The sequence below is a fragment of the Mustelus asterias genome, chromosome 11, assembly GCF_964213995.1.
Source record: "Mustelus asterias chromosome 11, sMusAst1.hap1.1, whole genome shotgun sequence".
Lineage (NCBI taxonomy): Eukaryota > Metazoa > Chordata > Chondrichthyes > Carcharhiniformes > Triakidae > Mustelus > Mustelus asterias.
The window spans coordinates 8,448,178-8,674,928 of NC_135811.1; the positions used below are offsets into that span (position 1 = coordinate 8,448,178).

A 226,751-nucleotide genomic window follows, 5' to 3' on the forward strand; every position below is an offset into this window, starting at 1 on the left:
GACACTATAGTTAAGAAAGCTCACCAACACCTCTACTTTCTCAGAAGACTAAGGAAATTTGGCATGTCAGCTACGACTCTCACCAACTTTTACAGATGCACCACAGAAAGCATTCTTTCTGGTTGTACCACAGCTTGGTACGGCTCCTGCTCTGCCCAAGACCGCAAGGAACTACAAAAGGGTCGTGAATGTAGCCCAATCCATCATGCAAACCAGCCTCCCATCCATTGACTCTGTCTACACTTCCCGCTGCCTCGGCAAAGCAGCCAGCATAATTAAGGACCCCACGCACCCCGGACATTCTCTCTTCCACCTCCTTCCGTCGGGAAAAAGATACAAAAGTCTGAGGTCACGTACCAACCGACTCAAGAACAGTTTCTTCCTGGCTGAGGAAGGAGGAAGGTTGCTTGACAAGTCAAAGTCAGGTGGTTCCTCCCCAGAATAATTCAAGCACTTACTTTCAGTTTTAGTTTAGAAGGGGTTTGGACATCAGACTGAAAAGCTGTGTCTTTCTCTCTCTCTCCCTAGTATTGGCAATTCTGCTGGCTTGCATTAAGTTGATCTTTCTCTACACCCTGGTTATGACTGTAACACTACATTCTGCACTCTCTCATTTCCTTCTCTATGAACGGTACGCTTTGTCTGTACAGCGCGCAAGAAACAATACTTTTCACTGTATACCAATACATGTGACAATAATAAATCAAATCAAATCAAAGACCTGCTGAGATTTTGCAGGATTTTCTGTACTTGTTTAAAACTGATAGCCTCTTTGACTTCATAGCGATGAAGATTATTCATTTGCATTCACATCAGTTTCCAAGGTGCCAGCTGTATCTTCTTAAGTTTCTTCAGGTGGAAACTATTGTGATTAAAATAAAAACAGAGAATGCTGGATAATCTCAGCAGGTCTGGCATCAATCTACGGAGAGAGGAGCACAGTTAATGTTTCAAGGCTGTGTGAATCTTCATCAAAGCTCTGGAGAAGAGTCATATTGAAGGCAAAACATTGATTCTGTTTCTCTCCCCACAGAGGCTGAGATTATCCAGCATTTTCTGTTTGTATTTCGCATTGCCAGCATCTGCAGTATTTTGCTTTTAATTTAGTGGTTACTCAATAATTTGCATCTCATGAACGTGCATTGAATTCAAGAACAGCAATGCTCAGGTACATTTTGTAAGTCTCTCCTACTTCCCTCCGAGAGGTTTCTGCCGAGCACTTTCCGTTGTTTAAATAAAGTTACAAGTCAAAGTGGACGTGGAACATCAGAGCAGTCAGTACATGCAGTACAAGTGCTCTGCCCAAAGACAGTCCTTGCCTCATTGTCAGCCTGGGCTGCTTTCTTGACAGTTCTTTGTCAGTTGTTGTATGGCATTGCCTTCCATTCTCAGGGACAGGGGGAGAGGAGGCAGGTCCCTCCCCAGCCAGAATGGGAATCAGACGCACGCTGCTGGTGTTGCTCTGCACCACTGTGACGTTAGTGTACCTTTAAGAAGTGTTTTTTTAAAGTCATGTTCTCTGCAGCTGTGATGTGGAGATGCCGGCGTTGGACTGGGGTAAACACAGTAAGAAGTCTCACAACACCAGGTTAAAGTCCAACAGGTTTATTTGGTAGCACAAGCTTTCAGGGTGTCGTTCCTTCCTCAGGTGAGTGACCTGATGAAGGAGCGACACTCTGAAAGCTTGTGCTACCAAATAAGCCTGTTGGACTTTAACCTGGTGTTGTGAGGCTTTTTACTCTGCAGCTATAACGGTTTCGGTTTTTTTTCATTGTTGCCGGCTTGTCTGCTCAGAAGTCCTTTTATTTCTGCTTCAATGGTTTAACTGGGGTTTTGTTTATTTTTACTCCGGGCCTCAGATACTTTCTGGGATCTTTTATGACCCTGCATTGTTAGGAGGAAGATTGATTAACAAGTCAAAGTCAGGTGGTTTCTCCCCAGAAGAATTCAAGCACTCACTTTCAGTTTTAGTTTAGAAGGGGTTTGGACATCAGACTGGAAAGCTGTGTTTCTCTCTCTCCTCAGTGTTGGCAGTTCTGCTGACGAGCTGAAAGCAAGGCTTCTTGCCTTCCTGGAGTGAAAATGTTTCTGTTGGTGGGTTGCTAGTTAGTACCAAGAGCCTTTCTCTCTCTCTCTCTCCCTGGTGTTTTGGGAAGATGTTCTGACTCTAAACTTGTCTGTCTGTGCATCAAGAGAACTGCAACATTCAACCAAAAGACTAAGTTCGAGCAACACGTGAGCATTTGTATTCTGTGCTGAACCTGTGGCAAGGGTTTTGTTCATGGGAAGCTTGTTGTTTGGATCATTTCCGATATTCATTAAGAGTTCTGCAATATCATGGCATTTTTGTGTGTAGTTGGTGTACGTCGTTGCCAATTTTCTTTCTATACATGTTAACTGTATTCTTAAATAAACTTAGTATGATAAAAGCTCCCCAGTGGGTCATTTGAATTATACCTGAAGTGAAGCATCTCATGCTCACCGTAGCCAAATTCAAAGTGCAAAACTTAGGATCCAGGCTTCATAAAACACCTTGGAATTTCTGACCTGAATTATAACAACCACCGAGCGAGCAGAGTCAGAAAAACAAAACACTGTGGATGCTGGAAATCGCACCTGTCCGGCAGAGTTAACCATCTCCCTCAGGACATCCAGGGAACAATACAATTAATACTGTATAGTGCTGGCATATCATATTGACCATCACTAGGGCAGGAAAGGGCGGTGGGGCCAGTGGGCCTGGGTGGGATGTTCTATTGCAGAGTCAGTGCAGTCTCAATATGCCAGATGCCTCCTTCTGCACTGTCGGGTCAAGAGCCTCAAGTTTTTAGGCGTCCAGATCACCAACAACCTGTCCTGGTCCCCCCATGCCAACACTACAGATGAGAAAGCATGTCTGCTACGACTCTCACCAATTTTTACAGATGCACCAGAGAAAGCATTCTTTCTGGTTGTATCACAGCTTGGTATGGCTCCTGCTCTGTCCAAGACTGCAAGAAACTACAAAGGGTTGTGAACCAAGCCCAGTCCATCACTCAAACCAGCCTCCCATCTATTGACTCTGTCTACACTTCCCGCTGCCTCGGCAAAGCAGCCAGCATAATTAAGGACCCCACACAACCGGGACATTCTCTCATCCACCTTCTTCTGTCAGGAAAAAGATATAAAAGTCTGAGGTCACGTAGGGTGTAGAGAGGCCTTCTCAAAAGTCAACCCACAGAAAGTGACTGGCCCGGATGGGGTACCCGGACGAGCACTCAGATCCTGCATGGACCAGCTGGCGGGGGTATTCACAGACATCTTCAACCTCTCTTTACACCAATCTGAGGTCCCTATCGGCTTCAAGAAGACGACCATCATCCCAGTACCAAAGAAAAGCTAGGCAACGTGCCTTAATGACTATCGTCTGGTGGCTCTGATATCCATCATTATGAAGTGCTTCGAAAGGTTAGTCATGGCACAAATCAATTCCTGCCTCCCAGACTGCCTGGATCCACTACAGTTCACCTATTGCCATCACCCTGGTCCTGCACTCAACCCTGGAACACCTAGATAACGAGGACACCTGTGTCAGACTCCTATTTATTGACTACAGCCCAGCCTTCAACACCATTATTCCTACAAAACTCATCTCCAAACTCTGCTGCCTGGTACTTGGTTCCTCCCACTGCAACCAGATCCTAGACTTCCTAACCCACAGACCGCTGTCAGTAAAGATAGGCAACAACATCTCCTCCATGATCATTCTCAACACCAGTGCCCCACAAGGCTGTGTTCTCAGCCCCCGACTATACCCCTTATACACCTCTGACTGTGTGGCCAAATTCCCTCCAACTCGACTTTTAAAGTTTGCTTTGTTTCTCAGAAAACCAAGGAAATTTAGAAATTTAGACTAAGGAAATTTGGCCTGTACACTACAACCCTCACCAACTTGTACAGATGCGCTATAGAAAGTATTCTTTCTGGGTGTATCACAGCTTAGTATGGCTCCTGCTCTGCCCAAGACCGCAAGGAACTACTAAGGGTCGTGAATGAAGCCCAGTCCATCACTCAAACCAGCCTCCCATCCATTGACTCTGTCTATACTTCCCGCTGCCTCGGAAAAGCAGCCAGCATAATTAAGGACCGCACACACCCCAGACATTCTCTCTTCCACCTTCTTCCGTCGGGATAAAGATACAAAAGTCTGAGATTACACACCTACCGACTCAAGAACAGCTTCTTTCCTGCTGCCATCAGACTTTTGAATGGACCTACCTCGCACTAAGTTGATCATTCACTACACCCTAGCTTTGGCTGTAACACTACATTCTGCACTCTCTCCTTTCCTTCCCTATGTACGGTATGCTTTGTCTGTACAGCGCGCAAGAAAAAATACTTTTCACTGTCTACTAATACCTGTGACAATAATAAATCAAATCAAATCAAAGAAAGATCAACTTAATATGAGGGAGTTTCTTGCGGTCTTGGGCAGAGCAGGAGCCATACCAAGCTGTCTTACAATCAGAAAGAATGCTTTCTATGGTGCATCTGTAAAAGTTGATGAGAGACGTAATGAACATGCCAAATTTCCTTAGTATTCTGAGAAAGTAGAGGCGTTGGTGGGCTTTCTTAACTATAGTGTCAGCATGGTGGGACCAGGACAGGCTGTTGGTGATCTGGACACCTAAAAACGTGAAGCTCTTGGCCATTTTTACTTTGTCCCCACTGATGTAGACAGGGGCATGTCCTTCACTCTACTCCCTGATGTTGACGACTATCTCCTTCATTTTGTTGACATTGAGGGAGAGATTATTGTCACCGCACCAGTTCACCAGATTCTCTATCTCATTCCTGTACTCTGTCTCGTCATTGTTTGAGATCCGACCCACTACGGTGGTGTCGTCAGCAAACTTGAAAATCGAGTTGGAGGGGAATTTGGCCGCACAGTCATAGGTGTATAAGGAGTATAGCAGGGGGCTGAGAACACAGCCTTGTGGGGCACCGGTGTTGAGGATGATCATGGAGGAGGTGTTGTTGCCTATCCTTACTGATTGTGATCTGTGAGTTAGGAAGTTCACAGGATCCAGTCACAGAGGGAGGAGCCGAGGTCCAGGCCATGGAGTTTGGAGATGAATTTCGAAGGAATAATAGCGTTGAAGGCTGAGCTGCAGTTGATGAATAGGAGTTTGTCATTGGTGTCCTTGTTATCCAGGTATTCCAGGGTTGAATGCAGGGCCAGGGAGATGGTGTCTGCTGTGGACTTCTTGCGGTGGTAGGCAAACTGTAGTGGATCCAGGCAGTCTGGGAGGCCGGAATTGATTCGTGCCATGACTAACCTTTCGAAGCACTTCATAATGATGGATATCAGAGCCATTGGACAATTGTCGTTAAGGCTTTTTTATGGTACCGGGATGCTGGCCATCTTCTTGAAGCAGATAGGGACCTCAGATTGTTGTAAAGAGATTTCTGTTGTAGTTAACCAGGTAATATTTAAGAGTTACCTCTCCGATAGACTGTAACATAGCACCAGATACAGCAAAGAGAGATAAAAGCTGAATAGAATTCAGATTATAATTGAACACGATGTACATTCCCTTTTGTTTAATATTATATATTTATATAGATCTTTCCAAAAATATCCTCAAGTATTTCAATGTGCAAGTATTGAGGTTATGAGATCTGATTTGAATAAAATTTTAAAACTGAAAGAAAATTAGACCACGCACAGAGAATGGGGAGGGGGGGAGGGGGGGGGGTGGTGGTTGCTATTAACATTTATTGTCAGGCAAAAACACTTGCCCCTATTGGGGGAAGAGGGAAAACAGGTGTTTGATTTGCCTGGCGCTAAAAGTCAAAATCTCCCCCAAAGACTTGCACCATTTGTATTGGGACATGACCACAAGTTTCTAGTGCATGATCGGACTGTATGCCCCTCCCTCCCCACCAGAGTCCCATTCAGTTGTTGACTCGCAAACATGTTCCTCAACTGAGTCACGGGATAGTCCAAACGGCAGCCGAAATGTGATCGGGGTGAGGGTACACATCCAGAGGAGGAGGTCCGAGGTATTGCCTGGTATTGTCAGTGATATCTCTCCTGTTAAGACAAGTCATTGGACAAGAAAGGCTGATGTTCAAATTGATCTTCAATTGCAGAGCTGAAGGCATCACCTGAAAGGTAAACAGACAGGGGGGATCAGTCAGGAAGGAGTGCTTTACACAAAGGATAGCAGAAATCAGAGAACTCTCTCCTCCATCAATGGGCTCAAAGGTTCTGGGGAGAAAGCAGGATTGGGCTATTGAGTTGGACGATCAGCCATCATCGTAATGAATGGCGGAGCAGGCTCGAAGGGCCAAATGCTCCTATCTTCGATGTTTCTATGTCTATGTTTCTATGGCCACGATTCTCCTATTGCGGCCCACAACTTTTCTGGCGGGTGGCGGTGGGAGACGTGCATCTCCGGCCTCGAACGGGGATTTGCACGCGCATCTCCCAGAGTTGGCGAACAGTTGCCGGCCAGACTATGTTGGAAACCGGCAGGAAGGCAGGTAAGTAATTTAAATCTGTTTTTGATATGTTTTAAATATGCATTTTAGGTCATTATCACCAAATTTCATCGGATATTCACGACTGGGACCTCTTCAGTGCACAGAGTGTGGAGATTCAGGGGAGAAGCTGAACTGACAGAACGGTTGGGATTTAGGACAGTTTTCCCGCCAATTCAGCACTTTTGGGAGAATCGCCCCCTATGTTTCCAAACAGCTGTTGAGATTGGGGTTAATTGACAATAGTAAAACTGGGATGGGGACATTTTTATATAAAAGCAAAATACTGCGGATGCTGGAATCTGAAACAAAAACAGAAAATGCTGAAAACTCTGTTCTGACAAAGCCAGACTCGAAACGTTGGCCCTATCTATTCTCTCTCTCCACAGATGCTGTCAGACCTGCTGAGATTTTCTGTTTTTTGAAAAGATTTTTGTTTTGCATTTGTTCACTCAAAGTTGCCATGGCAACTCTTGCTTTTACAGGCATGTTGAGCTCTGGAGCTATAATGGTCGAGGCTCCAAATTTCTTCCCTTCTCATGGCTGACCAGGAGTCTTTCCCTCTCTTACAGCCAACCAACCGTTGGTGCGTGTTGGAATGATTTACAGGTTCATAGAATCATAGAATCCCTACAGTGCAGAAGGAGGCCATTCAGCCCATCGAGTCTGCACCGACCACAATCCCACCCAGGCCCTATTCCCGCAGCCCCTCATATTTACCCCATTAATCCCTTAACCTATGCATCCCGGGACACTAAGGGGCAATTTAGCATGGCCAATGCACCTGACCCACACATCTTCGGAGCGTGGGAGGAAACCGGAGCACCTCTCCCTCCATGCAGAAACGGGGAGGATGTGCAAACTCCACACAGACAACTGACCCAAGCTAGGAATCGAACCCAGGTCCCTGGAGCTGTGAGGCAGCAGTGCTAACCACTGTGCCGCCCCTCAATCTGTTTGATCGCCTTATGATTTTGGCCTTCAAGTACTTGGATGGTATCTTCTGCCTTAGAGGCAGAGATGCTACCCACTGCGCCACAAGACCACCACGTGAGGTTAGCGGTGTGTTGGCAATGTCACTGGATTAGTAACCCAGAGATCCGGACCGGCTCTGTGGGATACTCCGAACCACAAATTTTTCACGTCAAATTCATGAAACAAAGTAACATTTAAACAATCTCCAGACTAATATTCCTGTTCTCCAGCTTGCCGCTGTGTTGCTTTTGGCAAAGAAGGTAATTGTGCCTTTGTGTTTAGCTGAGGTGTAATAAAACAATATTTAATAGATCTAATTTTAACTTCATGACTTGCACTGGCAACTCTGGGAATATGGGTTCAAATCCCACCAGGGCAATTTAAATTCAATTAATAAATCTGGAATATAATTCCAGTTTCTTCCCATACTCCAAAGACGTGCGGGTTAGGTTGATTGGCCATCCTAAATTGCCCCTTGGTGTCAGGGGGATTAGCGGGGTAAATGTATGGGGTTGTGGGGATAGGGCTTGGGTGGGATTGTTGTCGGTGCAGGCTCGAAGGGCCGAATGGTTTCCTTCTGCACAGTAGGGATTGTATGCTTCTCTAAAATTAGGCTTTATCCTTAATGGTGACCATGACAACTATCATTGGTTGTTGTGGAAACCCATCTGGTTCACTAATGTCCTTCAGGGAAGAAAATCCAAAGATGTGCGGGTTAGGTTGATTGGCCATGCTCAGTTGACCTTAGTGTCAGGGGGATTAGCAGGGTAAATGTGTGGGGTTATGGGAATAGGGCCTGGGTGGGATTGTGGTCAGTACAGGCTCCAAGGGCCAAATGGCCTTCTGTACTGTACAGATTCTATGGTTCTCTCAAATCTGCCACCCTTACCTACCATTCTGGCCTACATGTGACTCCAGACCCACAGTGATGGGGTTGACCCTTAACTGCCCTTCTGAAATGGCTGCGTGAGTGACTCAGTTCAAGAGTAATTAGGAATGGGCAGTAAATGCTGCTCACATGACCTGGAAGAGTCCATCACGCAAACCAGCCTCCCATCCACTGACTCCGTCTACACCTCCCGCTGCCTCGGAAAAACAGCCAGCATAATTAAGGACCCCATGCATCCCGGACATTCTCTCTTCCACCTTCTTCCGTCAGGAAAAAGATACAAAAGTCTGAGGTTGCATGCCAACCGACTCAAGAACAGCTTCTTCCCGCTGCCATCAGATTTTTGAATGGACCTACCTTGTACTAAGTTGATCTTTCTCTACACCCTAGCTATGACTGTAACACTACATTCTGGACCGTCTCCTTTCCTTCTCTATGAACGGTATGCTTTGTCTGTATAGCGCTCAAGAAACTTTTCATTGTATACTAATACATGTGACAATAATAAATCAAATCAAATCAAATTTTGTAAAACTCAGGTTTCTGTTAGGAAGGGTGATAAGTGATGTGGAACCAAGGTGGGTAATTGGAGTTAAGATGCAGATCAAGCATCATCTCATTGATTGGTAGAACAGGAGCTGAACTCCTCCTGCTCAGAAGGTCCTTTGTAATAACTTGCTGCAAAAATATTATCCCAAAATAATGGCACCTGTCACAAAATCTTTTTTTCCCCCTTCTGGCTGAATGTTGGACCTCTCAGGTGGATGGCATCTACTTGAAGTTGTCTCTGTTGAGGCCAATGTTTCTCCCTCTATCACTAACTAAAACAGATTATCTGCTCATTGACCCGTTGCTGTTTGTGGGATCTTGCTGTGTGCTAATTGGCTGCCCGCATTTCCCACATGACTAAAGTGACTACATTTCACAAATACTTCATTGGCTGGAAAGTTCTGTGTGACATGCTAATGTCATGAAAGGCACTGTGTAAGTTCATGTTCTTTGACGTCCTACCAGTAAGGTTGACCATATATCACAGCTCATTTGTACAGAGGCGGTTGCTGGCATTCTGGTGTTGTGGAATCCATTACACTTAAGCTACCAGGCAGATTTTTTTTTATTCGTTCATGGGATGCTGGTGTCGCTGGTTGGGCCAGAATTTCTTTTTAGCCTGTCTTGATGCTCTCTCCACTCCCATTGTTTTGTTTCTTAAAGACTGGATTAGTTGTAAGTATTCGCATTCCAACCATTATTCATGTAAATTGAGTCTGTGTCTTATAAGTTCTGTTTGTGAACAGAATTCCCACTCACCTGAAGAAGGGGCTCAGAGCCTCGAAAGCTTGTGTGGCTTTTGCTACCAAATAAACCTGTTGGACTTTAACCTGGTGTTGTTAAACTTCTTACTCCAGAATTTATTGCCAACCCTGAGGGCATTTTTAAGAGTCAATCACTTTGCTGTGTCTCTGGAGTCACATGTAGGCCAGACCAAGTAAGGACGGCAGATTTCCTTCCCTAAAGGTCATCAGCGAACCAGATGGGTTTTTCCGACTATCGTCAATGGTTTCATGGTCATCAGTAGATTCTTAATTCCAGATATTTATTGAATTCAAATTTCACCATCTGCTGTGATGGGATTCGAACCCGGGCCCCCAGAGCATTATCCTGGGCCTCTGGATTATTAGTCCAGCGACAATACCACAACGCCACTGCCTCCCCTACAATTTCCGTGACACTGGAAATTGTTCAAAAATTGCAGAAGCCTTTTGGCTAAGATCAAGTGTCAGACACTATAGTTAAGAAAGTCCACCAATGCCTCTACTTTCTCAGAAGACTAAGGAAATTTGGTATGTCAGCTACAACTCTCACCAACTTTTACAGATGCACCATAGAAAGCATTCTTTCTGGTTGTATCACAGCTTGGTATGGCTCCTGTCCTGCCCAAGACCGCAAGAATCTACAAACCGTCACACAAACCAGCCTCCCATCCATTGACTCTGTCTACACTTTCCGCTGCCTCGGAAAAGCAGCCAGCATAATTAAGGATCCCACACACCCCGGACATTCTCTCTTCCACCTTCTTCTGTCAGGAAAAAGATACAAAAGTCTGAGGTCACGTACCAACCGACTCAGGAACAGCTTCTTCCCTGCTGCCGTCAGACTTTTGAATGAACTTACCTTGCATTAAGTTGATCTTTCTCCACACCCCAGCTATGACTGGAATACCACATTCTGCACTCTCTCCTTTCCTTCTCTATGTACGGTATGCTTTGTCTAGTGCGCAAGAAACAGTACTTTTCATTGTATACTGATACATGTAACAATAATAAATCAAATCAAACCAAAAAAGTGTCAGATCAAGCCCAAGTGGAGTGCAATGCCTTAACTTGTCAGCTTGGATCTTGTTTGTCTTTCTTGTGGGGAGGGGACCATGAATTGGATTCAATGTGAATTTGAATTGGTTTTTGGAGCAAGCAAGGAGATAGATTTGGGCCTGCGCAGTCTACTCTGCGCATTGGCTTTGTAAATTTAAGAAGGGAACAAAATAATAAAAAAATAAAAACAATTGCAGTTCAATGTTGAGTGCTCTGAATTGCTCACATCTCTGGGCAGGATTCGAACCCGCAACCTCCTGCGACGTACAGTATCATAGCCAGTGTCTAAAGACCCTGTTGCATTTCTCTGCAGTGTGTATGGAGTCAGTGCTGGGAGGCTGCGATTCCAGGGACTCAGCATTCAGCCTGCCCATAGACAGGAAGAAAGGCAGCATTGCAATACTTGCCAATCCGGGGATGCTCACACAAAAAAGGCCCTTCAGGCTATTAGATGTCATCCTTCCAGATTATCAAGCCTACCATCTTTCAATTACAGCATCACAGCTTGACACTGTGACCTGAGCTCTCACAGAGAAACTGAAGATAATCATTTCCAATAAGCCAGCCTAGTATTAGATATCTGGAACTGACCTGAGTAAATCTCACTCTGACTGAAGTCACAGTAAATCGCTGAATGCTGCCTGATTAATATTAAATAGGTTTGCTCTGATCCATGAGATAAGATGGCTGTGTTTAACAGCCAGCTACCAATGCCCTGCCTCTAAACCCCAGCATAAAAACAACGGCTTCCCTTCACAACCTTAGGAGTGTTTTCTAGCCAATGATTTAATTTGATTTGATTTATTATTGTCACATGTATTAGCATACAGCGAAAAGTATTGTCTCTTGCGCGCTATACAGACAAAGCACATCGTTCACAGAAGGAAAGGAGCGAGTGCAGAATGTAGTGTTACAGTCATAGCTAGGGTGTAGAGAAAGATCAACTTAATGCGAGTTAGGTCCATTCAAAAGTCTGACAGCAGCAGGGAAGAAGCTGTTCTTGAGTCGGCTGGTACGTGACCTCAGACTTTTGTATCTTTTTCCCGAAGGAAGAAGGTGGAAGAGAGAATGTCTGGGGTGCGTGGGGTCCTTAATTATGCTGGCTGCTTTTCCGAGGCAGTGGGAAGTGTAGACAGAGTCAATGGATGGGAGGCTGGTTTGAGTGATGGACTGGGCTACATTCACGACCTTTTATAGTTGGGGTATTTTTGGGGTATACCCAATGGTTTTTTTTTTGATGTTTTAATGTAGGAAATGTGACCGCTAATGTGTACACAGGAAGATCCCACAAGATACGACGAGATCATCTATTTTGTAGTGGTGTTTGTCAAGGTATAAACATTGACCTAGAAACTGGGAGGGGGGCGGTGGGGGATGTTGGGGGGAGATCTGCCCTGCTTCTGAAGGGCAAGGGCAACTGCAAGTTCCCCTTCAAGTCACTCACTGTCCTGACTTGGAAATATATCGGCTGTTCCTTCACTGTCACTGAGTCAAAATCCTGGAACTCCCTCCCTAACAGCATGATGGGTGTATCTACATCACATGGACTGCTAGGTGACAGCTCACTACCACCTTCTCAAAGGGAATTCGGGATGGGGAATGAGCGCTGGCCCAGCCAGTGAAGCTCACATCCTGGAGATTTGCTAAATGGATGAGGTAAAGCAGAAGGAATGGAGACTCGTGTGGAGAATAAACACCAGCACGAGGGTGATGGGCTGAATGGCCTTGTTTCTGTGTTTGATATTCTACAGTAAGAAGTCTCACAACACCAGGTTAAAGTCCAACAGGTTTATATGGCAGCACTAGCTTTCAGAGTTTCACCCCTTTAAGGAGCAGTGCTCCGAAAGCTTGTGCTGCCAAATAAACCTGTTGGACTTTAACCTGGTGTTGTGAGACTTCTTATTGTGTTTACCCCAGTCCACATCATTTGATATTCTATGCCAGTCTATTCTCAGAGGGACACTGATTCAGTGAAATGATTCTGCATGTTTTACTTTTATGAAGAAGGCTTTCAGGTGCGACTGGATTTCGAGACAGTCTTTAGCTATTCCAGTCTGGATTGAGAAATTCGGAGTGTATTAAACTGAATTCAGGTAGCCGTGTGGGGACACTCTCAGTAACGGCAGCAATGGTTTGAGACTCAGGCCCTGATTCTACCGGCACGCCCGCCCCGAGAAGAGCATTCTCTGCTGGCCTCGGGCGCAACGTTACGAGCCTCGGATGGGCGTGCCAATACAATCCCGGCCTCAGTCTCCAATGTGGGTGACCTACCTGTGTGGCAACCGTGCATCCAGATCCGGTAGCCATCATATTTACAGCGACACTTCACAATATTGTTGGAGAAATCTGACTCAGCAACTTCCGCGTTGGGATTGATGTGAACCTGAACAAAGGAGAGAGGCAAAAATTCAGGACTTTTCCAGGGAGAAGGAAAACATCAGCTAGTGCACATAGCTTAACGGGGAGAGAGAGGAAGCACATCCACTTCAGAAACATTCACAGCAGAGTATCAACAGCACCCTCTCCATCTGAAAAAGGCCAACAGGTCAGGATAGCTACGGCAGTGCAGGATACGAGATATTCCACTGTGTTACACAGCAAGAGTCAATATCCTACCATCAGTCAGTAAGGATAGGTAACAACACCTCCTCCGTGATCATCCTCAACACTGGTGCTCCGCAAGGCTGTGTCCTCAGCCCCTTTCTATACTCCTTATACACCTTTGACTGTACGGCTAAATTCCCCTCCAATTCGATTTTCAAGTTTGCTGATGACACCATCATTGTGGGTCGGATCTCAAACAATGACGAGACAGAGTACAGGAATGAGATAGAGAATCTGGTGAACTGGTGCGGCAACAATAATCTCTCCCTCAATGTCAACAAAACGAAGGAGATTGTCATCGACTTCAGGAAGCGTAGTGGAGGACATGCCCCTGTCTACATCAATGGGGATGAAGTAGAAATGGTCGAGAGTTTCAGGTTTTTAGGTGTCCAGATCACCGACAACCTGTCCTAGTACCTCCATGTGGACACTATAGTTAAGAAAGCCCACCAACACCTTTACTTTCTCAGGAGATTAAGGAAATTTGGCATGTCAGCTACAACTCTTCCCTGCTGCCATCAGACCTTTGAATGGACCCACCTCGTATTAAGTTGATGTTTCTCTACACCCTAGCTATGACTGTAACACTACGTTCTGCACTCTCTCTTTTCCTTCTCTATGAACGGTATGCTTTGTCTGTATAGCACGCCAGAAACAATACTTTTCACTGAATACTAATACATGGGACAATAATAAATCAAATCAAATCAAATCTGCACCGCCCCAGATTATTCTCTGCATTTCCCCCTTCATAGAAACATGGGAACGAGGAATAAAAGTGGGCAAATTCAGCCCTTCGAGCCTGCTCCGCCATTCAATCAGATCATGGCTGATCTCTCCCTGGTCTCAAATCCACCTCCCCACCTGTTCCCCATATCCCCTTATCCCTTTTTTTAAAATCGGAAATATATCTGTCTCCTTCTTGAAACCATTCAATGATTCAGACTCCCCCGCGCTCTGGGGCAGCGAGTTTCACAAATTCACCACCCTCTGTGAGAAGTCGTTCCTCCTCATCTCAGTTTTAAATCTACCGCCTCGCAACCTATACCTGCGACCTCTTGTTCCAGATTGCCCCACAAGGGGAAACATTTGGTCCTCATTTACTTTATCGATCCCTTTTAAAATTTTATATACCTCGATCAGGTCCCCTCTCATCCTTCTAAACTCCAGCGAGTACAAGCCCAAACTGTTCAATCTCTCCTCGTACGTCAACCCTTTCGTCCCCGGAATCAATCTGGTGAACAATCTTCCTCCCCCCTCATCTCTATTTTCACTCAATGTTAGCTCCAGTCTCTGGACGAGATTCTCTGGCCTTCCCGTGGTGTGCTTCTTGGTGGTGGGAGGTGGTGTGTCATTGGCCGGTGGTGGGATCTTCTGGTCCTGCCGCTGCCAATGGGATTTCCCATTGAATCCACCCCCACACTGCTGGGAGCTCGGGTTAGTGGGACCAGAGGATCCCACTGGCATGAACAGCTGGAATGTTCCGGCCTCTATTTCCAATGCTCTCCGCTGCATCCTATGTGAACTCTAGACATTTCCTGGCACCTATGTCCCATTCTGCATGAAATCCTGCTTCTCTCTCACTCCAATCTTCATTGGCTATTTCCTGACACATGCCAAAACATTGAATGTATTCAAGAGGTGGCTGGATATAGCATTGGGGGGGAATGGGATCAAAGGTTATGGGGAGAAAGCAGGATTAGGCTATTGAGTTGGATGATCAGCCATGATCGCGATGAATGGCGGAGCAAGCTCGAAAGGCCAAATGGCCTCCTCCTGCTCCTATCTTCTGTTTCTATGTAACACATTGAACCCAAAATCTTTCATTACACAGAATGACACCACAGAAACAGGCCACTGGTCTGTACTGACACTTATACTCCACACGGGCATCCTCCAACCTTACTTCACCTCACCCTATCAGCTTATTTTTTTGTTTCTTTCTCCTTTATGCATTTACCCAATGTATCTAGTCTATTCACCTCAACTACTGCAAGTGGTAACGCTTTCCACGTTCTCGCCACTCTGAGTAAAGAGGGAAGACACAGTAAGAAGTCTCACAACACCAGGTTAAAGTCCAACAGGTTTATTTGGTAGCAAAAGCCACTAGCTTTCGGAGTGCTTGCTGCTCCTTCGTCAGGTGAGTGGGAATACCCACTCACCTGACGAAGGGGCAGCACGCTCCGAAAGCTAGTGGCTTTTGCTACCAAATAAACCTGTTGGACTTTAACCTGGTGTTGTGAGACTTCTTACTGTGTTTACCCCAGTCCAACGCCGGCATCTCCACATCATAAAGAGGGAAGGTCAGTCTTATATTCATAACTCCTAGCTTTGGCTCTTTCCCCCTGTAGAAACAATTTTCTCCTTTTCTACCCTGTCAAACATTTCATGGTTTGCGATGACTGCCTCTTTAAGGACAACACGGCAGGGTAAGCGTCACCTGGCCTGGGTGTCCATTCAGAACTCAAGAGTGGGGAATCCCCTCAGGAGGGGGAGTTCTCTTAGGCAGAGGTATTTCAGAGTGAGCTGCAAAGAGGCTGCTGATTTTGAAGATCCTTGAAAATAAATCCTTTGTTATTCACTCGTGATGTTTCTGGAAGTTCATTGTTACAAAAAGGCCTTGATTAAGACCCCCTTGGCCATCCCTTCTTTGAAGAAGAGAGCCTCCAATTTATCCATTCTTTCCTCATACTTCTAACCTCTCAGTTCAGATTAGAGTCCCTACAGTATAGAAGGAGGCCATTCGGCCCATTGAGTCTGCACAGACTCTCCAACAAAGAATCTTACCCAGGCCACACCTCGCAACCCCATGTATTTACCCCACTAATCCCCCTAACCTCAGGACACTGAGGGAGAATTTAGCATGGCCAATGCACCTAACTAAGCAGCACGTCTTTCGGACTGTGGGAGGAAACCGGAGCACCTGGAGGAAACCCACGCAGACACGGGGAGAATGTGCAAACTCCACACAGACAGTGACCCAAGCCGGGAATTGAACCCGGGTCCCTGGCGCTGTGAGGCAGCAGTGCTAACCACTGTACCAACGTGCCACCACCTTATGGTCTACCTCCAAGTTTTAATGTCTACATTTTCTTATTAACATAGAGAGACGTACAAATCTTTACCACATGGGTACAACAGTCTGGTAGGTACAAAGTAGGAGATTCACATTATTTCCATACCTGAAAGACATAGTTTCCTGGTTTAACATCAGTGATATCTATCCACTGACAGTCAATGTCATGACGGTACAGGTCAAAGCAACCCACTGTGACACCTTGGTCCCCGAAGTTTGCACATGAATATCGTTTTTGAACGCCTAGTAGAAAGAGAGAGGCAAAGGGGTAAATTGGACAATCGCACAGACTATAAAAGCAGGACAATTCGTTCCACTGGTGTCTCTCTCCATCTGGCAACCAACCTGCGCGGTCAAAACGGCACCACGGCCTGTTGGGGTTGACACAAATAATCAAATACACTACGCACTTCCCATCCTGCGCATGCCGGGACCTGGGGAATATTGGCCTGAATTCTCTGGTCTCACTCACTCAGGTAGACAAGGCTGTGAAGAAGGCATATGGAATGCTCTCCTTCATTGGTCGAGGTATAGAATATAAAAGTAAGGATATAATATTGGATTTGTATCAAACAACTGGAGCATTGCGTGCAGGTCTGGTAACCATATTACAGGAAGGGCGTAATTGCTCTGGAGGGAGTGCAGTGGAGGTTTACAAGAATATTGCCAGGGTTAGAAACGTGTATCTATGAGGAGAGATTGGATAGATGGGGTTATTGTCCTTGGAACAAAGAAGGCTGAGGCGTGATTTGATAGAGATGTACAAAATTATGAGGGGAAGAGATAGAATGGACAGGATATAGTTGCTCCCATTGGTGGAGAATTCTAGAACCAGGGGACATGGATTCAAATAAGTGGCAGAGGGTGTAGAGGGGACATGAGAAAGAACTTCTTTAACACAGAGGGTGGTGGGTGTCTGGAATTCACTGCCCGAGTTGGTAGTGGGGGCAGAGACCCTAAACTCTTTTAAAAGGTACCTGGATCTGCACCTTAAGTGCTGTAAGTTACAGGGTTAGGGACCGGATGCAGGAAGATGGGATTTGAAAGGGCATTTGGGTGTCCTTGGACTGGCTTGGACAAGATGGGCCAAATGGCCTTGTTCTGTACTGTAACCTTTTTATGGTTGTATGGTTCCACTACTGCTGCCAGTGGGAATGGAGAATTTGACGCTCAGCCAAAGCTCTGTTCACTGCAGTGGGAGCGGAGTTATGGAGTTCATAGAATCATAGGAACCCTACCGTGCAGAAAGGGGCCATTTGGCCCATCGAGTCTGCACCGACCACAATCCCACCCAGGCCCTACCCCCATATCCCTACATATTTACCCGCTAACCCCTCTAACCTACGCATCTCAGGACACTAAGGGGCAATTTCTCATGGCCAATCAACCTAACCTGCACTCTTTGGACTGTGGGAGGAAACCGGAGCACCCGGAGGAAACCCACGCAGACACGAGGAGAATGTGCAAACTCCACACAGACAGTGACCCAAGCCGGGAATCGAACCCAGGTCCCTGGAGCTATGAAGCAGCAGAGCTAACCACTGTGCTACCGTGCCGCCCATATAGAGTTATAGAGGTTTACAGCATGGAAACAGGCCCTTTGGCCCAACTTGTACATGCCGCCCAGCTTTCTACCACCAAGCTAGCCCCAATTGCCCGTGTTTGGCCCATATCCCTCCGTACCCATCTTACTGGAGAATCCTCGCCGTGGGCGTGGTCGGAGAATCCTGGCCATTATGTGTAAAGTGTGCTCAGTTGAGCCAACTTCATTCTTTCCCAGACTACCTATTTTCTCACCACAGCCCACATTCTTTCCAAATGGCGTCAAATTATATATCAAGCTCGCTCACATGGACTGCATCAGTTCCCTTTCAGAGTGATGTGTCTTACAGTGTCGGCTGAAGGAACCGCACACCTTACCCTCGTTATTCCCAAAATCTTAATTTGTCATGTTCCGAGGTCTGGGCACAGTGAGAAGACGGCTGGGCAATGAATCCTCCTTGCCTCGCCACTTCCAAAATCTCAGTCGCCTCCCTCAGAATCTCAGCCACAGAGTTTTACCCCATATAAAGGAGGCCATACAGCCCATCGTACCTGTGCCAGCTCTTTCCTTGCACCTTAATTAAAAGGTTCACAAGAATGATCCCTGGGATGAAGAGCTTGTCGTATGAGGAACGGTTGAGGACTCTGGGTCTGGACTTGTTGGAGTTTAGAAGGATGAGGGGGAGATCTTATTGAGACTTACAGGATACTGCGAGGCCTGGATAGAGTGGACGTGGAGAGGATGTTTCCATTTGTAGGAAAAACTAGAACCAGAGGGCACAACCTCTAAAACAGAGATGAGGAGGAATTTCTTCAGCCAGAGAGAGGTGAATCTGTGGAACTCTTTGCCGCAGAAGGCTGTGGAGGCCAGGTCATTGAGTGTCTTTAAGACAGAGATAGATAGGTTCTTGATTAATAAGGGGATCAGGGGTTATGGGGGAAAGGCAGGAGAATGGGGATGAGAAAAATATCAGTCATGATTGAATGGCGGAGCAGACTCGATGGGCTGAGTGGCCTAATTCTGCTCCTATGTCTTATGGTCCTATGATCTTAATTCTTATCTCTGCTGGGCTCAGATGGAAAGCACTCTCACCCCAACGACTGGAGGTTGGGGGTTCAAATCCTACACCGAAGCCTTGAGCAGGCTGTCACTCCTGTGCAGTAGTGAGGAAGTGCTGCACTGCAAATGGGCCATCCCCAATACGTGGTCAAGAACAGGTTAGCTGGCTGTGATCATTGCTATTGATCACAGCTTGGTGTGCGTAAACTGGCTTCTCCTATATTGTAACCACAACCGCAACTCAAAAAGTAGCTCATTGGCTGTAACAGGCTTTGGGATGTCCTGCGGCTTTTCTTCCTCAGAAACATTTCAGCATTTTAAAATTTATATATTAGTGTCACAAGTAGGCTTACATTAACACTGCAATGAAAATCCCCGAGTCGCCACACTCCAGCGCCTGTTCAGGTACATTGAGGGAAAATTTAGCATGGCCAATCCATCTAACCTACACATCTTTGGAGTGTGGGAGGAAACCGCAGCACCCGGAGGAAACCCACGCAGACACAGGGAGAACGTGCAGACTCCACACGGACAGTGACCCAAACGGGAACTGAACCCGGGTCCCTGGTGCTGTGAGGCAGCAGTGCTAACCACCGTGCCATCGTGCGCTTGTTTCTGATGTCTGAGAAGATATATTATCATGTGTCAGTGGGAGTTCTCTTCCAATATCGCCACGTGAGGTCGAAACAAAATGGTCTTGAGTGACTTTGACCGGGTGCAGTTAAAGAGGGTTAAAACTTTCCGGAGGCTTCAGGAAGCCCTGTGCTATTTTGGCAATGATTACATTTTGGAATAATTAGCGGGATTGACTGTGTATCTTAATGCCAGCAGGAAGCTGCCTCCACACACTGAATCACTTTCCCAGGACAGGCAGCACACTCTGATCCTCTGGATACTTCCAAATGCTGTCATCAAATTTAGACTGATAGCTCCCAGTTTCTCACGCAATCCCCCCTTTCCCTCACCTTTGGATCAAAGCACAGATGGACTTTCAATCTGTTTCAGGAACAGTGTAATGTATAATCCCCAAACACGCAGTAGACGGTTGCTATAGTTGCAAACAATTCAGGTTGTTCTAATGTTGGATTTTTCCAGGAACTAAATCATTTGAAGGAAGTGCTCTTTGTACTGGTTCAGCTTCTCTTTTTCTGCTTCTTTCGTGGGACGTGGGTGTCACAGGCTGGACCAGCCTTTAGAGGGCATTTAAGTCAACCACATTGTTGTAGCTCTGGAGTCAGGTGTAGGCCAGACCGGGTAAGGACGGCAGATTTCCTTCACTAAAGGACATTAGTGAACCAGATGGGCTTTTACAATAATCGACAATGGTTTCATGGTCATCGTTAGACTTTTAATCCCAGATTTTTATTGAATTCAGATTTCTGCCATGGTGGGATTCGAACCTAGGTCCCCAGGTCCAAAGTAATCTCTGGATTACTAGCCCAGTGACTCTGGTAACTCTGGTGTGATAGGTTTACATAGACATTCTCTATTATAACTGTCTGTGACAGGTTTCCATAGGGACTGTCTATTATAACTGGGGACGTGGGGCTGTCTATTTGAACTCTAACCAGGTTTTGGGCAGGACAAATATGTCAATGAGTCGTAGTATAACAACGGGAATGGTAACATAATGGTTATATTAATGGGCTGGTAACTCAGAGATGCTGGACTAATGATATGGAGCTAATAGTCCAAATTCCAACATAGCACTGGGTACATTTCACATTCAGTGGATTAAGCATATCTGAAATAGAAATGTAGTATGGTGGCCACATTTAGCATAAAAACCCATCTGGTTCACAAGTGTCCTTTGGGAAAGGAAATCTGCCATCCTTACCTGGTCTGGCCTACATCTGATTCCAGAGCCACAGCAATGTGGTTAACTCTTATTTGCCCTCAGGGATGGGCAGGTGGCAAGAGAGAATTCCTCATTATTTGCAGGCACATTTATGAAGGGTCAGACAGTCGATCGCAGACTTGTGGAGCTTAGAAACAGATCTGAGCCGTTAGAGGAAGACTAATATTAAAATAGCACCTTTCACAACCAGAGAATGTCCCAAAACACTTTACAGCCAATGAAGTATATCTTGAAGGGTAGTCACAATTATACTTTAGGAAAGGCTGCAGCCAATTGGCGCACAGCAAGCTCCCACGAGCTGTAATGTCATAACAACCCAATAATCTGCTTTTGAGATGTTGGATGAGGGATAAATATTGGCCAGGATACTGGTCAGAACTCAACTGCTCTTCGGCAATGTCGAATTCGAGGATCTTTTATGTCCATCTTACAGAGCAGGCAGTTTAACATCATATCTGGCACCCCTGACAGTGCAGTAACCCCTCAGTATTGCACCGGGAGTGTCAGCCTCCATTTTTATGCTCAAGTCCGACAGTGGGACTTGAACCCACAACTCGGCGATTCACCCAATCAAAGTGTATTGCACACTGAGCTACAGCTGATGCAGTAAACCATGCCGGCCGCAGAGTTGGCGTGCAGTGAGGTTACCCACCCATCTCGAGTCTGTCACCATTCCTTCGGAGTCACCCTGGCCAGGTGAAAATCGACCCATTGTGACCCAACAAGCACCTGACCATCGCACTTTACACCTATCTTCACAACTTGCTCTGAATCAGGTACCTCACCAATCTCTTTGTCAAAGTTAGTCAACACACTGGGGTGAATTTTCCCGTCACGCCTGCCACGGGAATCGGAGTGGGCGAGGAGTGAACCATGGAAAGGTTCGTTGACCTGAGGTGGGATTTTCCAGTTTCGGGACGAGTGCGGCTGGAAAATCCCGCCCACCAACTATGTTTACTCTGTCCGTGACCCCTTGAGTCCAGAGGAATTTCTTTCTCTAGGTGGGGATTCACTGATCTCGTTCGCCCCGCCCCACTGCCGATGAGAACGGAAAATCCGGCGCACGGCCAAAACTCCATCCATTGCAGCGGTACTGGAGAATCCCGGCTGTGGGTGAGGTCAGACGTTTCCAGTACTTGTCTCACTCACCACTCATCTAGACCAGAGATCAAACCGTAAGTTGAATAGACGACACCACGTCTCTTCATCACTCTGAAATGAGAAGTTATGTCTCCTTCCGATCTTATTTCCACTGAAAATGAATACAGCTCTGACAGGCTCCCTGCACAGCAAGACTTCACAGCCATTAGTTCGCTCCCCCACTCTGCCTCGCCCAACATCGCTACTCCCCCAGGAGACATACCTCTATCACAGTCCGTGTCTTCGAGACAGAAGCTTGCTTTATGACCTTCTGCGATCTTGCTGCCATTCATTGTCATGAGGTCATAGTGCGTGAAGATCTCCATGCTGTGATAGTGGCTGCAAAGGGAAGAAGCATCTGGTTTAAGTGAATGGAATACAATATGTGGCTTCAACTGCAGGTTTCAATTCAGAGCCTGGGCCATCTCTGCCTTTTGTGATGTTAGTGTCCCTTTAAGAGAGTTTTTTAAAAAAAAACATGGTCACCCTATTATAAAAAGGACATTATTAAACTAGAAAGAGTGCAGACGTGATTTACTGGGATGCTACCGGGACTTGATGGTTTGAGTTATAAAGATAGACTTGATAGACTGGGACTTTTTTCTCTGGAGCATAGAAGGCTGAGGGATGATCTTATAGAGGTCTATAAAATAATGAGGGACACAGATCAGCTAGATAGTCAATATCTTTTCCCAAAGGTAGGGGAGTCTAAAACTAGAGGGCACATGTTTAAGGTGAGAGGGGAGAGATACAAAAGTGTCCAGCGGGGCAATCTTTTCACACAAAGGGTGGTGAATGTTTGGAACAAGCTGCCAGAGGTAGTAGTAGAGGCGGGTAGAATTTTGTCTTTTAAAAAGCATTTAGACAGTCACATGGGTAAGATGGGTATAGAGGGATATGGGCCAAATGTGGGCAATTGGGATTAGCTTAGAGGTTTAAAAAAAAAGGGCGGCATGGACACGATGGGCCGAAGGGCCTGTTTCCATGCTGTAAACCTCTATGACTCTATGATTTCTGCAACTCTTACAGTTTGAGTGGTTTCACATCACATCAACTCCATTGTCGCCGACTTGACTATGATGAGTCCTTTTATTCTTTTATAATTCGCCCATGGGATGTGGGCATCGCCGGCTGGGCCAGCAATTATTGTCCACTCCTGAGGACATTTAAGAGTCAACCACATTGCAGTGGTTCTGGAGTCACATGTAGGCCAGACCGGGTAAGGACAGCAGATTTCCCTCCCTACAGGACATTAGTGAACCAGATGGGTTTTTACGACAATCGACAACAGTTGCATGGTCATCATTAGACTTTTAATTCCAGATTTTTATATTAAATTCAAATTTCACCATCTGCCAAGGTGGGATTCGAACCCAGATCCCCAGAACATTACTCTGGGTCTCTGGATTACTAGCCTGGTGACAATACCACTGCCTCTCCAATATTGCTTCTTAAATAATTTAAATGGAATTAGTTTTATGATCCTGCATTGTTAGGAGAAATCGTCATGTGTTTTTGGACACTTTTTTTCCAGTGAGTTTAAGGTTTCAGTTTTGAGAGTTCTGAGGCTACAGTTTAGTTTTTCGTTTTAGCAGGGGCATCAAGCAAGAAAGAAGCTGAAGTCTCTCTCTCTCTCTCTCTGTCTCCTTGTTCTATTTGGAAATTCTGCTGGTTATCCCAAGGTAACGTTTTGTCTTCCGGAAGGAAAATGTTGGCTTCGAAAAGACTCAATTCCAGCCAAGTGAGATTTTAATCGATGCTGGGTTAAGCCTGTGAAAAGTGTTTTGTCTATGGAAGGTTTTGGTTTGTTGGAACAGTTTTTTCTCTCGGTGGGGATTCTCTGATCTCGTTCGCCCCACCCCGCCCCACTGCCGGTGAGAACGGAAAACCTGGCGCACAGCCAAAACTCCATTCGCTGCAGCGGTACCGGGGAATCCCGGCAGTGGGCGAGGTCGGAGGTTTCCGGTACTCATCTCACTAACCACTTGTCCAGTCCAAAGATCAGACCATAAGGATTAATTAAGGGTTAATTTATGTGGTTGTTTATGTGTTTATTTATGTGGTTGTTTTCTTTCTGTTTTATTGTTTGTAATTGATAAAGATATGGCTAATTTTCTTTCTATACGTGTTAACTTATGAGGAGAGATTGAACAGATTGGGTCTGTACTCGTTGGAGTTTAGAAGGATGAGGGGTGATCTTATAGAGGCATATAAGATAATGAAGGGGCTGGATAGGGTAGAGGTGGAGAGATTCTTTCCACTTAGAAAGGAAACCAGAACTAGAGGGCACAGCCTCAAAATAAGTGGGGGCCGGTTCAGAACAGAGTTGAGGGGGAATTTCTTCTCTCAGAGGGTAGTGAATCTCTGGAATTCTCTGCCCATTGAAGTGGTGGAGGCTACCTCGTTGAATATGTTTAAATCACGGGTAGATAGATTTCTGATCGATAAGGGAATTAAGGGATATGGGGAGCAGGCGGGTAAGTGGAACTGATTCACTTCAGATCAGCCATGATCTTGTTGAATGGCAGGGCAGGCTCAAGGGGCTAGATGGCCTACTCCTGCTCCTATTTCTTATGTTCTTATGTTCTTAACTATATTCTTAAATAAACTTTGTTTGATAAAAGCTCCCTAGTGGGTCACTTGAACCATACCTGAAGTGGAACATCTCATGATGTAAAACTTATGGTTCAGCGGCAAGGGGGCTACATCTGAACCATAAGTACTTTGGAGTCTCTGACCTGATCCATGACACTTTGCTCAAGCTTCTTCACCTCCACATATTCGGTTTTGGTTTTCAAACAGTGGGACAGAACACATGAATCCCAGAAACATCCTTAAACCTCGCTGCAGATAACTGATCTGCTCATTGACATTCTTTTAATGATGTCCCTCACGTTTAGCATACGGCATGCTGGGAGTGCCACAGTGGCGAGGGGACTGCAATGTCACTGGAATTCAGAAGAATGAGGGAGATCTTATAGAAACATATATGATTATGAAGGGAATAAATAGGATAGAAGCAGGGAGGTTGTTTCCACTGGCAGGTGAAACTAGGACTAGGGGGCATGGCCTCAAAACAAGAGGGAGCAGATTTAGCACTGAGTTGAGGAGGAACTTCTTCACCCAAAGGGTTATGAATCTGTGGAATTCCCTGCCCAGTGAAGCTGTTGGGGCTACCTCATTGAATGTTTTTAAGGCAAAGATAGATAGATTTTTGAGCAGTAAAGGAATTAAGGGTCATGGTGAGCGGGCGGGTAAGTGGAGCTGAGTCCACGAAAAGATCAGCCATGATCTTATTGAATGGCGGAGCAGGCTCGAGGGGCCAGATGGCCTACTCCTGCTCCTAGTTCTTATGTTCTTAGTACACAACAGTGGGATATTGCCATTCCCTTCTGTTAAGTGTCCCAAAGAACCTTTTACAATCAGCTGACAGTCTGAGCCCTTTCAAAGCATTACAGTGACGAGAGCAAGAGATGAAAGGCTGTGGTTAGTGCAGTCATAGTTAGCTGTCTTCATATATAACATTTAAAGATCTGTTGCAATTCGGAGAAGTAAGCTTCCCCTTTAAGCACAAACAAGTGGTTATTTTGCCAGTCTTGCCGAGTGGGTGTTGGGCGGGCGAATCAGCGACTGACCTGGTGGCTAACTCCATTAGACGCTGGATAATTTGAGCAGCAAATTGCTGATGATATGGACTCTCTAAAATTAGTTACATCAAAAATACTTTTAAAGCATTAAATGTCAACAGATTATACATACATATATAATTTATATATATAAATATATATATACACATCACTAGACTCAAAACACATCACACTCCATAATCTTGCAGCCACCCCTTACAAAGAAACATCCACTGGAAAAGGGACTTTTCTAGAAGGCAAACTGGGTCGGGTTGAAGGAGACAGGGAGGCGTATGGAGGAGGGGAGTTCCACAGTTCTTTTCATTTATTCCTGCGACATGGGCATCACCAGCCAGGCCAGTTGTCCCTGGCGAAGGTGGTGATGAGCTGCCCTCTTGACGTGCTGCAGTCCCTGAGTTGTAGATACACCCACAGTGCTGTTAGGGAGGGAGTTCCAGCATTTTGACCCAGCGATTGTGAAGGGTATATTTCTAAGTCAGGATGGTGAGTGGTTTGGAGGGGAACTTGCAGGTGGTGGTGCTCCCAGGTATCTGCTGCCTTTATCCTTCCAGATGGTAGAAGTTGTGGGTTTGGAAGGTGCTGTTGAAGGAACCTTGGTGAGTCGCTGCAGTGCACCTTGTAGATGTACATACGGCCGCCACTGTGCGTCATTGGTGGAGGGAGAGAATGTTTAAGGTGTGGACGGGATGCTGATCAAAAAGATTATTTTGGTGTTTTGATGTCCGGGTAAGAGTTTGAGTGGAGGATGTTGATTCCAATACAATCCAGAGATAGAAGCAGGAAATCAGTTGGACAACAAAAAAGGCATTTGGTTTGACCCTGATTTAATAAATAGGAGGTGATGTTCCCAATGACCACACAAGCTCCGGAACATTCCCACGTTTATCAGAACATTATTCATTCACTGGAAGACATGCAAGTGTGCATCGTTAGGACATTTTTCTCATTTCTTCCCAGAAATTGGGTCTTATCTCTGATGATGTTTGGGGAGACATGTGATTAAGTTTACTTAATTGTTGACTGGAATGGGACCACCTGGGCATTCTGGGAAAATGCTGGGGTCAATATGAACCTGCCTCTGCAAAGAGATACAGGAGCTGCCCCCTTCCCCACCTCGGCCCCGCAGGGAAACTCCCGGCTTCCCATTTCAGATCACAATCTCACTCTTCCTGCTGTCCTTATAGAGACACCCCTCCCACCATGCCACCATCACCGGCCTCTCACTTACCCATTTCCTCCAATCCGCCCCCACCCCATAATCTCCCTCTATTGAGATGCTGTCACATTTGTCTCCCCTGCAGCCCCCACGAACATAACGGAGCCAAACTCGCTGCAGAGTAATTTTCACTCGCCCTGAATCTCCCGTTCCCACAATTAAATCCAGCAAGGCAGTCACCCCGTCTGGCCTACACCCCATGCCACAGTCACCCCGTGCTCCCTGCGCCGCAGTCTCCCCGCATTCCCCGCCCCTCAGTCTCCCCGTGCTCCCCACCCCGCAGTCTCCCCGCGCTCCCCACCCCGCAGTCTCCCGGCATTCCCCGCCTCTCAGTCTCCCCGCGCTCCCCACCCCGCAGTCTCCCCGCGCTCCCCACCCCGCAGTCTCCCGGCATTCCCCGCCTCTCAGTCTCCCCGCGCTCCCCACCCCGCAGTCTCCCCGCATTCCCCGCCCCGCAGTCTCCCGGCATTCCCCGCCTCTCAGTCTCCCCGCGCTCCCCACCCCGCAGTCTCCCCGCATTCCCCGCCCCGCAGTCTCCCCGCATTCCCCGCCCCGCAGTCTCCCCACATTCCCCGCCCCGCAGTCTCCCCGCATTCCCCGCCTCTCAGTCTCCCCGCGCTCCCCACCCCGCAGTCTCCCCGCATTCCCCGCCCCGCAGTCTCCCCGCGCTCCCCACCCTGCAGTCTCCCCGCGCTCCCCGCCCCACTGTCTCCCCGCCCCGCAGTCTCCCCGCGCTCCCCACCCCGCAGTCTCCCCGCGCTCCCCACCCCGCAGTCTCCCCGCCCCTCAGTCTCCCCGCGCTCCCCGCCCCGCAGTCTCCCTGCATTCCCCGCCCCGCAGTCTCCCCGCGCTCCCCGCCCCACTGTCTCCCCGCGCTCCCCACCCCGCAGTCTCCCCGCGCTCCCCACCCCACAGTCTCCCCGCGCTCCCCACCCCACAGTCTCCCCGCGCTCCCCACCCCGCAGTCTCCCCGCGCTCCCCGCCCCACAGTCTCCCCGCGCTCCCCACCCCACAGTCTCCCCGCGCTCCCCACCCCACAGTCTCCCCGCGCTCCCCACCCCGCAGTCTCCCCGCCCCGCAGTCTCCCCGCGCTCCCCACCCCGCAGTCTCCCCGCGCTCCCCACCCCGCAGTCTCCCCGCCCCGCAGTCTCCCTGCATTCCCCGCCCCGCAGTCTCCCCGCGCTCCCCGCCCCACTGTCTCCCCGCGCTCCCCACCCCACAGTCTCCCCGCGCTCCCCACCCCGCAGTCTCCCTGCATTCCCCGCCCCGCAGTCTCCCCGCGCTCCCCGCCCCACTGTCTCCCCGCGCTCCCCACCCCACAGTCTCCCCGCGCTCCCCACCCCGCAGTCTCCCCGCGCTCCCCACCCCACAGTCTCCCCGCGCCCCCCGCCCCGCAGTCTCCTTGCACTCCCCGCGTCCGCAGTCTCCCCGCGCTCCCCACCCCACAGTCTCCCTGTGCCGGAGTCTCCCTGCGCTCCTTGCGCCGCAGTCTCCCCGCGCTGCAGTCTCCCCGTGCTCCCTGCCCCGCAGTCTCCCTGCGCTCCCCATCCGCCAGTCTCCCTGTGCCGCAGTCTCCCCCCCCCCGCAGTCTTCCTGCACTCCCCACGCTGCAGTCTCCCCGTGCTCCCTGCCCCACAGTCTCCCCACGCTCCCTGCGCCGCAGTCTCCCCACGCTGCAGTCTCCCGTGCCACAGTCTCCCCACGCTCCCCGCGCCGCAGTCTCCCCATGCTCCCCGCACCGCAGTCTCCCCACGCTGCAGTCTCCCGTGCCACAGTCTCCCCATGCTCCCCGCACCGCAGTCTCCCCGCACCGCAGTCTCCCCACGCTGCAGTCTCCCCGTGCTCCCTGCCCCACAGTCTCCCCACGCTCCCTGCGCCGCAGTCTCCCCACGCTGCAGTCTCCCGTGCCACAGTCTCCCCACGCTCCCCGCGCCGCAGTCTCCCCATGCTCCCCGCACCGCAGTCTCCCCACGCTGCAGTCTCCCGTGCCACAGTCTCCCCATGCTCCCCGCACCGCAGTCTCCCCACGCTGCAGTCTCCTGTGCCGCAGTCTCCCCACGCTCCCCGTGCCGCAGTCTCCCCGCGCTGCAGTCTCCCCGCGCTGCAGTCTCCCCACGCTGCAGTCTCCTGCGCCGCAGTCTCCCCACGCTCCCCGTGCCGCAGTCTCCCCGTGCTGCAGTCTCCCCGCGCTGCAGTCTCCCGTGCCACAGTCTCCCCACGCTCCCCGTGCCGCAGTCTCCCCGCGCCGCAGTCTCCCCGCGCCGCAGTCTCCTTTGCAAAAGGGCTCTGTTGTCACCTTTCTAAAATCCTGTAAGAATTGTCCAGCTGAAGATCCACAAAGTGGCCAACAATCAGAAAATAAAACCTTGACTTTATCCCTGAGGCATCTCGCACCCAACTGGTGCCCTTTTAGACCACAAGACATAGCAGCAGAATGGGCCATTCAACCCATCGAGTCAACACCACCACTCAATGAGATCATGACTAGGTGGGTTAGGTGAGTTTACTTAATTAAAAATAAACCTAGAAACATTTTTATATTGCCACTTACATTGTCAATGCGAGAGATAGTCTAAGATTTATATATTTAAAAATACCTTGCTATGTTTCTATGAATCTAGGGAAAGCGCTGGGGATGCCATTTGACTGAGGCGGGGGGAGAGAGTGTACAGGGATAGGGATGTGTAATTCTTGTTTATCCAGGTGAAGCAATTAGGAAGGGGATATGGGATCAGTTAGGAATTCCACAGGGCGCAAGGTCTAGAGTTCCGGACGAGTTGCTATTTCCTCGAGATCTCCAGGCCAGTAGCTAATTTGCTGCCAGATGTTCACATCAATCCTGGGGTGGCTACAAAGCCACAGAGGACAAGAATGCATCCGTGAAGCTGGGCCCCACAAACTGATTTACAATCAGCTCAGTTCTCACTGCCCTGATGCTGGGAAGATGCTATTAGTTTTCACAGTCTGTTCATTACTCAACAACAGCTCATCCGCTTGCCCGGCTTAGCGTGACTGCACACTGATGTGTATATACACATATAAATAAATAGATGGAACTGTTGCTTTTCTCTTAGATTAGTCTATGCGACCAGCTATGTTTACCACAGGGGCCAAATTATAAAACGTATTCATTAAATATAATTGGAATTTTTTTTGTGAGGCGAGCTATCTTCAGTAATAGTCCATCTTCACTTTCTCCCCAGTCCCCAGGATGTGTAGGTTAGGGGGATTAGCAGGGTAAAATTAGCAAGGAGATGATGGTCTATGGTATTAACGCTAGACTATTGATCCACTTGGCCCCTCGAGTCTGTTCTTTTTTTTATTCTGGGGACATGGGCGTCACTGGCTGGGCCAGCATTTATTGCCCTTCCTTAGTTGCCTGAGGGCAATTGAGAGTCAACCACATTGCTGTGGCTCTGGAGTCACATGTAGGCCAGACCAGGTAAGGACGGCAGATTTCCTTCCCTAAAAGGGATTAGTGAACCAGATGGGTTTTGCTGACAATCGACAATGGTTTCATGGTCATCAGTAGATGCTTAATTCCAGATTTTTTTCGTTTTATTGAATTCAAATTCCACCATCTGCTATGGGGGGATTCGAACCCAGGTCTCCAGAACATTAGCTGCGTGTATTGGATTAATAGTCGAGCGTTAATACCACTAGGCCATCACCTCCACTGTTCTGCTGTTCAAAGGCCTAACTTGACCATTGGGCTGCACGGTGGCACAATGGTTAGCGCTGCTGCCTCACAGCGCCAGAGACCCGGGTTCGATTCTTGGCTTGGGTCACAGCCTGTGTGGAGTGTGCACCTTCTCCGCGTGTCTGCATGGGTTTCCTCCGGGTGCTCTGGTTTCCTCCCACAGTCCAAAGATGTGCGGGTTAGGTGGATTGGCCATGTTAAATTGCCCCTTAGTGTCAGGGGGTCTAGCTAGGGTAAGTGCATGGGGTTATGGGGATAGGGCCTGGGTGGGTTTGTGGTCGGTGCAGACTCGATGGGCTGAATGGCCTCCTTCTGCACTGTAGGGATTCTATGATTCTAATTCCATATTCTCACCTTCACCCCAAATTCTTAACACCTTTGATTAACAAAAAACTATCAATTTGAATTTTGAAATTCACCAATGCTCTAACAACAATTGTCATTTGCTGAAATGAACATGTGGAGAAATATTTCCCTTTGTGTGTGTAGATGTGTTTCCTAATTTCATTCCCGAGAAACCTGCCTCTAATTTTAAAACTAGCTTCCCAATCCAAATAGTTTCTCTCTGTCCAGTCGATCAGTTCCCCTCAACACCTTGAAAGCTTCATCACACTCTTACCTTCTAAATTCCGGGGAAATACACCCTAGTTTGTGAATCGCTCCTCGTTATTTAACCCTTAGCATCCCATCATTTTGGTAAAACTCCACTGCCCTCCTTCCAAGGCCAACATATCCTTCCTGAGGTGTGGTCACAGCAACTCACCAACTTCCACAGATGCACCTTGGAAAGCATTCTTTCTGTTTGTATCACAGCTTGGCATAGCTCCTGCTCTGCCCAAGACTGCAAGAAACTATAAAGAGTCGTGAACGTAGCCCAATCCATCACTCAAACCAGCCTCCCATCCATTGACTCTGTCTATACTTCCTGCTGCCTTGGAAAAGCAGCCAGCATAATTAAGGACCCCACACACATCGGACATTCTCTCTTCCACCTTCTTCCGTCAGGAAAAAGACATAAAAGCCTGAGGACATGTACCAAGCGAATCAAAAACAATTTCTTCCCTGCTGCCATCAGACCTTTGAATGGACCTACCTCATCTTTCTCTACATCCGAGCTTTGACTGTAACACTACATTCTGCACTCTCTGCTTTCCTTCTCGATGAACGGTATGCTTTGTCTGTACAGCGCACAAGAAACAATGCTTTTCGCTGTATGTTAATACATGTGGCAATAATAAATCAAATCAAATCAAATCAAAGGCTCTGTATAGTTAACGCATGATTTCTATCTGCCTTAGATTCTAATCCTCTTGATAATAAGGCCAGAATTGCATAAGCCTTTTTGATTATTTCCTGTACCCATTCATGACATTTTAATTATTTTATATATGGAACACCAGTGTCTCCAGCTTTTTTTTCACCTTTCCGAAAGGACTTTGTTCTACCCTGTGAAGATGCAGAATGGGTGACCACGTATTTATCTACACTGAAATCCATTGGCCACAGTTCTGCCCCTTCACTTCACCTATTAATCATATCTCGTTGCAATTTTATGCTTCCATCTACACTGCTTGCATTGCTCCCATCTTTGTGTCATTAGCAAAGTATTCCAGAGACCCAGGATAATGCTATGAGGACCCGGGTTCGAATCCCACCATGGCAGATGGTGGAATTTGAAATCAATTAAAATCTGGAATTAAAAGTCTAATGATGGCCATGAAACCATTGTGGTAAAATCCCATCCCAGAACATTTTGTAGCCAATGAGACACTTTGAATTGTTGATATATGAGAATTAATCAACTGAGTTTTGTCCAGGTGAAACTTAGTCCCATGGGATGGGGCCAGTGTGGGATTGCTGTTGGTGCAGACTTGATGGGCCAAATGGCCTCCTTCTGTACTGGAGGGATTCTATGGTTGCACAGTGGGGCTATTACAGATGGTGCACAGGATTAGCAACATTTGGAACATTTGACACTGCAACAAGAGAGGAAGAAGAAAGATTGAGGGTGGTGAGGCATTCCTCCATTTGAAATGAAAATAACAAGGGAGGGAAGAGGGAAGGTGATGGCGTAGCGCTGTTGTCATTGGACCATTAATCCAGAGACCCATGGTAATGCTCTGGGGACCCGGGTTCAAATCCCACCACGGCAGATGGTTAAATTCGAATTCAATAAAAATCTGGAATTAAAAGTCTAACCATGAAACGATTGGCGTAAATTCCCATCTGGGTCAATAATGTCCATCAGGGAAGGAAATCTGCTGCCCTTGCCTGGTCTGGCCTACATGTGACTCCAGATCCACTCAATAGACTCTTAACTGCCCTCAGGGATGGGCAATAAAAGCTCACTTCCCCTGAATGAATTTTAAAGAAACCTGGATATGTGGCTATCTATCCCATCATCTACGTTATTAGTACATACTGAATAGTTGAGATCCTGACACAGATCCTTGCGGAATACTACTGTGCACATCCTGAAAATACCATCCTATTATCCCTATTCTGTGTCTCTCGATCATCGGCCAATTCTCAAAGGTTTACCTTCAATTTCATGAGTTTCAACATCAGTTAACAGTCTCTTAAGAAGGACTTTATTAAATACCTTCCTGAGGTCCATATAAATAGCATCCATAGATGTTCCCTGTTCAAAGAAATTTAATCAGATTCATCTGGTAGGACCAGCCCTGTGATGCATAGGTTAGAGGGATTAGTGGGTAAATATATGGGGATAGGGCCTGGGTGGGATTGTGGTTGGTACAGACTCGATGGGCCGAATGGCCTCTTTCTGCACTGTAGGATTCTATGGTTCTAAAAACCTTCAAAGCGTTCAGTCACCCTACCCTTGATTAATGTGCTGAGTAACTTCCTGACAATGAAAGTTAGGTGAACCGGTCTACCATTCCCTGGTTTCTCTCTCTCTCTCACTGTTCTTATAATCACAGGGTCGTACGTGCAATTTTCCAAACTAAAGGAATGGTTCCTGAATTGAGGCTTTAGACAAGTGCCGGAATTATAATGCCTTGTCCGTCCCAGATTCTGGGGTGGGTCAGGCTCGCGGAACGGCATTCTCCGTGGGCCTCGGGCGGGATCTTACAGGCCTCGGGCGGACAGGGCGGTAAGATTCCAACAAACGTGTCTGCAATGTTCTCATCAACTTCCTATGGGAACGCTGGGATGGGAATCCCCTCCTGCTGGGGAATTTGTCATCATTTTCCTCGTGCCAGTGCCCCCGGGCTCCCTTTCCAGGTGGATGTGACAGGTCCCTGGCACTGGTTGAAGAAGAGTAGGAGAGCTCTCAGCACAAGTCGCCAAAATAAATTCACACCTCAATGGTCTCACTGTGCTTTCTTGGCTCTTGCTGTGCAGACATTGACCGTCATGTTTGTCTGCATAAGAGCAATGACCACACCTTGACAAGTAGCTCACTGGCCGCCAAAGCACTTTGGTTCATCCTATGAACATTAATGCACTGTCTAAAAGCAAGTTCCTTCCCTTTACCTCAGTTTAGCATTGAGGTCAATTTTAGCATCTTTGCTGCTGTCTTTGGCACGGATGGGGCTGTGGCTCCAAACTGGGTAATTCCTCATGTCCATACATAGACAACACAACTCAAAAATATCTTTCACTTTGAATTAACGTGACATAACCCCAAAGGAATCGCACTGCTGAGTTGCTGCTTGCTAAAGCAGCTCCCAAGGCCCCAAGGATTCCGACAAGTGACGTGATCCTTGCTGAAGGCAGGAATTTACTTGGCAAAGTGTAGTCACTGGCAAGACCCAAACTGTCAGATAAAGAAACTAACTCCACATATGGGACCCAGACAGCAGTAATACTCTCATCATTTGTACGAGGGAGGTCATGCCTCACAAATTTGGTTGAGTTTTATGAGGAGGTGACAAAAATGATTGACGAGGGAAGGGCCGTGGATGTCGTCTACATGGATTTTAGTAAAGCATTTGACAAGGTCCCTCATGGCAGGCTGGTGCAAAAGGTTAAATCTCACGGGCTCAAAGGTGAACTAACTAGATGGGTACAGAACTGGCTTGGTCAAAGAAAACAGAGGGTAGCAGTGGAGGGGTCTTTTTCTGATTGGAGGTCTGTGACTAGTGGTGTTCACAGTAAGAAGTTTAACAACACCAGGTTAAAGTCCAACAGGTTTATTTGGTAGCAAAAGCCACTTTTGCTACCAAATAAACCTGTTGGACTTTAACCTGGTGTTGTTAAACTTCTTACTGTGTTTACCCCAGTCCAACGCCGGCATCTCCACATCATGACTAGTGGTGTTCCTCAGGGCTCTGTACTGGGACCTCTGCTGTTTGTGATATATATAAATGATTTGGAAGAAGATGTAGCTGGTCTGATTAGTGAGTTTGCGGACGACACAAAGATTGCTGGAGTTGCGGATAGTGATGAACATTGTCAGAGAATACAGCAGGATATAGATAGGCTGGAAAATTGGGCGGAGAAATGGAAGATGGAATTTAATCCAGATAAATGCGAAGTGATGCATTTTGGTAGATCTAATGCAGGGGGGAGCTATACAATAAATGGCAGAACCATCAGGAGTATAGACACACAGAGGGATCTGGGTGTGCAGGTCCACAGATCTTTAAAGGTGGTGACACAGGTGGAAAAGGTGGTGAAGAAGGCATATGGCATGCTTGCCTTTATTGGATGGGGCATAGAGTATAGAAGTTGGCATATGATGTTGCAGTTATATAGAACGTTGGTTAGGCCACAATTGGGATACTGCATCCAGTTCTGGTCGCCACACTACCAGAAGGACGTAGAGGCTTTGGAGAGAGTGCAGAAAAGATTTACCAGGATGTTGCCTGGTATGGAGGGTATTAGCTATGAGGTGAGATTGAATAAACTAGGGTTGTTCTCCCTGGAAAGACGGAGGTTGAGGGGCGACCTAATAGAAGTTTATAAAATTATGAAGGGCATAGATAGGGTGAACAGTTGGAAGCTTTTTCCCAGGTCGGAAATGACAAACACAAGGGGTCACAAGTTCAAGGTAAGGGGGGCAAGGTTCAATACAGATATGCGGGGGACGTATTCTACACAGAGGGTGGTGGGGACCTGGAATGCACTACCAAGCAAGGTGGTTGAGGCAGACACGCTAGGATCATTTAAGACTTATCTAGATAGCCACATGAACAGACTGGGAATAGAGGGATACAAACAGATAGTCTAGTTAGGAACACATGATCGGTACAGGCTTGGAGGGCTGAAGGGCCTGTTTCTGTGCTGTATTGTTCTTTGTTCTTTGATCAGCGATCATCTGTTCTGTGGCTTTCCAGAAATTAACTTTGTGTGTGTTTTCTAAGGACTCCAAAGAAAGAATTATTAACCCTCACAGCACAGCTCTTTCCAGTGGATGCCACTGGAGAGTGAGATCCTCGATCCTCTCTACCCCGTTGACTCCAAGGTCAGAGTTGACAGTTTTACTGAAGGTTGCAGCCAGGACACAGGATTGACTGATGGATCATGGAGATGCTGGGACACAGCGATCGGCTGATTTGGGCTGTCTTCTTCCTCACTCATCAGATGATTTTGTTTATATCCTCAGTCTCAATTGAAGGCAGAATCTCAAATGTCTAAATCTGGGCTTCAGGCTGGTTTATATATACATAGCTCCTTGAACGTGGAGTCACAGGTGGACAGAGTGGTGAAGAAGGCATTCAGCATGCTTGGTTTCATTGGTCAGAACATTGAATACAGGAGTTGGGACTTCTTGTTGAAGTTGTACAAGACATTGGTAAGGCCACATTTGGAATACTGTGTACAGTTCTGGTCACCCTATTATAGACCGGATATTATTAAACTAGAAAGAGTGCAGAAAAGATTTACTCGGCTGCTACCGGGACTTGATGGATTGAGTTATAAGGAGAGGCTGAATAGAATGGGACTTTTTTCTCTGGAGCGTAGGCTATAGGTGATCCTATAGAGGTCTATAAAATAATGAGGGGTATAGACAAGGTAGATAGTCAACATTTTTTCCCAAAGGTAGGGGAGTCTAAAACTAGAGGGCATAGGTTTAAGATGAGAGGGGAGAGATACAAAACAGTCCAGAGGGGCAATTTTTTCACGCAGGGGTGGTGAGTGTCTGGAACAAGCTGCCAGGGGTAGTAGTAGAGGCGGGTACAATTTTATCTTTAGAAAGCATTTAGACAGTTCGATGGGTAAGATGGGTATAGAGGGATATGGGCCAAACGCGGGCAATTAGGACTAGCTTAATGGTAAAAACTGGGAGGCAAGGACAAGTTGTGCCAAAGGGCCTGTTTCCATGCTGTAAATCCCTATGACTATATACAGAATAACAGATACCCGGAAGAGAGTTACAGACTGGAATCTAATCGAGGGGTTCGGGGTAGTTTATATATAGAATAATAGATACCCGGGAGTGAGTTAGAGACTGGAATCTAATCGAGGGGTTCGGGGTAGTTTATATATAGAATAACAGATACCCGGGAGTGAGTTACAGACTGGAATCTAATCGAGGGGTTTAAGTGGTTTATATATGGAATAACAGATACCTGGGAGTGAGTTACAGACTAGAATCTAATTGAGGGGTTCGGGCTGGTTTATATGTGGAATAACAGATACCCAAGAGTGAGTTACAGACTGGAATCTAATCGAGGGTTTCGGGATGGTTTATATATAGAATAACAGATATCTGGGAGTGAGTTACAGACTGGAATCTAATTGAGGGGTTTGGGTGGTTTATATATAGAATAACAGATACCTGGGAGTGAGTTACAGACTGGAATCTAATCGAGGGGTTTGGGTGGTTTATATACAGAATAACAGATACCCGGGAGTGAATTATAGACTGGAATCTAATCGGGGAGTTTGGAATGGTTTATATATAGAATAACAGATACCCTGGAGTGAGTTACAGACTGAAATCTAATCGAGGGGTTCGGTGTTGTTTAATTATAGAGTAACAGATACCTGGGAGTGAGTTACAGACTGGAATCTAATTGAGGGGTTTGGGTGGTTTATATATAGAATAACAGATACTCGGGAGTTACAGACTGGAATCTAATTGAGGGGTTCAGAGTAGTTTATATATATATGTAATAGATTTATCAATTTTCCCTTTCACAAATTTCTATGATGACCTTTTGAAGGATAAAGCACAACCCAGCCACGAACCTACCCGTGACAGCTGTGCCAGACCCAGGACTGGGGTCCGGCCCTGGGTCTGAAGTCTGACCGGCCGATGTTGTGTATCTGTGAGGAGAAGCGGAGTAGCCGGCGATGTCCGTATGGCCAGTTCATGTTGTCGGCTGTCTTTGCCAGGCAACCCTCATCATGGGCACAGTAGAGCAGCTGGAGGGGCCGATCTTCCAGGTATGCCGACTCCTCAGCAAGCTGGGCATCCAGGACAAGGTCTGGAAGAGCTAACAGCAACAGGCAAAGAGAACGTTCAGAGAGTGATTATCTCCTTCATACGCTCGTCACATGTTTTGCTTTTAATCATTTTTATTTTTTTCCTCCTTCTTTCCATCCCTGGAGAGGTTTGTGGCCCTCACCTGAACTCTGTCTCCATTGCCTTCCAAATGCTCATTCATCACATGGGAGCCTAGTTAGTGAATTCAACTGTAGACTGCGCTGCATCAAACTCAGGGTGGAATTTACCACCTTGCCCCATGGTCAGTTTGGTGGTGGATGGGGGTATTTAATCAGGCCTATCCCCCCTCCTGTTTCCACCCTGATTGAGCCCATGGTAGGAAGGAATGTTCCGTGTGGACAGCCTTCCCATCCCACCGCCAACAGAGTCAGTGGTAGGTTGGTGTGAGGGGGGGGGGGGTGCTTACCACATGGGGACCAGAACAAGCAAACCTGTGCAGGGTTGTTTGGGGACTTCTACAGGGCGGGGTGGCGGTCATTCTTTCAAAGGCACTCAGTGCCTGATTGAGAGACCTGATATCGGGAAGGGAGGGTGGGCATCGAGACCATCCCCCTGCCCTTGCTGCCAATCCCCTCCCCCGTGACCCTCACCCATGAGCCTCCTTCCACCACCTTCCCTCACCTGTGGGCCTGTGTCCAGTGCTGATATTGGGCTTTGGGCAGCACCAGTAATACCGGCAGCTGCCACCTCCTCCAGGTGGCGCTGCTGTTCACTAGAGCTGCCAGATTCTGATTGGCACCGAACTGTTGGTTGTTTATTTATCCCCTTCCTGACCCAGGAGAATCGAGGTCAAATATCCTGGCTGGGATTCTCCCAAAAAAAAACCAAGTGCCCAACGGGCTGGAAAACGGGAGAATTTCCCACCATTTTTTGGACGTACTTAGCTGAACCAATCTCCGGCAGTCTGTGCCTCAGAGAAATTCATGCTGGTAGCTGGGGAGGTGGGGTGGGTGGGGGCTATTCCCAACTGAGAGGCGGGTGTCAGTGCTGCGCATGCACACTGCCCCCCCCCCATCGCCGGCCTCCCAATCACCAGCCTGCCCAGTACCTCCCCCAACGCCCCCCAATCGCTGTTCTTCTGATATCTTCCCAACCCCCCACTCCCCCCCCCGCCAACCATTGCTGTCTTATACGACCCCCCACCAGCCCCAATTGCCAGCTCCCCGTGTCCAGCCCCGACAACCCCCCCAGCCCATGGCCAACCCCAATCTCCACCCCCCCACCCTCCATGGCCAACCCCAACCTCCACCCCCGCCCATGGCCAGGCCCGATCTCCAACCTCGCCCATGGCTAACCTCGATCTCCACCCCCTCCCATGGCCAGTCCCAATCGCCCCCCCCATGGCCAACCTCGATCGCCACCCCCGTCCATGGCCAGTCCCGATCGCCCTCTCACTCCCTCCCCCACCGATTCCATTGCAGAGCGGCAGCAGGTCCCCCCCTCCAACCACCAATCACGAAATAGCGATTTCCACATGGTAATTAGTAATTTCTGGCACGGGGCTCATTATGCAGAAAGAAAGAGCCAGGGAGTCCCGCGATGGGCCGGACTCTGGTTGTGAGGCCCGCTAAAAGGCGCTGATGTCTCTTGGTCCGCTGCACTATTTGAACAGTGCAGCGGGCTGGGAGAATCCTGGTCTATGTCACCTCTGGTCGCCAGTGAGGCAAAGCAGACTCAGTACGAACCGTGGCTTCAGATGGAACATTAATGGCCTATTACTTTACAATGACTTTCCCCCACCTTTTCCTCACAGCCTTAAATTGCATTTGTTGCCCATTCTTTAGCCCTCTTTGTACATCATTTACCACTTGACGGGGAAGGGGGGGGAGGGGGGAGGGAGCGAGGTCTTACTCCAATTTTCTTTTGACCAAGCACAAATAGCACACCCAACACCCTTGCAACCTCACAGCTTGGACCCATCTCCAAAACTGGTCCGACCTGATATAAAACATTCCCATCGATACATCTTCAAAAGAGATCTGAAAGTCCCAACCGTCAGCTGACTGTGGGTGACATCGTGTACAGTTCACACGTTAGTTTAATTGGAAAAGGGACCGGATTCTCAGAGTCAGACTGTCAACCATTTAACAGCCTTGCAGTGGTTACTAATCAGCGTGTCGTAAATGGACATAATATTGTGTCATTCCAGTAATCTAATCCTTTACTGAATCCTGGAATACTGGGATCATCAACAACTTGCAGCTGCTCCAAGTTGAGCTAACAGCACCAAAGACAAGACTTTGGAGGGGATGTGGCGACGATTCGCCAGAATAACATACCAGGGTTAAAAGAGTTATAATTGAAGAAGAGGGTCACGTTGATTCGACTTGTCGAGAGGATTTTGTTTATTCATTCAAGGGAGATGGGCGTCGCTGGTCGGCCAGCATTTATTGCCCATCTCTAGTTGCCCGAGGGCAGTGGAGAGTCAACACATTGCTGTGGCTCTGGAGTCACATGTAGGCCAGACTAGGTAAGGACCGAAGATTTCCTTCCCTAAAGGACATTAGTGAACCAGATGGGTTTTTCCGACAATCGACAATGATTTCATGGTCATCAGTAGATTCTTAATTCCAGATACTTTTTATTGGATTCAAATTCCACCATCGGCAGTGGCGGGATTTGAACTGGGGCCCCCAGAACTTTCGCTGAGATTCTGGATTAATAGTCAAGTGATAATACTACAAGGCCAAGCTCTCCCCTGGATTATGGGGTGGTCTAATTGAGATGCTTAAAATGATTAATGAAATTGATTTGATAAGGTTGATAGAGATGGCCGGGGGCGGGGGGGTAATGGGTGGTTACAGGCTCAAGGGGGCAGAACCTTAAAATTAGAGCTATGCTGTTGAGGATCTGGGTTCAATTCCAGCCCCGGGTCACTGTCTGTGTGGAGTTTGCACTTTCTCCCCGTGTCTGCGTGGGTTTCCTCCAGGTGCTCCGATTTCCTCACACAGTCCAAAGATGTGTGAGTTAGGTTGATTGGCCATGCTAAAATTAACCCTAGTGTCAGCGGGATTAGCAGGGTAAATGAGGGTTAGGGAATGGGGCCTGGGTGGGATTGTGGTTGGTACGGACTTGATGGGCTGAATGGCCTCTTTTTGTACCGTAGGAATTCTATGATTCTATGAGTGATGTCGGAAACACTTCCTCACACAAGGGCGGGTGGAAACCTGGAACTCTCTCTTCCCCAACAAGCAGCCAAGGTTGGTGCTCAACTGAAAAATGTCAGAACTGTAATTGGTGGATTTTTGTTGAAAGGAGAGGCACGTCCACTGAAGCTTTTTGTCTTGCACTCAACAGGAAAACACGAAAACCAAATTTCAAAATCGGAGTCAACTCGCCAGCCAATCAGCTTGCAGTAAAAATTGTTTGAAATTTGGCATGCTTGTGTTTGACCTGATGAGTGCAAAATGAAAAACTTTGACAACATGTCTTTCTTTTTAGCAGTATTCAAGGTGTTCAAAGGTGGCACAGTGGTTAGCACTGCTGCCTCACACCGCCAGGGACCCGGGTTTGATTCCGGTCTCGGGTGACTGTGTGGAGTTTGCACATTCTCTCTGTATCTGCGTGGGTTTCCTCTGGGAGCTCCGGTTTCTTCCCACATTCCAAAGATGTGCAGGTTAGGTGGATTGGCCATGATCAATTCCCCCTTAGTGTCAGGGAGATTACCTAGGGTAAATGCATGGGATTATGAAGATAAGGTCTGGGTGGGATTGTGGTCGGTGCAGACTCGATGGGCCGAATGGCCTCCTTCTGCACTGTAGGGATTCTATGATTCTCCATGTTCTTCTGAGGGAAATAATATATCAAGGGATATGGAACCAAGGTGGGGAGATGATGTTAAGAGTCAGGACAGCCATGATCAAACTGATTGGGGAACAGGCCTGAGTGGTCGATGAATCAGTCCCGTCGCCTACTGTCCCACCCCCCCGTCCCAGCCTATTTCCGGACCCCCTTCCCCCCCCGCTTCCCCAACCAAGCTGTTTTGGAATAGGAGACGGGGGCCGGGTCTAATACTCACTCTCTGAACAGATGACGCCAGCAGCATACCGACCCCCACCTCGCTGACACTCAACACGGTCACGGTGTTGTAAACACTGCAAGATCGACAGCTCTGTCCCCGAACAAGAAGTCCCACTCAGGACCACGTTGTTTGTGGTTGTGGCTCCCTGCCAGTACCAGGTTTCCTTCGAGACAAAAGGTAGAAGGTTCAGTCGCAGCGCAGTCCAGGAGCAGATCCGCTCTGCTCTGGGAAACTCTTTCACCAAGTACACTGGGTGGGGAACACGTCCAATGGACAAGCAATTTCTTTTATTCATTCAGGAGATGTGGGCATCGCTGTGGTGGGATTCGAACCTGGATCCCCAGAGCATTACCCTGGATCACTGGATTTCATTGAGTATGATGCTGGAATCGATTTGTAATGGCCGCAATGCCTCATCACCTACTCCTTGTAACTAAAGGGCTGTTCTGTATAAACTTTTATTTACATTTACTTACTATTGGTCTCAATTCTTACTTCCAATCCGGATGAATGTAGATGTATGTGTTTCCCCATTTCTCCGTACCTTTTCAGTAGTTAATAAACTTACTCTATTATAACAGTAAGGATAGGCAACAACACCTCCTCCATGATCATCCTCAACACCGGTGCCCTACAAGGCTGTGTTCTCAGCCCCCTACTATACTCCTTATACTCCCTATGACTGTGCGGCCAAATTCCCCTCCAACTCGATTTTCAAGTTTGCTGATGACACCACTGTAGTGGGTCGGATCTCAAACAATGACGAGACAGAGTACAGGAATGAGATAGAGAATCTGGTAAACTGGTGCAGTGACAATAATCTCTCCCTCAATGGCAACAAAATGAAGGAGATTGTCATCGACTTCAGGAAGAGTAAAGGAGAACATGCCCCTGTCTACATCAATGGGGACGAAGTGGAAAGGGTCGAAAGCTTCACGTTTTTAGGTGTCCAGATCACCAACAACCTGTCCTGGTCCCCCCATGCTGACACTATCGTTAAGAAAGCCCACCAACACCTCTAATTTCTCAGAAGACTAAGCAAATTTGGCATGTCAGCTACAACTCCGACCAACTTTTACAGATGCACCAGAGAAAGCATTCTTTCTGGTTGTATCACAGCTTGGTATGGCTCCCATCCATTGACCCTGTCTACACTTCCCGCTGCCTCGACAAAGCAGCCAGCATAATTAAGGACCCCACGCACCCCGGACATTCACTTTTCCACCTTCTTCCGTCAGGAAAAAGTTACAAAAGTCTGAGGTCACGTACCAACCGACGCAAGAACAGCTTCTTCCCTGCTGCTGTCAGACTTTTGAATGGACCGACCTTGCATAAAGTTGATCTTTCTCTACACCCTAGCTATGACTGTAACACTACATTCTGCACTCTCTCGTTTCCTTCTCTATGTATGGTATGTTTTGTCTGTATAGCGCGCAAGAAACAATACTTTTCACTGTATGTTAATACGTGTGACAATAATAAATCAAATCAAATCAAATAAAAACTCAAGAAAGCCTGGTTAAATTGGCTCTCTTTTAAACATAACGATTGGGTCTGGCAAAGGTATCCAAGGGAAAGGGAATCTTGTTAGATTAAAGCATCATTACTACAGCAGAGGGTGGGGTGAATAAAGATAAGGGGGGGAATTTTCCTGTCCCACCTACCACAGGAAGCGGAGCGGGTGAGCGGGGCAGAGACCATGGAAAGGTCCGTTGACCTCGGGCGGGATTTTCCAGTTTCGGAGCAAGTCCCATCCGTGGAGTCAGTCATCCCTCCTAATCCGGGTCTGGGACAATACGGAGGTGGTATCCCAGCTGGACAGTAACAAATCGAGTGATCTCGTCTGGATCAACAACTTTTGGGGAATCTGGGATTGGTTGTAACAATCCCGGATGAGCCCTTCTGCAATTTCTTTGGGCGGCACGATAGCTCTGTGGTTAGCACTGCTGCCTCACAGCTCCAGGGACCTGGGTTCGATTCCCGGCTCCGGTCACTGTGGAGTTTGCACGTTTTCCCCGTGTCTGCGTGGGTTTTCTCCGGGTGCTCCGGTTTTTTTCCCACACTCCAAAGATGTGCGGGTTAGGTGGATTGGCCATGCTCAATTTCCCCTTAGTGTCAGGGGAACTAGCTAGGGTAAATGCATGGGGTTATGGGGATAGGACCTGGGTGGGATTGTGGTCGGTGCAGACGCAATGGGCTGAATGGCCTCGTTCTGCACAGCAGGATTCTACAATTATGTAAATTGGTTATCAGACAAGAAACAGAGAGTGGGTATAAATCAAACATTCTCAGGGTGGCATGGTTACTAGTGGGGTAGCACAAGGGTCAGTGCTGGCTCCACATCTGTTCACAATCTCTATAATGATTTGGATGTTGGGACCAATTGTATATTTCCTGATTTATTGATGGCATCAAACTATGCAAATGTGCCTCCCCTCTGCAACGAGAAAGGTTTGATGTGGAGATGCCGGCGTTGGACTGGGGTAAACACAGTAAGAAGTTTAACAACACCAGGTTAAAGTCCAACAGGTTTATTTGGTAGCAAAAGCCACACAAGCTTTCGGAGCTGCAAGCCCCTTCTTGGCTTGGCTTGCAGCTCCGAAAGCTTGTGTGGCTTTTGCTACCAAATAAACCTGTTGGACTTTAACCTGGTGTTGTTAAACTTCTTACTACGAGAAAGGTTTGACAAGCCTGGGCTAGAACACGGGAGATGGAATATAATATAAATAAATGTGAAGTTATTCACTCTGATAGAAAAAGGAAGGCAGAGTGTTTCTTTAACGGTGAGAGTTTGGGAAGTGAGGGTGTCCAAAGGGCCCTTGGGTGTCCTTGTTCATGAATCACCAAAAACTGGCACGTATGTGTAGCAAGCAATTCGGACAGTAAATGGTATGCTAACCTTCATCGCGAGAGGATTGTGTACAGGAGTAAAGACGTCTTGTGCAGTTAAACTGAGCCTTGGAGACACCACACCTGGAGTATTGTGCACAGTTTTGGATCAGTTGAAGGATCAGTTACAAGGGGACACAAGTTAAAAGTGAGGGGTGGGAGGTTTAGGGGGGATTTGAGGAAAATCTTTTTTACCCAGAGGGTGGTGAGGGTCTGGAATGTGCTGCCTGGGAGGGTGGTGGGGGCGGGATGCCTCACATCCTTTAAAAAGTACCTGGATGAGCACTTGGCATGTCATAACATTCAAGGCTATGGGCCAAGTGCTGGCAAGTGGGATCAGGTCAGGGCATTTCAGGCATTGGTGAAGTAAAGCTAAGTTTATTTATTAGTCACAAGTAAGGCTTACATTAACATTGCAATGAAGTTGCTGTGAAATTCCCCCAGTTGCCACAGTCCGACGCCTGTTCAGGTCAATGCACCTAACCAGCACGTCTTTCAGAATGTGGGAGGAAACCAGAGCATTCGGAGGAAACCCAGGCAGACACGGGGAGAACATGCAAACTCCACACACACAGTGACCCAAGCCAGGAATCGAATCCGGGTCCTTGGTGCTGTGAAGCAACAGTGCTAACCACTGTGCTACGGTGCCGCCTCTGCCGGCTCGATGGACCGAAAGGCCTCTTCTGCACTGTAGTATTCTGCGATTCTGTGATTCCCTTATCAAAGGAAGGCTATTTTTATCATAGAGACAATGCAATGGAAGTTAACCAAATTAATCCCTGGGAGGGCGAGATTGTCTTGTGAGGAGAGATTGAGGAGACTGGGTCCAAATTCCATGGAGTTTTGTGAATGAGGGGGTGACCTCATTGAAACGAACAAAATTCCTGCAGCGTGTGACAGGGTGGGTTTCCCCTGGCTGGTGAGTCGAAACCTCTGGTGTTGTTAACCTGGTGTTGTGAGACTTCTTACTGTGCTTACCCCAGTCCAATGCCGGCATCTCCACATAGTGAGTCGAAAACCAGGGGACATAATCTCAAGGTGAGGGATTGGCCAGTTAAGACTGAGATGAGGAGGAATTTCTTCACTCAGAGGGTGGTGAATCTTTTGGAATTCTCTACCCCAGAGAGAAGCTCAATCATTGAGTGTGTTCAAAACAGAAATCAATAGGTTAATAACATCGAGGGAAATAAGGGTAGCGTGGGAAAGTGGCACTGGGGTAAATGATCAGTCAGGATCCAATTGCATGGCGAAGCAGTCTCGATGGGCTGAATGGCCTTCTCCTATGTTCTAAATATACACAAGGCACACACTGTTCAGGAGGGCAACTGGCCAAGAATGAATGATGGAGCTGTAGAATATTCTGGAATTTGGTTAAATAATTTTGTGGGGGTGGTTGTGGTTGAGGTAGAATACACACAGAAAGTGTCGATGTAGAATTTTGCCTGGGGTGATGAAGTGGCTGAGAAAGACCCCAAAATAGCTTAGGGTGTACATAATGTACAGAAGGAGCAAAGTGATGGGCTGAATGGTCATTCCTTGACCCATGTTCTCCTGCATTATTCTGGATACATTTTTCCCTGAATGGAAAGTCCATGCTGTGGCCTCATTGTTAGACTTGGCGCTAATGGATAAAGTGTGATCGAATTTTATCTTCTCCATGAAGGCCTACCTTTAGGGCATGGTTGGCAAAGCCAAATCCCAGTTGTCGGCACACTACCATAGCCTCGTTCAGACCCCAATTATCACTACATACAACGCCCCACGCCGTGGTGCCATTGAATTCCACCTGAACCTCCACACGGCCTTCAAAGGAGTTCCGGCCACCATTCAAACGGATCTATATTGGAGAAAAGAAGAATAATTAACTCTTCAAAGAATTCCAAATCCTTCGATGACCTCATCCCTCCCCATCTCTATAAAACTCTATAACCTCCAGAGATCTCTCTATAACCCAGGAGATCTCTCTATAACCCCCGGAGATCCCTCTATAACCATGGAGATCTCTCTATAGCCCCCAGAGATCTTTCTATAACCCCCGGAGATCTCTCTATAACCCCCAGAGATCTCTCTATAACCTCCAGAGATCTCTCTATAACCACCAGAGATCTCTCTATAACCCCCAGAGATCTCTCTATAACTCACGGAGATCTCTCTATAATCCTTGGAGATCGCACTATAACCCCCGGAGATCTCTCTATAACCCCTGGAGATCTCTCTATAACCCCTGGAGATCTCTCTATAACCCCCAGAGATCTCTCTAAAACCCCCGGAGATCTCTCTATAACCTCCGGAGATCTCTCTATAACCCCTGGAGATCTCTCTATAACCCTCCGGAGATCTCTCTAAAACCCCCAGAGATCTCTCTATAACCCCCGGAGATCTCTCTATAACCCCCGGAGACCTCTCTATAACCCCCGGAGATCTTTCTATAACGCATGGAGATCTCTCTATAACCCATGGAGATCTCTCTATAACCCATGGAGATCTCTCTATAACCCATGGAGATCTCTCTGCTCCTCCAAATCCGCTCTCTGATGGGTTCTTGGTTTTCATCATTCCTCCAATTGGCAGCAATCCCTTCAGTTGCCTAGACTCTAAACTCTGGAGTTCCTTCCCCACCTTCCCCTCAAAACCTGCCCCTTTGACGCTCCGGTGCTCTCTCAATACTGCCTTCTGACAGTGTGGCACTCCCTCAGCACTGACTCTCTGACAGTGCGGCACTCCCTTTGCACTGACAGTGCAGCATTCCCTCTGCGCTGACAGTGCAGCACTCTCTCTGTACTGACAGTGCGACATTCCCTCTGTACTGACAGTGCGACATTCCCTCTGTACTGACAGTGCGACATTCCCTCTGTACTGACAGTACGGCATTCCCTCTGTACTGACAGTGCGGCACTCCCTCTGTACTGACATTGCGGCACTCCCTCTGTACTGACAGTGCGACATTCCCTCTGTACTGACAGTGCGACATTCCCTCTGTACTGACAGTACGGCATTCCCTCTGTACTGACAGTGCGGCACTCCCTCTGTACTGACATTGCGGCACTCCCTCTGTACTGACAGTGCGACATTCCCTCTGTACTGACAGTGCGACATTCCCTCTGTACTGACAGTACGGCATTCCCTCTGTACTGACAGTGCGGCACTCCCTCTGTACTGACAGTGCGGCACTCCCTCTGCACTGACAGTGCGGCACTCCCTCTGTACTGACAGTGCGGCACTCCCTCTGCACTGACAGTGCGGGACTCCCTCTGTACTGACAGTGCGGCACTCCCTCTGTACTGACAGTGCGGCACTCCCTCTGTACTGACAGTGCGACACTCCCTCTGTACTGACAGTGCGGCACTCCCTCTGTACTGACAGTGCGACACTCCCTCTGTACTGACAGTGCGACACTCCCTCTGTACTGACAGTGCGGCACTCCCTCTGTACTGACAGTGCGGCACTCCCTCTGTACTGACAGTGCGACACTCCCTCTGCACTGACAGTGCGGCACTCCCTCTGTACTGACAGTGCGACACTCCCTCTGTACTGACAGTGCGACACTCCCTCTGCACTGACAGTACGGCATTCCCTCTGTACTGACAGTGCGACATTCCCTCTGCACTGACAGTGCGACATTCCCTCTGTACTGACAGTGCGGCACTCCCTCTGTACTGACAGTGCGACACTCCCTCTGCACTGACAGTACGGCATTCCCTCTGTACTGACAGTGCGGCACTCCCTCTGTACTGACAGTGCGACACTCCCTCTGCACTGACAGTACGGCATTCCCTCTGTACTGACAGTGCGACATTCCCTCTGCACTGACAGTGCGACACTCCCTCTGCACTGACAGTGCGGCACTCCCTCTGCACTGACAGTGCGGGACTCCCTCTGTACTGACAGTGCGACACTCCCTCTGTACTGACAGTGCGACACTCCCTCTGTACTGACAGTGCGACATTCCCTCTGTACTGACAGTGCGACACTCCCTCTGTACTGACAGTGCGACACTCCCTCTGCACTGACAGTGCGACACTCCCTCTGTACTGACAGTGCGGCACTCCCTCTGTACTGACAGTACGGCATTCCCTCTGTACTGACAGTGCGGCACTCCCTCTGTACTGACAGTGCGACACTCCCTCTGCACTGACAGTACGGCATTCCCTCTGTACTGACAGTGCGACACTCCCTCTGTACTGACAGTGCGGCATTCCCTCTGTACTGACAGTGCGACACTCCCTCTGTACTGACAGTGCGACACTCCCTCTGCACTGACAGTGCGACACTCCCTCTGTACTGACAGTGCGACACTCCCTCTGTACTGACAGTGCGACACTCCCTCTGCACTGACAGTACGGCATTCCCTCTGCACTGACAGTGCGACACTCCCTCTGCACTGACAGTGCGGCACTCCCTCTGCACTGACAGTGCGGGACTCCCTCTGTACTGACAGTGCGACACTCCCTCTGCACTGACAGTGCGACACTCCCTCTGTACTGACAGTGCGACACTCCCTCTGTACTGACAGTGCGACATTCCCTCTGTACTGACAGTGCGACACTCCCTCTGTACTGACAGTGCGACATTCCCTCTGTACTGACAGTGCGACACTCCCTCTGTACTGACAGTGCGACACTCCCTCTGCACTGACAGTGCGACACTCCCTCTGTACTGACAGTGCGGCACTCCCTCTGTACTGACAGTACGGCATTCCCTCTGTACTGACAGTGCGGCACTCCCTCTGTACTGACAGTGCGACACTCCCTCTGCACTGACAGTACGGCATTCCCTCTGTACTGACAGTGCGACACTCCCTCTGTACTGACAGTGCGGCATTCCCTCTGTACTGACAGTGCGACACTCCCTCTGTACTGACAGTGCGACACTCCCTCTGCACTGACAGTGCGACACTCCCTCTGTACTGACAGTGCGGCACTCCCTCTGTACTGACAGTACGGCATTCCCTCTGTACTGACAGTGCGACACTCCCTCTGCACTGACAGTACGGCATTCCCTCTGCACTGACAGTGCGACACTCCCTCTGCACTGACAGTGCGGCACTCCCTCTGCACTGACAGTGCGACATTCCCTCTGCACTGACAGCACGACACTCCCTCTGTACTGACAGTGCGACATTCCCTCTGTACTGACAGTGCGGCACTCCCTCTGCACTGACAGTGCGACATTCCCTCTGCACTGACAGTGCGACACTCCCTCTGTATTGACAGTGCGGCACTCCCTCTGCACTGACAGTGCGACACTCCCTCTGTACTGACAGTGCGACACTCCCTCTGCACTGACAGTGCGGCACTCCCTCTGTACTGACAGTACGGCATTCCCTCTGTACTGACAGTGCGACACTCCCTCTGCACTGACAGTGCGACACTCCCTCTGCACTGACAGTGCGACATTCCCTCTGTACTGACAGTGCGGCACTCCCTCTGCACTGACAGTGCGACATTCCCTCTGTACTGACAGTGCGGCACTCCCTCTGCACTGACAGTGCGACACTCCCTCTGTACTGACAGTGCGGCACTCCCTCTGTACTGACAGTGCGACACTCCCTCTGTACTGACAGTGCGGCACTCCCTCTGTACTGACAGTGCGACACTCCCTCTGTACTGACAGTGCGACACTCCCTCTGTACTGACAGTGCGGCACTCCCTCTGCACTGACAGTGCGACACTCCCTCTGTACTGACAGTGCGGCACTCCCTCTGCACTGACAGTGCGGCACTCCCTCTGCACTGACAGTGCGACATTCCCTCTGTACTGACAGTGCGGCACTCCCTCTGTGCTGACAGTGCGGCACTCCCTCTGCACTGACAGTGCGGCACTCCCTCTGTACTGACAGTGCGACACTCCCTCTGTACTGACAGTGCGGCACTCCCTCTGCACTGCATTGAGAATGCCAGTTTGGATTTTGTGCTTAGGTCTCTGAAGTGGAGATTAAAGTAACAACCTTCTGCCTCAGTGAGGACACTGTGCCACAAGTGAGAGCAGATATTTGCTGCAGAATAGTAACTCTGAATGTGTTTACTATTGAGGACTCACAGACTCTACACAGCTGTAATGAGTAGGCGCATTTACTACCGCGATGCCCACTCAGCGATCTGTTCCATCATCATCATATAGAGCACTGATGCAGTAACTCCATGTGTTAAGCTCCAGCCATTACATCTAATGGGAAGTGTCAGCATATTTCTTTCTGTTCTCCTTGCATGGTTAGCTTCTGAAGTTGAAATGAGTTGTAAATCAAGTGTCCCCTTGGCCCAGTCATAGCATATGTCTCTAAATCAAACAGGCAGCATATCAGCATAGAATCCCAACAGTACTGAGGGAGTGCCGCACTGTCAGAGGGTCAGTACTGAGGGAGTGCCGCACTGTCAGAGGGTCAGTACTGAGTGGGGTGCCGCACTGTCAAAGAACAGTTCTGAGGGAGCGCCGCACTGTCAGAGGGTGTGGTGAACCATCGTTGGTTCACCACTGGGGTTTGTTACCATGTTACTGTTGGGCTAGGGTGTTATTACTGTGGGGGTTGTACTATGTTGTTGGGTTAGGGTGTTTACCTGTTATGAGAGTTATCGTGGCACATTCCAGTGGGGTCCCGCCTCCGGTGGCAGGGTATAAGACCCCCTGCTCCGGCAGGACCCCTTCAGTCTGAACTGGTGTATTCGTGTTAGTAGTTCCCTTGTTACTTTATTAAAGCCTTCAATACCGAAGCCTTGATTCCATGTGCTTATTGACGCGCATCAATTTAATAAAGTAAACAGAAAACTCACAACTGTGCAACAAGAAGAAAAAAACAGAGAGTATGGAACAGATTCTAAAACCGGATCGTCTGACACTGGACCCACGTGCGGTCGGTGCAGCTAACACATTCGACCATTGGTGGAAGTGCTTTGAGGACTACCTGGCAGCCTCGGTAGCTATCACTACGGACAGTGATAGACTCCAGGTCCTCCACGCGAGGGTAAGCGACACGATTTACCTAGCCATTCGTGCAGCTCCCACTTACCAGGGTGCCGTCGAGCTCCTAAAGAATAGGTACATTATGCCACCCAACGAGATACATGCTCGTTACCTCCTCGCTACACGACGTCGGCAGTCGGGCGAAACCATAGGGGATTATGCCAATGAGCTCCTGCAGCTTGCCAGGGGTTGCGACTGTAAGGACGTCTCCGCCGAGCAGTATATGTACGACCTCGCCCGAGACGCGTTCGTAGCAGGGGTAGGGTCCTCGTACATCAGGCTTAAATTGCTAGAAAAGGGGAAACTCAACTTGACCCAGGCAATGGGGATGGCCGTGAGGTTGGAGGCGGCGTCGAAGAGCTTGGCGCTGTACCCCGAGGACCACATGCAGTCAACGTGGTTGGAGCAAGCTCTGCTCCCTCCTCGCCCCGCGAACCCGCGCTCCCAGATCGATTCGACGACGGCGGCAGCTCCAGGTGGCCAGCGATGCTATTTTTGCGGTGGGGCCAAGCATCCATGGCAACAGTGTCCGGCAAGAACGGCAATCTGCAGCCAGTGCGGTAAAAAAGGCCACTACGGCAAAGTCTGCAGGTCCAAACCTAAAAACGGCAGTGCAGCTTGTAACCCTCCAGAACGGAGACCATCTCTTTCGGCGTCGCAGTACCCACGAGGTCCGACCACGTGCGATCTCAGGACGGCGCCATCGTGGCAGACAGAGGAGGAGGAAGACCACCAGGAGTCGCTGCGCTTGGCGCCCTCGCCCACGTGCGATTCATGGGGGCGGCCATCATGGTCCACGACGACTAGGAGCGACCAGCAGGGGTCCTCAGCATCCACATCGGCAGCATGCAGCAGCGACCAGCAGGGGTCCTCAGCATCCACATCGGCAGCATGCAGTGACGCCCAGGGGCCAACGGTGGCGTCGATCTCTCTGGATCAGACCAGGCATTACAGACTGGAACATTCTATGATGGAGGTAAAGGTTAGTGGCAGAACTGTGAATTGTCTGTTTGACAGTGGGAGCACCGAAAGTTTCATACACCCTGAAACTGCTAAAAGGTGTGGACTCCGGGTTCTCCCTGCCAAACAGACAATTTCCATGGCATCACAGTCCCGGTCTGTACCGATCCAAGGACGATGTATGGTAACTCTTGAGGTACAGGGCACAGTTTACGAGCAATACAGGCTCCTTGTGCTACCTCACCTTTGCGCGCCAATTCTCCTCGGACTAAACTTTATGGTCCACATGAAGAGTGTGATCCTACAGTACGGTGGGCCACTCCCTTCACTGGCAGTAGGGAATCAGCCGCAGCCTCCAAATTGCCCAAAGCGCCCCGCGTGCAATTTATCCACCCTGAAGATCACGACACCATCCCTTTTTAAAAATCTGGTACCTGGCTGCAAGCCCATCGCTACTAAAAGTAGGCGTTACAGCGCTGAGGACCGGATCTTTATTAGATCTGAGGTTCAGCGGCTCCTCAAGGAAGGGATCATACAGGCCAGTGCTAGTCCGTGGAGAGCGCAGGTCGTGGTAGTCAAAAGCGGGAACAAACCTCGGATGGTCATCGACTATAGTCAGACCATTAATAGATACACGCAGCTGGATGCGTATCCTCTCCCGCGCATTTCTGATATGGTCAATCAGATTGCGCAGTACCGAGTGTTTTCTACCATAGACCTTAAGTCCGCCTACCATCAACTCCCCATCCGCCCAGAGGACCGACAATATACGGCTTTTGAGGCGGATGGTCGTCTATACCAATTCCTCAGGGTTCCATTTGGTGTCACCAATGGGGTCTCGGTCTTCCAGCGTGCTATGGACCGAATGGTGGACCAGAACGGGTTGCGGGCTACCTTCCCGTACCTGGATAACGTCACCATCTGCGGCCATGACCAGCAGGACCACGACACGAATCTCCAACACTTTCTGCGCACTGCATCTCGCCTGAATCTGACCTATAACAGGGAGAAGTGCGTATTCCGTACGCGTAGGTTAGCCATCCTCGGATACGTGGTGGAAAACGGGGTCATTGGCCCTGATCCAGACCGTATGCGCCCACTCACTGAACTTCCCTTGCCCGCTAGCACGAAGGCACTGAGGAGATGCCTCGGGTTCTTTTCATATTATGCACAGTGGGTCCCCAACTACGCGGACAAAGCTCGTCCGCTCATTAAGTCCACGACCTTCCCACTTACGCCGGAGGCCCAATTGGCCTTCAAGGTTTTGAAGAGCGACATCTCGAAAGCCACGATGCACGCGGTGGATGAATCCATCCCTTTCCAGGTGGAGAGTGATGCATCTGACTTCGCCCTAGCCGCCACACTAAACCAGGCAGGCAGGCCCGTCGCGTTTTTTTCCCGCACCCTTCAAGGCCCAGAAATTCGGCACTCAGCGGTGGAAAAGGAGGCTCAGGCCATTGTGGAGGCAGTCAGACACTGGCGCCATTACCTGGCAGGTAAGCGGTTCACCCTGATCACGGATCAACGATCCGTGGCGTTTATGTTCAGTAACACGCAGAGGGGCAAGATCAAGAACGATAAGATCTTGCGGTGGAGAATTGAGCTCTCCACCTATAATTACGATATTATGTATCGTCCAGGGAAGCTCAATGAGCCCTCGGATGCCCTCTCGCGCGGAACATGCGCCATCATGCAGGAGGACCGCTTGAAGGCTCTCCACAATGATCTGTGTCATCCTGGAGTCACCAGACTCTACCACTTCATCAAAGCCCGCAACCTGCCCTACTCGGTGGAGGATGTCAGGTCAGTAACTAGAAGCTGTCGGATTTGCGCAGAGTGCAAACCACACTTTTATCGACCAGACCGGGCACAATTGGTCAAGGCCACTCGCCCTTTTGAGAGGCTGAGTGTGGATTTTAAGGGCCCCCTTCCCTCAACGGACCGGAATGTCGATTTTCTCAATATAATAGACGAGTATTCCCGGTTTCCGTTTGTTTTCCCCTGTGCGGACACGTCAACTGCCACCGTCATCAAGGTTTTCAGTGAACTTTTTACCCTGTTCGGGTACCCCTGCTATATTCATAGCGACAGGGGCTCGTCGTTCATGAGCAACGACTTGAGGCAATTCCTGCTCTCATTCGGGATTGCCTCTAGTAGAACCACGAGCTACAACCCTAGGGGTAACGGACAGGTGGAAAGGGAGAATGCTACAGTCTGGAAGGCTGTCCTACTGGCACTGAAATCCAGGGGCCTTCCAGTCTCCCGTTGGCAGGAGGTCCTTCCAAATGCGCTCCATGCTATCCGCTCCCTCCTGTGTATGGCAACCAATGCTACTCCCCACGAGAGGATGTTCTCATTCCCTCGGAAGTCGTCCTCGGGGACCTCATTGCCAGCCTGGTTGACGTACCCAGGACCCGTCCTTCTGCGGCGCCATGTGAGGGCTCGCAAGTCTGACCCCTTGGTCGAACCGGTCCAACTCCTCCACGCCAACCCTCAGTATGCCTATGTGGCATATCCTGACGGGCGAGAGGACACTGTCTCCATTAGAGACCTGGCGCCCGCAGGGGACGTAGCAACCCCTGTCGCTCCTATTCCCCCAGTCACAAATCCACTACTCCTCATTACTTCCCCAGACGTGGCGCGGTCAGCACCGGGACCAGTGCATAACACTTTTACTCCCATGTACAGCTTGCCTGAGACTCGGAGATCGGCGCCACCATCATCATCACCACCACCACTACCACCAAACGTTCCAGGATCCCCTGCACCATCGCCTCACCAGGGCCGGCCGGCCCGGGAGTCCTTGAGGGGACAGCCAGACGTTACTTTAAGAGCGCCACCACAAGCACCTGCTCCGTTTTCGCAACCGGTGTTGAAGAGATCGGCACCTGCTCCGGTTTCGCAACCGGTGTTGAGGAGATCGCAGCGTCGGTGCGGTCCTCCAGACCGTCTGGACTTGTGAATCCTGTGACTTTTCTGTTATTGTCTGTTTTTCGTCCACCCCGCCACCTCTTGTTCTTAAAGGAGGGGTGAATGTGGTGAACCACCGTTGGTTCACCACTGGGGTTTGTTACCATGTTACTGTTGGGCTAGGGTGTTATTACTGTGGGGGTTGTACTATGTTGTTGGGTTAGGGTGTTTACCTGTTATGAGAGTTATCGTGGCACATTCCAGTGGGGTCCCGCCTCCGGTGGCAGGGTATAAGACCCCCTGCTCCGGCAGGACCCCTTCAGTCTGAACTGGTGTATTCGTGTTAGTAGTTCCCTTGTTACTTTATTAAAGCCTTCAATACTGAAGCCTTGATTCCATGTGCTTATTGACGCGCATCAGAGGGTCAGTATAGAGGAAGTGCCGTACTGTCAGTTGGTCAGTACTGAGGGCGTGCTGCACTGTCAGAGGGTCAGTGCTGAGGGAGTGCTGCACTGTCAAAAGTTCAGTACTTAGGGAGTGCTGCACTGTCAGAGGATCAGTACTGAGGGTGCGTTGCACTGTCAGAGGGCAGTACTGAGGGATTGCTGCACTGTCAGAGGTTCAGTACTGAGGGAGTGCCGCACTGTCAGAGGTCAGTACTGAGGGAGTGCTGCACTGTCAGAGGGTCAGTATTGAGGGAGTGCTGCACTGTCAGAGGGTCAGTATTGAGGGAGTGCTGCACTGTCAGAGGGTCAGTACTGTGAGAGTGCTGCACTGTCAGAGGGTCAGTACTGAGGGAGTGCCGCACTGTCAGAGGGTCAGTACAGAGGGAATGCTGCACTGTCAGAGAGTCAGTACTGAGGGAGTGCTGCACTGTCAGAGAGTCAGTACTGAGGGAGTGCTGCACTGTCAGAGGTTCAGTATTGAGGGAGTGCTGCACTGTCAGAGGGTCAGTACTGTGGGAGTGCTGCACTGTCAGAGAGTCAGTACTGAGGGAGTGCTGAACTGTCAGAGGGTCATTATTGAGGGAGTGCTGCACTGTCAGAGGGTCAGTACTGTGGGAGTGCTGCACTGTCAGAGAGTCAGTACTGAGGGAGTGCTGCACTGTCAGAGGGTCAGAACTGAAGGAGTACTGCACTGTCAGAGGGTCAGTACTGAGGGAGTGCTGCACTGTCAGAGAGTCAGTACTGAGGGATTGCTGCACTGTCAGAGGGTCAGTACTGAAGGAGTACTGCACTGTCAGAGAGTCAGTACTGAGGGAATGTTGCACGATCAGCGGGTCAGTGCTGAGGGAGTGCTGTACTGTCAGAGGGTCAGTACTGAGGGAGCGCTGCATTGTTGGAGGATTAGTACTGATGGAGTGCTGCACTGTCGGAAGATCAGTACTGAGGGAGTGCTGCACTGTCAAAGGCCTAGCAATGAGGGAGCCAACAAGCACAGTCAAGAACGCTGCATAATTTTAGGGCAAACAGGTACATTAGCAATTCCACCCCCGACCCCTGAAAAAAAATGGTTAGATTAAAATCAGATTCTTTCAAAACAGAAAAATATTAAGAAGTTAATGATGAGTTCAAACTTACTTTAAAAATCTGCGTCTTGATCAGGGAATCTAATAAATATTAATGAGTCTTTCTCTGCAACAACACGGACTATATTTAATCATTGTTTCCAACCATGTGTGACATCCACTTCACTTGGTATTGTCGGGACTTCCAAATGCCCAAGCTCAGCAGACTTTCCCTTCTAACTCAAGGGTTTTATTGTGCTTAAAGGGCCACTGGAATTCAGTGTTAACAAAAGGATGGAATCCTATCCTATTGCAACGTGCTCCTGAGGCAGGAGTCCTCCAGCTTCATCGCAATGATCTGGGTGAGACCCTCACGTGCCACTAAATCACTTCAACCTGTCTAAGTACACTGGTTTCACCGGATTGCACCTTCACCTCTGCTCTGATGCAATGGCACAGCGGTAATGTTACTTTGACTAGTAATCTGTAAGACCCAGCTAATGCTCTGGGGATCATGGGTTCAAACCCCATGCAGGCAACTGGCGGAATTTAAATTCAGTTCATAAATCTGGAATACAAAGCTACTCTCGGTGGTGGTGACTGTGAAGCTATCATTATAATAAATGCAAAATACTGCGGATGCTGGAATCTGAAACAAAAGCTGGAAAATCTCAGCAGGTCTGACAGCGTCTGTGGAGAGAGAATAGATGTGGAGATGCCGGCATTGGACTGGGGTAACACAGTAAGAAGTTTAACAACACTAGGTTAAAGTCCAACAGGTTTATTTGGTAGCTAAAGCCTGGCTTTTGCTACCAAATAAACCTGTTGGACTTTAACCTGGTGTTGTTAAACTTCTCACAGAGAGAATAGAGCTAACGTTTCGAGTCTGGATGACCCTTCGTTTTATTTGTTTTATTCATTCGTGAGACATGGGTGTCACTTGCTGGCCAGCGTTTATTGCCCATCCCTAGTCGCCCTTGGAGGGCAGTTGAGAGTCAGCCACATTGCTGTGGCTCTGGAGCCATAGGTCAAACCAGGTAAGGACGACAGATTTCCTTCCCAAAGGACATTAGTGAACCAGATGGGTTTTTCCAACAATCGTTTTGTGCACCACACTCAAGGCGTGGTGTGGCAAGAAGGGCTTTCGAATCATGGGGCACTGGCATCAGCATTCCGTTCGGATGGGGCCCACTTGAACCAGTTGGAGATGTCCTGGCTAATTGTATAGCTTAGCCTGTTATTCTAATGGTGGGTGGAGGGTGGGATTGGGTGTAGTTTGAGTGAAGGGAGACTCAGAAATCAGAAGAGAAAGGTCAAAGTATCGGAATAGTATAGTGATGTGGGTTAAAAAAAGGAGAGTGGACTTAATTAATTTTTAATTTCAAATTTTTTTCATTGCATTCAAATTCCACCGTAGCGGGATTCGAACCCAGGTTCCCAGAACATTAGCTGAGTTTCTGGATTAATATTCTAGTGATAATACCACTAGGCCATCGCCTCCCCTACGAGGAAATAAAAGAAATTACCACTCATTGAAATGTATTACTGGAGAGATGAATGAGACTGAAAGTTGACAATCCCCCAGACCTGATGATCTTTGACCCAGAATGTTAAAAGGGGCGATTGTAGAGATGGTGCATTTGTTGATAATCATCTTCCAAAATTCGACTGTTTCTGGGACGCTCTGCTTTGGGTAATTTACAAAACATCAATGAACATATTGAACAAAATGTGTACTTTTAGACCTGATTCCATGATGGGCAGCACTGGCTGAACAATGCTGAGTGTACTGATAGCTACACCAACAACCAATTTCAGACAGTCAGTTGTGCTCTCTAACATGGCTCATTTAACTGTGCCATACATTCATACACAGGGACAAAAACACAATAGTCTCAGCAGGTCTGACAGTATCTGTGGAGAGAGAATAGAGCCAACGTTTTGAGTCTAGATGACTTGACCCGTTTTCTGCAAACAAAAGTGATATGTTCAAGCCTTCTGAATTATCCAGGAACTTGGGAAGCCGATAGTTCCTGTTACTTGCTCCATGGCAATGCCTTGGCCAATCAGAGTTGACTTTACCGGGATCTTGATCAATTGGGCCAGTGGGCTGACGAATGGCAGATGGAGTTTAATTTAGATAAATGTGAGGTGATGCATTTTGGTAGATTGAATCAGGGCAGGACTTACTCAGTTAATGATAGGGCGTTGGGGAGAGTTACAGAACAAAGAGATCGAGGGGTACATGTTCATAGCTCCTTGAAAGTGGAGTCACAGGTGGACAGAGTGGCGAAGAAGGCATTCGGCATGCTTAGTTTCATCGGTCAGAACATTGAATACAAGAGTTGGGACGTCTTGTTGAAGTTGTACAAGACATTGGTAAGGCCACACTTGGAATACTGTGTGCAGTTCTGGTCACCCTATTATAGAAAGGATATTATTAAACTAGAAAGAGTGCAGAAAAGATTTACTCGGATGCTACCGGGACTTGATGGATTGAGTTATAAGGAGAGGCTGGATAGACTGGGACTTTTTTCTCTGGAGCGTAGGAGGCTGAAGGGTGACCTTATAGAGGTCTATAAAATAATGAGGGGCATAGATCAGCGAGATAGTCAATATCTTTTCCCAAAGGTAGGGGAGTCTAAAACTAGAGGGCATAGGTTTAAGGTGAGAGGGGAGAGATACAAAAGTGTCCAGAGGGGCAATTTCTTCATACAGAGTGTGGTGAGTGTCTGGAACAAGCTGCCAGAGGTAGAAGTAGAGGCGGGTACAATTTTATCTTTTAAGAAGCATTTAGACAGTTACATGGGTACGATGGGTATAGAGGGATATGGGCCAAATGCGGGCAATTGGGATTTGCTTAGAAGTTTTTAAAAAAGGGTGGCATGGACAAGTTGGGCCGAAGGGCCTGTTTCCATGCTGTAAACCTCTATGACTCTGTGACTTGTGAACCAATCAGTACCTCTTTTCTCCTGTGGTAGAAATTGTTGTGATCATTTGAAATTTGGTATTCTTGTGTTTGCCTTGATGTGTGCAAGATGAAAAGCTTTGAGGTCTCTCTTTCCGGCAATGCACACAGATATACAGACGCACGAATGCATAGAGATACACACACACAGAGATACACACAAACATTTACAGATGTGCAAACCTCAATATCATTCCTCATTCTCAAATGGGCCATTCGATCTGGGCACCAGCTGAAGTCGAAAAGATCTTTTTGTTTACCTTATTCCTGAATCCCATGTGTGGAACGTTGCATCGGACAGCCGCGTCTTCTCCATGTCTGCAGTTCCTGCTGCTCGCCTCCTTGAAGCTACAGTCAGTCAGGGACTTCTCGAAGCCGGTGCAAGATACTTCGGCCATGTGGATGGGGCCCACACCTGCAACATGTGACCAAGAACTCAGCATTGGCTAACTTAGTTGTTAAATTATTAGACATCCCAGCAGTCTGAGAATTCAAATATGGTTCAAAAGTTCAGAGAGTTTAATTTTTCCCCTCGGTGTGCTGCCGGAGGAGGGTTGGCAGGTGGTGGGGGGGGGGGCGGGAGGCGGGGAGTGAAGCAATCATTGCCCGACAATTTTGACCGAGGCACCTCCTTATTTATCATGGAAACAGGTTTTTCTGTCCAATGAAGGGTGGGCTCTTGAAGCTGGAGGACCAATCGGAATAAGATCAGTGAGCGGCTTATCCATAGAATAGAGAGAATCCCTACAATACAGCATGAGGCCATTCAGCCCATCGAGTCTGCACCAACCACCATCCCACCCAGGCCCTATTCCCATAACCCCATGCATTTACCCCAGCTCGTCCCCCCTGACACTAAGGTGTCCACTGGGTGTCCATGTGCATAGATCCCTGAAAGTTGGCACCCTGGTTGATAGGGTTGTTAAGAAGGCGTACGGTGTGTTAGCTTTTATTGGTAGAGGGATTGAGTTTTGGAGCCAGGAGGTCATGCTGCAACTGTACAAAACTCTGGTGCGGCCGCATTTGGAGTATTGCGTACAGTTCTGGTCGCCGCATTATAGGAAAGATGTGGAAGTGTTGGAAAGGGTGCAGAGGAGATTTACCAGGATGTTGCCTGGTATGGTGGGAAAATCGTATGAGGAAAGGCTGAGGGGCTTGAGGTTGTTTTCATTAGAGAGAAGAAGGTTAAGCGGTGACTTAATAGAGACATACAAGATGATCAGAGGATTAGATAGGGTGAATAGTGAGAGCCTTTTCCCTCGGATGGTGATGGCTAGCACGAGGGGACATAGCTTTAAATTGAGGGGTGAGAGATATAGGACAGATGTTAGAGGTAGGTTCTTTACTCAGAGAGTAGTAAGGGCGTGGAATGCCCTGCCTGCAGCAGTAGTGGACTCGTCAACATTAAGAGCATTCAAATGGTTATTGCATAAACATATGGATGATATTGGAATAGTGTAGATTAGAGGGGCTTTAGATTGGTTCCACTGGTCGGCGCAACATCGAGGGCCGAAGGGCCTGTACTGCGCTGTAATGTTCTATGTTCTAAGGGGCAATTTAGCATGGTCAATCAACCTAACCTGCACTGACTGTGGGAGGAAACCGGAGCACCTGGAGAAAACCCACGCAGACACGGGGAGAATGTGCAAACCCACACAGACAGTGATCCGAGCCTGGAATTGAACCTGGGTCCCTGGCGCTGTGAGGCAGTAGTGCTAACCACTGTGCCACCCTGCTGCCCCTATATCTGCTCCTTCAGTTGCGATGATAACTAGGGTTGGGATTGGGAATAGATTGGAAATCTCCGCCCTTTTGCTCTGCATCAAACTGCAAAAAGCTGAAGGGGCAGACTCAGCAAAACTTCCCAGCTCCTAGTGAGTCAGTGTAGACTTCATAGGCCGAATGGCCTCCTTCTGCACTGTAGAGATTCTATGATTCCATGACACTGCAGCACTCAGTTAGCAATGCCAGCCTGGATCACGGGATCGTGTTCTGCAGTCGGACTTGAGCCCAGTTACAACTGATCCTGGGCATAGAATTTTTATAAAGTGAGTCACAGAATCCCTACAATGCACAAGTCTGCACCGACTCTCCGACAGAGAATTTCACCCAGACCCTTTCCTGTAACCCCATGTATTTACCCCACTAATCCCTCTTAACCTACACATCTTGGGACACTAAGGGCTAATTTAGCACGGCCAGTCCACCTAACCTGCACCTCTTTGGACTGTGGGAGGAAACCGGAGCACCCGGAGGAAACCCACACAGACACGGGGAGAACGTGCAGACTGCACACAGACAGTGACCCGAGGCCGGGAATCAAACCCGGGTCCCTGGTGCTGTGAGGCGGCAGTGCCAACCACCGTGCCACCCTATCATCGACCTTGATGCAGACTGAGCCAATCTGTGATTGAACACTCCGTCAAATGTACATCAGTTGAAGTTGGGATTGTGTGCAGGTGGAGGGAATCGCAGTAGGATCGAGGAGTGGTTCGGATACACCGACTGCATTTACATGGCGCCCGGAACACTGCACAGGAGCGGAGGCTTGTGTGGAGCAGAAACACTGACACAGTGCTGAGGGGGAGAAATGTATAAATGTCAATAATTCTTTCTTAGACTGAGCCGAGACGGCGGCTTGGGCCTGGGAACTGTGATATGACTCAGCAGCAGCATGTCAGTCAGAGCACTGATTACTCAGCCACTCACCCACCCAGCACCGTGTCACTAGGAAAGTATGAACAGTTCCATTTTCTCAAACAGAAAGTCTGACACTGACACGGCTAAACAGACATTAGGACAGGTGACTAAAACACAGTTAAAACAAGCAGCTTTTAGAGTCGAGAGAGGGAGAGAAAGAGGGAGAGAGAGAGAGGGAGAGAGAGGGAGAGAGAGAAAAGGAGAGGGAGAGAGAGAGAGGGAGAGAGTGGGGGGGGGGGAGAAAGGGAGAGAGAGAGAAAAGGAGAGGGAGAGAGAGAGAGGGAGAGAGAGGGGGAGAGAAAGGGAGAGAGAGAAAGGGAGAGAGAGAGAAAGGGAGATGGAGAGAGAGAGAGAAAGGGAGAGAGAGAAAGGGAGAGGGAGAGAGAGAGAAAGGGAGATGGAGAGAGAGAGAGAGAAAGGGAGAGAGAGGGGGAGAGAAAGGGAGAAAGGGAGAGAGAGAGAAAGGGGGGGGCGAGAAAGTGATTCAGGGAAAGGGAGAGGGAGAGAGAAAGAAAGAGAGAGAAAGAAAGAGAGAGAGAGAGGGAGAGAGGGAGAGAAGAAGAGTAAGGGAGAGAAAGGCAGAGAAAAAGAGAGGGGGACGAGGGAGAGGGAGGGAGAAGAAGAGGGAGGGAGAAGGAGAAGGAGGGAGATGGGGGGGGGAAAGAGAAAGGGAGAGAGAGAAAGTGAGAGAGAGAAAAAGAGAGGGAGGGAGAGGAAGAGGGAGGGAGAGAGAAAGATAGAGAGGGGATGGGAGGGGGAGGTTTATGGAAGGAACCCCAGTGCTTCAGGCTATTAATTTTTCAATCAAATAATATATCGTCCTATAATGTGTGTGATAAAAACCAACCAACAGCCTCTGTTTCTTTTGGCTCTTTTATGTGTAAGAAATAAACCAAGCTATCCAGACAGTAGCAGAGAAAAACAGAGTCAACAGTCTACAGGGGAAAGCATTCATTTTACACATTTATTCCACAAACGAATCCATGGAAATGTTGTATTCATCACTCTCCATGACCCTGTCAATAACAAGGCCTTCAGTCTTATGCATGTCTGAGATTCCTTCCAACCACCCAATCAAACCCTGGGCTATTCTGAGGGTGGGAATATTTTGGGATGGTCTCAGATACCGTCCATTACTGGGAGAGCGATAAACAATACAGACGATCCATCAGGAATGTCACTACCGCAAGCACCCAGGGAGATTGAACCCTTCCTGGGCCCACTTAATTTCCCCACACCAAAGCAATGAAAGGCTTCCCCAAGGAAACTGTGACTCATTCTGGAAAACTTTGTCCCAATCTTCCTCCCAAACTGGATCTCATGCTGAATATTAATCGTACATTCCAAGCATGGAGAGATGTAGAGAGAGCAAAGATAATCATAGAAATCATAGAAACCCTACAGTGCAGAAGGAGGCCATTCGGCCCATCAAGTCTGCACCGACCACAATCCCACCCAGGCCCTACCCCCACATATTTTACCCGCTAATCCACGCATCTCAGAACTCTAAGGGGCAATTTTTAACCTGGCCAATCAACCTAACCCGCACATCTTTGGACTGTGGGAGGAAACCGGAGCACCCGGAGGAAACCCACGCAGACACGAGGAGAATGTGCAAACTCCACACAGACAGTGACCCGAGCCGGGAATCGAACCCGGGACCCTGGAGCTGTGAAGCAGCAGTGCTAACCACTGTGCTACCGTGCTGGTAACATGATTGTACCGGCAACAATGAACTGTGGGGGGAGGAGGGGGCAAACTCAGAGTTGGAAAAGGAGATTAATGCATTCCGTCAAAGTGGATTCGAATCCCACTCCAGAGGCAACCATCACAAAACCCCAGGCTGACGTTTCCAGGGTGGAATTCTGTAGAGGGAACGGGGGTCTTGACCAGGAGGTGGGAAACCATCAAGAGCACCAACAAAGGGTCACCCAGACTCAAAACGTTGGCTCTATTCTCTCTCCACAGATGCTGTCAGACCTGCTGAGATTTTCCAGCATTTTCCGTTTTTGTTCCTGTCTGATTAGGTTCATTGGTCATGCCAAATTGCCTCTTAGTGTCTAGGGATGCGTAGTTTAGAGGGAATAGCAGGGTAAACATGCGGGGTTACGGGATAGGATTCTTGTCAGTGCAGACTCGATGGGCCGAATGGCCTCTTTCTGCACTGTAGGGATTCTGTGATTCCATGATTAAATGCCCCTCGCAACAGGGAAGGGCACAAGATTGTGCACCCAGTGCCAGCACTGAGGGAGAGCTGCACTGCCAGGGGTGCCCTCTTACAGATGAGGAGTTAAACCAAAGCCTTGCCACACTGTTCAGTGGCACCATTCTGAAAAGTCGGGGAGTAATCCCTCTGGTGTCCTGGCTAATATTTATCCTTCAAACAACATCCCGAAAGGATCTGGTCATTATCATATTGCTGTTTGTAGCAAATTAGCCGCGACTTCTCATACATTACAACAGCGACGGCATGTCACCAGTTGTGAGGCTCTTCACACCATCCTAATGCTATATAAATTCAAGTTCCTTTTGGTCTCTTTCAGGAGATTCGCCGGTAATCCCCATCCGCCATCCGTGTCGGGATTCTCCGGTGCCGCTGAAAGTGAATGGAGATTTCGCTGGAATGCTAAATTCTCTGTTCTCACTGGCCGCGGGACGGGAACGGGTGAGATCCGGAGAATCCCGGCCCGTTGCCTGCAGATCGTAGAATCCCCACAGTGCAGTAAGGAGGCCATTTGTCCCGTCGAGCCCGCACTGGGAGAAAACCGGAGCATCCAGAGGAAAACCCACACAGACACGGGGAGAGTGTGCAGACTCCATACAGGCAGTGACCCAAGCCGGGAATCGAACCTGGGTCCCCGGCGCTGTGAAGCAGCGACGCTAACCACTGTGCCACCATGCCGCCAGCTGGCTGAGCTGCACATAACAATTGTTGAGCATAGAACATAGAACATAGAAAATTACAGCGCAGTACAGGCCCTTCGGCCCTCGATGTTGCGCCGACCAGTGGAACCAATCTAAAGCCCCTCTAATCTACACTATTCCAATATCATCCATATGTTTATCCAATAACCACTTGAACGCTCTCAACGTTGACGAGTCCACCACTGCTGCAGGCAGGGCATTCCACGCCCTTACTACTCTCTGAGTAAAGAACCTACCTCTAACATCTGTCCTATATCTCTCACCCCTCAATTTAAAGCTATGTCCCCTCGTGCTAGCCAACACCATCCGAGGAAAAAGGCTCTCACTATCCACCCTATCTAATCCTCTGATCATCTTGTATGCCTCTATTAAGTCACCTCTTAACCTTCTTCTCTCTAACGAAAACAACCTCAAGCCCCTCAGCCTTTCCTCATACGATTTTCCCACCATACCAGGCAACATCCTGGTAAATCTCCTCTGCACCCTTTCCAACACTTCCACATCCTTCCTATAATGCGGCGACCAGAACTGTACGCAATACTCCAAATGCGGCCGCACCAGAGTTTTGTACCGTTGCAGCATGACCTCCTGGCTCCAAAACTCAATCCCTCTTCCAATAAAAGCTAACACACCGTACGCCTTCTTATCAACCCTATCAACCTGGGTGCCAACTTTCAGGGATCTATGCACACGGACACCCAGATCCCTCTGTTCATCCACACTACCAAGTATCTTACCATTAGCCCTGTACTCTGTATTCCTGTTACTCCTTCCAAAGTGAATCACCTCACACTTTTCCGCATTAAACTCCATTTGCCACCTCTCAGCCCAGCTCTGCAGCTTATCTATGTCAATAGATACATGCAATTGCATAGATGCAATTAAGAGGAAGCTAGAATTGTTCATCCGGCAGTAGGGATACTTCAGTTGCAAACAATAAAAGAACTAACTTCAGAAAGTAAATCAAAGAAAAAGGTTTAAAAAATAAACTTCATGGTCGGAATTTTGCCGCCATGCCCACCCCGATTCCGATGTGGGTGAGGCTCGCAGAATGGAATCTCCGTTGGCCTCGGGTGGGATTTTACAAGCCTCGCTCGAGCAAGTTTGTGAAATACCAGCACATTACTCCAACGCTTGGGGCCATACAAGCTCCCCACAATTCCCATCTGCTTCTTAATTATTCCGGGTCAGCTGACCCTCACAGCATGTCACCATTGGTTAGATTATACCAGATCCAATGTTATCATAGAATTATAGAATCCTACAGTGCAGAAGGAAGCCATTCGGCCCATCGAGTCTGCACCGACCACAATCCCACCCAGGCCCTATCCTCGTAACCCCATGCATTTACCCTAGCTAGTTCCCTTGACACCAAGGGGTAATTTGGCATGGCCAATCCACCTAACCCGCACATCTTTGGACTGTGGGAGGAAACCGGAGGAAACCCACACGGGGAAAATGTGCATACTTCACACAGACAGTGACCCAAGCCGGGAATTGAACCCAGGTCCCCGGCGCTGTGAGGCAGTAGTGCTAACCACTGTGCCACCCGTGCTATCATTGGTTACATTATAACATTAATGAGGGAGAAAGAAATTAGGAGAGGGGTCACTGAAATAAGATGGGTGGGGGTTTGAATGGGGTACAAACACTGACACACAGACCTGTTGGGCAGAATTCAGCAGAAATGGGGAATTGAGCCATGGACCTGTCAGACCTTTGACTCAGCAGACAGTCAGTCTGTCCAATTATCCCGTCGGCCATTGAGAAGCTCCCACTGAGCATGTTGACACTGGAAAACCCAAGGAGACATGATTCCAAGTCTATCTCGCAAGGAGAACTGTACATAAGTCAAGATGTGAGCAGGTTAATTGAGTGTACACAGACACATAATTAACCAACGTCAAGCCAGACTATGGAGGAGGAGGAAGGGAAAGGACAATTTCTCGCGCTACATCAAAGCTTTTCATATTTCTGCTTCATTGATCTGTGTCTTCATGATCAGGCAGCTGGAGATGTGTGATTGCTAAAGAGAGAGAGAGAGTGAGAGAGAGCGAGAGAAAGCGAGAGAGAGAGCGAGAGAGAGGGTGAGAGAGAAAGCCAGAGAGAGAGAGAGAGTGAGAGAGAGAGAAAGCGAGAGAGAGCACGAGAGAGAGCGAGAGAGAGAGAGAGAGTGAGAGAGAGAAAGCGAGAGAGAGAGAGAGAGCGTGAGAGAGAGAGAAAGCGAGAGAGAGCACGAGAGAGAGAGAGAGAGAGAAAGCACATGCTCAGGATTAAAGTTTACAGAGGGGAGCTATGGTTTGCTAGACCAAGTGAGTCATCATGAGGAATGTTGGCTTCCCAGATGCGTTCCGGTAATTTAATTCCCACAAAAAGATTACTACAAATTTCTACCCTTTCTTAGACATACAAGATGACTTCATTAGAAAATCCATTAGGATTGTGTTGGAGTTGGCTCATGTGGCACAACCTCCAGTCATTTGATCTCCAGGTTTAAACTGCAGCCTTTCCTCGACACCCATAACTGACCTAATTAGTTCCGATGTTGCCTTTTGAGAATTCTTTTTAAAAAAGAAAGAAAAGTTTTTCTTCCTCTTCCTCGCTCTTCCCCGTAAACTAACCTCCGACCTACAAGACAGGAAAGCGGCCTACACCACAGGCTTTTGCCACTGCTGCTAGGCAACCAGGGGATAACTCCACTTCGCCTTTCCCACATTGCAGGCAAACACTAGCCATACCGTTAGGTGGTGTAGGCGTCCATTCATTCCTTAGAATCGACGTAGGCGGCACTTAGTACGGATCTAAGATGATCTTCTTTATTGAATAAAACTTAAAATTAATACGACAGAAGCAAAGAGAGAGAGGGGGAAGTTGGGAACTGGCTTCACAGCCTGGTCCTGTACAGACTTGAACTCAAACCTCACACTGGGCCGAACTAACTAAACAGATACTGTTACTGCAATATATGAATTCTTATCTGTGTTAGTGAAATTGCTGGTATAAACTGTGTCCCTAACTTTCATAAACAACTGGCAGCTGTGACCATGAAAAACTTTGTTTAGTCGTTTCTACTAACTTTGTATTTTGAAAGAATGCAGTCAATTTCTAAGCTTGTCTAGAATTCCCAGCTGGGTTTTAAAATGCGGCCAGGTTAGCTTTAAAGCTAATTAGTTACACAGACAGAAATACATTAAAATGAAGTCTTTTAACTGGAGCAAACCATCCAAAGTATCCCACAGGTGGCATAACGTGGCGGTGAAAAGCCCTGGAGTCACTGTCCCTATCAGTGGTGGAGTATTCGCTGAACCCTTTTGAATGTACCATTCTAAGCTCTGTTTCTGGTCAACTTTCTGGCAAGGATACGGCAGCTATTCGATTGGGTGAACCTCTGAGGAAATTCCCATTGGTATACACCATTGTTTTGTTCCATTGGGAGCACAGACAGCTCATAAAGACTCGCAATGTATTATTAGAATGCTAATCTGAAAGAACATCCCCCATTTTGGGAACAGGAATGGGAACAGGAGAAGGCCATTCGGCCCTTTGCATTTGCTCTGTCATTCCATAAGAACGTGGCTGATCTGACCGTGAGCCCAGCTCCATTTTCCTACCTGTACCCTCCCCCCATCAGCCTCGACTCCTTCACCGATCAGAATATGACCTGCAGATTTCTTGTTTGCTTTAGGATTCATTCAACTTACGACTGACTGAGAAAATAATGACAATTATATTTAATTGAAGCTCAGAGCAACTTCATAAAAAAGAGCACTCAAAAAACTCCCACTGGCTGACATTTTGCCTGACTTGCCCAATGTGAATCTATCCAGGCGCTTATGTGAGACATTGACAAACGCTGATGGTTAAGGAACTGTCGTTAAATGTGGATACTTAACATAAACTTACTAAAGGGTTGTCTAGAAAGTACGCACACCGTCCCATATTGTAGCCAGGACTTAAAGGCTGCAACACAGCCACTGCGTACATGTATAAATTTAAACACAGATAAATGCTGGCACTGGGCCCTACATACCAACATGGGAAAGAATACCGACAAGAGCAGTTCCATTGCAATGCCGGCTATCATCATAGCACTTATGCACCTTGAAGGAATGCTGTCCAATAAGCAAAACATTATACTTAACGCACAGGCACAGCCATTTATCTAGGCAAGGTTCTAATTAACCGAATATAGATCACAGCTTTCACAAGACCTGTTTTCTTTCGAAGCGATGAGTCGTTGGATCACAATGCCAATTCTTGGAAAGGCAGAAGCTGGTCACATTATGCGGAAGGCAGCCAATGATCGTACGGAGCACCTCATGAGGAGATTTTTACACATCACATTCCTGAGATCTGGAACGTGCAGCTTGAAAGGGTGGTGGCCATCTGCAAGCCAGCGAGGTCCAAATACCAGACAGTTTATTTTTAAAGGCATAGAAACATAGAAACTAGAAGCAGGAGAAGGCCATTCGGCCCTTCGAGCCTGCTCCGCCATTCATTTAGATCATGGCTGATCATCGAATTCAATATCCTGATCCTCCCCTTCCTCCCATATCCCTCGATCCCTTTAGCCCCAAGAGCGATATCTAATTTCTTCTCGAAATCAGACAACGTTTTGGCCTCAACTACTTTCTGTGGTAGTGAATTCCACACATTCACCACCCTCTGGGTGAAGAAATTTTAGAATCCCTAATGTGCAGAAGGAGGCCCTTCGACCTGCTAAGCCCGCACCGACAACAATCTGGGAACGAAGTAGAAAGAGTTGAGAGCTTCAGGTTTTTAGGTGTCCAGATCACCAACAACCTGTCCTGGTCCCCCCATGCTGACACTATAGAACATAGAACATAGAACAGTACAGCACAGAACAGGCCCTTCGGCCCACGATGTTGTGCCGACCTTCATCTGAAACCAAGATCAAGCTATCCCACTCCCTACCGTCCTGGTGTGCTCCATGTGCCTATCCAATAACCGCTTAAATGATCCTAAAGTGTCTGACTCCACTATCACTGCAGGCAGTCCATTCCACACCCCAACCACTCTCTGCGTGAAGAACCTACCTCTGATATCCTTCCTATATCTCCCACCATGAACCCTATAGTTATGCCCCCTTGTAATAGCTCCATCCACCCGAGGAAATAGTCTTTGAACGTTCACTCGATCTATCCCCTTCATCATTTTATAAACCTCTATTAAGTCTCCCCTCAATCTCCTCCGCTCCAGAGAGAACAGCCCCAGCTCCCTCAACCTTTCCTCATAAGACTATAGTTAAGAAAGCCCACCAACGTCTCTACTTTCTCAGAAGACTAAGGAAATTTGACATGTCCGCTACGACTCTCACCAGATACACCATAGAAAGCATTCTTTCTGGTTGTATCACAGCTTGCTTTGGCTCCTGGTCTGCCCAAGACCACAAGGAACTACAAAAGGTCATGAATGTAGCCCAATCCATCACGCAAACCAGCCTCCCATCCATTGACTCTATCTACACTTCCCGCTGCCTTGGCAAAGCAGCCAGCATAATCAAGGACCCCACGCACCCTGGACATTCATAGAATCATAGAACTCTACAGTGCAGAAAGTGGCCATTCGGCCCATCGAGTCTGCACCGACCACAATCCCAACCAGGCCCTACCCCCATATCCCTACATATTTTACCCGCTAATCCCTCTAACCTACGCATCTCAGGACACTAAGGGGCAATTTTAGCATGGCCAATCAACCTAACCTGCACATCTCTCTTCCACCTTCTTCCTTCGGGAAAAAGGTACAAAAGTCTGAAGTCACGTACCAACCGACTCAATAACAGCTTCTTCCGTGCTGCTGTTAGACTTTTGAATGGACTTACGTTGCATTAAGTTGATCTTTCTCTACACCCTAGCTATGACTGTAACACTACATTCTGCATTCTTTCCTTTCCTTCTCTATGAATGGTATGCTTTGCACGCAAGAAACAATACTTTTCACTGTATGTTAATATATGTGACAATAATAAATCAAATCAAATCAATCCCACCCAGGCCCTATCCCCATAAACCCACATATTTACCCTGCTAATCCTCCTGACACTAAGGGGCAATTTAGCATGGCCAATCCACCTTACTTGCACATCTTTGGACTCTGGGAGGAAACTAGAGCACCCGGAGGAAACCCACACAGGCACAGGGAGAACGTGCAAACTGCACACAGACAGTGACTCAAACCGGGAATGGAACCTGGGTCCCTGGCGCTGTGAGGCAGCAGTGCTAACCACTGTGCCACCATGCCACTATTTCTCCTCACCCCAGTCCTAAAAGGTTTACCCCTTATCCTCAAACTGTAACCTCTAGTTCTGGACTCCCCCACCATTGGGAACATTCTTTCTGAATCTATCCTGTATAACCTTGTTAGAATTTTATAAGTTTCTATGAGATCCCCTCTCACTCTTCTAAACTCCAGTGAATATAATCCTGACCGACTTAGTCTCTCTTCATATGACAGACCTGCCACCCCAGGAATCAGCCTGGTAAACCCTTTGCTGCGTTCCGTCTCTAGCTGCCATGAGTGAATTTTGAATATTATTAGATGAATTAAGAAACAGCAGCTTGTTTGGCTGGGTACTGCATTATTAGTGTGGTGGTGAGCCAACTAATCACATGTGCCCATTAGTTTCCGCACTCCAAGTGCTCCAACCTGACCTGGCCCAAACCACCCAACCCGGAATCTGGCAAGTTCCGAAATCCGGAACAGACTCGGTGCCCAGGCTGCTGGTCTTGAGACACTGTGTCTGTATCTGAAGAAAAGAAAATTACTGGAAAAGGGCAGTGAAGTGGGACTAGTTACTGGACAGCATTAGCACAATGGGCCAAATGGCCCCCTGCAGTGTATCCCTTAATATTTATCCCTCAACCAAAATCACCAAAACAAACTATTCGGTCATTATCACATTGCTGTTTGTGGGATCTTGCTGTGTTCCCTACGTGACTGCACTTCAAAAATACCTCGATAAAGGAAAATGCTGCAGATGCTGGAATCTGAAACAAAAACAGAAAATGCTGGAAACATTTGTTCACTAATGTCCTTTAATGTGGAGATGCCAACGTTGGATTAGGGTAGGCACAGTAAGAAGTCTCAAACACCAAGTTAAAAAAACAAATAAACCTGTTGGACTTTAACCTGGTGTTGTAAGACTTCTTAAAATGTCCTTCAGGGAAGGAAACCCGTCGTCCTTACCCAGACTGGCCTACATGTGACTCCATGTGACAGCAATGTGGTTGACTTTCAACTGCCCTCGGGCAACTAGGGATGGGCAATAAATGCTGGCCAGCAATGAGCTGAAGCCCCCGTTCTTGTTCCTGTGCCCTTTTTGATGACATCACAATATTTGGCAACACATTGGCTCAGTGCATTGTGGGATGTGCTACTGGGTCCCACAAACCAAGGTGGCCCCAGCATGGACCCTGTTCTGAGGTTGTCAACTGGCGTCAGGCCAGTTTTGGAGATGGTGCAATCAGCCTTACTCCTCGGTAACGAGACCTTGGTATCAGACTCAATGCTCAGTGACCTCTCCTAGAAGGAGCAGGGGTGACAGTAAACTTGATTTGATTTATTATTATCACATGTATTAACATACAGTGAAAAGTATTGTTTCTTGCGCTCTATACAAACAAAGCACACCGTTCATAAAGAGGGAAACGAGAGAGTGCAGAATGTAGTGTTACAGTCATAGCTAGAGTGTAGAGAAAGATCAACTTAATGCAAGGTAAGTCCATTCAAAAGTCTGATGGCAGCAGGGAAGAAGCTGTTCTTGAGTCGGTTGGTACGTGACCTCAGACTTTTGTATCTTTTTCCCAAAGGAAGAAGGTGGAAGAGAGAATGTCCGGGGTGCGTGGAGTCCTTAATTATGCTGGCTGCTTTGCCAAGGCAGCAGGAAGTATAGACAGAGTCCATGGATGGGAGGCTGGTTTGCCAAAGCGCCAAAGATCCAGCACCAAGAATGACCTCCTGCCGTGGGTCAGATACGAAAGTACTTCCAGCACCAAAAGAACCATATCCCAATATAACCAGGAGATATGGGGAGGAAAAAACTCAAGAGAAAATAAATCGTCAGTGTTAAATATGAAGTAAGATTGATGTATAAACATTGTCCACGTAAATAATGTTTCATTCAAGCAGACTATCCCTGCTCCCATTGCTAAACCATGGTAGTTTGTGGACCCGACTATTATGTGAATACTTCCTGCCACAACACAGGCTATTTTCAGGGAACCCAACCTGTTATTTGCTTTGGCAACCAAAACTTGTCAAGATCCCCGGGAAAAGGTTTTCCACACTTTCAAGAAGCAGTTTGCAAAAAGACCGCAGAGGCATCCTCCCTAACCAGAAATAGCATAGCTCACAACAACACATTTCCAATTCAGCAACCTCACTATTTTTATGAAGTAAAGGTAAACACATCAGCTCCCTGTATTGTGTAAGATTGTGTTAAAAGGCGATGATCGAGTGTGTGGGATGAACATTCCAGAACAGCCTCTGCCACACTAGAGACCTTTCACTTGAAGGAGAGTCAGCAGTGACGACAGAGGTAGAGTTAACGATTTGGGACTTAGAACTGTTCCTTTTAGAAATGCAATTAAAGGAACAAGGTCTTGAAAGGTCTCAGCCTTTTGGCTAAGATCATGTGTAGTTATGCGGATGCTGCACTTGGTTGAGGTCATTGGGTTGCATTTAAGCTTCATATGTTTCATATGAAGCAATTTTTAAAAGCGGTATCTCGGCCTTTTGGCTAAGATGCAAATGAGATCAAGCCTGGGGCGGGCAGAGACGTCTGCCTACTCCAATCAGCTTGGCTCATGTAGATCAGGCCCAAGACAGGGTAGAGGGTTGCATGCCCTGTCTTGTCAGCCTGGATCGGAAATGTCTCAACTTGTTGAGACTCTGAATTGGACTTGATTTGATTGAATTGGAAAAGTATAAAAAAAAACAAGGTCTTGAAAGAGTCGAGCACAAAACCTAACACTGAGAGGGTGCTGCAGTGGTAATGGGTGAGATTTTCTGTTTCTCGCGGTGGCAGGTGGTACGCTGCCCACCAGCGGTGGCATCTTCTGGTCCCACCGCTGTCAATGGGATTTCCCAGTCAATCCATCCCATGCTGGTGGGAAACCCATCGCGGGGGGTCCGCCATCAGAGGGGGTGTGCCTTCGGCAAGACTGGAAGATTCCATTGGCGTCAACAGCTGGAAAGTTCCGGCTAATGCCTTTCAGAAGAGATGTAAAACCAAGCCCCTATCTACCCTCCCAGAGGGACAATGAAGAATCCTATGAAGCTATCTCGAGGAAGCACTGGGGAATTCTGTACTGAACAGTATTTATCCCACAACTAACATCACCAAACAATGGGTTATGTGGTGGTTATCTCATTGTTTATTCAGCATTTGGGAAGAATGAGACAGACATTAGAGAACCAGGGAGCGTAATCATTTCCATTCGCTTTGCTCACAAACTGGTTCAACCTGCGATGGGCAACCTGGGCAGTGAATGGGTCGCGTGAGTGGCCCCTCCTTCATCTCAGCAGCCACAAGATTGAAATCGGACTTGGTCACTAACCATGACCCCATGAATAAGATTCAATACATTTAATACACCCCGAATATTTCATAACGGCTTGTAGAAAATGCTTCATCTTGCAACTATTAATATATGAATATATTAACTTCAAACGGTAACATAAATATTTTCACCTGATTGGACGCAGAGGGAGCGCACGGCTCTCACTGTCAATGTTGTGAGCAATCAGCACCCACCTCACTTCACTTGCCCCCTGCTTTACGTGCGAATGACTTCAGCCATACCAGTAGGAAAAAAAACCGCACGGACGGGAATCAGCGGAACGTGGCAATGGTGCGTGTGGGGAATGGTTCGAAAAATGTCCCGTGAGGCTGCACTCAGAACCCAGATGGGCCGTGTGTGGCCCCCAGGCTCCAGGTCACCCGCCACATATTACTTTTTAGCTTCTTTCTTTCAGGGATACGGGCATCAGTGGCTAGACCAATATTTACTGCCCATCACTAATTGCCCTTGAAAGGGTGTGGGTGTGCCACCTTCTTGAACCACTGCAGTCCATGGGGTGTGGGTACAGTGCTGTTTAGGAAAGGAAATCTGCTGTCCTGGCACATTTTGGGTGTATATGTGACTCCAGTCCCTGACCTGCTCTCTGAAGTGGACTAGCAAACACCAATAGTTGTCTCAAACTTTCTCAGAGCAACTAGGGATGGGCGATAAATCTCCACCTCACCTGCAACACCCCACATCCCATGAATAAAAATAAAGAAAAATGTACAAAGTCAGTATGAAACATCATGCTGACAACCAACTGTTTTATGCCTCCATCCCTTTCACACCGCCCAGAATTTTCAAGTCCAACATAGTGGGCAGGATTCTCCAATCTTGTCTCTTGCCGTCCTCACTGCCAGCGAGAATGGAGAGCTTGGCGTTCAGCTGGAGAATCCCAGCCGTGGACAAGACCAGGGGTTTCCAGCGAGCAGGTATATTGACTGGGACAGCGCATCTGTGTTGGGCAAGACTTCTACAATCCTTGCCCAATGAGTGAATTGCTAGTTGTGGGTTTTCTGTTTTAATTCTGTGGGATACAGGCTGTCGTTAGCTTCTCTCAACCAACCTTTAATTTAGGCCGTCAGAATATCATCGTAACCTTTTGGAATTGCAGACAGTCGGGAAGCACACAGCTGTTTCACACTGAGACATCTGGACCAGGATTCGTAGGGTGGGAGTGGGGTGGGTAGGGTGGTTTCTCTTCCCACCTTCCGAAGGGTCTGCCAACGCTGGCTGCTGCACAACAAGTTCACATTCCAATGTTAACTGGCTGGAGGTGGACTTCTGCCCTTCGCTCGGGAGGAAGGACCTTCCACCTTAGAGAACCATTGGACAATCTGAACGGCCAGCAGCTCTCTCGTCCTTACAGTGCCAGAAGCCGCAGTGGACAGGACCGGTACTGCAAGTGAGCCCCAAGTTCCAGGATTCCAGCAACTGGAACGTTTTGAAGTTCTCAGGGTTGGGGAGGCCTAGGTGGGGGAAAGGCGGACAGAGGGGGATTGGTGTGCTGACAGGGAGGCTGGGAGAGGAGGGAAATCCGGCATTACCTGACATTAAGAGGGGGAGGGCACCAGATGGTAGAAAGTGACCCCCCTACCCCCCCGCCTCCCAACCCCCCCATTCCCCATGCTCCCACCCCCACTGCCCCCAACCCCCCTTCCCCCTACCCTCCCTTCCCCTTATCCCCCCTTTCCCCCTTATCCCCCCATCCTCCTCTCATCATTTCTACTCAAGCGTCTATCCGATTTATCGTTGAGTTTATTCCGCACCCTGGAATACCACCCACCCACCTGGAAATGGAAGCTGGGTGGGAAATGGCCCTTACGTGATCTACAGTTGGCACATAATTGGCCACTCGATTGGACCAAGGACCAGCCAAAGCCTCGTCCAGGCCTGTGTAAGATTACAGAGCATCAGAGAGGGGCAGAGCCAGTGGCAATCTCACCTCAGGAATTTTATTTCCATTCCCCAACTACAAACCTCCACCCCTGCCCCCGTTCCCAGCCCCCTTCCCCCCCCCTCGACCCCCCCCCCCCCCCCCCCCCCCACCCCTACCGGCAGCGGGGAACATAAAATCCTGCCCCTGGATTTGAATTCATCCCTGAATGTCAGATGGAGGGGCCGCAGTGCTGTGGCGGGAATTGGCTCCTTTCCTCAAGGGTCCTCTGCACAATGAACCTGGTGCAGTTACAACCAATTTCCTCGTAGGTAGAACAGTCCCACATCAAACTGGCCATAATTCAGCACAAATTGTGACTAAAACTCGGGTCACTGTCTGTGTGGAGTTCGCACGTTCTCCCCGTGTCTGCGTGGGTTTCCTCCGGTTGCTCCGGTTTCCTCCCACACTCCAAAGATGTGCAGGTTAGGTGGATTGGCCATGGTAAATTGCCCCTTCGTGTCAGGGGGTTAGCAGGGTGAATATGTGGGATTACGACAATAGGGCCTGGGTGGGATTGTTGCCAGTGCAGACTCGATGGGCCAAGTGGCCTCCTTCTGCACTGTAGGGATTCTATGATGCGAAGCCCTCCCTATCTCTGCAATCCTCTTTAGCTCCACACCGCGATGACTGCATTCCTCGAATCCTGGCCTCTTGAGCATTCCCAATTTTAGTCACTTCACCATTGGCGCCCACACCTTTGGTTGCCTGAGCCCTGAGCCCTGGAATCCCCTCCCTCAATCTCTCCGCCTCGCTTTCCTCTTTGAAGATGCTTCTCAATATCTCTCTCTCTTTCATCAAGCCATTGCTCATCTGCACAAACATCTCCTTACGTGATTCAGTGATATATTATGTGTTGTGGTGCTCCTGTGAAGCATCTAAGAACGTTTTATTATCTTAAAGATGGCATATAAATCTGAGTTGTTGATCCCCAGAGTTCCACAATGGCCCGCATCAGTCCAGTTGAAATGAAATCCAATAACAGCTTGCGTTTAAATCATGCCTTCAATGTAGAAAAGGCTCCCAAGGTGTTTCACCCGAGCGTTATCAAGCAAGAGTTCCAACTTCACCGGATAATATGTGTAGGTGACTAAACACTTGGTCACAGAGGTTCCAACACTGAGTTAAAGGAAGGGAGAGGTAGACGGTAAGAGCAGAACCAAGTCATTCGGCCCATCGAGACTGCTCCGCCATTCAATGAGGTCATAGAATCATAGAATCCTAGAATCCTACAGTGCAGAGGAGGCCATTCGGCCCATTCAGTCTGCTCTGACCACAATCCCACCCAGGCCCTATCCCCATAATCCCATGCATTTACCCGAGCTCGTACCCCCGACACGAAGGGGCAATTTAGCATGGCCAATCCACCTAACCCGCACATCTTTGGAGTGTGGGAGGAAACCGGAGCACCCGGGGGAAACCCACGCAGACACGTGGAGAATGTACAAACCCCGCACAGACATTGAGCCAAGTCGGGAATCGAACCCGGATCCCTGGTGTTGTAAGGCAGCGGCGCTAACCACTGTGCCACCGTGCCGCCCCATGACTGATTTGATGGGATAATCCTCAATCCCACTTTCTCGCCTTATCCCCATAACCCTTGACCCCCCTTACTGATTAATAATCTGTCTCTCTCAGCCGTGAACATCTACGACCATAAGACGTGAGAAAGGAGGGAAAGAGCGGGTGAGTAGACTGCTCTGCCAGAGAGCTGGCAGAGGAATGACGGGCAGAATAGCCTCCTTTGGAACCATTCTATGTTCTATCACGGAGGGATTCGAAAGGAGAGATGAGAATTGGAATTGCAATGCATTGTGAGAGACCAGTGAAACAGTCATCGATCCACTTTCCACACAAATAACCTTCCAGAAACATTAGGGGACAGAGGGTCTAGCATGAAGGAGGAACTAAAATAAATCCTTATTAGTCAGGAAATTATATTGGGTAAATTGCTGGGATTAAAACCCGATAAGTCCCCAGGGCCTGATGCTCTGCACCCCGCAGTACTCAAGCAAGTGGCCCTAGAAATAGTGGATGCATTGGTGATCATTTTCCAGCATTCTATAGACTGTGAAAGAGTTCCAGTGGATTGGAGGATAGCTAATGTGACCCTACTTTTTAAAAAAGGAAGGAGAGAGAAACCAAGGAATTATAGACCAGTTAACCTGACATCGGTGGTGGGTAAAATGCTGGAGTCAATTATTAAGGATGTAATAACTGAGCATTTGGAAAGCAGCGACAGGATTGGTCCAAGTCAGCAGGGATTCACTAAAGGGAAATCATGCTTGACAAATCTTCTGGAATTTTTTGAGGATGTGACCAGTGGAATGGACACGGGTGAACCAGTGGATGTCGTGTATCTGGACTTTCAAAAGGCTTTTGACAAGGTCCCACACAAGAGATTAATGAGCAAAGTAAAGCTCATGGTATTGGGGGTAATGTATTGACATGGATAGAGAACCGGTTGGCAGACAGGAAGCGGAGAGTGGGAATAAATGGGTCCTTTTCAGAGTGGTAGGCAGTGACTAGTGGGGTATCGCGGGGTTCAGTGCTGGGACCCCAGCTTTTCACAATATACATTAACGATTTGAGTGAAGGAATTGAATGCAACATCTTCAGATTTGCAGATGTCACTAAGCTGGGTGACAGTGTATGCTGTGAGGAGGGTGCTAAGAGGCTGCAGGGTGACTGGGACAGGCTGGCTGAGTGGGCAAATACTTGGCAAATGCAAAATACTGTGGATAAATGTGAGATTATCCACTTTGGTGGCAAAAACAGGAATGAAGATTATTATCTGAATGGTGGCAGTTTAGGAAAAGGGGAAGTGCAAGGTGACCTGGGTGTCATGGTGGAACAGGCGCTGAAGGTTGGCATGCAGGTACAGCAGGCGGTGAGGAAAGCTAATGGCATGCTGGTCTTCATAGCAAGAGGGTTTGAGTATAAGACTAGTGATGTCTTGCTGTAGTTATACAGGGCTTTGGTGAGGCCACACCTTGAGCATTGTGTGCAGTTTTGGTCTCCTAGTCTGAGGAAGGACATTCTTGCTATTGAGGGAGTCCAGCGAAGGTTCACCAGACTGATTCCTGGAATGGCAGGACTGACAGATGAAGAGAGACAGGATTGACTGGGCTTGTACTCACTGGAATTGAGAAGAATGAGAGGGGATCTCATAGAAACATATAAAATCCTGATGGGACTGGACAGGCTAGATGCGGGAAGAATGTTCCTGATGTTTGGGAAGTCCAGAGCTAGGGGTCACAGTCTAAGAATAAGGGGTAAGCCAATCAGGACTGAGATGAGGAAGAACTCCTTCACTCAGAGAGTTGTGAATCTGTGGAATTCTCTACCACAGAAAGCTGTTGGGGCCAGTTCATTAGATATATCCAAGAGGGAGCTGGACATGGTCCTTGTGGCTAAAGGGATCAGGGGGTATGGAGAGAAAGCGGGAGTGGGATACTGAAAGTGCATGATCAGCCATGATCATATTGAATGATGGAGCAAGCTCGAAGGGCTGAATGGCCTCCTCCTGCACCTGTTTTCCATGTTTCCTCCCTCGCACCACGTAACACTGACCTTGGCCAAGAAATGCTCCCATTAGCGCCTCCTTCGCAGTGCCATAACCCAGCTCACGGCACACCACGCTGGCCGCTACCAGATTCCAGCGATCATCACAGACAGTCCCCCATTTGCCGTTTTTCAGGACTTCCACTCTCCCTTCTCCAGTCTGCGCTCCTCCCTTCAGTCGCACCAGGGGTTGCTGAGAAAGGGAAGTGAAATAAACTGTGAAAGGCTCAGTGGCAGCTTAAGCATCCTCGATGCATCCTTTCATTTCAATGTAAAATACCTGCTGAATCAAAAGAAAGGTGCTGCATTTATATAGCACCTTTAATGGCTCTGGGGTATCTCAAAGTTTTTGTTCTATTTGTCCAGTGGAATGTGGGCATCGTTGGCTGGGCCAGCATTTATTGCCCATCCTTAATTACCCTTGAACAGAACGGCTTCCTAGGCCATTTCAGAGTCAACCATATTTCTGTAAGTCTAGAGTCACATATAGGCCAGACCGGGTAAGGACGGCAGATTTCCTTCCCTAAAGGACATTAGTGAACCAGATGGATTTTTCCGACAATCGACAATGGTTTCATGGTCATCAGTAGGCTACCCTCTGAAATGGCCGAGCAAGGCACTCAGTTCAAGGGCAATGAGGGATGGGCAACAAATGCTGCCCTTGCCAGTGACGCCCACATCCTATGGAAGAATAAGGGAATACACCATGCTTACCCATAAGTCATGATGTGGAGATGCCAGCGTTGGACTGGGGTGGGCACAGTAAGTAATCTCACAATGTCAGGTTAAAGTCCAATAGGTTTATTTGGTAGCACGAGCTTTTGGAGTGCTGCTCCTTCATCAGGTGAGAGGAGCAATACCCTGGAAGTTTGTGCTATCAAGTAAACCTGTTGGACTTTAACCTGGTGTTGTGAGACTTCTTACTGTGCCCGTAAGTGGCACAGTCTAAGTGAATGACCTCACATTCAGCACAGGGGCATCTTGTGCATGTGTTAGTATACAATGAACCCATAAGTCATGATGTGAGCGAGGCGACTTCTTGCAAGCTGCGCCAAGCAAACCTTCTAATTCTATCTTTTACTCTCGTTCCATGCTTCTGAAACTTCATTCTAACTCTTTTACATTCTGCGCTCTCTAGTTTCCTTCTCTATGAACGGTATGTTTTGTCTGTATAGCGTGCAAGAAGGAGATCTCCAGTGGTCAGCCAGCACTGACAATGCAGCTCCCTGCCAGAGAGTTCAGTCTGCGAGGAGAGTTTCCAAGAGGTGGCGGAGATTAATTGGCCAAAAATAAAAACAGACTTCTGGTGAAATGAACTTCTGGCTAATGTTGTTCGGAACGAGGAGGTGTCCTGACCAAGCCCAATGAGATCAGGAAACCGTTCATCTGCCAAGTTCAAAGTCACACAGACTAATATGCATCTGACTGGATGTTATTTCTAAAGGAGCAATTTTTGGTTTGGTTTAATTACATGTAGAGACTCGACAGCCTGCGTTACAGACGGGTGATTCTGCACATCCACTTTTTCCATATGAGCTCCCACATGCAAGCGGCAATCTCGGCCCACGTGGTGAAGTGGAATTTGCTCCAGGGTCCTCTTGCTGTTAACGGCATTTGGAAATAGAAATGTGCCAATTTTTACTCCCTCCTTTCTCAAGGGTGCTGTGAACTTTCACCCCCTGCCCACTCTGCCTTTTTCCAAGATGGCGCTGGAGCAAGGCGACTTCTTGGAAGCTGCGCCAAGCAAACCTTCTAATTCTATCTTTTACTCTCGTTCCATGCTTCTGAAACTTCATTCTAACTCTTTTACATTCTGCGCTCTCTAGTTTCCTTCTCTATGAATGGTATGTTTTGTCTGTATAGTGCGCAAGAAACAATACTTTTCATTGTATACTAATACATCTAGAAGAGTATTCATAGAAACCCTACAGTACAGAAAGAGGCCATTCAGCCCGTCGAGTCTGCACCGACCACAAACCCACCCAGGCCCAACCCCCATATCCCTACATATTTACCCACTAATCCCTCTAACCTACGCATCTCAGGACACTAAAGGCAATTTTTAGCATGGCCAATCAACCTAACCCGCACATCTTTGGACTGTGGGAGGAAACCGGAGCACCCGGAGGAAACCCACGCAGACATGAGGACAATGTGCAAACTCCACACAGACAGTGACCCAAGCCGGGAATCGAACCCAGGTCCCTGGAGCTGTGAAGCAGCAGTGCTAACCACTGTGCCACCGTGCCGCCCACTATTATCTGACAATAATAAATCAAATCAAATCAAATCAGAATCACTCTGTGTGACCAGATAGAAAGGGATGTGGGGAGAGCGGTCGTCATAGCTGAGAAATCCCCCAAAACCAGGGAACCAATGCGAAAAGCTCTTTAGATGGTGAATGGCTGCAAGTTTGAAGATGCAAAGCAGAAGAAGTCAAAGAGAAGAAAAGAAAGAGTGAATGAAAGCGGGCAGGATTTTCCACTGCGGGTCAGGACCCCGTCACCAGGGTTAAATGTGGGGGACTAGCTAGGGTAAATGCATGGGGCTATGGGGATAGGGCCTGGGTGGGATTGTGCTCATTGTAGACCTGATGGGCCAAATGGCCTCATTCTGCACTTAGGATTCTATGTGCCAACTCCCAGTGTGTTGTGAGCTGTCACCCACATTGATTTTTTAAATCTTATTAGTGTCATAAGTCAGCTTACATTAATTAACACTGCAATGATGTTACTCTGAAAATCCCCTAGTCGCCACACTCCGGCGCCTGTTCAGGTACACTGAGGGAGTATTTAGCACGGCCAATGCACCTAACCCGCACGTCTTTTGGACTGTGGGAGGAAACCGGAGCACCCGGAGGAAACCCACGCGGACACGGGGAAAACGTGCAGATCCCGCACAGACAGTGACCTAAGCCGGGAATCGAACCCCGGTCCCTGGCGCTGTGAGGCAGCAGTGCTACCCGCTATGCCACGGTGCTGCACTATGGCCTGGATTGGGTAGGTACTGGTCAGAGGGCGGTGGGTGGGCCCGTGAAGCTGATCATCTTGAGGCTCCCTCTCAGCAACCTTTGAAACGTCTGAGATAAAAGCCGGGCCCTCATTGTGGAGGAAGAACTCGTCGCAGAGTGATTGTGGCTACGGTGATGGTAAACCAGAGCATCCTCCCGACCCTCTGGGATTGCTGATCCCTAATCTACCTCTTCGAAAGCCAACTCCAGACATCAGTCATACTCCTGACACTGCATTTGAGGGGGTGGAGGAGGGGCACCACAGCCAACTGGAACATTCCTTTTAGCCAATTTAACAAGCTAACCGCCACCTGTGAGTGAGAATCCATTCCTTGCCGTAAATGGCCCGGGCAAGACAAGCTGGCACGCCAACTTGCAGCACAACATTACCCGTCCATCTATTTCCATCCCCTCACCATCTGCCTCCAGTAATCATCGGACTATCAGATATCGGAGCAGAATTAGGCCATTCAGCCCATCAAGTCTGTTCCGCCATTCAATCATGGCTGATATCATTCTCATCCCCATTCTCCTGCCTTCTCTCTGTAACCCTTAAATCCACTTATTGATCAAGAGCCTATCTATCTCTGTCTTAAAGACACTCAATGACCCGGCCTCCACAGCCTTCTGTGGCAGTGAGTTCCCAAAATTCACCACCCTCTGGCTGAAGAAATCCCTCCTCATCTCAGTTTTAATGGAGTGTCCCTTCACTCTGAGGCTGTGCCCTCGAGTTCTAGTCTCTCCCAGCAGTGGAAACATCCTCTCCACGTCCACTCTGTCCAGGCCTCTCAAAACAAGGCATCCTGCCTTGTATTTATATTGTGGCTTGGATGACCTTGGAACTGTTGCAAAGTAGAGGCTGACATATATTTCTCCCCCAAAGGATATTTTTGGAACAGATTCCAAGTGTGGTTGCAATTGAATTGATGAAGATTAAGGAACTGGGTGGATGGTTGATTTAGATAATAGTCTTCATGGTTTTCGGGTTGAGTGAAAATGATGTAAGCGCAGGGAAAACCCGCAGCGATTCTGAGAGGTTGGAATTAACTGCAGAATGTGCCTATTTACACCATGATGTGGAGATGCCGGCGTTGGACTGGGGTGGGCACAGTAAGAAGTCTCACAACACCAGGTTAAAGTCCAACAGGTTTATTTGGTAGCAAATACCATAAGCTTTCGGACCAAATAAACCTGTTGGACTTTAACCTGGTGTTGTGAGACTTCTTACTTACCCTATTTACACCCACAGGACAGAGACCAAGCTGGGTTATTGTAGCTATGCTGGTGTTGTGATACAGGGTGGCCGAGTCCCTTTAATGTGGGCAGGCAGTTTACATTAGAAACTTAGATCCCCAATACACTGAATGATTCTTCATGCAAACAATACCACAGGAGGTTTGCCAACAGATTGAATCATCTGGCTGCATGGGTTTTCCCTCCATCCCCTCTTGACTCCATGGCCCTGATATTATTGGTGCACCCACCACGGAATCGGGGCGGGCGAGACTCGCGGAACAGCTTTCTCCATTGGCCTTGGGCGCGATCTTACGAGCCTCGGGCGGGCGTGCCAGTAGAATTCCGGCCCATGAGTCCATCTACATTTCCCGCTGCCTCGGCAAAGCAGCCAGCATAATTAAGTACCCATAATTAAGGACAGTCTCTCTTCCATCGACTCAAGAACAGCTTCTCCCCTGCTGCCTTCAGACCTTTGAATGGACCTACCTCGCATTAAGTTGATCTTTCTCTACACCCTAGCTATGACTGTAACACTACATTCTGCACTCTCTCCTTTCCTTCTCTATGAACGGTATGCTTTGTCTGTATCGCGCGCAAGAAACAATACTTTTCACTGTATGTAAATACATGGGGCAACAATAAATCAAATCAAATAAAATCAATTTTTATTTTGTACCTCATCTAGGTAGGCCTTCCTGTAGCGACTTCCAGTTTCCTGTATGAACCTAGGCCCCGTCACACAGCTTATCACCGTGTGCATCCCATTCTCACAGGGGAGCTGATTCTTCCCGGCAGAAGCCTGGATCGTGCACTTGGAGAGATGTGACTCGTTGCCGTTGCATGACACTTTGTGGATCCAGAAACTCTTTTTCTTGATGACCGAGGACAACCTTTCAAACATAAAGCAGAGGCAGAGAATGACAAATACGGCCACCACTTCCTGTGCCTCCAATCACACTGTCCGCCTTATTGCAACCCAGTTATACCAACCATAGTTATCTCTGGATATGATGTGGAGATGCCGGCATTGGACTGGGGTAAGCACATTAAGAAGTCTCACAACACCAGGTTAAAGTCCAACGGGTTTATTTGGTAACACAAGCTTTCGGAGTGTTGCTCCTTCTTCAGGTGAGTGAGGAGTTGTGTTCACAAACAGAGCATATATATATACCTTTAAGACTTGATTACCTGTAAAGACTCGCATTCCAAGCATTATCTTGTAAATTGAGTTTGTACATGCCCTGTTTGTGAATACAACTCCTCACTCACCTGAAGAAGGAGTGACACTCCGAAAGCTTGTGCTACCAAATAAACCTGTTGGACTTTAACCTGTGTTGTGTTGTGAGACTTCTTACTATCTGGGGATAAGGCGGGAAAATGGAATTGAGGATCATATCCTGGGGCAGCACGGGTGGCACAGTGGTTAGCACACTCGGGTACGCTGAGGGAGATAGCTATCTGTACACTGGAGAAACTATGCTCGCTATTCACCGTTGCCACAGCAGTTACTAAGGTGCTGCTTATTCAGTACATCACCCCTTTCAGACACTTGTTCTCCCCTCGATTTCTTTGGAATCCATTCACAGTATCTGTAACGGGATGCAATCTCGCTCCGATTGAATAGTAACGCGTCACAAACAGTTTTATTATGGGTGACAAAGATGGATGAATAAAGTTTAAAAGTTTATTTACTAGTCACAAGTATGCTGACATTAACACTGCAATGAAAATCCCCCTACTCACTACACTCCAGCATCTGTTCGGGTACACTGAGGGAGAATTTTAGCACGGCCAATCAACCTAACCCGCATATCTTTCGGACTGTGGGAGGAAACCGGAGCACGCGGAGGAAACCCACGCAGATACAGGGAGAATCTGCAGACTCCGTACAGTGACCCAAGCCAGGAATTGAACCCAGGTCCCTGGCGCTGTGAGGCAGCAGTGCTAACCACTGTGCCACCCGTGCTGCCCCAGGATATGATCCTCAATTCCATTTTCCCGCCTTATCCCCAAAACCTTTGATTCCCTCACTGATTAAATGTCTAAGTAATGGTGAAGTCGCCATAGTCTCAGAGACCATCAGCTGCTCTCCACTTTGAGGGGGAGAGCTGACTGGTGGTGATTTAACCTGAGGACCATCACACCTCAGGCAAAGGGCCAGGTTGTGAAGACTCCTTTATTCCTCATGAATAACCTCAGCCAGTATGGGAATTGAACCCGCGCTGTTGGTGTTGTTCTGCATCACTAACCAGCCATCCAGCCAACCAAGCTAAATTTGTCTTTCTCAGCCTTGAACATGCTTAATGACCCAGCCTCTACAGCCCTCTGCGGTAAAGAATTCCACAGATTCACTCCCCTCTGAGAGAAGAAATTCCTCCTCGTCTCTGTCTTAAATAGGCAACCCTTTACGCTGAGATTCTGCCCTCTGGTCCCAGATTCTCCCATAAGATGAAACAACTTCTCAACCAGAAGGACGTGGAGGCTTTAGAGAGAGTGCAGAGGAGGTTTACCAGGATGTTGCCTGGTACGGAAGAGCTTAGTTATGAGGAGAGATTGGGTAAACTGGGGTTGTTCTCACTGGAAAGACGGAGGACGAGGTGTGACCTAATAGAGGTATATAAAATTATGAAAGGCATAGATAGGGTGAATGGTGGGAAGCTTTTCCTCAGGTCGGTGGCGACGTTCACGAGGGGTCATAGGTTCAAGGTGAGGGGGGGGGAGGTTTAACACAGATATCAGAAGGACATATTTTACACAGAGGGTGGTGGGGGCCTGGAATGCGCTGCTGGGCAAGGTGGTGGAGGCGGACACACTGGGAACATTTAAGGCTTATCTAGATAGCCACATGAACAGAGTGGGAATGGAGGGATATAAAAGAATGGTCGAGTTTGGACCAGGGAGCGGCGCGGGCTTGGAGGGTTGAAGGGACTGTTTCCTGTGCTGTATTGTTCTTTGTTCTTTGTTCTCAGAATCTCCCCTGTCAAGCCCCTATATGTTTCAATAAGCCACCTCTCATTCTTCTAAACTCCAATGAGTCCAGGCCCAACCTACACAACCTCTCCTCATAAGAAAATCCCTCCATACCCTAGTGAACCTTCTCTGGACTGCCTCCAATGCCAGTGCATCTTTCCTTAGATAAGGGAACCAAAACTGTATTCCAAGAGTGATCTAACGAGTGCCTTGTATAGTTTTAGCAAGACTTCCCTATTTTTATATTCCATCCCCTTTGAAATAAAAGCCAACATTCCATTTGCCTTCCCTATTACCTGCTAAACGTACATGCCACGTTGTTGTGGTTTATGCACGAGGACCCCAAATCCCGCTGTGCTGCAGCTTTCTGCAGACTTTCTCCATTTAAATAATATTCAGCTCCTTCATTCTTCCTACATTATATTCCATCTGTCAAGGTTTTGCTCACCTAACCTGTGTATATCTCTCCGTAGACTCTATGTCAGCCATTTGCCTTCCCATTTATTTTTCCACAAACTTTGGCAATGGTACATTCACTTCTCTCGTCCAAGTCATTCACATATTCATATATTGTAAATATTTGTGGACCCAGCACTGATCCCTGTGGCACTCCACTAGTTATAGGTTGCCATCCTGAAAAGACCCACTTAGCCCAACTCTCTGTCTTCTATCAGTTAGCCAATCCTCTATCCACACCCCCAACTCCATGGGCTATTTTCTTATTAAGTATCCTTTTATGTGATACCTTATCAAACGCTTTTTTAAAATCCAAGTATATTACGTCTACTGGTTCTCCTTTATCTATCCTGCTCATTACCACCTCAAAGAATTCTAATATGTTTGTGAGGCACCATGAAGCCAAGCTGACTCTGTTTGATTATGTTATGTGTTTCTAAATGTTCTGCTATCACATCTTTATAATAGACTCGAACATTTTCCCATGACAGCAGTTAAGCTAACTGGCCTATAGTTACTTGTTTTTTTCTCTCCTCCCTTTTTGAATTCAAGTTTTAAAGTTTTTAAAGTTTACTTATTATTGTCACAAGTAGGCTTACAACAAGGGAGAATTCAGCATGGCCAATCCACCTAACCTGCTCATCTTTGGAGTGTGGGAGTAAACCGGAGCACCCGGAGGAAACCCATACAGACACAGGGAGAACGTGCAAACTCCACACAGACAGTGACCCAAGCCAGGAATCAAACCCGAGTCCCTGGCGCTGTGAAGCTGCAGTGCTAACCACTGTGCCACCGTGCCGTTAGGGTGTTGCATTGGCAGTTTTCCAAAACCCATCTGGTTCACTAATGTCCTGATGTGGAGATGCCGGCGTTGGACTGGGGTAAGCACAGTAAGAAGTCTCACAACACCAGGTTAAAGTCCAACAGGTTTATTTGGTAGCAAATACCATAAGCTTTCGGAGCACTGCTCCTTCGTCAGATGGAGTGGTCTCTGTTCTCCAACAGTGCACAGACACAGAAATCAAGTTACAGAATACTAATTAGAATGCAAATCTCTACAGCCAGCCAGGTCTTAAAAGGTACAGATAATGTGGTTGGAGGGAACATTAAACACAGGTTAAAGAGATGTGTATTGTCCTTCAGGGAAGGAAATCTGCCATGTTTACCTGGTCTAGCCTACATGTGACTCCAGAGCCACAGCAATGTGGTTGACTCTGAAATGACCCAGCAAGCCGTTCTGTTCAAGGGCAATTAGGGATGGGCAATAAATGTTGGCCAGCCAGGGATGGCCATGTCACAACTTGAATGAATTTTTAAAAAATCTTCCACTTCCTTTAGTATCCTGGGTGGTAACCCATCTGGCCCAGGGGATGTATCGGCTTTTAACCCTATTAGTTTCCCGAGCACTTTTTTCTCCAGTGATGGTTATTGATAGTTATTGAATTGCGGCAGCCCTTGTGGTGTAGGTACACCCACAGTGCAGTTAGGTAGGGCATTCTAAGAATTTGACCCAGCAACAATGAAGGAGCAACAATATATTTCCAAGTCAGGATGGTGAGTGGCTTGGGGGGAAGCTGAGAGGTGCTGATGTTTCTCCCATGTGCCTGCTGGTTTTGTTCACCTAGGTAGTGGGTTCGGAAGGTGCTGTTGAAGAAACCTCTGCTACTGAATATTCTGTTCTCATCCCAGTTGGCTTTGCCTTTTCCCCATAACCCCTGATCCCCTTATTAATCAAGAACCTATCTATCTCTGTCTTAAAGACACTCAATGACCCGGCCTCCACAGCCTTCTGCGGCAAAGAGTTCCACAGATTCACTATTCTCTGGCTGAAGAAATTCCTCCTCATCTCTGTTTTAAAGGATCGTCCCTTTCGCCTGAGGTGGTTCTAGTTTTTCCTACTAGTGGAAACATTCTCTTCACGTCCACTCTATCCAGGCCTCGCAGTATCCTGTAAGTTTCAATAAGATCCCCCCTCATCCTTCTAAACTCCAACAAGTATAGACCCAGAGTCCTCAACCGTTCCTCATACAAGCTCTTCATTCCAGGGGTCATTCTTGTGAACCTCCTCTGGACCCTTTCCAAGGCCAGTACATCCATCCTTAGATACGGGGCCCAAAACTGCTCACAACACTCCAAATGGGCTTGAGAAGGCAGTGTGCCATGAGGAAGAATGCAGAAGTTTACAGATGGCAGGAGAATGGGGGCATCATGTCAACGAGACTGTGGAGATATATCCAGTAAGAAGTCTCACAACACCAGGTTAAAGTCCAACAGGTTTATTTGGTAGCAAATACCATAAGCTTTTGGAGCGCTGCTTCTGACGAAGGAGTGGTGTTGTGAAACTTCTTACTGTGTTCACCCCAGTCCAACGCCGGTATCTCCACATCATGAGATATATCCAACCAGGTTTGGCAACTCTGTACAGCACCGAGCTAGAATAGGTCACTACACACATTACCATGATTCGCAGATGAAGAACATCCTGAGGGAGAAGGTCACTCGTATTTACACAGCAGTAACTGAAACAAGTCCCCATAAATGCTTGCCTTCAATGGCCGAGGCATTGAGTTTAAAAATTGGCAAGTCATTTTGCAGCTTTATTGAACCATAGTTAGGCCGCACTTGGAATATAGTGTTCAATTCTGGTCGCCACACTACCAGAAAGATGTGGCGGCTTTGGAGAGGGTACAGAAAAGATTTACCAGGATGTTGCCTGGTATGGAGGGCATTAGCTATGAGGAGAGGTTGGAGAAACTTGGTTTGTTCTCACTGGAACAACGGAGGTTGAGGGGAGACCTGATAGAAGTCTACAAGATTATGAGAGGCATGGACAGAGTGGATAGTCAGAAGCTTTTTCCCAGGGTCGAAGAGTCAATTACTAGGGGGCACAGGTTCAAGGTAAGAGGGGCAAGGTTTAAAGGAGATGTACGAGGCAAGTTATTTACACAGAGGTTGGTGGGTGCCTGGAACTCGTTGCCGGGGGGAGGTCGTGGAAGCAGATACGATAGTGACTTTTAAGGGGCGTCTTGACAAATACATGAATAGGATGGGAATAGAGGGATACGGTCCCCGGAAGGGTAGGGGGTTTTAGTTAAGTCAAGCAGCATGGCTGGTGCAGGCTTGGAGGGCTGAAGGGCCTGTTCCTGTGCTGTAATTTTCTTTGTTCTTTGTTTTTAAATACTTTTCCAGTTAAGTAATTAGTTATTAAATAGGTCACACCATAATGTCATTAACACTTAATAAACTCTGCTCCTGTACTCCAAACGTTTCACATTTAGCTCGAGACTAATGCAAACCTTCTGTATCCTCACAAGCTTTATAAAAGATTTCAGTCTGGCTGTCAAAGTGCGAAATTAATTCAGCATTGCAAGGTCACAGAGAGGGTTTACTGACTGCCTGCTGTTCAAACAGAAATGTTTGATGTGCCTTTGAAAATCAGAGTAAGCATTACCTGGCTTTGGGGTTCTTCATCTTTAGATCCCAGTGCTTCCTGTAACAAAAGAATGCAAAAGATTAATATGTTAGCAGTGAGCATTGATATAAAGCATTCGGGCTAAACACAGGGTGAACAGGAGGTGCCAGATTCCCTATCCTTAGCTACATTCATTCACACGATTAGGATCTGCTTTCAACTCACGTCATTAAAGTTTCTGCTTTCATTTCACTTGTAAATGACTTGTGAACATGTCCTGAAACCTCAAATCACCAGGTTGCTCATTCCCAGAGTTCTTCTGAATGGCATTTTTTAGTTTAGTTTATTTATTAGTGTCACAAGCAGGCATACATTCACACTGCAATAAAGTTACCGTGAAAATCCCCCTAGTCGCCACACCCCGGCGCCTGTTCGGGTACACTGAGGGAGAATTTAGCATGGCCAATGCACCTAACCAGCACATCTTTCAGAATGTGGGAGGAAACCGGAGCACCCGGAGGAAACCCACGCAGACATGGGGAGAATGTGCAAACTGCGCACAGAGTGTGACCCAAGCCGGGAATCAAACCCGGGTCCCTGGCGCTGTGAGGCAGCAGTGCTAACCACTGTGCCACCGTGCCGCCCCCCATAAGAACATAAGAACATAAGAAATAGGAGCAGGAGTAGGCCATCTGGCCCTTCGAGCCTGCCCCGCCATTCAACAAGATCATGGCTGATCTGAAGCGAATCAGTTCCACTTACCCACCTGCTCCCCATATCCCCTAATTCCCTTACCGATCAGAAAACTATCTACCCGTGATTTAAACATATTTGTTCCTTGTGACTCATCATTGAGCCCTGCTGTAGTAAGGTATGCAAGGAAGTGATGTAATGCAATATAGAGCGGGAAACTGAGAAGCTGCAGGTATATGAGTCAGAACACACCACAATAAAGTTATACACACACAATAACAGAAAAATGCTGGAAAATCTCAGCAGGTCTAATAGCATCTGTGGAGAGAGAATAGAGCCAACGTTTCCAGTCCAGATGACCTTCATCAGAGCTGGCGAAGGGTCATCCAGACTCGAAACATTGGCTCTATTCTCTCTCCACAGATGCTGGCAGATGTGCTGAGATTTTCCAGCATTTTTCTGTTTTTGTTTATGATTCCAGCATCCGCAGTATTTTGCGTTTACAATAACGTTACTTTCGTTTACTGAGTGGTTCTGAATGTCATTCTCCAAATACAAAACAAAACTGGCAATGAGGATATTGGCTGGTGTTGTGGGGGAATTAAAGAAATGGTTACCTGGGAAGGGGACATTAACAGGCACTGGCTTTTAGCACAGACAGTTACTTAAAGTTAAAACATGCAGTAACTGAAATGCTGCAGGAAGCTAGTCAGAGCTTGAGGCACTTTAAGATAAGGGCAGACCCAGAACAATAAGTCTGATAATAAGATCAGCCACAGATGGGAACATAAATACATAAATGCAACAATATTAGCCACTGAATGTATAGATCGAAACCAGTCATTGATAGAGGTAATGTATCCATTCTATGAACAATGCTATGTTAACTGCCCATGTCTGTACCTGTCTGCTTGTAACGATGTGTTAACTACCGATGTCCGTAATCTGCCTACTCAACTTATAACGACATGTTAAACGGCTAATGTCCGCACTGCCTATTGTCTAAAAGGTATAAAAATGATCAACTGCCATTGTGTAATTGAGAAGGTAGCTGACAAGTGCTGCAGAGTACCAGTGTTTTCTCCCGAAGCTTCGTGTCCGAAATAAAACTGTGTTATTGAAACTCCAGTCTGACTCCGGTGGTAAACTTCCCACAACACTGGGGTCAGGGATGCCACTGAATGGCTCCAGGGCATCCTATAGGGGAAGGGTGATAAGTCAGAGGTCATGGTACATGATGGTACCAATGATATAGGTAGAATGAAGCATGAAGTCTTCCTTCAAGAATTCAGGGAGCTAGGCACCTCAGAGCCAGTAATCTCTGGAGCACTTCCACTGCCTCATGCTAGCGAGCACAGAAATAGGAGGATAGGGCAGATGAATGCATGGCTTAAGAGTTGATGTAGGAGGGAGGGTTTTACATTCCTGGATCATTGGGACTGTTCCTGGGGAAGGTGGGACATGTACAAAGTGGACGGTCTGCATCTGAACCTGGACGGGACCAACATTCTTGTGGATGGTTTTCCAGTGCTGTTGGGAGGAGTGTAAACTAGTTCAGCAGGAGGAAGGGACACAGAGCGTTAGTATAATATGGACACGGCATACTATAGTAATTATAATAAAGGAACCAGGACAGAGAGAGTTCAGCCATGTGGAGTTCCAAGGGAGTAAGGAGAGGCTGGATGGCCTCTACTTTAATGCTTTATAAGTAAGGCTAATGAGTTAAGGGCATCACAGAGATGTGGTTGAGGGAGGGGTAGGATTAGCAACTCAACATTCTGTGGTATAGGACCTTCAGGCGTGACAGGGGAGGGTGCAAAGGTGGAGGTGGTGCCGCATTATTAATTAAGGATTCCTTTATTGCAGCAAGGAGAGACGATGTCTCGGAGGGGTCTTCAAATGTGGCTTTGTGGGTAGACCATAGGAATAAAAAGGGGACAGTCACATTGCTGAGTTTGTATTATAAGTCCCCAAACAGTAAGCGGACAATAGAGAAGCAGGTATGTCGACAATTCACTGAGGTATATAAAAATAATAATAGGGTAATATTATCCCCAACATTAATTGAAATGGTCATAGTGTAAAAGGTTTAGAGGGGCAGATTTCTTGAATCATATTCAGGAGAGTTATTTATGTCGAACTGTAGAAGGTCCAACAAGGGATGGCGCACTGCTGGACCTAATTCTGGGGAATGAAACTGAACAGGTGTCAGATGTAGCAGTGGGGGAGCATTTTAGTGATAGCGATCACAATATAGTACGATTTAAGTTTGTTACGGAGAAGGAGAAAGATGGTCTACAAAAAACATGTTTTGGATTGAGGGAAGGCAGATTTTATTAAAATAAAGCAGGGTCAGGCCAAAGTAGACTAGGAACAGTTTTGCATGGAGAAATCTACAGCAGTTGGGGGTGGGGGGGGGGGGGGGGGGTGGGCGGGCGGGGAGTGGGAAGAGTACAGGCCCCACGTGTTCCCTTTCGAGTGAAATGTAGAAGCAAAATGCCCAGAGAACTCTGGATGTCTCGGAGTATTCAGGACGGATTAAGAGAGGCGTTTAACAGGTAGAAGGGGAGCAAGTCAGCGGAGGCCATAGTGGTGTACAGAAAGTGAAGTGTGGAGCTTAAGAAAGCAATTAGGAGAGCAAAAGAGGGGATATGAGAAAGTACAGGCTGGTAAAAGTAGGGAAATTGCCAAGATATTCTGTAAGTGTATCAATGGGAAGAGGCCTGTTGAGAATTCATGTTCAGCCGTACCAGGACTTTGCTGCAACCCCCATATCACCAGACACCATTGAGAAAGTCAATACCTCAGCCTCTGTTCAAGTGCAGAGACAACCTCCAGTTCACATGTCAACTTCAGTTAAACCAACCACCGCTGACATCAGTGTGAAGTTGAAAACATCAGAGATTCGCCATTAACCGTTCCAAGAGCGACAACCTCCAGACCATCTGAATTTACAGTAGTGACTAGCTCATTGGCTACTGTTCTTCTTGAACTTGTGTTATGACGCAGAGGTTGATTCCCTTTTGAGAAGCCACGCCGAATTCCCCAAAGAGGACTACCTCACTTCATAATCTGTTAAAAGTGTTAGGGAAGGTGTGAACTGTTCTTCACTAACGTTTAGAGGTTCATTAACAGAAATATCCGACACTCGCTTTAAGTGGACAATTAAATTTGTTTATGTAACCAATCAGGAACTTTAACTAAACAAGTAACATGTGGATTTAAGTAATATACTTCTGGAATGCTGTTCAAATAAATACAAGGTCCATTCATTGCCCAAATAATATAATAACAAAAATTTAGTTACTCTCAAAAAATATACAACCAGGTGTCCTGGCTTTGGAAAACCTTTGGAGTTCTTCTCTCGATTCCGCTGCCCATAAGCTCTTTCTGATTTTGGTACCCTTTGTTAGATAGTTCTCTTTAGAGATATTCTAAGCTGGCAGGGAGCCTCTCTTGCCCTCTCTAGGTGTTTAAAGGTGACAGCTCTTCAGTTGAACTGAACTGAACACCAGGCAGGCAGTTGAGTTCCTCTTTATACCTCTGATGACTGAATAATTTTCCTACACCAGGATTGGTCTGGTGTTGTCAACAACAGCAAATTCAAATTTGATAGGTTCCTGATAGCTGAGTGTTCTCTTTAAACTGATAGGCTGTCAAAATTCAAAAGCCTGCAAAGTCTGTTACCAAGGCAACCCTGATGCTTGGTCCTTGTAACAAATGTTGCAATCTGTGTACCCTGTAGGCGCCTGCATTTTAAACATCCAAGCAGGGAACACAAAACCAGCTTTTCAAGGGACCACACTTCACAAACTCAACTTCACAACACTTGTTTTGGGGAGGTTCAAATTAAGGGGGGGGAGGAAATGTTACATATTTGGTTTTTTTGGCTCACCATGGAGCCTTGCTGTAGTAATGGATGTAAGGAAGTGACGTAGAGTGGGAAACAGAGAAGCAACAGGCATGAGCGAGAACACACCACTATATATTTACGTTCATTTATTGAGTGTTCCTGAATGTCATTCTCCAAATACACAACAGCATTTGATAAAGCTTTGTCAGGAAGCAAATGTCCTTTGTTAGTAAGGAATGCTGAATAAGGGGCCAGTAGTATCCCAGATAAGGAGGTAGTCTGTATCACAAGCAAACACGGCAGCCATTAGCAGATTAACGAAGAAAGTGGACAATGAAGGGATGTTGTGTGTGACTGGAGTCCTACAAAAAGCTTACACTTTCCTTCACAATTCATGGCTCGGGAGATGCAAAATGACGGGATAAATGAAGGTTACGCTGTCCATCCGGAGGGAAAGTGGGAAGTATTGTTTAGCTCTCTAGGGGGGAGCTGGGTGAATGACTTGCTGTTGCTCTGTGTACTCGGTAGAACATTGTCTCAAAACTTGGTTCAGCTCAATAAAGATTCTTTTGCAACCAAGTTGAACCCAAGAAGCGTACAGGGAGGGGAGTGGGAGGGTTGATTTTGTTTGCCACTGTGCATTAATATGGTGGCACAGGGCTGATGTTATTGGCCAGTAATCTAAAGGCCAATCCATAAGACCATAAGAAATAGGAACAGGAGTAGGCCGTTCGGCCCCTCGAGCCTGGCCTGCCATTCAGTAGGATCATGGTTGATCCAACATTCCTCACGTCCCCTTTCTTGCCTTTCCCCCGTAACCCTCAATTCCCTTACTGATCCCTTACCGGGCGGCACGGTAGCACAGTGGTTAGCACTGCTGCTTCACAGCTCCAGGGACCTGGGTTCGATTCCCGGCTTGGGTCACTGTCTGTGTGGAGTTTGCACATTCTCCTCGTGTCTGCGTGGGTTTCCTCCGGGTGCTCCGGTTTCCTCCCACAGTCCAAAGATGTGTGGGTTAGGTTGATTGGCCGTGCTAAAATTGCCCCTTAGTGTTTTGAGATGGGTAGGTTAGAGGGATTAGCGGGTGGATATGGGGGTAGGGCCTGGGTGGGATTGTGGTCGGTGTAGACTCGATGGGCCGAATGGCCTCTTTCTACACTGTAGGGTTTCTATGATTTCTATGAAAATCTATCAATCTCAGCCTTAAATATACACAATGGGTGGGATTTTACGACCTTGCTCAGGCGAGGCTGGAAAATCCCACCCGAGGCCAATGGAGAATTCCCTTCTGCAAGCCTGCGAGGCGCTAAAAGTCTGACCAATGACTCTCCAGAGAATCTGAGTTCAAATCCCATTGGCAAGTGCATGTCTAGGAATGGTGTTTGAACAGAGTGCTGGATTCAAGCTCTTAATTGAGTTCACACTTGGCCACGTTTTCTTATCCTTTTGTGGGCGTTGGCTCTTAATTGCCCGTGAGAAGGTAGCGGTGAGCTGCCTCCTTGAACCGCTGCAGTCCATGCAGTGTAGGCACATCCACAGTGCTGTTAGGGCGGGAGTTCCAGGATTTTGACCCAGTGACAGTGAAGGGGCAGCGACATATGTTTCCAAGCCAGGAAGGTGACTTGGAGGGGAACTTCCAGATGGTGACGTACAGGCAATTTACTGAAAGGCAACTGGCTCCCAAGGGGTAAATGCCATGAGGAGACAGTACATTAGGGAAGGACCCTTAACACTTTCAGATAGACTCGCTCCTCTCCAAACATCCCAGCAATTACAGCAGAAATATTATTCTTTAAAAGCCTATTCATATTTATGGCCGTTCCACATAAATAACTGATTGCAGTTTGAATGGTGAAAAATGGAATGTGCTATCCTGTTACGTGCTAGAAAATGTACTGACCTTCAGCTATCACATCAAGGGTCTGCGTTACTTTAATAATGCAGTTTCCAACTCGAAAACACTTAGAGCTTGCTGCCTAAAAGATGTCGTTATTTATGATATACTTGCAGCTCCATTAAACTTTGGTCTTTGCCGTGAGAATAATTTATTTTTTTTCACAGGAAACTGAAAGGGAAAAGGGTGGTTTGTGGATCAGGGTTTTTTTTTTTTGCCGTTGGACCATGAGTTTGTCTTCAGGCCAGGCCAGCTAGACATCAAATAGATCAGCAATACAACAACAACCTGTATTTGTACAGCACCATTTAAACATCCATAAGCGGACACAAGGGCTGGGATTTTCCAGCACCTATACCAACGGTCATTGTTGCAGGTGCAACAGGAAAATTTAAAGACTGTCCCACCTGCACCCTTGGCCCACCCGTGACAGGGCCAGGGCATGCTGGACAAAGTTGGCACAGTGGTTAGCACTGCTACCTCGCAGCGCCAGGGACCTGGGTTCAATTCCGGCCTGGGGTAACTCTCTTTGTGGAGTTTGCACGGTCTCCCCAATGTCTGCGTGGGTTTCCTCTGGGTGCTCTGGTTTCCTCTCACAGTCCAAAGATGTGCAAGATAGGTGGATTGGCCATGCTAAATTGCCCCTTAGTGTCCCGGGATGTGTAGGCTAGGTGGATTGACCGTGGTAAATGTGCAGGGTTATGGGGATAGGGCAGGGGGTGGGCCTGGCTAAGATGCTCTTTCAGAGACAAAAAGAGAAAATGCTGGAAAATCTCAGCCGGTCTGGTAGCATCTGTGAGGAGAGAAAAGAGCTGACGTTTCGAGTCCAGATGACCCTTCGTCAAAACTTTGAATGAACCATGACAAATCAGCAAGGTGTAATGGGATTTGACACAAGTTCCTTTACTTCATCACTTGTCCTTATTTCTTATCAAGTAACGAAGAGACAACCCTTTAACAGGCATCTGACAATTGGTTAGCTCTAGGCAGGTCAGTGAGACATGGGTATCGGATCACAGTTTGTTGGTCCTTTTCCATTCAAGCAAGTTAAAGGCAAAATACCGCAGACACTGCAATCTGAAACCAAAACTGAAAATGTCGGAAAATCTCAGCGGGTCTGACAGCGTCTGTGGAGAGAGAATAGAGCCAACGTTTCGAGTCTGGATGACACTTCGTCAGAGCTGAAGACAAAGAAAATAGGACACGGTTTATACTATGGGGGTGCGGGAGGGGGTTGGAATTGGGCAAAGGGAATGGAAATGGTGATGATAAAGGCTGAGAAAGGTGCCAGAGGAGGTGGGGGAAGCAGGCACATTAGCAACATTTAAGAGGCATCTGGATGGGTACATGAATAGGGAGGGTCTGAGGGATACGGACTGAGTAAGGGCAAAAGTTTTCTTTTTAGTTGGGGCATCATGATCGGCACGGGTTTGGAGGGTCGAAAGGCCTGTTCCTGAGCTGTACTTTTCTTTGTTTTTTGTTCTATATATGACTGTAACATAATATTCCACTCTCTGTACTCCAGACCCACTGTCCATAACCTGGGTACACGTAGCAAAGTGGCAGCAGAGTGAACTAGAAAGACATTGAGAATTTCCTGGGTGGCCTCCCTAACTGCTCAATGAAGATTCTGTAACTGGGATGTGCACCCACCATAGGACAGCCACTGAGAGAAGCCTAGAAGTTCTTGGTGTGAGTACTAACTGATTACGTGCTCATTCCCCCAACCTTCTCCTCCTCTGGGCTATGTCCACTAGACCATGCAGATGCTCCCTGTGAATTCAAATTCATTCAGGTCTCTATCCGCTGCCCAGTAGCAGCTCCTGGAAACACAGGGAAAGCAGGAGTCCCTTGAACCTGTTCCACCATTCAGTTGGATCATGGCTAAACTCTGCAAACTATAAATGCCTTGGGTTAAATGCGATGCTCCCCTGGGTCAAATTGCCCACCAATACCCGTTCGGTTCACACATGGAGAATAACCACTTAGAGACTGAAGGCGTGCTGGACCCCATGAAAGTCAAAACTTCCAAGCAAGGGGAGGGTCTCAAGGGATGTGGAGCCAAGACAGTCGCGTTAACTGAAGAGCGAAGCAGCCTCAAAGGGCTGAATGGTCTCCTCCTGTTCCTAAGTGCAGGAAACTCAGTGAGGAAAATAGAACACCCCATTGAATTATAACACATGACCTCTCAGCAACCACAATAACTTTATATGTATGTCTACACAGGGCTGTTTGTATTCACTCAACTGAGAAATTGAAGCTCCAATCTGCCGTTATTAATCCAGATTTCAATACTGTGACCAGTTATTCCCAAAGGAACCAATTGCAATACTTACTGAGCAAGTTGAGTGTTTCAAACAGGATCTGCTAGACATCACTCGTGTCTGCACTGCACTGAGTTCCCCTACAGTCCCGTATTGCTCACAGTTCCCCAAACCAAGGAACACTCAATCCAAAATGCCAGCCACTCAGAACTTAGTGGCTCAGCAGAACAAAAACCTCTGTTCACAAACTAATGACCCCGAGGTCCTGAAATCTAAGCAGCGATACTCTTCGCTGACTTCTGAGAGTAACTCTGTAATGCAAGCCAGGCCCCAGAGCTAGGAGGGATCACCCAATTGCTGTCTCAGGTTAAATTAGTACCAGATGCCCATGAGCGTCATAATGTATTGCACTTCCCCAGGTGAAAATACTTTCCTTCAACGCAGTTTAAGAACTTGATGCTGCCAGTCTCCAGTCTTGGTTGCCCATCACAAGCCCCAGTAACGATGAGGGACATCCTGCCCCGTGCCAAGTGCAAGCAGGAAATAAAGAGTCTTAGTGCCCATTTGAATATGTCTGTAATCCTGCTTGAGATTCCTTTCCACTTCCGCTTTTACCCAACCTACTGAACGTCGTGTTAAGGTGCTGACTCTGGCTTGGTCATTCCACGAGAATTACCACCCTTTTATGTGGTAGAAATTTGTGTGGATGAAGTAGAAATGGTCGAGAGCTTCAAGCTTTTAGGTGTCCAAATCACCAACAACCTGTCCTGATCCCCCCCATGCCAACACTATAGTTATGAAAGCCCACCAATGCCTCTAATTTCTCAGAAGACGAAGGAAATTTGGCATGTCAGCCACGACTCTCACCAACTTTTATCGATGCACCATAGAAAGCATTCTTTCTCGTTGTATCACAGCTTGGTTTGGCTCCTGCTCTGCCCAAGACCGCAAGGAACTACAAAAGGTCATGAATGTAGCCCAATCCATCACGCAAACCAGCCTCCCATCCATTGACTCTGTCTATACTGCTGCCTCGGCAAAGCAGCCAGCATAATTAAGGACCCCACGCACCCCGGACATTCTCTCTTCCACCTTCTTCCGTTAGGAAAAAGATACAAAAGTCTGAGGTCACGTACCAACCGACTCAAGAACAGCTTCTTCCCTGCTGCTATCAGACTTTTGAATGGACCTACCTCACATTAAGTTGGTCTTTCTCTACACCCTAGCTATGACTGTAACACTACATTCTGCACTCTCTCCTTTCCTTCTCTATGAACGGTGTGCTTTGTCTGTATAGCGTGCAAGAAACAATACTTTTCACTGTATGCTAATACATGTGACAATAATAAATCAAATCAAACCCTTTGGGAATCTCGTCCAAGAGGCTATTCTTCATTCGCGGGTCCAGCGGACTGGTGAGCTATTTGACTGTGGAAGGCACTATGGCTGATCAGCATCCGCTGGTCCTCCAACGCAATCGGTTATGTCGAGTACACTTAACGGGTGCACAGGGACAGGAGAGGGGATGCACACAGAGGGAGCCCAGATCTGTTCCTCTAAAAATCCTGCCTGCCACAAAGTGGTATCCTCGATCCCGTCTGGTGTCACGGCCCTGGGAATCTAGATTGGAATCTGGTAACTGCTGTGTTGCCTCCTGTTGTCAGCTTATGCCTTTCTGAAGGTAACTCACATTAACATGTGACTAATTAACATGACGAGGTCAGTTCTGGATCATTTGGTCGATGGAGTTATGCAGGGTTTGCAAATCATGTGTATGCAATCCACAGCATCCCACTGCAGGGAAAGTGCTTTAAATTAAAACATATCACCAGATATATTAGTGAGGATATTTGTAGTGTTTTTCTCATTAGTGGCAAATTCCAGTCATTTTCTTAACGCTTATTATTTTCAAATCATTGCAATCTCAGTGACTCGTGGTAAGAATTAATAAAAAACGCAGAAAGTAAACAATCCTGATAACTAGTAATGAAACCTCACTTATCATAATAACACCTAATAATTCCAATATATTTGTCGTGTTTTGCCAGTTTGTTGCACAGCACAGAGCTATGTAGGAATGACTCTCATTTGTAAGATGCAAGAGGTTTATGTACTAGAGTATCTCTACAATCACAAAATGTCCGCACCCATGCCCACTGCTCAACTTCGAGTAGCTTCTGTGGTGTCTGATTACTTTGCTCTACACCCACACCCAGGCTTAACCAATCAAGCACAGTGAGTGTAGATCAATTACTAGACCCACATAATCAAACACGGAACAATTGAACACTACAATGTTCTCACTACAATGTTACCAAACCATAGAAAGCACCATGTCAGCTTTGGGTCAAGTCTGAGTCGGATAGGTGGTGGGTACAACTCCCACCCCACAGACTTTAGCACAAAATTCTCACCCGATGCCCCAAAGCAGTACTGAAGGAGTGCTACACTGTCGGAGGTGCCAACTTTCAGATTAGGCCGAATACACGGCTAACATTTTATCACTCAGGAAAGTGGATGAAGGGAAGGCAGTGGATGTTGTCTACATGGACTTCAGTAAGGCCTTTGACAAGGTCCCGCATGGGAGGTTAGTTAGGAAGGTTCAGTCACTAGGTATACATGGGGAGGTAGTAAATTGGATTCGACATTGCAAGCCAGAGAGTGGTAGTAGAGGATTGCTTCTCTGAGTGGAGGCCTGTGACTAGTGGTGTGCCACAGGGATCAGTGCTGGGTCCATTGTTGTTTGTCATCTATATCAATGATCTGGATGATAATGTGGTAAATTGGATCAGCAAATTTGCTGATGATACAAAGATTGGAGGTGTAGTGGACAGTGAGGAAGGTTTTCAAAGCTTGCAGAGGGATTTGGACCAGCTAGAAAAATGGGCTGAAAAATGGCAGATGGAGTTTAATGCAGACAAGTGTGAGGTATTGCACTTTGGAAGGACAAACCAAGGTAGAACATACCTTGGACATTCTCTCTTCCACCTTTTTCCGTTGGGAAAAAGATACAAAAGTCTGAGGTCACGTATCAACCGACTCAAGAACAGCTTCTTCCCTGCTGCTGTGTAGACTTTTGAATGGACTTACCTCACATTAAGTTGATCTCTCTCTACATCCTAACTATGACTGTAACACTACATTCTGCACTCTCTCCTTTCCTTCTCAATGAACGGTATGCTTTGTCTGTATAGCGCGCAAGAGACAATACTTTTCACTGTATGTTAATACATGTGACAATAATAAATCAAATCAATACAAATAAAATCAATAGGGGTGGCACGGTGGCACAGTCGTTAGCACTGCTGCCTCACAGCACCAGGAAGTCGGGTTCGATTCCCAGCTTGGGTCACTGTCTGTGTGGAGCTTGCACATTCTCCCCGTGTCTGTGTGGGTTTCCTCCGGGTGCTCCGGTTTCCACAGTCCAAAGATGTGTGGGTTAGATTGATTGGTCATGCTAAATTGCCCCTAAGTGTCAGGGGGACTAGCTGGAGTAAATGTATAGGGATTATGGGGATAGGGCCTGGGTGGGATTGTGTTCGGTGCAGACTCGATGGGCCGAATGGCCTCCTTCTGCACTGTAGGAATTCTATGAGTAAAACAATGGGTGAGATTCTCCGGCCTCCCAGCCGGATGTTTCCTGCCGGCGGGAGGTGGTGCGTTGTTCACTGGCGGGATTCTCTGGTCCCGCTGCTGTCAATGGGAATTCCCATTAATGTCACCTCACGCTGGCGGGAAACCCATGGGCAGGGGTACGCTGCCAGCAGGACCGGAGAATCCCGCCGGTGTGAACGGCCGGAGAATTCCGGCTCATGTCTTTTCCCAGGGTATGCGCCCTGTCTACACCTTTACAGGGGTCCGTCAGAGATTCAGTGACCCCCAAACTACAGGAACAAACTACACCACATCAATAGTTTGAAGGGGGTTTTCCTCACCAGCTGTGAGGACTCATTGGGCCACAGCATTTACACCCACCCACCTCCCTGCCACGACTCATATTAACCGTGACAAGCGGACACCACGCAGTGTATATCTCCATTATAAATGAAAGGATTATAGGAAGAAAAGAGGTAATTGTCGCACAGTCCTAGTGCCAGACAACCTTGCCCGTGCACTCCTCAACACACTCTTTCAGGATATTAAAAGTAAAGTAAAGTAAAGTTTATTTATTAGTCACAAGTAGGCTTACATTAACACTGCAGTGAAGTTACTGTGAAATTCCCCTAATCGCCACACTCCGGTCTCTGTTCGGGTTCACTGAGGGAGAATTTAGCACGGCCAATTCACTTAACCCGCACATCTTTAAGAACATAAGAAATAGGAGCAGGAGTAGGCCATCTAGCCCCTCGAGCCTGCCCCGCCATTCAATAAGATCATGGCTGATCTGAAGTGAATCAGTTCCACTTACCCGCCTGCTCCCCATAACCCTTAATTCCCTTACCGATCAGAAATCCATCTATCCGTGACTTAAACATATTCAACGAGGAAGCCTCCACCACTTCAGTGGGCAGAGAATTCCAGAGATTCACCACCCTCTGAGAGAAGAAGTTCCTCCTCAACTCTGTCCTAAACTGACACCCCTTTATTTTGAGGCTGTGCCCTCTAGTTCTGGTTTCCTTTCTAAGTGGAAAGAATCTCTTCACTTCTACCCTATCCAGCCCCTTCATTATCTTATATGCCTCTATAAGATCACCCCTCAGCCTTCTAAACTCCAACGAGTACAAACCTAATCTGCTCAATCTCTCCTCATAATCTACACCCCTCATCTCCGGTATCAACCTGGTGAACCTTCTCTGCACTCCCTCCAAGGCCAATATATCCTTTCGCAAGTAAGGGGACCAAAACTGCACACAGTATTCCAGCTGCGGCCTCACCAATGCCTTGTACAGATGCAGCAAGACTTCTCTGCTTTTATATTCTATCCCCCTTGCGATATAGGCCAACATCCCATTTGCCTTCTTGATCACCTGTTGTACTTGCAGACTGAGTTTTTGCGACTCATGCGCAAGGACCCCCAGGTCCCTCTGCACAGTAGCATGTTGTAATTTTTTTCCATTTAAATAATAATCCAATTTGCTATTATTTCTTCCAAAGTGAATAACCTCGCATTTGCCAACGTTATACTCCATCTGCCAGATCCTCGCCCACTCACTCAGCCTGTCCAAATCTCTCTGCAGACCTTCCGCTTCCTCCACGCAATTCACTTTCCCACTTATCTTCGTGTCGTCAGCAAACTTTGTTACCCTACACTCAGTCCCCTCCTCCAGATCATCTATGTAAATAGTAAACAGTTGAGGTCCCAGTACCGATCCCTGTGACACGCCACTAGTCACCATCTGCCAACCAGAAAAGCACCCATTTATTCCAACACTCTGCTTCCTGTTGGATAGCCAATCCCAATCCACGCTAACACCCTACCCCCAACTCTGTGTGCCCCAATCTTCTGCAGCAACCTTTTGTGAGGCACCTTATCGAATGCCTTTTGGAAATCCAAAAACACCACATCCACCGGTTCCCCTCCGTCAACCGCACTAGTCACATCTTCATAAAAATCCAGCAAGTTCGTCAAACACGACTTTCCTCTCATGAATCCATGCTGTGTCTGCTTGATCGAACCATTTTTATCCAGATGGCCCGCTATTTCTTCTTTAATGATGGATTCCAGCATTTTCCCAACTACAGACGTTAAGCTAACCGGCCTGTAGTTACCCGCCTTTTGTCTACTTCCTTTTTTAAACAGCGGCGTAACAGTAGCCATTTTCCAATCAGCTGGCACTACCCCAGAGTCCAGTGAATTTTGATAAATAACCACTAACGCTTCCGCTATTACCTCTGACATTTCTTTCAGCACCCTGGGATGCATTCCATCCAGGCCCGGGGACTTGTCCACCTTCAGTCCCATTTAAACCATAAGGATTAAATTTTGACACAGGACCAGAGCAATGGGGCGGCACGGCGGCACAGTGGTTAGCACTGCTGCCTCACAGCACCAGGGACCTGGGTTCAATTCCCGGCTTGGGTCACTCTCTGTGTGGAGTCTGCACGTTCTCCCCGTATCTGCGTGGGTTTCCTCCGGGTACTCCGGTTTCCTCCCACAGTCCAAAGATGTACGGGTTAGTTGGACTGGCCATGCTAAGTTGCCCCTTAGTGTCAGGGGGACTAGCTAGGGTAAATGCACGGGGTTTTGGGGATAGGGCATGGGTGGGATTGTGGTCGGTGCAGACTCGATGGGCTGAATGGCCTCCTTCTGCACTGTAGGGATTCCATGGTTCGATGAATGCAGGCAGTTCCCCCAGGTCACCTTGCAGCCCTAGCATAACGAGGGTATAGTAGGATCAAATCTGCATCTTAAATTTGGAGTAGTTAAGGGAACATGCTGAGGGATGCATTCCATGATAAACAAATGGACATCTCTGGTTCTTAAAGGATTTTTAAAGGTGAAATTTGCCTCAAGGCTCATGTACTATGTTAACGTGAAGAATTACATCACACAATCAAACACAGAGTGTAACCACAAGGGATAAAGTCCAGGATTAGCGATGAACTGCAGATTGGGATTCCAAATTATCGCCATCCTCGGAGTTTGGAGACGCCAAAGCCCCGGTAAGATTATCAAACAGAAAAGATTTACTAGGATGCTACTGGCACTTGATGGTTTGAGTTATAAGGAGAGGCTGGATAGACTGGGACTTTTTTCTCTGGAGTTAGGAGGCTTAGGGGTGATCTTATAGAGGTCTATAAAATAATGAGGGGCATAGACAAGGTAGATAAGATCAACATCTAGAGGGCATAGGTTTAAGGTGAGAGGGGAGAGATACAAAAGGGTCCAGAGGGGAATTCTTTTTCACACAGAGGGTGGTGAGTGTCTGGAAAAAGCTGCCAGAGGTAGTAGTAGAGGCGGGTACAATTTTGTCCTTTAAAAAGCATTTAGATAGTTGCATGGTTAAGATGGGTATAGAGGGATATGGGCCAAATGCGGGCAATTGGGACTAGCTTAGTGGTTAAAAAAAGGGCAGCATGGACAAGTTGGGCTAAAGGGCCTGTTTCCGTGCTGTAAACCTCTATGACTCTAACAGCCTTGAGGATCTATCAGGTATCACCCTCAGGGTAGCAGGATAAAGCAGAGCAAACTGCATTCAAATAGCGTTCAGACACTCTCCAGTTTCATCGAAAACTCCGCGATCGAAGGAAGAAAATGCCTGATTACCGGCCGAGGGTCAGGCCTCAAAAAACAGGACACACCATTCCCCTCCAAGATTAATCCGCCCGGCTTTCATGTTGCGATTAAGAAAATGTGGTAGCTGGTTCTCAAAATATTTTAGCTCGGAGCTTGCCCTCAGATCTGCAGAGCCGGTCACACGGACACTCCTCCTCCAGCCCTGGCTCTCCACATCAATCAGGATACCTGACATTCCATGGAGCTGGTTTTCCCAGGATTGAAAGCGATGCCTCAGCTGAGGAAGCTGCATTCTCAACAATAAGGATTCTTGGGCGGCACGATGGCACGGTGGTTAGCACGGCTGCCTCACAGTGCCAGGGACTCAGGTTCAATTGCAGCCTCGGGGGTCACTGCCCGTGTGGAGTTTGCACGTTCTCCCCGTGTCTGCGTGGGTTTCCTCCGGATGCTCCGGTTTCCTCCCACAGCCCAAAGATGTGCGGGTTAGGTTGATTGGCCATGCCAAATTGACCCCAGTGTCAGGGGGATTAGCAGGGTAAATGCGTGGAGTTACTGGAATAGGGTCTGGGTGGGATTGTTGTCGGTGCAGACTCAATGGGCTGAATGGCCTCCTTCTGCACTGTAGGGATTCTATGATTCCCCCACTTCATTGAGCTTCTTATCTGTACTCTGCAGTTCAGCAATGTGAGCGCTGAAATTCTGTGCCAAAAAGCTGAGTTTGACATCTATAACTTTAATTATATTTGCAGTCATCATCTACAATGTCTTTGATGTTGCCAGGTTGAGATCCCGCTCACTGGCCTAATCGCCACACTGAGGGCTCAGATCCATCCCGGCTTCCTCTGACTGCTTCTTTCACTCAAGAATTTTCGTGACTTTACTTGGCACCTTGACCCAAAACAGAACCAAAAATCTTCCAAGAACGTAGTACAAAGTTTTCACTCCAAGATTAGCTACATGTGGACTGTGCATCAGGATAAATGAAAGGCTTAACAGATGAATAGAGCCATAGCTCACAGAAACACAGCCGTTCCCGTGCTCACATCTCGTGACCCCCTTTGATAGATTTAAGAGGAAATTTTTATTATATCTGGCGGGGGTGAGTGGACTGGGGAGGAATTCTCTAAATCAAGCGCTGACAAAACAGAGTGAAAGGTCTGCATTCCAGCCATCATCTCTCTGAAACGGTGGTACAGTGGTTGGCACTGCTGCCTCCGAGCGCCAGGGACCCAGGTTCAATTCCCGACTTAGGTCACTGTCTGTGCAGAGTCTGCAAGTTCTCCCCATGTCTGCATGGGTTTCCTCAGGGTGCTCCGGTTTCCTCCCACAGTCCAAAAGACGTGCTGGTCAGGGTGCATTGGCCATGCTAAATTCTCCCTCAGTGTCCCCGAACAGGCGCCGGAGTGTGGCGACTAGGGGAATTTCACAGTAACCTCATTGCAGTGTTAATGTAAGCCTATTTGTGACACTAATAAATAAATTAAAACTAATGTTTGGCTCAATGACTATGTACACTAGACAACCATCGGGCCCCAACTCCACAACCCTTCAAAAATCCAGCCCTGCACTTCCTCCCCATAGACTACTGTCCTAATGTCCTTTAGGGAAGGAAATCTGCTGGCCTTACCTGGCCTGGCCTACATGTGACTCCAGAGCCATAGCAGTGTGGCTCTCAATGACTCTGAACTGCCGTCAGGCAACTAGGGATGGGCAATAAATGCTGGCCAACCAGCGATGCCCATGTCCCATGAATGAACAAAAAAAAAGCTCCTATCCTACGCACCTTCTCATGGTATCATGGTCAGCACTGCTGCCTCACAGCGCCAGGGACCCGGGTTCAATTCCGGCCACGGGTCACTGTCTGTGTGGAGTCTGCACATTCTCCCCGTGTCAGCGTGGGTTTCCTCCGGGTGCTTCGGTTTCCTCCAACAGCCCAAAGCCCACAATTGGCCATGCTAAATTGACCCTAGTGTCAGGGTGATTAGCAGGGTAAATATGTTGGGCTATGGGAATAGGGCCTGGGTGGGATTGTGGTCGGTGCAGGCTCGATGGGCCGAATGGTCTCCTTCTGCACTGTAGGGTTTCTATGATTTAGAGCTCCTTTTGTAACCTTGGGAAGGGAAGGAGTTACTACACTGCTTGCGATTTGGCAAGCGTTTGTGTGTAGCTTGCCCAGTGCTGTGGAGCTATCTGCCATTGGGAGAGAGAGAGAGACAGCAGGCCAGCTGCTGCCTGAGGAATGTCCTGGCATAGTCCTGCCTCAGCGACACAGCTGGCAGGCTCCTGTCAATAAGCCTGGAACAGGCCCCTGCACTTCACACTCAACCGGTTAGCAGTAAAACTGACTGCTCAGGCCCAGATAATCCTCCTCCAGGACCTCTAGCAATCTCGGCTGCTTCAGTGAGTTTGGATCAACATTACCCTTTAATCGTTAGTTCTGAGAACAATCGTGGCTATCAAGTATCATCCATTAGTCAGCTCAGTGGCCTCCACAGTCATTTGCGGTCTAGGTTCAAATCCATATAACTGTTTGTATTTCAGATCTTGCTTTTTTTATTATTCATTTGTGGGACATGGGTGTCGCTGGCTGGCAGCATTTATTGTCCATCCCTAGTTGCCCGAGGACAGTTGAGAGTCAACCACATTGCTGTGGCTCTGGAGTCACATGTAGGCCAGACCGGGTAAGGACGGCAGATTTCCTTCCCTCAAGGACATTAGTGAACCAGACGGGTTTTTCTGACAATCGACAATGGTTTCATGGTCATCAGTAGATTCTTAATTCCAGATATTTTATATTGAATTCAAATTCCACCAGCTGCCGTGGCGGGATTCGAACCCGGGTCCCCAGAACATTAGCTGAGTTTCTGGATTAATAATCTAGTGATAATACCACTCGGCCATCGCCTCCCGAACGTTGCTGTCGAAAAACAGTTGCGACATTTGTCTACGTGGCACCCACTCAGTTTCAACAGCAGTGTGCAGTGCTTTAAGACAAGATGATGCTGGAGGAATCAAAAGGCAGGTTATTATCTAAATGGAGAGAGACTGCAGGTGAGTCAAGTACAGAGGGATCTAGGAGTTCTAATGCATGAATCACAAAAAGCTAGCAGGCAGACCCAACAAATAGTTAAGAAGGCATTGTGGCCTTTATTGCAAAGGGGTTGGAGTTTAAAAATAGGGAAGTTTTGTTACAATTGTACAGAGTGTTGGTGAGGCCTCACTGTGTACAGTTTTGGTCCACTTATCTTAAAAAGGATATAGTAACGTTGGAGGTAGTCCAAAGGAGATTCACCAGACTAATTCCTGGGATGAGAGGGTTGTCCTATCAAGAGTAACTCAATAGTCTGGGTCTGTATTCCTTTGAGTTTAGAAGAGTGAGGGGTGATCTTATTCAAACATATAAGATCCTGAGGGAGCCTGACAGGGTAGATGGTGAGATGTTTTCACTAGTGAAAGAGTCTCAAACAAGGGGACATAGCTACAAGATAAAGAGCTGGTCATTTAAAACAGGTGCGTAGAAATTTCTTCTTGCAGAGGGTGGTGAATCTCTGGAATTCTCTGCTCCAAAGGATCAGGTAAAGGCTGGATCATTAGACGTATTTAAATTGGATAAATATTTTTGATTTGATTTGATTTGATCTATTATTATCACATGTATTAGTGACAGGGTAGCTTCAGAAAGAATGTTCCTGATAGTCATCAACTTCAGGAAGCATAGTGGAGAACATGCCCCTGTCTACATCAATGGGGATGACGTAGAAATGGTCGAGAGCTTCAAGCTTTTAGGTGTCCACATCACCAACAACCTGTCCTGGTCCCCCCACGCGGACACTATAGTTAAGAAAGCCCACCAACGCCTGTATTTGTCCAAGACCACAAGAAACTACAAAAGGTCGTGAACTTAGCCCAATCCATCACGCAAACCAGCCTCCCATCCATTGACTCAGTCTACATTTTCCGCTGACTCGGCAAAGCAGCCAGCATAATTAAGGATATTCTCTCTTCCACTTCCTCCGTTGGGAAAAATATACAAAAGTCTGAGGTCACATACCAACCGACTCAAGAACAGCTTCTTCCCTGCTGCTGTCAGACTTTTGAATGGACCTACCTCGCATTAAGTTGATCTTTCTCTACACCCTAGCTATGACTGCAACACTACATTCTGCACTCTCTCCTTTCCTTCTCTATGAACGGTATGCTTCGTCTGTATAGCGCGCAAGAAACAATACTTTTCACTGTATGCTAATACATGTGACAATAATAAATCAAATCAAATAAATCAAATCTTTTTTTTAAACGATGAAGGAAATTCGGCATGTCCATGATGACTCTTACCAACGTTTGCAGGTGCACCATAGGAAGCATTCTTTCTGGTTGTATCACAGCTTGGTATGGGCTCCTGCTCTGCGCAAGACCGCAAGGAACTATAAAGGGTCGTGAATGTAGCCCAGTCCATCACACAAACCAGGCTCCCACCCATTGACTCTGTCTACACTTCCGGCTGCCTTGGAAAAGTAGCCAGCATAATCATGGACCCCACACACCCCGGACATACGTCTTCCACCTTCTTCGGTCGGGAAAAAGTCTGAGATCACGCACCAACTGACCCAAGAACAGCTTCTTCCCTGCTGCTGTCAGACTTTTGAATGGACCTACCTCACATTAAGTTGATCTTTCTCTACACCCTAGCTATGACTGTAACACTACATTCTGCACTCTCTCCTTTCCTTCTCTATGAACAGTATACTTTGTCTGTATAGTGCGCAAGAAACTATACTTCTCACTGTATTCCAATACATGTGACAATAATAAATCAAATCAAATCAGTTCACAAGCAATTAGCAGTTGACAATAAATGCTGACCTTGCCAGTGACACCTACATATCTGGAGGAATTTTAAAAAAGAGTATGGAGTGTTAAAAACTAAGGGCATAAATATAAATCATGGAATCCTACAGGGCAGAAGGAGGCCATTCGGCCCATCGAGTCAGCACCGACCACAATCCCACCCAGGCCCTATACCCATAACCACATGCATTGAGTCTAGCTAGACCCCTGACACTAAGGGGCAATTTAGCATGGCCAATCCACCTGATCCGCACATCTTTGGAGTGTGGGGGGAAACCGGAGCACCCGGAGGAAACCCACGCAGACATGGGGAGAACGTGAAAACTCCATACAGGCAGTGACCCGAGGCCGGGAATCGAACCCGGGTCCCTGGAGCTTGAGGCAGCAGTGCTATCCACTGTGCCGCCCCAATCTTCGATTCGAGGGTGTCTACTGAGTTTCTGTCCTGGGTCTTCACCTGATTGAACAGGCAAACTCTTTGGTCACATGGGACGGGAGATCCCGCGAAGTAGTGGGCTCCGGATTTCCATCTTTATCTGTCCTTCTCTGCTGCTTCTCTGTCTCGTCATTTAGACACTGGGACTCAAAAAACATGATGCATCTCGATGGATAAACTGTCGCCAACCTGAACAATTGGTCGCAAGCTCCTCCCACTCATCAACGTTAAAGCTGCCGGACTGAGATGGAGAGCTTCAAATTCTCGCTGAAGCTCCTTCTTTGTCCTCCCCCTGGAATGTTAGCCATCTGAGCTGGAAACAAAACAGGGCTTGGCAGGCAAGATGGTTTTTGGATAGCGTCCAGTCCAGAGTTGATTTTGCAAACGTTTTTGGCTGAATGTTTGTGGAGTTGGATCCAAGGACGTCAGCATTTGTTCCTCCCATTGAATCTGGAGGTTGCAGCATAGGACCATAAGACATAGGAGTAGAATCAGGCCACTCGGCCCATCGAGTTTGCTCCGCCATTCAATCATGTTGAAGGGGATAGATAGATAGAAGGGGAAATGATGAAGGGGATAGATAGAGTGAACGTTCAAAGACTAATCACTGCCAGGTAGATTGTAAATAGCGTGGGGTTATCACACAGTCTTGCCTGATACCAGTCCAGATTCTAAAGGCATCTGTTTCAGATCTCCCACTCAAGACAGTTGCGGCCATGTCATCACGGTGCAATTGTACGATTCAATGAAGTTTCTTGGGCATCCAAACCTTTGGAATGCAATCCACAGAGCTGTGCAATTTACTGAGCTCTCATTTCTCCATCATCATTCAAGAGTCAATGGCCATACTGATTAGGTGTGGGTTCAGGCATGAGCAGTCGGAGACCTGGGCCACACAGGAATGCTCCTGGACAGTGTGGAGGTCCCAACCACATGTGCAGGGGGCATGTGAGAGTCAAAAGGCGGCACGGTGGCGCAGTGGTTAGCACTGCTGCCTCACAGCACCGGGGACCTGGGTTCGATTCCCGGCTCGGGTCACTGCTTGTGTGGAGTTTGCATGTTCTCCCCGTGTCTGCGTGGGTTTCCTCCGGGTGCTCCAGTTTCCTCCCACAGTCCAAAGATGTGCTGGTTAGGGTGCATTGGCCATGCTAAATTCTCCCTCAGTGTACCCGAACAGGCGCCGGAGTGTGGAGACTCGGGGATTTTCACAGTAACTTCATTGCAGTGTTAATGTAAGCCTACTTGTGACACTAATAAATAAATAAACCACAACAATGTGGTTGACTCTCAACTGCCCTCAAGCAACTAGGGATGGGCAATAAATGCTGGCCAGCCAGCGACGCCCATGTCCCACGAATGAATAAAACAAATACCATTTGAGGCCTCAGAGGAGTTAGTCCCAGCCCACAGGGAAATATTTGAAGAATAAATTTGACTTGCCCGCCGGAAAGGCTGGTCCAGACAAAGTCACCAATTCAAATTCAACCAGGGTCCTTGCCCTTTGACTTTCAATGAGGATCTTTGTAAGCTGGTCAGATCCAGTCTGTTAAAATAGCATGAGGGGCAAGGTGGGCACAGATGGGATGACGAGGTCACTGCATGCATTTAATTCCCCTGTAACACACTCCATTTGCACTGGGCACAGGAGGGGCTGGGGGCTAAAATCAGAGTTTATGTAAATATAAACCTTGCCCAGAAAGGAAGTGTTTTTTCCTTTGTGGTAATAATCATTGCAAAATGTCCGAGTTATGTGCCAATCACAAGAAATGCCAGCAGCTGTAAAAAGTGTGAGGAAAGCCACCACCAAGCTGGCACTCAACGAAGGAATCAAAATATCTGAACTGTTTACATCCTATATATAAGGAGGGTAAATAAGGGAGGGAGCCCAATAATGGTGAAGGAACATTAAAATGTACTGTTTTTGTCCTGCGGTTATTCCTCAGCTGCGGAGATGGGGTATTTTTGAACACCTTGTTTGCAACTTAGAACATCCTGAACATTCTAAAAGCAAAATACCGCAGAAGCTGGAAATCTGAAATTAAAAACAGAAACTGCTGGAAACACTCAGCAGGTCTGGCAGCATCTGTGGAGTGAGAAGCAGAGTTCAAGCTTTGAGATCACTGACCCTTTTACAGAACTCGAAACGTTAACTCTGTTTTTCTCTCCACAAATGCTGCCAGACTTGCTGAGTTTTCCAGCATTTTCTCTTCTTAATCCTGAACATTGTGCTGAGGTGCTGGTATTTTCCACACAACTGCACACATTCCACATCGACAACTTCCCAATCATTTAGAATCGTTGAGCGCCTACAGTGCAGAAGGAGGCCATTCGGCCCATCGAGTCTGCACCGACCACAATCCCACCCACACCCTATCCCATAACCCCACATATTTACACTAGCTAGTCCCCCTGACACCAAGGAACAATTTAGCATGGCCAATCCACTGAACCCGCACATCTTTGGACTGTGGGAGGAAACCGGAGCACCCGGAGGAAACCCACGCAGACACAGGGAGAACGTGCATAGACTGAGACCCAAGGCCAGAATTGAACCCGGGTCCCAGGCGCTGTGAGGCACTGCAGTGCTAACCGCTGTGCCACGGTGAGACTCAGAAGATTTGGACTCCCTACCAACATCACTGGAACAGCTGTTTATGGGAGCTTGCTGTGCACAAATTGGCTACCACTTCATTGTTACTATGGCTTACTTGTGTGTCGGAAGGGCTACATTGGTGGTAAAACTGTTTGTGATGTCCTTAGGTTGTGAAAGACGCAATGGAAATGCAAGACTTTGTTCCTATCATTGAGTGTGAATCACTGCCGAGCAGAGTTAGCTGCTGATGCTCTTTCGGAGAGCCGGGGCAGACACATTGGGCTGAATGACGTCCCTCTGTACTGCAGGGATTCCATTTAAACAAATTCTATAAAAACTTGACCTCATTACAACAGATTAGGCAGGGCTCCTGCTCCTGATCTCTGTCCCAGTAGCATTTTGTTGGAATGTCTAAGGGCCTGAATTTTACATGCTCCCAGTGGTGTATTTCCCGCAACAATATTAGGCAGGAACTGAAGAATGTAGATTGGGGGCAGACGTTTGAGGATGAATCAACATCTGGCATGTGGGAGGCTTTCAAGTGTAAGTTGATAGGGATTCAGGAACGGCACATTCCTGTGAGGATGAAGGATAAGTATGGCAAGTTTTGGGAATCTTGGATAACGAGAGATATTGTGAGCCGAGTCAAAACAAAAGGAAGCATTTGTCAAAGCTAAGAGGCTGGGAACACACGAAGCAAGTGTGGAATACAACAAAAGTAGAAAGAAACTTAAGCAAGGAGTAAGGGGGGCTAATAGGGGTCATGAAAAGTCATTGGCCAGCAGGATTAAGGAAAATCCCAAGGCTTTTTATACATATATAAAGAGCAAGAGGGTAGCCAGGGAAAGGGTTGGCCCACTCAAGGACAAGGAAGGGAATCTATGCGTGGACCCAGAGGAAATGGGCGAGGTATTAAATGAGTACTTTGCGTCAGTACTCACCAAAGAGAAGGACTTGGTGGATGATGAGTCTGGGAAAGGGTGAGTAGATAGTTTGAGTCATGTTGAGATCAAAAAGGAGGTATTGGGGTTCTTGAGAAACATTAAGGTAGACAAGTCCCCAGGGCCTGATGGGATATATCCCAGAATACTGAGAGAGGCAAGGGAGGAAATTGTTGGGGCCTTGAGAGAAATTTTGATTTGATTTGATTTATTATTGTCACATGTATTAGCATACAGTGAAAAGTATTGTTTCTTGCGTGCTATACAGACAAAACATACCGTTCACAGAGAAGGAAATGAGAAAGTGCAGAATGTAGTGTTACAGTAATAGCTAGCGTGCAGAGAAAGGTCAACTTAATGCAAGGTAGGTCCATTCAGAAGTCTGACAGCAGCAGGGAAGAAGCTGTTCTTGAGTCGGTTGGTATGCGATCTCAGACTTTTGTATCTTTTTCCCGAAGGAAGAAGGTGGAAAAGAGAATGCCCGGGTCCTTAATTATGCTAGCTGCTTTGCCGAGGCAGTGGGAAGTGTCGACAGTGTCAATGGATGGGAGGCTGGTTTGTGTGATGGATTGGGCTACATTCACGACCTTTTGTAGTTCCTTGCGGTCTTGGACAGAGCAGGAGCCATACCAAGCTGTGATACAACCAGAAAGAATGCTTTCTATGGTGCATCTGGGTGTACAGGTACACAGGTCACTGAAAGTGGCAACGCAGGTGGAGAAGGTAATTAAGATGACATACGGCATGCTTGCCTTCATCAGCCAGGGCATTGAGTTTAAAAGTTGGCAAGTCATGTTGCAGCTTTATGGAACCTTAGTTAGGCCACACTTGGAATATAGTGTTCAATTCTGGTCGCCACACTACCAGAAGGATGTGGAGGCTTTGGAGAGGGTACAGAAAAGATTTATCAGGATGTTGCCTGGTATGGAGGGCATTAGCTATGAGGAGAGGCTGGAGAAACCTGGTTTGTTCTCACTGGAATGACGGAGGTTGAGGGGAGACCTGATAGAAGTCTACAAGATTATGAGGGGCATGGACAGAGTGGATTGTCAGAAGCTTTTCCCCAGGGTGGAAGAGGCAATTACTAGGGGGTGTAAGTTTAAGTTGCGAGGAGCACGGTTTAAAGGAGATGTACGAGGCAAGTTTTTTACACAGAGGGTGGTGGGTGCCTGGAACTCGCTGCCGGGGGAGGACGTGGAAGCAGATCTGATAGTGACTTTTAAGAGGCGTCTTGACAAATACATGAATGCGAGGTCATCCATTTTGGTAGGAATAACAACAAAATGGACTATTATTTAAATGGTAAAAAATTGCAGCATGCTGCTGTGCAGAGGGACCTGGGTGTCCTTGTGCAAAAATCACAAGGAGTTGGTTTGCAGGTGCAGCAGGTAATTAAGAAGGCAAATGGAATTTTGCCCTTCATTGCTCGAGGGATGGAGTTTAAAAACAGTGAGGTTATGTTGCAGCTGTATAAGGTGCTGGTGAGGCCACAACTGGAGTAGTGTACAGTTTTGGTCTCCTTACTTGAGAAAGGATATACTGGCATTGGAGGGGGTGCAGAGGAGATTCACTAGGTTGATTCTGGAGTCGTGAGGGTTGGCTTATGAGGAGAGACTGAGTAGACTGGGGCTATACTCATTGGAATTCAGAAGAATGAGGGGAGATCTTATAGAAACACATAAGATTATGAAGAGGATAGATAATATAGAAGCAGGGAAGTTGTTTCCACTGGCAGGTGAAACTAGAACTAGGGGGCATGGCCTCAAAATAAGGGGAAGCAAATTTAGGACTGAGTTGAGGAGGAACTTCTTCACACAAAGGGTTGTGAATCTGTGGAATTCCCTGCCCAGTGAAGCAGTTGAGGTTACCTCATTGAATGTTTTTAAGGCAAAGATAGATACATTTTTAAACAGTGAAGGAATTAAGGGTTATGGTGAGCGGGCGGGTAAGTGGAGCTGAGTCCACGGAAAGATCAGCCATGATCTTATTGAATGGCGGAGCAGGCTCGAGGGGCCAGATGGACTACTCCTGCTCCTAGTTCTTATGTTCTTACGTTGTTATTCCACCCAGTTACTCTACGAGAAGGTGGAGAGGTGGTTTAATTGATGTGTTCACAATTACAATGGAGTTTGGTGACGTTACATCCACTGCCAGGTGGATTAATAACAAGACAACACAGATTAAGATAATTGGAAAAACAGGCGGACGGGAAGGAGTTTTAGATCAGTCCCACTCCTATGCTCTGTCACAATAATCATTCCCATCTCCCACCTAGCCTGCTGTGGGGGGTTCCATTACAACCCGACCATATGGTCATTACAGCACGGAAAAGGCCATTCCAGATCACAACAACAAATCACTGTATAAAGAAAATCCTCCTCATCTGCTCTGGGTCACAACACTTCATATCTGAGCCTTGGAACAGGAGGAGGCCATTCAGCCCCTCGAGCCTGAACCGCCGACCATTCAGTGAAATCATGGCTGATCTGCAACCTAGTTTCGTATAACCCTAAAAATATTTCACCCGTTGTAAAACATTTTGGGGCGTACCTGAGGTCATGAGATGTGCTATGTAGAGGTGATCTCTCCCTCCTGCTTCTCTTCCCAAGTCCTGACAAGGACAGCAGAAGGCTGTGACGGGAGAGTTATCAGAGGAGGTCCATGGAGGTCAGGGCGGCACGGTGGGACAGTGGTTAGCACTGCTGCTTCACAGGGCCAGGGACCTGGGTTCAATTCCAACCTTGGGTCACTGTCTGTGCGAAGTCTGCACATTCTCCCCGTGTCTGCGTGGGTTTCCTCCGGGTGCTCCGGTTTCCTCCCACAGTCCAAAGATGTGCGGGATAGGTGGATTGGCCATGCTAAATTGTTCCTTGGTGTCAGGGGGATTAGTAGGGTAAATACATGGGGTTATGGGGATAGAGTCTGGGTGGGATTGTGGTCGGTGCAGGCTCGATGGGCCAAATGGCCTCCTTCTGCACTGTAGGGATTCTGTGATTTCTATGATTCTATAACATCAAAACCAGGTGATTTCAACTTCCTTGACTCAGGTTAAGGGAGAGAGAAGGGCATTCCCTGGAACATTGGAAATTTCAACAGTTTGGTTCCGATAACAAATTGCCTAAAAGCTCGAGCTCTGATTCTCCTTTCGTTCCAGTCTATTGGCTAGTCAGCATGCCTTCAGACATGCAAAACGGGGAGTGTCCTCTCTCTTAAACATGCACAAAATATCACCATTTGAAACATTAATCCATAGAGTCCCCGCAATGCAGAAGGAGGCCATTCAGCCCATTGAGTTGCAATTGACTCTCCAACAGAACATCTTACCCAGGCCCTATCCCTGTAACCCTACATATTTATCCCGCTGATTCCCTTACTCTTTCCATCTTTGGACACTAAGGGGCGATTTAGCATGACCAATCCACCTGATCTTTGGACACTAAGGGACAATTTTGCATGGCCAATCCACCCAACCTGCACACCTTTGGACACTAAGGAGTAATTTAGCATGGCCAATCCACCCAACCCACACATCTTTGGAGTGTGGGAGGAAACCCACGCAGAGACGGGGAGAACGTGCAAATTTCACATACACGGACAGTCGCCCGAGGCTGGAATCGAACCCGGGTCCCTGGCGCTGTGATGCAGCAGTGCTAACCACTGTGCCACCGTGCCACCTTTTCTCTTCTGGATGCTGACTGGCCCCTTGTGTATCCTCGCAGTTTTGCTATCTCAGTGATGGGGATGTACCTTCCTGCTGCGTTTGACCAGACTTTATCCACACTCCAGTCGTCGGTCAGAACTAATTCGGTCTTCCCTAATGTGCTCATGGGTAGGATCTGAGACATAGCTCCTCCCAGAAAATAAACAGGCCTTAAAAATAGTATGGAATATGTTGTGCTAATGGGAATTTTTCAAAAAACAGAAACCGGCTGATGTGCGTTCCAGAGAAAATAGGTTCTATCCTGTTTGTTAGTTTGCACAGGGACAGCCACTGGACAAGGTGGAAGATTTCAAACATTCTGCTTTATATTGCTACCTCCATGTTTCACGTTGTTTGCTTCTGTGGAGAGACAGGGGGAGCACAGCTCAAGAACTCTGCCAAATGCATTTACTTTATTTATTCTTTGCTGTGTTTATTATTTATTTCACTTAGTGCCACAAGTCGGGTTCGATTCCAGCCGCGGGTCACTGTCTGTGCGGAGTCCGCACGTTCTCCCTGTGTCTGCGTGGGTTTCCTCCCACAGTGTGAAAGACATGCTGCATTGGCCATGCTAAATTCTCCCTCAGTGTACCCGAGCAGGCGCCGGAGTGTGGCGACTGGGGGATTTTCACAGTAACTTCATTGCAGTGTCAGTGTAAGCTGACTTGTGACACTAATAGATAAACTTCAAGAAATTTTCCGCCCAACAACAGAAGTTTAGAATTACCCCCAGTGCGCACAACCAGGAGTCACGTGTAGGCCACTCAGCCCATCGATCTCTATAGTTATCAGTCGCTTTCATGATAATGGGATGAGACAATAGCAACAATAATTTGCATTTCTATAGCCCCTTTGACGTTGTAACATCCTGAGATGTTCCACAGGTCAAACAACCTGACACTGAACCACATAAGGAGGTATAAATTAGAGCTAAAACACTCCCTGATAGCAGGGCAAGTTGATAAGGTTGTTAAAGAAAATCATACGTAATCCTAGGGCCAGGAATGTCTGTCTGTACCCCTCCCCACCCCCCGTGGTGGAGGCAGCCCGCCATTGGTTGGTGAGTTGCTCTATAATGCGGCCAGCAAGCCACAGGAAATGCCACTGCCTTTGGAGGGACTAGAAGATTCCGCCTCTGGCCAATGGCGAGGCACCTCCACCACCAGAAAACCCGTCGCCGCTGGGTGAGATCATGGGGTTGGGCCGAGGGTGGTGGAAAATCCCAGTGTTGGCTTTATAAAGAGTTGCAAAAGCAAAAAAGATATGCTAAACCTTTCGTAGAATCATAGAAACCCTACAGTGCAGAAGGAGGCCATTCTGCCTACCGAGTCTGCACCGCCAACAACCCCAACCAGGCCCTATCCCTGCTTAGCTACCCTGCTAATCCCTCTAACTATCACATCCCAGGACACTAAGGGTTAATTTAGCATGTCCAATCGACCTAACCCACACATTTGTGGACTGTGGGAGGAAACTGGAGCACCCGGAGGAAACCCACGCAGACACGGGGACAATGTGCAAACTCCACACAGACAGTGACCCAAGCCGGGAATCGAACCCGGGTCCCTGGTGCTGTGAGGCAGCTGTGCTAACCACTGTGCCACCGTGTCACCTGTGTTTCTGAAACATTCATTAGGCTGTTATATTCTGTCCAATTGAAGGCATCACATTTTTGGAAGAATGTCATGACCTTGGAGAGGGCGAAGGGGAGATCTACAAGTAGTGTACTGGGGATAAGGGGACTTCAGTTATGTGGGGAGACTGAAGGAGCTGGAGTTGCTTTTCCTAAGAGCAGAGAGCGTTAAGAGAAGATTTAATGGAGATATTCAGAAAAATTAGGGTTTGAATAGAGTAAATAGGGAGAAACTGTTTCCACTGGCAGGAGGGTTGGTAACAGACAACACAGATTGAAGATAACTGGAGAAAGAATTGGAGAGGGAGAGGAATTTTATTCAGGCAGTGAGTTGCTAAGATTGGGAAGCTGCTGTATAGGAGAGGTGGGAGCAGGTTCAATTAAATAATTATCGGGAAATGAATATCCACACAAAAAGAGAATAGGGCAGCACGGTGTTTAACTCTGCTGCCTCACAGCGCCGGGAACCTGGGTTCAATTCCCAGCCTTAGATGAATGTCTGTGCGGAGTCTGCACGTTCTCCCCCGTGTCTGCGTGGGTTTCCTCCGGGTGCTCCGGTTTCCTCTCATAGTCCAAAGATGCGCCTGTTAGTTGGGTTGGCCATGCTAAATTGCCCCTCAGTGTCAAAGATGTGTCGATTAGGGGGATTAGTGGTATATGTGCGTAGGGAGATGGGGAATAGGGCCTGGGTGGGACTGTTGTTGGTGCAGATTCAATGGGCCTACTTACCTACTTCTGTACTGTAGGGATTCTATGGTTCTAAGTAGTGGAGCTAAAAGAGAAAGAGGGAGAGAGTGGGGCTAATTAGATAGCTCTGAAAGGGCTGCAACTGGCACAATGGGGTCAAATGGCCTCCTATTATGATGTATTGTTCTGTATACAAAGAGAGTTCCAGTTTAAAATATACAGTTTAAGAGCCGCCAACTAATTCTGTTTCCGATTGCAACACAGAGTGATGTCATGTTATTTGGAGGGGGCCTCAGGGAGATGGAACCAAGCTGCGGATACTTGGAATTCAGTGTTTGTTGACTTGACCCAAGCACTGGATCCCTTAATGGACCAGAATGTTCCACTCAAGACCCTTATTTTCCTGCCTTTTACCGTTTCCTCGTGGAATCCTTCAGTCATGCTCTGACATTCCAGGATCAATGCCAATCACAGCAGGCCGACCGTGTAAAAAGAAAAACCTCTGCTTTGATTCCAACAGTCTCTCAGAGGAACGCGCAAGGTACAAACTGTTTCTTCCGTCACCAGAGCAAATAAGATGTAGAATCCAAACGTCCGGGAAAGAATTCCATACATTCCAACATTTTTCAATTTGGGTAAACAGGTCTCGACAGTTTCTACTTCTGCTCACCTTCTGAGGAGGTGACTAATACCTAAATAAATTCCGAAATAGAAGGCCCCGCTGATCAGGCAGCATCTGTGGAAAGAGAGAGAGAGACGGACAAAGGCCAGGATTTTCCAGCCACTCGTGCGGTGGAGGCGGCTCACCATTGGTCAGCAGTGGGATCTTCCAGTCCCACCGAAGTCTACAACGTTTTGTGTGGCTCACTGTCCCCACCTCCCCCCTTCCAACTCCGCCCCCCCTCGCACCCCCGCACCTCCCTCCACCCCTGGCCGCCCCCACCCTCCCAGTCCTGGGGGCTGGAAAATCCCACCCAGCGTTAACACTTCAGACCAACCACCATTCAGTCAGAGCAAAGTTGTATCTGGCCACAGGTTATGGACCTGAGAAGCTGACTCTTCTCTCTCTCGCCACAGATGCTGCCTGAGTATTAACAGTGATTTCTGGTCTTTATTTCAACACATAGCCAACAGGGCAGGGCATCCCATCTAACTGCTTCATGGGAACACAGGACTTAGGAGCAGGAGTAGGCCATTCAGCCCTTCGACACCTGCTCCACCATTCAGTAAGATCATGGCTGAACTGGTTGTGGTCTGAACTGCACCTTCCTGCCTGATTGGAGCATAGCGCCCCTCAACCAGACTGTGTTTAACTGGCTAATTTACAGGACCGTATTTCAGCCCAGTGGCAGCTCAGCAATGCTTGAGATGGTTCATTGGGATTTGAGACAATTTAACAAGGCATTGTCATTGATTCAGACAGGCTCAGAAAGCATCAACATACACTTTCTGCTTCGTGGGAGACAGGAGGTCCCAGATACAGCAGCCAGTTTTTGGAATAGGTTTGTTTGTATTGTTAATCAATCACCCCGGCACTTGACAAGGCTGATGGACCCAAAAAGGGAATTATGACCTTTCAGCAACCTCTGACCCCTATCCTGTTTCTCCCGATTGTGCTCATTGCCTTGAAATGCAGAGTGAATGCAGCGAGGGTTCAACTGACATCACCCCCCAGATACACTGCAGCAACTCACCAAGGCTTCCCTATATCTCCCACCATGAACCCTATAGTTATGCCCCCTTGTTATAGCCCCATCCACCCGAGGAAATAGTCTTTGAACGTTCACTCTATCTATCCACTTCATCATTTTATAAACCTCTATTAAGTCTCCTCTCAGCCTCCTCCGCTCCAGAGAGAACAGCCCTAGCTCCCTCAACCTTTCCTCATAAGACCTACCCTCCAAACCATGCAGCATCCTGGTAAATCTCCTCTGCACTCTTTCCAGCGCTTCCACATCCTTCTTATAGTGAGGTGACCAGAACTGCACACAATATTCCAAATGTGGTCTCACCAAGGTCCTGTACAGTTGCAGCATAACCCCACGGCTCTTAAACTCCAACCCCCTGTTGATAAAAGCTAACACACCATAGGCCTTCTTCACAGCTCTATCCACTTGAGTGGCAACCTTTAGAGATCTGTGGATATGGACCCCAAGATCTCTCTGTTCCTCCACAGTCTTCAGAACCCTACCTTTGACCCTGTAATCCACATTTAAATTAGTCCTACCAAAATGAATCACCTCACATTTATCAGGGTTAAACTCCATTTGCCATTTTTCAGCCCAGCTTTGCATCCTATCTATGTCTCTTTGCAGCCTACAACAGCCCTCCACCTCATCCACTACTCCACCAATCTTGGTGTCATCAGCAAATTTACTGATCCACCCTTCAGCCCCCTCCTCTAAGTCATTAATAAAAATCACAAAGAGCAGAGGACCAAGCACTGACCCCTGTGGCACTCCGCTAGCAACCTGCCTCCAATCCGAAAATTTTCCATCCACCACCACCCTCTGTCTTCTATCAGACAGCCAGTTACCTATCCATGAGGACGGCTTAAACCGGGATGTTGTATTTATGTCACATTATCAGTAACCCCCACAGCTTGCCTCCTGGACTTGCTGGCTGTCCTGTCTGGAGACAATACACATCTCTTTAACCTGTGCTTAATGCTCCCTCCACTCACATTGTCTGTATCTTTAAGACCTGGTTGGCTGTAGGGATTCGCATTCTAATCAGTATTCTGTAACTTGATTTTGTGTCTCTGTGCCCTGTTTGAGAGCAGATTTCCACTCCATCTGACGAAGGAGCAGCGCTCCGAAAGCTAATGGTATTTGCTACCAAATAAACCTGTTGGACTTTAACCTGGTGTTGTTAAAACTCTTACTGTGTTCACCCCAGTCCAACGCCGGCATCTCCACATCATGACTTTGGAATGTATCAGTGGGTTAAAGGTGCTATATAAATACAAGTTGTTGTTGCAAGAGGTAGCTCTGCAATATAAGGAGGGCCTCAAACCTGGACATGTTGTTGTTTGAATTTGTTTCTCTGCCTCTGATTCTACAAGTGTGAGGATTACATCTGGATGCAGTGTGTGTGTGTGTGTGTGAGCGTGTGTGGCCTCACTAATTGTCCCTGGACTGACAGGGTGCCGAGGGGCAGTGATTTATATTCTCTCAGATTGTACACTCTTGTGACCAGCTGACATGGGCTCCGATTTGAACCTGTGACCTTTCCCAGTCAAACGGCAAGATAACTTGTTTGGTAAAACCCAGGGCCTGTAGAGGCAGCAGCAACAAGTAGGGTGCGTAACGTTACTGATCCACATCAGAAAAGAAAGTGAAGGCTTCGAACTGGGCTGTGAGTCGAGTAATATCATCGATCCAGCTCAACATGGGTGAACCAAGGCCTCAGGGCCACATCCTTCGCTATTACGGAAATTACTGTCGCAATGGGAGAGAAAACAAACTCTTAAAAACAGTTCACCACAACTGCAGTTAGCGTGACCTTTGCATCTGGCTCAGGATGATGCCTAAGGGGTAAATATTTTGACGAGAGGATTCAAATGCTCATGTTCTATATTCCTCTGTCCATAACCCTGATCCTGGTGACCTCCTGCACTGACTCCTGAATCCTTCCCTCGCTGCGATACTCCAGAATGGAGAAGCAGTTCTGTAAATGTCAGGGTTGTGGTATCTGCCCCGTTGGAGTGCATCCCAAAGCACCATTCACAAAGACGCAACCCTATTCCATCTCGTGTCCACCCAGCAATTCAAAATTCTTTGAAGAATCAGTCAGGCTAATCCCTAAACCCCGACTTATTGTCTCTAACCCTCATCAATACTGCTTCAAGCCCCTTTTCCAGTTCTTTCTGGAATCAGCTTTTGCCATCTACCCAGATCTCGACAAGAATGAAAAGCAATTTCTGCCTCTCCCGCTTAGACTGTTTCTCCCCCCATGATTTTTAATCTGTGACCTCGAGATATTGAAACACTGGCCAGAGGCAATACAGGTAGCACAGTGGTTAGCACTGCTGCCTCACAGCGCCAGGGATCCCAGTTCGATTCCCAGCTTGGGTCACTGTTTGTGTGGAGTCTGCACGTTCTCCCCGTATCCGCGTGGGTTTCCTCCGGGTGCTCCGGTTTCCTCCCACAGTCCGAAAGACGTGCTGGTTAGGGTGCACTGGCCATGCTAAATTCTCCCTCAGTGTACCCGAACAGGCACCGGAGTGTGGCGACTAGGGGATTTTCACAATAACTTTATTGCAAGACTACTTGTGACTAATAAATAAATATTTTCTCTATCAAAATGCATTTTGAAAAGCTCTCTGTTCCAAGGGGAACACTCCTATCTTGTCCAACTTCTCAAATCATAAAATCCCTACAGTGCAAAAGGAGGCCATTCAGCCCATTGAGTCTGCACCGACCACAATCCTACCCAGGCCCTCTCCCCGTAGCCCCACCCTGCTAATCCCCCGACACTAAGGGGCAATTTAGCGTCTCCTCTTGATCAAAATCTTTCAGCCCTGGTCGTCCTCTTCTGAACCCTTTCTGAGGCCCTTTACGTCTAATCCTTCCAAGCTCTGCGTTCAGACGATATTATCAGGGGCAACACTGGGGTCAGGGGTAACCGACCCGCCCATGGCAATGGAGACCATTCAAGTCATCCCGAGTCGAGAGGAGTTTTGCTGGGTAACGTCTGACGGAACCTGACATCGTGAGTCTGTTCAAAAACCTTGGAGACAATAATGAACTGCGGGCCCTGCCCTGCTATCAGCATTTCTCATCCCTGAACATTAACAAGCTCTCAATGAACACGACCCGTCTATCAGCAAATGACCGGGCAGCCACTTTGCACCTTTCTGTCGTAGTGATTTCAATAACCAGTTAATATGCTTTTAGTTAAAAAGAAAGCATCTTTTATGACTTCAAGCTATCTGAGAGGAAGCACCAATGAAGTGTAGTTAATGTTGTGGGAAACTCAGATCGAGGGTTTCAGGTTTCTCGGTGTCCAGATCACCAACAATCTGTCCTGGTCCCCGCACCCCCCCCCCCCCCCCCCCCCCCCATTCCGACGCTGTAGTTAAGAAAACCCACCAACGCCTCTGCCTTCTCAGAAGGATAAGGAAATTTGACATGTCAGCGACGACTCTCACCAATGGGGTGGCACGGTAGCACAATGGTTAGTACTGCTGCTTCACAGCGCCAGGGACCCGGGTTCGATTCCTGGCTTGGGTCACTGTGTGTGTGGAGGTTGCACGTTCTCCCCGTGTCTGCGTGGGTTCCCTTCGGGTGCTCCGATTTCCTCCCACATTCTGAAAGACGCGCTGGTTAGGATGCATTGACCCGAACAGGCGCCGGACTGTGGAGACTAGGGGAATTTCACAGTAACTTCATTGCGGTGTTAATGTAAGACCTACTTGCGACGAATAAATAAACTTTACTTTTAACTTTTACAGATGCACCATGGAAAAACATCCTTTCCAGATGTATCAAAGCTTGGTGTGGCTCCTGTTCTGATCAAGACCGCAAGAAACTACAAGGGTTGTGAACTTAGTCCAGTCCATCACACAAACCAGCCTCCCATCCACTGACTCCGTCTACACTTCCCCTGTTTCGGAAAAGCAGCCTGCATAATCAAGGACCCCACGCAGCCCAGACATACTCTCTTCCACCAGTCCAACGATATACAGGTTGGGTTGATTGGCCACGCTAAATTGCCCCTAAGTGTCAGGGGGACTAGCAAGAGTAAATAGGGATTCAGAGGATGGGGCCTGGGTGGGTTTGTGATCAGTGCAGACTCAATGGGCTGAATGACTTTCTCTGCACTGTAGGATTCTATGATTCTTCCATTGGGAAAAAGATACAAAAGTCTGAGGTCACTTACCAACCAACTCAAGAATAGCTTCTTCCCTGCTGATGTCAGACTTTTAAATGGACCAACCTTGTAAAAAGTTGATCTTTCTTTACACGCTAGCTATGACTGTAACACTACATTCTGCACCCTATCATAGAACCATAGAATCCTACAGTGCAGAAGGAGGCCATTTGGCCCATCGAGTCTGCACTGACCACACTCCCACCCAGACCATATCCCCATAACCCCACGTATTTACTCTAGCTAGTCCCCCTGACACTAAGAGTCAATTAGCATGGCCAATGCACCTAACCCGCACATCTTTGGACTGTGGGAGGAAACCGGAGCACCCGGAGGAAACCCATGCAGACACGGGGAGAACGTGCAAACTCCACACAGACAGTGACCCAAGCCGGGAATCGAACCTGGATCCCTGGCGCTGTGAGGCAGCAGAGCTAACCACTGTGCCACCGTGCTGCCGTGAGGTCAGATCTTTTGAATCCAGTGTTTGGGGTCAGCCTTGATTACATGCTCAAGTCTTCACAGGTGAAAAGGACTATGAAAAAGCCACTTTGCCACATTCAAATCTTACAAAGTGAAACATTTTTGATTTGGTTTGATTTACTATTCATAGGAATCATAGAAACCCTACAGTACAGAAAGAGGCCATTTGGCCCATCGAGTCTGCACCGACCACAATCCCACCCAGGCCCTATCCCCATATCTCTACATATTTTACCCACTAATCCCTCTAACCTACGCATCTCAGGACACTAAAGGGCAATTTTAGCATGGCCAATCAACCTAACCCGCACATCTTTGGACTGTGGGAGGAAACCAGAGCACCCGGAGGAAACCCACGCAGACACGAGGAGAATGTGCAAACTCCACACAGACAGTGACCCGAGCTGGGAATCGAACCCGGGTCCCTGGAGCTGTGAAGCAGCAGTGCTAACCACTGTTACCGTGCCGCCCCATACATATTGTCACATGTACTCGTATACAGTGAAAAGTATTGTTTCTTGCGTGCTATACAGACAAAGCATACCATTCATAGAGAAGGAAATGAGAGAGTGCAGAATGTAGTGTTACAGTCATAGCTACAGTGTAGAGGAAGATCAATTTAATGCGAGCTAGGTCCATTCAAAAGTCTGACAGCAGCAGGGAAGAAGATGTTCTTGAGTTGGTTGGTACGTGACCTCAGACTTTTGTATCTTTTTCCCGACGGAAGAAGGTGGAAGAGAGAATGTCCAGAGTGCGTGACCTCAGAAGGCTGAATCAAATATGTGCTTGGAGTTAAAAAGGTTTTATTTATTTATACAAACCACATTACCCAAATGTGATTCATCAAACAAGAAGAAAGGACAGTGACCCGTCACACTGAAGGAAAATAAACAGCTAGAAAAATGTCAAAATCTGCTCAATTTGTCCTGGTGAAACTAAATAATCCTTGTGTTTAATTAAGCATTTCTCAGGGGTTGCCAAGAGACTGGGGAAATCCATAACATCACATTCCTGGGTTACATTCCGGGAGGAACAGGCAACTGTGAGAATAAGAAAGTCACTGTTTTACAGAAGGGTGAGGTGATGCTGTGGGGGGAGAAGGTGGTTTTTGCGGGAAAGACTCTAGAATGACTTAAAACGTGATGGTTCTCATGTCAGGATTTGCTTGGCTGGCTGTAAAAGCTATTCTTAAGTAATAGAGTATTTGGTCTTGAGTAAACCAATGATTCAAGCAATCCCGGAGGCTCAGTGACATAGTCAGAGAGAGGACAAAAGCCCATTCCTTCCTTAAACACTTGTGCGTCAACTGTGGAGCCATTCTTTATACGGGATGACCCTAACTATAGGTGAGGGTCGAAATGGCGGGGGGAGGGGGTGGGGTGGGGGTGGGAGATGTTCCTGTGTTTGTTCAGGTGCCACTTGCAATGAATGATACATTCTTCAAGGACACACTTGTAATAGATCTCACATGGGAAAATATTTCCATGATCTTCTCACTGATAGACTGGGCTGTGGTTACAGACTGCAAGACCACCATTCAACCATGCTAATATAACAGGTCTAAGGGTAAGTCAAGTCATTTTCTCCCACTCAGAGCATCAATATTTTGTACATCACTGCAGTCTCAATTCTAAAGTGAAGTGAAAAGGTGGTCTCATGTAACTTTTACAGAAACAGGCCATTCGGCCCAACTATTCCATGCCAGTGTTTCTGATCCATACTGGCCCTCCTCGCATCCTTTTTAATTCATCCTATCAGCCCAACCTTCTATTTCTAACTTCCTCATGTTTATTGACTGCATAGATCAGCTAGATAGTCAAGATCTTTTCCCAAAGGTAGGGGAGTCTAAAATTAGAGAGTGTAGGTTTAAGGTGAGAGGGGAGAGATACAAGACGGTGCAGAGGGGCAATTTTTTCACACAGAGGGTGGTGAGTGTCTGGAACAAGCTGCCAGAGGTAGCAGTTGAGGCGGGTACAATTTTGTCTTTTAAAAAGTATTTAGACAGTTACATGGGTAAGATAGGTATAGAGGGATATGGGCCAAATGCGGGCAATTGAGACTAGCTTAGGGGTTAAAGAAATGGGCACCATGGACAAATTGGAGCGAAGGGCCTGTTTCCATGTTGTAAACCTCTATGACTCTAAGTGAAAGATGATCTTGTATTTGTACAAACTGATAGTTTCATGCATCTTCCTGCTAAGGGCTGAATCTACTGAAGGTGTAAAGGGTGTGGGATTCTCATCCGCCAACATGCCAGCTGATTAAGTGCCTTCCGTGTCACCAAACTCACTGTAGGGGGAGGGCATTAAATTCAGTTCACCAATGAAGAGTTCTCTCCAATATTTATCCCTCCATCAACATCACTAACACGGATTATCTTGGACATTACCACATTGCTGTGGTTTGGTCTTGCTGTGCATCCGACATTGCATGGAGATGCCGGCATTGGACTGGGGTAAACACAGTAAGATGGACTTTAACCTGGTGTTGTTAGACTTCCTACATTGCAACAGTGACCACACTATTAACGGTACTTAGAGTCATAGAGTCATAGGGTTTACAGCATGGAAACAGGCCCTTCAGCCCAACTTGTCCTTACCATCCAGTTTTTACCACTAAGCTGGTCCCATTGCCCGCGTTTGGCCCATATCCCTCTATACCCATCTTACCCATGTAACTGCCTAAATGCCTTTTAAAAGACAAAATTGTATCCGCCCCTATTACTGCCTCTGGCACATTGTTCCAGACACTCACTACCCTCTGTGTGAAAAAATTGCCCCTCTGGACCCTTTAGTATCTTTCCCCTCTCACCTTAAACCTATGCCCTCTAGTTTTAGATTCCCCTACCTTTGGGAAAAGATATTGACTATCTAGCCCCTCATTATTTTATAGACTTCATTGGTTGTAAGGCCTGAGATGATGAAAGGAGCTACAGAAACGCATCTTTCTGATGTTAACTCTTGTTTGGGGAAATGTAGTGGTTTAGAATAGAGACAACAGCGAAAGATAGCATTCCCTCCAACCAGAACACAGGGCAAATTCTCAAGTACTTTCATCATAATTTCTAACTGCTGTTGGCTAATCAGCGCCAAGAAGAGAAAATAAAATTCTTTAAGGATTTTGAGGTCCCTGCTATTTGACCCTGCTGTGTACGTTTGTGTATGTTAAGCTGAGGGGTTGACCTCAGATTTTGGTATTTATCATTCTGAAATATGTGCTTTTCCCTGAAGTTCTTAACTCCAAATCTCATGGGAACTGAGTGATAATGTGAATGTCCCAGGCATGCTTCCTTCTGACTCTGGCATCCTGTATCCCTCCCTCCCAACTCACCGCCTCCTCTCCCATCCATCCAAGCCCTCTCCCCAGCATCGACCCCCACACGGTCCCACCTCCAACCAACAACCGCCCTCCCTCCCCCAAAGTTGTTCGCACAGCTTTCGATCATCTCGATGCCTTCTCTAGGACTTAGCTAGCCTATATTAAGCTGAAATTTGTCTTCACCTTATCTGTAGCTGCAACAGGATGGCACGGTGGCACAGTGATTAGCACTGCTGCCTCACAGTGCCAGGGACCCGGGTTCGATTCCCGGCTTGGGTCAATGTCTGCGCGGAGTCTGCACGTTCTCCCCGTGTCTGCGTGGGTTTCCTCCGGGTGCTCCGGTTTCCTCCCACAGTCTGAAAGGCGTGCTGGTTAGGGTGCATTGGCTGTGCTAAATTCTCCCTCAGAGTACCCGAACAGGCGCCGGAGTGTGGCAGCTAGGGGATTTTCACAGTAACTTCACTGCAGTATTAACGTAAGCCCACTTGTAACAATAGTAAATAAGCTTTATATTCTTCACCCTCTCCTTTCCTTCTCCCCGATGTACTCTATGAACCTTATGTCTTTGTCTGTATAGCGCACAAGAAATAATACTTTTCACTGTATCCCAATAATAAATCAAATCAAATCTCCCTAACCCTTTCTCCTCTCTATTCCTGTCTCTGTTCCCACCTCCCAGCAACCCATACCCTGCGACCTCACGCCCACTATCACTCGTAAATGGCCTGGGGAACCAGTAACAGTATGGGGGGAGCATTCTACGGGCGATAGCCATCACCTCCCCAGTGACACTGCCAGTCCAGTAGATCTGCCGACCTCTAATTAGCCGACATCTCTCAATGGGTGGGGTTTCCACCTTCCAGTGTCCTTTACTCCAAGGAATGGCCTGTCGAGTGCCTAAGTGCCTTAACAGAGGCAATGCAGAGTTCTCCAGTTGTGGATGAGAAAGAGGTTGCCTTCATTAAACACTGACCCTTGAATTATAAAGACTCACTCCAGAGACTTTTACAGCCTCTGAAAGGTGGACGGGGCTGGGGGGGGGGGGGGGGGGGGGGGTTGTGCAGGGGTGCATGGTTTTTTTTATTCATTTGTTGGACATGGGCATCGCTGGCTGGCCAGCATTTATTGCCCATCCCTCGTTGCCCTTGAGAAGGTGGTGGTGAGCTGCCTTCTTGAATCGCTGCAGTCCATGCGCTGTGGGTTGACCCACAATGCCATTAGGGAGGGAATTCCAGGATTTTGACCCGGGTGATTAGCACCACTGCCACAGTGCCAGGGACCCGAGTTCGATTCTGGCCTTGGGTGATTGTGTGGAGTTTGCACGTTCTCCCCAAGTCTGCGTGGGTTTCCTCCGGGTGCTCCGGTTTTCTCCCATAGTTCAAAGATATGCAGGTTTGGTGTATTGGCCATGCTAAATTGTCCCTTAAGTGTCCCAAGGTGTATAGATTAAGGGGGATTAGTGAGATAAATGCATGGAGTTACAGGGGTAGGGCCTGGATGGGATGCTCTATCGGAGAGTTGGTGCAGGCTTGATTGGTCAAATGGCCTCCTTCTGCACTGTATGGATTCTATGATTCTATACACATTATCCTGGCTGGTAGCTCAGTGGTGGACTGAGGGGGGCCCTCACTATTGGCTTTACTTTATATCTAACAGCTGCATCCATTCTGGGAGCCGCTAACGCTCACATACTTGACGCAAAATAAGCCAGAGAGATACCATTTCTCAGCAGTGACTTTGTTCCGATTTCTAACCAGTCTGGATGTTCCCTTGAAAACTAAAAAAATAATAATTTTGAATGAATTCTGACATTGAATTTTCAGCATTCCATCTCTGCTAATTAATCAGGTTTTACCAAGTCATTGGCAAAGCGTATTGCCCCATTAATTCTGACAAAGAAATATGCTGTTTGAAATAAAAAAAGGTACAACTAAATCCATCAAAGTTTCCGTGGCAACCGCTTCAAAGGCTTTGATTTGGACTGAAGGCCCTTAATGGGGATTGGTCAAATTGATCAGGTTAAATCTGAATTAAACCAGCCCACAGTTGCTGAAATCCAGATTTACGACAGGGGGGGAATGGGTTTAAAGCAGGAGAAATGACATTGAGTTCCAAAACTTGGGCTGGGACCTTTCCCACTTCATGTTGAACATTGGTGGGACTAAATCGAGGCCTACACTACACCCAAAGTACAGCAGACTCACACCTCACATTAACTGCACTGCCAATTGAAACACTGTAATTATTACCAGTGTTTACCCAAACACACTTTCTTCTCCTTCTGGGTTGACTATAATTAAAAGGAAAACAACCGAGGTTTGCTGATCTTGCAATTTAAAGATGTAAACATTCACTCCTTGATGGCGCAGCCTGCACGTCATTCACACTGCAGTCGGCTGGAGAGAAAGACTTGCATTTGGATAGCACCTCTCACCACCACCAGACGTCCCAAAGCACTTTACAGCCAAAGACGTGCTTTTTGAAGTATAGTCGCAGTTGCAACGTGGGAAGCGTGACTGCACAGCAAGCTCCCACAAACAGCAATCTGATCGCAGCCCGTGATTCTTTACTTATGATCATTGAGAAATGAACATTGGCCAGGGGATTGTCCCCCTGCTCTTCTTGTTCAAAAATAGTGCCAAGGGATCTTTTACATTCACTGGAGGAGACAGATGGAGCCTTGTTTTAACATTCTAGTCAAAAGACGGCACCGCCAACAATTCAGCACTTCCTCAGTACGGCACTGGAGTGTCAGCCTGGAGCAGGACTCAATCGCAAACACTCAGACTGAGTCACGGCTTACGCTGAGAGGAATGGTCTGCCAAAGCATGGTTGTATCTTACCCTGGAGTTGCTGCTTGCTGAGTAAATAGACCGCACTGTGGGTGGTGGATAAGCTAGATAGTCAACATCTTTTTCCAAAGGTAGGGGAGCCTAAAACTAGAGGGCATAGGTTTAAGGTGAGAGGGAGGAGGTACAAAAGGGTCCAGAGGGGCAATTTTTTCACACAGAGGGTGGTGAGTGTCTGGAACAAGCTGCCAGAGGTAGTAGTAGAGGCGGGTACAATTTTGTCTTTTAAAAAGCATTTAGACAGTTACATGGGTAAAATGGGAATAGAGGGATATGGGATAAGTGTGGTCAATTGGGATTAGCTTTGTGGTTAAAAACTGGGCGGCATGGACAGGTTGGGCCGATGGGCCTGTTCCCATGCTCTATGACTCTCTGAGTGCTGCCTTAACCCTGTTCTATCTTCTCCTCAGCGGCTGACGCTTTTGCAGCATTTTGAACTTCACACCTCCAGTAAATTAGAACCAGGGGAACGTGACAGGATTGAGTGTAATAAAATCACAGATTAAATCTCAGGTCCTTGGGTGGTTATGCTAAACGTGTACAGAATATTGAGAGTGCCGTGCTCAGTGCTGGTCTCCATTTTATAACAGGGGAGCACTGAAGATGGGCCAGGTGCTGGAAAATGGAATTAGAATAATGGGGCGGTTAGTCTTTGACCGAGAAAGACACGATGGGCCGAAGGGCCTTTTTCTGTGCTGTGGATCTCGATGACTCTAAGAAGGCGAAAAACAAAAACAATTCCAAAACTGACAGGTTATGCCTATCAGGAAAGAGGGAACAAAGTGGGGATTCCAGCTCTAGAAATGTGAGCCCCGAGGGCAGATCTGAGAGGGGCCTTTAAGATTATAACGTTTTTGTTAGTGTAGGCAGAGGTGAAGTTTCCACTTGTGAAGGAGGCCAGGCTTTGGGACATGAGATAGTCACTAATAAATCCATTCGGGAATTCAGGAGAAACGTCTTTAACCAGAGAGAGGTGGAACCCGTTATTTGGGTGGATTGGCCGTGCTAAATTGCTCCTTAGTGTCCAAAGATGTGTCGGTTAAAGGTATAAGCGGGGTAAATGTGTGGGATTATGGGGATAGGGTGCGGGTTTGGCTTGGGTAAGATGCTCTTTCGGAGAGTTGGTGCAGACTCAATGCACCAAATGGCCTTCTTCTGCATTGTAGGGATTAAGAACAAAGAATAAAGAACAAAGAAAATTACAGGAACGGGCTCTTCAGCCCTCCATGCCTGCACCGACCAAGATTCTATTCTATGAATTTAAGGGGAAGCTAGATAAACACAAGAGAGAAAATGATGGAAAGGTACGTTGACGGGATTACATGAAGAGGCGTGAGGGGAAATATTTATCCAGTGCAAACATTGCCTTGCCCCCCAATGGGCTAAATGGCCTCTTCCCGTGCTACAAACTCTTTAGCACAGGGTGAATGGCCTGGCCCTACCTGTAAATCTTCGTGTTCACTGGAAGCTCTCCCGGGAATCCCAGCATTCCACACACCACTCTGCTGTTGTTGAAGATCCAGCCCACATCACAGACCTGTTTCCACCTCCCCTGGTACTTCACCTCCACCACTCCCTCCGTCACTGGGTTTCGTCTCTTGGCAGAGGCTAAAACCGGCCGAATACGGACCTCGTCCGCCTTGTTCCCATCCTGGTGAGAGAAAGAAGACAGTCGGGATTTTAAATGTTTTGCCGACAGTAGATAGCATTAAAGCGCTGGCGGGTGAGGCACCGCCTGTCGCTATCGAGCCCCCGGTGTCGACCGCCCTTCACTCTGGCTTTCCGATTTGAGAACTCTGGTTAAATAATCAGTGTGCTGCAGTCTACCAACACAGACGGGAGACAGAACACGGTTGCTCCCGCAATTGGTCACAAAATATTTTCATCCCCGCTGTCCAATAAAGAAAAGTGTCACAAGTAAGGCTTACATTAACACTGCGATGAAGTTACTGTGAAAATCCCCTAGTCGCCACACTCCGGTGCCTGTTCGGGTTCACTGAGGGAGAATTTAGCACGGCCAATCCACCTAACCAGCACGTCTTCCAGACTGTGGGAGGAAACCGGAGCACCCGGAGGAAACCCACGCAGACACGGGGAGAACGTGCAAACTCCACACAGACAGTGACCCAAGCCGGGAATCGAATCCAGGCCCCTGGCACTGCGAGGCAGCAGTGCTAACCCGCTGTGTCACTGTGCACAAAGGAGGCTGGATAAAGTTGTTAGCCTGGCATCGTTTTGTGGTGCCCTTGCCTCAGTGTTGGAGGGGATCAGTACATACTCCAATTTATAATCTAATCAGGCACTGCGTGTATGATTCTCAGGCCCCGCTGATGTTGGGAACGGAGGCAGACAGTAAATAGTTAGCATGTAAATAAATATTTTTTGAACATAGATCATTGCCTCTGGCGAGATCTCAGAGTGAGAAGCTAACAAATCCCCAGACAAACCCACAATAGCAGACGGAGCAGTACTGGGAACTGATGCCTTGTTCAAGGTACCATTCCTCAGACGTGACGTATCCTTCCTGAGACAATGGAGGCATTCTCCTGACATCCTAAGCATCATTGCCCAAGCAACAACAAAAAAAAACACATTTTAACTGGATATTCATCGCACTGCGGTATTGGGCTTGTGGGGAAGGGAGTATTCCCTGCTGATGTGAAATGATTGCTGCATTTTCCTACATAGCAAAGGCCACTGCAGTCAAAAAACATTGGTTAATGCATTTTAAGTTCTCCCTGGTGGCCGCTATTTGTCCCTCCACCAACATCACTAACTGGGGCGGCACGGCGGCACAGTGGTTAGCACCACTGTTTCACAGCGCCAGGGACCCGGGTTCAATTCCAGCCTCGGGTCACTGTCTGTGTGGAGTTTGCGTGTTCTCCCCGCGTCTGCGTGGGTTTCCTCCGGGTGCTCCGGTTTCCTCCCACACTCCAAAGATGTGCAGATTAGGTGGATTGGCCATGCTCAATTGACCCTAGTGTCAGGGGTATTAGTAGGGCAAATGTGTGAGGTTGCAGGGATAGGGCCTGGGTGGGATTGTGGTCGATGCAGACTCAATGGGCTGAATGGCCTCCTTCTGCACTGTCGGTATTCTATTCTATGGTCATTATCACTATGTGGGAGCTTGCTTTTTATTTGCGGGACATGGGCGTCGCTGGCTGGCCAGCATATATTGCCCATCCCTAGTTGCCCGAGGTCAGTTGAGAGTCAACCACATTGCTATGACTCTGGAGTCACACGTAGGCCAGACCAGGTAAGGATGACAGAGTTCCTTCCCTCAAGGACATCAGTGGGCCAGGTGGGTTTTTCCGACTATCGACAATGCTTTCATGGTCATCAGTAGATTCTTAATTCCAGATACTTTTCATTGAATTCAAATTCCACCAGCTGCCGTGGCAGGATTCGAACCCGGGTCCCCAGAACATTAGTTGAGTTTCTGGATTAAAAATCTAGCGGTAATACCACTGGGCCATCGCCTTCCCTGTGCACAAACTGGGTCACCACATTTCCTACGGCACAACAATGGCCACCCTTCCAAAGTATTTCATTGGCTGCAGAGTCTGCCCGAGGTCATGGAAGGCGCTACCTAAAGGCAAACCTTTTCTTCTTGATGTCAATGCAATAATGTGATTTGTGAACGGGCGATCTGTCAAAATGAAGAAGTTAAGGGTAAATCGCCGATAGCGATTTGAACCCAGACCGGAAAGCGGGCGATCCAGATCTGCCCCGCTGTACGATTAATGCAGCCTGGGGCAGTGAGCGGAAACAGATGCAAAAAAAGTGTAAATAATAAAAGGAAAATGGGAGTGTATGAAAAAAAATCAAAGACCCTCCTGATCACACGATTAACTCCTTTTGGTGCAGATGGTGTCTACCCTAACTGCTAATAATTTATTCATCATGCCTTTTTTTAAAAAAAAAATTAAATTAAAGGCCAGAGACTTTAAAGGTTTGTGTCAACACTGCAATCAAATTATGGAGAGAATCGCCATGGAAACGAGCAAACAGTGCAGGAGGAATTCCTCCACCTTCCTGTCCCTTGGTTTTGCGCCAGTCTCTGAATACCCCTCAGGGTTCTAAAGGATGCAAAACACAGAACGCCAGGAGAACCATTGATACCTTTTCCAAACACAACACAAGGTTATGTTTCTTATACATTCATCATTTACATCAAAGCTTTCTCTAGGCTCTTTGATCTTTTTAAAAAAAATCTTGGTTTCAAGAGTGGGATCTGAAGAATTCGGACTCGCCACCAAGGTGGAACAGAAAGGACGGAGAGAGGAGGCAAGGTAACTATTGACTAGGCCAGTGTTTCCCAACTTTTTATATGTTGTGGCACATCTCTAAACTGTAAAAATATTTTGAGGGTGTAATTCTCCTTACTGAGAACCTCATTTTAACTTCTCCCTGTCCTTGCTCCTGGTTTTTCTAACCTACGTAGAAACTAGAAGCAGGAGTAGGCCATTCGGCCCTTCAAGCCTGCTCTGCCATTCACCTTGATCATGGCTGATCATCGAATTCAATATCCTGATTCCCCCCTTCCCCCCATGTCCCTTGATCCCTTTCGCCCCAGGAGCTATGTCTAATTTCTTCTTGAAATCACACAAAGTTTTGGCCTCAACTACTTTCTGTGGTAGTGAATTCCACACATTCGCCACCCTCTGGGTGAAGAAATTTCTCCTCACCTCAGTTCTAAAAGTTCACCCCTTATCCTCAAACTATGATCCCTGGTTCTGACCTCCCCTACCATCGGGAACATTCTTTCTGAATCTACCCTGTTAGAATTTTGATTTGATTCGATTTGATTTGATTTATTATTGTCAAATCAAATCTTGGGCCGGCACAGTGGTTCGCACCGCTGCCTCACAGCGCCAGAGACCCGGGTTCAATTCCCAACTTGGGTCACTGTCTGTGCGGAGTCTGCACATTCCCCCCGTGTCTGTGCGGGTTTCCTCCGGGTGCTCCGGTTTCCTCCCACAGTCCAAAGGTGTGCGGGTTAGGTTGATTGGCAGTGGTAAATTGACCCTAGTGTCAGGGGATTAGTAGGGTAAATGCATGGGGTTATGGGGATAGGGCCTGGGGTGGGATTGTGGTCAGTGCAGACTCGATGGGCCGAATGGCCTCCTTCTCCACTGCAGGGATTCTATAATTCTATAATGTATTAACATGCAGTGAAAAGTATTGTTTCTTGTGCGCTATACAGACAAAACATACCGTTCATAGAGAAGGAAACGACAGAGTGATGAATGTAGTGTTACAGTCATAGCTAGGGTGTAGAGAAAGATCAACTTAGTGCGAGGTAGGTCCATTCAAAAGTCTAACAGCAGCAGGGAAGAAGCTGTTCTTGAGTAGGTTGGGTCGTGACCTCAGACTTTTGTATCTTTTTCCTGAAGGAAGAAGATGGAAGAGAGAATGTCCAGGGTGCGTGGGCTCCTTGATTATGCTGGCTGCTTTGCCGAGGCAGCGGGAAATGTAGACAGAGTCAATGGATGGGAGGCTGGTTTGCGTGATGGACTGGGCTTCATTCATGACCCTTTGTAGTTCCTTGCGGTCTTGGGCAGAGCAGGAGCCATACCAAGCTGTGATACAACCAGAAAGAATGCTTTCTATGGTACATCTGTAAAAGTTGGTGAGAGTTATAACTGACATGCCAAATTTCCTTAGTTTTCTTAGAAAGTAGAGGCGTTTGCGAGCTTTCTTAACTATAATGTCGGCATGGGGGGACCAGGACACGTTGTTGGTGATGATCTGGACACCTAAAAACCTGAAGCTCTCGACCCTTTCTACTTCGTCACCATTTAGGTCGACAGGGGCATGTTCTCCTTTATGCTTCCCGAAGTTGATGACAATCTCCTTCGTTTTGTTGACATTGAGGGAGAGATTATTGTTGCTGCACCAGTTCACCAGATTCTCTATCTCATTCCTGTACTCTGTCTTGTCATTGTTTAAGATCCGACCCACTACGGTGGTGTCGTCAGCAAACTTGAAAATCGAATTGGAGGGGAATTTGGCCGCACAGTTACAGGTATACCATGAGTATAGTAGGGGGCTGAGAACACAGCCCCCTATTCCAGCCCCTATTTTATAAAGTCCAGTGAATATAATCCTAACCAATTTAGTCCCTCCTCATGTGACAGACCTGCCATCCCAGGAATCAGCTTGGTAAACCTTCGCTGTACTCCCTCTATAGCAAGGACCATCCTTCCTCAGATAACGAAACCAAAACTGCACTCAATACTCCAGGTGTGGCCTCACCAACACCCTGTACAACCTCTCTCTGTTTCTCTCACTTCTCCCAGGGTCTTTTTCCGCCCTTTTTGAGTTTCCGCTTTTTGTGGGCGCCTTTGTCTTCAATTCCAAGTCCTGTTGGTCAGGCACATGGGACAGACCAACATAAAAATTCTAAACTGCTCTTTCCCAGCCGGCAATGCGCAGGACGCCCAAGATTTATCGGGTCTTGGAGATGCAAAGGTGGAGATTCGTCGGGTCTTGGTGTCAGAGCCGAAGGCGAAGGTGAGTTTTAGTTTAATTCCAGGAATTTTGAATCTTTGCTTTTGTGGTGCACTTAGGGGGTTGCAGCACACCCCTTGGCAACCACTGAATTAGCTGATGCTAAGCGCAGCATTCAAAAACCTGCTGGTCATCGGGGAAACCTCGTGTCAGAGGCTTCCACAGCCCAGGAAAAGATTTTAAGTTAATCCAAGAGATGGTGCAATGATTTCCTCTTCGGGTTTAGGTTCCAGCTGAAGATTTCTTCATCCAATAAAAATTTAACCAAAGGCTAAAATGTTTGTGTGCTGAGTATGAGTAGTTCCTTGGTGACGTATCTTTGGAGATGGGTCAAGGGTCATTCATTTGAAGTCATAAGAACATAAGAACTAGGAGCAGGAGTAGGCCATCTGGCCCCTCGAGCCTGCTCCATCATTCAATAAGATCATGGCTGATCTTTTTGTGGACTCAGCTCCACTTACCCGCCCGCTCACCATAACCCTTAATTCCTTTACTGTTCAAAAATTTATCTATCCTTGCCTTAAAAACATTCAATGAGGTAGCCTCAACTGCTTCACTAGGCAAGGAATTCCAACCCTTTGCATGAAGAAGTTCCTCCTCAACTCAGTCCTAAATCGACTCCACCTTATTTTGAGGCCATGCACCCTAGTTCTAGTTTCACCCGTCAGTGGAAACAACTTCCCTGCTTCTATCTTATCTATTCCCTTCATAATCTTATAGGTTTCTATAAGATCTCCCCTCATTCTTCTGAATTCCAATGAGTATAGCCCCAGTCTACTCAGTCTCTCCTCATAAGCCAACCCTCTCAACTCCGGAATCAACCTAGTGAATCTCCTCTGCACCCCCTCCAGTGCCAGTATATCCTTTCTCAAGTAAGGAGACCAAACTTGTACACAGTACTCCAGGTGTGGCCTCACCAGCACCTTATACAGCTGCAACATAACCTCCCTGTTTTTAAACTCCATCCCTCTAGCAATGAAGGACAAAATTCCATTTGCCTTCTTAATTACCTGCTGCACCTGCAAAACAACTCCTTGTGATTCTTGCACAAGGACACCCAGGTCCCTCTGCACAGCAGCATGCTGCAATTTTTTACCATTTAAATAATAGTCCATTTTGCTGTTATTCCGACCAAAATGGATGACCTCACATTTACCAACATTGTACTCCATGGATTGTACTACCAACATTGTCCTACCAAAATGGATGACCATACAGGAGGACACCCTGTTCACACAATATCCACAAATACTGGGCTGAGGTGCCCTGGCTTCATGGTGGACTTGGATTTGGGAGTGCTATGTATATAGAGAGGAGCTGGGTTGGACAGCTCCCCAATGCATTCCCACCAACGGGAACTTTCCCAAGGGCAGGTATGGCCTTGGATCGACTGTCCGTACCACTGAAGTGGGGGCTTGACAACTTACATTGTCAAGGCCCCATTTAAGGGCAGTTCAGTGAGGTGAACAGCATTTTTTTGCTAGGGACCCCTCCCTCAGCCCCACATGGAGACCTCCAGCCTGAAAGAGGCAGTCTCCCTACTTGGGTGTCCATTGGAGGTAACATTCAATTGGGAAGGCAAATAAATGGCCTTTCCCCTTCTTATCCAACATCCTTAACCCTTTGGCCCATCTTGCACCTGGGACCGGGAATGGGGAAGTCTTGCCCCTGCGTACCTCACCAGCACCAAATAGGAGGCCACCTCCAGGAAGATTGTAACACCAGTCTCGCTGCCGGCATGCGCGGCTTCTGATTGGTCGTGATGTTGGGGTCCTGAGGCCCACGGGCAAACCCAGTCTACTATATCTAATTCGATTTCAATTGCGGTTCAGAGGTAGCTCGCTCATCTCGGAGGTCGTGGGGTCAGGTCACATTCAAAGAGACTTGACCATAAATTCTAGCCGGACGTTACAGTGCAGCACCGAGTTAAATCCTGGCTCTGTCAGCGGGAGATTCCGAGCAAGGGAATTAATCCGGGTGCCCTGGCCAATACTCATCTCTCATTCAGCATCACTCTAAACAGATTGTCTACTGAAGATCACACTGCTGATTGTGGGAGCTTTCCGTGCATAAATTGGTTGCCAAGTTTCTTATATTACAACAGTGACTCAAGTTTAATAAAGGAGGCGATGGCCTAGTGGTATTATCACCAGACTATTAATCCAGAAACTCTGCTCTTGTTCTAGGGACCCGGGTTCAAATCCCGCTATGGCAGATGGTGGAATTTGAATTCAATAAAAAAGATCTGGAATTAAAAATCTTCTGATGACCATGAAACCATTGTCGGAAAAACCCACCTGGTTCACTAATGTCCTTTAGGGAAGGAAATCTGCCGTCCTTACCTGGTCTGGCCTACATGTGACTCCAGAGCCACAGCAATGTGGTTGACTCTCAACTACCCTCGGGCAACTAGGGATGGGCAATAAATACTGGCCAGCCAGCGACACCCATGTCCCATGAATGAATTAAAGAAAATGGGAGCTCATTGGCTCCAAATGTTTTGGGACACCTATGAGTATGAAAGGCGCTATAGAAATGCAAGTTGTTTCTATTTTTTTAACCACATTAGCGAGAAAGCAGAACTGAATTGCAGGATGTCGAGTTGTCATGGCAATGTGAAATTGTTATTCCATGTGTAGAAAACCAAATCCAAACACTCCGGGATTTTAAATCAATCTTAGATGGTCGAGGAAAAAGGGAGATGGTGAATTACCTGCCTCTTCTCTCCCTTTGTGCGTCATTACTGCGGCTTCAGAATATTGCGCAGACTAGATTGTCAACTCACCAGCAGTGATACTGTCCCTGATGACTCTGGACCCCATCACTGCTTCTGCAGTGGCTTCTCTGGTGCCTCAGCGAGGGGGTAATGTTGTGTTCAGTCAGCTACCGGACAGCAAGGACACAAGATGCAAGTCTGTGCCTGGTCATAGAAACTAGAAGCTGGAGGAGGCCATTCAACCCTTCGAGCCTGCTCCACCATTCATCTTGGTCATGGCTGATTATCAAATTCAATATCCTGATCCCCCCCTTCCCTCTCATATCCCTTGATCCCTTTAGCCCCAAGAACTATATCTAATTTCTTCTTGAAATCAGATGTTTTGGCCTCAACTACTTTCTGTGGGAGTGAACTCCACACATTCACCACCCTCTGGGTGAAGAAATTTCTCCTCACCTGAGTTCTAAAAGGTTTACCCCTTATCCTCAAACTATGACCCCCAGTTCTGGACTCCCCCACCAAATAGGAACATTCTTCCTGAATCTACCCTGTCTAACCCTGTTAGAATTTTATAAGTTTCTACGAGATCCCCTCTCACTCTTCTAAACTCCAGTGAATATAATCCTATATATAGACCTGGTCTCTCCTCATATAAGAACATAAGAAATAGGAGCAGGAGTAGGCCATCTGGCCCTTCGAGCCTGCCCCGCCATTCAACAAGATCATGGCTGATCTGAAGCGAATCAGTTCCACTTACCCGCCTGCTCCCCATATCCCTTAATTCCCTTATCGATCAGAATTTCCTTATCGATCAGACAGACCTGCCATCCCAGGAATCAGCCTGGTAAACCTTCGCTGTACTCCCTCTGTAGCAAGCACATCCTTTCTCAGATAAGGATACCAAAACTGCACACAATACTGCAGGTGTGGCCTCACCAACGCCCTGTACAATTGCAGCAAAACATCCCTATCCCTATACGCAAATCCTTTATGAAGGCCGTCATACCATTTGTCTTCTTTACTGTCTGCTGTACCTGCGCGCTCACTTTCAGCAACTGGTGTGCAAGGTCTCCAAGGTCTCGTTGAGTATCCACCTCTCTCAATTTACACCCATTCAATTAATAATCTGTCTTCCTATTATTGCTGCCAAAGTGGATAGCCTCACATTTATCCAAATGACAAAATGGTCAACTGATCTCAGCCAGGGCTCTGAGTTGGGCACCGCAACTGGCTTCAGTCATGATCAAGGCAGGGGAGTCTAAAACTAGAAGACATAGGTTTAAGGTGAGAGGGGAGAGATACAAAAGGGTCCAGAGAGGCAATTGTTTCACTCAGAGGGTGGAGAGTGTCTGGAATGAACTGCCAGAGGTTGTAGTAGAGGCGGGTACAATTTTGACTTTTAAAAAGCATTTAGATAGTTACATGGGTAAGATGGGTATAGAGGGATATGGGCCAAACGTGGGCAATTGGGACTAGCTTAGTGGTTAAAAAAAAAGGGTGGCATGGACAGGTTGGGCTGAAGGGCCTGTTTCTATGCTGTAAACCTCTATGACTCGCCATTCACACACAGAAAACTACAAAGACTTCCTCAACAAACATGTTCTTTTAACCAACATTACTGCAACAGGCGTGGAAACCACCATGTGAATGTGCGTCTCTCCCTTCTGCTATTTCAGCAACTCGCCGGGCGTTAAAGAACAGTCTCTGTTGTGGTGGAGAAACCCATCAATAGGTTGTCTCACCCCCCACAGCATTGAAGAGGCAGTCAGATGAGTTGCTGCGGACCACAAGCAGCCGCAGGATTGGATCCGTTAGAAAAACAGGGATAAAGCCACAACATCAGAGGGAAAATCAATGAATAAGATTGGGGGTGTAGGGCAGAGTTGGGGAGAACAAAGCCTGAATGTATAAAGTATTAATTAATACTTTAGCTCCTTTTCCTTTCTAAATATCCAGGCTCCACAATGAGGTTATTGCTTGTTATCATTGCCGCTTTCATACAGATAATATCCCCCATCTAAGATGCTGCAATATGAAACCGTCTTAAGATCTGTTAAAGGCAAAGGATCTGGATCAAGAAAAAGGGACACAGCTGTGTACCAGCTGCACGCTAAGCAGCACACAAACCCCATCAATCATTCTTCACATTGTCCGTGGAGGATCAGAGCTGCAACTGTCACCATGGTAACAGGACAAGAGGAACTGTTAGCAAACATGAGGGCTTTTATCCTAAAACACGGGGGCATTGGATGGTGGGCAGACTGCAGAGAGTGCCAACCGGTCTCCTCATTCCTGATGGATGTGATCCAGACAAGTGATTTAGAGCTGTCGCGAGGGACAAGGTGCAAAGATCAAAGCACAAGGGAGGTTAAGGAATCAAAGGAAGCAGTTTGGAAACCAGGTTCCAGTCAGTCCAAGCCACCTTTCATTTGGCTTAATCAGACAGAGGTTGGAGCGGGGGTTTTGGTTCCAATGTTCACTTGGCTTCAGCCCAATCCAGACTCAGGAAGGGTCCTCAAGAATCTCAATTCAATTCCAAACTGGGTCATCATAAATTGGCAGCGTCTCAATCGGAAGGAAAAAAGGTTGCACTGTTGATGTGGAACCAGGAAACGCCACCCTGCTGCATTGAAGAGGAATCTCCAAGGCCAGATCTTTGGCATGTTGTTTGAAGTGGTGTTAGACTAAGAGGGAGTTTCAATGCACACCCGGCATGTGGTGCCTGAACTCTCCAATGGAATCAGTGACTGAAATCTCTGAGATTGATGATAAAGTAAAGGGAGGGGTACAGAGGACAACAACAAGGTCTGGTAAAGTGAAGGGGGGCGAGCTGGGACGTTGAGGTTGGAGAGGAATGAAAGAACTTGCATTTCTGTGGCAGCTTTCAATACCTCGGGACATCCCAAAGCACTCCGTAGCAAAGAAGTGTATTACTCTTGTCACAGCCATGTTACAATCTGACAATCAGTCAGGTGGCAATGACCAGACAATCTTTTTCCTTGGTGCATTGGTGCAGGAAATAAAAAACAGCAAAGAATAACTAAAGAAAAAAAAGGAGGGAGAAATTAGAGTATGAAAGAAAGCCAGTGAAAGATAGAAAAACACCGTGGCGGCACGGTGGCACAGTGGGTTAGCACTGCTGCCTCACAGTGCCAGGGACCTGGGTTTGATTCCCGGCCTTGGGTCACTGTCTGTGTGTTCTCCCCGTGTCTGCCTGGGTTCCCCCTGGGGTGCTCCGGTTTCCTCCCACAGTCTGAAAGACGTGCTGGTTAGGGTGCGTTGGCCGTGCTAAATTCTCCCTCGGCGTAACCCGAACAGGCGCTGGGAGTGTGGCGACCAGGGGGATTTTCACAGTAACTTCATTGCAGTGTTAATGTAAGCCTTACCTGTGACACTTTAATAAATAAACTTTAACTTTTTAAATTTTAAACTTTAACAGATAGTGAGAGTTTCCACAGGTGGTTAAAAAGGAACAGTGTAGGTAAAAGTGAGCGTGGGTCCGCTCGACAGTGTGTGGAATATTCTGGTCACGCTGAAAGTCAATGGCTGGACCGACAAATCTCCCGCGGCGAGTCCTGCCATGACGGGGCTGGAAAACCCCGGCCAGCGAGTCTGGAGAATTGATGGGGGAAAATAAGGAAATGGTGAATGAAATGAGCAGATGTTTTGCATCTGTCTTCGCCGTAGAAGACACAAATAGCATCCCAGAAATGATTGCAAGTCAAGAGGTGAAAGGGAGGGGGTGGAAGGGAGTGAAGCCTGAAATAATTGCAATCACCAGGGAAAGGATGCTGAGAAAATTATTCGTTCTAAAGGCTAACAAGTTCCCAGATCCTGGGTAATGTCTGTATAATGAATCTGCAAAGAGATACAGATAGGCTAAGTGTGTGGGCAAACATTTGACAGACAGAGGACAATGTGGAACAACGTGGCCTTGCCTGCCTTTGTAAGAAGAATGGAAAAACAGCACATTAGGGACATAGGAAACAGAAGTAAGAGAAAGCCATTCAACTAGATCATGGCTGATCTTCTGCACCATTTCCCCGACTATCCACATGTCCCTTGATATCTTAATATCTAGAAATCTATCAATTCTAGTATGGAGTTTGCACATTCTCCTCGTGTCTGCGTGGGTTTCCTCCGGGTGCTCCGGTTTCCTCCCACAGTCCAAAGATGTGCGGGTTAGGTTGATTGACCATGCTAAAATTGCCCCTTAGTGTCCTGAGATGCGTAGGTTAGAGGTATTAGCGGGTAAATATGTAGGGATATGGGGGTAGGGCCTGGGTGGGATTGTGGTCGGTACAGACTCGATGGGCCGAATGGCCTCTTTCTGCACTGTAGGGTTTCTATGATCTTCTCTGATTCTATGAATTCCTGTCGTGAACATACTCAATGACTCAGTTTAAAGTAAAGTTTCAAGTTAAAGTTTATTTATTAGTCACAAGTAAGGCTTACATTAACACTGCAATGAAGTTACTGCGAAATTCCCCAAGTCGCTACAGTCCAGTGCCTGTTTGGGTCAATGCACCCTAACCAGCACATCTTTCAGACTGTGGGAGGAAACCGGAGCACCCGGAGGAAACCCACGCAGACACGGGGAGAAGGTGCAGACTCCGCACAGACAGCGACCCAAGCTGGGAATCGAACCCGGGTCCCTGACGTTGTGAGGCAGCAGTGCTAACCACTGTGCCACCGTGCCGCTCACATCCTTCCACATCCTCCTGGAGTGAAGAATGTGCAAGATCCACCAACCTCCGAGAGAAGAAATTCCTCCTCGCCTCAGTTTTAAATGGCCTATCCCTTATTCTGAGACTGTGCCCCTTGATTCTGGGCCACCTACCTCCAGGTGAAACATCTTTCCCGCCTCTCCCCTGTCCAACCCTCTATGTTATAATGAGATCACCTCTCATTTTTCTAAACCCGAGGGAAAATAGACCCAATCTCCGCAATCTCTGTTCAGAGGACAGCCCCACCATCCCAGGAATTAGTCTGGTGAACCTTCATTGCACCCTCTCTCTGACTAATACATGCCTCTTTAGGTAAGGAGGCCGGAACTCTTTATTACAAAGGGATCCGGGTGTCCTGGTACATTGGGCGGCACGGTGACACAGTGGTTAGCACTGCTGCCTCACAGCGCCAGGAACCCAGGTTTGATTCCTGGCTTGGGTCACTGTGTGGAGTTTGCACGTTCTCCCCGTGTCTGCGTGGGTTTCCTCCAGGTGCTCCGGTTTCCTCCCACAGTCCAAAAGATGTGCTGGTTAGGGTGCATTGGCCATGGTAAAATTCTCCCTCAGTGTAACCCGAACAGGCGCCGGAGTGTGGCGACGAGGGGATTTTCACAGTAACTGCATTGCAGTGTCAATGTAAGCCTGATAAATAAACTTTAAACTACATGGATCCTGAGCTTTATAAGTTGAAGTGTAGAACGAGGAAATGATGATGCAGCTTTATAAAACAGTCTCAGCCTCCTGGGCAGATGTCCAATTTTGGGCACCACACTTAAGGAAGGATGTGAAGGCTTTAAAGAGGACGTGGAAAATATTCTCGAGAATGAGGACTGAGGGGCTTGCAGTAATGAAGGTTGGGAAGCTGGGGTTGCTTTTCTTAAAGCGAGTGTTGAGGGGAAATTTGACAGACGCGCCCAAAATCACGAGAGGTCCCGACAGGGTACATGGAGAGGACTGTCCTCTTTGTTGGAGAGGTCAAGAATCAAAGGGAACAGATTTAAGGTGATTTGCAAAATAAAACAAAGGCGACATGAGAAAACAAGCTTTGAATGCAGTGAGCGGTCAGGATCGGAATTGCGTTGCCTCAGATAATGATGGAGGCAGATTCAATGCTTACCTTTGAAAGGGAATTGGATAAGCACCGGAAGAGTAAACACGTGTGGGGTTACGGGGAAACAGACACTGCGACAACGGATGAATGAACACCGCTCGACAATCACCAGGCAAGAGTGTTCTCTTCCTGTTGGGGAGCACTTCAGCAGTCATGGGCATTCGGCCTCTGATTTTCGGGTAAGCGCTCTCCAAGGCGGCCTTCATGACACACAACACCGCAGAGTCGCTGAGCAGAGACTGATAGCCAAGTTCCGCACACATGAGGACGGCCTCAATCGGGATCTTGGGTTCATGTCACACTATCTGTAACCCCCACGACTTGCCTGGGCTTGCAAAATCTCACTAACTATCCTGTCTGGAGACAATACACATCTCTTTAACCTGTGCTTAACCCTCTCTCCACTCATATTGTCTGTACCTTTAAGACTTGATTACCTGTAAAGACTCACATTCCAACCATTATTTTGTAAATTGAGTTTGTGTCTTTATGTGCCCTGTTTGTGAACAGAACTCCCACTCACCTGATGAAGGAGCAGCGCTCTGAAAGCTAGTGGCTTTTGCTACCAAATAAACCTGTTGGACTTTAACCTGGTGTTGTTAAACTTCTTACTGTGTTTACCCCAGTCCAACGCCGGCATCTCCACATTACGGGGAAAGCGCAGGGGAGTGGAATAGATTAATTTCTTTGGCAGAGAACAAGTTCAGACTTGACAGGCTGAATGGCCTCCTTCTGAACTGTAACCATTCTAGGAATCACAAAATGTTAGTCTATAGGTATAGCAAGTGATTCGGAAGGCAAATGGAATGGTGTCATTTATTGCAAGGGGAACACAATATAAAATGTAGGGATGTTTTGCAGCAGTTGTACATGCCATTTGGCACACGGTTTACAATTTTGTTTATTAGTGTTACAAGTAGGCTTACATTAACACTGCAATGAAGTTACTGTGAAAATCTCCCAGTCGCCACACCCCAGTGCCATTCTGAGGGAGAATTTAGCATGGTCAATGCCCCTAACCTGCATCTCTTTGGACTGTAGGAAGAAACTGGAGCACCCGGAGGAAACCCACGTAAACATGGGGAGAACATGCAGACTCACCACAGACAGCGACCCAAGCCGGGAATTGAACCTGAGACCCTGTTAGGCAGCAGTGCTAACCACTGTGCCACCGTGCTGCCCATGATCTGATCTGACCATTGACGTTAGTGAGCCTATAGGCCGAAACAGACGCCGGAGTGTGGCGACTAGAGGATCTTCACAGTAACTTCATTGCAGTGTTAATGTCGGCCTACTTGTGACACTGATAAATAAACTTAATGAGCAGCAATGTGCCCATATGGCTGCAGTGCGAGGTCAGAAAGTGACCCCTCTCACCTCAGTCCCCACACAAACCATAGAAACCCTACAGTGCAGAAAGAGGCCATTTGGCCCATCGAGTCTGCACCGACAACAATCCCACCCAGGCCCTATCCCCGTTTCCCTACATATTTACCTGCTAATCCCTCTAACCCTCATATTTACCCACTAATCCCTCTAATCTACACATCCTGGGACACTAAGGGGCAATTTGACTTGGCCAATCAACCTAACCCGCACATCTTTGGACTGTGGGAGGAAACCGGAGCACCCGGAGGAAACCCATGCAGACACGGGGAGAATGTGCAAACTCCACACAGGCAGTGACCCGAGCCGGGAATCGAACCCAGGTCCCTGGAGCTGTGAAGCAGCAGTGCTAACCACTGTGCTACCGTGCCGTCCCCTATGCTACTGTGCCGCCCCAAGGTGCAAGAACTTCAGGATGGATTAACAACCACAGCACAAGCTGCACTGTAGCTCACTGAGGGTGTTCCTGAATAGACGAGTTAAAAAGTACTGCACAGACTTGTCCAGCCTTCTTATGATTCCATATTAGTTCCTCTAACTATTAAATCAATATCTGCCTCCATTGGGTGAGTGCGTACTCTCTGCTGAGTTCCGTCTGCTCCCTGACTGTGTGTGGAACTCAGGAATGTGAGGATTCACCCGAGCAGGCAAGGCATGTCCCTGCCCTTATCTGAGAAAGCTATTATTGTCTAGACGTCAGCATGTGTTTTTCCAACCAAATGACCTCAGCTGCTCGCTCGCATTCCACTGTGTTTCCCATCCTCGCTGTGAATGAATGAAGCTGCTGTGTCTCAAACATACCTCTGCCCATTACACATTGTGCCGTCTATCCAAACCCTCTCTCAGGGAGCGAGGAAAAGCTTTGTCCCGGGAATTCCCGGGGTTGCTCACTCATTGTGCGTCCCCGTTAGTTCATCTGAATGCTGATAGAAAGCAACAACAACTCGCATTTATATAGCCTCTCTTGATGCGTCCCAAGACATTTCACAGGAGTATAAAATCAGGCAGTCCCTGACAGCTGACACATCAGGAGATATCAGGACAGGTGGGAGGTTTTGATCCCCGTATTTGGGGAAAGATGTGGTGGCATTGGAGGCAGTTCGGAGGAGGTTCACTAGGTTGAACGAGCGGCACGCTGGCACAGTGGGTCAGCACTGCTGCCTCTCAGCTCCAGGAGCCCGGGTTCAATTCCAGCCTTGGGTCACTGTCTGGGTGGAGTCTGCACGTTCTCCCCGTGTCTGCGTGGGTTTCCTCCGGGTGCTCCAGTTTCCTCCCACTGTCCACTGTGCGGGTTAGTTGGATTGGCCATACTAAATTGCCCCTTAGTGTCAGGATAAATGCCTGGGGTTTTGTGGATAGGGCCTGGGTGGGATTGTGGTCATTGCAGACTCGATGGGCCGAATGGCCTAATTCTGCTCCTATATCTTATGAATTTATGAACTCATGTATGTTCCAGTGAACACCTCACGTGACAGGAGTGGTGTCGGTCAGAGGACAGCTTTAGAGAGGAAATTCCACCTCCAATAGACAGGCAAAGGAAATCCAGGGTTTTCTAGCCGCCAGAACTGGAGGAATTTATTAAGGTTTTATTCACATTTCTCATCAGTCTTATTTTGTCACAATCATCTATTGTTTTAAGTTTGTTTTAAGAATCCTCAAGTTCAAATACATGAAAGACAGTTTAAACAAGTCTTACACTCAAGACAAGAGAAGTCAGTGCTCAGGAATGTGACCTTTCTCTGCTTGAAAGCTATATTGTCTGCACTAATCTTTCCCAACTCATGTACAGCATATGTTAAACACACTTCCTCGACATCATCCCATCAAACACTCCCAGGACAATTACAGCACGGGGTTAGATACAGAGTAAAGCTCCCTCTACACTGTCCCCATCAAACACGCCCAGGACAGATACAGCACGGGGTTAGATACAGAGTAAAGCTCCCTCTACACTGTCCCCATCAAACACTCCAGGACAGATACAGCACGGGGTTAGATACAGAGTAAAGCTCCCTCTACACTGTCCCCATCAAACACTCCAGGACAGATACAGCACGGGGTTAGATACAGAGTAAAGCTCCCTCTACACTGTCCCCATCAAACACTCCCAGGACAGATACAGCATGGGGTTAGATACAGAGTAAAGCTCCGTCTACACTGCTCTCCTCCATTCAGTTACTTTTCTTGATTTGATTTGATTTATTATTGTCACATGTATTTGTATACAGTGAAACATATTGTTTCTTGCCCGTTATACAGGCAAAGCCTACCATTCATAGAGAAGGTAAGGAGAGAGTGCAGAATGTAGTGTTACAGTCATAGCTAGGGTGTAGAGAAAGATCAACCTAATACGACGTAGGTGTGGTGAACCATTGTTGGTTCCCACCAGGTAGTGCTGAGCCACGGTCTGGCCAGTACTATGAGTCTGTATATATGTTACTGTTGGGGTTAGGGTTGGGCTGTTCTACCTGTTAATATAGTCCTTATGGTACACCCCAGTCGGCTCCGCCTCCTGGGAGAGGTATAAAGGTCACTGCTCTGCCTGGTGACCCTTTAGTCTGGGATCGTGTACTGTATATGGTAGCTCTGTTATTGTTGGCAATAAAAGCCTTTATTTCCCGAGTACATCCAGCCTCTCATGTGTTATATCGCGCATCAGTAGGTCCATTCAAAAGTCTGACAGCAGCAGGGAAGAAGCTGTTATTGAGTCGGTTGGTACGTGACCTCAGACTTTTGTATCTTTTTTACTGACGGAAGAAGGTGGAAGAGAGAATGTCCGGGGTGCGTGGGGTCCTTAATTATGCTGGCTGCTTTTCCGAGGCAGCGGGAAGTGTAGACAGAGTCAATGGATGGGAGGCTGGTTTGCGTGATGGAGTGATTTCACACTGTGCTCACTTATTCCTCTCTCAGACATGCTTTCCCTGAATGTTCCTTCCACCGGAATCTCAAAAGGGAGCTTTTGGACCCATTGCCCTATTCTGGAGTATTTTACAGACAGCCATACTGCAACAACTCCTCACTCTCCCTTCCACCCCCAACTTCCCCCGTTACACAATTTACATGCATGGCTGTTTAATCTAACCCCAGGTCCAAATGTTTGAAAGACAGCAGAAGTTTCATTTCTCTTCCCTGTCCCACACTCGCAGTGAACAGATTCCACAAGTCTGACTGCCCTGAGACTGAGGGATGGAAATGAAGGCCCTACGGAGCCCAGCAAAGCATGGTTTTAACTTTAACTATCAGCGTCACAAGTAAGGCTTACATTAACGCTGCAATGAAGTTACTGTGAAAATCCCCTAGTCGCCACGCTCCGGCACCTGTTCGGGTACACTGAGGGAAAAATTTAGCAACCACAATCCCACCCAGGCCATATCACCATAACCCCACGTATTTACCCTGCTGGTCCCCCTGATACTAAGTGGCAATTCAGCATGGCCAATCCACCGAACCCGCACATCTTACGGACTGTGGGAGGAAACCAGAGCACCTGGAGGAAACCCACGCAGGCACGGGGAGAATGTGTAGACTCCGCACAGGCAGTGACCCAAGCCTGGGATCGAACCTGGGTCCCGGGCGCTGTGAGGCAGCAGCGCTAACCACTGTGCTACCGGGGTCAGAAAAGGCAAAGTACATCAAGGGGGAATGTCACAGCAACCCTGGATTCGAGTCGCCCTGGATTCCGCTGGAACTGGATTCACAGAATGTTATTTCATAAAATAATGTGCTGCGTTAAAATAAAACTGTTGATGGTTTGCGTGTTTCAGGTTCAGTCATGTCAGCCAGGCTTCATTATATCTGTAAAACTTGGCTCATCCTAAACATCACTGTCTGTATCCGAACTCACACCAGTCTCTGTACCCGCTGAGCCACCTTTGCTTTCTGTCTGGCTATACCACAAATTTAAAACACTCCTTAGGCTAAAGTCCCTCAGCCTTGTTCCGGCACCACCACCCCCCCCCCCCCTTCTTCCTGTAACCGGACATTGAGCGGGATTCTCCGATCTCGCCCGTGCCCGCCCCAGTGCCAGTGAGACGGAGAATTTGATGTTCCGACCAAAACTCCATTCACCGGAGAATCCCAGCCCGGAGCGAGTGTGGAGGTTTTCAGCGACTGTGCAGAGGTGATTTCCGACTGCAGCATTGTGACACGTAATGATCAAAGTGAATTCTCCAATCAGGTCCAGTGAAAATGCGTCGAAAGTTATTTCCAAATTGTTATTTCACTGTCCCTCTTTATTTTAACTTCTCTGGTGTGCTACAACAGCTTGCATTTTGATGGGTGCCATTGTGTAGCACCCCTGGCTTCCCCGCCAGATATCCGGCGCTCGGAGATGCACACGCGGCGGGAACACATGTGCAAATCCTGCGAATCGGCCCACACGCGATTCTCCCGGCCTGACGTGCTAATTTTCAGGATGGGAAAATCGCCCCCATTGAGTCATGGAGGTTTGCAGCATGGAAACAGGCCCTTTGGACCAACCTGTCCATGACACCCAGTTTTTAACCACTAAGCTAGCCCCAGTTGCGCGCATTTGGCCCACATCCCTCTATACCCATCTTGCCCATGGAACTGTCTAAATGCTTTTTACAAAGAACAAAGAAAATTACAGGAACAGGCCCTTCGGCCCTCCAAGCCTGCACCGACCATGCTGCCCGACTGAACTAAAACCCCCTACCCTTCTGGGGACCATATCCCTCTAATCCTATCCTATTGATGTATTTGTCAAGACGCTTCTTGAAAGCCACTATCGTATCGGCTTCCACTACCTTCCCCAGCAGCGAGTTCCAGGCTCCCACCACTCTCTGTGTAAAAAACTTGCCTTGCACATCTCCTTTAAACCTTGTCCCTCACACCTTAAACCTATGCCCCCTAGTAATTGACTCTTCCACCCTGGGAAAAAGCATCTGACTATCCACCCTGTCCGTGCCCCTCATAAACGTGCAGACTTCTATCAGGTCGCCCCTCAAGCTCTGTCGTTCCAGTGAGAACAAACCAAGTTCTCATAGCTAATGCCCTCCATACCAGGCAACATCCTGGTAAATCTTTTCTGTGCCCTTTCCAAAGCCTCCACATCCTTCTGGTAGTGTGGCAACCAGAATTGACAACCAGGACACCAAGCCAATCCAATTGGAGTATTAGAGACAGGGTATCATAGAATCATAGAATTTCTACAGTGCAAAAGGAGGCCATTTGGCCCATCGAGTCTGCACTGACAACAATCCCACCCAGCCCTATCCCTGTAATCCCATACATTCACCCTGCTAATCCCCCTAGCCTATGCATCCCGGGACAATAAGGGGCAATTTAGCATGGCCAATCCACCTAACCTTCTTTGGACTATGAGAGGAAACCGGAGCACCCGGAGGAAACCCACACAGGCACTGGGAGAGCGTGCAAACTCCACACAGACAGTGATCTCAAACGGGAATTGAACCCAGGTCCCTGGCGCTGTGAGGCTGCAGTGCTCACCATGTGCCACTGTGCCGTTCCTAGAAAGAAGTAGAGGAGACAATCTGGGAAATTACAGGCCTGTGAATCTTACATCAATGGTGGGGAAATTATTGGAGAAGATTCTTAGGGACAGGATATACTCACATCTGGAAGAGAATAGGCTTATTAGCGATAGGCAGCATGGTTTTGTAAAGGGGAGGTTGTGTCTCTCAAACCTGATTGAGTTCTTTGAGGGAGTGACAAAAAATTGCCCAGGGCAGGACAGTAGATGTTGTATACATGGACTTTAGTAAAGTCTTCGATAAGGTTCCTCATGGCAGGCTGATACAGAAGGTGAAGTCATTTGGGATCCGAGGTGAGCTGGTAAGATTGATACAAAACTGGCTTGGGCATAGAAAGCAGAGACTTAGAAAGCAGAGGGCGGCACGGTAGTACAGTGGTTAGCACTGCTGCTTCACAGCTCCAGGGACCTGGGTTTGGTCACTGTCTGTGTGGAGTTTGCACATTCTCCTCGTGACTGCGTGGGTTTCCTCCGGGTGCTCCGGTTTCCTCCCACAGTCAAAAGATGTGCGGGTTAGGTTGATTGGCCATGCTAAAATTGCCCTTAGTGTCCTGGGATGCGTAGGTTAGAGGGATTAGTGGGTAAATATGTAGGGATATGGGGGTAGGGCCTGGGTGGGATTGTGGTTGGTGCAGACTCGATGGGCCGAATGGCCTCTTTCTGTGCTGTAGGGTTTCTAAGATTTCTAAGATTCTAAGACTAGCAGTGGAAGGGTTCTTTTCTAACTGGAGGTCTGTGACAAGCGGTGTTCCACAATGATCAGTGCTGGGCCTCTGTTGTTTGTAACATATATAAGAACATAAGAACTAGGAGCAGGAGTAGGCCATCTGGCCCCTTGAGCCTGCTCCGCCATTCAATAAGATCATGGCTGATCCTTTCGTGGATTCAGCTCCACTTACCCACCCGCTCACCATAACCCTTAATTCCTTTACTGTTCAAAAAACAAATATAAATGATTTGGAGGAAAATGTAGGTGGTCTGATTAGTAAATTTGCAGATGATGCAAAAATTGGGGGAGTAGCAGATAGTGAGGAGGATTGTCAGAGGATGCAGCAGGGTATAAATCAGCTGGAGACCTGGGCTGAAAGATGGCAGATGGAATTTAACCCGGACAAATGTACGGTGATGGGGTTTGGAAGGCCTGCTGCTGAAGGAAAGTATACAGTAAATCGTAGAGCCCTTAGAAATATTAGCATCCAGAGGGATCTAGACATGCAGATCCATAGTTCCCTGAAGGTGGCAACTCAGGTGGACAAGGTGGTTAAGAAGGCGTATGGCATGCTGACCTTCATTGGTCGGGGTGCTGAGTATAGGAATTGGAGAATCATGTTGCAGCTGTACAAGATTTTAGTTAGGCCGCATTTGGAGTATTGTGTACAATTCTGGTCGCCACACTACCGGAAGGATGTTGATGCATTGGAAAGGGTGCAGGAGAGATTTACCAGGATGCTGCCTGGTTTGGAGGATATGGATTATGAAGAAAGGTTGAACAAACTTGGATTGTTTTCATTGGAGCGTCGGAGGATGAGGGGGGACCTGAGAGAGGTTTACAAGATTATGACAGGCTTGGATAGAGTGGATAGTCAGAGTCTTTTTCCCAGGGTCGAAGGGTCAATTACTCGGGGGGCACAGGTTGAAAGTGAGAGGGGGAAAGTTTAAAAGAGATGGAAGGGACAAGTCTTTCACACAGAGGGTGGTGAATGCCTGGAACGCGCTGCCGGAGGAGGTGGTGGAAGCAGGTTCTATAACAACATTCAAGAGGCATCTGGATAGATACATGAATAGGCAGGGAATAGAGGGATATGGACCATGTAGAGGCAAGAAAATATTAGATTAGAGAGGCATCTGTGCCGGCACAGACTTGGTGGGCCGAAGGGCCTGTTCCTGTGCTGTATTGTTCTTTGTTCTTTATTAACTTACCATAACACCACCCGTGTGTAATAATCAGCAGATAGTCACCGGATTCCCCGAGGCTCATTGAGTGCACCGCAATCAGGTCAGAAAAAGCCATATGTTACTGAGATTATGGCGGAAGGAGATTTGAGGCCTACCTTAGCTTTGGAATCAGCCTCTCTGTTGTCAAGTCGCTTCCCTGAGCAGATAACGCCAACATCCTCACTGTGCTTACAGTCATTAACACCCCAGCCATTAGATTCGCAGGCAGCTATAGAAGCCTCATCACCTCTGCATTTCACATTGTCCAGCCAGATAGAACCTAGATAGAGGAATTACAGCATTGAGTCATTTGCCGTACCGTGTTGCTAAACAAAAGGACAAATTTTGTCAAAGTTTTTTGTCTTGCATTCATCAGGTCTTTGACAAAAATACAATCACAAATTTACTTGTCAGTCACCATCAACTGGTACATTCACCATGGCAATGCCCTAACCAATCAGAGTCCACTTGCCCATCAGTCTGCTCACAAATCTGTTGATTTCCTGTATTCTTCTGATGAGTGCAAAACAAAAAACTTCAACACAAAAAGTCTTGCTTTTCAGCAAGTACAGCTAAAGCATTGATGGCAAGGTGTACAGGATCCTGGACTTTTACAAAGAGAGGCATTGGCTGGAATTTTACCGGCCCACCCGCCACGGGGTTTGGAACGGGTGAGGGGCAGAGCATGGGGAGATCTGTTGGACTCGGAGCGGGACTTTACAGTTTCGGGATGAGCGAGGCCATAAAATCCCTCCCAATGTGTACAAAACCGCTATGGTGAAGCTCATAAAACACTGGAGTGCTGTGTCCAATTCTGGGTTCCACACTTGAGGAAGAACGTGAAGGCTTTAGGCAGGAAAGATTTCCGAGAATGGTTCCAGGGGATGAGGGACTCCAGTTACATGGTTGGACTGGAGAAGGTGGGGCTCTTCACTTTGGAGATGAGAATAGTGAGAGGAAACCTGGGAGAGGTATTCAAAATCATGAGGGATCTGCACATGGTAGATAGGGACAAAGCAGTGGCAACAGCATCGAGAACCGATGGACGCTGAACAGTAAAAGAGTCTGAGGCAACATGAGGAAACTCTTCATTCTTATACAAACATGCATACTAATTAGGAAGAGGGGACGTCCACTCAAGGCTGCTCCACCATTCAATAAGATCATGACTGATCTGACCGTAATCACCTGCCTACCCCTGATAACCTTTCATCCCTTTGTTTATCAACAATCTACATACCATTGCCTTCAAAGATTCTGTCTCCACTGTCTTTTGAGGAAGAGAGTTCCAAAAACTCATTACTCTTTGAGAGAGCAAGAAAAGTAGTCAGTGGCCATGCTCGACATTGGACTATTGTAATAGGTGCTGGAGGCAGATTCAGTGGAAGCTTTCTTAAGGGCAATTATCTGAAGAGAAAGTAATTGCCAGGCTATGGGGAAAGGTAACAGCTAAGTTATTCTTGGAGCAAACTCGAAGAGTTTGACAGGCTGAATGGCCTCCTCTGTCCTGTAATCATCCTATGATTCCAACAGCGGATGCTCACTGGTCTGGTTATAAGGTGATGTTGGTGTTACCCCAGGATACAACGCCTCAATTTCCATTGGAACTGATATACGCGAGGGAATCTGTGATTACATCAATCATATTGGTGGAAGGGGCGAATGAGCAGCCGGGGTCGATGTGTCTGATTGGTCATCGGCACTCAGAAGGACACATATAAGATCTGGCAAGAGAGAGAGTGATATTGCCTAATTGCCCTCACAATCCTTCCTGGTTGTATCACAGTTTGGTCTGGTTCCTGCTCTGACCAAGACCGCAAGAAACTACAAAGGGTTGGGAATGAAGCCCAGCCCACCACTCAAACCAGCCTCCCATCCATTGGCTCTGTCTACTCTTCCCACTGCCTCGGAAAAACAGAATAATTAAGGACCTCACGCACCCCAGACATTCTCTCTTCCACCTTCTTCAGTCAGGAAAAAGATACAAAAGTCAGGTCATGTGCCAACCGACTCAAGAACAGCTTCTTCCCTGCCGCCATCAGACCTTTGAATGGACCTACCTCATACTAAACTGATCTTTCTCTACACCCTAGCTATGAACATAACACTACATTCTGCACCCTATCCTTTCCTTTGCCCCTATGTACTCTATGAATGGTATGTTTTGTCTGTGTAATGCGCAAAAAACAATAATTCTCACTGCATCCCAATACATGTGGCAATAATAAATCAAACCAACTCTTCTGTGGAAAAGGCCAACAGAAGCATTGGCAAAGACCTGGGTGGAGTCTGCCCACTTAGCCGGTTACATAGTCACAACTGTTCAAGAATTTGCCACACCTGAATTAGGGAAGAATGGATATGTACTTGGTGCGGAGGTCCCTAAAGGCACATCAGGAACAGGTTACTGAAAGAACAAGTTCATGTTCAGCATGAGAAACACAACAAGGAGAAATCTTACTCCCAGCTGGGTTAGGCCAATGATTGGCCATTGCCAGGAGACCTGGCGAGGTGCCAGGTTCAATGCCTGTTCTGCATGAGGTCAGCTGATCTTGGAGCAATTTGATTTAATTTATTATTGTCACATGTATTAGGACACAGTGAAAAGTATTGTTTCTTGCGCGCTATACAGACAAAGCATACCGTTCATAGAGAAGGAAAGGAGAGAATGCAGGATGTAGTGTTACAGTCATAGCTAGGGTGTAGAGAAAGATCAACTTAATGCAAGGTAAGTCCATTCAAAATGATGGCAGCAGGGAAGAAGCTGTTCTTGAGTCGGTTGGTACGTGACCTCAGACTTTTGTATCCTTTTCCCAATGGAAGAAGGTGGAATAGGGTATGTCCGGGGTGCGTGGGGTCCTTAATTATGCCGGCTGCTTTGCTGAGGCAGCAGGAAGTGTAGACAGAATCAATGGATGGGAGGCTGGTTTGCGTGATGGATTGGGCTTTATTCACGATCTTTTGTAGTTTGTTGCGGTCTTGGGCAGAGAAGGAGCCATACCAAGCTGTGATACAATCAGAAAGAATGCTTCCTATGGTGCATCTGTAAAAGTTGATGAGAGTGATAGTTTACATGATAGTTTACAATGGGATACAAACACAAAAATGGGACGTGGTTCTTGCTTCCACAATCAAATCCCTGGGCGATACGTCCTGGTTTAAAGCATGATGACTGAGATGTGGTCCTGCCAGATTGGGGACATCTGTGCCATTGACCCCGAGATAAATTCAAACACTACACAAGCATAGACTGAAGCCTCCTTCCAATTCAAAGTCTTTTGCAATTATATCGGGATTAGGCAAGACCCAAGGGAAATATTATGTACAGTTTTAATGCCCTTACCCAAGGAAGACTAGACTTGCCTGAGGGGTGTGGAATGAAGTTTACTTATTGGTGTCACAAGTAGGCTTACATTAACGCTGCAATGAAGTTACTGTGAAAATCCCCTAGTCGCCACACTCCAGCACCTGTTCGGGTACACTGAGGGAGAATTTAGCACGGCCAATGCACTTAACCAGCACGTCTTTCGGACTGTGGGAGGAAACCGGAGCACCCGGAGGAAACCCACACAGACATGGGGAGAACAAGCAGACTTCGCACAGACAGTGACCTAAGCTGGGAATTGAACCCGGGTCCCTGGTGTTGTAAGGCAGCAGTGCTAACCACTGTGCCACCATGTGACACCACAAGACTGATTCCTGGCTCAGAGGGCTGTCCGATGAGGGGAGGTTAAGTACAATGCTCTCAATTCATATTCTTCAGTTTAGAGAATTGCAATCTCACTGAAGCGCATGAGGGTTTGTCAGGGGACATGTTGAGAGGCTTTTTCCCCTTGGCTGGAGAGTCAAAGACTAGGGGCACAGTCCGCAGTGTAAGGGGGCAGCCATTTATGACTGAGGAGAGATGTCACTCAGAAAGTTACATAATACCTTTAGCGTGATATAATTCCTCCCGAGTTGCTTATTGGGAGTGTAATAGGAGAAAGTTTGACACCAAGCCCCCTAAGGCGATCTTAGGGTATGTGATTAAAAGCTTGTTGGAAGAGTAATGTAGGGTGCTTTTCCCCCTGGCTGGGAACTCTAGAACTGGCCACAGTCAGAGGATAAGCTATTGGCCATTTAGGACTGAGATGAGGAGGAATTTCTTCACTCATTGGGTATTGCGAATCTTTAGGATTCTCTATCCCAGAGGATGAGTCTATTCATGACTGAGAGCAACAGATTTTTAGGAATTAAGGCAATCGTATGGAATATCAGGATTGGGCAGAAAATGTGACGTAGCCATGATCTTACTAATAGCAGACTTGGATGGGCTGAATAGCCTACCCTGCCTATTTCAATATGGTGTGGAGCTGCCGGCATTGGACTGGGGTAAACACAGTAAGAAGTTTAACAACACCAGGTTAAAGTCCAACAGGTTTATTTGGTAGCAAAAGCCACACAAGAGTGGGAATTCTGTGAACAGAATTCCCACTCACCTGAAGAAGGGGCTTCAGGCTCCGAAAGCTTGTGTGGCTTTTGCTACCAAATAAACCTGTTGGACTTTAACCTGGTGTTGTTTAACTTCTTACTGTATTTCAATACGGGGCAATGGAGGGGGTTGGGGGGGAATGTGTTACCTTTCCCTTGTCCATACTTTGCGCTGTGGGCCCAGGTGACTGCTCCCTCATAGCCCACTTCTTTGCATATCACCGTGGCAACCTCAATGGTGAAATCGTCGTCACACACCGTGCCCCATTGCCCATTGTAGAAAACCTCCACACGCCCTTCGTGGTGTGTCCGCTTCTCCCCCGCCAGGCGAACACGGATTTTCTTCTGCTTCGGATTCTGCCCCAGCACAGTCCTGGCACTGCAGAGGAGAAGCACTGTGCCCAGGAACAGGCCATGTAGACCGTTCATTGTCACCTTGCTGCTGGGGCTCAGGTTAACACTTTACAACACCTAGAACCAAAAAACAGAGTTAAAATAAGGAAATACTAGCATAACATTAAATATTAAAACACATCCTCTTTAGTCTTTCTTGTTACAATTATGATGTGGAGATGCCGGCGTTGGACTGGGGTGGGCACAATAAGAAGTCTCACAACATCAGGTTAAAGTCCAACAGGTTTAGTTGGAATCACGAGCTTTCAGAGCACTTCAGGTGATGAAGGAGCAGCGCTCCGAAAGCTCGTGATTCCAAATAAACCTGTTGGACCTTAACCTGGTGTTGTGAGACTTCTTTTTGTTACAATTTTGACAAAGTTCTGGTTTCAGTTTTCAATGTTGAAATATATGCCTGTTCGCTCTTCCCACGACTGCGTGGGTTTCCTCCGGGTGATCCCACACTTCAAAGATGTGCAGCAGGTTCGGTGAATTAGCCATGTTCAATTTAAAGTTTAAAATTTATTTATTAGTCACAAGTAGGCTTACATTAACACTACAATGTAGTTACTGTGAAAATCCCCGAGTCGCCACATTCCGGCGCCTGTTCGGGTTACACTGAGGGAGAATTTAGCATAGCCAACGCACCTAACCAGCACGTCTTTCCAACTGTGGGAGGAAACTGGACCACCCAAAGGAAACCCACGCAGACATGGGGAGAACGTGCAGATTCCATACAGCTAAGCTGGGAATTGAACCCAGATCCCCGGTGTGTGAGGCAGCAGTGCTAACCACTGTGCCACCCTGCCCCTTAGTGGCCCTAGATGTGTAAGTTAAGTGAATTAGCCATGTTAAATTGCCCCGTATTTTCCCAGATGTGTAGGTTAGGGGGATTAGCTGGGTAAATGAATGGGGTTACGGGGATAGGGCGGGGTGTGGGCCTTAGTAACATGTTCTGTTGGAGAGACGATGCAGGCTCGATGGGCCAAATGGCCTTCTTCTACACAGTAGGGATTCTATGATTCAATGACATGTAAGTTGTCGGGTTGCCAACCCTCCAGGATTGGCCTGGAGTCTCCAGGAATTGAAGATCAAACTCCAGGATACTGCTGTGTGCATCACTGGGGAAAAAGCATCCGGACGGTAAAGAAGGCTGGGATATCTATGGAATTTTCTTTGAACATTTCTCTTGACCAGTTATGGAATATTGAAAATGGGAAAAAAGATTGACAGTTTAGCATCATCGAATTGGAAAATGAGTCTTTGTACCTACCAGTTGGTGTAGGAAGGCAATGTATCACAAGAGGGATGTTGGCCGACCAATGGCTGGTGTGTGAGGGAAAGTCATGTGGTGAAACTTCCAGGAATATTTTTAGCCACAGTTGGCAACCCTAGTTGTTGTTTTAATCACATGCAGTAATCACCACTCAGAGAATAGCTTCCGCAGTGGCTAAATGGAGTCCTTTGAGCCTTCTGCTGAATGTTGTCAGGGCAGGCAGTCTTCAATGATGTGAGTCATTGATTGGCTAGCTATGACTGTAACACTACATTCTGCATTCTCTCGTTTCCTTCTCTATGAACGGTATGCTTTGTCTGTATAGCATGCAAGAAACAATACTTTTAACTGTATGTTAATACATGTGACAATAATAAATCAAATCAAACTTGTTAAACTCTATAACAAACCTGTTAAACGCTGTAACAAACTTGTTAAACTCCGTAACAAACTTGTTAAACTCCGTAACAAACTTGTTAAATTGCCTCTCTGTAGTGGACCGGTCTCTCGAGTAACCAACTGTCCTTTATTTTTCCTGCTTGTCCTCACTCCCTTCTGGAGTACCTTTTGTCCCTTAGTTCCAGAACAGCCTATGGGAGTGTGTACCCGGGAGTCCCAGGGTGAGTTTGAATGTTTGGTGTGGGGCTGCATGTGAATGAGTCGCCCAGTGAGAGACAATAATATTGAGATTCAACAAGGTAAGCTTCCCAAAAACAAAAGATCAACTGTTAAGTTTTGGTTGATTTTGACTCTCTACCTGCTGCATTGGTCTCAAGATCCATTCATCCCACCATCCCTCACACGGGAACCATCTCCACCTGCTCTCACGTTGACCAACACCCCTCATGGTCACCTGCATCACTCCTCCCACCCTGGCCCCAAGGATCAAGGTGGCTCTTAGCTTATTCTATTTCTTAAGAGTTGGTCACCCTGCTGGTCTCAGCCATTGCCATGACAACTCCATTCTAACTCGAGGAGCTGCCTGCTCCAATCAGCAAGACCTCACCAATATGGTGGCCGTTGGCAATGGCACTACAGGCAGGCAGCTCCTAGCTCCTGGAGAGGCTTGTCACCCTGTAAAGAACACCAAGTTCACCTCCTGGCCATTTAAAGACTACATTGTGAGTGCGATGCCTGTCGGACAGATTATCAGGTCCTGTAATTCATCCAATTGTTGAATTCCTGACCTTACATTGAAAACCCAGCCCAAAACCTCTGGAATGGTCAGATCAATTCCTGATTCAATATTGCAACCAGAAATAAAAGTCCCACCACACAAGCTCCAGGCAATGACCATCTCCAACAAGAAAGGATCTAACCATCGGCCCTTGGTCTTTCCGTGAGTGGCCCAGACTCGATGGGCTGAAGGGTCTTTTTCTCTGCTAAAGACCCCTATGACATTCAATGGCATTACCATCGTTGAATCCCCCACTATCAACATCCTGGTAGCTACTATTGACCAGAAACTGAACTGGATTAGCCATTTAAATACTGTGGATACCAGAGCAGGTCAGGGGCTGGAAATCCCGCAGCAGTAACTCACCTCTTGACCACCTCCCCCACCCCCCATCTCCCAAAGCCTGTCCACCATCTACAAGGCACAAGTCAGGAGTGTAATGGAATACTCTCCATTTGCCTGGATGAGTGCGGCTCCAACAACACGCAAGAAGCTCAACACCATACAGTGGTTAGCATTGCTGCCTCACAGCGCAGGGGACCCAGATTCGATTCCCGGCTTGGGTCACTGTCTGTGCGGAGTCTGCTCATTCTTTCTATGCCTGCGTGGGTTCCCTCCGGGTGCTCTGGTTTCCTCCCACAGTCCGAAAGATGTGCTGGTTAGGTGAATTGGCCATGCTAAATTCTCCCTCAGTGTACCCGAACAGGCGCCGGAGTGTGGCGACTAGGGGATTTTCACAGTAACTTGATTGCAGTATTAGTGTAAGCCTACTCGTGACACTAATAAATAAATTTTAAAACTTTAAAAACTTGAATAAGTCAGCATAACCATGGCAACATGATTCATTTGGAGTGAATATCCTTGTGGGGGATATCTGAGGAAATATTCTACCTTGGACTGAGAGGGCGCCAATAATATGGGGAGCCAATTGAAATAGGGGGAAATTTCCAAATATGTTCACCAATGATCTTTTGTTTTCCAGAATTGAACCTGCCAACAGCTTGGGAAAGACTTCAGCTGCACACTTGGCCCCTTTAAGAAATCTGTCAGCACCGCTGCTGACACTCGAAGAATATTCTTGGAAGTCATAGCTAGGATTGGTGCCCAACCACAAGGCACAACCTAACAAGCTCCACATGCCAAAGGAGACCTTCAATCTGCCCGGGCAGCTTGCCCCTGCATAGTGTTAAAGCTTGGCAATTGATGAGTCTGACAGCAGCCAGAGGCGAGGCGCAAGCACTGTCAGCAAACTGACTGACAGAACTGTTACGCTGGAGCGAGACCAGCCAATCAGCTCAACCATTAACTCCTTAATAGCCAAGTCTTTCTCTCCGCATAGCTCTTTGAGTTTTTATTCTATTCCTTCCTCATTTCTCTTTGCATTTCCCTAGTTTCCTCCCCACCCCCCAGCTTATCTTCTATTTCGATGACGGATTGCTCAAGATTTCAGATGTGTCCCACACCTTTCCTTCCTCACCTCTGTCGTGAACACCCTCACACTGTAATGCTGGTCGAGTGGTCATTTCTCGAAGCATGTGGATGTGCAATGACCATAGTGGGCATCATTGCCTTGGCAAATCCCATTCTCACCCAACAGCTGCAGACTGGCATGCACGTGCACACAGAAATGCTGCCATCAGACTTTTGAACGGACCTACCTCGCATTAAGTTGATCTTTCTCCACATCACAACTGAGAGCGGCCACTCTAAAGGCTAAAGTGTGATACAAGTCATTTCTCACAGGTTTTGCCTTTAACAGAGAATTAGCTTTGTGGGACTCCTGTCACATTTATGACACAGAGAAAGGAACAAAAGTGCGTTGCACCATTCACAACCCCTGAATATCTTCAAATGCCCCAAAACTCATTGAGAACTTTCGAAGTATCGTCATTGCTGTAATGTGGGAAATGTGACAGCCAGGTTAAAGTTAAAGTTTATTCATTAGTCACAAGTAAGGCTTACATTAACACTGCAATGAAGTTACTGTGAAATTCCCCCAGTCGCCACACTCCGGTGCCTTTTCGGGTACACTGAGGGAGAATTTAGCATGGCCGATCCACCTAACCAGCATGTTTTCCAGCCTGTGGGAGGAAACCGGAGCACCCGGAGGAAACTCACGCAGATCCGAGGAGAACGTGCAAATTCCACACAGACAGTGACCCGAGCCGGGAATCAAACCCAGGTCCCCGGCGCAATGAGACAGCAGTGCTAACCACTGTGCCACCGTGCCACCCACAGCAAAGAGTTGAATAATTAATGAATTGTTTTACTAATGGTTGAGGATTTCATTTTTGCCCAAGATCGTGGACAGAACTTTCCTGCTCTCCTTCAAATTGTGACGTGATTTTTTTACGTTCACCTGAGCAGGGAGACTTTTAAGTATATTCATACTTAACTCTTGGCAACAGTCCCCTGGCAGTGCCGCTCAGTGTAAACAGAATGAACTCAGAGCACTAGGAGCTGCACGTAAACACATGGCACAGGAAGCATTCCCACAGCATAAAGATACCCCGAGAGAAAGGGATCAGTAATGTGACGAAACGGAGAGCTGGAATCTCAATGTTGGAAAGCCAATGTGGGAAAGCCAATGTGAACAACATGGAGGTAGTGAGCAATGCCCAGATTGGCTCAGAACACAAACAGAGCAGGTGAGGAGATTATACTCGATATGAAATGTGAACGTAAGTTGTCACCTCCTCAGAGCGTGAAGAGATGAGGCTACAAAATTCCCTTTCAACCTCATCACCTCGCCCTCTTTGGGCGGGATTTTTCCCCCTCTCTGCGGCATGTTTCGCGGTGCTGGGAGGTGGCACACTGCTCGCTGGTGGTGGGATCTTACAGTCCCGCTGCTGTCAATGAGGTTTCAGGTTGAACACACCCCTCACCGCTGGGAAACCCGCGGTGGGAGTGCGCTGTCAGCGGGACCGTAAGGTCCCACCAGGCATGAATGGCAGCAAGTTTTCGGCATCTGTCTCCTTTTAAGGCCATAAGAAATAAGAGCGGTACTTGGCTTAAAAGCAAATTACTGCAGGTGCTGGAATCTGAAACCAAAAGAGAAAATGCTGGAAAATCTCAGCAGGTCTGGCAGCATCTGTAACGAGAGAAAAGAGCTGATGTTTCGAGTTCAGATGGCCCTTCGTCAAAGCTTTGACAAAGGGTCATCTGGACTCGAAACGTCAGCTCTTTTCTCTCCTTACAGATGCTGCCAGACCTGCTGAGATTTTCCAGCATTTTCTCTTTTGGTGGTATTTGGCTTGTCAAGCCAGCTCTATTCTTCAGTCAGATCATCTTCAACCTCAGCTCTACCTCTCCCACCTTGTTATCCATCGATTCGCTCAGTACCCAAACATCTCAACAATCTCTGACATGAGAATACTGAACAACTGAGCCTCTCTGGACTCGGGAATTCCAAAGATTCACAACCCTCTGTGTGACAACACTTATCCTCAATCACTGTCCAAAATGGCCAACCATTAGCCAATGGGCGGCACAGTGACACAGTGGTTAGCACTGCTGCCTCACAGCGCCAGGGACCCGGGTTCAATTCCAGCCTCGGGTCACTGTCCGTGCGGAGTTTGCACGCTCTCCCTGTGTCTGCGTGGGTTTCCTCTGGGTGCTCCGGTTTCCTCCCACAGTTCAAAGATGTGCGGGTTTAGGTTGATTGGCCATGCTAAATTGATCCTTAGTGTCAAGGGGATTAGCAGGGTAAATATGTGGGGTTACGGGAATAAAGCCTGGGTGGGATTGTGGTCGGTACAGACTCGATGGGATGAATGGCCTCCTTCTGTACTGTAGGGATTCTATGATTCTTTGCCTTTAAACCCCTTACCCCAAGACAGTGACCTCTAGTTCTAGATTTTACAGCGGGGGGTGGGGGAGGGACAACCACCCATCATCTACCCTCATTAAGACACTACATTAAACTCATCTCTTTCAGCAAGCTTTTATTAACCGCCCCAAGATCTTCTTACAGGGCTCAGTGTCAGATTTTCTCTGATTACACTCCCATGAAACACCTCAAGAGTTTTTTATTACGTCAGAGATGCCAGATAAGTGGAAAATGCAGTTGTTGCTTAGTTGAGGAAAGACTAAATGAAAGGGCAAACCACCCTAAACATTCACTCCCTCCACCACCGATGCAGAGTGGCAGCCATGTTTACAATCGGCAAGATGCACCCCAGCGACTCGCCAAGGTTCCTTCAACAGCATCTTCCAAATCAGTGATTTGAAGAAGGACAAAGGCAGCAGATAGCTGGGAAGACCAGCACCTGCAAGTTTCCTTCCAAGTCACACACCAGCCTAATTTGAAAATACATCACCATTCTTTCATTATCATAGAGTCATAGAGGTTTACAGCATGGAAACAGACCCTTCGGCCCAACTTGTCCATGCCCCTCCTTTTTTTAACCACTAAGCTCGTCCCAATCGCCCGCGTTTGGCTCATATCCCTCTATACCCATCCTACCCATGTAACTGTCCAAACGCTTTTTAAAAGACAAAATTGTACCCGTCTCTATTACTATCTCTGGCCACATGTTCCAGACACTCACCACCCTCTGTGTGAGAAAATTGCCCCTCTGGACCCTTTTCTATTTCTCCCCTCTCACCTTAAACCTATGCCCTCTAGTTGTAGACTCCCCTACCTTTGGGAAAAGATATTGACTATCTGGCTGATCTATGCCTCTCATTATTTTATAGACCTCTATAAGATCACCCCTCAGCCTCCTACGCTCCAGGGAAAAAAGTCCCAGTCTATCCAGTCCCCCCTTATAACTCAAACCATCAAGTCCCGGTAGCATCCTAGTAAATCTGTCGCTGGGTCAAAATCCTGGAACTCCCACCCTACCAGCACCATGGGTGCACTGACACCACAGGGATCCCAGCGGCTCAAGATGGCACCTCACCACCACCTTCTCAAGGGTAATACATGCTGGCATAGCCAGCGACACCCAATGAAAACAATTTTTAAAACGGCCGGGTGTCTGTGTGAACTGGCAGCAGGACAAAGTAGACAGTGTGGTCCTTCTGGTATGCAGGAAGGGTGTCAGTGCGTGTGTGAGAGAGAGAGAGGAATGGGGTAGGTTCAGTGTATGTGTTGAGGCTGCAGGCAAACCTGTACAGATGGACTTAATGAAATCAAGGCTGAAGCTATCCAAAATCAGAGTGCAGGATCAGGGTGAGCAGTGCAGTGACAGATAGACTGGGGCAGGGGCAGGGACACTGATAGAAAGTTGAGCAGAGAGGGCAGATTCAAGAGGTTTGACAGATAAAAGAGAAAACCGGTACAAACACAAAGACAACAATGGAGGGAGTGGGGGAAGAAGATGACAAAGAAGCAGAGAGAGAGAGAGAGAGAAGTGAAGGGAAAAGAAAAAAAATGAAAATGAGAAGGAGAGATAAAAGGGGAGAAAGAGAAGGAGAGAGTGGGAAAGGAGGGGAAGAAAAGATGAGAGAAAGAGAAAAAAGAGAGAAAGAAAAAGGAGAGAGAGAAAAAGGAGAGAAAAAGGAGAGAGAGAAAAAGGAGAGAAAAAGGAGAGAGAGAAAAAGGAGAGAGAGAAAAAGGAGAGAAAAAGGAGAGAGAGAAAAAGGAGAGAGAGAAAAGGAGAGTGGAAAAGGAGAGAACGGGGGAAAGGAGAGAGAAGGAAAGAGTGGAAAAGGAGGCGAAGAAAAGAAGAAAGAGAAAAGGGAGAGAAACAGAAAAAGGGGAGAAAGAGAAAGAGGGAAGAAATAAAGAGGAAAGCGAAAAAGAGAATAAAGATATAAGAGGAGAAAGAAATGAGGAAAAGATACAGAAATGAAGAAGGAAATGATAAGGGGGGTGAGAAAGGAGAGAAAAAGAAACAGGGAATGAGAGAGGGAGATTGAAGGGAGTGCAATGGGTAAGTGGCAGGAACGGTTCAGCAAGAGTGGAAATGGTTTGGAAAGAAAAGCAGCCTCAGCTGATCCTCAACCCGGCAGCAACAAGTGAACCGCTGCAGCACAGGGACAGAAACTCAGAGTCAACCCCTTACTGAGAGCAAGCATCTAAAACAAGTAAATAACTCAACTGCAGATCGATATCCATCATTAAAACGCGCAACAGTTACAAAGAGTTACCGAAACCCTGCTCACTGCAGCTCTGCGAAAATGCACAGACTGTCTGACTGTCAACCCAGAAACACATTCTAACATTCTAATTTCAGATGGGAAAAGGGACAAGTTGCTGCGATTCACAAGAACGGTTACTTTCCAACTCCTGAAAATCAGTGGAAAAATACAGCGAGTCGCTGCTTCTCTATTTTCAAAAGATTAAAGCAAGCGGAAAAGTTAATCCAACTTACAGAGTGCCTGAAACTGCCTGGAAATAACTTGGTGCGGCTCCTGCACACAGCAGCAATGAGTGGAGTCTTTGACAGCACTGTCTGTGCACACACACTCTCCCCACTCACTTTCCGTCTGTAACCCCGCCGTCTGCTTCATCTTTTATTGCCACCACGTGATTTTTTCACCCTCTCCCGTCTCTTTCGCTCTCCCATCCCCACACCTCCTTCTTTTATCTCCCTGAATGACAGAATCCTCAGAAAAGCATGTTGGAACAAACTGAGTGAGTTGGAACACAGAAAGTGAGTGTGTGTGAAAGAGAGACAGACAGAGAGAGCGAGTGTGTGTGTGAGAGCGAGACAGAGTGTGTGAGAGAGATAGAGAGACAGAGCGAGTGTGTGTGTGAGAGAGAGACAGTGTGTGAGAGAGATAGAGAGACAGAGCGAGTGTGTGTGTGAGAGAGAGACAGAGAGAGTGAGTGTGTGTGTGAGAGACAGTGTGTGAGAGAGATAGAGAGACAGAGCGAGTGTGTGTGTGAGAGAGAGACAGGGTGTGAGAGAGAGACAGAGAGAGCGAGTGTGTGTGTGAGAGACAGAATGTGTGAGAGAAATAGAGAGACAGAGCGAGTGTGTGTGTGAGAGAGAGACAGGGTGTGAGTGAGAGAGACAGAGAGAGCGAGTGTGTGTGAGAGACAGAGTGTGTGAGAGCGATAGAGAGACAGAGCGAGTGTGAGTGAGAGAGAGACAGAGAGAGACAGAGTGTGTGAGAGAAATAGAGTGACAGTGAGTGAGAGAGAGACAGAGAGAGCGAGTGTGTGTGAGAGACAGTGTGAGAGAGAGACAGAGAGAGCGAGTGTGTGTGAGAGACAGAGTGTGTGAGAGAGATAGAGAGACAGCGAGTGTGAGAGAGAGACAGAGAGAGCGAGTGTGTGTGAGAGACAGAGTGTGAGAGAGAGACAGAGAGAGCGAGTGTGTGTGAGAGACAGAGTGTGTGAGAGAGATAGAGAGACAGCGAGCGTGAGAGAGAGACAGAGAGAGCGAGTGTGTGTGAGAGACAGAGTGTGAGAGAGACAGAGAGAGCGAGTGTGTGTGAGAGACAGTGTGTGAGAGAGATAGAGAGACAGCGAGTGTGAGAGAGAGACAGAGAGAGCGAGTGTGTGTGTGAGAGAGACAGAGCGAGTGTGTGAGAGAGATAGAGAGAGCAAGTGTGTGTGAGAGAGACAGAGTGAGTGTGTGAGAGAGATAGAGAGATAGAGCGAGTGTGAGTGAGAGAGAGACAGAGAGAGCGAGTGTGTGTGTGAGAGAGAGAGACAGAGTGAGTGTGTGAGAGAGATAGAGATAGAGCGAATGTGAGTGAGAGAGAGACAGGGAGAACATGTGTGTGTGAGAGACAGAGTGAGTGTGTGAGAGAGAGGGATAGAGAGACAAAGAGAGCAAGTGTGTGTGAAAGGGTAGCATGTGTGAGAGACAGAGGGAGAAATATGTGTGAGAGAGATAGGGAGAGACAGAGTAAGTGTGAGAGAGTGTATGAGAGAATGAGTGAAAGAGTGATTGAATGTGAGAGAGACAGAAAGAGTGATTGAGTGTGAGAGACAGTGAGTGTGAGAGACAGAGTGATTGAGTGTGAGAGAGAGTGATTAAGTGACAAAGTGATTGAGTGTGTGAGAGAGTGTGTGAGAGGGTGATTGACTGTGTGTGTTAGTGTGTGTGCGAGAGTGTGTGTCTGTGAGAGATAGAAGGTTAGAGAGTGTGTGTGAGTGAGGATTCGAGAGAGTGTGCAAGAGAGAGTGAGTATGAGTGGGAGTGTGTGAGAGAGTGTGTGTTCATGAGAGAATTGGAAGTGTAGCCCCCCAAGCAGTGACCCCCAAGGCTCATACTCTGAGAAAACATTCTTTCTGGTTGTATCACAGCTTGGTATGGCTCCTGCTCTGACCAAGACCGCAAGAAACTACAAAGAGTTGTGCACGTAGCCCAATCCATCACGCAAACCAGCCTCCCATCCATTGACTCTGTCTACACTTCCCGCTGCCTCGGAAAAGCAGCCAGCATAATCAAGGACCCCACGCACCCCGGACATTCTCTCTTCCACCTTCTTCCGTCGGGAAACAGATACAAAAATCTGAGATCACATGAAGCTAAAAGTTTATTTATTAGTCACAAGTAGCTTACATTCACACTGCAATGAAGTTACTGTGAAAATCCCTAGTCACCACACTCCAGCACCTGTTCGGGGAGACTGAGGGAGAATTTAGCATGGTTAATCCACCAAACCAGCACGTCTTTGGACTGTGGGAGGAAACCGGAGCACCCGGAAGAAACCCATGCAGACACGGTGAGAATGTGCAAACTCCACACAGACTGTGACCCAAGCCGGGAATCGAACCCAGGTCCCTGGGGCTATGAGGCAGCAGTGCTAACCACTGTGCCACAGTACCGTACCAACCAACTCAAGAACAGCTTCTTCCCTGCTGCCACCAGACTTTTGAATGGACCTACCTGATATTAAGTTGATCTTTCTCTACATCCTCGCTCTGACTGTAACACTACATTTTGCACACTCCCCTTTCCCTCTCTCCTATATACTCTATGAATGGTATGCTTTGTCTGTATAGCGCATAAGAAACAATACTTTTCACTGTAGCCCAATACATGTGACAATAATAAACCAAATCAAATCAAATCATACTCATATCTACATAATACAGAGGTGACACAGAGGTGACCCCCATGCAAGACATTATGGTGAGGTCTCTCGTCGGTCACCCTGTTTCAAGCAATGACATAGAGGCAACGTCTTGTTCCCCGATGAGGTCAGAATGCAGATCCATTGAATGCACTCAACTGCCCTAAACATATGGATGATATTGGAATAGTGTAGATTAGAGGGGCTTTAGATTGGTACCACTGGTCGGCGCAACATCGAGGGCCGAAGGGCCTGTACTGCGCTGTAATGTTCTATGTTCTATGTCTAACTCTTCACCCTTGTGGGGTGGGGGACGGGTGGGGGGTACATGCGGACTGCTGAGACTCAAGGGTCGAACCTCTTCATTCAGGTGGAGTTGAGAGGGGAGGTTGTGGTGAAGTGGTTGTTGTGTGATACGACAGGGAGTGAGGCTTTGTGGAAAAATTCTCCCTCCCACCATGGCGTCTGACAACCGCTCACTCTGTGGTGCCTGCGGGAGGTCATCGTGACGGTGGCTACATTCGTGGGCAGGGCGCTAAAGTGATAGGCCGGACGCCACAGGAGCTGGAGGGGTGTCAGTCACAGGGAGGGAGTGGGGGGGCTGGATGGGCCGGACTCCACCCTCAGCTGTGGGGTGCTCACCAGTGAGTGACCCAGAAGCCTGCCTACTAGCTAATGCCACCGAGGTGTGAGTATCTGGGCGAGAGGAGGGTGTGGGTGATGGCTATGACACCTCCTCAATGCTTGTCTCCGAGATGTCTCCCTTGGAGCTGCTCTGGTCTGTGGTCTCCAGAAGACATGAGGATGGTCCGGGCTGGGTGAGTGATTGACCTTCAAGGGAAGTGAGATGGTTGTAATGTATTATGGGGAATGAATGATGAGAGAATGTTAACTCACACGAGGCTTGCACCATGACTGTATGTCTTGAGGGTCCTCACATATGTCTGCTGCCCCCACTTTGCCCTCCTGCTCCTCCCCTGCCAGCTCAAAGGCTCTCTCCTCGTAGAGCATTAGGGATCTCAGCTTGGGCATGACTTCAGCAAGCTGTGCCCACTCTCACAGTTTGTGCTCGAGTTTGCCCTGCAAAGAGGCTGATGGGAAGAATGTAGACGGGTGTCCTGTTGGGTCAGATTGTGATGAAGGCTGGCATGGTGGGACATGAGTGGGAGCGGGGATGTGAGGAGCAGATTATCGACTGGGGAGAGCGGGGGGGGGAGTTGGGGTGGGGGGAGGAGGGCACCATGACAAGTGTTGAGAATCCATGAGGTGGCTGGGTGAGAGCTCACCGTGGGGGTGTGAAGGGGAGAGGCGGAAGACATTGGGGGGCAGACTTACCCTGGCTGCACGAAGAAGGTCATTCACCTTCTTCCAGCACTGTTGCCGTGTCCTCTCACGCAGCAAGCTGGCACTCACTATTGCAGCCACTGCCACCCAGGCGGGGTTGGCGACCTTGCTTGCTGGACGAGTGCACAATCGCGGGTAAGGGGTGTCACGCGTCTGCGTGTCCGGAAGATTGGTGAGGGTTCCCTCCAAAACTTTTGGAGCTCTCTTGCTGGCAGTAACCTCTCATTGGACTTGGAAGAAGTGCCAGGGAGTGCTGGCAAGGCGTTTAAAAGGAGCACCCCATTGATTACAGAGATTAAGTTTTCACATGGCGAGTAAATCGGCGGCAAGCCGCTGGGAGCGCGGTGTGAATCACGTGGGGGGGAAATTGTTAAAGAGGCTCAATATTCGGTGAGTTTTCCTGCCGACGGTGGCGGCATTGTCACCGGAACCAACACTTTGGAAAAAATAGGAAAATTCCATCCTGTGTGTCCGAGAGAGAGTTGAGTGTGTAAGAGATGTACCAATGTATGAGAGAGTTGAGTGTGCACGAGAACGTGTGTAAATGTGTGAGAGAGTTGAGTGTGTAAGAGATGTACCAATGTATGAGAGAGTTGAGTGTGCACGAGAGCGTGTGTAAATGTGTGAGAGAGTTGAGTGTGTAAGAGAGTGTGTGTGAATGTGTGAGAGAGTTGAGTGTGTAAGAGAGAGTGCGCATATGTGTGAGAGAGTTGAGTGTGTAAGAGAGTGTGTGTGAATGTGTGAGAGAGTTGAGTGTGTAAGAGAGTGTGTACGTATGTGTGAGAGAGTTGAGTGTGTAAGAGAGTGTGTACGTATGTGTGTGAGAGAGAGTTGAGTGTATAAGAGTGTGTGCGTATGTGAGAGTTGAGTGTGGAAGAAAGTGTGTGCGTATATGTGAGAGTGCGTGTGCGTGTGCATGTGTGTGAGTGTGTGAGAGTGTGTCTGCACGTGAGACAGTGTGTGTGAGGGAGTACATGAGAGAAAGAGTGCGGGGGTGAAAGTGAATGGAAGAGAGAGTTCATGGGAGAGAGGGTGCATGAGGGAGAGTGTGTGTGTGTGTGAAAGAGTGAGTTTGTGAGATTGTGTGTGAGAGTGTGTGTGTTTGCGTGTGTGAATGTGTGAAAGAGTTAGTTGCGAGATCGTGTGTGAGAGTGTGTGAGTCAGAATGTAAGAGTGAGTGTGAGAGTGTGTGTGTGAGAATGTCAGTGTGTGGGTATGGGTGAGAGAATTGAGTGTGTAAGAGTGTGTGTGCGCATGTGTGAGAGAGTGAGAGAGTCTGTGTGTATGGGAAGGAGAATGATTTAATCGTGATCTGTATGATGCCCCCAAAGGTAACAATCTCCTGGAAGTTTACCATGAGGTCACTGTTGATGTGCGGAATGACAGTTGGTGCATTGGCCACTGCAATGCTTAATCAGGTAGGAAGTAAAAACTAATACATTAAATCAAAACATATAAAAACAAAATGTACTGTAAATATTCAGGGCAATCAGCATCTAGGAAAGAAATGTTACATTTCCAGTCAAGGTGACCCTTTGCCAGTGATCTCAACCTCAACCATTTCAGATTTCAGATCAATTTCAGATTTTTCAGCATCTGCCCTCTTGTAGTCAACCCTTCCACCCTGGGAAAAATCTCCTGACGATCCACCCTGTCTATGCTTCTCATAATTGTGTAGACCTCTATCAGGTCTCCCCTCAGCCTCCGTCTTTCCAGTGAAAACAATCCTAGTTTACTCAATCTCTCCTCATATCTAAAACCCTCCAGACCAGGCAACATCCCGGTAACCCTTCTTTGCACCCTCTCCAAATCTTCCACATCCTTCTGGTATTGTGGTGACCAGAACTACACGCAGCATTCCAACTGTGGTCTAAAGTTTTATACAGCCATAACATAACCTGTCAACTTTTATAATCAATGCCTCGGCCGATGAAGGCAAGCATGCTGTATGCCTTCTTGACCACCTTATCCACCTGCGTTGCCACTTTCAGGGATCCATGAACCTGTACGCCCAGATCCCTCTGTATGCCAATGCTCCTAAGGGCTCTGCTATTTACTGCATAATTCGCACCTGAATTTGGTCTTCCAAAATGCATCACCCATCTATCATTTCTCTGCCCAAGTCTGCAATCTATCCAAATCCTGCTGTATCTTTTGACAATCCTCATTACTATCTGCAACTCTCAATTTTTGTGTCATCTGCAAACTTACTAATTAGACCACCCACATTTTCCTCCAGATCATTTATATATATTACAAACAACAAAGGTCCCTGCACTGATCCCTGTGGAACACCAAAAGTTACTGAAAAGTACCTTTCCACCATTACTCTCTGTCTTCTATGAGCAAGTAAGAAGTCTCACAACACCAGGTTAAAGTCCAACAGGTTTATTTGGTAGCAAAGGCCACTAGCTTTCAGAGCGCTGCTCCTTCGTCAGGTAAGTGGGAGTTCTGTTCACAAACAGGACATATAAAGACACAAACTCAATTTACAAAATAATGGTTGGAATGCGAATCTTTACAGGTAATCAAGTCTTAAAGGTACAGACAATGTGAGTGGAGAGAGCGTTAAGCACAGGTTAAAGAGATGTGTATTGTCTCCAGACAGGACAGTTAGTGAGATTTTGCAAGCCCAGGCAAGTCGTGGGGGTTACAGATAGTGTGACATGAACCCAAGATCCCGGTTTAGGCTGTCCTCGTGTGTGCGGAACTTGGCTATCAGTCTCTGCTCAGCGACTCTGCGCTGTCGTGTGTCGTGAAGGCCGCCTTGGAGAATACTTACCCGAATATCAGAGGCCGAATGCCCGTGACCGCTGAAGTGTTCCCCAACAAGAGAACACTCTTGCCTGGTGATTGTCGAGCGGTGTTCATTCATCCGTTGTCGTAGCGTCTGCATGGCCTCCCCAATGTACCATGCCTCGGGACATCCTTTCCTGCAGCGTATCAGATAGACAACGTTGGCCGAGTTGCAAGAGTATGTACCGTGTACATGGTGGATGGTGTTCTCACGTGAGATGATGGCATCCGTGTCGATGATCCGGCACGTCTTGCAGAGGTTGCTGTGGCAGGGTTGTGAGGGTTATCCATTCTTTCAGGTTGTACCACAGCTTGGTATGGTTCCTGCTCTGTCCAACACCGCAAGAAACTGCAAAAGGTTTTGAATGTAACCCAATCCATCGTGCAAACCAATCTCCCATCCATTGCCTCTGTCTTCACTTAATGCTGCCTTGGAAAAGCAACAGCATAACGAAGGACCTCATGCACCCCGGACATTCTCTCTTCCATCTTCTTCCATTGGGAAAAAGATACAAAAGTCTGAGTTCGCGTACCAACCGACTCAAGAACAGCTTCTTCCCTGCTGCCATCAGACTTTTGAATGGACCGATCTCGCAGTAATGTGATCTTTCTCTACACCCTAGCTATAACTGTAACACTACATTCTGCACTCTCTCATTTCCTTCTCTATGAACGGTATGCTCTGTCTGTATATTCGCTACCCTCTGTCTGAGGGTAGCGAATGTCACTCCACTATTCAAAAAGGGAGGGAGAGAGAAAACAGGGAATTATAGACCAGTAAGCTTAACATCAGTAGTGGGGAAAATTCTCGAATCCATTATCAAGGACTTTATAGCGGAGCATTTAGAAAGCAGTGGCAGGATCAGACAGAGTCAGCATGGATTTATGAAGGGGAAATCATGCTTGACAAATCTGTTGGAATTCTTTGAAGATGTAACCAGTCGAGTTGACAAGGAGGAACCAGTAGATGTGATATATTTGGACTTGCAGAAAGCTTTTGACAAAGTCCCGCACAAGAGATTATCGAGCAAGATTGAAGCGCATGGGATTGGGGGAAGTATTGAGATGGATAGAAAACTGGTTGGCAGAGAGGAAACAAAGAGTAGGAATGAATGGATCCTTTTCAAATTGGCAGGCAGTAACTAGTGGGGTGCCACAGGGACTGGTGCTGGGACCCCAGCTATTCACAATATATATTAATGATTTGGATGAGGGAACAAAATATAACATCACAAAAGTTTGCAGATGATACCAAGTTGGGTGGGAGGGTGAACTGTGACGAGGATGCAGAGGTCCTTCAGAATGATCTGGACAGGTTGGGTGAGTGGGCTAATCAATGGCGATGCAGTATAATTTGGATAAATGTGAGGTTATTCACTTTGGAAGCAAAAACAAGAAAGCAGATTACTACCTGAATGGCTGTAAATTGGGAGAGGGGAGTGTGCAGCGGGACCTGGGTGTCCTTGTGCACCAGTTGCTGAAGGTAAGCATGCAGGTGCAGCAGGCGGTAAAGAAGGCAAATGGCATGTTGGCCTTCATTGTGAGAGGTTTCGAGTACAGGAGCAGGGATGTGTTGTTGCAATTATACAGGGCCTTGGTGAGGCCACACTTAGAATATTGTGTGCAGGTTTGGTCTCCTTTTCTGAGGAAGGGTGTTCTTGCTCTCGAGGGAGTGCAGCGAAGGTTTACCAGGCTGATTCTGGGGATGGCGGGACTGATGTATGAGGAGAGATTGACTAGGTTAGGATTGTTTTTGCTGGAGTTCAGACGAATGAGGGGGTGATCTCATAGAGATTTATAAAAATCTAACAGGAGTAGCCAGGGTAGATGCAGGAGGGATGTTCCTGATGGTGGGGGAGTCCAGAACCAGGGGTCACAGTCTGAGGATTCAGGATAGACCATTTAGGACAGAGATGAGGAGACAGTTCTCCACCCAAGGAGTGGTGAGCCTGTGGAATTCATTACCACAGGAAGTATCTGATGCCAAAACATTGAATGTATTCAAGAATCGTTTGGATATAGCACTTGGGGCGAATGGGATCAAAGGGAGAAAGCAGGATTAGGCTATTGAGTTGGATGATCAGCCATGATCGTGATGAATGGCGGAGCAGGCTCGAAGGGCCAAATGGCCTCCTCCTGCTCCTATCTTCTATGTTTCTATGTTTTTATAGCGTGTAAGATACAATACTTTTCATTGCATATTAATAGATGTGACAATAGTAAATCAAATCATTTTATGATTTTACCATCAACAAAATGTGGTCATTATTGTAGGAAACACTGGCCAATTTGTGCACAGCAAGCTTCCAGCAACAGCAATGTGATAAGGCCAGCCAATCCATTTCAGTGATGTTGCCCCATTGAAAAATTATTTAACAAACGCAATGATGGCAGTACGGTGGCACAGCGGTCAGCACTGCTGCCTCACAGCGCCAGGGACTCGGGTTCAATTCCCGGCTTGGGTCACTGTCTGTGTGGAGTCTGCACATTCTCCCCGTGTCTGCGTGGGTTTCCTCCGGGTGCTCCGGTTTCCTCCCACAGTCCAAAGATGTGCCGGTTAGGTTGATTGGCCATGCTAAATTGACCCTGCTGTCAGGGGATTAGTAGGGTAAATATGTGGGGTTATGGGAACGGGGCCTGCGTGGGGTTCCGGTCGGTGCAAACCCCATGGGCCAAATGGTCTCCTTCTGCACTGTGGGAATTCTATGATCAAACCCCTCATTGAGCCATTTATAAAAACGAGTGGTTCATTCAGTGCTGGTTTCCTGCAAAACGCATCACTCAAACTCAACTCCCCAGCTCTTTCCCAGGGCCCTTCAATTGCTTTCCTTTTCAAGCATTATATTTAGCGGGAGCCGATGGCCTAGTGGTATTATCGCTAGACTATCAATCCAGAAACTCAGCTAATGTTCTGGGGACCCGGGTTTGAATCCCGCCGCGGCAGGTGCTGGAATTTGAATTCAATGAAAAAAAATCTACTGATGATCATGAAATCATTGTCAATTGTCAGAAAAACCCAACTGGTTCACTAATGTCCGTTAGGGAAGGAAATCCGCCGTCCTTACCTGGCCTGGCCTACACGTGACTCCAGAGCAATGTGGTTGACTCTTAAATGCCCTCAGGGATGGGCAATAAATGTTGGCCCAGCCAGTGATGCCCACATCCCATGCATGAATTAAAAAATATTTATCCACTTTCCTTTTACAGGTTGCACGAGCATCAATATTTCTGCCACTGCATCTCACCCTCTGGTGAGGAAACCCATTTCTCATCGCTCTCTTCCTGTTTTGGATGAGGAGCTTACGTTTATCTCCAACAGTTCAGCCATCATGGGAAATAGCGACAAGCTCTTTCTCCCCCATCCTTCCTCTCATGGAAGTGTCTTGTGTCTGCAGACAGATTTTTAAAAGATTCTTTCATGGGGATGTGGGCGTCATTGGCAAGGCCTGGAGATCAGTGGTTCCATTGCCGCCTTCAGTATCTCGTCCCAAAGGTACGTATGTGTCTAGACAATGTTATTGGATCAGTTGCCAGTGAGGGGTGTCACAGCCAATCCTGATCTCATCCATTGTCCGCACAGTCAGACGTTCCAGCAGAGACGAGGGAGAGGTTGAATAAACTCGGTTTGTTCTCACTGGAACAACAGAGCTTGAGAGGTGACCTGATAGAGGTTTACCGGATTATGAGTGGCGTGGACAGAGTGGATAGTCAGATGCTCTTTCCTAGGGTAGAAAAGTCAAGTACTAGGGGACATAGGTTTAAGGTGCGTGGGGAAAAGATTAGAGGAGATGTGCGAGGCAAGTTTTTTACACAGAGGGTGGTGACTGTCTGGAACGCGCTGCCCGGGGAGGGGGTGGGAGCAGGTACGATAGCGGCATTTAAGGGGCATCTAGACGAATCCATGAATAGGATGGGAATGAAGGATACGGACTCTGTAAGTGCATACGGTTTTAGTTTAGGCAAGCATCGCGATTGGCCTAGGCTTGGAGGGCCGAAGGGCCTGTTCTTTTGCTGTACTTTGTTCTTTGTTAGAATCAGAAAATCATAGAATCCCACAGTGCAGAAGGAGGCCATTCGGCCCATCAAGTCTGCACCGACCACAAACCCACCCAGGTCCTGACCCCATGCATTTACCCTAGCTAGTCCCCCTGACACTAAGGGTCAATTTAGCATGGCCAATCAACCTAACCCGTACATCTTTGGAGTGTGGGAGGAAACCGGAGCACCCGGAGGTAACCCATGCAGACCCAGGGTGCAAACTCCACACAGACAGTGACCCGAGCCGGGAATTGAACCCGGGTCCCTGGCACAGTGAGGTAGCAGTGCTAACCACTGTTCTTAGGATAATGATAAGGAGTGATATCTCACTTGCTCAGGGATGTGACAGTGTTCCTTTATAATTATAACAAATTAGCTTTTAGAAACCTCTTAGACTCAACAAGTCAATCCTTTTTTCTTCAATTCGATCTCCCCTCTTTTCATCAGATTCCTCAATATCGTTCCATTCCAAAAAGACATTCAATTGATTCTTGAATCCATTTAAACTGACATCTTCAGTATCCCTCCTATATGCACACAAGAAGATAAGAAATACGAACAGGGTTAGGTCAATCGGCCTTTCGAATCCGCTGTTCAGTAATTCATTTATATGGGGTGTGGTTGTCACTGACTGACCCAGCATTTATAACCCATCCCTAATTGCCCTTGAATTGAGTGGCTGGCTAGGATGTTTCAGAGGGCAGTTGAGTCCACAGATCTGGAGTCACCTGTTGGCCAGACCAGGTAAGGACAGCAGAGCGGGGGACCTGATAGAGGTTTACAAGATTACGACAGGCTTGGACAGAGTGGACAGTCAGAGTCTTTTTCCCAGGGTCAAAGGGTCAATTGCTTGGGGTCACAGGTTAAAAGTGAGAGGGGGAAAGTTTGAAAGAGATGTAAGGGGCAAGTTTTTCACACAGAGGGTGGTGAATGCCTGGAACGCGCTACCGGAGGAGGTGGTGGAAGGAGAGTCTATAACAGCGTTCAAGAGGCATCTGGATAGATACATGAATAGGCAGGGAATAGAGGGATATGGACCACGTAGAGGCAAGAAAATATTAGATTAAAGAGGTATCTGTGTTGGCACAGGTTTGGTGGGCCGAAGGGCTTGTTCCTGTGCTGTATTGTTCTTTGTTCTTTATTTCCTTGCCTGAAGGATATTAGTGAACCAGATGGGTTTTTACAACAATTAACTCCTGGTCGACAGCAATGTGGTTGACTCTTAACTGTGCTCAGTTTAAAGGCAATTAGGGATCGGCAACAAATGCTGGCCCAGTCAGCGACGCCCACATCCCATGAAGATATTTTTAAAATTTTCCTGGGAAGTTCCGTCGGGCAATTCCATAAGACCATAAGACATAGGAGCAGAATTAGGCCACTCGGCCCATCGAGTCTGCTCCTCCATTCAATCATGGCTGATATTTTTCTCATCCCCATTCTGCTGCCCTTTCCCTATAACCCCTGATCCCCTGATTAATCAGGAACCTATCTATCTCTGTCTTAAATTCACTCAATGATAACCATGCAGTCAGAGCCAACTGAAAGGACAATATCAATTGCAAACTTCAGGTGGTTCTATCTGTAACCAGAATAGTTACCCAGAAAAGATTGAAAGAACTAAAACCACTTCTAATGCCTGGGTAACTGTAGTACTGCCCCCACCCCCAGATACCCCACAGGACTCCTCCACCCAACCCAAACCGCCACCAAAGGACTCCAGCCTGACCATCTGGCACTCCCCACTGACCATCATCCCACTGACCACACCCCGACTGCCCAATCTCTCTGATTGACCACACAAAACCACCTCCTGATTACCTAAGCACCCCCCCCATTGACCACCCAACCCCCACCTCTGACCAACTGACCCCCAATGCCCAATAACCGCCTAACCCCCACCATCCCCAACCAACCAACTCTTCATTCCCTGATTGACCACCTATACCTGCCCTGATCACCTGGGCCCTCCACCGCTCCCCCCCCTCCCCCCCGCCTGCCCCACAGCCCCCCCCCCCACCGCCACTGAAGGTAGAAGAATAGGGATGAGAAAAATATCAGCCATGATTGAATGACGGAGCACTCGATGGGCTGAGTGACCTAATTCTGCTCCTATGTCTCATGGTCTATTTATTATTCCTTGATGTTCATTCAATGAACAATCAAACATCTTCAGTGGCAGAAGAGATGGTTTCCTTTGGATCCTCACACACTCTCTCATAGTGACACAATTACAGGAAGCTATGCCCCCTCATGACTGACCCCTTAACCAAGGGGAACAGCTGTGTCCTGTTTATTGAACCCCTACAGTGCAGAAGAGGCCATTCGGCCCATTGAGTATGCATGGACTCTCTGACGGAGTATTTCACCCAGACCCTCTCCCCTTCCCTATCCTTGTAACCCCACACATTTATCATGGCCAATCCATCTAACTTGCAGATCTTTTGACTGTGGGAGGAAACCAGAGCACCTGGAGGAAACCCTGTCCATGCCCCTCATAATCTTCGACACCTCAATTCATGTCCCCCCTCAGCCTTCCCTGCTCCAGAGGAAACAATCCAGGCCTATCCAATCTCTCCTTATAGCTCAAATGCTCCATCCCAGACAACATCCTGGTGGTTAGATAACTGTGTGATAATCAAATCCTGGGAAACATAATCCTCTATAAACCTCCTGCCCTGAAAGTTCCTTGAACAGGTGTGAGCTGGACAGGAATGTCACACGGTATTTCAATATGGACAGTTACAACTAAAATTATATCCACACACACCTCTTCCATTTCATAAAGTAAGGTCAATAGTTGGCCTTTCTCCACTTCTCAGCCTTACTCAATGGAAGCATTTTTGTCCGGGTCAGTACATGTGTGGGTTCAATTCCTGTTCCAGTGTAATATCTAAGGGAGTACAGCACTATCAGAGAACCAGCTCCCACAAATGTGATAATGATCTTACAATCTTTTTATCTATTCTATAGTATGGCAATATAATGGGTGGCATGGTGGCACAATGGTAATCTCCGGATTACTGCCCGAGCCACGTGCAAATTGGCATAGGGAGGCAAGAATAAGGGAAGTTAACACGTGGCTGAAAGAGTGGTGTGGGAAAGAAGGGTTCTTTTTCATGGGACACTGGCATCAGTTTTGGGGCAGGGGGGACCTATACCGTTGGGATGGTCTCCACCTGGACCGAGCTGGGATCAGTGTTCTGGCGAAGAGAGTAAATGGGGTGGTCAATAGGACTTTAAACTAGAGATTGGGGGGGAAGGGAAAGTCAGGGAACCAAGAGGTGAAGGAATCAGTGGGAAGCGTAGCTGCTTAGGATTACAAAAAATCACGAAAAGACAGCACTCAGGAGAGGTTACGATAGTCCCCATCTCACAAAATATGACACAGTGTCTGGAAAGGCTCAGTAGACCAAGGTCCACCACACTACGAAAACAAAAAGGGACGGTCAATAGGGAATTAAAGGTGCTATATTTAAATGCCCGCAGTGTCCGGAACAAGATAGATGAGCTTGTGGCCCAGATTGTGACTGGCAGGTATGATGTGGTAGGCATCACAGAGACGTGGTTGCAGGGGGTTCAGGACTGGCAGTTAAACATCCAGGGATTCACAACCTATCGAAAAGACAGAGGGGTGGGTAGAGGGGGCGGGGTTGCCTTGTTAATTAGAAATGAAATTAAATCAATAGCACTAAACGACATAGGGTCAGACGATGTGGAGTCTGTGTGGGTAGAGTTGAGGAACCACAAAGGCAAAAAAACCATAATGGGAGTTATGTACAGGCCTCCTGACAGTGGTCAGGACCAGGGGCACAAAATGCACCACGAAATAGAAAGGGCATGTCAGAAAGGCAAGGTCACAGTGATCATGGGGGATTTCAATATGCAGGTGGACTGGGTAAATAATGTTGCCAGTGGACCCAAAGAAAGGGAATTCATTGAATGTTTACAGGATGGCTTTTTGGAACAGCTTGTGATGGAGCCCACGAGGGAACAGGCTATTCTGGACTTAGTGTTATGTAATGAGCCAGACGTGATAAAAGATCTTAAAGTAAGGGAACACTTAGGAAGCAGTGATCATAATATGGTAGAATTCAGTCTGCAATTTGAAAGAAGGAAGGCAGAATCAGATGTGAAGGTTCTACAGTTAAATAAAGGTAATTACAGGCGCATGAGGGAGGAACTGACAAAAATCGACTGGAAGCAGAGCCTAATGGGAAAGACAGTAGAACAGCAATGGCAGGAGTTTCTGGGAGTAATTGAGGACACAGTGCAGAGGTTCATCCCAAACAAAAGAAAGGTTATCAGAGGGGGGATTAGGCAGCCATGGCTGACAAAGGAAGTCAGGGAATGCATCAAGGCAAAAGAGAGAGCCTATAATGTGGCAAAGAGTAGTGGGAAGTCAGAAGATTGGGAAGGCTATAAAAACAAACAGAGGATAACAAAGAGAGAAATAAGGAAGGAGAGGATCAAATATGAAGGTAGGCTAGCCAGTAACATTAGGAATGATAGTAAAAGTTTCTTTAAATACATTAAAAACAAACGGGAGGCAAAAGTAGACATTGGGCCGCTCCAAAATGACGCTGGTAATCTAGTAATGGAGACAAGGAAATAGCTGAGGAACTTAATAAGTACTTTGCGTCAGTCTTCACAGTAGAAGACATGAGTAATATCCCAACAATTCAGGAAAGTCAGGGGGCAGAGTTGAATATGGTTGCCATCACAAAGGAGAAAGTGCTAGAGAAACTAAAAGGTCTGAAAATTGATAAATCTCCGGGCCCAGATGGGCTACATCCTAGAGTTCTAAAGGAGATAGCTGAAGAAATAGTGGAGGCGTTAGTTATGATCTTTCAAAAGTCACTGGAGTCAGGGAAAGTCCCAGAGGATTGGAAAATCGCTGTTGTAACCCCACTGTTCAAGAAGGGAACAAGAAAAAAGATGGAAAATTATAGGCCAATTAGCCTAACCTCAGTTGTTGGCAAAATTCTAGAATCCATCGTTAAGGATGAGATTTCTAAATTCTTGGAAGTGCAGGGTCGGATTAAGACAAGTCAGCATGGATTTAGTAAGGGGAGGTCGTGCCTGACAAACCTGTTAGAGTTCTTTGAAGAGATAACAAATAGGTTAGACCAAGGAGAGCCAATGGATGTTATCTATCTTGACTTCCAAAAGGCCTTTGACAAGGTGCCTCACGGGAGACTGCTGAGTAAAATAAGGGCCCATGGTATTCGAGGCAAGGTACTAACATGGATTGACGATTGGCTGTCAGACAGAAGGCAGAGAGTTGGGATAAAAGGTTCTTTCTCAGAATGGCAACCGGTGACAAGTGGTGTCCCGCAGGGTTCAGTGTTGGGGCCACAGCTGTTCTCTTTATATATTAACGATCTAGATGACGGGACTGGGAGCATTCTGGCCAAGTTTGCCGATGATACAAAGATAGGTGGAGGGGCAGGTAGTATTGAGGAGGTGGGGAGGCTGCAGAAAGATTTAGACAGTTTAGGAGAGTGGTCCAAGAAGTGGCTGATGAAATTCAACGTGGGCAAGTGCGAGGTTGTACACTTTGGAAAAAAGAATAGAGGCATGGACTATTTTCTAAATGGTGACAAAATTCATAATGCTAAAGTGCAAAGGGACTTGGGAGTCCTAGTCCAGGATTCTCGAAAGGTAAACTTGCAGGTTGAGTCCGTAATTAAGAAAGCAAATGTAATGTTGTCATTTATCTCAAGAGGCTTGGAATACAAAAGCAGGGATGTACTTCTGAGGCTTTATAAAGCACTGGTTAGGCCCCATTTGGAGTACTGTGAGCAATTTTGGGCCCCACACCTCAGGAAGGACATACTGGCACTGGAGCGGGTCCAGCGGAGATTCACACGGATGATCCCAGGAATGGTAGGCCTGACATACGATGAACGTCTGAGGATCGTGGGATTATATTCATTGGAGTTTAGGAGGTTGAGGGGAGATCTGATAGAAACTTACAAGATAATGAACGGCTTAGATAGGATGGACGTAGGGAAGTTGTTTCCATTAACAGGGGAGACTAGGACGCGGGGGCACAGCCTTAGAATAAAAGGGAGTCACTTTAGAACAGAGATGAGGAGAAATTTCTTCAGCCAGAGAGTGGTGGGTCTGTGGAATTCATTGCCACAGAGGGCTGTGGAGGCCGAGACGTTGAGCGTCTTCAAGACAGAAATTGATAAATTCTTGATTTCTCGAGGAATTAAGGGCTATGGGGAGAGAGCGGGTAAATGGAGTTGAAATCAACCATGATTGAATGGTGGAGTGGACTCGATGGGCCGAATGGCCTTACTTCCGCTCCTATGTCTTATGGTCTTATGGTCTTAACTGCTGCCTCACAGCGCCAGTGACCCGGGTTTGATTCCCGGCTCGGGTGACTGTCTGTGTGGAGTTTGCATGTTCTCCCCGTGTCTGCGTGGGTTTCCTCCAGGTGCTCTAGTTTCCTCCCACAGTCCAAAGATGTGTGGGTTAGGTTGATTGGCTCTTAGTGTTGGGGGATAAGCAGCGTAAATACATGGGGTTACGGGGATAGGGCCTGGGTGGGATTGTGGTCAGTGCAGACTCAATGGGCTGAATGGCCACTTTCTGCACTGTCGGGATTCTATGATTAATTAATATAAAGGTTCATAGTCTATTGAGGGAAGCTGGTGAAAATTCCTTGAATTCTAAAAACCTTGAATACAACAAATAATCTCTTGAAATCAGGAAACACAGACATGGAAATGATCAACCTCTTTATAAATAAAATAATTTATGTTGTAATTATATTATAACAGCAATAAATTCCTAACAATGCTTGGTAGTTAACTGCCAGTCCACTGGTGCATTCCCCATGACAATGCCTCTATCAATGAGAGTCCGTTTGTCAACCAATCTCACAAAGTGGAATTTGTTGCTCCCTCTACATTTGGTATTCTTGCAAATTGTCCTGATGTGTACAAGAAAAAAGCTTCAGCAAAAATGTCTCTTATCTTCAACAATAATGGCAGTTATAGGTGTTCCCTTAATCCAGTAGGTGTTTTATATTAGCTTAATCATATAATTTAGAGAAATTCCCTAAACAAATAATGCCTGACAACATAACTATGAACTAAGTGGTTGAAACTAGAAAACTCTACCAGAGGTCCACCAGATGGAGTGTGTTAGCAGAGGCTAAGCTCCAGTACAATATAAATCAGTTAGAAACATGAATAAGTTATTTCTTTTTCATCCAATGTAGGGTTCCCACTGAGCCCCAAATTAAAAACTCATCAAAGTTTGCTGATGTAGTGGGTCAGATCTCAAACAATGACGAGACAGAGTACAGGAAAGAGATAGAGAATCTGGTGAACTGGTGCGATGACAATAATCTCTCCCTCAATGTCAACAAAATGGAGGAGATTGTCATCGGCTTCAGGAAGCGTAGAGGAGAACATGCCCCTGTCTACATCAGTGAGGACGAAGTAGAAAGGGTCGAGAGCTTCAAGTTTTTAAGTGTCCAGATCACCAACATCCTGTCCTGGTCCCCTCATGCCGACACGATAGTTAAGAAAGCTCACAAACGCCTCTACTTTCTCAGACGACTAAGGAAATTTGGCATGTCAGCTCTGATTTTCACCAACGTTTATAGATGTACCAAAGAAAGCATTCTTTCTGGTTGTATCACAAGTTGGTGTAGCTCCTGCTCTGACCAAGACTGCAAGAAACTACAAAGGATCGTGAATGAAGCCCAGTCCATCACGCAAACCAGCCTTCCATCCATCGACTCTGTCTCGGAAAAGCAGCCAGCATACTTAAGGACCCCACGCACCCTGGACATACCCTCTTCCACCTTCTTCTGTTGGGAAAAAGATACAAAAGAGATCACGTACCAACTGGCTCAAGAACAGCTTCTTCCCTGCTGCCATCAGACTTTTGAATGGAACTACCTCTCACTAAGTTGATCTTTGTCAACACTCTAGCTGTGACTGTAACACTACAGTCTGCACTCTCTCCTTTCCTTCTCTATGAACGGTATGCTTTGTCTGTACAGCGCGCATGAAACAATACATTTCACTGTATGCTAATACATGTGACAATAATAAATCAAATCACTGTTGTCTTACACCCCTAACGGCATTGTGAGTCAACCCACAGCACCTGGACAGCAGCGATTCAAGAAGGCAGCTCACCACCACCTTCCCAAGGGCAACTAGGGATGGGCAATAAATGCGGGCCAGCCAGCGGCGCCCATGTCCCACGTTTCAATAAAAAAAACTTAAGAATTTTCTTCCGGATTTGCTATGTGAAGAGGTCCAAACTAGGGTTGCCAATGGTAATTAAATATATTCCTGGAGGTTTCATCACATGATTAGCCCCCACTCTTCTGCCATTAGTTGGCCAACACAGCCGTGCTTGTGACGCACTGCCTTCCTACACCAATTGGAAAGCAAAAAAGACTCATTATCCAATTGGAAGATGCTTGACTATCAGCCAAACAGCTTCCTTCCACATACCACTACCCGCCAGTGCCCGCTAACCCTGTCATATCTGGTGAAGAGAAATGTTCAAAAGATGAAAAATATGCATTTAACATCCAGACAATCTTTCTCCAGCGTTACACACGGCAGTGACCTGGAGAATGATCTCCAATACCTGGAGGCACCAGGCCAATCCTGGAGGGTTAGCAAGCTTGATTCAAACTGGAGAGATAGAAACATAGAATCCTACAGTGCAGAAGGAGGCCATTCGGCCCATTGAGTCTGCACCAGCCACAATCCCACCCAGGCCCTACCCCCATTACTCCATGCATTTACCCTAGCTCGTCCCCCTGACACTAAGGGGAAATTTAACATGGCCAATCCACCTAATCCACACATCTTTGGACTGTGGGAGGAAACCGGAGCACCCGGAGGAAACCCACGCAGACACAGGGAGAATGTGCAAACTCCACACAGACAGTCACCCAAGCTGGGAATTGAACCTGGGTCCCTGTCTCCGTGAGGCAACAGTGCTAACCACTGCGCCACCGTGCCGCTCTCAAATGTCATCTATTGAGTTTATTCGCCATAGCGCCTTAACTGGCCCTCTGAGGTGTCAGTTACCTGAGGACCATCCCTCAATTTGTTCCTGTTATTCCTTGCTAAGATAAAATAATGGTTTATGATGTTTTCCTTGTCCATTTGTTCAGGATAGGGAAATTTGCTGCTCTGCCCCCCCCCCCCCCCCCCCCCCCAGGGCTGATAACTACAGCTCCTCATCTCAGACTTTGTTTAATTAGTAACAAATCAGACTCCTATCAGTGACTGTTTTTAGAGGCCATTTTGCTGGGGATGTCTTTCTCTCTGTGATTACTTAGAATTAATTACTTTATTTTTAAGACAAATGACGGTTGGTACAGTGGTTAGCACTGCTACCTCACAGCGCCAGGGACCCGGGTTCAATTCTGGCCTCGGGTCACTGTCTGTGTGGAGTTTGCACGTTCTCCCTGTGTCTGCGTGGGTTTCCTCCGGGTGCTCCGGTTTCCCCCCACACTCCAAAGATGTGCACCTTCGGTGGATTGGCCATGCTAAATTGCCCCTTAATGTCCCAAGATGTGTAGGTTCGGAGGATTAGCAGTGTTGTGAATCTGTGGAATTCCCTGCCCAGTGAAGTAGTTGAGGTTACCTCTATCTCATTGAATGTTTTTAAGGCAAGGATAGATAAATTTTTGAACAGTAAAGGAATTAAGGGTTATGGTGAGTGGGCGGGCAAGTGGAGCTGAGTCTACGAAAAGATCAGCCATGATCTTATTGAATGGCGGAGCAGGCTCAAGGGGCCAGATGGCCGACTCCTGCTCCTAGTTCTTACGTTCCCATCTCTTATGTTCTAAATACTTGGGGTTACGGGGAACAGGTCTGGGTGGGATTTCCCTTTAGTGTCAGGGGAATTACGTGGGGTTACAAGGATAGGGCCTGGATGGGAGTGTTGTCGGTGCAGATTCGATGGGGCGAATGGCCTCCTCCTGCTCTGTAGGGATTCTATGATAGTGGTCAAGTTGCTTATAACCTTAAGACTGATAAAGAACGTTGCAAAGTGGGTAGTACTATAAGTGAAAATGGGTTTGATGTCTGCTTTTATTTGAGATTAGATGACATGTGATGTTTGGGGATATGAATTCATCAGTCTAGATGTCTAGTTGATCTATAGGAATCAGTATATCCTGGAGAACTTCATTAAGTGGAGATGCCGGTGTTGGACTGGGGTAAACACAGTAAGAAGTCTCACAACACCAGGTTAAAGTCCAACAGGTTTATTTGATAGCAAAAGCCACTAGCTCTCGGAGTGCTGCCCCTTCGTCAGGTGACTCACCTGACGAAGGAGCAGTGAGCGCTCCGAAAGCTAGTGGCTTTTGCTATCAAATAAACCTGTTGGACTTTAACCTGGTGTTCTGAGACTTCTTACTGAACTTCATTAAAACAGGGGCTTAACAACCTGTTTTTGTTGAAAGAACTCTTTGCCATAGAATATTTTTGCTGCATCTGTCCACACTTGCTATAGACAATTTAAAAATACAGAACAGCTTTACACAACTTACCAAGTTACAGAAATTACGCATGGTCTGTACAAAATATAAAATACACATAAGACCAGTGCTTGAGAGTGATTTGTGTGCTAAACATAACACAACACATTCAACTAGCATTAACATTTAAAAGAACATTTAAAAGGGGCGGCACGGTAGCACAGTGGTTAGCACTGCTGCCTCAAAGTGCCAGGGACCCAGGTTCGATTCCCGGCTTGGGTCACTGTCTATGTGGAGTCTGCACATTCTCCCCATGTCTGCGTGGGTTTCCTCCGGGTGCTCCGGTTTCCTCCACAGTCCAAAGATGTGGGGTTAGGTGGATTAGCCATGCTAAATTGCCCCTTAATGTCAGGGAGACTAGTTAAGGTAAATGCATGGAGTTGTGGGGATCGGGCCTGGGTGGGATTGCAGTCGGTGCAGGCTCGATGGGCTGAATGGCCTCCTTCTGCCCTATAGAATTCAACGATTCTATAACTAGACTGGCAAATGTTAGTTGCAGATTTTAATGATAAACTTTAAAAAATCAAAGATGGTGACACATTGTGACACGGAGTGACTTCAACAACAAAAGTGAAACTGCGTTATTTTGTGCTCAAAGCCGGAAGACTTGTTTTGGTTTTGCACCATAAATCTTCGACTTTAGAGAACGCAGTTGATTGTTTGAATTGTTTGGGAGGTGGATGGCTCAGCACCAGTGGTTATTCAGCCTTGATGTTTTGCATCACCGGCCTCAAGACAACATGTTATTTTGTGGATTATGAGTGTGATGCTATGGCCAATCCATGCGATGAGCTGGTACCCCAGAATTCAGCAAAAAACTCATATTGGATTGATATACTTTGATTATTTGACTGATGCCCATAACTAAATCACTAACTAATTGTAAATAATTAAACTTTCCTGCACAGAGGATTCACTGGTGTTTGTGATATACGTATATAATGTATGTTGGGGTTATGTAGAAACTAAAAGCGGGAGTAGGTCGTTCGGCCCTTCGAGCCTGCTCCGCCATTCATTTTGATCATGGCTGATCATCAAATTCAATATCCTGATCTCCCCGTCCCCCGCATATCCCTTGATCCCTTTAGCCCCTGGAGCTGTATCTAATTTGGGGAGTCACAGTGGCACAGTGGTTCGCACTGCTGCCTCACAGCTCCAGGGACCCGGGTTCAATTCCCAGCTTGGGTCACTGTGTGGAGTTTGCAAATTCTCCCTGTGTCTGCGTGGGTTTCCTCTGGGTGCTCTGGTTTCCTCCCACAGTCCAGAAATGTGCAGGTTTGGTAAATTGGCCATGCTAAATTCTCCCTCAGTGCACCTGAACAGAGTGCCAGAGTGTGGTGATTAGTGTGAATGTAAGCCTGCTTGTGACTAATAAATAAACTTTTACTTTTTAAAAATTTCTTCTTGAAATCAGTGAATGTTTTGGCCTTCTTTCTGCATGAAGAAATTTCTCCTCACCTCAGTTCTAAAAGGTATATCCCTTATCCTCAAACTATGACCCTTAGTTCTGGACACCCTCACCATTGGGAACATTCTTTCTGAATCTACTCTGTCTAACCCTGTTAGAATTTTATAAGTTTCTATGAGATCCCCTTTCACTCTTCTAAGCTCCAGTGAATATAATCCAAACCGACTTAGTCTCTCCTCATGTGACAGACCTGCCATCCCAGGAATCAGCCTGGTAAACCTTCGCTGCACTTCCTGTATAGCAAGGACATCCTGCCTCAGGTAAGGACACTAAAACTGCACACAATACTCCAAGTGTGGCCTCACCAACACCCTATACAATTGCAGCAAAACATCTCCATTCCAATATTGAAATCCTCTCGCTATCCAGGTCAACACACCATTTCCCTTCTTTACTGCCTGCTGTACCTGCGCACTTACTTTCAGTGACTGATGCACGAGGACTCCAAGGTCTCGCTGAGTATCCACCTCTCTCAATTTACACCCATTCAAGTAATAATCTGTCTTCCTATTATTGCCAACAAAATGGATAACCTCACATTTATCCACATTATACTGCATCTGCCATGCAGATACCCACACACTCAGCCTGACCAAATCACGCTGGAGCATCTCTGCATCCTCCTCACAGCTCACCCTCCCACCCAACTTTTGCAGATTTGGAGATAATACATACAGTTCCCTCTTCCAAATCATGAATATATAATGTGAACAGTTGGAGTCCTAGCACAGATCCCTGCGGAACCCCACTAGTCACTGACTGCGAATCAGAAAAAAGACCCATTTATGCCAACTCTTTTCTTCCTATCTGCTAACCAGCTTTCAATCCATCTCAAGTGCGTACTGCCCATTTGAGTGCGGGTCGGGTGACCTCAACCTTGGGGGAGTAGTTCCGCCCAGTGCAGGACCCGGTTGTGCAGTCTGAGATTTGACCATGGAACAGTGCATACCTCTAATAAAGAGCTCCCAGTGATCAAGTTACCAAGCCTATCGCTTGATTCTTTATGCATCCTAGACGATAGGGGCATGCGTAACAGTGTTCTGGTGCCATTTTTCTTTGAGAACATTTGAATCTCTTGACTTGCCTTCACAGCCTTCTTCTATCTGTCCTTACATCTGCTGTTACCCTCAACAATGACTCACTTGGGTTAATTTACATCATGATCGTGCTACAGAAATGTATTTTATCCTCACAGGAAAAGACAACTCCAAAGATTGTGAGGTGTCTAACCAGTCCCATTTACCTTTAATCTCTCTTACAGTCTGGCATGAAGGTGAACTATATTCAATGTGTCAATTTTATAAATATTCAGGGCCCTAATTTTGATTTGATTTGATTTATTATTGCCACATGTATTGGGACACAGTGAAAAGCATTGTTTCTTGCATGCGATACAGACAAAGCATACCGTTCATAAAGTACATAGGGGAGAAGGAAAGGAGAGGGTGCAGAATGTAATGTTGCAATCACAGCTAGAGTGTAGAGAAAGATCAACTTAACATAAAGTAGTTTTGACTCAATGGGGACAAAATCCATCGGGATTCCTTCATTATAATCTTTCCACTTTCCAGTGCTCTCCTTTCTTCTGATGAAGGGTCATCCAGACTCGAAACATTGGTTCTATTCTCTCTCGACAGATGTCGTCAGGCCTGTGAGATTTTCCAGCATTTTCCGATTTTGTCTCTCCTTTCTTCCCACCTATTCTGCAACTCCTTTCCTGAATTTCCTTCCCCTTTCTCACCATCCCCTTCACAATCAGCCAATCAGTCACGGTTCCCCATGTCTGAGCCCCTCTCCAGTCACCCAAGCCCCATGGCCATTCTTTGTTAGAAAATGACCAATGGGTGCCTTTTGGCCAATGAATTTGGTTTGCCCCTCGACTGGCATGGCCCAATTTAACTTTCTCTCCCATTGCCAAGGTATGTGAGCATTGAAAAAGTAAAGTTAAAAGTTTATTTATTAGTCACAAGTAGGCTTACATTCACACTGCAATGAAGTTACTGCAAAAATCTCCTAGCCTCCTTTGTAGCCTCCTTTGAGAAGATCAGCTAGGAATAGTTAATTGAGCATAAGTGGGGGACTATAATGGGGATGGCTCTAGCCTGTATCATTCAGGCCCACACATACGGCGCATTGGAAACTTATTATGTCCATTTTAAAATGTACTTACAGTGGCTCTGGCACTCTGTACCAGTGCCAATTGTTGAACATAAGAACATAAGAAATAGGAGCAGGAGTAGGCCATCTAGCCCTTCAAGCCTGCTCCACCATTCAATAAGATCATGGCTGATCTGATAGTGGGTTCAGTTCCACTTACCCGCCCGCTCCCCATAACCCTTAATTCCCTTAATGGTTAAAAATCTATCTGTGACTTAAACACATTTAACGAGGTAGCCTCTACTGCTTCATTGGGCAGAGAACTCCAAAGATTCACTACCCTCTGGGAGAAGAAGTTCCTCCTCAACTCTGTTCTAAATTGACTCCCCCGTATTTTGAGGCTATGCCCCCTAGTTCTTGTTTCCATTGTAAGTGGAAATAACCTCGCTGCTTCTACCCTGTCTAGCCCCTTCATTATCTTATATGTCTCTATAAGATCTCCCCTCAACCTTCTAAACTCAAATGAGTACAGGCCCAGTCGACTCAACCACTCCTCATATGCTAACCCCCTCATCTCTGGAATTGACTGAGACACTGGGTAATAATCCAACTGACTCATCCTTCCCCAGTGGGTTTTTGGAATTTGTCACGAGGCGGTTCATGAGACGGCACCGGGGAAGGGGTGATTTATTCTCTCAATCCCCTTGCCTTATTGTAAGAAAGGTATTGGTGGAAGCTTTGTAACACCTTAAACTCAAATCAGGGAAACTGTTCTGAAATAACCATTCCCATTTTCACAGTAACTTCATTGCTGTGTCAATGTAAGCCTACATGTGACAGTAATAAATAAACTAAACTAAACTAAAACACATTAGAGTATTTGATTAACCACATTCAACACATGGGGAGTGGCGGTGGGGGAGGGGGGGTGGTATATGTGGATAATGGTTCCATTATATCAGGTACACTCCCAAATCCAGAGCCTACAGATTCTATGATTCTATAAATGCAGGCAAATGGGGTTACCTTAGATGGGCCTTCTGGTCAGCATGGACCAGTTTGGGCCGAAGGGCCTGTCTCCATGCTGTAGATTCTATGATTCTATCATATGAAAGAAAAAGAAATAATCTGCATCTATATATTTTTACCTATCACCGTCCCAATTGTTTTGGGTCTTCTGAACTGCCTTTGTCTCTTCCAAATGGGAATATAGGACAACTTTTGGAGGCGTTAAGTTATGTCAGGAGCATGAGGGATTTCAGACAGATTCTCAGATATATTGATTAAGGAACTCTGATCCACCGGCTTGTTCCACAATTAACCTTCACATGACCTTTTCTTATCTTCACTGTTCCAGTTTTTCCGATCGGCCAATGTTGAGGAGTCCAAGCCTGCATTGAGTGTACCTGAGGACCAGAGATAGCATGTCAATCTCATCTCTACTCCCATCCTGCTGGAGACTGAGGTTGAGGCAGTGAAAGTTCACCTGACTGATTCCCAGGATGGCAGGATATCCAAATGAGGAGAGATTGGGTCACCTGTTCCAGTATTTACTAGAATGTAGAAGAGGGGATCTAATCGAAACGTATAAAAATCTGACAGTGATTTACTAGGATGCTACCGGGACTTGATGGTTTGAGTTATAAGGAGAGGCTGGATAGACTGGGATTTTTTTCTCTGGAGCGTAGGAGGCTTAGGGGTGATCTTATAGAGGTCTATAAAATAATGAGGGGCATAGATCAACTGGATAGTCAATATCTTTTCCAAAGGTAGGGGAGTCTAAAACTAGAGGACATAGGTTTAAGGTGAGAGGGGAAAGATACAAAAGGATCCAAGGGGCAGTTTTTCACTCAGAGGGTGGTGAGTGTCTGGAACAAGCTGCCAGAGGTAGTAGTAGAGGCGGGTACAATTTTGCCTTTTAAAAAGCATTTAGACATGAGTAAGATGGGTATAGAGAGATATACACGGGCAATTGGGACTAGCTTAGTCATTAAAAAAAAAGGGTGTCATGGACAAGTTGGGCCAAAGGGCCTGTTTCCATGCTGTAAACCTCTATGACTCTATGGCTGGACAGACTGGATGCAGGGATGTTGTTCCCTAGGGGTCACAGTGTCAGGATTCTCATTTAAGTCCATTTAAGGACTGAGATGAGGAGAAACTTGTTCAGTCAAAGGGAGGTGAATCTGTGGAATTCTCTCCCACACAAAGTGATAGAGGCCAAATCGCTGAATATGTTTAAGAAGGAAATACATAGATTTCTAGACTCTGAAGGTGCCAAGGGATATGGGGAGAGCGTGGGAATGTAGCATTGAAATGAAGGACCAGCCATGATCATACTAATGCAAACCCTACCCAGAGGAACTCTTGCAGTGATGTCCTGAAACTTAGATGATTGACCGCCAATGATTGCAACCATCTTCCTATGTGCCAAATATGACTCCAACCAGTAAAGGGTTTTCCCCCCCCATTCCCATTGACTCCGGTTTTGCTCGGGCTCCTTGATGCCACACTCGATCAAATGTTACCTTCGAGTCAAGGGCAGTGACTCTCACATCACCTCTGAAATTCAGCTCTTTTGTCCATGTTCGACCGAGGCTGTAATGAGATCAGGAGCTGAGTGATCCTAGTGGAACCCAAACTGAGATTCAGTCAGCAGGTTATTGCTGAGTAAGTGTCACTTGATAGCGCTGTTGACGACCCCCTTCCTACTGATGATCGAGAGTGACTGGGACTCACTTAGTGCTAGGGGTGTGATGGGGCAGAGTTTGTAAGGAACATCCAGAAGGGCTTCTTGAAACAGTATGTAGATAGTCCAACTAGGGAAGGCGCCATACTGGACCTGGTATTGGGAAATGAGCCCGGCCAGGTGGTCGACGTTTCAGTAGGGGAGCAGCTCGGGAACAATGACCACAATTCAGTAAGCTTTAAGGTACTGATGGATAAAGATAACTGTCGTCCTCAGGTGAAGGTGCTAAACTGGGGGAAAGCTAATTACAACAAAATTAGGCAGGAACTGAAGAATGTAGATTGGGGGCAGATGTTCGAGGGCAAATCAAGATCTGGCATGTGGGAGGCTTTCAAGTGTAAGTTGATAGAGACTCAGGACCGGCACATTCCTGTAAGGATGAAGGATAAGTATGGCAAGTTTTGGGAACCTTGGATAACGAGAGATATTGTGAGCCTAGTCAAAGAGAAAAAGGAAGCATTTGCAAAGGCTAGGAGGCTGGGAACACACGAAGCAAGTGTGGAATACAAGGAAAGTAGAAAGAAACTTAAGCAAGGAGTAAGGAGGGCTAAAAGGGGTCATGAAAAATCATTGGCCAGCAGGATTAAGGAAAATCCAAGGCTTTTTATACATATATAAAGAGCAAGAGGCTAGCCAGGGAGAGGGTTGGCCCACTCAAGGACAGGGGAGGGAATATATGCATGGAGCCAGAGGAAATGGGCGAGGTATTAAATGAGTACTTTGTGTCAGTACTCACCAAAGAGAAGGACTTGGTGGATGATGAGTCTGGGAAAGGATGTGTAGATAGTTTGAGTCATGTTGAGATCAAAAAGGAGGAGGTATTGGCTTCTTGAGAAACATTAAGGCAGACAAGTCCCCAGGGCCTGATGGGATATACCCCAGGATACTGAGAGAGGCAAGGGAGGAAATTGCTGGGACTTTGAGTGAAATCTTTGTATCCTCATTGGCTACAGGGGAGGTCCCAGAGGATTGGAGAATAGCCAATGTTGTTCCTTTGTTTAAGAAGAGTAGCAAGAATAATCCAGGTAGTTACAGGCCGGTGAGCCTTACATCAGTGGGAGGGAAATTATTGGAGAGGATTCTTCGAGACAGAATTTACTCCCACTTGGAAATAAGTGGATGTATTAGCGAGAGGCAACATGGTTTTGTGAAGGGGAGGTCATGTTTCACTCACGGTGTGTGCAGGCTTGGAGGGTCGAAGAGCCTATTCCTGTGCTGTAATTTTCTTTGTTCTTTGTTCTTTGTTTTTAACTTGATCGAGTTTTTCGAGGAAGTGACGAAGATGATTGATGAGGGTAGGGCAGTGGATGTTGTCTACATGGACTTCAGTAAGACCTTTGACAAGGTCCCTCATGGCAGACTGGTGCAGAAGGTGAAGTCGCATGGGATCAGAGGTGAACTGGCAAGGTGGATACAAAACTGGCTCGGTCATAGAAGTCAGTGGGTAGCAGTGGAAGGGTGTGTCCCTGAATGGAGGGCTGTGACAAGTGGCATTCCTCAGGGGTCAGTGCTGGGACCTTTGCTGTTCGTAATATAAATAAATGATTTGGAAGAAAATGTAACTGGCTTGATTAGTAAGTTTGCGGATGACACAAAAGTTTGTGGATTTGCGAATAGCGATGAGGACCATCAGAAGATACAGCAGGATATAGATCGGTTGAAGGCTTGGGCGGAGAGATGGCAGATGGAGTTTAATCCGGACAAATGTGAGGTAATGCATTTTGGAAGGTCTAATAAAGACAGGGAATATACAGTAAATGGCAGAACCCTTAAGAGTATTGACAGGCAGAGGGATCTGGGTGTACAGGTACACACGTCACTGAAAGTGGCAATGCAGGTGGGGAAGGTAGTGAAGAAGGCATACGGTATGCTTGCCTTCATCGACCGAGGCATTGAGTTTAAAAATTGGCAAGTCATGTTGCAGCTTTATAGAACCTTAGTTAGGCCCCACTTGGAATATAGTGTTCAATTCTGGCCGCCACAATACTAGAAGGATGTGGAGGCTTTGGAGAGGGTACAGAAAAGATTTACCAGAATGTTGGATGGCATTAGTTATGAGAAGAGGTTGGAGAAACTTGGTTTGTTCTCACTGGAATGACGGAGGTTGAGGGGAGACCTGATAGAAGTCTACAAGATTATGAGAGGCATGGACAGAGTGGCTAGTCAGAAGCTTTTTCCCAGGGTCGAAGAGTCAATTACTAGGGGGCATAGATTTAAGGTGTGAGGGGCAAGGTTTAAAGGAGGCAAGTTTTTTACGCAGAGGGTGGTGGATGCCTAGGACCCGCTGCTGGGGAAGGTAGTGGAAGCAGATACGATAGTGAGTTTTAAGGGGCATGTGGGCAAATACATGAATAGGATGGGAATGGAGGGATATGGTCCCCGGAAGGGTAGGGGGTTTTAGTTCAGTCGGGCAGCATTGTTGGTGCAGGCTTGAAGGGCCGAAGGGCCTGTTCCTGTGCTGCAATTTTCTTTGTTTTAGTAGGCTGATGGGGTTGGATCCACCTTGCTTTATTGCGTACAGGACATACCTGGGCAGCTTTCCACTTTGCTGGGTAGATGTCAGTGTTCTGGCTGCGCTTGAATAGCTTGGCTATGGGCACAGCAAGTTCTGGAGCACAAGTCCTCAGTGTTATTGCCAGGATAGTGGCAGGGCCCATTGCCTTTGCAGTTAGCATGCAGCCTGGATCACATGGAGCAAATCAAATTGGCAGAAGATCTTGATTGTGTTCTGGAGGGCCAAGCCAGGCTAGAATGGCAAACTTCCACCTAGATTTTTATGACAATCGACAATGGTTGCAATTTTTCTTTTAAAACCAGATTTTTGTTGAATTCAACTTCTACCTTCTGCCAGGATTCAAACCCGGGTCCCCAGAACATTACAAATCCACTGACAATGCCACTACGTCACTGCCTCCCCTTAAGAAGGTAACCACCAAGACAAACTCAAGAGTCAACTTTATCTGGAAACTGGTACAAACAACAGCTGGGGAGCCTCAGCACCAGTGTACTCGATAGCTGAGTACTGTGCACAGGAATGGACCAAAGGTAGTCGCACTCAACCGGCAGATGCTCAACTGAACACTGCAATGAGATGCATCATTGGAAAGATTAAGTTGACTCCACACCATGGCTACTCAGTACACATCACCCCACCATCACCAGGCCCCAGGCACCAATCTGCCACAATACAACCGCCCCTCCACGGTGCTCAGCGAATTGAAGAAAACAAATTCCTCCCAACCATCAAGACCTCATCAATTTCCCTCATCTCAGCCTGAAGTCACCAAAGCCCTTTTAGGACCCAGGTGGGGTGGAAGCAGTGATGTAGTGGTATTGTCGCTGGACTAGTCATCCAGAGACCGAGGGTAATACCCTGGGGACCCCGGATTCAAATCCCACCACAGCAGATGGTGAAATTTGAATTCAATAAAAATCTGGAATTAAGAATCTACCCATAGAATCCCTCCAGTACGGAAGGAGGCCATTCGGCCCATCGAGTCTGTACTGACCACAACCCCACTTTCCCGTAACCCCAAACATTTACCATGCTAATCCCCCTGACACTGGGGTCAATTTAGCATAGCCAATCAACCTAACCCACACATCTTTAGACTGTGGGAGGAAACCGGAGCATCCGGAGGAAACCCATGCAGACACAGGGAGAAAGTGCAAACTCCAGACAGTGACCTGAGGCCAGAATTGAACCTGTGTCCCTGGCATTTGAGGCAGCAGTGCTAACCACTGTGCCACCGTACCACCCCATGGTGACCATAAAACCATTGTTGATTTTCAAAAAAACCAATCTGGTTCACTAGAACAAAGAACAAAGAACAATACAGCACAGGAACAGGCCCTTCGGCCCTCCAAGCCCGCGCCGCTCCCTGGTCCAAACTAGACCCTAATGTCCTTTAGGGAAGGAAATCTGCCGTCCTTACCTGGTCTGGCCTACATGTGACTCCAGACCCACAGCAATGTGGTTGACTCGCAACAGCAACTAGGGATGGGCAATAAATTCTGGCCCAGCCAGCGACGCCCATGTCCCATGAAGGAGTTAAAAAAGACACACCCTAAGTCAATGCCACTTCAACCCTGGAGAAACTTAGGACAAAATGAATGGTCTCATAAGAAGTCCTGAACAAACGCTTCGTGAAAGGCTCGAAACAGGAGGTCCCTGGATTTGACATCGCATGATGTGGAGATGCCGGCGTTGGACTGGAGTAAACACAGTAAGAGTTTAAACAACACCAGGTTAAAGTCCAACAGGTTTATTTGGTCGCAAATACCATTAGCTTTCGGAGCGCTGCTCCTTCGTCAGATGGAGTGGAAATCTGCTCTCAAACAGGACACAGAGACACAAAATCAAGTTACAGAATACTGATTAGAATGCGAATCCCTACAGCCAACCAGGTCTTAAAGAGACAGATAATGTGAGTGGAGGGAGCATTAAGCACAGGTTACAGAGATGTGTATTGTCTCCATACAGGACAGACAGTGAGATTCTGCAAGTCCAGGAGGCAAGCTGTGGGGGTTACTGATAATGTGACATAAATCCAACATCCCGGTTTAGGCCGTCCTCATGTGTGCGGAACTTGGTTATCAGTTTCTACTCAGCGACTCTGCGCTGTCGTGTGTCGTGAAGGCCACCTTGGAGAACGCTTACCCGAAGATCAGAGGCTGAATGCCTGTGACCGCTGAAGTGCTCCCCCACAGGAAGAGAACAGTCTTGCCTGGTGATTGTCGAGCAGTGTTCATTCATCCGTTGTCATAGCGTCTGCATGGTTTCCCCAATGTACCATGCCTCGGGACATCCTTTCCTGCAGCGTATCAGGTAGACAACATTGGCCAAGTTGCAAGAGTAGGTACCGTGTACCTGGTAGATGGTGTTCTCACGTGAGATGATGGCATCCATGTCGATGATCCGGCACATCTTGCAGAGATTGCTGTGGCAGGGTTGTGTGGTGTCGTGGTCACTGTTCTCCTGAAGGCTGGATAGTTTGCTGCGGACAATGGTCTGTTTGAGGTTGTGCGGTTGTTTGAAGGCAAGAAGTGGGGGTGTGGGGATGGCCTTGGCGAGATGTTCGTCTTCATCAATGACATGTTGAAGGCTCCGGAGGAGATGCCGTAGATTCTCCGCTCCGGGGAAGTACTGGACGACGGAGGGTACTCTGTCCACCGTGGCCTGTGTTTGTCTTCTGAGGAGGTTGGTGCGGTTTTTCGCTGTGGCGCATTGGAACTGTCGATCGATGAGTCGAGCGCCATAGCAGGATATGGCGCTCGACTTATGGATCGACAGTTCCGACGCGCCACAGCGAAAAACCGCACCAACCTCCTCAGAAGACAAACACAGGACACGGTGGACAGAGTACCCTTCGTCGTCCAGTACTTCCCCGGAGCGGAGAATCTACGGCATCTCCTCTGGAGCCTTCAACATGTCATTGATGAAGACGAACATCTCGCCAAGGCCATCCCCACACCCCCACTTCTTGCCTTCAAACGACCGCACAACCTCAAACAGACCATTGTCCACAGCAAACTACCCACCTTCAGGAGAACAGTGACCACGACACCACACAACCCTGCCACAGCAACCTCTGCAAGACGTGCCGGATCATCGACACGGATGCCATCATCTCACGTGAGAACACCATCTACCAGGTACACGGTACCTACTCTTGCAACTCGGCCAATGTTGTCTATCTGATACGCTGCAGGAAAGGATGTCCTGAGGCATGGTACATTGGGGAAACCATGCAGATGCTATGACAACGGATGAATGAACACTGCTCGACAATCACCAGGCAAGACTGTTCTCTTCCTGTGGGGGAGCCCTTCAGCGGTCACGGGCATTCAGCCTCTGATCTTTGGGTAAGCGTTCTCCAAGGCGGCCTTTGCGACACACGACAGCGCAGAGTCGCTGTGTAGAAACTGATAGCCAAGTTCCGCACACATGAGGACGGCCTAAACCGGGATGTTGGATTTATGTCACACTATCAGTACCCCCCACAGCTTGCCTCCTGGACTTGCAGAATCTCACTGGCTGTCCTGTCTGGAGACAATACACATCTCTGTAACCTGTGCTTAATGCTCCCTCCACTCACATTATCCGTCTCTTTAAGACCTGGTTGGCTGTAGGGATTCGCATTCTAATCAGTATTCTGTAACTTGATTTTGTGTCTCTGTGTCCTGTTTGAGAGCAGATTTCCACTCCATCTGACGAAGGAGCAGCGCTCCGAAAGCTAATGGTATTTGCGACCAAATAAACCTGTTGGACTTTAACCTGGTGTTGTTAAAACTCTTACTGTGTTTGACATCCCATGCAGCTCAAAGGCATCAGTAAACGACATCCGTAAATACCATGGCAACGTATATCCCTGATATACAAACGGAAATTTAAAAACTCTCTTGCGTGTGCGAGTCCGGCCACTCAAAAAAGACCATGGAATGCAAAACAACTCAATGCCCAACTCCTAAACATGAGGGAAATATTACACGTTGCCACTCCTGATGGAATGCCCTGGCCTTGAGGTAAAATTCTGGTTGTTGCTCTACCCAGCCACGCAAAAGAGGAACTTTGGAAAACAAGCTTACGGCAACTCTCTTAAAACTAGCTAAAGCTGCAATGATACAAGAAGGCCTCTGTTTAGACTGAAGCAACGTAAGCAAGGCAGCCTGAACAGGTGAGTGGGTAAATAAAGTAGAGTTACAGTGGAACAGATTTAATTGTAAAGAAATCACCCAGTCATGCAATCATGGACGATAATGAAACTGAAATACAATCAGCAGAAAATAACACATTACTCTGCGATAACACATCACTCAGGGCCTGATGGGATATACCCCAGAATACTGAGAGAGGCAAGGGAGGAAATTGCTCGGGCCTTGAGAGAAATCTTTGTATCCTCATTGGCTACAGGGGAGGTCCCTGAGGATTGGCGAATAGCCAATGTTGTTCCTTTGTTTAAGAGGGATAGCAAGGATAATCCAGGTAATTACAGGCTGGTGAGCCTGACATCAGTGGTAAGGAAATTGTTGGAGAGGATTCTTCGAGACGGGATTTACTCCCACTTGGAAATAAGTGGACATATTAGCGAGAGGCAACATGGTTTTGTGAAGGGGAGGTCGTGTCTCACGAACTTGATCGAGTTTTTCGAGAAAGTGACGATGATTGATGAGGGAAGGGCAGTGGATGTTGTCTACATGGACTTCAGTAAGGCCTTTGACAAGGTCCCTCATGGCAGACTGGTGCAGAAAGTAAAGTCACTTGGGGTCAGAAGTGAGCTGGCAGGGTGGATACAAAACTGGTTCGGTCATAGAAGATAGAGGGTAGCAGTGGAAGGGTGCATTTCTGAATGGAGGGCTGTGACAAGTGGCGTTTCTCAGGGATAAGTGCTGGGACCTTTGCTGTTTGTAATTTATATAAATGATTTGGAGAAAAATGTAACTGGTTTGATTAGTAAGTTTGCGGACGACACAAAGGTTGGTGGATTTGCAGATAGTGATGAGGACCATCAGAGGATACAGCAGGACACAGTTGGAGACTTGGGTGGAGAGATGGCAGATGGAGTTTAATCCAGACAAATGTGAGGTAATGCATTTTGGAAGGTCTAATACAGGTAGGAAATATACAGTAAATGGCAGAACCTTTAAGAGTATTGATAGGCAGAGGGATCTGGGTGTACAAATACACAGGTCACTGAAAGCGGAGAAATACGGCATGCTTGCCTTCATCAGCCGGGGCATTGAGTTTAAAAATTGGCAAGTCATGTTGCAGCTTTATAGAACCTTAGTTAAGCCGCACTTGGAATATAGTGTTCAATTCTGGTCGCCACACTACCAGAAGGATGTGGAGGCTTTGGAGAGGGTACAGAAAAGATTTACCAGGACGTTGCCTGGTATGGAGGGCATTAGCTATGAGGAGAGGTTGAAGAAACTTGGTTTGTTCTCACTGGAGCGACGGAGGTTGAGGGGCGACCTGATAGAAGTCTACAAGATTATGAGAGGCATGGACAGAGTGGATAGTCAGAAGCTTTTTCCCAGGGTGGAGAAATCAATTACAAGAGGGCATGGATTTAAGGTGCAAGGGGCAAGGTTTAAAGGAGATGTACGAGGCAGATTTTTACACAGAGGGTGGTGGGTGCCTGGAACTCACTGCCGGGGGAGGTAGTGGAAGCAGATACGATAGTGACTTTTAAGAGGCGCTTTGACAAATACATGAAAAGGATGTGAAGAGAGGGATATGGTCCCCGGAAGGATCAGGGGTTTTAGTTAAGTGGGGCAGCATGGTCGGTGCAGGCTTGGAGGGTCGAAGGGCCTGTTCCTGTGCTGTAATTTTCTTTGTTCTTTGTTCTTTATTCTGCAATAAGACATTACTCTGAAGTAACGCTCTATCAATCAATAACAGACTATACTGAAATAACATACTGTCCATCAATAACATAAGCCATCAAAAACACACTATCCTGTAATACAACACTGTCCTGCAAAAACACTCTATATTTTATTAGCACACTGTTGTGCCATAAGACACTATTCCGTAATAATATATGATCCTGCAGGAACACACTAACTTTAAATAGCAGAATAACATGTCATAACACACTATCCTGTAATAACCCACTATCCCATAACACACTATATTATAATAACACACTACCCTGTAACAACACACTATCCGCAAATAATGCACTATCCTGTAATAACACACTATCCTGTAATAACACACTATCCATCAATAACATACTATCCATCAATAACACACTATCCATTAATAACACACAATCCATCATTAACACACTATCCTGTTATGACACATTATCCATCAGTAACTCACTATCATGTAACAACACACTATTCTCTAATAACACATTATCCATCATAACACACTATCCATCAATAACACACAATCTATCAATAACACTCAATCCATCAATAAAACACTATCCATCAAAAACACTCTATATATCAACAACACACTATCCTGTAGTAACATAGTATCCATCAATAACAAACTATCATGTTAAAGCATACTATCTTCTAATAATATGTACCAACTGAATCAAGAACAGCTTCTTCCCTGCTGCTGTCAGACTTTTGAATGGACCTACCTCGCACTAAGTTGATCTTTCTCCACACCCTAGCTATGACTGTAACACTACATTCTGCACTCTCTTGTTTCCTTCTCTATGAACGATATGCTTTGTCTGCATAGCACTCAAGAAACAATACTTTTCACTGCATGATAATACATGTGACAACAATAAATCAAATCAAATAACATACTATCCATCTTAACACACTATCCATCAATAGCACACTATCCTGTAATAACACACTATCCTGTAATATTACACTATCCATCAATAATGCACGATCCATCAATAATAACACTATCCATCAATGACACACTATCCATCAAAACACACTATCCATCAATAACACACTATCCATCAAAACACACTATCCATCAATAACACACTATCCACCAATAATAACACTATCAATCAATAATAACACTATCCATCAATAACACACTATCCATCAATAACACACTATCCATCAATAATGCACGATCCATCAATAATAACACTATCCATCAATAATAACACTATCCATCAATAACACACTATCCATCAATAATACACTATCCATCAATAACACACTATCCATCAATAACACACTATCCATCAATAATGCACGATCCATCAATAATAACACTATCCATCAATAACACACTATCCATCAATAACACACTATCCATCAATAACACACTATCCATCAATAACACACTATCCATCAATAACACACTATCCATCAATAATGCACGATCCATCAATAATAACACTATCCATCAATAACACACTATCCATCAATAACACACTATCCATCAATAACACACTATCCATCAATAACACACTATCCATCAATAACACACTGTCCATCAATAACACACTATCCATCAATAACGCACCAACCATGAATAACACGTTAATCTGTAATAACACTCTATTCTCCGAAAGCACACTCTCCATCAGTTACACAATATCGATCAATAACACACTATCCGTCAATAATGCACTATCCTTCAATAACACACCAGCCATTGGTAACACACTATCCTGTAATAACACAGTATCCATCAATAACACACTATCCATCAATAACACGTTAATCTGTAATAACAGTCTATTCTCCAAAAGCACACACTCCATCAGTTACACAATATTGATCAATAACACACTATCCTCTAATAACATGCTATCCAGTAATAACATACTATCCATCAGTGCCAAACTATCTATCAATAACACACTATCCTGTAATACCACACTACCCATCAAAAACACACTATCCATCAATAACTAATAATCCATCAATAACACTAACCATCAATAACACACTATCCTGTAATAATGCACTATCGATAAATTGCACACTATCTATTAATAACACATTATCCATCAATAACGAATGGCAGATGGAGTTTAATTTAGATAAATGCAAGGTGGTGCATTTTGGTAGATTGAACCAGGGCAGGACTTACTCAGTTAATGGTAGGGCATTGAACAAAGAGATCTAGGGGTACATGTCCATAGCTCCTTGAACGTGGAGTCACAGGTGGACAGAGTGGTGAAGAAGGCGTTCAGCATGCTTGGTTTCATCGGTCAGAACATTGATTACAGGAGTTGGGACGTCTTGTTGAAGTTGTACAAGACATTGGTAAGGCCACACTTGGAATACTGTGTACAGTTCTGGTCACCCTATTATAGACCGGATATTATTAAACTAGAAAGAGTGCAGAAAAGATTTACTAGGATGTTACCGGGACTTGATGGTTTGAGTCATAAGGAGAGGCTGGATAGACTGGGACTTTTTTCTCTGAAGCATAGGAGGCTGAGGGGTGACCTTATAGAGGTCAATAAAATAATAAGGGGCACAGATCAGCTAGATAGTCAATATCTTTTCCCAAAGATAGGGGAGTCTAAAACTAGAGGACATAGGTTTAAGGTGAGAGGGGAGAGATACAAAAGTGTCCAGAGGGGCAGTTATTTCACACAGAGGGTGGTGAGTGTCTGGAACAAGCTGCCAGAGGTAATAGTAGAGGCGGGTACAATTTTGTCTTTTAAAAAGCATTTAGGCAGTTACATGGGTAAGATGGGTATAGAGGGATATGGGCCAAATGCGGGCAATTGGGACTAGCTTAGGGGTTTTAAAAAAAGGGTGGTATGGACAAGTTGGGCCGAAGGGCCTGTTTCCATGCTGTAAACCTCTATGCCTCTATGACTCTAATAACGCATTATCCATCGATAACACACAATCCATCAATAACACATTATCCTTCAATAACACACTTTCCATCAATAACACACTCTCTATCAATAAAACACTATTGATCAACAATGCATTATCCATCAATAACACACTGTCCATCAATAACACACTATCCTTTTAATAACACACAATCCATCAATAAAGCACTGTCCATCAATAATGCATGGTCCATCAATAATGCACTATCCATCAATAACTTGTAATCACACGCTATCCATCAATAACGCACTATCCTGTAAGAACACACAATCCATCAGTAACATACAATCCATCAATAATAGACTTTCCATCAATAACACACTATCAATCAATAACACACTATCCTGTAACACACCATCCAGCAATAACACACTATCCTGTAATAATAGACTATACATCCATAGCACACTATCAAGTAATAACACACTATCCATCAATAACACACTATCCATCAATAACACACTATCCATCCATAACACACTATCCATCAAGAACACACTATCCATCCATAACACACTATCCATCAATAACACACTATCCTATAACAACACACTATCCATCAGTAACACACAATCCAGTTTGTTATTGATGAATAGTAGGTTATTGATGCATTTCGTGTTATTGATGGATATTCTGTTATTACAGGGTAGTGTTTAATTGATGGATGGTGTGTTATTGATGGATAGTGCATTATTGTTGGATAGTGTGTTTTTGACGGATAATGTAATATTGATGGATAGTGTGTTCTTGATGGGTAGACCATTATATAGGCGAGGTGATGAATGAATACTTTTCTTCAGTGTTCACCAAGGAGAGGGGCCATGTTTTTGAGGAAGAGAAGGTGTTACAGGCTAATAGGCTGGAGGAAATAGATGTTCGGAGGGAGGATGTCCTGGCAGTTTTGAATAAACTGAAGGTCGATAAGTCCCCTGGGCCTGATGAAATGTATCCTAGGATTCTTTGGGAGGCAAGGGATGAGATTGCAGAGCCTTTGGCTTTGATCTTTGGGTCCTCGCTGTCCACGAGGATGGTGCCAGAGGACTGGAGAATGGCGAATGTTGTTCCTCTGTTTAAGAAAGGGAATAGAAATGACCCTGGTAATTATAGACCGATTAGTCTTACTTCGGTGGTTGGTAAATTGATGGAAAAGGTCCTTAGAGATAGGATTTACGACCATTTAGAAAGATGCGGATTAATCCGGGATAGTCAGCATAGATTCGTGAAGGGGAAGTCGTGCCTCACAAATTTGATATAATTTTTTGAGGAGGTAACTAAGTGTGTTGATGAAGGTAGGGCAGTTGATGTCATATACATGGATTTTAGTAAGGCGTTTGATAAGGTCCCCCATGGTCGGCTTATGATGAAAGTGAAGAGGTGTGGGATAGAGGGAAAGTTGGCCGATTGGATAGGTAACTGGCTGTCTGATCGAAGACAGAGGGTGGTGGTGGATGGAAAATTTTCGGATTGGAGGCAGGTTGCTAGCGGAGTGCCGCAGGGATCAGTGCTTGGTCCTCTGCTTTTTGTGATTTTTATTAATGACTTAGAGGAGGGGGCTGAAGGGTGGATCAGTAAATTTGCTGATGACACCAAGATTGGTGGAGTAGTGGATGAGGTGGAGGGCTGTTGTAGGCTGCAAAGAGACATAGATAGTATGCAAAGCTGGGCTGAAAAATGGCAAATGGAGTTTAACCCTGATAAATGTGAGGTGATTCATTTTGGTAGGACTAATTTAAATGCGGATTACAGGGTCAAAGGTAGGGTTCTGAAGACTGGAGGAACAGAGAGATCTTGGGATTCATATCCACAGATCTCTAAAGGTTGCCACTCAAGTGGATAGAGCTGTGAAGAAGGCCTATAGTGTGTTAGCTTTTATTAACAGGGGGTTGGAGTTTAAGAGCCGTGGGGTTATGCTGCAACTGTACAGGACCTTGGTGAGGCCACATTTGGAGTATTGTGTGCAGTTCTGGTCACCTCACTATAGGAAGGATGTGGAAGTGCTGGAAAGAGTGCAGAGGAGATTTACCAGGATGCTGCCTGGTTTGGAGGGTAGGTCTTATGAGGAAAGGTTGCGGGAGCTAGGGCTGTTCTCTCTGGAGCGGAGGAGGCTGAGAGGAGACTTAATAGAGGTTTATAAAATGATGAAGGGGATAGATAGAGTGAACGTTCAAAGACTATTTCCTCGGGTGGATGGAGCTATTACAAGGGGGCATAACTATAGGGTTCGTGGTGGGAGATACAGGAAGGATATCAGAGGTAGGTTCTTTACGCAGAGAGTGGTTGGGGTGTGGAATGGACTGCCTGCAGTGATAGTGGAGTCAGACACTTTAGGAACATTTAAGCGGTTATTGGATAGGCACATGGATAGCTTGATCTTGGTTTCAGATAAAGCTCGGCACAACATCGTGGGCCAAAGGGCCTGTTCTGTGCTGTACTGTTCTATGTTCTATGTTCTATTATTGCTGGATAGTGTGTTATAGTGTGTTGTTGATGGATCGTGTGTTATTGATGGATATTGTGTTATTGATGGATAGTGTGTTCTTGATGGGTAGTCCATTTTTGATGGAGAGTGTGTTATTTCAGGACAGTTTGTTACTGATGGATAGTGTGTTATTGATGGATAGTGTGTTATTGATGGATAGTGTGTTATTGATAGATAGTGTGTTATTGATGGATGGTGTGTTATTGATGGATAGTGTGTTATTGATGGATAGTGTGTTATTGATAGATAGTGTGTTATTGATGGATAGTGTGTTATTGATGAATTGTGTGTTACTGATGGATAGTGCGTTATTGATAGTTGTGTGTTATTGATAGATAGTGTGTTATTGATGGATAGTGTGTTATTGATGGATAGTGTTTTATTTCAGGATAGTGTGTTATTGATGGATAGTGCGTTTTTCATGAATAGTGTGCTATTACAGGAGAGTGTGTTATTAATGGATAGTGCATTCTTGATAGATAGTGTGTTACTGATGGATAGTGTGTTATTGATGAACAGTAGGTTATTGATGCATTTTGTGTTATTGATGGATATTGTGTTATTACAGGGTAGTGTTTTATTGATGGGTAGTGCGTTATTGCTGGATAGTGTGTTATAGTGTGTTGTTGATGGATCGTGTGTTATTGATGGATATTGTGTTATTGATGGATAGTGTGTTCTTGATGGGTAGTCCATTTTTGATGGAGAGTGTGTTATTTCAGGACAGTTTGTTACTGATGGATTGGTGTGCCTTTGATGGATAATGTGTTATTGATGGATAGTGTGTTATTGACGGATAGTCTGTTATTGATGGATAGCGTGTTATAGACGGATAGTCTGTTATTGATGGATGGTGTGTTATTGATGGATAGTGTGTTATTGATGGATAGTGTGTTATTGATGGATGGTGTGTTATTGATGGATAGTTTGTTATTGATGGATAGTTTGTTATTGATGGATAGTGTGCTATTGATGGATAGTGTGTTATTGATGGATGGTGTGTTATTGATGGATGGTGTGCTACTGATGGATAGTTTGTTATTGGTGGATAGTACGTTATTGATGAATATTGCGTTATGATGTATAGTGTGTTATTGATGGATGGTGTGTTATTATAGGATAGAGTGCTATTGATGGATAGCGTGTTATAGATGGATAGTGATGGATAGTGCATTATTACAGGGCAGTGTGTTCTTACAGGATAGTGTGTTAATGATGGATAGCATATTATTACAGGATAATGGATATTGTGTTGTTACAGGAAAGGCTGATATGACATGATAGGGTGTTATTTGAGGATAGTTTGTTCTTGATGAATTTTGTGTTGTTGATGGATTTGTTTCTTACTTCTCATCCCGAAAGCCATCCAAACACACTTTTTAGCCATTGATCTACATTATTGTGCAATGTCACATGGTACCCTGTCGAAATTATCAGATCAAATTTGATGCATGGCGGGGACATTAGCTAGGTGAAAAAATGCTTGCTGAAAGATGTGAATTATAAGTAGCATCTTGCAGGAGGAGAATGAGCTAAAGAGGCACATAGGTTTAGGTTGAAATTCCAAGCCTTAGGGCTCTGACAGCTGAGGGCATGGCCACCATTCACGGAGTGATAAAGCTCAGCCATTACTCTGCATGTTACGGAATGGAAACACCACATCTTCAATGACAAACAGAGACATCAAATCTATCTGATCCCATTGTTTGCCATTACCTCAGCTTGGAAAACTTCTTTTCATGTCACTAAATTCCATCTCAGCCGGACAACTCCAGATGAAGGGCGCAGTTTCAGTTTTCCAGCGTTGTATTTATTTGCAAAGCTGTGGTTCATGTACTCTACTCTGCCAAGGTCTTCTGGTTTCCAACAAGCTCGTCAGGCTGTTGCTCATACCATTCATGCCATTGCCATGACACTGAAATGCCTTGGAAAGCCCACAGACAATTTGGTGAATCCCCATTTTATGCTCATCTGCTTTGACTCTGTGAACTAGAAAATTTCTCTGACTCCTTCCCCTCCCCCCTCAGCCAGTTGAAGAATATTGTTAAAGGCTCGTTGACCACTTCTCCAAGCCTGGGGAGAGTTTATCTAGTGAGTAACCAAGCATACAGATCAACAAGCTCTCAGATATGACTCCTAGTTTGTTCCGGTCGCAGTTAGACATAGACATAGAACAGTACAGCACAGAACAGGCCCTTCGGCCCACGATGTTGTGCCGAGCTTTATCTGAAACCAAGATCAAGCTATCCCACTCCCTATCATCCTGGTGTGCTCCATGTGCCTATCCAATAACCGCTTAAATGTTCCTAAAGTTTCTGACTCCACTATCACTGCAGGCAGTCCATTCCACACCCCAACCACTCTCTGCGTAAAGAACCTACCTATCTAAAGAATAGGTACCTACCTAAAGAATCCTGGAGGGTCGTCAACCCTCCAGGATTGGCCTGGAGTCTCCAGGATCTGAAGGTCAATCTCCGGAACACTGTTTTATGTGCAACCTGGAGCAGAATAAACGGGATATTAAAAAAGAATTGACTTTTATCAATTTCTTTGAACATTTCTCTTTACCAGATTCAAAAATGCAGTGGAGGCAGTTTGGTTGAACCTTTAGCTGGGTAAAGGGCCTTTTTATTTTCCAGTTGGTTACAGAAGGCAGTACATCACAAGGATGGATGTATTCAGAGAATCCCTGCAGTGCAGAAGAGGCCCTACAGCCAATCAAATCTGCACCAGCTCGCTGACAGAGTATCTTACCCAGGCCCTCTCCCCCGGCCAAGCCCCCTAACCTACACATCTTTGGCCAGGAAGGGGCAATTTAGCATGGCCAATCCACCTAACCAGCACGTCTTTCGGGCTGTGGGAGGAAACCAGAGCACCCAGAGGAAACCCACGCAGACACGAGGAGAATGTGCAAGTCACCCAAGGTGAATCAAACCTGGGTCCCTGGCGCTGTGAGGCAGCAGTGCTAACCCACTGTGCCGCCCAGTTGGCTGACTAATGACTGGAGGGTGGGGACGGGTCCTCTGATGGAACCTCCAAGAACACATTTAATCACAGTTGGCAACTCTAGCCTCATTGGGGACGTGAGTGAGGGATAACCCTCTTCCTGATCACCATTCAATAACTCTGACCAGAGTTAGGTGAGAACAGGGATCAGGTTTAACTGTGATTGCGGGAGTGTGAGCTGTGACTCGTGCCTTAGAGCATTGACAGTTCAGATACACAAGCACAAAATCTAGGCTGCCCTTCCAGTGAATTACCAACTCCTTTTTGGGCGGAACATTAAAAACCGAGGCTCAGTTTGCCCTGTCGGGTTGACAGGAAAGATCCCATGGTGCTATTCTGGCCAATGGAAGGGGAGTACTGGCCAATATTTATCCCTCAAATACCGTAATTAAGGAAAAAACAGATTATCTGGGCATTAGATTCTTTATGGGAGCTTGCTGTGCACAAATTGGCTGCCTTGTTTCCTACATGACAGCAGCGACTGTACTTCAAAATTCATTGGATGTAAAGGGCTTTAGGACATCCCATAGTCATGAAAGGCGCATTAGAAATGCAAGTCTTTATTTGTCTACTGCAATTAAATAGCTGCTTGCCATTCACTTTTGTACCCGAGCGCTTTACTGATCCATTATGCAGTGTTTTCCTTTCCCTCTCTGATTGTATTAAATGTTTATTCCCCTTTAATTTGTTCATTAACCACTCTGTCCTCTGCACGGACACTGACTGACCTAGTGTGTGTTTTCCAGCATTTTCTGCTGTTTGTACAAAGAGATGTAATTGAGAAGTAAAACATATCAATTGATAAGGAAAACTGGTGGGAGGATGCTGAGTAACGTTTCCTCATGATGTTTGAACGTTGTCTTTTACAAGACTGGAATTTGAGACTGGCTTAAAATGTATTTTAAGTAACTGGAAAAGATTTACCGTTTCATCGCTATATTTGGAAGCCTGCACGCTGGTTACTCTATAGCTCTTGAAAGTCAAATGTTTTGCCTGTTTATTGTAACAAGGCTCGTGGGGAAGTGAATGGGTTGTGTGTTCTATACGTTCACTCTCAGCAAAGTCTAACGTTTAACACAAATCACCTTTTCACCTTCCCTCTTCTCAGCTGCGGCTGTTCTCCGCACCATCTCACTGTCCCAATCGGAGACGGAAGGTGGGATAGTCAGAGAGGCAGGAAAGGGGCGACAGACCAACAGACATTAACAAAGCACAACAAATTCAGAGGGGGAGGGATGGGAGAGAGATAGCCAGAGAGAGTGAGAGGGGGAAGAGAGGAAGGCAGACGCAGAAGTGTGAGAGAAAGGCAGATGGAGAAGGGTGAGGGAAAGGTAGACAAAGAGGGGAAGGGAATATGGAACCATATTCACAAACGCTGAGTTTCAAAACTTCGCCACTCTCAACGTATTAAACAGATTTACTGTTTAACTGCTCCTTACAACCCAGCACCAACAGACAAGCTGAGCGAACCATCGGAACTATTAGGTCAGGTCTAAAGAAACTGTCAGAAGGAACCTTGGAGACCAAAATCTCACAATTCACCCTGAGCTATCGTACCACTCCACATGCAGCAATGGGTGTTCCACCAGCAGAACTGCTAATTAAATGTCATCTCAGAACGAGACTGAGCCTCATGTTTCCAAATTTGCCAGGGAAGATAGAAGCCAGCCAAAGTAATCAGAAAGCAAGCCACGATTCACATGTTACACCACAGGCATTTGTGGTAAATGGAGCCGTGTACATGAGAAACTTCAGTAGCGAATAAAGTTGGATCTCCGGAATTGCTGTCTCTAAGACCCGGACCCCTTGCATACCAGGTGGACACAGAGGGATGGATTATTTGTAAACACGTGGACCACTTGAGGAGTAGAGAGATGCTCCAGCAGTCAGTGTTGCCGTCAAGAAATGTCTTCGAACCCGTAAGCACTAAAGTACCTGATCGAACTGTTATAGTAACAGATCTCTCTGTGGAAGCAAATAGTGATGAACTGCCCTTGCCAGAAGAGGTATCCGTTGTTGCAATTCCTGTTTTATGTTGATCCTGTGGAAGCATCTCAGGCTACAGAATTACACCGCTCTACAAAAAACAGAAAAAAAACTTCAAAAACCTGATTTATAATTGTCTGACTCATGTACATAATGTTTATTTAGCACTTAGAACAGAATGATTTAGTTATTGAAAATTGTATAAAGAGTTAAAGGGGGAGGGATGTAGTGATTGTCCCTTCAAGGGCAACACAGCAGAGTAATCGTCCCTTGGTCTGGGTGACCAATTGGGATGCGAGTGAGTGTGGAATTACCCTATCGTGAGAAAGGCTCCAAGACAGAGACATGCTGGGAACTAATTACAACTCATGCGGCTGCTGTACAATTCTTATTAATTAATGCATTTTGTAATGAAGTCTGTGAAAGCAGACCTTTACATTTTTCCAAGCTAATATATGACCTCCAACCTTGTGGGATCTTACCTTGTGTATTAGCCTTTTGTGTGGTATCTTATCAGATGCCTTTTGGAAGACCAAATTAGCAGGTCTACATCTACAGGACCCCATTTGCTTGTTACATCTTTGAAGAAATCTAGCAAATTAGTCCAACATGATTTATCCTTCATAAAACCATGCTGACTCTGATGAATTGTGTTCTGACTTTCCAAATGTCCTGTTCCTTAATAATGGATTCTAACAATTTCCCAACAACTAATTGGTCTAAAGTTTTCTACTTTCTCCCTTTCTCCCTTTTTGAACGGGGGTATAACATTTGCATTTTTCCAATCCACTGGAACCTTTCTAAAATCCAGGGAATTTTTGAATATTATAACTAATGGATCTGCTATCTCTGCTGCCACTTCCTTTAAGACCCTAGGATATAGGCCATCAGGCCCTGGGGACTTGTCTGCCTTTAATCCCAATAGCTTTCTCAGCACTTTTTCCCAAGAGGTAGTGATTGTTTTAAGTTCCTCCTTTTCAACAGCCTCTACATTTCCTGTTACTATTGGAATGGCTCTAGTCCCCCCCCCCCACCATGAAAACCGAGGCAAGATATTGATTTAGTGTCTCTGCCATTTCTGTGTTCCCCTTTATTAACTCCCCGGTCTCATTCTTTAAGGGGCAAACATTGACTTTAGCTACTCTCCCAACTCAGCCCACCTGCCACTAAAACCCTGACTGATGTCTTTGTCCTCCAGTGCAGGAGGAGGCCACTCAGCCCATCAAGCCTGCACTGACAACAATCCCATCAAGACTTTGTCCCCATATCTCCACAGATTTACCCTGCTAATCCCCCCGACACTCAGGGGCAATTTAGCACGGCCAATCAACCTGACCTGCACATCTTTGGACTGTGGAAGGAAACTGGAGCACCCGGAGGAAACCCACACAGACATAGGAGAACGTGCAAACTCCACACAGACAGTGACCTGAGGCCGGAATTGAACCAGGGTCCCTAGCGCTGTGAGGCAGCAGTGCCACACACCGCCCTTGTTACCTACTCCAATGCAGTTCTCACCAATCCCCAACCTTCTATCGCCATACACCAGATCCAAAACCTATCATTTGCGTCTGTACTAAATCTCATTCACCACCACCTGCGCACTCACTGGTGCCGGCCCAATAATGCCTTAACTTTAAAATTCTCATCCTCCCTTTCAAATTCCTCCATGGCTTCATCCCTCCCTACCTCTGTAATCTACCCCAGACCAGACCTACAAGCCTCTGAAGTATCAGCACTCCTCCAGTTGTGATCTATAAACATCTCCAATTTTAATTGCTCCATCACTGGCAGCTTTCCCTTGAGCTGAGCCTTAGCTCTGGAATTCCCTCCCCAAAATTCTCTGCCTCTGTACCTCGCTTTCCTCCTGTGAAATACTCCGTGGAGCACCAAGCTTTTGATCCAGTGCCCTGCCAGTGTATTCTTATTTGTCTTGGCGTCAAAGTTTGTTTGATGACATTCGTGCGAAGCGCCTTCAGATATTTGACGACGCTAAAGGAACAATGTAAATACAAGTTGGGAGTGTTGACTTTCAAAATATTTCTCAAAGTCTACTTTGTGCTTGCCACCATCCCCCTCCTACCCCTCCCTCCCCCCCCCCCCACAACCCACCCCGCTCTAATTTCTCTCCAAGTTTCTCCTCATGATCCACATCAGACTTTAGACTGTTTAGCGTAATGAGTAATTGTCTCTTGCTGACCCTCACTTGACCTCACTTTGTGTAATTTAAGTGACTTGTTTTCACGATTGTCTGTGAGCATTCCTGTCTGTTTCTGTAAGAGGACTTACAACCCTCGATCCGTGATCACTGCCTCCCACTGCATTTTGTCCTTCTCACTCTTGTGTTTGCGCCTCACTGATTCCATTTACAAGTTGAGCTATGAGAGGGAATTCGAACAAACCAATAGAGGCTCTTTAATGGCCTGACAGTAAATTACCTGGCCAGGTTTCACTGAGGAGCCGTGAAGCTCCAAACCTCTTCCCTCGAGCTCCAGCAGAAATGCCAAGCGATTCACATGAGGAGAAAGCTTCCGACAGAACCTCTAACCCTCTCCGGTACGATAACATCAGAAAATGCTGCTCACAAAAGGAAAGGCTGGTTATGTCATTTCCCCAGAAGGAAGTGAAAAAATAATCATTCCGTCTTTAGATCCAAGGAAGGAAACAAAATCCTTGCATTCCTGTAGCACCAAGAACCCTACAGTGCAGAAGGAGGCCATTTGACCCATCGAGTCTGCATTAACCACTGATACACATCTATTAGACTTAATAGAGGTATATAAGATGTTGAGAGGCATAGATCGGATGGACTCTCAGAGGCTTTTTCCCAGGGTGGAAATAGCTGCTACGAGAGGACACAGGTTTAAGGTGCTGGGGGGTAGGTACAGGGGAAATGTTAGGGGGAAGTTTTTCACACAGAGGGTGGTGGGCGAGTGGAATTGGCTGCCATCAGTGGTGGTGAAGGCAAACTCAATAGGGTCTTTTAAGAGACTCCTGGATGAGTACATGGGACTTAATAGGATGGAGGGTTATAGGTAGGCCTAAAAGGTAGGGATATGTTCGGCACAACTTGTGGGGCCGAAGGGCCTGTTTTGTGCTGTAGTTTTCTATGTTTCTATGTAACCACAATCCCACCCAGCCTGTATCCCCATAACCCCATGCATTTACCCTACCTTGTCCCCCTGACACTAAGGGGCAATTTTAGCATGGCCAATGCACCTAACCCGCACATCTTTGGACTGTGGGAGGAAACCAGAACACCCGGAGGAAACCCACGCAGACACGGGGAGAACGTGCAAACTCCACACAGACAGTGACCCAAGCCGGGAATCGAACCCGGGTCCCTGGCAGTGTGAGGCAAAGTGCTAACAATTGTGCCACCGTATCAAAGAACAAAGAAAATTACAGCACAGGAACAGGCCCTTCGGCCCTCCAAGCCTGCACCGTCCATGCTGCCCATCTGAACTAAAACCCCCTATCATAACCTCAGGACGTCTGGAGCGCTCTGCAGCCAATGATTTACTTTTTCAGTGTGGTCACTGCCGTAATGTAGAAAACACGGCAGCCAATCTACTCACAGCAAGCTCTCACAAACAGCGACGCCATAATGACCAGAGAATCCTTTATAATAATGTTGGCTACATATTGGCAAGGAGACCCTTGTGCCACCCATGGGGACAAATTCTCAAGTCTCGCTCACTGTCACTCTCTCTCTTTGGGGTAGGATTTTATGGCCTCGCTCAGGCAAGACCGAAATTCCTGCCCGAGGTCAACGGAGATTTCCGTTGTCGGACCCTCACCCGCTCTGATTCCATGGCGGGCGAGGTGGTAGAATTCTGGCCTCTGTCTCTAAACTTCATTGTCATCTTGAATATATATAATCTATAAGAAAGTTCATTGTCATCAGTGGACAAATGGAATTCATCCCAGAGAAGTTTGAGATGATGTATTTGGGGAGGTCAAACAAGACAAAGGAATACACAATAGATGGATGGATACTGAGAGGTGTAGAGGAAGTGAGGGACCTTGGAGTGAATGTCCACAGATCCTTGAAGGTAGCAGGACACATTGATAACGTGGTTAATAAGACATATGAAATCATTTCAATTATTAGCCAACGTATAAAATGTGAGAAAAGGGCGGTATGCTAGAACTGTATAAATCATTACTTAGGCCACAGCCAGAGTGTGCAGTTCTGGTAACCTAATTACATAAAGGGTGTAAATGGATTAGAGAGGGTACAGAAGAGATTTACGAGGATGAGTAAAGATTGGATAGCCTGGGGTTGTGCTCCTTGGAACAGAGGAGGCTGAGGGGAGATTTGATTGAGATGGGTGAAATTGTGGGGGGCCAGGACAGAGTGGATGGGAAGGGCCTATTTACCATAGCAGAGGTATCAGTGACTAGGGAGCGTGAATTTAAAGTGGTTAGTAGAAAGATTACAAGGGAGATGAGGCAAAGGTTTTTCACCCAGAGGATTGTAAGGGTCTGGAACTCACTACCTGGAAGAGTAGCAGAGACAGGAACCCTCAACTCATTTAAAAGGTGTCTGGATTTATACCTCAAGTGCCGTAATCTACAAGGCTATGGACCAAATACTGGAAAGTGGGATTAGGCTGGGTGGCTCATGTTTCGGCGAGCACAGACATGATGAGCCAAGTGGCCTCTTTCTGTGCCATAAACTTTTTATGATTCTATGATGATAGGTAATGCCATGACAACCAGTGAGTTTATATAGAGCCTGATCTGTGCCACTTTCAGCTTACTAGTCAAAGTTCAAATTTACACCCTAAACATCGGGGCAAAATAAAGAATCATAGAATCCCTACAATGCAGAAGGAGGCCATTTGGCCCATCGAGTCTTCACCGACTCTCCAACAGAGCATTCCATCCAGCCCTTTCCCCGTAAACCCACATATTTACCCCACTAATCCCCCAACCTACACATCTTGGGACACTGAAGGGACAATTTAGCATGGCCAATCCACCTAACCTGCACATCTTTGGACTGTGGGTGGAAACTGGAGCACCCGGAGGAAACCCACGCAGACACAGGGAGAATGTGCAAACTCCACACAAACAGTCACCTAAGGCCAGAATCGAACCCAGGTCTCTGGTGCTGTGAGGCAGCAGTGCTAACCACTGTACCACTTGAAGTAGTTCTGGGAGTAGAGAGACTGGGAGTAGTTCTGCTTAGTCATTTAGATGTTCCTGTCTTTGGCCCACATGTGGATGTATCCAGAACGGTTTACCATGATTCATGCTCTTAATGGGTCTGGAATGCAAGTGGGAACAACTGATCAAATCTTTCCATTCTCATCATTAGTTTGGAATGCCTCATCTCAACCTTCACTTCTCATAGAATCATAGAATCCTACCATGCAGAAGGAGGCCACTTGGCCCATTGAGTCTGCACCGAACACAGTCCCATCCAGACCCTATCCCCATAACCCCATGCATTTATCCCAGCTAGTCCTCCTGACACTAAGGGTCAATTTAGCATGGCCAATCCACCTAAGCTGCACACCTTTGGACTGTGGGAGGAAACCGGAACACCCGGAGGAAACCCACACAGACACGGGGGAAACGTGCAAACTTCACACAGACAGTGACCCAAGCCGGGAATCGAACCTGGGTCTCTGGGGCTGTGAGGCAGCAATGCTAACCACCGTGCCACCATTCCACCCTTTTTTTAATCTATAGCAAAATAACACCAACCCAACCGATAATACAGGTCGAGTGTCTCAAAACCAGCGACCTCAAGGCCGAAATAAAGGCAAAATACTGCAGATGCTGGAATCTGAAAGAAAAACAGAAAATGCTGGGAAATCTCAACAGGTTTAAGAGCATCTGTGGAGAGACAATAGAGCCAATGCTTCGAGTCTGGATGACCCTTTGTCGAAGCTGGACCTTGAGGCTGAATCAATGCTGGATTTCAGATCTTGCCGGTTCTCAGAGAACAGAATTAGAACCTGAATTAAAAAGAGAAACACGAAATCAAATGAATAAGTTTCTGTTTATTAAAATTTGAAAAGAAAGTATCTATACAAGCGAGGATATAACCTTTGGGAAAGCAATTAAATGATAAAGTGAGTAATGTTGACTTGCGGCTCGGGTCAAGGGTCGCTCAGGCCAGTCGGTGCATGGGTGAAAATGTGAAATTTTTAACTAGTCCAGCTCACTAATGCGGCACCTAGCCAAAAATGTCCCAGTAAGTTACCTTAAACATTTGACACCAGTTAAAATTGATGCAAGGCAACATGTCGAAACGTCCGACTTTCAGGTAACTCTGGTTTTTGACAGCTGTATTTGAGACAGAGGGCGGGATTTTACAGCCTCGTTCATCCCGAAACCACAAAATCCCACCCCAGGTCAATGGATCTTCACATTGTCCGCCCCTCGCCTGCTCCGATTCCCGGGGCAGGCAAGGCAGTAACATTTCGGCCAGAGCACCTGTAACAGCAACAAATTGCCAATAACACAGCAAACCAAAACAAGTCCATTCGCAACCAGGAATTTCAAACTCTCTGCTTTTTTTCATTCATTCATGGGACATGGGCGTCGCTGGCTGGCCAGCATTTATTGCCCATCCCTAGTTGCCCAAAGGCAGTTTGAGAGTCAACCACATTGCTGTGGCTCTGGAGTCATAGGTCACCAAGATACCAAGATACCAAGATTAGGTAAGGATGGCAGATTTCTTTCCCTAAAGGACATTAGTGAACCAGATGGGTTTTTGTGACAATCAACAATGGTTTCATGGTCATTGGTAGATTCTTAATTCTAGATTTTTTATTGAATTAAAATTCCACCGTCTGCCGTGGCAGGATTCGAACCCAGATCATTAGCTAAGTTTCTGGATTAATAGTCTAGCGATAATACCACTGGGCCATCGCCTGCACCCCCCCCCATCCCCCCCCAAGAATAGAATTGTATCTACAAATTGGAACACCGTTTCTTGGTTTGATGAGATCACTTGCATCTAGAAGTGCTCCTTATTTGGGGCAGGTTGACAGAGTCGATTAGAATATTATGCTCTCATCTCTTCATGCTTCAGTCAACCCAGATTCATTCAACTCTGTCACAATCTCACTCCATTTCCTTGTGGATGTAATGAAATAACACAGGAAAGGTACACAGTTGAACATCAATTGATACCACCCAGAGAAGCCGAGGGTGGTTAATGTATTAAATAATTCAATACACAATGTGGGTGCAATTATTTTGAATCTCCTGGCAATCAGGTGAAAGGAGCGTTTTTCTGCTATAACATGTGCTGAAATAATTCCTGAGTAATCTTAAGTAGTTTATAACAAGTTATAATTGATTCAAATTTGTTCCATTTGCGCTGTGCTTTAAAACATGTAGAACTTTCTCTTTCCCCTCCTGTTCTAAGGGGACCAGCTGCTGAGATATGGGCGGCACGGTGGCAAAATGGCTAGCACCACTGCCCCACAGCACCAGGGACCCGGTTCGATTCC

General features: G+C 47.1%; 1 protein-coding gene across 2 annotated transcripts; it reads right to left on the reverse strand.

Annotated features, from left to right (window-relative positions):
• Nucleotides 1–5,522: 5,522 nt before the first annotated feature.
• loxl4 (lysyl oxidase-like 4) lies at nucleotides 5,523–172,924 on the reverse strand. 2 transcript variants are annotated; one of them, XM_078224342.1, is made up of 15 exons: nucleotides 172,808–172,924; nucleotides 163,791–164,112; nucleotides 159,288–159,451; nucleotides 136,714–136,922; nucleotides 92,068–92,106; nucleotides 85,867–86,080; nucleotides 80,954–81,137; nucleotides 60,493–60,647; nucleotides 46,601–46,768; nucleotides 42,040–42,205; nucleotides 37,767–38,010; nucleotides 22,262–22,377; nucleotides 16,545–16,681; nucleotides 13,030–13,141; nucleotides 5,523–6,150 (listed from the first exon to the last, which is right to left on the reverse strand). In XM_078224342.1, exons 2-15 carry the CDS (start codon nucleotides 164,068–164,070, stop codon nucleotides 6,080–6,082), a joined length of 2,259 nt encoding a protein of 752 aa, XP_078080468.1. In that variant the 5' UTR covers nucleotides 164,071–164,112; nucleotides 172,808–172,924; the 3' UTR covers nucleotides 5,523–6,079. The 2 variants fall into 2 exon arrangements, with proteins under 2 accessions (XP_078080468.1, XP_078080469.1); XM_078224343.1 differs by lacking the exons at nucleotides 136,714–136,922; nucleotides 159,288–159,451; nucleotides 163,791–164,112; nucleotides 172,808–172,924 and adding an exon at nucleotides 109,693–109,806 and having other exon boundaries at nucleotides 5,525–6,150.
• Nucleotides 172,925–226,751: the final 53,827 nt, after the last annotated feature.

Bases quoted from the DNA above. Each gene is read 5' to 3' on its own strand.
- loxl4 (XM_078224342.1), bottom strand. From the start codon at position 164,070: ATGAACGGTCTACATGGCCTGTTCCTGGGCACAGTGCTTCTCCTCTGC. The intron at 92,107-136,713 runs GTAGGGCCAGGC...CTTTTGTTACAG, and splicing joins GTGAACACGAAGATTTACAG to GAAGCACTGGGATCTAAAGA. The intron at 38,011-42,039 runs GTGAGTATTAGA...TGTTGCTGTTAG, and splicing joins TGGCGTCATCTGTTCAGAGA to CTCTTCCAGACCTTGTCCTG.